Source organism: Argiope bruennichi, chromosome 9, assembly GCF_947563725.1.
Source record: "Argiope bruennichi chromosome 9, qqArgBrue1.1, whole genome shotgun sequence".
Taxonomy (NCBI): Eukaryota; Metazoa; Arthropoda; class Arachnida; order Araneae; family Araneidae; genus Argiope; species Argiope bruennichi.
Genome location: NC_079159.1, coordinates 49,909,374 through 50,160,848, shown reverse-complemented (window position 1 = coordinate 50,160,848; position 251,475 = coordinate 49,909,374). Strand labels below are relative to the sequence as shown.

Below are 251,475 nucleotides of genomic sequence, written 5' to 3'. Positions count from 1 at the left end.
TATATCACACAAAATTATGTGTCTTGATTTATTAATTAGTTATTAACTAATTGAGGTAATTAATAAATCAAATTAAATTTATCTAATAAGCTAAATGAATCACTTTTCTTCAACCAATATCTTAAAAATATTTTAATATACCAGGACTAGAAAAAAATAGGCCTTTTAAAGGATTAATCATAGAATTGAATCTCCATTAATTTTGATTTAAATTAAATAATAGAAAAGTAATATCTTTAAAATTTCGAAATTAAATCATATTGCATAAAGCGTTTTTTTAGAATATCGTCACTATATTTACTTGGTATCAATTAGCATCAACAAAATTTGATGAATAAAAGAAAAAAATTAATCTAATGGATGATGTAAATAATAAATCTAGAATAATTTTAAACAAACAAGAATTCTGACTATTAATGGAACACAGAAGATAACGGAGTTTGATTTCTTAAATTATTTTTTTCAAAATTCCTTGGTACGCGATTGGCAAATGAACCTCGTAATTTCGGGTCATTTTCAGGAAATGAGGGCAATATCGAAGATCACATCCTATTCCTCAAGATTTAAAACACAGCAAGATCAGGCATTAATTTAAATTATTTATATTTGCGATTATATGACATTAAAAGACATACCAGGATGAAATGCTATCGAAAGCTTGCTGAATGATAAGGATAAAACAACAACAAGTTATACAACACAAAAAAACATTAATCAAACAGATTCTTTTGTTGCATTCTGACGAACAGCCTCGAGTGTGAATTTTGATTTGGAAAATGGAGAATGTGATGCCATTTCAATGTTACTCCGTTTTCAATCATAAATCTTACACACAAAAACACAAACAGGAGATGGGAAAAAAAGGGGCATTTTTTCTACAAAACCTAATTTTAGTCATACTCAACTCTGTCTGAAAATGTGTTACACATTCGAAATAATTTTTGTCCAAATTTATGATACTAATTTATAAATAATCGATATTAAGTAAGAAAGGTAATAGTATAGTATATATAAAAGGAATTCAAATATATTGATAGTATATATAAAAGGAATTTAAAATATGAAACAATTTTATTTGATAACGATATTTGGCCAAGTCTAGGGTTTCTTGAGAACGCACTAAATTCGAATTTTCGCTTTCTTTATATGAGAAATTAAAAAAAAAAAATCAATTTAATTGCTTCGATTTCTTTTTTTTTTTTTTTGCAAAACAATAATAATTACATCGAAGTCACCTATTTCATTAATACAGAGGGTGTCTTTTGAATACAAAACAATACAAAATTTTTTTTTGAATACAAAACAATTTTTTTTCTAATTTATTTTTGACTCAATCAGATAAAAATGTTTGTTTAATATCACATATTATTTAATGGCTCGTGTCAGATAAATAATAATTTTTTAATAATGTATACTATATTTTTGGACAGAGAGAGTATAAATATACTTTTTATCTCATAGCATACTTAAAATTAGTGCTTTTAAGTATGGATTAACGATAAATGTGTAAAAACGTTTTTTTAACTTCAGACTTTTTATTGTTATAATCTATAATTAGACTTTAAATATTATATATCTCTTACTATATCCAGATTTTTCTAGAGAACTTTGAAACAAAACTTGAGAGTTTGATTGCCACATTCCATTCATGTTATCAAAACGTCTGAATTCTGTTACAAATTGTCTTATTCTTTTTTAAATAGGATGAATAATAAGTGACTAATTATGCATTATTTTCAATTTCGTAACTTTAGCACTTTTTAATCAATAATTATTTTGTAAGCAAAAAGAAAAATTATTGATGCTTGCTTAAAGAAATATCGCAGTTTTGCAGCATTCTGAATTTTTAAACAAAAATGATAAATCGATTTAAATGATACTGAAATAATTCTTGTAACAATACAATATCTTAATGATTTTTTGAGATCAAATATCGTTTGCTGAAATTTTTATAAACTGCATTTTTTTACTTTTATAATGTATTATACTTTGAAAAACCTTTAAATTATTTCAAAATAAGGTAAAAAACTTTAAAAAGATTACTAAAAACTTTCGTTAAAACTTTTTTTTTCTTTTTTCTAAAAGTTCTAATATAATATTTATGAATTTAATGTAATAATTTATATTTTAATATAATTCTTAGAAATTAAGTTACCAGTTTCATTCTGCAAAGACAAATTAAGCGGGAATTATATAAGTTTTTCATTAATTACTTACAAGAAATTGTTTTCTATTGATAATAAATTTGAAATTTTCCAGGCATAAACTATCATTGAATTGTACTGTTAAAAATGTAATCTGATATGTGACTGCTTAATAAAGAAAAAGGACAAGATTGTCATTGTTATTTTTCTTTTTCTACTTTTACATTATACTTTCTTTACCATTTAAACATAAACTATAAAACAATAATTTATTTGCTTTTTCTCAAAAAGTACTTTTATTTAAAAAAGAACTATAATACATCTATAATTTTAAACATAAATTATCATTAGAAATTGCAAAAGATACAACCAAAATTAATCACTTTTTTTTAATCACTAGAAAGTTTCATACAATATTCATACAAATGCTCGAAATTATTGAGCTAAGTGTTTTTAATAAGGAGTATAGTTGTTTACCATAATTGTTTATTGATAAATTATTATAAATTTTTATGCGGATTGCATAAATCTGTTTTGGAAAATTTACTTATCTTTCTTGGTTTCTGTGTTGAATGTATTTATATTGACATTGCAATTATACCTGCCCTATAATTTTATCAGAGACTTTTTTATACACACACAAAAATATAGCCGAATTCATTTTGTAACTTTTTTTTTCTTTACATTTCATTAGGATTAGGGTAATTAGGATTTCAAATCAGATAATTCTTTTTGGCACCCCTGTACTTTCTAGATTTATAATTTGTATACGATAATGTAAAAAAAAAAAACTAGAAAAGAAATAAATAAAAGTAATAAAGAATTTGTAACAAGACATTCATTGCTAAAATTATTGAAATATTTTCATAATTACAACTAAAAATTAATTTTTTAGAAAAAGAAAGATCATATAGAATTAGCCTAAAAATATCTAAATTTTAATGCATCGGCATGCAATATAATTATACATTTCTAGCTTCAAAGCATTTCACAATAAACTTTGTATAATAAACATTTAAGAAATCCCAAATAATTCGAAATTAAATTACGATTATAATTGATTACAATTTTAAATATGTATATCAGTTTTATTCTGAAACTCAGCTTCATAACTTATCGAGATATTTGTTTCATTTTATTTATTCCTTCATAAAAAAGTAACTAATTATTTGTTTGTTACTATACGATTTAATTCTGTTAGTACTTACAGAATTACAAAAAAAAAAAATAAAAAATGTAGCAGTTCTAAAGATTTTCAAAACAACAACAACAACAAAAAAATTAAATAATCACAAATTTATAAAATTATTATTATATTTACTCTTTTTTTTACAGTGGGTGACAGAATTTATTACTACAAATAATTAATAAACTGCTGAAAATTTCTCCTACACTGCATACTAATTTAATAATTTTAATTCAAAATCTAGCTAAAAACAAAGTTCTTGGTTTTTTTTCCGCAATCATTTATATAATTATCATTTATTTATATATATATTACAAAAATGCAATATTTATTGTCATTTATAAAGCGTTTTTTTAAGAATTAAAAATTTCTTACAAAATGTATGTCCATATAAATAATGACAAATTAGAACTGCAAGTTACAGCATCTCTTGCAAGTATTTTAAAAATATAATTACTCTACTTTCACATTGTCTTTTCGAAATTTAATTATTGAATTTTCGTTGATCTTGTGCAATTTGAAAACAAAAATAATTTTTAATCACACACTATAATCATATTTTGATTATGAAAACTTATTGTCAATTCAAAAAAAAAAAAAAAAAAAAAAACTTACAGCAAAAGAGCTTCTAATGAAGTCAGACGATTTTCTTCTGTATAACGCAGGTTGATCGAGATATCAGTTAGAACGCATATTGAAATTGTTTATTTAGAGATGAATGTTTGTTTTATATCTTTTACATTAATCTACAATTCATGTTAAAATTTGTCACTCGCACTTTTGGAGACAAAGAGGTCTTTGTAAACTCTTCCAAATTCAAAAGTTAATTAAAATATAAATTAATTACAAATCAAGCAAATATTTGATTTCCAGTTATATTTGCTGAAAATATAATTTCACAAAAATAATTTTTACACTTTCTTAAAATTTAAAAAATATATGTTATTTTAGTAATATTGATTTTATTTTCATTCAATTTTTTTTCACAAATTTTCATAAAATTTAAAAAAATTTAAAGTGATACACAATATGTAACAATAATTTTATTGTTATGATGAAATTCGAACTAATTTCAATGTTCGCTCAAACTATTCAATCACGTGTGTTTACTCATGTAAAGATGATAATTTGCATCCTATGCACATTTCTCCCGAATTTGCATTTTCATTTCCTCAAATAGTATGTATTTTTCCGCATTAATACTTCTATAGTAAATATACTCTTTAATTTACCAGTGCAAAGTTTGTAGTAAATCGATTATTCACATTTTGTAGTCTTATCAAACAATAAAGTAAAATTTTAAATGAATGTATTCCATATTAATAATTTAAACTCTATGAAACCACCATTCCGTGAAACAAAGGAGTCGCCAAAGGTATCTCGAATATAATTTGGAAAAAAAAAAACAGAAAGTGATATATTTAAATCATTAAAATTCAGCTGAGTTTTCAATAAAAAAATTCGGAAAAAGGTAGTCTTCACGTTTCTTCTAGTATTCAACTTTTTGTTTTCTTCCTAAACTGTCCGCATATTTATTTGTTTTGACTTGTTTCACATTTCCAAAAATGAAATTTTGTAATCGATTTTTTATATTTACTTCTTGAGTTACTTGAAATTTCATACATTTTCGATGTTCATAAAGTATTTTAATATTTTCAGATCTTAATTATTATTTAATGTATAAATTTAACAATAATTTAAAAATTTTACCAAAGGCGCCATCTGATGGCAAGTTCTAAAAAATTTGTAACGAGATTTTATAAAGATTATAATAATAAATAAATTATTAAAATTTAGTAATATTTTTAATTATTTCGCTTAAATATTTATGTGAGTGCTTACTTGTTGCGAATAATTTCACAATTTTCTTTCAATATATATATATATATATATATGTATAAATAAATTTTTCATACAAATTGTTTCCTAAACAGAAAAATAAACACAATTTATACTTCATTAGCGCCTCTGTGCTAATTAGGAATGGAACAGAATGAAAAGATATTATTATCACCTTATTAAACAGGGTTAAAATCCAAGATAACGTAAAATATAACGTAGAATGCAAAAACGTAAGATTAATAAATCGTTTGAATTACTTCTCACATCTGAATCAAACAGCTGCCATTGATTGAAATGCCAGTTACCACTGACTCAAGAATACAAACAGTTGTGGGCGATTTAGTTTAAATTGCATAAAAGATTAAAGGGAGAACAAAAGCTACAGAATTTTGTTTCCCAATTTTTTATAATAAGTCCGAAAATATACAGAGAAAAGGTGAAAGAAGATTACCGAGAGATTGTTAAAGTAATCAATACCTTTCACAACACAGAATTTGTAAAGAAAACGTATTCGTCTTACGCTTATTTTAAGAGAAAATATCGCAATAATCTTGGTGAAGTTCCAGGTACGAGATCATATCTATTTTCCTTTGAATCTAATTTTATATAAGTCCGCACTTTGAAATAACTCAAGGATTGCATTGAAATTATCTTATATATTGAACAACTATTTAACACTAAGAGTAGTTGTTAATTTTCGTCATAAATTAATGCGACACGATTTTAATGCTGATTTTATTTGTTAGTATTATGGAACAGATACTATCATGAAAAAGTGGAATAAAATGTGAAATCAAAAATAAATCCTACAATTGTTATGTTAAATGTTGAGTTAACTCGTAACTGCCGATATAAATTTCTTAACGCGGCCAGAGACATGCAATCAAAATGACTCCATTGTTATTTTTCTTTTTTGTCTTTTGCAACAAACAAAGCAAGAAAACTTAAACAATCTTTTAATGAGTATTTACTTCGTTTAAATATTATGGAAGTACACTATCGTTAATAACTGTTAGAATTTAACAAACATAAATAAAGAATACAATATTGTTACAAACGTGCAATGCTGCTTCCAAGCATAGTTGGTTCCATAGGAGGTCCCGGAGCTTGGCGACAAACTTGACGAAACTTTTGCGACTTGGCGACGAATTTGGCGCCAAAATAGATTATACCCGAAGCATCGAGAATTTTCCCGATCCGTCCATTAGGAACCGAGATACGCCTCGAATGTTCCTGATTGGTTGAGAGGCTTCTAGCCCCGCGTCCTGAGACCTATAAAAGGAGGCAGCCGCAGCTGCCAGAGTAGTCGTTGTTGGAAGCGACAGAGAAGAGTAGTCGGACTCGACAGTGAAGAGTAGTCGGGATCGACGGTGCAGAGTAGTCGGAATCGACGGTGAAGAACTGGTCTTCCAGGGATTAGCCGAGCAGTGACGGAGTCAAGCTAGTGCTGAGCTAAGCTGTGCGCTACTGTCTGCAGTAGAGTCTTGTTGTGTGCTGCTGTTTGCACGTCTCGCGGCTGAAGATAATTGTCTTCTCTGTGCTGTATATAGTTGTCGTCTTTGTGCTGTTCTGTGTGTCTTCGTGTAAATAAACGTCGTTGTTTTATTTTCTACTGCCGCTTGCTGATTGAGCGTTCTCCACACCATATAACTCCCACTATCCAAACGAACCCCTGGAAATTTCGTAACAATATTTTAAAATAATTTCTTAATGAATATTTCTTTATCCTTTTTGCATTATTCCAATTAAAATCAGTTTCTGAGACATGGAGTCAATGAATCCATAAATAACAGCAAAAAATTTTGAGAAAGAATAACTCGGTTATACATCCGTGTTGATACTTGTGACTTTCGCCGACATACTGCTGAAAGAACAACTTGAAGGTAGGGATTGCAATACCGGACCAAAATTTCAATACCGGTATTCGGTATTTTTTAAATCTTAATACCGGGATACCGGTTTTAATACCGGTATTAGAAATTTTAGAAAAAGAAAGAAAACACAGGTGTTTCTTTGTTTTATTTGCCAGTTTTATTAGAGAGTGTCAATATCACAAAAAATAATTTGTAACTTATAAATTATAACAGTATATAATCACAAAAAAGTAAAGGAACATCTTATTTATTTAAATCACAAAAAAGTGTAAATATCGCTATTCAGTCTGTGGTATTATTACAAATTTTTGAAATGTGATCTTAAAAAAAAATAATGCATCAATTGTACTGTCATTAAGCCTGAAAAGTAATTTTGTGTAAAAATTACCAGCTGTCGAAAACGCTCTTTCGGCATCTATGCTAGCTGGTGGTACTGTTAGCAATGCGAGATATATTTTTTTCAAGTATTTACCTCTAAATCCCTCATCTTCAAATAAATCGATTTCTCGTCAGGCTGGTTTTGGATATAGCTCATTTCTGTATTGTATTTTGGTTCGTTGAAATTTTTTTTATTTATCGGTAATTCTAATTTTTGTTCTAGAAACAATTTCTTTTTTTCTATCGACAGTAGTGACATCATAATCTTCGATAATTGAACTGAATTCTTCTGAATGTGGATAGGTTTGTGGGTAAAAAATTTTAAGAAAATTTACTCTAAACTTAATCAGATTTGAACTGGTTATTTTCTTTTCTTCTTTTTCAATTTCAATTTTAAAATCGTTATAATTATGTAAATACCATAAGACATTTTCTATTTCGGTATTCCTTTCTCCTGTGCAATTTTTCAATGTAATATATAATTCTTTAGATAGTGATGTGTGCTGTTCTTTCAATGACTGCAACATGAAATTTATTGTTGCATTTGCTGTTATTAGAATCTCTCCGACATAATGCCTCAATAGTCAGTTTTATTAGAAGTAGAGCTGATATAGTTCTGGATATTAGGTCGAATTCACTATCTGAAAAAATAATTTACAGGTTTAAGTCGATTATTGCATTTTGGATTGGATTTCTCAGTTTCAAAAATCGTTCCATTATTAGGAGTAAACTGTTCCAACGTGTTTGAGAATCTAATATTAACATATATTTTATTTTATTTTCAGTTAGTATATATTTTAGTAATATATCCTTTTTTATAGGGGGAACGTTTAAATATTTTAACAATTTTTCGAATTTTATAAATTATAGGAAGCAATTCTTGATAGATTAATATTCGATCGTCATTAGCAATATCTTCTTCAACAATTACATTGTCATTATCTTCATTGTCAATATCACTCTCTCTTCAAAGTTGGAATCCGAAGTTTCTGTATCCACAGTATTTGGATTCTTCTGTTATTTATTTTTTTGGTATAATACATCTATTACTTCTAATTGAATTCCATGTGCATAGCACATCTCCTGATTTGCACCAATCATCTTTACAACTTTTTTCATAATTGTTGCTCTATCAGTCGTTGCGGATACAATATTTTCTTTCAGGGATAATCCATGTTTCACTAATTTAGATTTAAGCATTTAATTAAGCCATTCATTAGCTAATTAATTTCGCTCGATAGGGAGACATAAAACCAAAAATTTATACTATTTTGCTATGTTCGCGATCCCTAAACATATAGTGGAGACCATTTTAAAAATTTCTAGTAAATACCGAAAAACCGGTATTTAAACTTGTGAATACCGGTATTACAAAATTGTACAAATGGCTCAAAATACCGGTATTCCGTATCCCGGTATACCGGTATTGCAATCCCTACTTGAAGGTACTGAGATGATGATTGCATTCAAGGACAAAATACCACGTGATAATCAGAGCTAATGAACAACGCGAAATCATTTTGACTCCCGTCTCCAGTTACTGGCTAATTTAAATCCGTAACAATATTAATAAGGAACATTTAATTAACATCACACAACAAGATATGGCAGTAGAGAATACTCAAAAATAAAAAGAGATTAATCTATGGGTATGGGAGGAAAAGTTTTTATTCTTTCAAACCCTATTAGTGTAGTTTGCTACGTTAAAAGCAAAGCCTATACTTCTAGATTTATAACAATGCCATTATTTTTTTTCGACCAGCTCTCTGATTTGTATTTTTATCTCTCCCGACAAATGCAACCGTCTATGTGAAATCTATAGGTTATTCGCCGTCTTACATTAAAATGGTTTGATTTGCTAGATTGTTTTGATTGATGCTTCATTTTGAAGCAGTATGAGATTTATTTTGGGACAGATCTCTTTACTTTAGTATGCATGACTTTATTTTTTTTAACAAAGAAATACGTGTTTTGAATAACTGCATATAATTTATAAAAATTATTTTTAAAATTTTTTAATTATTTTTCCGTTTTTAAATTTTTTTGAAAAGAGCCAAATAGCTATATAATGAATTAAACAATATCCCAGTGACAGAAATCGCGTTATAACAATATTGCAATAAAAATAAAAGTCCCTTTTTACTAACATTTTTTACAGCTTGAAAATATATATTTTCAAAGTATTTTTAATGGCAGAAATATTTATACATCTTGGTAATCTAAAGCTAATCTTAATACTACTGTTGCCATATATCGGTCTTTACTTCAAAGGTTTATCAAAAGGATTAATTTAAGAAGGGATTTCCAGACATTCATTTTTGCCTTTTGGAGCAGTCATGTGAAGCTTATAAATGGAAATGAAAGCGTGCAGCCAAACGGCTACACGATGCACTGGAGGGTTAATTTTGAATAGACATCAGGTGAAGAGGACGAAGACTACGGACAACCAGAAATAGATAATAAAATCCTGAAAAATGGAAAACTCGAAATAACATTTTAAAATTCATATATGAAATGAAAATTTCTATTAATGCAAAAGTAGCATTTCTCAATTAAAAATAGGTTAAATAATTGGAAAGGTATTTTCATTTTAAAGATTTCACAATTCTTTGGAAGGGAAATACGATTTAAAATTTTTAAGGAAATTTGTGTCTCATTTTATATGTATGACATTTATGAATACATTGTATAGCATGTATAAATGATATTTACGAAATATAGATCGTTAGTATGACTAACATTTTTACTGAATATATCGCGCAAATATATATTTTGGACACCTTCTGTACGGATTTATTCCAAATTTGACAGACATTTTTCTGAAGCCCGTACATTAAATTTCACCCGTCTATTTCAAAGCATTTTCTGAATTATCGTGTTGACAGACAGACATCGCAAAAATTGCGTTTTTTGGATTCAGGAGGTATAAAACATGGTGACTCGTCTCCTTTGACGATTGCAATACTTCCTCTATACTTCGTATGGGAGAAATTAAAAAGTTGAATCTTCGAACGAGGTAAAATGATCAGACATTCTGATATGAAACCCTCTGTGCTATAAACATTGTAGAATAAACAATAATAAAGGACAAAAAAAAGGTTTCAAAGGTTGCTAAAAATATGGAAGTGATAAAAGAAATTTGTCATTATACTTTACTAATACCTTTTCTTCAGATCGATTCATTGATTACATCAGAGTGACATTTTTCTATGAGTAAGAACAAAATCAAATTATTTTCTAAATTCCATAATGTATTATTTACTTATAATAAAAAGAGGAAAGAATCCGATGCATCTTATTCAAAACCGGAAAAAATCTTCGAATAAAAAAAAAAAAAAAAAAAAAAAAATCAAAATTTGAAGCAACGCCGTCTATGTTTTTGATCTTGGATTTGTTTGAGCATATCTAATCACTTGTAAATTCGCAATGTGTACATGCCCATTCCCACCCTCACAAAGTAAGCTTACCCTAGTTCGAGAACTTCTGTAGTGAAGAGAAAGATAAAGGATTCTGGAAAGGTCAGACGATAGCGCTTACGTTTTCTTTGCCAGCTGACATTCCTTTCCATAAAAATCAATAAAAAAATAAAACAAAAACAATATTGCCATGAGAGGCAGAAATCGTCTGCAGAAAATATAACTGAAGTCAAACGAAGGGGAACGGCACACTGCAGTTAATTTTTTATTCTTATTCATTTTCGGAGTGTCTGTCTCATGAAATTTAGATTAGTGATTTTTTTTTAAAATCACAATAAATATGAAATTTTCATTTTGCATTTTAAAAATTTATTCTTTAAAAAATTATTTGATGTTTAAATGAAATTTAGATTTATGTTAGAAAATTTTGATGCTTAGATGGAAAAAAAAAATCAATAACGAGCATCGTTTGCTGAAAATTTTTTTAATTTTATTCTATTAACAATTTTTTTTTCTCAAAACATTTATTGTATATCAATCTTTAATAAAATCGACTATAATAGATGATTTTCTGCAAGAATAAAAATCAAAATTTGACCGTCCTGCATTCATTAAAAATTAATAAAAGGAAATAGAATTCAAAACAAATATTAGAAATTTAACAAACATATTTTAAATTAAAACAATATTCTGAAATAATTTATTTTACTTTTTCTGAATAATAGTATAAAACAACTAGCTATGAAGTTTTTCGCGCTTACGAAGTTTTGTTATTGTTAAAATTTCTTCTTATGAAATGACGAGTAGCATTGGCTGCATCTAATTATGAAGAAACTCTAATATCACGCAGTGGTCTAAAAGTTCATCTAATCGCATACTAATACTACTTACGATGCAAAGGATTCAAAAGTTCATTGATTGGAGATCAACATCCTTTTAAAAACATCAACGGGATTTATTCATTAAGGTTCAACAGAAAATATAAAATCAAGAAGTTACTTTAACAAAATTTTAAAAGCACAGAAAGTATTATATTGTCTATTCTCAGACATTTCTAAAACTCGTAGCAAACAAACGTCGCTAGAGCGAAAAGCAAGCCAGAGAGCGGGAGAATGGATTCGGATATATCCTTACAAAAGCTGGCATCCGCTTTTATATGATCTCATGGCGATCACGTGATTGATTTACATGTAAATACAGATTTACATTTGCATATTGCACAGTAGTTACGACTCGAATCAGAAATACCGAAATCTTATGCTAATTAGTCAGATGATTGCATCTAAATAGTTTAATCTTAGACAATATTAAATTAGCATGAGATTATGATAATTTATTATTTACGAGATGAATATGTTTAAAGATTAAAAGAAACAATTTCTCAAGAAAGAACAGAAGCAAACTATGCTTTTGTTTATGTAGGCATTTTCGCGTACATTTCGAACTTTGGCTAGGAAAATTAACCGAAAAAGGTAATAATAATTACGATTCAATTATCTTTTTCTTAACAGTTATAAACACTCACAGTTTCCGGGTGGAGGCGGGGGTTAGTTTATCAGCTATATTAACCCGTTTTAAAGCAACAATAGGGCTATTTTGGGATGGACTTCGTAATTTTCAAATGCGAACACATGATGAGGATGACAGATGAGCTGGCACCCCCTCTCCAAATTTCTACACCACACCAAAGGGAGGACGTTTGGCCCCGACGGATTTAACGTGCACCAGACCCGCTTACACGATGGTTTTTCGGTAGTTTTTTAGTCTCAATCCTAAAAGCCTCCGGTTCCTAAGCCGAAACGTTACCATCGACCTCCGCGGCCCTCAGTTTCGGGGGGGGGGGGAACCTGTCTGGAGTAAATATAATCCTTTCTACTAAAGTGATCTTATAATACAAATTGGAACATTCCTGAGGTAATGGAGATGATGCTATTCTAATAATTAAATAAATCGAATTAATCAAAAATTCAGAAACAATAAAACACTTAATTAACCAAAAATTTAAAAACATCAAATACAGATAAATTAAGGTACAAATATTTTGTATTTTTCAATTTTGCTTTAAAGCTGAGTAATTAACATCGATCATATTAGTGTGACTATCTCCGTGAGTTGTCACTTTCTCTCCAAACTTCCACACCACGCCAGCGGAAGGACATTTGGCCCCAATGGATTTAACGTGCACCAGACCCACTTACATGACGGTTCTTCGGTGTAATCAGATCTCAAACCTGGAACCCTCGAGTCCGGAAGTCGACACCTTATCACCAGGCCACCGCGGCCCGCTTCATTTCAGAGTTTAGTTATATTACCATCCAGTTTTAAAACAATGTTAGGATTATTTTGGTATGGACCTCGTAATTTTGAACAGCAGCCAGATGATGAGATTGAAAACTGAAATGACATCATCATTCTCCCGATTTCAACACCACAGCAGCGAGAGGACATTCTGCCTCGACAAATTTAAAGTGCATCAGATTCCCTTACGCGGCAGATATTCGATGGAATAAACCTTGTAACCCTGCAGTTCCGAGGTCGACACCTTACTAACAAGCCACCGCGGCCCGTGTAATGCAGCAAAATTACTGCATCGTAATTTTTTTTTCAAAATATAGCTTTAAGAGCTATTAAGTCTTATTTTTTCTGTTCCTTCAGAGATTATTTATTTATTCAAAGAAAGAACAATATAGCTTGTGACCACTAAGTCCATGACGAATTCAAAAATTAGGACAATCTTTTCCAATTAGGCGTAATCATACATCTAATCATACATATTCCAGAAGATGAAAATTCAAAATTTTCCATTTCTTATTTATAGAAATATAAAAAATTAAATTTATTTATTCTCAACAGAAACTATTTACCCGTGAAATACGGAGCAATCCGGGAAATTAAATTGAAATTCGGGCTTTTTTCCAATTCATTCGAGATAGTTTGTCATCTTACCTCTACTGCAGCTTTCCTGTTTGAAAAGCATCTGCAGTGACAATCAATAAACGCTAAGGTCAAGCAATGCTGGTCAAGTTGATCTTGTTATTAAGGAAAAGAAAATATTTCCATTTAAGGATGATTTCATAAAACATTATCTAAATAAGATTTTTCTGAGATTTCAATGAAAATTTTATCTGGTATTTATTCTGATTAACGCATTTGATTAAGAGAAAATTTTAATTAAAGGAGATTCAAATCTTTTTCTCTGAAATATCGTAGTAGGATTAAGTATGATTTATCTATTTTTATTTTATTTTAAAAATGTACTCTCAGCAATGTAGCAGAAGTGAGACACATAGAAAATAAACTGTATTTAATATCGTCGTACTGCATTTCCGTATAGATACAGTAATGAAAACAATGAAAATTATCGACGCGAAATATACTTTAAAATATATTTAAAAATTTATAAAAATTTTAGAAAACATTATATGAAAATAAAATCGATAGGATTAAACCGCTATTTTTTTTTTTTTTTAATTTTAAAGCGGTGTAAAAATGGTTTTTATGCAGTAATATGGATTAAAGTTAGAGAGAGAGAGAGAGAGAGAGAGAGAAATAAAAAAAAATCCATTTTAATTTTAATTAAAATTTTTGAAAAATCCAGCTTCTAACTGAGAACGCAATACCCAAGACTATATTAAAATAGGTTCATATTAAACCTACATATTAACTGTAGGCCTAACTATTTTATGCATGTCATATCGTAAAATTATAGATAACTAGTTGATGACATTTCTTGAGATTAAAATCTGCTTATGTAAAATATTTTTTATGTAAAAAGATATTCTGTATAAAATATTAAAATTTACAAAACCCTCTTATCCTTTAAAATCTTTATCCTTTACTTTTAAATAAAATTAGTATATCAATAGCCCAAATAATTTTTAAAAACCTTCGATAGTTAATTTTCTCCATAAATTATTAATATTAGTTGTATTAATACTGAAAGTTTTGCTCACCAAATCAGAAATATAAAAAAAAGATTGTCATCTTTTATGTGATTGATTTAATTTTAGTCCTTAGCATAGTTAAATCACTACTCTAAGAACAACAAAAAGCATTGTAAGAAGGCTTATTAAAATAAAAAACAAATCTAAAAAAATAGTCGTAGCATAAATAATTGAAAGCGTAAATAAGAAGAAATTTTATTAATTTCTAATTAACTGAATTAAATTTTGTGAAAAAATTGAAAATATTCTTTCTCATTTCTTATTTAATAAGTAGGCAAAATTTAATTGAATTCAGACCAGTTGTTTAAGAGGAGATTTGTACTATAAATACTTGCATACAGTCACATTGAGTTTTATTAATATAAAAAAATTCAAATCTAAAAAAACCCTACTACGTTAGAAAAAAAAAGAACTATTCTAAATATAGCTAATATTCATCTTTTTTTTTTTTTGTGATGGAAGATTCGAATTAGGTTTAAAGAAATAGACAATATTCAGTATAACTTGGATCATTTCTCTTTAATTTCATATTGAATCGTCAAACAGCTCTAAAAATCCTTTCTGGTATTAAAAAAAAAAAAAAAAACTATTTTTTTTTAAATAATATTTTATTCTCAACTAAAATTTATCCAAGCACTTTTAATCATAATTAGCATAATTAATTGCACTATTTATTTTAAAAGAAAACCACCGCAGGAGATTAATCATAATGAAATCTCTTGTGAAAGTTTAAAAATAATTAACGTTACCTTTAAGTTCAAATATTAATAAATTTGATAAAAACTGTTTAATAAGTCACTTTTATTTGTATAGGAACTTTCATTATTTTCAATTATTTCCCACTCTCGGCCTTTAATTTATAGTTTTGTATTATAAATATTGTAGAATCATAAAAGTTCGAAAATCAAGATTTCTGAAACGACTTTTCCATATGGTGAATCAAGATTTATTTAAATCAATAAACCTAAAGTTTTATTTAAATGAATGAGTTAATTAATAATTAAATTCTAAAAATAATAAAGCAGTGTTGTGTTTTTTATAGAGAACATGTTAAATTGGGACATATTAGAATTTTCCAATTTACTTTTCATGAAATAAATGAAAGCGCTATTAATTTTTCATGAAATAAATGAAAAATTCACGAAAAATCAATAGCATAATTCCATATTCATTAATATTAAATAAGCCAAGTTAAATAAAAATGCCTTAGATTTATTATAACTTTATTATTACCATTTGACTTTTTTTAAAGTAAAATACTAAAAGTTAAAAGTTAGAAAAAGAAATCAACCGTAATTCAAGGTTAAGGTTTGTTTAACATTTGTCCTTTTTTAAAACCTAAATTGACTTTAATGCACCAGGAAGATATTTAACATCTTCAAAAACATTCGTGATTATTTAATAGTATAGTAAATAGAATGGAACGAAACAGGAGGTTAAATCAATCTTACTGTCATTATCACCAGTGATAGAATAAAATAAAAATAGTCAAGAGTTTTTTAAAAGTATGTCTTGATTAAAAAGGCCATGAAACCTTTTTGATAATAGTTATAAACTCTTCAATCAAAAGTAACATTAATACTGTAGGAGATCAGCCCTATAATACTCAAATCTGAAATTTTTTATACGTAGTTAAATGAGAAAAAAATTTTTTTCGTCTGTGCCACTCTTGGTAAAAAGTTTGCTCACTTTTGGCGAATTTCTTGGCATCCGCCAACAGATTGGCGTCCATTCCGCCCTTTAAACTTTACGGAAGAAATTACACTCGTTCCGTCTGCATCTTTTCAACTTCTTCCAGAGTTATTCTCCCTTCTGAATCATCATGGCTGATGTTAAAGTTGCTGCCTTGGTTGCCTCTGTCAAAAACGCCCCAGGATTACATTACAAGAATCCGGTAAGTACATTCTTTTGAGCTTTTAAACTATGACACTCGTTTGTTACATTTTCAGGAATTTTGAAAAAGTAGTATCAGCAGTTTATATTTAGAATGTGTACGTGTGTGCGTGCCGTACCCGGCATTTTGACACGTGGGTGTGACCAGGCAATCTGATGGGTATAAAATTAATTGATTTATAATTATTTAAATCTTTTAGTTTGCTTTTTGTTATTTTATAGGGTGTAATTGAAAACAAAGCTTCGTAATTGTTGTACTGAAACACTTCTTATCAAAAGATAACTGATGTTATAAACGTTTATTTCTGAAAGTTCATATAACATATGTTTAAAATTATTTAACCACTATTAAACTGTATAATTGCTTTAGAATAAGTTGACATGAATATAAAATAAATTTGCGATTACTTCTCATAAATAATAATATTCTATGTCTGATTAAAAATGTCATTTTTATTATTTATTGCATCTCTTAAAGCATATGTAATAAAATAATTATAGAAGTATTTGAGATGAAAAATAATTGATAAAAATTTATGTAACGAAATTTCCAAATTGAATTATCGAAAACAGTTGCACCACGCCCAAAAATCTGGGTTCAGATATCTGAAAATATTGTGAATGAATATGCATCACTTTATGTTTATAGAATATCATGGTATTAACTTTTGAAAATATGAGGTGTTAAGGTATTAGGGAAAAAAGCCTTTTTAATCGCATCTATAGTTTTTCAATTTAAGAATTGCTGTAACACTAAAATTCAGTTTTTAAATAAAACACTGTTGTGATACACATAGCCTTAATAAAATGCAATTAAATGATATTCAGAATTAATTGACATGTATTAATTTTACGGATTGCGAATTATTAAGTTTTATTTAGAGTTCTAACAATCGGCTTTCTTAAGATAAAATGAAACGCGATTTCAATTTGAAATCCTAAATGTCATAAAAAATAACTTAATTGGTTTAGAAAACCATATTTTCTAATGCATGATGCTATGGTAGTTTTTTCCGTGTTTAATTTACGCAATTAAAAAATACATCGGCTTTAAAGAAAGATTTCGCCAGTAGTCTCGGAAAAAATATAATTTGACTTCAATGATTCGAAATATAAACCAAATTTCTCGTTATAATATCCCAATATTATGCGTTATTTGAGATTGACAAAAACGTGTTCGACAAGGAATTTGATTTTGCATATAAATACGTACTATTTTAAATAATTGGAGACGAGGAATACGGAAACCTTTGTTTGGAGAAAAGTTTATAATAAAGAATATAAGTTTCATACATCTCGAAACAAGATTAAAATTCTAAGTTTTTTTTTTAAATTATTATTATGCAATGATAGGTCAGCAAAAACGTTGAGAGAAACTCTATTTTAGACATAATTTCAGAAGAAAAATTCTTTAATATATGAATTCAGTTTTCAAGAATAGAATCTAATTTGATTAATTTTAGAAAAGTTTCTCGTGGATCTGAAATCTAATTTAAATTGCTGTAATAACTAAGATTTTTGCTAGTTAATCAAATCTATGTTGCTAAAAAGATTTAGGATCATATTTAAAGATATTCAATTAAAAGTTCACAAACTTATTACTGTTTTAGAATGTTGTTAGCGCATTGAACATCGCCGCCGGCTGCTGGCCGAAATCCAGGATCAACGCTGTGAAACCGATTGCATACAATTCTAAATTTGAATGAGGAGGCTTTTTAACAAGAAAAGTCAGCGCCCTAACTTGTCTGGATTTGTTTGTAAATTTAATCCAGGAAATGTACATGAACTATAGAAAAATGTGTAGAATATTTTTCTTTGATCAAAATGAAAAATTCGTAGCAAATTCATTTTATTGAATTATAAATAGATTTTTTTAAAAAGATCAATTTGCATGCGATTTTAAATCAAGATTTGTCAAATACCATATTAATCTAAATCAAATCGATTAATCAAGTTGTATTTATGGCAATTTTTTCAATGCACCAGGAAATTTTAAGTTTGATTTTTGTTGTAATAATGGGATAAATAATTATAGAAACATTTTGTATAAAATAAAAATGCGATTTTGAAAATCCGCAACACTTTAATTACAATATTTCTTTTTATTCCAATCTAATTAAATAGAAATGTATAGAAAAAGAAAATCTGTATTTGGATTCTTTTGTGTAAAATAAGTTTAATGAAATAATGTTATTAAAAATTTAAATAATTAAAAAAAATTCTTTTCAAAATTTATTAGACTTTCACCACTTTTTAATAAAATTATCTATCTTAATTCAGAACGACTTTAATCCAAGACGTTTACTATAATATGCTTTGGCTGCTATGAAAGAAGCAAAATCCACCATTAAGATTAAAATTTTCGTAATCGATTGTGTTTCTTATAATATAAGCTTTTCTTTCGCAATAATTAACAGGATTCAGCCTGGAAAGATATCAAATCACAAAACTGTGACATTTTGATTACTTAGGTACTGTTTTGTAAATGAAAAATGGCATTTTTTTTTTTTTTTTTTTTTTTGTGGAATGATTTAAGAAACGAGTCATGCACATAATACTAATTATTAAGATAATAGTTATTGTTTAAGATAATATTTACAATTATCTTAAATAAAAATTATTCATTGATGGAATGAGATAACGCCAACTGATTTTATAAGACATAGAATTATTCGAAATTATTCTACGGGTTCATTTTCGAGGTGTCCAAGAGGCAAAATTCTTAGGAATAAATATCGAAATATATAGGATTCCTGTCTAATAGATATAAAAAAATTAATTTCCAGATGAAATAAATATTTTTTAAATGTTAAATATCTTTTTTTTCATGACATTCATTAAAAAAAAAAGGCATATTCGTGAAATATATTTTTTTCTTATTAAAATAATTCCACTAAAAATTTAACGATAATTAAAACTGTAAAATTTAATTTTCAATTCTTTTTGATTAAAAGCAAAAACTGACAATGGTATTTCAAAATGCATTTTTTTTCTGCTTAATTTTCATTTTCGCATAATTATTTCACCATCTAAATAACTGTCGCCGCATCATGCAATACATTTCCCAATAACAAGTATTTATTAACTGATGCAATCAGCATTATTTCACAATGAATTAATGCATTTACATTCAAATTAAATTGCTCAACATCTTAATCGCGCACAGTTCATTTATTAATAATTGAATCCTCCTTCATATCAATAGTAAGAACTCATCAATATCATAGATTGAAAACGATGGCTACAACTCATCCTCAACAATGATCACAAGATAGGACATACCTAATGAATGACACACCTATCATCAAACAACATAATTGTCATATGCCACCACATGTAACCGGACATCAAATAATCGAAGGATGAAATAATAAAAAAACGGTGGAAACACGACCTTCATCTAGACATTCATAGATGAGTCACCACAGCATTTGATCACTGGGCGTGGTTGATCATATAGAAAGTCAGCTCGGATGAGACCAGAATTGTGCTCCACTCTTCCACACACTTTTACGACCTACATACTTGTCTACCGGGTTATTCATTTTGGCTCGAAGCCAGTGATCATACTCAAAGGACCCGTTCGCGCATGGGACCAGTTTGCGTGCCTGTGCCTACGTTTCTTTGGATTGAAGCGGGTTTTCATCTTTCCTTTTTCTATTTTTTTTTTTTCTTGTGGCTTTGTCACGAGACTGTAACCTCCAACATTCATTGCCTTCCTTTTACTAATCACGGGTGTTTGTTTTCTTTCTTTCTTTTTTTTTTCTAAATCATTCCCACGCATAGTAAAATGACCAAACATGCGGAATTAGGAAGCGTCAGGATTGTTTTATGTGGCTGTCATTGTATGGAGGAAAAAAGCTAATATTTGAATCGTGACCATGACTCATATGTAGTCTGGGTTTCTTTTATCCTTTTGAAAGTTGAATGGATCTTAATCAATTCATTTAAGAATGAAAATTTAGCTAGTTGTGTGTCATTTATAGGAAATTGAAAATTTGTATGTAATTGAATTTCATGCTTTCTCATTCATTTGTTTGCTTAAATGATTCGATCTTCCGAATTCGAATCCAAGACATTCTAAAATCTGAGTATGATATTTCGGCAGGGGTAGGGGTAGGAGATTTCCGATAAATATAAAATTTAAAAAAATGCGAAACAATGGAATAATTTATTATAAAAATTATCAAAAGGAGAAGGGAGTAAAAAAAATTAAAAAAAAAACATGCAAACTTTGGCAACGTTTTTATTTTTTCTAGCTAAATAATCAATTATTCTAGTCAAAATAATCCTACTCAAGGTGCATTTAAAATTAGGTTTGGTTTGGCTTTATGGCACAAGGACCAGATTTGGTTATTCTGCGCCAAACATTTGTTAGGCATTGTTTTTGTGTTAAAAATTAAAGCATTCTCGACAAAAAAAAAAAAAATTAAATCTGATGTAAAATTTGAATATCTTTTTACAAAGGCAAAAACATTTTGAAATATTTGAAAATTAGGAATTGAGAATTATTTAGAATTAAAACAAATTAAATCTATTTAATATGAATTGTTTATAAATTAGTATAAAATATAATTCGAGACAATGATAATTTAATTCGAAACATTTTTCGATGTGACACTGTTTTTTTAGATACAAGATAGTCGAATACGGAAGAGTTGGTGACTATATAGAAATAGTAAAAGTTTTACTACTTTCGCTACACTTTTACTTTCCTTTCTATTAAAATTATTTTATCTTAAAATACAAGCTTATTAATTTAAATTGAAAGTAACTTTGTTTATACGGACAATTCATTTTGAAGTAATATTCGGGGTCAGTTGAAATAAAATTTAGTACAAACTGTATTAACTATAATTATATTAACTGTAAACTGTATTTGGAATTGTTCTGGCTATTCCGAGATGCTTAGCTGTTTTATTATTGCAACACCTGGAGTTTGTAGAATCTAAGGTTTTCATTTCTCACTATTCCGTGTATTAATAGTAGCAGTTGACATTGTCACATAGTAATTATATTTGTCATCTTGATTTAATTGCATATTGTCTTAAGCAGTAATGAGAACATCATATACTTTTCCTTTTTGCTAAATGCACAGTAAATAAAATAAAATGAATATATCATGTTACCATGACTGATTCCATGATAATTATGAAAATGGTACATCTGTACTTTTTGATATAATACGGATTAGATTAAGCCAGATTAAATTAATAAAACAGCCTAAACCAGGTTCATTCGGATCTTTTCTTTTATACTGGTGTGAACATTTAAAACGATTTCAAATGTAGCTTTAAATAACGTGACGTTTCTAAAACAACAAAAATTGAGCCATTCTTAAAACAAATAACAAACGGTTGAATGATCCAGCATTTAGATGCATTAAGAAATAAAAATTTGCTTTACATTAAATCAAGAGTTTTAAAATTGTTTTTAGATGCCGGGTTTATCTCTCTACTTACGCGTTCCGTAGTAGAAAATTTGTCGCCAGTCAACCATACAATCGATTTGTACCGCATTTTCGGCGCAAATAAAAATGTTCAAGCCATTGAACAAGATAAAAATCTTGTTTCTAAATTTAGTCTTATTAAATGGAAAAAAAAAAGTGTTTACACAATTTGTACTTTTTGTTAAAGTCTTCTAAATGAGAATGCAGGATCATTTAGAATTCCTATGGAACATGAACAGAGTAAAATGGATCCTAATTTCTCTTGTAAATCATTTAAAACATTTATTTATTTCTAAATAGGATAACCGTCAGCGAACTTTCATTGTTGTTTATACTATCTTGAAAGAAAAACAATTTCTGCAAATCCGGTGTATTAACCTCCCTCTTTTTTTTTTTTTTTTGTCTGCGGTAAGTTTGGCGTCCATTCCCATTCTCCTATCAGCATCACTGCTGAGGAGAACCAGACGCTTCTATACTTTTTCTTTCTTAATTCGTCGTTCTTTGTTCCGTAGTTTCAAAACTCATTTTGAAAGAACGTTCATGGACTGAATAGTTTCTTTTATTTGATCCTTTATCGTGCTTGCTGGACTTAATGGGATTTTTTTTAATTCCCTCCTCAATAAATTTTTTATTGATTTAATCATGTAGAACTATATTTATTTATGACATCCTGAACAAAGCTTTTTATATAAGCTGAAATTTATTCGATTTAATTAATAAAGAATATTTAATTGTATTTGCTTATCCCTCATTTAAATTTTTCTTATAATTCAGTACTAAAATAAGATGAAAAAATATGTTATCAGAATATTTCCTACTCGACATTTCTATGAAATTTTCTAGGCATAGTTTTGGTTTACATTTGATACTGTATATTTTATTCTAGTTTACGTTGGTCAAATTTTATTTAGCATTTGAGCTTCAAATGAATGATACATTTTGGAATTCATAGTGAAATAATAATAAAAATTTTGATGGTAGCATCCGAAAAAAATCCGTTTTCTTTCTTTTAAAACACGTTTGGTGCCACGAACTCGTCCTTGATATTTAGGTCATCTAATAAGATGGATGGTTTCGTAGAATTATATATCATCTGTAACGCATAGGCGCGTAATGCCAGCATTCAACTTATTTACTAGAATATTGTTATTTACTATTCTTGCTCAATAAATGCTTCATATTCTTTTTTTTTCATTTTTAATTGCTTCTTAAAAGAGCGACTTGTATAAATTTAGACAAGAAAATGAAAAGTGGAATCAACATCGTTCTAGAATGGCTATAAAGTGCTGATATTTGGGTTTAATATAGTGAAGGAAATCAATGTAGCTATAGAAAAAAACTTTTTTCCACTCTCGTGTTATTATATTTACTATCAGAGAAAATATGTCACAATTTTTCTATACTAAAGTCATTAGATCTGTGGTTTTTAAAATTCGAGAAAAATCTCTGTAACAGAATATTTGTTTCCTGTTTCGGTAGGTGTTCGGAGGTGCGCATTTTGTTTCATTCTTTTTGAATTCGAACACAATGGCGTGCATACTGCTGTATGAGACAGCTGTTAAATAATGAACGTGGTATTGGATAATCATCTACTTTCCGCGTGTCGAAAGATATACCAGTATAGCACGCAAAACACCTGTTAAAATCACGGATTCGTGTCGGAGACCTGGGAACTACTATTCCACGTTGTCAAAAGAATATAGTAACCAACTTCGTTGTCTAACTAGCCATGTTTTATAGCTTTTTGGCATGAAAAAACAATTACGATTTATCTTATCACTTAGGGCTGCATCGGTAATTCGGTAATGAAGTAAATGTGTTTCCAATGCCCTGCCATTAAGACTTATAGATTCACGCAATAACTATTTGGTGGACGTTGGTCTACGCGGCTGTTATTTTAATTTGTTAAGTACATATTTCTCAATTTCACGATTTAATCGCTCATTTATCTCTACATTTGCATAGCACCTGATTGATAGGCTGTTGTTGTGTTATCGATTAGTCTCGAATGAGCGGCTCGATTAATTTTGTTGCTTTATCTTAAAGTATGTGTTTGTCTTTAGTATCTTATCAAGGAATAATTTATTTCTTATACTTGAAATATTTAAAGTGTTATAATCGTCAAAATATTCCGCTCTAATATTATAAGGATTGTTTGTTATATAATTAGTTCTTCCACCACAAAAGGAAAGGAATTGTTTGAATTAGATAACTAAAAAACGGTACGATTAGATCGAAACGGTACGAAAACGGGATTTGGTGTATGGTCCATACATCAAAAGTGCAAGTATGAATCAAATTATAGATGAAATTCTTCTATGAGATCTTTCTGTTTATCCATTTGTGTGCTGGTGAACATGAAAATTCAGTAACAATAAGGAGTTAAATAGATAAAATTTAAAAACGAGTTATGAAAGCTATGGACATTTCCAGAGGCCATGCTGGAAACATGATGGGACCGCCGAAGAGCAACCTCACTTTGCATGAAGGAATAAATGATATTTAATGATGTTGGACACTTGCATACAACAAAGTACCCTCTAGAGAGAATGCATATTCGTCTTTTTACATTAACAGAGATCTAAAGACAAGAACGTTGATAAAATGTTCCTTAATAGAAGATTTAATGGTGGTTTTGTAAATGTAATTTTTAGAAAAAGTATAATAATATAGTCATTAATTGACTGCCTACCTAACCACCTGTTCGGATGTATGTGAACTCTAAAACACAACTTGGATGTAAGAAATTCTCTATATATTGTTGTCACCAAAATAATAGATCTGAATACATCACACCGTTCATCCGCCATTTCCTTCTTTATATTACTGAATACGAAATGTGCCATATTTAATTAGTATCTGAAAACATTGAAGTATGACATTGCCATGGATTGGATAAAATTATTCCTAAACATCTTAGAGAAGATTCTAATATTGTTTGCGTTTTATCTAAAATTATTAATCTCATTGCAAGGAATCTTTTGTTTTGCAGATTTCAATTAGTTCAGTTTTCCATGATAAATAAGCAAACTCTAAAACAGTGTTAGTAGTAAATTTAAATTTCATAAAGCGGCTGGTTCTCTTTAACGTAACTGCTCCCATTTAAAAGTGACATATGGTTATTTCGTCTCGTTTAGATCCGTACAGATAAAATCAAATCTGTTGAAAAGGTTTTGGTAAAGTTACAGTGATTGTATCCAGAATATAGTAACATTTCGGCAATTGCAGCAATTAAAAATTAAAAAACAATTTTAGGTTGAGAAAACGCAGTGATAATCTGTTATGACTATTTTAATGTGTACATCTACAACTGTCAAGTTGAATATAGTAAATTAAGCCGTTATATTGAATTTTGTTTCCTCGTTTCACAGAAGGATTTTTTTTTTAACTGAAAAGAAAATTTTTTAAAAATATAGCAGAAAACGTATGGGAAAAAAAAGATGCCACCAAAATAATTATTACTGTTAGTTGCTTGTGGTAGAAAATAATTTAGAGCAATCAAATTTCTGGAGCATATTTTACGCAATGCTTATAGGCTGGTATATTATCTGTAAATGTAATGTACATGACAAAAAAATCGTTTGAAACTAAATTTGGCATGTAGTTAGTTTTCTTACTAAACTGTACATATGTAGCTATTGGCGATAGCGAGGACCGAATTCACAACGTTTTGGTTCGTAGCCGAATAATAAGACCACAAGACAAAATTAATTACTCGTATCCTGTAGCTGTTATCTGGCTTATAAGCTTCACCACATATACTCACTTAGAATTTTTCAATTAGAAATTATTCAAATTTTACTCTTTTCTCCAGTAACTTCAGATTATATCTTTGTAAAAAAAAATCATATTTGAACCACTTTAAAGTTTAAGCGTTTAAATGATATCGGTTTTATTTATGTAATTTGTTTCTGAATTTTTTCAAAATATTTGTAAGTATATTTTTCAACATTACCTTGCATTTAGTTACCGTTGTGACAATATTAAACATATATTTTCCTGTTTACTAGATGCCTGCTGTATAAGTAAGATTTTTAAAAAAAAATAAATAGCAAGGCAAGCATAAAATGTTGTGTTACGATATTTCGGGTTTGAAACCCGAATCTCTTTTAAATTTTTTTTTTCAAGATGAATTATTGGTTGCTATTGATGCAAAAATGATTATTTAAATTGTAGGTTATATTTTTATTTATAAATTCTCAATTTGACAACAGTCATTCTAATGTTTTTGCGTTTTTCTGATGGAATTCGAAACTTAATGAAATTACAGACGTTCATATAATTTTTCTAAATTATTCGATTTCAAATATTTTCTGATATATTTCTGTAATTAGCAATGTTAAATATATTTTATTTTAGATTTAATATAAAATTAATGACTAGAAACATACAAAACTAAATAATTTCTTGATTTTTAAAACTTTTTGCAGCAACTTTAATGATTTTGAATGGGACAAAAGAAATAGAGAAAGAAATGGTAAATTGGGCAACTAAATAGTGATGTCTATCAATTTGTGTGGATTGTAGCTGACATTCAATTGCAGCAATTTTAATGAAAAAAAAAAAGAAAGAAAAAAGCAGAGCCTTCTAGTTATTTTTTTTTCTGGTTAACTTTTTATGATATTGTACCTCTACCAATTTTTATTTGTTCTTCCAAGTAGAGGAAATTGGAATTTTCGGCGCACTTTTTGATGGGTTTGATGTCTGACGTTTTCCTATTTTATGGAGCTTTTATTTGATTGAAATGTCACATTGCCTTGAACCTTTTATATAAAACCATATTTCTCAAAGTTCTCATGTGTAGAAAGGAAATATTTATAGCTGATACTATATTTTGGGTTTAAATCTTCTTTAGATTCAAGTTATAAAAAAAATCTATCGGTATGAAAAAAATGAAACCAGAAAGAAAAATAATAATAATAATAATAGAAACTGGGTGATAGACAACAACATAATTTATATGTTTGAAAAGTTTAAATAAGAAAAGACGATTCTTTCATGGTAATCTTAATTAAAATCTAATTACTTTTTTTCACACTTTTATATAACTCAATTGAACAATTTTTAAAGGTGTAATTTTATAATCGATGTTTCATTTGTTTTCTAATGTGTTAGATTCTTGGAATTTTGTAGACTTGTGCATTCATTATATTGATTTTTCAGAATTGAATTATAGATTAATCGGTTAATTTAATCAAATTTTGATTCCAGGCGATTAATGTATTTGGTGGTAGAAAAAAAATTAAAACTTCATTATAATTTTTTGAAATTTTAAAATAATTTAAATAAAAATAAAATCTATTTTTTAATGCATTGGTAGAAGCGAGATTTAAATACGTTAATCTGTTTTAATGCTTAAGCAGTTTTTTGCAATGTTACTCTTTTATTCAATATATTGGGTTGAGAATCTGTATCAGGTTGCAATTAGAATATATGTAACTTTCATAGGTATTTCTTTTATGCATTTAACGCAACCTATTTGCTATCATTATAACTATTCAGAACCTAATTGAAAGATTCACAGACCTAACACTTACAATAATACTACTAATCGCTTTTAGGGAGCAGTTGTTTTTCTGGAGATATGTTTGTATTTCAATGAATTCTCTTGGACATTAATATCATACCCACGATCTCATAAACAAACTAATTTTAAATATCAAATTGTTGGATATTGAAGTCGTGTTATTTTAATAGTTCTATTTGTGTTGTTTATTTATTGTGTGTATGAATTTTCCTAATGGAATTCAGCCTATAGTAGAAAATCAGACAGGCAGACAAAAGGTAGACAGCAGGTAAACAACAGCAACAACAAAAAACATTACAGAAATTCTGGGGAAAATTATTCAGTTACTAAGCCGATATCATTAAAAATAAATTTTTAAAAAATTGTAGCTATGTGAAATTAATTTTTATGCAATAATGTTTTTGGAAATCGGCATGTAAAGGCATCAAATTTCAGCTTCACTTTTAATTTAAAATTCTAATTAAAATTTTTAAAAAATCGTTAGTTTCCATATTCCCTATCTCAAAGGTAATAAATATATGTACTAGCAGTAAAACAAATGGTTCTACTGCTAGCTATTGCGCGCGCGCGCGCACACACACACACACACACACACACACACACACACACACACACACACACACACACACACACACACACACACACACACACACACACACACACACACACACACACTTATTCATTCATTTTTATTATTAGTATAGATACAGATAAGTAAAAGGTTGTGAATGTTTCTAGTCTGTCGACTAATTTGGGACATTTAGTCATTATTCACAATATATAAATTCCCCGCTCAGTTTTAAAACAAGCAGGTTTTTCGGATCTTAGTGAAAATTCAATATTAATTTCAATTTTTGATACATAATTGAGATATCATTTCCGGCCATACTTCCCATGAAACAATAGACCCATTGTCTCGATTATAATCGGGACATCTTATTGTACATTACTTGTCTTAACTATTCAAAGGTCAATTCATTATTTAATTGTTTTCAAACATGCAGAACCCTGAAATGCCTTGAAAAAGCTAGTACCAAACTCCCTTAATGCATTTAATTCTTCCTGTAATGGCGTATTCGTGGTACTTCTATTCATTATCTTTTGTTCCGTTAACATTTCCCACCAAGACAGAAAGAGGGAGAAAAAGCGGTTGACTCAAGAGCACTCAGTCTTAAAAAGGATATTGCCATTTTCCCATTTTGCGATGGCACATTTTTGAACTTTTGGGGTGAAAGGTCAGTGCGTGACAGTAATTCAAGTAACTTTCTGGGATGGATTCTCTCATTTATAATACAGCAATTACTGCCGTAATAACATGAAGTCACTTGAAGAGCTTATCGTTTAATTTAAAAGATGTAGTTATATTTAGAAAAGTTATAACCAAGACAATGTAGCCATTAAAGATCAAAGGTAACATCTAAGGAACAAAGAAATAAAATGAATCAACTTGGAAAGGATGGTTTGTTTGTTTACCATGGGAACTATTGTTACGAAAGGATGCAAAAGTAATTTTTAAATAAACATAAAAAAAAAAGCTGCCGTATTTAAAAATAAAATAATTTTATGGGCTTGCCTTAGGAATTATGTGAAATAATTGTTTCGGATTTACAGAATGTTTCTTTTCATAAACATATTTTAAATTCTTTGTACACAATACATGGGAAAGTTTACGTACCGCATTAGCCGAAAAAATCTAATTAGATTTTTTTTGTTTCTAAATGAAAATATCGTGAATTTCCATGTTTTGAATAAAAGAGCCTGAACTGTCCCTTTAATTATTTTTCTTAAGTGCAATAGAACCTCGATTATATTCGAGTCTTCATCAATCAGTATTTCTATTAACGGAAACAGCACCAGAAAATTGAACCATGTTTTTCTTTTCTAATAAAGTCAGTACATGAAACATACATATACATGAAATTTTTCGCTGATTTTTGCGATGCAATGGCTTTCAAAAGGTGGTTATCGATAAGTAAATTTTAACTGAAGAAATTAGATATGAACTGAACAAATTTTCTGAACTGAATATATTTTCATGACGGGGAAAAATGGCTCTATAAATGTGTAGGAAAGTTTCTCATTGTTGAGCAGGACAAATATTCTTGTGAAAATTCTGTAAAAGAAATTTCTGGAAACGATGAAAATGGAATTGCTCTTGTGATGATGTTCATGTAGAGTGTTGTATAAAGCACTTCATCGCTATTAGAAAAATCTCTTTATTTCACTAACAACTATCGGAACATCACTGCTTAGCGCACATATACATAGAACGGGGATTCCCCGGGCGAAGTATTAACATAGATTGTATTAGGAAAAGTAGATAGGTAGCGCTTTAGAATAACACGAATGAAAGATGGCGCTACGATCACTACACTCTCATGAATTTTCTTATCATATAATTGATCTATGAATTTATATAAATGTTACTGTAATATTATATGTACTGTAGTAACAATAGTGGATTTTTTAATAGTCTCTAGTGAACAGTGTTGGGGAAAACATTGTCAAAGGGGGAAAAAGTCAGTTCAAAATTTAATTTCGATTTACTACGTTTTCGATTACTCAATATAACGGTCCCAATCAGTTCAGATAATCGAATTTGTAATTTATGTGTAAAATATTTACGTTAATATTTCTTAAAGATTTATTTGATTGAATTTTTAAAAGTTAGATATGAATCAAAATTGATTGACTTTTAGGATTTACTATTGAATTTTCTTGCCTGTCTCTTTTTACTTTCTGCTATTTCACTGGTAATTCCACTTCCTCTTTGTTATTCCTTTGAATGTTATTAAATTACGTTTGAGGATTCATCTATCATTAGTATTTTAGAGGAATGAGACGCGGGAGGATAGAACCTGGGACCTCTTGGTTGGCAGTCCAGTAACTAACCGATTTTACCAAAACAGCTGTTCGGGTAGAAGCGCTGTTACTGGCTTATATGCAATTCACCACAGTATCGATGTTTAAGTCAATGGTTGTGGGACTTGTAGGTATTCAACTTACTGAAGAGAACATTCCACGATGAAATCAAGAAAATCTTATCATTCTATGTACAAGAAATGCAATATTATATGATGCTGTGATGTTATGTAATACATTATGCTATTAGATCGCAGTAGTAAAAAAAAAAAAATATCAAATGATCGTTAAAGCCTGAAATTTACATTTCGTGAAGATCAATTAATAAGATATAACACTGTCAAATCAGTAAAACGGTTAAAGATCGATTGTTAAAATAACAGTAATTGCTAAACAACAGTATTAAAATGAGATCATATAAATTATTTACTCAGAATTAGACATAACAGAAAAACAAGTAAATATAACATTGGAAACAAAAATTTATTGTACGTAGTTTCATAAAAAAATATTTCGATTCAAATAAAAAATTGATAAAATAGCTACTACCATAATATGCAAATGGTATCCAAAAGGAAAATTCGTATTTGCGCTTCCACAGAATCGACTAATGAGTTGAGTCATTCATCTGACCGCAAAACCAATTTGTTCATATGACCATGATAGAATCATATCCATATTCATTCATTCATTTCTGGGAATATGTTCTGACTTCATCGTCTGAAAAGAAACTTGTTTAGAGCAAATATTCCTTAATTTTATGGGAAAAGAAAGTAATCGCTTGGAACTAGATTCGAATCTATATAGAGTACTAATACCAAATCTCCTGCTTGAAGCATTCAAGCAAGCTTTAAATCTTGAGTTTTGAGGAAAATGTGAGATCGGACATACACTGCCTCTTTGCCCGATTCGAAAGAGTGACATCCTTTCACGATATAGTGTGAATTCATTAACTATTAACCGTAATCATTTGATTGTGAATTTTTCATGTGGAAACATAATTAACACGTTAGACTTTGCAGTTCAGTGATGGATTGCCAGTGAATCTCGACATTTCAATCTGTTGAAGTTAAATGAACTTCAGTGAATTCATTTAAGTTAAATGACAAACTATATTGAAATAAGTAGCGCCATTTTTGTTCTCTGTGACGAGAAAAATTTCGTTGTAGAATTATTTGTCTTGGGATAATGCACTTTCAACCTTTTATCTATTAATAAATTCTCGTAACGTGTAGATCAAATTAGATATGGAAGTAAACCAAATGAATTTTTAAAAGGTTATCTTCTTTTCACATATTTAAAATACTTACTATAAACTTTAAAAAAGCGATTATTCTTTTGCAATTTAGATCCTCTTTCCTTTATTTTTTCGAAATCCTTTAAATTAAAAATATAGTTTGAATGATAGAAGATTGAATATTATGATATTAAAACTGTCTTGTTAAGTTTATTGAAAAGGTGATTTTGGTAATGCTATATTGAGATGAATTATGTTAGATTGTGGATTATATTTTATTGAAGTAAATTCTATTTTTAAGCAATAAATTGTTTAAAATCGAAATTCTTATCACGCATTTTTGATTTCAGAGATTTCCCTTGAATGTCAAGCTCCCTGACAACTTAGAATGCGGCTCCAAAATTTACATTCATGGTTGTGCGGCTGCTGAACCAAACAGGTAGGTGTGATTCTTTGAACTACTTTTCATTTGTATTAATTCATGTTGATGTTCATCATTAGAAATGAATCGTCCATAAAAAAAACATTCAGTTTGAAGTTGCTCTGAAATTTTTGTTGCTGTAGGCAAATATACAAGTTTAGGATTTTGCATGTCGAGATTTCTATGAGCGTTAAACGTGCTCTGTACAGACCGGATCGAGTGTTGTTTTCATCATCTGACTTCGGTTGTAAATTACGTATTCATCCCGAAATACCCTCGTTGCTGTAAAGCATGTGGATACAGCAAGGGTAAATGGCATCGATGGAAAACAAAATTCATTTGACCTCCCCCTATTCCAGTCATTATGACTTGCGCTTGACAGTAGACAGTAGTCATTGATGTTTTTTCATGTCGTATTTCCCTTAAAAGGGGGCCAGTAATATTAAATCGCCATGATCAATGGTGTAGCCAAGTGATGTCTAGAATTTATTTTACCTTCATTCGTCGGTAGAAAGTATAAATAGCACACAAGGCTTGTTATCATTTTTAATTTCAAAAATTTATTATTATTGATTTCGAAGGTGGCATAAACCAATTAGTTTCCATGACTTTTCCTAAAATTGAGATCTATACAATCTCGTGCCTCCTGGTCATTACGCAGTTATTGAAAAAGAGCTGAAATATAAATCATATAAATTCGGCTTGTTATTCGAATTAATCCATTAGCTCTGACTTAAAATCAGACAGAAGATGAGAGAAACGTATCAAAAAGCAAAGAAAAACCGAAAAACTGATTTTTGAAAAATGCAATTAGCCAATAACCAAAAATAAAATATTTTTAAATGTATTAATTTTAGTCTAAATACTATATTAACTTAACTAAATGAATCAAATGTTCTTGACTCTTCTTTGTGGATTTTTAATCTTTTAGCGTAATAAAGTTTATCTTTAATTTATGACATCAGTGATGAGAATATAGTTTGGAAGTTGATAATGCGTTTGCATTTCATGAAAAAATTTGTCTAAATGCTTTATAGTTCTAAATGTTAACATAATGTTTATGCACCGGATACTATATTTATACATGAAATAATGCGAAAAGAATGATGCAAAAATAGTTGAAAAAATTTTACATGGCAAATTCTTGAGTCTAATGCTACCCAATTCGACACATAATTACTTCTTGGATAGAAGAAGCTCGCTAAGAAAGACTTTTTTAAAAAGATTATAATTTTAATTATAAGTTAATCAGTTTTAACGTTTTTCCTTTCTCTATAGCGTCAGAGCACATTACTGCGACAAATAAATAAAATTTAAAAAAAAACGCTTACCCCACTTTGCAATAAAAAAATAAGGTATTTAGTGATGCCAATTTCATTTTGGTAAATCTTTTCTCCGATTTCGATAATTAGAAAAAATACTTTTAAATATATTTTACAGCAATATTTTGCAAATAAATAAATAAATAAATAAATAAAATAAGCAATAGTTTGCAAATAAAAAAAATTGTTTTAGTTACTCATTTATACAGGCGTTTCTTTTGACGATATTACATTTTTGTGTACATGTTATCGCTTCTGTATAAACCAAGAGTGAAATTTAAAAATAAAGATAAATGAATCAAGCCTAAAATATTGTCATACAGTAATGTTTCAGACGAAAAATTCGAAACTCATTTAAGTTTTTTTTTTTATATATTTTTATTAAGTCTTTTACAAAAGTGTTTTTTTTTTTTTTTTTTTTTTTTGGCAGGAGGTGGAAAATTTTCGGTCGGGAAAAAAAAATTCTTTTTAAATAAAGAGGAGATAAATGAATTATAAAGAATTATTTTATCAGTTTAATCTTTTCTTACTTTTTTTTTTATTATTGTAAAAAAATAAGCCCTGACATTAAAAAATGATCTGTTCGATTCCTAGAAGACATCGGAATCGGTTTCAAGGTTTTCTTGCGGCGCACAGGTTGATACCTACACACCGTACAGATGCGTTAGACAATATACAGACAATCGAATTCTTGAGCAAGGACATTCTTTTTCTTGACAGGTCTACCAAGTAATTATCTTGATCGTATCGATTGATGTACGTCTCCTTTTAACGGATGTCTGCTTGGTTTGTTGTAAATGAATTGAGTGTTCCATTTCGTCATAATAAAAAAAAGACGATTTAGTAAGACGAGAAATTTAAATTAAAAAATTTAATACCTAGTGTAGTATTAAATATCTTAATTGAATTGCAAAGTATTTCTGAGGAAATTTTTTTTTCTGCATTGAATTGAATTCGAGGAATTAAAAGTTCTGAAAGAAAGATGCCTTGACCGGAAAATTTGGCAGTAATTTAAATATTCACTAGAAAATGACTTTTTTTTTATTTTATATGAAACAGAAATAGCAGTAGCTTATTAAATTTAGCTCTTTTGACTGTTTAAAGTGAAGAAAATGGACTTATGCTTTACCAGGGTCGAAATGATATACTTTATTCGCTACATTTCGATTTTAACGACGACCAAAGAGCGCCAAGAAAAAATTTCTCCAAATTATAAAAGTATATTCAAGTTCATTACTATTATGAAAAATTTTAAATGTGCGAATCGCATGCTATTTAGTGTGATCATTGAAATCGCCAAATTGGCGACATTTTTTTCTTGGAACTTTTTGATCGTCTTTACAAGTATATTTGATCGCCTGACAAGTAGATTTTATTCTTGGAATATGATTGGTTAAAGTTGCCATTTATTAATTTCGCTTGTGGATGGTAATCAGGACTAACAGTTTCAAAATTTCTCTAGTAATTCAAATCGGAACTGTAGTAAATATTTTGAAACTAAAAGAAGCATTTTCATAGAGTGATGACTATTGAAATAAGAAAATATTTAAAATGTATAAATACAGTGGCAATAAATCTTAGAAAAAGAAAATTCACTTTCATTGTTTCGTTCATTTACAAAGATCAATAAAAAGATAATAACATTGTAAAAAAACAGATAAACATCATAAGGAGCTCAAAATAATGTGCAATGCTGTTAGGATATTATATAGTAAATAAAGTTCTACTCTAGATTTCTTTTTTTTTTAATTTTTTAATGATAATGATTGTACATGTCAATTTTTGTGGCAGGGTATTTTCCCGAGGAAATGACAGGCTTATAAGCATTAGCCACAGTAGCATTATAATACTAATAAAATTACATATGATTTCAAATTTTGGTATTGTCGTAAATATGAACTACAATCTGCGATACATTGCATCCAGATTTTTCTTATTTATGCCGCATCAACAAAAATCACATAAAATTGAAATGTAGAATCCAATATAAAAATTCCTCTTGGCAAGCTGGAACACAAAGGTATATAGATTCCTTTACATCTTAGTTACTATCTGGCAACATAAATTCTTGATGTTAGAAACGGTTAAAATCGGAGCATGAAAATCACTTTTCAACTCCTAACTTCTAAGATATTGCAGTTTTCGAAAAACTTCAAATACAAAAGTTTTTCATCTTAATTAGGCGCTAATTTGGCTAATTGTTTTTGTTTACATTTACGAGAATTTTACATTTGTAACAAATTTCAAGGCAGTTAAAACCCAAATAAAATTACTCTAGCTATCCTGTTTACAAGATGACGTGGGCAAAAGCATTATACGCATATATATAGAATATAATATACTTGTTGAACGGAGAGAGTGGTTTTGTGTTTTAGGGACTATGATCAGTGAAGAACTGAAGAACTTTTCCCGTAGTCTTGTCACAAAAACCATTGCAATAGATAGTCTTCCTCTAGGAATCTGTCTAAACTTTTTACTAAGAATTATATAAACTAATTTTTAAAATGTTAGCGTATTGTGCCATTAGTAGTAAAGTGTTAAAAGTAGGAAAAGGATTTCAATATTGTAATTGGATTAAACAATAAGAAAAACTTTATTGATATTTCCTCTTTATTCACTTCGAACTTTAAATTCTAATTTTAAAAGACAATTTTATAAAAACATCTTCGATACAGAAAACAGATAATTGGTCTGGAGTTCCACTTAAATATTAAAATGTTCGATTTTTATTGCAAAAACCATATTGGCACCCGGCTAAATATTTTAGAAATTTTAAAGCTTTTTCTTATTTTTTCGAGCAGGATCAAACTACATCTATCTATGGAAACAAAATCCTTTTATCATCTTTTAAAATAGAATTTCTTTTTACTGCCGAGTTGATGTCTGGGCAAGATTACGACTGCATGACATTTTTCTTCAAAAAGTACTGTTCTGCATTCGTTTCATTCTCGATTTTCATCTTACAGAGGAAACTTTATAGCTCTCCTGTAAACAAAGATAACAAAATGCGTCAGCACGCAATTTTGCGAGATTTTATACATAAAACTAACGCTGAAATGGATGTTAACCTTTTATTACTACAAGTCACAATTTAGTATTCCAAAAAATGTTTTTTACCAAATTTGTTGCATCAGAGGTATAATAAACAGCAGAATATTTGAAATGAATAGAGAAATTCTTTATCAAAAATGTTAAAAGGAATTTAAAAGTTTGTTTTAATTTCCCCCTTTTTTTTATTGAAAAACTATTAAATGTTTTTCTGTCCTTTTTCATAACTTAATTGTTAAGATTTCTTAATGTTTAATATGATTTTTTTATATATTTTAAATTGAACCAAGTTAAGGTTAAAAGTATTAAAAATATTTTATTCTATATTAAAGAGAATTATTACTGATTTTAATCTTTCATGTTTTGGTGTTAAAAAATTTAATCAGTATATGAAAAAAGTATTTTCAACAAAAACTTAATAAAACTTTCTGCTCTAAAAATGTAGGTATTTTTTATATACTTCAGAGTACATAATTGCATCGAATTTATGCTTCCGTCTTTGGTTTTCCGTCATTATTGCATTCAACGCTGTTTATCTGTTCTTGTAAAAGTATTAAAAGGTTGTATTTCGTAATATTCAGTTATTTAGATATATTTTGCTTCAAGCAATTAAAAAATATATATGAGCAGTTTACTAATTACGTTTCTAGTTACTTTAAACAATCATGGATTCTACGTTCTCTGCTAATGTGGTATCATGGAGAAATTTGGAGAAGTGTTGACTTGGAAATCGTTTTCGACACTTGGTCTTACTATATGGTTCGAAATTAGATGGTTCATCACAATTTTGTTGTCACCAAATAACGTTCGTATTGTTTAGAAACGAAATATTTGCCTAATAAATTAGTGAACAGAAAATTCCGATATAACGATACATTAATATCTAATATGTAATCCACTTCATATTTAAAGGAGTACTTGAAGCAAAGGACAAAATCTGTATTGTGTTAAAAAACGAAACAAAATCTGAAACTGTTATCTTACCATTAAACTGGTATTTTAACTCTTTTCTGACCGATTCCTCCATTTTATTCTGATCGGCACCAGTTCTCGTCACATCTATATTTAAATCCACGCATAATAAGAAATTTTTTCAACCCGTATAGCTTTGAACCTTGCGAAAGTGGTGAAGGTCATCGGATAAAGTAGGTTTCGGTCATAATCATTCCGTGCCATCATCGATTGCTGCCGAAAGGTTTCTTAGGCGCAAGATAGCCCACGCACGTTACAGTGACGTAAACGTGGGTGATGTCACGAAAAAAGAATGTTACTCGTGGTTACACTAATGGTTGGTATTTAATGATGAGCCTTGCGACTTCCCTCTCGTCTCAATAAGTGATTAGATTGTTTTATTAGCGTTCGGGAATTATTTTTAGTAGATGGCTCGTGGCTGTAATTTTGTTATTTCTTTATTTCTTGTTTTATATATATAAATACTTATAAACATGGGGAACATTTTTCACATCAAGTTGCATTTTATTATTGGAACTATGAATACTTTTGTCATTCCTTGAACGTTATTATTATTATTGCAACATTTCCGCCATACTTTTGCAAGCGAATAACTGCCTGTGGGTATAAAACCTCTGAATGCAAGCAAACATTTAATATTTAATGTAAATAATAATAAAAATAAAAATTCATTTACATAAACCTCAGAATTGCAAGAAACATCCAATATTTAATGTAAATAACAAGAATAACCATTTACAAAAACCTCAGAACACAAGAAAACATTTTAATATTTAATGTAAGTAATAAGAATGACAATTCATTTGCAAAGTATGAAAAAAACATAAAAATTGAAGTAAGAATATTTTTAAACGAATAATACTAAATTCCAAGCGATTTTTTGAGATGCTTGGAAATTTATTTAGTTTTGATGAAAGCGTTGCCAGTTAAGGAATAAAAATTCTTCTTCAAATAATAAAAAAAAAAAGTTAGAGAGTGACAATAAATAAATGATGCAATTTCTTAGATCGGGACAAATATATTAATTAAAATGTACAGGTTTTTCTGAACTACAATCTTTTTAACGTATTATAGAAAATGTATATATGTAACTTGTGATACTTCTGCGATGGATGTAGACAAAATAAGTTTTTAAAACTTATTTATAGAAAACATTTGGTATTTTCATAAGAAAAAAAAAATGAAAAAACATCAACTGTATCCTTAACATTTTTAATAACTTTTTTTTAACGATGTATTTATCTACACTGTTTTTAATACGTGACCTTAAAATTTGTTTAATAGAAAGTAGGAAAAATTCTTTAGAGCCTGTTTTTTAAATAAAATTTTAATTACTTTTCATTTTTGTTTTAATAATTGTTTATTTACAAATAACTCGGAACAATTCATTACAGTTCATTCAAAATATATATTCGAAATGTTTTTTCGAATGACGAATCAAAAAGTGGGATTTTCCCACTTAATCCAGATTTATACTTATTTTTGTCTGGTCAATTTACATTAACTCAACATTTATAATTTTTATTTTATTTATGTTTCTTTGAAGTTTCGTTAGCATTTGAAAAAAGTTGGATTTTCCGTATTGCACTTGATTGTTTAGTTGAAAATATCAGTCAAAATATTTCATACTTCAGAGTTCGTTTATTCGTTAATGAAATTAAATAACGACGACAACAACAACAAAACCTGCAATATTTGCAGTTAGTTTTAAGATTATATTAGTCATGAATTTAGAATCTTCTCAAACGGAGCCAACGACATAAACAAAAAGTATGGAAACTCTCAAAGAGGGAAATAAAGAAAGTTTGATAAAAAACGGAAATGCAATTTAAAAAAAAAAAAAAAATCGGAGTGTGTTGCAGTTCTGCATCCCTAATGGACAAGCCACTACCGAAGTTACTCTTCATTTATATCCATAATCTATGCTATATGACAAGAAAAATTTGTGTTTATTTAAAATACTAAAGCAAATTGATTTCAACTGAAAGCGAAATTTGTAGCGAATGATTAAGCAATGTTACGAGTAATATTTGAAAAGAATATAAGATGACATCCTCCATTCAATTCCTTGTATTTTTTTAAAGACAAACCTAGCTTAGAAGATTGCAGTCAACCTTGCAAACGGAACTACGTCCGTGAACTACGCTTTTTATTTATTCAATATTTTTTTCATTCATACTCGGTTAGGCACATTGACAAAAGGTTATAAATATAAATTCAAGGTAAGAAACTAAGGAAACCCTGCGTATTATATTACGTTGCACAATGCCTATGATAAATGGTCTGTGTCATCCTTATTTCTTTTCTTCTTATTTTTGTTTGCTTTTCATTCCGACGCGTGTAACAGCTGTCTCTTCTTTATTGAAAATTTCTGAGAAATGAGATGGCGAATTCAATTGTTCTATTTAAAGTTCATTAATAACGTATGGCATTTGATGATTGTATTTAAAGATTTGCTTTTTTTTCATATTCATTAAAATTTATTTCAACATGCAGAATTTTCTAATGACTTATTTTATTATCGTTTTATTCGATTCTTTAAGTGTAAGCGTCAAGATTATTTACTTTTTAATAAACCTTTATTTTTATAGAAATACAGTATAATGATTATAATTGCAAAAAATTTTTTAAACAGAAGTTTTGTAAAGAATATCAGTTTTATAAAGTTAATTTATAAGTTGTTAGTCTATTGAATATATTCTTGACTATAATTATTCAAAAACTAATAGATCGATTGCATTTTAACAAAGAATTGTTTGTTAAGGTTCGACTGACTGCTGACTCAAAAACGAAATTCGAATGCGAATCATACGAATTTGAAAATGCCCCCATCCTCCAATGGTGAAGCTATGTCATCTACCTTGGTGTTCGAAGGTCATTTTGACCTACACAAGTTCTTGACAGTACGTTAGAAATACAAGATTTCTTGATTGGATGATTATGGATTGGATCAAATGGTGTTAGAACAACCAAGATCACATTTTTATTTTAACCCTTTAAAAGGCAATTTTTTTCTAGTCATAGTATAGTAAAACATTTTTAGGAATGAGACTGGCTTAAGGAAAGTGGTTCATTTAACTTATTAGATAAATTTAATTTAATTTATTGTGTTAATTAATAATTAAGTAACAAATCAAGACACCATTTTGTGTGAGACAAGGAACTGTAGCATTTAAGTTTCTGTCTTATTGAAAAATTTGTCAGAACTTAGCCAATCTACGTAACTTCACCCTAAAATTGATGAATTTGGTGGGAAGCATACTTCCCATTGCCTTACAAAGGGTTAAGAGAGAGCATACAAAGAGAAAGCATTGTTATCGTCGAGAGTTTGACAAATCTCAAAGTTTCAGACGAACGCAATGATTCAAAAATGCTTTGAGCTAGAGAGATGAAATTTGGCATACGGAATATCAAATTTTATACGAAATTCATTGAAAGCTGGTCAATCTATCCGCCTGTCAAGGATATTTGAATTCAATAATTACAAAATGTTAAGAACCAGGTAGCCAAAATTGGTATACAGACTTAGCCTCTAAAACAGAGGTTCCCCAAATTTTTTTCTCGTGGACCACTTTCAAAGTTTTACTATTTTTGGTAGACCCCCTGCTGCTACATTTCTACTGTATTCTCAAAACTCCTAAAAAATATCACCCTAAATTGGAAGTGTTAAGAAGAAAAAAAAAAAGTAGCACATTTTCAGTTTCAAAAAAGTAGGACAGCGCAAGTCGCATATCATCCCTTTGCAGGTCTAAACAAGCATCCGGACGAGCGGGCGCACGGCCTGCACTTTGGAAGTCTCGACATGTGGTGTACACTTGTACTATTATCTATTGTTCTATTTAATTCTGTGTTTGAACCGAGTCTCGAATATTTCTGAGTACCTACCTAGTGAATGTTGCTACCTACCTACGTTGATAGGTAAACCCAAACCAAAATTTTTGTTCTTTATTATGAAAACCAGAAAATTTTTCGTGTACCCCCACTTACAACTTGTGAACCCCTGTTTTCTCTTCACGTCTACGTGGACCCCCGTGTGGTCTTCTATGGACCCCTGGGGGTCCACCTGGACCACTTTGGGAACCTATGATCTAAAATCTAGAGCCGTATCAAGTTTGGCATTAAAATTTTAGAAAGATTTATCTTTTAAGTTACTTTTTCTTGCATATAAATGCAATTATTCATTAACTTGACTACTTAGATAAATTAAATTTAAAGTTTTTAGATCTAAAATGTAGAGTGTGATCGGATTTTGATTCAAATCTGTCAAACAGCTGACTGTCTGTCATCCTGTACTTTTGCTTGCAAATGAAAGCGTAAATGTAAATGAATGGAATTGGTATTTGATCTTGTGATTGCAATCGTAATAGTTCTATATTAGATTTTGATTTCAATCGTTTAGAAAAAAAAGCTTATTCGATTTTCTGGTATTTGTGTACTAACCACATTCCAGTGATTCATACCAAAAATCTCATTTGTGTGTCTATTGTTCATCAATGATATACAAATACACAAATGCCGGTTTTCTTTAATATATTACAGAGCACACAATGTTCATGTATGAGATTTTGAAAATAAGTCTGAACGGTCGTTGCATTCACGGGGTTATCCAAGGTCATCAATTTTATACAGAGAAAAGGGAACAAAACCTGTATTAGGGCTTATGCGAGAAAGTTTCAGGGGAAACCACTGAAGCTAGTTTTAGTTACGAGTTGAATGACTAAAAATTGCCCATGGTTGTCAAAACTAAATTTATAGTGAATTTTCATTCAAAGATGCCAATCATTTCAAATCATATACATATGTAAGCATTATTTTATGTGAAGCAGGATGCAGTTTTGAAGACAGTGAAGAGACTTTAAAAAGATATAAATTCTTTTTAAACCATCGGGAAAGCATAATTATTTACAAGCAAAGACGCGGATAAGACGTCCGCCACAGCGCAGTACAAAAGCCGAAGTGGGAAAGAAGGGTCGAAATAGATTATCCCCCGCCTTATATAACCTTAGATTTTGATAGGGAAAATATTTCTCCACAGTGCTAATATATTAATAAGATTCTGATAGGGATTTCGGACGCATGTCAATCACATGTAAGGGAAACACAGGGATCTTTTAAGAAAGAATGTGCTTACTGGACATTTTTTACCCCTTCACGCCGAGCGTGTGAAAGTATCGACGTTTAGCCGATTCAGCAGTTTTATAAAGCTTCTCTTGAATTAATTAAGTAGAGAAAGTGGAATTGGATCACGAAATAAGAGAATAATTTAGAATGAAGTTATTATGGGTTAAATTAAGATTAAAAATCTTGAAAATTAATTAAATTGAAATTAGAGTTAAAATATCATTATATATATATATATATATATATATATATATATATTGTTGTTTTAATATAAAACAGTGTGTGAATATAATAGTTGGATTGGACTTCCAAAAATAAGACTATAATAAAAACTATGAGAAGGCAGAATTACTCGTTGTTAGCCGATGCACTGCAATTAAAAATATAAGCATTAGTGCCATTCTTTAAAAGTGCCATAAAAATTACCTTAATAAAAGAATTAATGATCTTTTAATAAAATCTTAGATGTTAAAATAATCTTGAAAGTCTAATCCAAAATATCGTAATATAGTATGTTTTAAGCTTGGAATTCGTATCTTTTTGTCTTAAAGTTTTCCTACTTGTCACATTATTACACGTAATAATACGACGGCACGCGCAGATAACTTATTATTTATTACACAACGTGCGTGATTATAAATCTAATTTTTAAAATAATAAGAAATATTAAAATGTGAAATATACTTGAAAATATTTTTAATGTCTGAAAATTTGAGAAAAAATTGTGCAAAAGAAAAATTGGTATAATTGAAATAATAATAATTTTAAAGCTGCGAAGAAAGCTTTTTGTGTAGCTACATGATTCGAAGTTATTGAAGAAAAATGTTAACATTTTGATGATTTTTTTAAATTAAAGATCTTATAACGGTTTTAAAAACTCCTTATTTAGTAGACACCGGAACGTAAATTTGAAGGAAAAAGTTGCAGCTGAATAAAGTCTCCGTCATCTGGAGTAAAATCATCACCAATCACAGTTTAGTATCGCAAGATCCAATCTTAAATTGCCCTAGCGTTCTTTCTAAAATACAGTTAACTGTAACTCTACCTTTAAGCTCACCCGTAATACTATTTAGCATCACAGCATGTTTGTATTACTAAATATGACCATTTTTAGCTGTTTCTCATTAGAATGTCCAAATAATTGGCTTTTTAATGGGACAGAAAAGCTAAATGCATTTTCCAAATTATGTTTTAACGAAAAAAAAAAATTGAAGTAACAAGTAATGATGTAATCTTTATTGATCTCATCATATCTGATCCGATCAAAATCATTTAAAATTTTCACGAAACTGACAGTTGACCTATGGTTACTAAATTTATCTCATAGTACATTTTACTACTTATGTAATAGATAGCCATTACGAATTTCGCAATTTTAACTATTTTTAACTAATATCTAACTGAAAGGTTAAAATTTTTTTAATGAATTAATATTTTCAGAGCTTATGATCGCACTTTTTTTTACACTGCTTTCATATTAAAAAAATAACTATTTTAGCGAAGCCAGTTTTATTTATGTATAATTTTTCCCTAACTTTAATAGTTTTATAATTTTTTTTTTTTTTTTGTAAATTTTGCAACAATATTTTTTCATTTTTTATTACTTTGTTTATACTATTTTCTCCCTTGCGACTTATTAATTACATTTTTAAGTTCAAATTATAACATAAAAACACTTATATAGTGTCTATAATTAACACTATACCGCCCGGTGACGTCACGTTGGTGTCGTCAAAACGGTCGGGCAAATGCAGATGACACCACATTTGTGCCACGCGAATTTTTAATTATTTACTGTTAATTATTATTTATATTTGAATATTTTATTATTTTAATTATTTCATGAAAATTATGATCTGAAAACCTCCAAAAACAGCCAGAGATAGAAGTATTACCAGCGGTAAACAAATTCCGATCAGCGGTAAACAAATTATTCCGATAATAAGTATATATTATTAAGCATTAAGAATAAATAGTATTAAGAATAAATTTTTTTTAAACATAGAAACAGCTGACTAAAGCTTAAAACGCAATCATCCTACGATGTTTGAGACTAGATTCGAATCGACGTGTTTTTTAAAATTTAAATTCGAATTCCGTGTTGGTGTCATTAATTTGGTCTCAAAATTATGCTAATCGAAAGCGATTGCCCTCATAAATATGACTCGCAGATGCTGAGAACACAAACTAAACATATGCTTTTTGCCGCGAAAGATCGGATAGTGCGGTTGAGTAGGAACTATTTTTAGCGCAAAATGTGTTTCTCATTTAAAAAAGTATTTGCTCTATACCTTCATCCTCTTTCGCCTTTCTTTTTTTTGAAAATTTAATTTCATAGAAATTCTCAAAATTCACACAGAAGTGTTTGTCATTGCAGTTAACTACAAAAAAATATTTGTTATGTCCATTTAATGCACAGTGAAAGTTAAACCAACTAAATCTTGAGTTTGATAAAGTTATTAAGAAATAATTTAAAATAACAAAATCTTTATTTAAAATAATGTAATGACATTTTTTGGAATCCAGAATTTTTTTTTCTGGAAGAAACCGATATAATTAGATGTTTTTTAGTTGTTGTAATTCAACCGCATATTAAATGGTAAACAATTTTGTTCTGTTTGAAGTTTTCAAATAACACTGAAACATAACTGTTTTGTTCGATATTCTCTGGCGCCATCTAGTGATTATTAATAAAGCAATTCCTCTCTAAATTGATAAGATATAAAAAAGAAATAATAAAAATTTTTGTATTAACCAAAAAAAATTGTAAATTTTGTAAAACTTCAATAAATTTATAAATAAAAAGCTTTGCAATTTTAATGTTTTTCAAAAAGATCTGTAACAATTTCTGTTTTATTTTATTCGGATCTTTTTTAAAAAAATGCTTTTAAGCCTTTTCTGCTTAAATAAATTAAGATTAGAGTAAGATTAGAAAATCCGTGCTTCCTTTTCTTTTGGACAAGTCTTACCTCAAATTAAATTTTTTCACTAATAGTCAAAACAAATTTTTAATTTAATTTCTGTCAAGAATATATGTTTCTTATTAATTGATGTGAAAATGAGCGCTGTAAGAAGCTTTCATAAAGTCACGAAATAATTTTTCTTAAGATTAGATTTAGTGCTTAAATATTAATTAGTAATTTAACTTTGGAGATAATTACTTTTTCATTTATTTCCTATGATTATGGAATACGTGCCTAATAACACACGCATGAATATTATACACAATTTTCTGATTTGAAATCAAATGTTAGCGAGTCAGAGTACAGAATTTTACTTATAAATGTTAACAAGGTTTAAAAAAAAAAACGTACGAAGATTCATATATGAAACCACAACCATAAAATAACTTCCCTTGTTTGGATATCTCTGTAGCTGAAAGTAATGAATGGAATGGAATGGAATTGCATTTCATATATAAACAATGATCAAACAACAAAAACATTAAAAAATGATACCGCAGAAAAACTTAACAATTAAAGCCACCATAGGGGAGATTTCGCTAATGGAACACAAACGGATTAATTACAGTGAACTCACGGAAAATAGATTATGCATTATTGTATTACTCGTCAAATGATAATGATGCGCATGCAAAAATGAATGGCTTAAAGTATGAAAACTGGAGAAAATAATCTTTTATTAATCAAAACGTTAGGGTCCCATGGCTCTTGCGCAATCTTTTTAGTGTTTTGACATTTCTTGTTCGCAAAATTTATCTCCCTATGTCTTCGATAGTGCGCATGTGAAATTTGGTTTCGTTTTTGTTGTTAAATATGCCTCTAAATATTGAATTAGTATTCATGTTTGATAATTCATGATACGATTTATTATTTAATCGTATTTATTATTTAAACTGACCAAAAATTATCCAAAGCCTTTGTGACAATTTTGAATAATTTATAAAAACTATTTAAGTAAAATAAAAGTACACAAAACTAAAGAAAAAAAATTGAAAAAAAAGGCATTAATTTATTCTTAGAAGCAGAAAAGCGATTTGCAGTATTTTTATCTTTTAATATTCAAAATATTATGTAGTGTTTTTACAGAATTAAAGTAATTAAATGACATTACAGAAATGCAGTCTCATTCCTTTTTGACATCATTAGGAGTTCGGCTTTATTACTAGAATTTCTTCGGTCCGTAGTGGCCCACATAAATTTAGATCTTACTTATTTGGCTTCTGTTTTGCTTTCGGATCATCGTACTTAACATATTGGCATTAAAAATAAACCCTGCTCCAACCCGTCAGTAAGGCACACGGGAAAATTTTAATGGCCGAATCACGCCAGCATAGGCGGGAACTAAGCTTGAATCAAAAGGGTCATCACCTGCCAAAATACAATCCTTCCGAAGGAGACACGTCTCATCATTGCTAAGGGGTCGCTACTCTACACCATTTCTGAATCCACCAGGGCAGCGAGAACCAACCATCATACCGGAAGCTTCTCATCTCCATATTTGAGGTGTCCTTACTGGGGGATAATACATTGGCGTAGAAAAACGAGAGTTTTTGATTTTACCCCTTCATTTAACTCTTGCTCTCTTTTGAAGCAAAGTATTTTATGAAATTATATTTATTTGCAATTTGTTTTTATATATGGATGGATGTCTTGTAATTTTTAAAGACTTGTAAGAATAAATCGCTCATAATTCTGAAGTTGAAACGGGGGGGGGAGGACCTGTGAAAAAGTTGGTAATCATGACATTACTATCTATTTAATGTTTTAATCAATTTATGAACAAATAATATTAATGTCAACCCCTGAGATACTAATTTTTTTTTCTTTAGTAAAATAGTATGTCAATAACTACCTATAGTAGTGAATAACTATTTATTGAAGATGGAAAATTCAACACTATCAACACCCAACCTCAGCTAACTCATTGGCTATTGTTAGCAAACAAGAGGGTTTTTAACTTTCTTTAGTAGTGGGATCTCATTTGAAATCAAAGCCATAGCTATGCGTTTCTATACTAAGGTAAAATAATACTGATGCGCAAATAAGCATAATCAAGGTCCTGTTCGATTTTAATTTGAAATTAAAATTATTGACGTTAATTGCAGAATTTTGCTTATAATGGTTTGTTTATCAAAGTTTGAAAACTGTCGAAAGCAGTGAGTATGTTATCTAAAATTATCATAAAAGTGATGCTAGTAACATGGAAATACGCTGTTTTATTCGAAAATTTAGTCAAAATTGTCCAATGTGGATATATTTATACAGAATCCACATTTGTGCATTTTCATCTAACATAAATACTTCTTTCCCAGGTTCGCCATCAATTTGAAAAATGCCGAAACCGACGCCAACAACTACTTCCATTTCAATCCCCGCTTCGACGAGGGATGCGTTGTCCGTAATAGTCGCCTGGACGAGGCCTGGGGAGATGAAGAGAGGGAAGGAGACATGCCCTTCGCTCCAGGACAACCTTTCTTGATCACCATCATTCCTACTGTAGACTGCTACGAAGTACGATTTATTTTCCATTATCGTTTGTTGGTTTGATTTTCCATCACTTGAAAATAAATTATTTGTTGACATTTTGAATTTCTCTATTAAAAAAGAGGGGTGGAGTGAAATTTACTTTGTTAAATGCAATCATCGCCTCCATTCATTTTTCCTCGCACCCCTATTTTGTCGAATTAAACCTATTTCTAAGGCATATTCAAAAGCCCAGAAGGTTGTAGAATCCGTTGACGAACAATATTAGACTGGCACTCGTATGCTAGTGCCATCTGTTAGCAACAAAATTACAAATTAGTTGTAATTATAAGTAGCATCGATATTACGGAAGGGTTACATGGGTGATAGAAGATGAGGATATGATTTCTAAATATTTTTAACATAATAGTTTATAGTCTGACGTATTGATTATACATTGAGTGAGAATTGTGACAGAATAAAAAAAAATCGTTTAACATTGACAAACCAACGGATATAGATCTAACAAATTTCGTCAGATGTTACTTCTTGGATAGTCAGTATTTACTAAGGAAGGGCTTCGAAATATTAATTATTTTTTAATTATCAACTGCAATTCTAACGTTTCTCCTTTAAAGTTTCGTATCACATTATTGCAAACAAAAGTTATAAGTCATATTTTTTTTTAATGGAATATTTTTCGATACTAGTTGTTGTCGTACAATTATATTTTCTACTTATAATAAATATTTGGTTTTCTGTATTTTTTTATTCTTTTAGTTATTGTGAGTTTAATCCCTCACATTCAGACATCTATAATAAAGTTAACCAGCGGCATTTGTAACGCTGGATAGTTTTAAAATATCCCTTTCTTTTTTGATCTGCGTCAATATCGGACGTCCAGTTTCTTGGCCTCAAGCTTCTTTTTATCCGTATATGCTAATAAAGCTATAAAAGCTTAAGCTATGCGAATAAAGCTAAGCATGAATAAAAATTAGAGAAGGATCTGTAAATTCGCATTATATTTGCATCATTTTATGCTTGATTAACAAAGATTAATGAATTGAATTCGGTAATTTTTATTTCATATCAGCATAAATATATTATATTCTCCCTTCATGAACTTCTTGGAGTTATTGTTGTTTTCTTTCAATATCTTTTTATTAGATAATTGACATTGCTCTTTTTGTGATAGTAGGTCACTGTTTGTTTTGATCCGTTTTTAGTGATAAATTTTGATTTAAATGTTCGCGGAATTTTTAATTTATACAAATCTAGGCCTTTAGTTTTAATGTTACTAAATATTTGCATCTTAATTACATTGCAAATTTATTTTTAGAACATTTCCAGTGTGCTTGAAGTTTTTATCTAACAATTTTCGATAGTTAATCTGTGAAATATAGATCTAAGATATTAACAGGATAACAACCCGTCTAGACAGCACATCTAGTTAAATATATTTTTTGTTATTAATTAAGAATAAATTTTAAAAACGTCAGGATGAAGGAATACAGCATAAATTATTATCTTGCTATAATGTTTTGGAATTAAGATTTGAATTTCATTTCAGATTTATTTCCAAGCTTCAATATTTTTTTAAAAATAATAATTTCCATATATAATTTACAAACATGTTTAATTCCTATAAATTTCTTATTAATATTTTTTGTTTGTGCTCATTTCAAGAAATAAAGTAATTAACTTTTGTAATAATTACCTGTTGATAACTTTTTTTTTCATTCTGATATTATGAAATTCAATGCAATATAAAGAGACGTTAAAGAAAATAATATTATAATTTTCATTTGCAATAATATTAAAACCGCTTCATTCGATTTAGTCTTTAAAGAAATTTCTATGATATTCAAAAACAATCAAAGTAGGATATAGTAGGTAGGGTATTGGTATATTGATAGTAGTATATTGATTGTCAAAGTAAGTATATTGATTGTCTTCGGCAGCGATTATTAAATTCAAAATATGCAGAAAGCCCAGAATGACCAATTATTGGTAAATAACATACTTGTGCGCTTTAAGATGTAATATCTTCAATAAACTGAGAAAATGTTCATTTTTAAAATAGATTGATTACACAAAACATGGATGTATTTTAAACAAGTTCATTTCTAAACAAGTATAAATGAATTGTTAAATACATTAAGGCCATATTTAAAACTATTTTACTGAGCGTAATGATTCGTGGCATTGTTTTCTCATGATGTTAATTCCAATTGCCACTTTCTCTGGCTCTTGCTAAGAAAATCGTTAACTGAATTCGCTTGTATAATTTTGCTAGAGGAAAAAATACTTCAATTGATATTTTCCATTTTTTAATAAAGTTTTTAAAATAACTTTAATGGAAATATTTTTCCTTTTATTAGATGTCTAATTTTACTACATGCACATAATTATTTATTTTAATTATTAATTATTGGTTCCGTAGATCCATGAAATATTTATTTTTACTGTAATCATTTCATTATTTGTTTCTAAATCTATGAAATATTTATTTTTACTGTAATCGCTTCATTATTTGTTTCTAAATCTATGAAATATTTATTTTTACTGTAACCGCTTCATTATTTGTTTCTAAATCTATGAAATATTTATTTTTACTGCAATCGCTTCATTATTTGTTTCTAAATCTGTGAAATATTTATTTTTACTGTAATCACTTCATTACTTGTTTCTAGATCTATTAAATATTTAATTAAACTTCATACACATAGTTAGCTTTTTTTAAAAAAAATATATCAATGAAATGTTTAATTTTACAGCACCCATTTGCTGGTTATTCTTACGTTTTCCCCTCTGAATTTGTTTTTAGGTTGAAGTAAACGGATCGCCGTTCATCAAATACGGCCATAGAGAAGGAATGCCTTTGTGCGATGTGACGCATATTGCCATGTGGGGAGATGTCACTATCTATGGCATCCATGTGCCTCTCAGATCTCTGGTAAATTACCATTTAACTTATATTTTTGATTTCTGACTTGATATAACGTTAAATCTATTTTCATGTGATGAGAAGCGTATATTTTTAATTCCAAAACATTATAGTAATAGAATTTTTGTAATGTTCACTGTTCAACATAGAATCGTCATCAGTTAACTCCCGCAGAATTTCTTTTAACTATGCTGGCTTCGAATTCAAATGATTCGAAATATGTTTTCATCAAAAAAATTCGCCGTGTATGGGATTTTAATCCACATTAATTCGTCGTATATCAAACGCGTTTTTGCTATTGGAGATGGGTTTGGTGACTGCTCTCGCTAAAATGCTTGAAGATTCAAAATTATGAAGTTCATTCCAAATGAGGGTATTTCTTTGTCTCAAGGGAGGTATTTCTTTGTGCCAAGGGGGGGGGGTATTTCTTCGTTTAAATGGAGGAACTTCTCTGAAATGGGACGTTAATTAAAACAAAATTTGATCTCTAATGAACTCTTTTGGAGATACTGTTTAGCGATTTATCAATATAAAAAAAATCGAGTATCAACCTGAAAATATTATTTTTATATTTTATATAAAAAAAATTGTTGATTTTTTTTTGTCATTGTCGGTTAACTTAGAGGCGGCTTTTCAGTTCAGAAATGGAGAATTCTACAATACAGGAACAATAACAAAATTCTCTAAAGGATGAAACAGAAATGCTTAATTCTGAGTTGACCAATCTTTTGTGATAATCTCTTATTTGAATTGAATTTAAAAAAACTCCCAACGTATCTTTTTCCGGTGAATGATTTCTAGAAAAAAATAATAAATAAATAGTACATTAAAGCACATGTAACCCTGTCAAGAAAGTACGGATGTATACCCGAAATCATAAAACGGCGAACGAGAGAAAGCGAGGGCCAATAAATATGATAGCAGTTGGCCGAGCGCCAAATCGGAGCTACAAAACTTTTGGCAGGCCACCGCTAAATTAAAAGGAAAGAGGAAACGATTCCTGCTTTCTAGCCTGCTACATAACGATGAACGAATTCTGATGCGCACCAATATGCTCTGGAAAGCAATCTCATTTTTATTATTCTTTGGTCTTATTATTTTATTCACAGAATAACGTTTTCTAAATACTCTTGGTAAAATCAATTAATTAGCTTAAAAATTGAATGAGAAAACGAAAATTATTATTTTTTCTTTAAGTTAAGAATTTGAAAATTTACCCTTATTACATTGTTGTTACTTGTTTGTTATCCATAAAACGTATGCCTAGAAAGTTGTTTTTCTGTTGAAAAACTATAGTTGCCAAAGCGTATACATTACTACACAATAAAATAGTGTTTAGCATGCACTTTGCTGTTAGCGTTAGGTTATGTTGATATGATATAGGAATGGTAGCGGATAAAACAAATATTTGATACTTGTGCCATTTCTTGTGAGTGTTAAAAAGAATTGTAGGATCACAAAAAATTTGATTAAAAATAAAGGTACAGTTTAGTAAAAGAATCGACTTTATCTTGCTTTATGAGTTTTCCAATTTTTTTTATAATACTTTTGTGTTTTCCAGCCTATTCCACTGGCTCTTCGCATTCCTAAACACACATTTTACGGTGATATGCTGATCCTTACTGGCACAGTCGCTGGAGGGGCTGACAGGTAAATATCAGTTTTTTGTTTTGAAACATTTAATTTGTAATTTTAGTTGGTGTAATTTCAGACGTCAGTACCAAACATACTAACGGAACTATTATTGTTTTTTGTATTAAGATTTCAAAAAAGTCTCATGATTTAAGGAAATAAATAATTACTTTATAATTCATATTACCACCAGGACTTTAATATAATTTTTTGTCAGTAAAATTAAAAAAAAAATTCATGTATAAGTATTAAAAATATATTTAAAAGACTAAAAAATTGCTTTTTATAGTGTTCTTTTGAATGTGCCCTTAAAAATCAAATTACTTATTATTAGAATAAGAATTGAATTGATATTGGCTTTATACTCCCTTTTGTAACCGTTTTATCAACTTCTAAATCCAAAAATTGCTCTAATATGCGATATTTTCTCCATAAGGGATTGTTCCTCGGCTTTTGTACTTAAATATATCTATACGAAAAAAAGTAAACGCCGTAAAAGAAAAAAAAGAACGGGCATTTGAAATACCACCATACCACCAAGAAAATGGACCGTTGGTGACATTATCACCTATAAAGATATACACCAATGGGACACTTGTATAGATGAGATACATGCTGTTTCCAATTTCGTACCTAAATAAACCTTTACTTTTTAAGGTTCCATGTCAACTTCCAGTGTGGTGCTGGAGAAGATGCTGATATCATGTACCACTTCAACCCCCGATTCCCTGAAAACCAACTTGTTTGCAACAATCGCTGTGCCGACTCTTGGGGAGAAGAACAAACGATCGACGGCTTGCCCGTTGCTCCTGGTGACCGTGTCGTCGTCTGCATCGTTGCTGCTAAAGAAGGTTTTATTCCTTTCCTCAACGGAAATCCTTTGCCGACTTTCCCACACCGACTGGATGTCTGCGGTGCATGTTCCATAGTCGTCGATGGCGACATCAGTCTTGAATCTGTGACTGTAGATTGCCCACCCGTAAGTTTTAAGATTGATTTTTTTTGGTCCTATCATTTCTTGTACTATCGTTTCAATATGTTTTTTTAATTGGTACTCGGTATTCTGTTGTGAGTCTTCATGTTGTGGTGAATTTTAATACCTGTGTGATTTTTATAATTTTAACAAATGGATTGCCATGGTATTTGTCTGTCGTTCTATTATTTAAATCCATCTATCTTACTAGATAATCTCCTTTTTCTACCGTAATTAAGCAAATAAAGGTCGTCTAATTAGATAGATGGTCCGAATACCGAGCGCAAATCGTGGCAGCGCACGTGTTAAAGACATGCATTGGAAGACTTCCCTTTTAACACAAAATGCTGCACAACATTGTTACGATATCTCCCCCGCATTCAGACTATCGAATAACATCCTGCTAATATCAGACAATATCTTGTCTTATTCCAATTACGATTTCCTCAGACATTTGGTTTGATATGCTAATTACGATTTCTGCCATAAATTTGGAGTCAAAAATCTGGAATAAGCATGTAGCTATAACAAAAATTACAATATGCATGTCAATCTCGTCGATTTCGATCCATGTAATTTGAAACTCAAGGCTGTGTTCTCTTCTCTGTAAAAGTATGAAATGTCCGACAATAATATCATCACGATATGTTCACGATACTGTTCGGTATTCTCAATAGCGAACAACATCCTGGAGATACCATAATATCTTGCGCTAATGGGAGAAGCACTATTTTATGTTAATGTTTATTGTAATGAGATAAGTTTCGAAATTCTCATTATTACAGATTATTATTGCAAATTATTACTCATTATCCCTAATTACAGATGTGATTATCATCCTAATATTCTTTGATTCCGTAACAAAAAAATTTTATATCTCATAATCTATATTTTTCCTGATGAAAATTTTTAGCTCCAATCGTTGTTGATATTACAATTACTGGTTAAGGGAAAAGCCATTTCGGCATCAGAATGTATAGATGATCATATTGAATTTTCATTTGCTACTGAAAAAAAAAAGAAAAGAAAATAGAGACCCGAGAATTGTAGTAACAAAGCCTGACCGCCTCCCCCCCCCTCCAAAAAAAGCAATCAATTTTTAATGTTCTGGAAAATTATACAGGGAAGTAGTTTTTAAACTTTCATAGGTGGAAACAATATTGCGAACTATACATTTCTAAAAAGTTCATTTTATTTCTTCAAATATTTCCTTTTTAAAAGTATGTCGGATTTGCATAAATCTGACGGCTTCCCCCTCCCCTCCGAATTTGTTGATAGTAGTTTTGCGGATTTTTGGAATGGTACGCCAGTCACCTCTTTGTTTATATTTGAGAATTAGAATTCTAATATTATTTTGATCTCAGTGAAGATTGGCAGTTTATCTGGAAGCTTTTAAAGACTTAGGGTTTGTAATTTGTCAGATTGTTTAGCCGATATATTTCATGTACATCCTTTTTAAATCTTTATTTATTACTCCTTCCTGAATTTCTCTTTTAATAATGAAATATGAATTTATTATAGATATTTTTTTATTCAGTTCCTGTAATATTGCATGCTGTAAATCTAGTTTTTTTAAATTAAATTTTTACAATCTTAAAAGTTTTTTTTACGAGTTTTTTAGTAAATGCTTTAGAAATGTTTCTCGAATTTGAAATCTTGATTGTCATGGTAAACTTCCTGAGAAATTCTGCCTGTTAAGAAATTCTCATTGTAAACTCATACTCAGTGTAAAAGTTATTTGTGGCAACCTCTATTTTTAAGTAAGACAATGCACAGCTGAATTGCGTATATATCCAGAACAATTTTAAATCTAAATAAAACCATTGTTTACTTATTTTTTAACATATAGTTCAAAAATGGAAATTATTACTTATTACTCCAATACATGTACAAATTTATACAAATGTTGTAACTTTATTATGAAATAGAAAACGCAAGTTTCTGAAATTTAATGTTTAGTAAAAACTTTTCGTATTTCCTTACAGGTCCGCCTGCCTGCACAGATTCCTGACATCGATATCGACGCTTTCGATGATAAAACCGTCCAGGCTCTGCGAGCTGTAAGTATCCATTTGATCACGATTCACCGTTCATTGAAATTTTATTGCAGAAGTAAAATGGTAGCATTAAGATTCGTTTATCAAGTAATAAGTTTCATTTTTTTTTTTTTTTTTTTACATCGTAAACATTTGCTGTTCTGAGCATAAACGATTTCTCTGTACCGAAATTGAAAGTGGTTTTATCTATAAAGAAAAGTTTCGCTTTGATAATTGAGGTCAAGGGAATATTGTATAATTCCTTTTTTAGGATTCTTGTAAATTAATGAAGTTTTAAATTATACAGTATTGTAATTTTTAATTTTGAATATCAAGAAAAAATATAAATAATTTATAGAGTGAGTTTTTTTACAACCAGTGTGCGTATTGTTGTAAAATTTTCCCGGTGGTGTATGACGAGAATTCCAACAAACCCGGTAACATAGAAAGATGCATTATTTATTCCCCAAGAAAACACAAACAGAAGGTAGCAAACTACAGTAGAATCATAATGACAGAACTTACAGAAATCAACTATAAATCAACTATATACCAAAAGCAAATTCCTAATTAAATAACAACACAGCATGATAGTGCACAGATTGCAGCTAGGGAGCTCGTTTTGCGATCATAATAATAAGAGAGAATTCACTGGATTCGACTCACTGTTACTCTCTCATGTTTTTATAGTCTTCGTGACGAATTTTTTTGAAATATTTATCGAATCTCGAGTTCTGATTGAGGTATTGCCAAAATTTTAGTATTTTCTAGAACCCTCGTTTTTTTCGCCACGTTTGGGATTCGTTGATCTTATGTCCATTCAACATCCATTTAAATATCTGCAAAACTCTTTTCACTGTCCTGTTAGCTATGCAGGGAAGCAATATTAGAGAGACTCAATAATGTAGAGAATTTTTACGTTTTAAAGACTGGAAATTAAAACGGCAATACAAAACATATTTTATAAATTTCAGCCAATAATGTCGGGGGGGGGGGGGTTATGTTTTTTTAAAAAACAAATACATTTCGAGTCTTTTTGCTGTATAATCGATAACTAATGATTAAAAACTACTTTGTACACGTACGGTAATATTATTTACAATAAATGTTGTAACAAATTTAACGCTTCTAAATCCGATTTTTATGCGTTTCTTATTATAAAAATGTAATTTAAGTGGCAGCTTTTTTTTTTTAATCTTTCAAAAGAGGACGGAAACAACCAATAATACTTTCAGATACTGTGGAACTTGACTAACTCGAATTTTTCTCTGAACACTTGAATTTTCTATTTTACTTATTAACAGAATTTACTTTATTTAATTCGAATTGTTGGATAGTTCGCATTTCTGTTCCGTCAGCTTTGAATTATCTTGTTTCTACTGTATTAGAGTCATGAATGTTTTCAACCACTGTAGCATCTTCGCGGCGAGCCCACGAATGCAGACAAAAAGTACTTTGAAGGCTGTGAAGCTATATTTTATGTTATTTCAATTTAGCTTAGCCAAAGATGGCTTTTGTGCATAAGAAAACTCAACTCATTTTATAATTTAAAAAAAATTAGCCTTATGAAAAATTTTCATATTTAATAAAAACTTAATACTATTCTCATTTTGAATTGCAGACCACTCCTGTTACTATGACCCTCCCTGCAGGTTTCGGGCCAGGAAAGGGAGTGCATGTTTCTGGTAAAGTTCACGATTCTCCCTCCAGGTAAGTGCTGCTTCTCATAAATAACTTATAAAAATTAATTATTGCATCAGAAAAGAAGTGGTTAATGTGATTCGACAATCCTTGAATGAAACAAACCAGACTTTATATTTATAAGTTTGCATAACTAATTAATTGGAGAGTTGATAGCACATTTGTTTATAAATTATAAATGGTTTTGGTGCATTTCCTTATAAAACTCAAAAACCAAAGTGGCACATATTGTGTTTTTATTCATTGAGTATTAATTATCATTAGAAATTAAAACTTCTACAAACCTCGGTGAAACGTACTGTTAAAATGTACCAATATTTCAGAAATGATTAATTTCTTAAGGTGTATGACTGATTTTTTCTTCTTTTTTGGCCAATTTATTACAGTTAGACATAAAACAAATTAAGTTATCAAAAGTGCTTTTCAAGAGTGAGTGCTTTTCAATTCATTCTTTGTAAAATAAATTAAGCTTTCTTAGAGCAATTTAAATTCCATTCAGGAATAGAATCCTGTTGAGGATAGATTTGATCATTTTAATGAAATATCGAGCAACTAAACATCTCAATTTCGCCATAAGAATTAATAGTACAATTTATTTGGCAATGCATTAAACGAGGCCTTTGTCTGTGGAGGACTTTTACATATAGCAAAACAAATAAGATAACCAATTCATTCATCTGGAGTTTCATCTATAAGTTATATTTTCTCTTATGGGAAATAGGGCAATAAAAGATAGACATTAACCATGACTAAAAGTTAACATTTGGATATATGGAGTGGGTCAAATTAAAGCAAAATGGGAGCCACAGAATGAGATGGCATTGTTCATATTTTTCGCCAAAATTATACAAGTACTTGTTCCACTTATTTACCAGTCGGTGAAGTAGGGGGATATCCATAAAAATTGTTTGACTGAGATTGGGACCAACTTCAAACACTATCCATGGTAATAAAATGTGGTTTTTAATCGGAGAGCGATGTCTTTTTCAGAGGAACAAACATATCAAAACCATATGATGGAAGATTGTGACTATATAGTAGTTTCTAACCCCTTCCACCAAAGCTTCGTCAATTTTTTAAGTGTTAGATTTTAAAAATAATTTTAAAGAACCTAGTAGAAAATTACAACTGTTTTTAACGTATTTTGCAGAGTTTGCCATGGCTCATTATTTTTAAGTCACACAGCCAACTGAAAACTGATCTGCAATCGAATGCGAAAGCATAATAATCTTAACAATTTGTTCTTAAAACTACGCGATACTTGATTTTAATTAGTTACGACCGAATACATAGACCCTATTTATCAAATTGAAGCACAAGATTTTATTATTATGAAATTATTTCAAAAATATCTCAAATCTCCAAAGTTGAGGAGCTCCTAGGCAGTTACCTACCTTTCCTAATTAATAATTCAAACTTGTCGATGTTTCTAGTAAACATGCTTCCGACGTTCTGCACAAAGTGTATGTTTCTTAAATTGTTAAACTGTGAAAAAACTCTTAATCATATTTTCTTTTTGGTTTGTAAGATTTTTTGTACACAATAACTTTAAATATAAAATGCAATACTTGTATGATTTGTATCCTTGTACATCTGACTTGAAGTTCATCTCTTTTTAGATTCGAAATCAATCTCCAATGCGGCGAATCTGATTCCGACATTGCCATTCACTTCAATCCCCGCTTCGAGCCTGTCCACGAACTGGTTATGAATTCCCGAAATGGCGGCAACTGGGAGGAGGAACTCCGGGAAGAAAATCCAATTGCTCCAGGATCTGAAGTCGACATTTACATCCTGTGTTTGGAAGATAGCTACGTCTGCGTGGTGGACGGAGATGTTGTTGCCAATTTCCCGCACCGCTTCGACTCGGGTCGAGTGACCCACGTCAATGTCGATGGATCCATCACTGTCTACCGTATGTTGGGAATGTAAAGGCTTGGGGATTCAATTCGTTTTTGTTTCAATTAACTTTAATGGTGAATCCGAAGTATGTTGTCCAATGCAATCGGATTCATTTCTGAATTAAAAAAAAAATGTAAACGCCACATGGGTAGAACTAGGTTCAGTGGTACAGGCTTTTTGACTAAATTTTTATGTCTACAATTATATTTGCTTTGTTTTATGTAGCGTGTTGTTTTATTAGTCTGATGTATTTTTTTATTATTTTCCTTCGTGTTTTTATTGATTTCCTGTTATTAATTTTTTATGGAATACAATATTTATTGATCCTATTTTTGTCACATAAAAATGTTAGTTCACTCATTCATAGAGAAGTTACATTTCCTTATTCTTTAGATTTCAGTCGTAAAATATTTTGTGTAGTTTTAGTCTTTGGAAGAAATAAATCCTTGTTGTTAAATTTGAGAAAAATATTATCTTAAAAGAAAATTCGTACCTGTATAGATGCATTCAATTATTTTTGTACTGAGAATTAATTAGACAACTATACTGAACGATCAGTGTTTGTGGTGCTTGAAGTTTAAGCTACATGTAATAAATGTTTTTTATTACTGGGTGCAGTATTTTTCTATTTATGTTATTAAACAAGTTGTCTGTTGCTCATTTGTTTTCATAACAAAATGGACGTGGTTTTCTGACTGCATGCTAATTTGATTATTTTGTTATCTAATGTGCAATGCAATAATGAAAAATTAAAGATCTTTTGAAAATCCATTTTGATGTGCGTTTGTTTCCATTTTGATATTTCGCCTATTTCTTTCATTGGTGTTTCCCATGCATTGAAATTGCGCTTTGCTTATGCACAAGTACGAAATCCTATTAATGATAAGTTTTCTGTTTCATTTATTTTGTATATTTTGAAACAATTTCCGATCTAAAACTTTGCCAGTGGGAATTTTTAAAATTTCAACAGCAGTTAGTTTGAAGATGTTAATGATTAGAGTCTTATGAATACCCCATGGGGACAGCTCTTGGCAGTACCATAAAAACAAATAGTGTGTTTATGTCATTTTTAAAAATATATGATGAGGCGAAAATATAGAGTTCGAACGCAGTTTTTACTACCCAAACCAAATTTGGCAATAAAGGGCAAATATATATATATATATTGTTACGAAATTTCCCGGGGTTCGTTTGGATAGTGGGAGTTATATGGTGTGGAGAACGTTCAATCACCAGGCAGCAGTAGAAAATAAAACAACGACGTTTATTTACACAAAGACGACAACTATATACAGCACAGAAGACGATTATCTTCAGCCGAGACGTGCAGCATACAACAAGTCTCTACTGCAGACAGTAGCGCACAACTTAGTTCAGCACTAGCTTCACTCCGTCGCTACTCCGCTTATCTCTGGAAGGCCAGTTCTTTACCGTCGGTTCCGACTACTCTTCGACTCCACTGGTTCACGACTACCTCTTCTCTGTCGCTTCCGATCACTCTTCGACTACTCAATTCACCACCGGTCCATGACTCGATTCCACTGGTCCACGACTCAATTCACCGTCAATCCGGCAGCTGCAGGCTGCTCCTTTTATAGGTCTCAGGAGGCGAGGCTAGAAGCCTCTCAACTAATCAGGAACGTTCGAGGCGTAATTCGGTTCCTACTGGACGGATCGGGAAAATTCTCGATGTTTCGGGTATAATCTATTTTGGCGCCATAGTCACCAAACACTGATTAACATTTTTTTGTATATTTTTCCAACTTTGGGAACTAATGTAAAATGAGAGCCTATTTTTAAAAAATACTTGCCATAATTACATTTGTCAAGTCCATACATTGGTATTTGAGTGTGAAAGCACTGAAAAAAAAAAAGGTTAAAAGAAAAATAATGTATTTTTATTTAAAATTAGTAGAATGTAATTTATTGCGAATAGTTTTCAAAACAGAAAAATAAATCTATCTTGATGTATTTTTAGGCCACAAGCATGATGTTAAATTAATTCTTATGAATGACCTTTCGTATTCCTCCGAACGCCAGAGGTGGTCACTTTGTTCAATTTCATTGTAAGGCATTCCTTTCGTCTTCCTGGCCTTGGACCTTATATTAAGAGAAATGAAACATACAAAGAACCCAACCGGATATTAAATAAAAATTTATCATGTCTTATCAACGTGATGAATGAAAGCACAGAGCAAGAATCAATTTCCACCACAATCATACCCTTTTGATTCTAAACAATGCTCAGGCTTTATATATAATATAATGAGATCAAGATCAACATAAAAAAACGTTAATTTTAAAATTGTAAAATAAAATCGGCAAAGAAGTTTAGTTAAATCCTTCAATTGTTGAAAAATGCAAACAAACGTATTATTAATTCAATAGAATTTGGGAGCAACAAGATATTATTGCCCATTACTTCAGTCATCAGCGAAACGATTTAAGGTTCCAATTTTGCTTCTTAATTGATAAAATGAAAAAGTCTACCACTGAAAGATCAAAGGAAAAAATTCGATTATATCGATTTTTTTCCTTTCAAATAAGTCTAAAAATTCTGTCAGAAATAACTAGTTTGTTTTAGTAAAAATTTTATCTTTCTTAATTGTTTCAATAAAAATGTTATATTTCTGAAACGAAGACCTTTCAAACTTTCTGAATGATTCAATATTACAAAGAATGAAGAGTAGCCTCTATTACTTCATTATTCTTCTTCGAAATGTTTTGAAATGCATACCTCTGAGCAATGATGTAGCTAATATGGAGCTCCCGGCAATTATTTAAAGTGAGACTCATTTTTCAGTCCAGGGAATTTAAGCCTATATTAATATCTTATGCAATTGTAGAGAGATACAGGTAAGATTTCCGATTAGGTACCTCTAGATTAACTAGATCCACTAGATTAAAAGTAAGGGGGAGAGTAGGCAGATCGATGTAAGAGATATTGTTATCCTAATTGCCAAACAGATAAATTTGTAAGAAATACAAATTATAAAATATTAGAGCTGCAATGCGTGTTTATATTTAACTCATTAAAGTAACAAATTAAAAATTGACATTTTTATAATATATTGGAATGTTAATCGTAATTTAATTGATTAGTCAAACTAACGTACCTAGTAAAATAATAGTTTTTAAAGTTATAATCGTTTGAAGTTCTTTACATATTGCGTTCTGTCATAATAATTAAATGTTTTTACTTGCAAGTAAAAAAGTCATCAACTAATAATGAATTTTTTAAGATTTGTATGAATTTAATCATTTTTTTTCGTGATAAACATATTAAAAAAAGATTTTCACACAATTACTAAAATAAAAAATTAAAGAAAATTAATCATGCTAAATACAAAATGTTGACATCTGAAATAAAATTGACCTTTTATTTAAAAAAGTCGCATCAAAATGTGCAATTCTATGGATCTCAAAATCCGCCATTGCCTGCTCGTCTTGTATTTCTTTATTCTTATTATTCTATAATTGAGCCACTGCCAATGTGATATAATGTTCTTTTGACTACTGTATGTTCTTTTCCATAACCTGATAAGGAATAAATTCTAACCATTGGCAAATACAATTATTAAAATTAATAATTTGGTGATTATTAAATGATTTCATGCAATGCCATTTGCGCATAAAGGCACTTTTTTCTATTCCAAGGCTGTAACATCTGGGGTTAAAGAACTTTCCGCAAGGCCTTGTTTTAACACGTATCGAAACACATAAAAAAAAAAAAAAAAAAAAAAAAACTGTTACCTCTTATTTTGATGAATGAAGCGATGCTCTTTGTCGGGTTCATGTTTATCTATGAGAAGGTTGAGACAGCATTATTGCTCGGAATGTTGTAGATAAAATTTGACATTGATAATAGTGACTTAGATAAATTTTTAAAAGAGGGAAAAAAGTTCGAGTTATTTTTTTTTATCCAATACAAAGAAAATATTTCGTCAAAATATAATTATTAATATTTAAGTTCATTTATATAGATATATATAAATATATATGCTTATTCTTTCTTGCACCAGTTTTATTTGATAAAAAATAATTTATTACTAAAAGTACTGTTTACTTTCATTATGATTAATTATTATTAATGACATTGTTATTTATTTAGTAGAAACATTATTTTCAATTCTAACCGACTATTGAAAGAAGCGCAAATTAAAATTTTCAATATATTTGCTGTTGCCAATTTGAATTCATGATAATTAAAATTTTATTATTGAATTCTGAGAAAGTATTTTATTTTTAAAATTCCTTTCGATTATTTTGATGTCGCATTTTTTTAGAGTGAAATTTCAATTTTTATTCATTTATATTTTTATTCACCTTCAAATTATACTGATTTGAGAGTTGGCAACATCAAATTATACACGATTTTGTCTAGAAAGATCTACACTGCATGTCTTACTATTCTTTAAGCAATGACTAACTTGGCAATAAGTTTGGCCATATTTTTTGTCTTTTGTAGTACTGCACATTCAAAGTTAATAAAAAACTTGGGAAAATTATTTTATCAAATTTTCTTTTCTTACACGGTGCTTTGGAAATGTATTCTCATTTTGTTTTAACACAACTAGACCTTTCAATGATGAAAAATGCTTAACAAATGGGCTCATACTCGTAATTCTTAACCTTATTTTCGCTAAATTTTATCAAAGTGGATATTTATATGCTTTAAGGTTATCTATTCGTTAAGGAATTCATACAAAGTTTTTAATAGCAACCACATTGTGTTTTTTCTCAAATAATTGAATTATTGTCTATGAAGGACCGCCAGGCTGCTACGTTAATTAATTAATAGAACAAAAAAGTAAATTCCCTGCCAATCTTATTTGATGAAATCATGCATGATTTGACATTGCTAACGGAGAGCTTTATGTATCAGTTTAATTGATTTCCTCTTCCTTTTCTTTATATATATGCTTTCCCTATTTTAATTTCAGTAATCGCGTATTGAATTTTTTACATATTGTTTGGAAGAAATTTCCATTGTTCTATTTTTGCAAGAAAAAGTTTAGATGTTTGAAAATACTTTATAAGCACAACAGAGATTGATCAAACCTTTTAGAGGTGCTTAGGAAAGATAAATCTTTTTTTTTTGGGGGGGGGTATCATTGTTTTCAAAAATAATTGCAAAATGGCAGATTCTGTATCAGTCTGGAAAAGAAATTGTCTTTTTGAAGTTAAATATTTGTTTCTGCTGTTAAGAAAATCTTCTTAAAAATATACGTTTGTTTGCAATTACTTCATTTAATTTTACTCTATGATAATTACTGTAACAATTTATTATTTGTTTTTTTAAATGCTTTGTGAAAACGAGAAATAATGAAAAAAATCGTTTGAAGAACATTTTATTTTAAAAAAATAATGGTTCCAAAGCATTATCTCTAAAATTAAAGAATTTCAATTTAACTGAAAGTTACTGTATACGTGTTAAATATTAAAAAATATATCTAATAAATTATTCGAATATATAATATATATATAAAAAAATTACTTCTCTTCAGTGGATTCTGCATCAATTTGGAAAATAAATTGTTTTTTCAAAGTTAAATATTCGTTTTTTTTTCATTGTTTTTATTCATTTTATATAGTTTATGATTAATTTGCTTAATGTAATTTCTGTGATAATTGCTATAACAATTTAGTATTCCTTTTTTTGAAAATGCTTTGTGGAAACGGAAAGAAAAAAATCGTTTGAAGAATGTTTTATTTTAAAAAACTATAATTCAAAAACATTATCTCCGAAATTAAAGAGTTTCAATAAAATTAAAGGCTACAGTATATGTTTTTAAAAATTAATTTGAAAATGCTTTGGGGAAACGAAAAGAAAAAAAAATCTTTTGGAGAATATTTTATTTAAAAAAAACTATGATTCAAAAACATTATCTTCAAAATTAAAGAGTTTCAAAAAAATTTTTAAGTCACAATATGTGTTTTTTTAAATTAAAAAAACATCAATCTAATAAAATATATGAATATAGAATAAATATAAAAAAATACTTCACATTTAACTGTAAAGTTTACCTTGAGTAAATGTCTATTCAATACGATAAATCAGTAGATATTAAAATATATAAACATTACTGAACACAACAATACTCACGATCAGAAAGAATTTTTAAATATATAAAAGATTGAATAGAAAATATTGTTATTGAACTTATTTTTCATTTCATTACTCAATAAAATTAAAATAATAATAATAATAATAAAAATAAAAAAAAACTTGAATTCTGATTTATATTTCGTAAATACTATTACACATCATGGATGATGAAAACGAAACAAGAAATAAAAATACATGAGTAATAAATTCATACTAAATTAAATTCATGAGACAACGTCAAAATGTATGATAATGTCAAATAATATTTTATCAGAGATGAAATATTTACTTTGCATTATGCGTATATGAGAAATTTACTATAGTCAAGTTACCGTTACTAGTAATAGGAATGAAATTTGTATAATATACAATACGAGAAAATTTTAATCTATCAGAAATCGTGATAATGTAAACTTAATAAATTAATTGGTTAAATCAAAATGTGTAATTAAATAAAGAATCAGTGGTTTACTGCACAAATCTTACCTCGTATTCTTTTTGATGTTTAAATTAATAATAAGTGCTTTTCATATAAAAAGATAGCATTAATCAATAAATTTCAATTAATGGCAGTAAAGATCATATACAAAATGGATTTCACAAAGAAAATTTCACGTGATATCAAATTAACCCCATCACACTTAATGTTTGTATTTTCTTGTATCCTTTTATCTTTTTATCTCTAGCTTTGATTAGTGATATTAACAATTCTACAGCCAATGAATGTTTTTCCTTTAGCAGAAGCTTCCAATCTTCTAATTGTTCCAAATCCGAAAATTCATTGAATTTTGTACAAATAAACTGTAACGCAAAGACTTTCAGATCCTGATCATACATATCTCCTAGCATAAAGATTTTCATCGCATTTTCAACAGAAATATTGCTTTTCATGTAACTGCAGCACACAGTTTTGAGATACTGAATTTGGTATTTCTCAGCCACAAACAAGAGATCACCAGCAGACGATACAGTCATGTTCCTGCTTTTACCGGTATAGATGAAAGTTAGCATATCTCGAAGAACAGAAGGGCTGATGTCAACGATATCCACCTCATTTGTTACACTTTCTTTCATTGGACTTAAAAACATAGCAGCGAACACAGGCGACCTTGCACAAAGAATGTTTTTGTGAGCGGGCATAATACAAGTTCCACATTTCAATTTCACATCTGAAAAATATGGAGCATTCGCGCCAATTAAACATCCAAAGTCATCTGATAAATCTGCAAAGGCTCCAGTTTCCGTATCTTTTTCAGATATTTTTACATGTCCGTCTATAAAAAAAATCTTCTCAGTACAATGAACATCGAAATCATAATCAAATTCTATTACTGTATAATCATAGCCTGCTGAAATCGATCTGTTAAAACACTTTTCCAATAAGCAGTCCTGACCGTACAGAATACAAAGAGTTCCTGCAATCGAAGCGTCACCAATTGTAGAATTTCTCCAAATTTCAATTGTATTAGGTTTCACTAAACCAGATCGATCTTTTGCCCAGATACATTTCAATGACCATTCTTGGCTTAATGGTAAGATGGAATAAAGTGAGTCTCTGTCAAGTTTGCAGAATTTATTATAGTCAGGCTTCCATTTTATGGGAAATCTCATTTTCTTTAAAGCTGAAGAAAATGGTCAAACTGTCAGGATATAGGTTAGTGGCGTAAAAGTTGTTCCGTTTCTCTCGAGTTTTCTGGAGATAAAGCTCCGATCATTAACTGAGTTGTCTTTCATCGGGTATTTGGACTTCGTACCAAAGAAAAATCGTCTGCACGAGAGATAAAAGTTCATTCTTGGATAAGTTCAAGTACAGTGGGGAAAATGTTTACTTAAACTTTATTTCTATTTTAACTTTTATATTTTTTCACAATAATTCTAATGTTTTTCAAAATGAAATTTCATTCAGTGTTGTCATTTAAATTCTAAATTGAAATGACATCTCTGGCATTAATGCTTTATTCCTAAATTTATCTGATATTAATTCCAAATTTAAATGACACCACTGGCATTAATGCATTAGTTCTAAATTTATCTGGTATTAATTCTAAATTGAAATGACATCTTTGGCATTAATGCATTAATCCTAAATTTATCTGGTATTTAGTCTAAATTTAAATGACACGCTGGCATTAATGCATTATTTTAAATTTATCTGGTATTAATTCTAAATTTAAATGGCATTTTTTCTACTTTTTTTGGAAATATATTGACTTTGTTTCAAAAATAAGATGAATTATCCTGAAAAGAAAATTTTAAGTTTCAAAATTATTGAACATTCTGATCAATATTTTGTATTACGGTAGTTTCATTGTTTCTTCTCTTGGTGTGTGTGGCAGTTTAGAAACTAGAGTGCTGGTTTAATTACCGCTCTTACCATCTGATTGAAACTAGAGATATCTTTTAAAAAATAACCTGATGTAATATAAAAACATTTATTTCACTCTTAAATGCCTCCTCTTTTTCTTTTCACTATATTTTGATTATAGTGAAATTCATTATCTCTCTTCAAAAATGTGCATAAAATGATTAAAACGTTCTCTTTTACTGTTTAAGGTGACTGCCTACATTGAAAATGGCATTTTCAACCATCTTGTTCAAAAAAATTTTGCAAAAATATTTAGTTAAAACATTTTTTTTTTTCTTTCAAAACCGTTTTTCATTTTATGCTTTCTAGAAGCCGAGATATATCAAATTAAAAAAGTGCAGTGTACTTTAAAATTAACCGGAAGTTTCAGTCTGCAACCGGAAGTTGTTGTAAAATGCCACTTTTAACATATTTTCAATGACTGCCTACATTGAAAATGGCATTTTCAAACATCTTGTTCAAAAAAATTTTGCAAAAATGCCACTTTTAGTTTCAGTCTGCAACCGGAAGTTGTAAAATGCCACTTTTAACATATTCTTTACCTTTTTTTCTTAGGTTTAAAGCGCAAATAATGATTTTATGATGTTTCTAGTGCATAATGCTGTGAAAAATATATATATGGTGCAAATACGGTGATCAAATTAGAATGTATTTATTGGCCATGTCCAAAAAAGAATTGGCAGACGATTACAGAAATTGAAAAAAAAAATCAACAAAGGGCCTGAAAGGGCAAATTCTGATAATTTTATCGATAGATTATAGAATTACTATGGAATTTCCATTAGTAGTAATCTTGAGAGTATAAAAAACATTCAATCTGGAGTTATTGTAGCATTTTATCACTTTTGCTCAAGATCGAAACATTCTATGTATTTTCAATGTCCAGTAGGAGCCAATAGCTGGTGTAAATATCAATAAGCAAAGCACAGGGGAAAACCTTTCTTGGGAAATCCATTGGACTACGCAAAACATTATAAATATCATAAATCCTGTATACATGAAACTTTGCGATCAAAAATTGTTAAAGAAAAGCTTGCATGGAATGACATAGAACGCTAATGAGAGTTTTAATAGTTTGTTCTGGAATATAGTCCCAAAATAACATTTCGTTGAACTCCAAACTCTGTCGTTGGGGTCCTATATTGCTGCCCTTCAGTTTAATAAAGGTGGCAACGGCATAAAAAATATTTTAAATCAATTGCAAATAGAAGTTGGCTGTTACACTCAAGAAGGACTAAAACTTTTTGAATATGAATGTATTTGTAGTTCAAAAAGGCATTCATTACCAGCTGCAAAAGTTCACACAAAAAAAACAATGAGAGATCAGCAAAAGAAAAAATGTCCAATACATGAAGAAAAAGAAGGTTTAACTTATAAATGGGGAGAATTTTAGACTGTTTTATGAAGAGGAAATACTTTTTTATATTAATTGTAAGCTTTAAACTCATTTTTCTCAAAAATTTTTTGATAGAAGTTGTAAACCATTAACTTGATATCTCCAGTATTAATTAATATTTTTAATGAAATTTTCAGATAATGTTCTTTACGCTATTGTCTATGAAATGAACTAAAAGTATTGACGTACAGTAAATACTTTTTTACTTATGGCCTTTTATGCTAGAAAATAGTTGAAAATTTAAGAATAATGTCTACATTGCAACATAAAAACCTTCATAATATTTTTGCATTTTAATCAATCTCTTAGATTTTAGTTCATTTTGAACATAACCATTTTATGTATGCTATGTGTAAAGAAAATTTTAATTCCTGAATTAGAATTTTGTGTAGAGTATTAATCGTTTTGGTTAACTTTTGCTAAAATTTACATCAAATTTATCAATTTAAAAAAAATGGGACAGTCACAGAAATTTTTTGACAGATGTTTATTCTTTTTAAATCCTTATTGAACTAGAAAACACAATTTAAAGCTTAAAAAATAGTCTTTAAAAAAATTGTCTCGAACGTAGGCAGTCACCTTAAATGTTTATATATTTGTAAATTTTAATTTCTAAATGATCCATTAAAATGAGATATATCGAATTTTGTGCTGGCTAATTTAATATTAGAATGACACACTTACGGAAGAGATTGGAATCATACGGCGTGTGGACGTTGTTGTTGGAGATCGCTTCATAAGATCTCATATCTCCTTGTCTGGTTTCCAGGAACAGTTGATATTCTTAAGAAAGTCTTACAGGTCTGCCTGTCCGAATATAAGTTAACACGATAACTACAAAATGAAGATAGCTAGATAAATGAAATTCTGCACACAGATTTAACATTTATAGTGTGTAGACACCTATCCAATTTTGAACCAAATCTAGCATAGCAAGTCTGTCAGTCTGTACTTTCAAAAACATGCAAGCGCCATAACTAAAAAACGCAACGAATTAAATATATCAAATTTAACAAATGATATTGTAACCACAGGTGAAAGGTTAATATTTCGTAACAATTGTGTACCTCTGCCATGCAATGCATTCTCTGGCATAACACTTTTATTATAAAATATGTGAGACAATATTAGGGAAAAAACCTCACTGATTTCCAAGCGCTTTAGTCAGTTGAATATTCCTCCCAAATGCTGTATTTACTCATAGAGAAGGCTATATAACATTTTCAAGGAGTTCACTAAATCTAATAACATTTTGAAATTTTTGAAAACCAGGAAAAAGGTCTCTCTGAAGGTTTTTCGTATATTTTCTAATAAAAGTGTTATTCCCCTCCCATCTACATAAAAATTATGGAAATTGGGCAAGGCCGTGAATGCCATGAGTGCTCAGATTTTTATTTTCAGAGTTCACACATAAGCATTTTGTACTTCGTAGTGCAGGGAAAATGAACATGCCGTTGTGACGGCTTTTTATGATTAATTGAAATAAAAATTGACACAAAACTGCAATTTTAACGACAAGATCCCTTACTAACTTTCAGTTATCTAATTCATTGAAATTCTGAATTATCACATTTATAAGCATACGAATGTACAGACAGACAGAAAATCAACTTGCTGACGATTTTTTTTTCAAAATTTTACCCGAATATGCATTTTAGATGATAATACTGTGTACCAAATTTTATTTTTCTAACTTCTTGCGTTCTGTAAATAACAGGTTTACTTTGCATGGACAATCAGGCACCTAGACTTCCAGTATAAGGTTTTAGTTTAAAATCAGAAATCTACACATTTAATGTAAATTCCACATAACAAATTTTCTAGCTCAAAGAATTTTTGAATTACCGTGTTCACAGATAGATAAAGTGACAGACATAGTTCCAAAAATGTGTTTTTTTGAATTCAGGATGGTCTAAAACATGGAGATCGACAAAATCTCGATTTAGAATTTTTTTATTATTACAATGTTTTTTCTTTGTATACTTTATATACAAGGAAGTGAGAATTAAAAAAAAATCTAGATTATTACATTTTGCAACCAATATTATACACAAAAATTGTAAACACGTTCATATCATTTTTTTACACTTCGTTGAGTATTTAATTTCAACCACCCATTGAAAGATAATACTTAGTTTTACGGAGGAGATGAATATGCATTGATTTTGTAATTAATTTTCATCTTAAGTTATAATTCATTAATGCTGAATTTTCTTATTTATATTTGAATTCTGCCAACATTTTTATGATGGAAATTTTGTTCTGAGCAGAAAAAATTTAAGATGGCATACTTTATAGTTTCTTAAATGAATGTTATTAAACTTTGATTGATTCAGAATGACGGTCCTTGCACCAGAAATTCACGAAGAAGAAAGTCCAATAGAAGAATTCGATAAAAGAACGATGGCATTTCCAGTCACATCAGAGTTTATAATGAGATTAGTCGGTTCATGGCCACTTTCTTTATCCGATGTCTCTCTTATCTGTTTATTTCTTCGATGAGTTAGAAAACATATTTCGCAATAGGATTCTTCTTAGTACATCTTTCGCTATCTCATATACGAAGCGTGTAAAGAGAAAGCACTGTAGTTGTCAAAGAATTCTACATTTAGATTTCAATGAATCTATGCTTTTGTTCACTCCTTTATTGAAGTAAAATCTTCTTCGGGTTTTTTTCATGTGTTATTATAAATGGTCATATGTTAAGTAAACCTTTATTTTTCTTGCACAATCTTTTACTAAGGAATATCATTTTCATGCCATTACTCTATTCACCTGTTATGATCGGAGGTTACGAACCTTGAGTTCAAGCATACTGTACTATTCTCCTCAAATCGGCAAATCCTGTCCGAAAATAAATATTTGGATTTATATCGGTATTTTGATTGTTTCACTTTACGCATGAATTCAATTTTGCGCAATTCATTTAAGGAAGGCATTAATTCAAAAAGAAGTAAGAATTGGGTTTCTTAAACTTTTTAAGTCGAGATTAGGTCTTGAAAGCATATATGCCTTCCCACAATTACAAAAATGTTATGTAGGCTTAAAATCTTCTAGCCGGCGTCCTGGCATAGGGGTAGCGCGTTTTCCCCTGATCTGGGCGTTCTGGGTTAGAGTCTCGGTTCGGGCATGGTTGTTCTTCATCTGTTCTATCTGTGAGATGTGTGAATGTGCCCCCCTGTAAAAAGGGGTTGAGCAAGCAAATGTGATGCGTGAGTAGCTAAGACGTACTCTTGGCCCTAGTTGGCGCTACTAAAACAAGAGACGCTCCCTTGGCTTAAAATCGCTGATTTCGTCAGCGATCTTGATCATGGCGCCATTATAAACAACAACAAAATCTTCAGAAAAGCCAAAAATAGAAATAATTTTTTCCAGAATTATTTTTCAATATAGATATTTTTTCATAAAAGTTCTTTTTGGTTCGTCTTTGAAAATATTCAATGCACTTAGGATAAAATGGGTCGCTATAGATTAGGTTTCTAAAAATGTATCGCTATGTTGAAAAGCTTGGGAACCCCCCAGTTATTGAGATTAAATTTGGCTCAAAATTATAGATTTTTACCAAATTTTGAATGAAATCAGTGAACGAAAAGTCTATCTCTCTGTTAATGAAGATCACAGCGATTTAATGACAAGTTATCGGCTGGGCGGAAACCATATTCCTCTAAAGAGCCATCGGATAAGATGGTATGGTGCATTGCCTTCTCATTCACGTGGCGTGGAAGCTTGGGGAGCGGATGCTGGCTCAGGTGCCATCATCATTATTTGTCAGCTCAAATTTTTGAGTTCCATCAACAAAAGACAATTATGTATCTTCAGAATGGGATGCAAATATACCTAAACAAACTAAGAACAGATGTAAATATACCTAATCAAATCTAATTTTGTAAGGCTAGTGGAAATTAAAACTAAAAGTCCATATGCTATACTAAAGATTCAAACAATGCGAATACTGCTTGGAGTTTACCTTTTCCCTTTTGGAGATTTCCTTTTATTCAAGCTGAGAAATTATTCACTTAGAAAGAAAATTTAATTCTTATAAATAAATTGATAACACATTAATGACTAATTAAAATTATATTAACGCTGTTAACAGTCGATACTTCTTTTAGAGGCCGGCACAGATTAAAAAAAATTGGGTAAGTTTGCGATAACATAAACAAAAGTAGTACTTACGAGAATAATCTGGTAAAATTCTGAAATCGAGGGTCCTAGAAGAACATTAGGTATAAAAGAACAAAACAAAGGTCGAAAATAATGTTTTCTTCAGTAGATTATACAGCAATCACTTTTTATAATTGATAAAAAGCGATATACTTTCCTGTGTGGCCGACAGCAATTGCTATTTCAAGAAATGTTGTATTATCCTACTCTAGTTTCTTGGAATTTAGCGCATTCTTCGTGCAGAGGATTGATTGAACAATTCTGAATCCTCCGAGTTCGTTGGACTTACTGGAACAGGCCAAGCAAGCGTTATCAACAATTCTCTTAGTTATAGGATCATTTAAAGAGAAATTTGAAAATAAATCACAGTTTACTTTCAACGAGTTTTCTTGATGTATTCAAGATATGCATCAATGCCTATGACTATATCTAGGACAGAACCATCATTCTTAAAACGGAAATTAATAATAATAGACATTTGCGAATCAGTATGGAATTGGAAAGAAACGCTAGTTTGATTCTGCTCTCAATCTTTACAGATCAATAAAGACGAATATGTCTGTGATGACACCATATGGGCCTAATGTTTGACCTAGAATTACCAAACTTGCCACATATATACTTTGAAATTTGATAATATATGTCAAACTTTCAATCTACCAGGGTTACCAGACGTCATGATATACAATGTTTTTTAAGTATCCGAGAAGCCACAAATCACAGGAATTAAGATGTATAGAACGGTATAGTTAGGTTGTCGGAAAAGCACAACTAATTACTCTATAATCTTGCCGGCAAGATGATGCCCAAGAAACTGCTGTACACAGAGTCCAATGTTTGGAGGCGCTTCATCTTGCATAAAAATAATTAAACCGCTGTTGCATGTGGGGTCCAAAAAAAAAAAAAAAAAAAAAAGAGCGTGATTTGATACCTTTTTTGCGCAAATTCCCAAGTCGATGAAACTTCCGAAGTGCAGCTGCAACATTTGCTTGGTTTTCATAAAACAACTTTACAAGCAAAGCGCGAAGTCATCGCTGATAAGAATGACATTTTCCCAGCTTTATCCCTTTTAAGCCTAGAACAGCAGCAGCAAACCAAAGGTTTATGCAAAGTTTTGTGCTTATAGTGGGAAATTGCAGTTACAATGACAGTTTCAGTTTCTTCACTTTTTTACCTTCTTTTTTTTTCCTCCCCATATCAACAATAGAAATTAGAAAGGAAAAATTCCATACCACGTGCGCGTATTTTTTGCGTCTTTTTAGCATATTTTCTGTTGTATTTCTATCGGTGTTTCTGGGTGTTTTTTCTTCGTAATCCGATTCCCCACGTTTTGAATAGTACGTTCAAAAATTTTGGAACCTTTACACTGAGTAGTTCACTGTATAGAGAGCTCTGAGTAGGGAATGTTTTAATTTTGATCACCTTGTATATCTATCGAAATCCTGAATCTTAATAATATTTTGCTGAAGAGTTCATTATGACCAAGTAACATAAAATATCTAACTAAAAAATTTAGCTATCATTAATCCTGGCAAACTTACCAATCATCAGAGGATACTATTAAATAGGTTTAAGTAAAACCCATGATTTTAATAAAACTTTTGAAAATTTGTTGAACTTAGAATTAAGGTTTAATTACAGAACTAAGCAAAGGTGATAAATTTTTTAAGTACACCCATTTTTAAACACTACTGTTCTTTTCTGTGATAAAAATGCATGTATAAAAATAATCAGAAAATTTGGGAAATATGTAGGACGATGAAAAGAATAGTGTAAAGTTTCTAGGATAGTATAAGTTATTTGTCTATTAAAATTTAAAAATATTTTACAGCAGAAGCCATTAAGACCAAGTTACATAAAATGTTTAATTTAAATTTTTAGCAACCTTTAATCCAGGCAAACCAAATTGCTTCCAAAGGTGGCTTAGTAATATATAATCACAAAAGTTAATCTGGATAAAACAATGAATGAGTTTGCTTCCTAGATAATCAGAAAAGAAATTTTTTGTAATTCAAAAGAAAGAATAAAGTATGTTGAATAATTAGCATGAAAGCAAAATTTTACAATTATTTTATGTTTATGTTTCCCATTAAATTCTGTAAAACCTCAATTAGATTTAGATATCATTTACTTTTTGACTTAATAAGATTAAAAAATAATATACACCAATAAGACATTAACTGAATTTTTTCCTTTCAATTATAGTGTATTAACTGCAATAAAAATAAGGGTTCCATTATCTTTTGTTTACATTCTGCTCTGTTCATTTTCCCTCGGCCCTGCCAAAGTCTCCAGTTATGGTCCTATGCTTGCCCTTGTACATTGCTGTTCTATTTATGGGTATACATTGTAAATTCAGTAACTATCAGACCTTACAGGCAAGCATACAACATTTAAAAAAAATTTTACTTCTCTATGGCATCTCATTTTTCTTCTTCTTTTGGTTGATGAAAAATAATGAATCAATTTTCAAAACAACAACTAGAGAAACAGAATATTTAAAAATATTGAAAGCTGCTAATGGAGATAGTACAGCAAAGAAAACAATTTTTTTCATGAGGATCAAACATTTTAGTGACGGCCGTGATGATTTCGAGAAAACAAAAGTTGACTTCAAGTATTAGTATAAATACCATGTGGTTTCTTTATGATTGTTATTTAATTATCTGAATGTTTGCTGGTTAATCAATTTGAGAAAATTATCTGTGCCCATATTTTAACAAAACATTTGAAGTTGTGAAAATTTTGTGCAAATATTGCCCTAAAGCCCTGAATATTCAAATATGATTGTCTGCAAGTTTCTGATCATAATTGGATTACTAATTTAGTCACTCTCCCTATTCACCATATTTATCTCCCTGTGATTTCTTTTGCATCTGAAATGCAAAATTTTCATGCATAGTAGCATTGAGATGAAAAATGGCAATATGAAATGTGGCTCATGAAGTATAGGTTGGAAACTTCTGCTCTAGAGCTCTAATATTTGGTAAAATTCATATCTCTAAGCATTCACATTTTTTTTTGATAAGGCAAAATAAATAAGATCTTGTTGAAGCAATAAATAATTCTTATTTTATAAAATAAATATTCAATTGTATTTTAAAGATGCTATATGATTCCTGAATATGAATAGAAGAATTAAAGGTAAAAGAAAATTAAGACCCAGTAAAAATCTATTTATATTTTACTTTTATTTGCATCATTTATATAAAAAACGAACATTTTATAAAAGAGATCATATTTTATGCTATATTTGCAGCATTTCATTCATATTAAGAATAAAAAAGTTTAAAAAAGTGATGAATCTATTGCAATTAGAATGATGCACAATTATTTCAATTTTTTTCTTCTTCTTTAAGTGAGTCTAAAACACTTGAAATAACTAGTTACAAGGTGCTATTAGATGGTTATGTACATGAGTTAAGATTCACGAAATAAAATTCTTATTAATAAAACTCTTAAACAAAATAAGTTTTCAATGTTACATTCTTAATTTATAGACAAACAAAATGCTACGAAAAGGTATGAGAAAAATACAACAAAATCTTATCTCATATTTTTATTAACTATAAAAAAATCAAGACTAATATGTAACAAGTATACAAATATCCAAAGGCAATTTTTGTTTGAAAATTCATGACGTATGAGTTATACAGGGGGGATACTTTTCCTAGGAAAGTGACTACATACCTTTTAGGTAATATTGCACTTTATGAAGCAGTAACAGGCAAAATGTCAAATTAAATAAAAAAAAAAGATTCATATATATATACATATTTACATAGCATTTCCAGTTGATGTTTTGCAATGTAAAAATGGAACAAACAGTAGAACACATTTAAAAAAGAATCTGTTAATATGAAATGTGAGTCAAAAGCTGCACAATTAATCACAATGTTGTAATAAAAAGTGATGATGAAGATGAGATCCACACATGTTTGGGTGCAATCACAATAGTAGCACATAGAGTAGAATGTTCACAGTTTTTAATTGCATAGTTAGGCCCTGATCCTGAAAGTAAGATCACAATCTGGTTGAGTTCTTTGCAGGCACCGTATTTAAGTACTTTGGTGATAACACTGAAAGGAATAAGCTGTAGCATTAAGCAAGTATTACATACACAGAGACTTAGGAGTCAAGGGGATTAGAGGGCCTGGGTCAGCAGTTACCTTGGGAGCTACATGGAAATAAAAGTAAAAATTTATTAATGTATGCCACCCACAAAAAAAAAAAAAAAAAAAAAAAAAAAAAAAAAAAAAAATGTCAAAATTAATTTTTGATTTGCTAAAAAATTTTTTTAAACCAAAATTTCTTTTAAATGCCTGCAAATATGTGTTCGAGTTTAGATAAAATTGACTGATATTCTGTTTTTGTAAAGCATATGAAATATTTCAGAAAGTTAGGTTATAATAATTAATTATCTTCTATTACTTTGCATTCTATTACCCTTTAAACAATGAAGTGTATTCAAAAATTTAAAATGAAAATGCCCACTAATAAATAGAAAATATCAGATTTTAAAAACTTATTACTGCACTTTTTTTCAAAAGTTCAAGTTATAGAAGTTTAACCTTTTGAATTCTAACTAGGCCCTGAATGTTCTAACTAATAGGCACTTTTGGGGCCAGTTCTTGTTTTAAATGAGGGGTGTAGGATATGAAGCATTTTATTACTAAGGCTTTGCATCCTGAATTCATTTTTGAAAAAGAAACCACTCAAAAATGGCTCATTAGTATAGAAGTTTCATAGCCAGACTATACTAATTACTACAGAAGTTTCACAGTCTGTGTTAGTAGTGAAAGGGTTAAGAACAGTGACTCAGCAACTGTTCACTTTTATATGATGATTACATTATACAAAACAATTTTTTTAATTAATAAAAAAAGAAGCTTCTGAAAAGCCCCAATATATATATAAAAAAATGAATTATTCTCAAATTGAATAATTTAATGGAAACCCATCACAAACTGAAATTCTACAAAACTAATATTTCAAAAAATATATTTAAATGCGACCTTATCAATTGGATATGAAAGTGAAAATTCATTTATTACCTGCCAGAATTTCCTTCTGATGAATATGGTGAAGGTGACTGCACTCCTAAAGAAACAGTCAAAATTAAATAAACAGAAAAAACATATATTGTTGATATATAGTGCTACAAGTCCGTAATACTGTTTCTTTGCATAGTTAGTCTTAATCTAAAACAGAGAGATTTACAGATATTTTTCATATATACTGAAGGGATAATTTAATGATTTCACAAACTTGGAGATTTTTGGTCTGCTAAAATGTCCTATACAGTTGTGGTAAAAGAAGCAAGGGCCTTGAGAAACGGGAAGAGGTGTTAAAAGCCACCATAAAGATTAATATCCAAGATATCCATATCTGTAAAAATATCCTTTACTAGATAAAGTTTTTAGTCTGATTAAAAGAAAAATTAGAGGTATCTTCTAAGTGTTTTTGAGAAATGCCATTACACTCATTGTTAAATGACAGCATTGTCACTGCTATGGATATTGTGTATGCCCTAAAGAGGCAAGGTTATAACTTGTACAGATTTATGGAAGTTAAGAAGAAGAAAATGATATGCTCCAACTTTATATGAAATATTTTGTGTTGTTGTTGACAGGCACCAAAATGAAATATTCTTAGGGGAAAAAAAACTGACACAGTAAGAACTTGTGAAGTTAAAGGTTAATAAATAACATTAGTTTCATTTTATTTTAATAGAAACAAAGAAAAATTTTGTCTGCTTAAAACACTTAAAAGTAAGATGATAAAATACTTTCACACTTTCATTTCGGGAAATTTTCTAATGTTAGTTTACTCTTATTTGCAATTGTTATCAAAAAGAGCAAAACTAAAAATTTTTTGTCATATTAATTCTCTACAATGATTATCTGCAAAGCATGCTAATAAGTTAAAAAAATTTTTGGATCTAGATATATAATGATTACAAGAAAGTTTAGATTCTTATTTTTAGATATTTTCCCCTTGAGAAACAGTATAAGGTTCTCAGTTACCACTAACAATTGTCATCATGGAGTAATTAGGAAGAGGCTTTTAATATAATAATACCTATAACTTGCATGCTTTCTGAACAATTTATTATAATATAGAATATCCTTTCCTGCAAGTCTAAAAAAAAACTTCAGTGACCTGCCTTGTTAATAATTTTTATTATTTTATACCAAACTAATAATTGCTATTTTAAAATAATCTATCATGTAATTTAATAATTTTATATATGAAACTGGTTATTAATACCAATTAGATTTGATTGAGGTGGACTATAGAAGAGGTGGGGATAACGTTAAAAAAGAAAATAAGCATCATTCCTAAAGAGGAACATGAAGATAATGATTTTGATTCTTTTCATTAAAAAATGGAGGCTGTGGAGATGGAGAAAATAACATCTCAAATCATCCATGGTTGATTTAAGAAAAAAAAAAGTATATATTCACCAATTTTGTAGAAGATACTAAAATGAAGATTGGCTATCATAAATCTGAAGGATCAGTGAAGTAGACGGTGATCAGACAAATGTGACAGATCTAAATATTATTTTGACGAAATTAAAATTTCTTTGAGTGTTAATGATATTTTGAGAGTCAGATAAAAGATATTCTATCAGATCCTAAGAAGACTTTTTCAAGTAGCATAGATATCAGAGAAAAATGAGACAAACTGAGCATTTTATTTGAATTGGGAGCTGTACTTCCTTTTACTAAAGTGAACGATTAGTCCTTACTCATTTTAAAGTTAATTTCAAAGTCATAGATATTTACTTCTTATATTTCAAAAAAATTTAGTCATTTTTACTTTTATAAAGTTTTTTTTTCTTCTTTTTCTTAATTTTCCCAACAAAATTGGGGATAAAAAGATTTGTTCCGATATTTTATACGAGAATTCCACAAAAAGTTTTTATTCTAAGACAGTAAAAAAAATTAATTAATTAGTATTTTGGTATAGTTGAGAATGGGTGTAAAAATAAATTGTAAGACAATAAAGAATAATTTTCTATCATTTCAAATATTTGATCTTCAAATCTGTTTGTTACTGTATCAGAAGCTAAAACAAGTGTTTCAAATTATCCTATATTTTTCTGAGGTGAATGGAAGTATACCAGGGTAAATATGGACACCTCAGTAACAAAGAGTGATTGATTAATTAATTGATCAATTTGAAAAAGAAAATGCATTCTTTAATAAAATTTCCAGATTATGATTATAATTTCATATAAATTTCAGACCCTATTTTTCTTCCCATATGGCCATTGGGGAAAAAAAAAAGTAAAAATCTGGAAAGTCAATTTTCAGTTATTCTACTTGACCTTACTTTCTTTAAAAATGAGATTTAAAGATAGCATTTTTTTTTTTTGTTTCAAACTCATGCATGGAAATTAAATCATACAATATGAATTTCTTAACAATTTTTATAGAAAAAGTAAATATTATTAATATTTTTATTTTATTAAAGTAACTTGATTCCTCAAAAAATAATACTAGTAGAAATAATTAATCCTATATATTTTGAAATAAAATTAGCATTTTATAAATAACTAATTTAAAAAAGAGCAATGAGCAGGATATCTAAATGTTAATTTGATATACAAATGCAAAATAAATAAAATAGGAGAATAAAGAATTTTACCCTTCATATATTCAATTTGTGAATTAATGGCATAATTTATTCTGTCTCTCCATTCTTGTGCTATTTCTATACTATGGCCTTGCAGAATTAAGATTTCTTTGGTTGAATCTTTTGATTTCAGAGCAAATTTATTAGAATTTTTTGCATCATCAAGTTCTAATTTATCCACCTGAAAAATAAAATTAAATGTTATATTTCTTTCATTATTTTTTATCAACCACTTTACTGATTTGATCATACATAGCATACTCATTGCATCCTATTTTAATATCTAAAATATGCAGAATTATAATTTATTACACACATATGTATATGTGTGTGTGTAAACATATTTTAGCAGTTGCGAGGAGCCAAATAGAAGACTTTTAGAATTTTAACTTTGATTTATTTCACCACTGGAGGCATAATTTTCATATAAAGAATAAGTAATGCGTCAGTCTACATCACAATACAAGAGCAGAAGAGAGAGTAATTTTTTCCTTCAGTGAGTACTATGAGATTTTGATAAGTATTTCTTTGACATTTAGGAAAGGGAATCATCTATCATTAAGTTTAGTTTAGTTATATTAAGGTTCCATTTTTAAGCAACACTAGGGCTATTTTGGGACAGACCTCGTAATTTTGAACATGGTCAGATGATGAGGACAATGCCTTTCAAGTATCATTAAAAGAACGTTGTAAATGTTTTATCCCTTCACTTAGAGAGTAAGAAAATGCTGACATCAGCAATTTTATAGAGCACATCTAGAATTAAATAAAAAGTGGGAATTGAATCAGGAAATAAGATACCACTTTAGAATGAAATTAACATGGGCTAATTTAAGATAAAATTAGGAAAATAATTAGGATTTAAATTACATTAAGAGATATCATTACACACACACACACATATACATATATATATGGAGCAAAATATGCTCTCTCTCTCTGTATATATTTAATGTAGACAAAAGAAAAGTCATTCTCAAGTATTATAAATGAAAACAATAATTAGACGAAATCCATGAGCCAAATTAAAAAGTAACCTTTAGGCATAAACTTTTACATAAATTTTAAAAACAACAAGAAGGCATCATTAAAAAATTTGAATATCCTACAAATGCAATTAAATTATTATTATTATTATTTTGTCTTTGAGATTCCTTAATCCTGATGATAAATGATAGTTTCTACAAAATAAAATTATAAAAATAAATTAATAATAAAAAAGACATCATACCGGTAGAGAATTTTTAAACATATACACAGGACTAGAATGCTGACTTTTAGGTGCAATAATATCACTAAAAACTATCATTTGTTCAAAGAGGAACACTTGTTGATCCTTGAGTGTGGTTGCATGCTCTCCAACTTTTAACTGGCCTTGAAGGAGAATCTGTCCATGATTAGCTAAATTAGCCTGAAATAAATAATTTTTTTAAATAATACAGTGAAATGAAAACATATTTTTACTTGATTATTTCAAAAAACAAATATGCATAATTGTACAATCATTTATATTGTGTCACAAAATTTTATCTAAGCAAAGCGATTTTAACAATCATATGTATATCAGAAATCCCTTTTATACTAACACCTTTAAAGCCATTTAATTATCAAATTACCATCTTGCAATCTATCAATCCTGTAAAGTGTTGGCATTCTACAGGTTCTTTAATTTATGTATTGTGGCACAAAATGTATTTTGAAAGGAGGAAATGTGCATTTCAGAACATTTTTAAAAAATTCAGATTAAGTAAAATTTTGATAATTTTCCTAGATAACTTCTAAAAATATAATACAAAAATAAATTATACATTATCTGAAAATATATAATAATAATAATAAAACAGTTCTATTTTACCATTTTCATAATCAGATAATTTTCTTCCTCTTTTAATAAACTTTTTTAAATTATTGAATAATCTTTTTATGCAAATTCATTTGCATTATAGTAAATGAATTCCAACTGTTTTAAGTAAAACTACTGTCATCATGCTTATTTCACATTTTCTGTTAAATAAGTATGAATTTTATTACTTAATTTGAACACACTTTTCGTGAAATCTGTAAATAAAGCCTTCTACCATATTAGTATAATAGAGAATATATTCAGAAAGTTGAAAAATAACAACTGCCACTTTTTGTGAGAATTAAAAAAGCTACCATATTAGACAGTGAACAATTAGAAGCTCAATGATATAGATATGTTTGAATGCAAGTGTGATATAATTTAATTTTACCTAATAAGAGAAATTCATGTAAGCAGTAAGCAGAACAATTATTAAAATAATATAGTTTAAATGTTTTTAATATGATATTTAAATATACTTGTAGGAGGAAAAATAAGTATCAAATTAGGCACAGGATATATAACTGAAATTAAACAAAACAGGTATTTCTAATAGTTAATATAAGTTGATTATCACCAAAGTATATTTTTCAATACTTTGGAGAATGTTATTTGTAGAAAACTGATCATGAAATGGGTATCAAAATTAAAATTCAGAAACTAAGATCTTGCATTGTGGAAAAAAAAATATATGCAGTCAAACCTCACTTAACAAACAATTCTCATAATGTGCAAACTTATAATTCCTATAATGAGCATAACAAAAAGCAGAGAGTCTCTTGATGAGTGATGCTTTGCAAAACGAATAACAAGGAGACATCTTAATGCTACCTGCTTGTATCTTGGTTATTAGTCTGTATTTAAAACTTGTTTATTAGTAGTTATTTATTGTTATTTTTTAAATTCAAAATAGAATAAAATATATAGTTAATTAAAATATTAGAGGGGGGGGGGAAAGACACTGATAAGTATTATGGCTTCATACTGTAATATGATGAAGAAATATTTTCATAACAAACAAGAATAGCCAGGAACTGCATTCTCTATTATTTTATTAGGAGAGGAGGAGAAAATTGCCTTGGTGTAGCATCAACCCTCTGGTGAAAAAAGGAAGATGCTGAAAGCATGGTAAACAGCAATATTGTATTTTTAGAAGAACCAATCTCGTAAATCAGTAGCTCTGAGCAATATAGGTTTATTTAATGATAATTCTGTGTCTCATTGTTGCTATATTTCGAAATGTAGGGAGAAAAAAAAAAAGTCTTTAGACAACTTTCTTAAAACAAAAAGCATGAATTAAAGAATTGACATTGCTTAATTAAATTTGAAGTGTTCCCCCCCCTGCCCCCAGAATTGAACACATTATTCTATGAACAAAATTGTTTCATTTAATGAATGTTCAGAATAACAAGATTCACGAACAAATTATACTTGTTAAGAAAGGTTCCATGGTATTATAGAGGTTACTTAACTAATAATGAAAAATAAATAAATGGCATTGATAATTCTGACTTCTGCAGTCAATTGAAAATTTTCTGTCACTTTTAATCATGCAAATATGAGTCGTCTAGATATTTTCAATACAGAGAAAAAAGTTCTAACTTCAAGAACATTCTTTTTATACAATAATACAAAAGTTAATGCATATTCCTATTTTAAATAAGTGAAGAAAGAAAAAAAATCTTATATACAATATAATTTAAATTGTGTAAAAAAAAATCTTTGTTTTAATGGATTTTTTTTTCTTCACATTTTTAATGTTATATTTTACAATTTAAAATTAGAATACAATCTATAGAAATCAATATTTGGACTAACAAATGAGATATTACTTTACAGTAAAAATTAAATTTAACCAAACAATACAATGAATTATATTATTTTACATCAACACAAAAAGAATGAAAAGGCTCTCTAAAGAGCAATTAAATATTTCAATCAATCGACTTACTTGAAATCCCTGCATTCGATTCAGATTCAAAATATCATTGGAAGTTTTGTAAATGAGATGCATAATATGGACGGCCTTTTCAAGTTGTTGAACTTCTTCTTCTATGTCTGCCTGCTGAGTATACTTCAAAATATCCTACAGATAATGATAATAATTATTACCTCTATTATTAATTGGATCCTCAAATTGTCTGCACAATAATTAGTTAAATTTAGTTTTCAGAATATTAGATAAACCATTCTTTTAAACAAAAAAATTAATTAGATAAAAAAGAAAATATAATCAAGTGTTAATCTAGAATAATCTTTTTAAGTAGTTTCACTTAATAACTTACAAAAGATTAAAAACAAATGAAAGTGGAGTAGGCACATTCTGAAATAAATCTAATAAAGAGGTAAAGACAAAAACTGAGTAGTCAAAACAGATGAATAAAATAATTGACTAATAAATTTATGGCAAAATAAATCTAATTTTCAATATCTTTAAGAAACATGTTAAAATAAATTATCACTTTTATAAATAATTCAAATGAATAAAAAATTTACTAATCAGATTATACAATGGATAATAGCATGAGAATAACAAACAATATGGTAAGCATTTAAATAATCTACAATACAAAAAAATAAAAATAAATAATAATACGAGAAGTCATCTAAATACTGGTTTAATATATTTATTCTTTATTAATTGATTATAAAAATATTTTAATCTTGTTGATAACTTAATACTAAGAAAACAAATTTATATTCAAGTATGACATTTCTTTAAACCATAAATAACAAATGTAAAAACTGTTAAATTACATAAGAGAATATTTTAATCAACAATACCTTCAACAGAAGTTTATATTCCAGTATTCTCTGAACAGGCCTAGTTAACAATTCGTGAAGTTGTCGTTCAAGATTATATTTCCTTCTCACTTCCTGAAATGAAAATTCAAGAATTAATTAATTTTAATTCAATTAAAGAAATGCCCTTTTTTTTATAAAGAAGACCAAATCATCACTCCATAGATTACAATAACTGATTATTTCTGTTAAGCATGATACATGTTACCATGTTTTTTTTTATATATATATTTTTAGAAATAGAATATGTTAAAGAAGTTAAAAATAAGCAAGTTTTTATTTGCATCAGTAATACTGCAGAAAGTTTCTTGTATTATTATTATTATGTAAAAACTCACACTTAAAATGCTTTATACAATGAAATCTACTTATTATGGATATATTATTAAATATAAATGTGTAGTATAAAATACAAATTAAATGAATAACAATCATCATTTTTAATAAAATATGTCATGTAAATTTTTCTAAAATAATCAATCCAATAATGAGACCCTTATATAATTTTAAAAATTAACTTTCTAATCCTTAATTTCTGCCATCAAATACTACAAAAATATCTCATTTGATTTTAGTGAATTGCTATTTTCCAACATTAAATATGCACTTTTGAACATCAATGATAATCTATCTTTTTAATATTCTGCAAGGATATAAAAGCCATTATTGTGTTATATAAAGAATATAAAATATTATTTGAATAGTGTTTAATTTCATATTTGGGATACAATTAATACAGACATTTTAATTGATTCATAAGAAATAAACCATTTTATAACATCCATAAATGTACACAAATATCTTTGTATAATTCAATGTAAACTAATTTAAATTGTGCTTCATTGTTTTTCACTACAATTCCAAAATATATTTATTATTTCCCATTACTTTTTATGAAACTTTAATTAAATATCAATATTCTGTTTAAGAAAACTAAAATAGTAATTTGCATCTACTCAAAATTAATAACATTAAAAGAATTTTTTTAATTATGTAATTTAAAATAATATTTATAAAATTAAACATATAAGTTTTATTAAAAGATCTTTACAATTCATAATTCCTTGAAACTTAATACTTTGACTGCCATATTTACAGCAATTCTCTTTCAAATCAAAAATTAGATAATCCCAAAGATTTATAATTTGAAGAGTTCTTAAAATTTAACATTAAATAACAATATCAAAATGTTTGGATTAAGCATATAAAAAATTTATAGAAATATTAAATAAACAATAATCTAAATATGCTAATATACATTAAATATATCTCATATGTAGCACAGTACCATTTCATGGCAAACAAATTTAGCTAAATTTCAATTGCAGTTACATTAAATCACAATTTTTACCTCAAAATATGAATTAAAAAACTGCGCTACAAGTTCTTCAGACTTGGGTTTATTTTGGCAATATACAATGTACATGTGTAATTTTCGTTCTGATCGCCTGAACAAAAGACCAATGCTCCGAGGATTTTCCAGTGTACTTTGCAGTTCAGGAAAAAATGTGCTAAAAGGCAAAATATGACTAGTAAGATTTCAACTAAGACAAACTACAAAGACATGCAACAAATTTAAATTTTTATTCTCAATCTGCACTGCACTTCAAATAAATAAAAATAAAATCTAAATAAATAACAACAAAAACTTATTTCATGCAGAATGAAAATAATGATTTTAAAGGGTTCATATGGACTTTAAAGGAGGTTCAAGTACGTTCAAACTAATCAGTTTTACAATGAAACATATAGACTAAACATGATGTGGCCAAAATAGATATAAAATACAGTATATATGTAATTGATCAAGACGCATAAGTTCATGATTAAAATGAATATGAAATGTGAAAGATCCACTTTCATACAATTTCTTATGCAAAAGCAAAAATAGATCATGATGTGGCATGTACCTGTTTGGACATACTGTACAATGCAAACTGATTTATAATGATGGGTCATATTGCCTAATTTGCTTTAGACAAAACAATGTCAACTAACATGTTCACAAAAGGTTTTCATCAATGTCTTTTTACATAAAACTGATTTGTTGCAATATAGCTGATCTAACATTAAAATTTATTGGAACCCTTAGAAATCATCCAGCATATTATTTTATTGAAAAGGTTTATAGGTTTAAGGGTATTAGATCTAACATAGGTAAGGAAAATTACATAAAACGCTTCTAAAATGATTACATTTACTATTACAGAAGAAACATCTATTTATAACAATTAAACATATAGAATGAATAAAAACTTACTCTCTGTGCCATTCAAAAATTGATTCAATATTTCCAAAAACAACTTTTCCTTTATCTCCAGCCAATTCTTGAGGAACAGGAACTTCACCTTTCATATTTTTGATATAACCCTAGGTATACAATGCAACACAAAGTTTACACTAACTACAATGACTTTCTGAGAAAATAGAAAATTAAATGAAAAAAATGACAATCATACCTCAACTATTGATTCTAAGTCATTCACATAATTTTTTTCAGTTTCAATAAATTCTTGTATCACACATCTACATAAGAAAGAAAAATGAATTATTATCACTATTAATAAAGAAAAATATTAATAGTATATACAACAATAATAAATTTTATTTATATTATTTTTAATTTTATTAAATATAATAAAGCATAGTTGAAACATTCATTATTATCATCTATTTTGTTAATAAAATTAAAAGTTTTGACTATTATTATTTTTAACTCATACTTAAATATTTTATTTTTACAATGAGTAACTACACTTATTTTTTAATAAGCACTTGCATATTCTATTGAAAACTATCCATTATGTTTTACATAATGAAGAGTAACAAAATGTGTCATGTTCTAACATAATTCTGCATGTATTCTAATATTTTGTTGTTTCAAATCCAAAACAAAATTTATATACAGAGGCATGATTAACACTAGTAAATTAAACCTTTCAAGGAATTCAACTCATACTAATATATTGTTTACAAGACCAAAAAAAAAAAAAAAAAAAAAAACTCCAAGAATATATATTTAATATATAAATAAAATATCAGTATATAGAGTAAATTTTTTTATGTCAATTTCTATTTTCAAACTGATACTTATTTAACTAAGTTTTATATATAAACCTCAAAATTTTTAAAATCTTATAAATGTTTTATTTATAAATAAATAAATAAAAATATATTCAAATTAAATTATTAGCTATTCAAACAAATTTTAACTGCTAAACTTTTCAGCCATTAAAAATATAGTTACTAAAGAAATAGAAAGCAATATGTTGTAATCTCCCGCCAACAAATAATAAAATTACAAATGAAATGAAATGTTAAAAATTACCAGGAGCATTCAACACCAGGACATAGTTAAATAGCAAAGATTGTAAACCGCATTATTTTAAATCATGCTGTTATAAAAATAGTTATAGCTTAGAATACATAAACAATACAAATCTTTAAAACAATAAATATATTTTTTAATACAAATTTATTTCCAAATCATTTTATAAAGAAAAGACATGAACAATGACAGCAGAGGAAAGAAACTCACTTGCGATTTTGTAAAACCTTCTCTTTTTCTTTAGCACTAACAGCATGCTTTTTATTTAACTCATCTGCTACAAGTTCAGTATGATGTTCCTGAAATAAAATTATACATATTTATATACATATATTTTCAAAAATTCCATATCAAGCTGTTTGAACATTCGGTGAAATTGTATACACAAACATAAAATATCCAATGGAAAACAAACTAATACATGCAGTTATAATTTCCAATGAAATGTGTTGAAAATATAATGTAGATTATATTTATATATATATAAAAAAGTGTGAATATTTCATGCATGTGAAAAAATTGCAGGAAAAATAAATAAAAACTAATTTATACACCATAACATAGAACTTTAATAATAGAAATAAAACTTAAAGCTTTTAATACATATTCATAAAACAAAACACTATTACATAAAGCATTCCATTCTCATTTTTAGTTAATTTAGACTTCATTTACATGCTGCATGCAAACAAATTTTATGATTATAGCATCACACACACCATACGCTCCTTTACTATTTGTTCTATTTCAGAAGCCAAATCAGTAGAGCTACTTCCATCAGCAGACGGTAAGGTTATAGGCTAAATGAAAATGTTAAAAATGATCAGCATCAAACACTTGCATTATGAGTTAGTCTGGATATAGTTGGATAGCTAGAAAATGTATTAAAACTAAATCTCAGTTTCAAAATTACATACAAATATTTAGTTATTAAACTAATACTACTTTCAAACATCCATTGTTCTTTATAGGAATCTGCAATCAAAACTTTCACAACAGAAAAATAATAAAGACAGTAAAGCACCATTTATACATCTTTCAAGAAACTGATGGAATATAAAGCAAAAAAAAAAAAAAAAAAAAAAAAAAAATTGTAATTTTAAACTAAATCTTTGATTATTAAAAATTTAATACAGAGCTAGCATATTACTGAAAGCAATAATTAAATTAAAAAAAATAATAATAAAAGGGAAACCCTTCATTACACATCTTGAGTAGAAACTATACATTTCTTATTTTATGTAACTAAAGCACAATTAAAAAAAATCTTCAATCATCTTTTCATGTGCTGATTGGCAGGAGGTATTAAACATTAGTAAGTAACTATGAGTAACAAACATTAAAGCATTATGGTTGAATTAAATTCAAAGAATTTTTTTTCCACTAGTTTTTTTGATGAAATTGAAGTTTTTCAAAGAGGTGTCCTTTATATCTTTAATAAAAGCTAGAAGAACTTCTTTACATTCATCATAGTTGTTTAAATAGCAACAGATAATTTGTCTTTTATTATTTAATCATTTATAAATAATTCCAAAGTCCAATAATCACAGATCACACGCTTTTTAAAAATAACCTTTATTCACAGGAGATTGCAACCTTCTTCAATTTTGAAAATATATAATCAAAGCCTTTGTATCAAATAAAAAAAATATATATTATAAGAACAATGGTTACAAATGAAATAGACTATGTTAAAATGACATACTTAGAAATGAGAAATATATAAATGGTGTTTCACTGCAATTCTATGTTAATGACTTTACTTTATAAAGGATCTCTTTTAAATAAAAATTTGTTCTTATCAGTAAAAACAGAATTTAAGTTTCATGAAAAGGGTATTTATGAATTCCATATAATCCTAAGGGAGTCTGAAATGAGGTGTTATACCAGTCATCTCTGGCAATAATCTTGTTCACTAAGAATAATAGATGCATTTAATTTTAGTTATATCTCTTATGCAGAATTTTCATACCCCTCCCCCAATAAAATAATTTTATATTTAAATTTATAAGTAGTGAAAATTCTGGGCAAAATCGATCCAGTTATTAAGGTTAGAGGATTGTATCAGTTTTATTTTGTATCTCTTCAAAAAATAGAGGATAATGATAAGGCAGGTAATCACTGATGATATATATAGGGGCCATAGACTTTAATTTAAAATGGCATTGTTGGGTGCATGGGGCAGGGGGGGGGGGTGTAGATTGATTCTGAAATTTTGCCATTTATTTTGAATAAATAAATGGACATTATTACAATCCTATTCTTGAGGATTGAAAAATAGATCTTACTGAATATTGAATATAAAATAGAATCTTAAAATTTCCTCCTACATTCAAATGTGGGGAAAAACCACATAAATTAATACATAAAAAAATACTGATTATATTTTAGCAGCAATATATTTTAGTTGAAAGTGAAATTAATTGTTACAGGAAATGTAGAGCAACACCTGCAAAGAAAATACTAATTCTGACTATAAAAATACAAAAACTTTTATCATATATATAAGCTTTAATAAATCTAATTTATTTTCTTTATTCCTTTCATCAATATTTTCTAAAATTTTATTCCTTTATTATTAATAAATTATTATAATTATTAATAGAGATTAACACATGTAAAAATTTTGCTAGGTTTAAAACGAATAAAATCTTTTAATGAATTAAAAATAGCAGACAAAAAAATTTTGACAAAAGAAACTAGCATTTTTTTTTTTTTTTTTTTTTTTTGTTCCCATCTCATAGAAAAATATATCCAGCCAAGTAGGAAATACAAAAATATATATAGTTTCAGAAATATTCAATTATGCAAATTAATATTTTCGTCGATTTCATAACTTCTAATTTTTAATTTAAGCATAACATGATTCATATTTCAATGAATGTAATAGTTTTCAATAATGTAAAAATACTTTCTGTTGTACTTAATGCCTTCTTAAAATCAAGTATTTTTAAAAAAATTCACAATTCAAAATTAGAAGTAAAAAAAAAAAGCATACCTTTTCAGAATTGCCACCAGCTAGATTCTGATGAACAGGTGTAAAACTATGTTCTTGAATTTTCATAGGGGGTGGTAGTTCAACATCTAACACTTCATCTTCTTCGACTGACATGACTTTCTTGTTAGATTCATTCTGATAATAATACATGTTCATTAAATAATTTAGAAAAATTTCAAATATATTTTTTAGAATAGTGTGAAATAAAAGCATTTACAATATCAAATTATTTTAAAATATCAACTTTGAATTACAAATTTTTCAATTATAGCAAACAGAATCAATAAAATAAGATTTTGAGATAAACTTATAAGCTGAATTTTAGTTTATTTTTTAAATAACATTTAATGGAGTAAAATAAATAAATAAATAAAATCTATTCAATTCTATCTAAAAAAACATTTAGATACAATTTTTTGCTAAAATATTCATTATTAGAAATCAATAATTAAAATCTGCATTGAGTTTCACATTTCCTCCTCCCCAGGTTTATGACTCAGAATAAGGATCAGAATTTTTTATTTTTCTTTCTTAAACTGAAGAATATGACTGCAAAATATACATATTTATATAACTTTTCATTTAAAATTTGTAACTTATGCTTTTTGCACTATTATTATTCACATTTTATTCTTTTATTCTAATTTTATTTTTAATTCGTTTTGTTCTGTGCATTCAGTAGGATTATATTTATATATATATTATAAAAAAGGATTTTATTTATTTTGCTGCACTTTATTAGATATATATCTGCTACAAAGCATATTCCACTGGTTCCATAATAATTACTCAACATAGGATGAAAATTCAAATTTAGCATTCAAATGTTTTAGAGTCTAAAAAATAATATTAACCTGGATACTAACCTGCAAAATGCCATTTCTGGTAGAATTAAGTAAAACTTTCTTGTGACCTTCACTTTTCAATACGGTCTACAAAACAAAAATTAAAACACTGAAAATCGAACCATTAATGCCATTTAAAAATTTATTTTGATTTAATGGATTACTATAAATACCTTTGGTTGGGGCTGTTGTGATGATTTTTTACTAGAAACTGACTTAGAACTTTCACTACCCGACCTTTCAACACGACTATGACTTAGTTTACGAACTGGATTTGATAACCATTTTCTAAAAGGAATAAACAAATATAATTTTTATAAAATAGAAATAAAATTTTTTTTATGAAAAACAATCTTTCTAAATGTTGTACATATTAAATAAATGCATAAAAGCATTAGTTTCTTTAAATTAACTTATTATTAATACAACAATTCATGTCAACAATTAATAAAGTAAAATAGTAGTATAGGAAATTTCTTAACATATCCCTTATAAGAATATCTTTTAAATAAAATATGTTATCTCTAGAATACAAATATAAAAAACTTTTCTTTTGCTTAGCCTTCAATCAATGAATAAAATTTAACCAAAAAAATTAAAAAAAAAAAAAAAAAAAAAAAAAAGATACTGTTGGTATAAAATCTTGAGGCTTCACTCGTCCTTTTAATTGCAATGAATAGCACAATTTCAAGACTAATAGCTTATTTTTAAATATTACTTATAGTCTACTTTATTATTTATTGGAAGCTAATTAATATGCTTGAGTAAAGGTTTACCATATGTATTAATGTGATGATGAATATCATAAAGGTCAAGTTATTTTTTCCCCTTCAAATTTAATATCAATTAAAAGGTTAAAACAAAATTTCTCAAGTTACCAGTTGCAATTATAGCAAATGTCTTTTAAAATGAATTCGAATTTAATATCTAATTTTTTAAAATATCAAATTTTTTTTTTTTAATGAAAAGGCATGAAAGAAAGAAAACTACAGACCTAAAAGCTCCTCTTCGTTTTGATGCAGGCAGAGTTGAAATATTTGTCAAAGGGAATGCATTAGAACCACTTGGGCTTATATCTGTAGTATTTACATGTGGTTCTGCAAAAAGAAAAGATTGAATATTTTAAATAGATTATATCTACACGTTTTTATTTATTACCCAATAAATATAATTATCACAAAAAACTTCAATTAAGCTTTTAGTATTACTTAACTGCTTTTTGCTCATGAAAGTTATTCAAATTATTTTCTTATAAAAAATTATTAATTTTATTGAAATTCATTGATCTGAAATGTGATAGCTTAAATTGATTAATTTAATAGCAGACACTTAAAATATTTCCAACATAACCATAAAGAATTATATTTTAATAAAACAAACAATTCTCCTACCTTCATTCTCAATATTTGTTTTAGGCAATGACTGTTTCAAAGGAGGTTTTGTACACGAGGAAGGAATCAGGCCTTCCTGATTTGCTATATTAGATTCATCTTTTTGTACATGTCGGACTAGATACCAATCATTGCTTGACTCTAATACTTCAACCTGCTGACCAGCATGAACAGTTAACTCTAAGGAACCAGGTAGAGCTCTGTGATCTTCAATTACATTCATTATTTCACCACCCTTAAAGTAAAAATAAATCCATATAAATGAATAAATCATTTGAGGCAATTGATTTTTTCAGAGTTCAGTTAAAGCACTGCAAATAAAATTTTACTGCACTTACTTCAGCATAATGCTACAGAAATATCTTAAAAGAAATAATTTAGAGGGGAAATAAAAACTTGAATCAGTTTCTTTTAAAAAGTAAAGCTATTTCCACTTTAATAATAATAATTTTAAAAAATTATAGCAGAATACAGCATTTTTTTTACATATTCTGAGAAGGGGGAAAAAAGTAAATTTAATATACATACTTAACTATTTGCAATTGATATTTATTAATTTTTCTAAAAGTTTTACAGTGATAATGCACTATATTTCAGAAATATGTTAAAACCTATAGTAATCTTTCACTATGTTTAAACCTATAATAATCCTAAAGAATAATTCAACAATTATTTACTCATTCGGATTTGAAATAAAATGATCAATAATTTAATTAAATGAAGTAACATGAAAATTTTAGAATATCTTTAATAATAAAACTTGACATAACAGAAAGTAATAGTTCATTTAAGGAAAAACAGAATTCTTCCATTGATATCAATAATGTAAATATATTACTCTCTACTAATATTATATAAGCTACTTTGAAAAATTCATTTCACTCACTGAAAAATAATATCTTTAAAAAATTTTTACTACAAAAAAATCAACAAAATATTTTTTTTATTTTGTTTGGGGAAAGAAATTTACAAATATTAATTTATTTACATGCATACAGTTTATCAGGATTGTAGAGTAAGGATTTTACAACTTAATGATAATTCCAAAGCTTAAAGTAAAAAAATATTTATTAAGAAAAAATTAAAGCAAAAGTTCCTTTTAATTTTCTTCTCAATTTATATAATTTAAAACAGTAATATTTGAATGAAAATTTCCCTTTTCTTGATATGATAAAAAAAGTTTACCTTTTCACTATCAGTAGTATTACCAGATCCAAAGGAAGCCAAGGATCCCCGTTCTTGATTTTCAATACTACCTTCATCCATTGATGAATCCTCCATGTCTCTATAAAATAGAAGATTTTTTACAAATGTCACTGAAAAAGCAAGATAGGTAATAAAAGTACCATATCAAACAAATTTTCTCAGTGTAATTTCATTGTTATCAAAAAATATTAAAAAGCAAGAGATTGCTCAGAAATTTTTACCTGCTGGATCGATTACTGACTGATTTAGAGATCTTAGTGTGGCATTTAGATAAATTAAGAGTGGAAAGAGCACTACTAAAGTACGTTTCTTGAATAACTTCTCGCAACTTCTTGACCCAGGATTGCTTGTTTTCTAAAGAAGTAGCCTTAAAAAGAAAAAGGAAAAACGCTTATATATAATGTCTTTAAAAGCAATTAATTTACATGAAGTTTATAAAGAGTTCATTAAAATACTCAATATTTGGAAAATAACATGAATATAAATAAAAAAGAAGCAAATAATGAAATAAATACTTTTAAGATTATTTTGTTTTCTGCAAGAGGTGCTCTACCCGTCCAAACAGCAAATTTACATTCATCACCTTCAACATGCTCAGTAATACCTATTTCAGACGTCTAAAATGAAAACAAATGATAAAATTACTAATAAAAATACTGACACTGCCTTCATATTGATAACAATACGTAAAATATTGTGAAACTACTTCAATAATAAACATACATAAGAATTTAGTTGCAACATAAGCCAAAACTACGGTAATTATTATTTAGCTTTTAGGTAAGAGAGTTTTAGGTAAAATGTTTTTGATTTTCTACATTATTAAAATCTTTCAATGTTAATACTTTATTTGTTTGTTTCATTCCATAAATAAAAAAACAAAATATGAGAAAATTGTAAATTTAAAATATGAACAACCTTTATAACATAATAATTGCCCCTTTTCCACAAAAATGCACACAAGAAGTTGGAAATACTATAATCAAGAGTTTTTAACTTTTTATCCTTTTCCTCAAAAATAATAAGGAAAAAATATTCAAACATTTAAATTAAGTATTATAATGATGACAGATAAATTAAAAAAATAACTTTAGTAAAATTGGACTTACTAGAAGTTTTGTCTTATAAATATATTTTGCTTTTCCATTAGAATCTTTAACTTCTTTACTAAATAACAAATACAGTTCAAACAGAAAAATGTGCCTTTCTCGTCCTTTCCTAATTAATGACTTAGGCTCAAAGACATGAAAAGAGTCTTGAAGAATAACTTCACCCAACTGATCAAGGGATACCTGAAAAATAAACATTTCAAGTTAGTGCCTACATTAAAATTGTATTCAATATTGAAAAAAAAAAGTTATTGGGTTTTTTTAATCATTAAAACAAAGTTGTACAGAATATATATTTTAAGTACATTCAATTATCATTCTTAAAGCATATATTGTTTTAAAATTAAAATTATTATTGTTTTTTTCCATACAAAGTTGTCCCTTTCTGATATCTTGAAATAATTTAAAACAGCTATTTTAATAAAGTATGGAATAAGATCTTTTCCCCCTTCATTTCTTGTTGACTAATTCAAATAAAGTACCTAAAATATTGTACATTTAAAAAATTTTAATACAACAAAGTTTTATATACTATATGGAAAAAAGTAAGAAGTAAAGATTCAACAAAAAGTACACACATAAAATATATACATATACAAATTTAAGATTTGAATAGTAAAATTATTATTCAAATTTTATTCACTTGATTTTTAGAACTGAGCTATAAAAATATTTTTATGCACAAAAAAATTTCACCCAAATATTTATATGCATTTTATAAAAAAGAAAAAGAAGAAAATACATACATCACATCCTTCCAACATGCTAAGATGCATGGCATCATTAGCCTTTTTGGGTACATTTAGCATAACATCCAGGCCATCCTAAAAAAGAGAAAATTTCAAAATTAAATATATTAAAATCTATAGATTTAAGAGCAAAATCTTTATTATACTTACAAAATATTATATATTGAAACTTTTTTAAGTTAAAAAAATGAATATTGGTTGAAAATAATTGACTTTCAAAACATGCAATTTCTAGAAAACTATATTATGCTAAACGATTTTACATATAAAATTTAATGGCAAGTTGGAAAGTAATCAATAAAATGATGTAAAATATCTATAATATTTACAAATAGTAGAATGACAACAATTTGATTATTTAATAAGATTATCTTTACTGAACATGAAAAATCTACTATTTAATAATATAAAAATTGATAACTGAGTTTGTTATAAAACCTTCATCAAAATCTCCCATCTGCTTCATAAAATTTGTGAGAAAATTTGAAAATAAATAAATGGGAATTCTACAAGATACCAACAATTTCGGGATTTTCATTTTTATTTATATAGATGGCATAAAACGAAGAATAAATTAAGAAAAGAATTAGAATAACAAATCTTACTTTAATTTCTCCTTGATCTTCTTCACAACAGGATAATAAATCTTTCAACAGTAGCTGATATTTCGTAATTCTTTGCACTGGTTTAATCAAATAAGCAGCTATTGGATGTGGAATATTATGCTTTCTCTGTACATCCTACAATGGATTTTGTAAAAAATCAAATTATAAGCTTACCTGGCTTTCTAATAAAGCAGAAAAAGATGAAAGCAAAAAAAAAAAAATATACATACTTCAAAGTAATTTCCAGCATGATGAACCAAAAGTAAATTAGACTCTGGCTTATTTTTACAATATTTTACATATACTTCAAATTTTTGGGCCTAAAAAATATAGGTTTCATTTAGTATCTCAACTATGTTGATAAAAAATATAAACAAGCAAAAAATACTAAGTGCAAGTAAAAACAAAATCACGTTTGATTAACTTACCCATGTCACAAAGCAATGTCCAACATCTTCAGGCATAGTTTCATATTTTTCTAATTCTTTTAAAAATATTCTATATTTGAAAATTAAGAAAATACAAAAATTAGAGGAATAATAGAAAATATCAAAGGAAATTGTTTCTTTCCACCTAGTTCAATATTCTATACAGAATATTAATCTAGGTGAATCAAAGATACTCATCAGAATTATCTGGTTCATAAAGATTAATTTTATCAAAAAAAGTTTATGAAATAATGAAATATAAATAAGCAGAATTTAAACTTTTCTTTAAAAAGTACTAATTAAATTTTTTTAAAGTGGATAATTCATGAAAAATATTAAACTCACTGATCATGAAACTGAAATATTTCGACCATATTGCCAAACAATGTTGAACTTTTCTTCTGCAATCCAGGAGGAATAGCATCATCAGATTTCTCCATTTCTGTCATATATGTTTTTATGCAAGTTTCCAGATCTTTAACATAAGTTCTTTCTGTTTGCAATAATTCTGCCATAATAAATCTAAAGAAGGACAGAACAATTTGTTCAGATTCAAATCAGATTAAACACACATATGAAAAAATTACGGAATGCATTTAACGTTTTTATTTATTAATGAAAGGTCTTAAAAACTTGTTTAGAATGAACCCCTTTCAAAAACAATGCAAAGTTGTATTCTTTTAATAATACTTGTGCTAATGCGATCGAGTTTATCATTTGTAACTTAAAGACAATCTTTTTGAATTTGATGGAAAAGATATATTTCCTAAGCCAATTTATCTCCGAGTGCAGATATGATGCTGATCAAAATTAATTGAATATACTGGGCACCATTCAGCATGCTGCTGTACAGAACTGAACAAACAAATCAAAGAGTTTCTAAAATGCTGCCATACAACGCATTTTCAGAAAATAGTCATTAATGATGAACTTCTTTCATGAAAAAAGGATTTTTTATAATTCCAAATGTGATAAATCTGAAAATTAATGTTTCTATCTCAATTAAAGCTACATTTGCAATAAATTTTGTAGATGGGAACATGAAATTTTGTATGTGCATTAATGAATGCAAGAAAAATATTTTACACATTGACACTTTTTTTGCAACAGTAGCCACATAAAAATCATAAAAATTAAAGTTTTGTAATTTTTTCCCTGTACGAAAGACAAGAGTGTTTTCAAAAAATTGCCCACATTATTTAATCAAACTTTGCAATTGGAAGTATATGCCTAGGTGCCATATTTAAAAGAATAATATCTTGTTTCACTTTTTTGAGGATGTTTGCATATTATTGAATTCCAATAAAATTAATTTTAAAAAAGCTTATCAATGCTATGCTTATAAAATAGGAATAAGATCTTTAATAAATGAAAAATGACAATTTTTGGGAAAAAAGTATTTTTTTTTTAAAAAAAAAAGAACTAAAAGCCTTTAGTAGCAATTTTCAGATCATAAAAAAAAAAAAAAAAAAAACGAATTCTTGGGTTAAATTTTTAAGTCAGATTTTAGTTGACTCAAATCCATAATCAATAAGAGAATATTGGGTTTGATAAATTACCAATTGTAAAAGAGAGGACACCAAACTGAAACTTTGAAGCACAGAATACTCTTATTTTGGAATTGTCTAATCCATTTTGAAATCACTAATTTAGCATTTTGAAAATGCTGGCATTAAAGATTCACTAGACAACAGAATTCAGATAATGAAACTTAGTTGCAGTAATTTCACTTTTAAAATTAAAAAAAAAATATATTGAAACATATATATTATAGAGGGAAAAATAAAACATACTCTTTACGACGAGCAGATTTTCGTTTTTCTTCATTTAGTTCTTTTGCTGCAGCTTCTTTAACTTTATCCTCTAAAGAAGGATCACTGTGGCGATCCAATGATAGATCTTTTGTATCCCGCTATTTTGATGAAATAATTATCACTATTAAATACATTCTAGAATTGAAATGTTAACTTAATCTACAATAGAAAATACCAGTGCAGTCTGTAACACAGGATATAGTTTAAAAATATTCCTGCTTCTTTTACCTGCATCATTAATAGATGTGCCAAGCCTGCCTACTGTTTTGGCATTATGCAATTTATTTATTTTTCTGAAGTTTAAAGTTACTATTTTCAGTACGTAAATAAAGCTTTGAATAACAATTAGTTCATTTCTGAATTGAATTCAATTACAATTTTAACAGGAAAGTAAAATAAAATTTCTTATTTTCTAATCTGATTAAAGCAAAAATTAATTAAAAATATATGCTTACATCAGATTGCAAACCAAGTTTTTCTTCAAGTTTCTGCCGATAATGATCCATGCGCTCACTGAAATCTTTATAACTTTGATCGACTGAGGCAACCCATTGCTTTATAGCAGATGCATGAGCATGACCTCGCTCCACTAAGCTATCTGCAAGTTGTAAAAGCAAACGGACCTTTTCTCTGGTTTCCTGAAAAATGCAGAATGACACTTTAATAACAGATTAATCTTTCATTAACATTACAAAATAAATGTAAATACTCTTAATAATCTGAAAAATTAAATATTGTTTTTCCAAATAAGTAAGTATAGAACATTATACCTATTAGGGTTTCATACATAGATACGGTTACATATTTATAGGCATTTAAAAAATTATTTATTTCATTTCTTAAAGTATGATTATGGCAAATGCTTAGAAAGAAAATTCATAAAAGCAAATAAGGAATAACACAACTGCTTAAAAAACATCACTATATGTTATTAAAATACCACACAAAAATTATATATGCATAACCTCTTACCGCCTGTGCAATAAGTCAGAATTATTAAGCATTATAGAGTCAGATGTGAAAAGAAACTATACTGCATGGACAACTATATAATTAAAATAACAGTAAAATCCCTCATCTCTAAACATTGTTCCAGCTGCACAATTTTAAATTTATATAAAAATCAGATATGCCATCAATGTTCCTTACTCTTTATTGCCCTTTATTTTTTGACAGATACTGCAAAATAAAACTTCGTCAGTCTTCAATTTCAAAAATCAGAATAAAGTTATGAAGATATCAGAATTTTTAGCTTACACAGCTACCAAATATTAAAGAAGTTGTGTGCACTAAATTAATATTATTTACATGACAGATGTGACAGTTAGTCACCAAAGATGAATAATTCTTTAAAATTCTATGGAAACATGTAGTGATATGAATACCAATCTTTGTAATTAAACACAGAAAACCATTTTTTTCCCATTGGTAAAATAATGTGCAATAAGTCATTGAAATGTCCTTCTCTATGATTTTAATTTATTAAATTTTAGATTATGGAGGCTTACATGGGCAACTATCTTGTACACACACAAAGCACGAATACATAAAAAATATACTTTAAATTATTATTACTGATTTAACAATCTTGATTTCTAATATCAGCAGTTTTGAGTTGACTTCATTATTATAAGTCAACCTTTTAAATTTTTTAACTTCTAAAAATATTTTTTAAAAATTAAGTTTAAAAAATAGTTAGCTGCATAAAATTGCAATTGATCTGTAAGGCATATAACAAAAATGAAAATATTTTGAACTTACTTTAGCATTTCCTTTGAATTCATTATACTCCTTCAACAGGGCCTTAGTTTCTTCAACATTATCACCTAATGTTCTTCGATTATCTAAATAATCTTCTCCTGTTTCCCGAATCCATTCAAGAGCCTTAAAGTAACACATAAAATTACATTATTATAACATTTTTTTTCGTTCCATCAGAGACAAAATTTTCCAAATACAAATTTCAAGCAGTAAAAATGAAATGTTCTATTTATAAAATGAGCATAATGAAATAAATTAAAATTATATTAAAATAAATAGTAATACTGCATTCAATTCTTTAAAAAAAAATGAAAGAACTCCCTTATTTTATTTTGTTTGTAGGGACGAAAATAGCAATGTCAGTAAATCAGAAGAAAAGTCTTAGTATCCTTTAATATAGATTTAGCATCTAATGATTTTCACATCTAATTAACACATAATCTTGTTTTTGAACTCTTAAAAACAAACAAACTTTTATATTTTTACTTTTAGTTTACAAAAAAGAAAAAAGGGAGGTGGTAGTAATCTGCATAAATAGGAATAATTAAAATTTCACTTCCAATAATGATAAAAAAAAAAAAAAAAAACTAGTAAAAAGATTTCAAAAATCTGTTGTATCATTGATTTTTTAAAAATCATAATTAAGTTTTATGAATGCATCAGGTTTCATAAAAAATAAAGCAATTTATATGCATTTCAAGAATTTAGATTTCTTTACTCAAAAAATCTAAACCATTGGACATTATTTACACTTTATGCAAAAATAAAAATATTTAATTAATTATCCATAATAGTAGCATTAAATAGGAAATATTGGCAAACACAAAAATATAACATTAATAATTATTCTTGAAGCATGATTTCTATTATAGTTATTTAATATGCATACATAATTAAGCACATGAGAATAAGGAAACATTAGATTTTTTAGAATTCTATTTTTAATTATTACTTTTCAAAATCTCTGAAGAAGAGTGGGAAGAGTTTTCATAAGTAAGATGTCACAAATAACATATTCTAGCTAAAATCTGACATCTATTTTCTTTTTTAAAAAAAGATTTCAATTATTTGGTATAAAAATACAAAAATGTATTAATTTTGGGAGAAAAATACTCAATTCTATTCTTTGCAATTATGCAAATTTCATGTTTCAACTTGATATGATTACAAATTTTAACTAGGAAGCAATAAAATGTTTTACTATTTTTCTATAATATACCATGTCACTTGCTTACATAAAACCTCCATATATGGAAGAAATCTCAATTATCAAGGATTTTTTTCCCCTAAGGATTTTAAATTTAAAAAAAAGTATATTGTATAAAATTTTTATAAACTGAATAAATATATCCATATAAAAATTATGTTTACCTATAGCAGTGCAAAAAAAGCAATGATTTTATTTATAAGAAGGAATATAAAGTAACCCCTAAGGTGACAAAACTGGCTTTTCCCATTTTTCAAGTTCAGTATAAAAGCAAATAATATTTATTTTTATGTCTCTTTTTTAAACATCAACGGATGCTAAATACTTGGCTGAATGAAAAAAACTAATTTTTCTCATTAGAAAACTATAAAACTAATCAGGCACTCAGAGAATTTTTATTCAATGTACTACAATAAATTCTTGAAAATTTGAAATTCAATTATGAAAAACCAATGCATGCTCATTGATGAATCATGTTTTATTTCAAAATTCTCTTTAATGAATCGAAATCTATATATTAATGCATTGTTGGAATTTGGTATTGAATTCAGTTTAGCTTTAAATTTCTTGTAGTGAGTATGGCTAAATGGAAATTTTTATGTATGAAAAAAGTTTAGCTTAGAAAAAAATTCTGATTAAGCAATACTGAAATGGATTTGTAAATTTGGTAGAAAACAAAAGGATGAAATTTTTTTATTATATATTATTGTTTGCTAAAATAAATGGAAATTGATTTTTTTAGGAATTTAAATTTGATACATAAAGGCTTGATTGTGGTTTTTTACATTTTTAATACAGAAAATAGTTTATAAACTTAACATTGTCCATGTTTTCGAATATAGGAATTTGATTAACTGCATTACTTGTAGTTTTGATTCAGATAAAATTTTAATCTACTGACATTCAAATTTATAAGTACTGATATTCTATCTTGTAAGAAATATACCTAGAAAAAATAATGCCGAAAGAAAACAACAGCTAAATAAATACTAAATATATATTTTAGATTTTCTTAAAAAGATTAATAATGCATATTCTATTGAATTTTATAAATTTAGTTTCTAAACAAATAATTGTATGTATTTAACAGTCTAGAAGTCACTGAAGTATAAAATGCAAATAAATGATTTTTAGCATGTTTCAATATCAAAAAACCAACCTGCTTAGCACTGTTTTCAAAGAGTACAAATTGCTGGCATTGATCTAATCTCTTTTTTCGAGCAGTCCAGCACTCTAATACTTTATTTTCTTGGTTCAACAGTTGCTCAAGGATACCTGTTAATTATACAAAATAAAATAATTAATGATATCAATTTTCCTTTTTATATCCTATTTATTTGCGTGGTCTTTCTATAAATGTTTTTCTAAAACAAATTATTTCAGAGTTACTTTATAGCGCTTGTAAATAAACAATATTTGCACTAATGTGTAATTCTATAAAAATATGCCTAAAAGAAATGGTGTAATCAGTCACTGAATTTGAAAAATAAAATAAAAAATAAATAAATAAAATATAAAAGGTTTATTTAAAAGATCACCAGGACTGTAATTTGGTAGTTCATTAGGTTTTAATGTGAATTGATATATTTGAATTATAAATAATTTAATCATGTAGTTCAGGATTACTTGCTATCACTTTTTACAATTTATGCCACCAAATATGGGTGTTTGTTTACTAAAAAGGAGAGAGAACTCTTTACACAGTACTATAATTTCTGAAACTTACTTTTCACTTTGGTTTCAGAGGTTTTATTGTTAATCTCGATCTGAGAGCTGTAATATTGTGAACAGCGTGAACAGTACTTCAGAAATGTTTCTGCAGTACGACGAGCAAGGGTGCAGGCTTTTAGAAAAGCTTCCTTTTGCTCTTGATGTTTAGTCAAAAGCTGTGAAACCAGAGCCACTTTGTCTTGATTATCTTTCTTATCATTGGTTTCATTACTGCTGCCACACCAATCTTCATCTCGACGATATTCTCTTTCTAAGCTATCAAGTACTGAACATACCTATAAGAGAAAATGAATTAGGTAGAATTTCAACACAAATAAAGAATTTTGATGTAAGCAAAAATCAGCAGCATTAAAATTAAATGTTAATTAATGAAAGACAAAAATCTAAAAATTGTAATTTATGCAGAAAGATCAAATGAATATATATATATATAAACATTGAAATCTTCTGTTATAATAATGGTTAGCTTAATCTATATAAATAAAACTGAACTGCTAAATGCTCCTGTATTGTATAGAAGTCCAAATTACAAAAAAGTTCTTCTAGAAATTTTACAGTAAGCACTAGGTCATTTTGAAAGAAAGTTTGGCAACAATTAACAGAACAGTTAATTTTCATAAATTTATAATTATGTTTCAATTATGCATGCAAATTATTCAACCAGAAAGCCCAAGATTTAATTTAAGAATTAAATTTTAGACAAAACATGGAAAAAAAATTATATAAAATTCCTTTTATCTTATTGGTATTGATATACGTTCTCTTACTTTAAAATCATTTTGAGGTTTTCTGTTAATTAAAACTATTTCAGCTTTAATCAAAAATATGATCATGATCAACACAACATTTATCACATGATTGAGATTGAAATTCATTATTAAAAATACCTGCCTTCATATTCTATATTGCAAACATATATTTAAATTGCCATTCAGAATATTTAACTAAATTTTGTATCATTTTTAAAAAATAAGTGATAATCTTAGAAATGGCTTTTACAAATCATTTGTGATGATTTGTAATTTTTTAAAAAGAAATTATAAGATATTAAAATTATTTTGTACAGGTAGGTTTTCTTAGTTCAAAATACACAGTTAATTATAGGCAAAAATTTTGAGTATTATATTAATTTGTTTAGAAAAATTCACTGAAAATATTGTGTAAACATATATAGTCTAGTTAAAATGCTTTTGGTTTAGGAGTATGTAGATATTCCATTGAGTTCTAATATTAAAAATATTTTTTTAGTATATATATTTTTACACTATTTAGTTTTTACCAGTAGAATTGATATAAGACAATCGCAACTATATATATATATATATGCTATGTTAGAAGTATTTAATTTTTTTTTCTCAAAAAATATTGAAGCAAGGTTGCAATGATGTTTTAACAGTCATTAATTAATTAAATTTTTATTATTAAGAAATACATAAATATTTTCATTCTGTGCAATGTTGAGAATAACTGCTTGAAAAATAATTAAAAATATGATTAAAAACTCTATTTACAAATGTAGTCTTTTTTAAAACAAGTTCTTAAAAAATCTATTGTAGCAGTGAACACAACAAAATAGTTATGTTTTGTAATTTAAAACAAAATGCCTTTCCCACTTTATAAACAGATATTAAATGTTTGAAAACATTTAATATATGTTTAAAATAATAAAAATAAAATAACTTAAATAAAAAAGACAATCATTAATAATTGTTATAAAGGAGAATTAAAATTTTTACAGATATATTTTTAATACACATTTCCCTAAAATTATTACTATCATGTCTATAATTTATTTAAATTATTAATAACTGATATTTTTATATAATTTTAGAAATATTTTATTAAAATTGATATATATTTATATCTATATTTTTATTAATATTTGTTACAAATTCCTGGATTAATAAATATAAATTTCAAAATCTAGCAATGTTTGCAAAATTTATATTTAAAAAACCAAACTATTTATTAAAAAAACCCCTATTTATTCCTATTTGTCATAGATTATTTATTCTACATTCATTACTTTTAATTCCATTTTTTTTTAAATGCATGCATATGAAGTTGCCAAACATATGCTTGCTTGTGTCAATGTAATATTCACAGTTCATATTTGCAAACTCATGATTTTTATTTAAAAATTTAAATGTATAACTCATTAGAGATAAATTATGTAAACAGGTTAGCATTTTTAACATTACAGATTCACTTTTAATAAATATGAACAAAGAGAGAGAGAGAGAGAGAGAGAAAAAGAAAACAAATGAACATTTAAATTGAGCATTTTAAGTGAATTACTTGAGTAGCAGTTTTGTAGAAATTCATTGAAGCCATGCAAAGTTTGTGTCTATCTTCAGCATGGGTCATTAGCTGATGCCAATTGGCATTTACTTCATCACAGATCGCTCGGACACTTGCAGGATCAAAATGATTAGCTTGAATAAGAGCTTCAGCTCTTTGTTGTACCATAACTGCACTTGAATGAGTTTTCTGTCAAAAAAATTTCCAAGGTAATTAATTAATCAAAATTCCTTACATCACAACAATATATATATATATATATTCTTATAAATACTATAACAACAATATTATAATTTGAACAATTTAAAAAATAATCTCAACTGAAATAACAAAGATATAACATTTGGTTTTTAATATCTTTACTTCAATTGCTATTTGAAACTGTTGGTGCTCTGTTTTAAGCTGTTCAGCATCTTGCAAAGAAGTAGGGATCATAAATGATGCAACAAGCATAGCTTCTCCATTTCCAATCCAACTCATAACCTGTGTAAAATATTTTCATTCAGAATGAAAGTACTTCAAGAAATTGTCAATAAATGTGATTTTTGTTTGTTAATAAATTAAAAAAAAAAAGATTCTTACCTGACTAGCATCGTTTTCTAGTTGGCACAGTTGAATACTCTGTTCTAGCTTCACACGTTTCATTTCAGCAACATCTTCTAAATCTAAATGACGTTCCTGAAGAAAGTCCAGCAAAACTTGCACCCTTGCTTGCCCATCATACTGATCATCAGCCATTAATTGAATTCCGGATGATTCAAAGAGCTGTAAGCAAAATTAAAACGAAATTAAAAAGATGTTGCTTGATTCTTAAAATAAAAAAGGCAAATCAATAAATTTCTTAATTACAAAAAAATTAGTCCATTATGACAAAGCACAAATGCCACACCAAATGCATCTGTAAGATATAATATTAATGCTTTAATTTTTATTTTAACAAAATAAAAAAAAATATTTTTACATTAATTATAAATTTATTTCTTTAAAAAAAATTTTTTTTTAAAGTCTTTTGACTACTTTATCTAGTAATTATTTATATAAATTAGTTGAATTTACAAACAATAATTTATAAGTCCTAAATATATAATTATGAATAAAAAAATACAATTTTGTACAATGTATCATGCAATGAGGAATTCACACAACAAAAAGAATAATAAAAATTAAATAGCATAATTTTATTTACTAAAAAAAACTATATTGATATCCACTATTAAATGACTTGTAGGAAAATGCTTGACTTGCTTGAAATGAAAATAACCAAAAAATTAATTTTACTCACTTGGTAGAGTTCCTGACCTCTTTGGATTACATCTAAAGCAGTTTGCTGCATGTTACTGACATTTTCGTTGTGAATATGTAAAGAATGTTCAGCTTCACTCATATCCCGAGCAATCTCAGCATTCTGTAACTCTTCAGACCACAGTTCTAATTGTGAGGAAATCTAAAACATATAATCACAGGTTTAGAGAAGGTAGTAAAAAATAATAACAGTTTTGAAATATGAGAAATTAGTTAATTAGGAACATATGCAAGAAGATCATGCACCATTATGGAATACAATGAAATTCTCCAGCAATTATCTATTTCTATACTAAGTTGATACTATTGGTCAAAGCATCTTAAACAATTGATCTTGACACCAACTGAGATAAGGAAAATATCAATTTGATAAGATTAAAACTAGGACAGCAGCTATTTCTGACTTTTTCAACACAAATAAGCAAATGAATTTTTAAAAATCTGGATTATAAAAACATCATTAAATAATTTTATTCATAAAAAAATTAATATGTGAGTATCTGATTTTTACCCCTAATATAGATACACTTGGAAATAGGAAAAACTTTTCACCATCAATGGGAAAACAAAATACTTTTTGCAAATAAAAGCAATTAAAGAAATAATAATAATAAAAAAAAAAGATTGACCATGCCTTGTCACTTTCACAAGACAGAAATATTGGGGGGGGGGGGAGGAATGTATTCGTTTTCAGATATAAATATTCATTTAAAGACAAAGAATTTTTACCTCTAATGCATCTCTTTCAAACAGCCGTAACTGCAGACAAAGATCAAGTTTCAACTTTCTATTTGCCCACAATTCTTCAAGGTCTTCTCTGCTTCTACTAAGTGATTCCAACAATCCTTCAATTGCTGCATATGATGTACTAGAATCTGAATCAGGTTCTAAACCAGAATTTCTGAAAGAATAAACAAATAGAAAACAAATGCATGAATAAAGGAGGTATAAACTTATTTTTTTAAAAATGTCTAAAAATTGAAAAAATACATGTTAATCAATCCTTCACTAACTGAACAATCTGCCAGGTCACTTAGGAATATTTTATGTTCAATCTGTTGAAGACGAGCTATCTGTTAAGTCATTGTTTTTAACATTGTAATATTTTTTCACTTTATCAATTTTATTTCTAGTTTACACATATGAAATTACATGCTGTTTTAATTAGTAAATACAAAATTTGGCTTGAAAGATAATTTAGGAATAGTTATCTGAAATTGGTATAATTTATCAGAGTAGATGAGTAGCAGCCATTTTCACCCCTTCATTGAAGATCAATTGTTTCTACTAAGGACAATTAAAACTATGCAGTATCCAACTAGCACTGCAATTAAGGAAAGTTATGGCCTCAAAGAAGAAATTTTAGCAGTTTGTTTTAGGTAGTCCTTAACATCAATTAAATAAATAGAAAGACTGTCTCTACTCACAATGAAAAACAAAATAAAAAATCTTTCCAGGTAGATTATTTCATTGATGGCAGAATACTAGCAAATCCATTGAAATTGGAATATTTTTCTGCCCTTTTCCATCACATCAAGAATTAGAAAATTAATTATTTTAAAAACATTACATGCAAATTCTTATTCAAATGCAAACATTGAAGATATTTTTATCTATCAATAAGTCAATAAATTTTTTTTTCTGCTATACTGATGTTCAGAATAATAACGACATAAAATACCAAAATATAATTAGCTGTAGCAGCAATAGGAATTGTCTATATTCAATTCATACTTTTACATATTTTCTGTTTTCTTATTCTTTAAAATTTTTCACTTCACATTAGTTTAGTGTTACACCAAATTCAACATTAATGCTTGGTTATTTTAACATTCTATGATGCATATGTAAAGAACATTTTAATTAAAGTTGCTTCATTTTGTTAATTTTTGACTTTACACCCAGTAATTTTTTGCAAGATCGCAGAAATATAAACAATATACTCAAGAATAAACATATTTCAAACATAAACTTAGAAGGGGGAGGGGGTATGCATTGTAAGAGATTGCTGTGCTTAATATGAGGCATAAAATAGCTATGCCCTATGAAGGGTTAAAGGTACTGATGCATTAATAGCATGTCAGCAATTAAGTATCACCAAATATTTCCTGATTAATAAAATTCTAAAATTCATCAATAAGCAGCACATTAAATTACAGAAATTATACTTACTGTAACTCTTCTAAAAGAGCTTCACCCTCTGAAACTGTATTCATTGCAGCATCAATAGTTGAATCTCTTTGTTGATTGAACTGCTCAAGTAACTGCTCAGCTCCTTCAACATTTTCAGCAACTTCATCACTTTGCAATTCCTGTCGGAGTTCTTCAAACCAACTAGTTAGCTGTAAAATTAAATGGAGTTAAGAAAAAGGATGAAAGAATATTAATAGTGACTGGAATAAACCTCTTAATTTCAAACACAAATATTAATTAACTTTAAAAAAAAAGGAAGCAAAATATCTGAGAAACAGCTAACACAACCTGTTATTTAGTATACATAGCAATAGGCTTTTAAATATTCAATAAAAATTTAATATACTGCATTATACTTTAACGGAATATATATACTATAATTTAGTTTATATATGTAATGATGTTTTAAAATCTAATTTGCACTTGGTTGGTTTCCTGGCTTTCAGTTTGATTTAGCCCATATTGGCTTCATTCTAGAATGTTGTCTTTTTTCCTGATCCCGTTCCACTTTTTCTAGTTAATTAATTCAGGAGAAGCTTTGTAGAATGCTTTAATCGGCAGTTTCCATGCTCTGAGTGAGGGGATAAAAAAATTCCTGACCTAAACAAATTCCTCTAAAAGATCCCCGTGTTTCCCTTGCTTAAATTGGCATGTGTGGAGAGGTCCCTATCAAAGATTCATTGTATATAAGCACTGTGAAAATTACTTCCCCTCTCTTTTATCGCCTTCTGCTTTTGTGTTGTGCTGTGAACAGACATGTCCTGTCCGTGCTGCTTGTGCCTCCCGAGATGGACATAAAATGAAGTTAAAAATTCTAATTCTTCTTCTCCTCCTTCGACCACGACTATGCTTCCAAAAAAATTTATGCTTTACATATATATATGTAATGATATTTTAACTCTAATTTCAATTTAATTAACTTTCATAGTAACTTCATCTTAATTTAGCCCATAGCAACTTCATTCTAAAATATTCTCTTATTTCGTGATCCAATTCCACTGTCTCTACTTAATTAATTCAAGAGAAGCTTTGTTAAATTGTTGAATCAGCTAAAATCTAACTTTCCCACACTACGCGTGAAGAGATAACATACCGCTGATCAAGCAAATACTTTTTTAAAATCTCCCTTTGTTTCCCCTACCTTCTCGGCGCCTGTAATGAAAATCCCTATCGAAATCTCATAATACATTAGCACTGTAAAGAAGCATTTTCCCTATCAAAATCATAGGTTATATAAGACCAGGGATAAAATGTCCAAGAGCTCTTCCCTCATTCCTTTCTGTGTCGTTCTGTGTGCTCGTCGCTTGTACATATGCTTGCTTCTTCAAAATGAATAAAACGACGTCACGAAATTAAAAGTATCTTCATTGCCTTCAACTGCATCATGCTTCACCACAAATAATATTACATATATATATATATATATTCATTTAAAATTTAGTACATTATAGCATATATATTTGTTAATTATGTTGTGAAAATGTCTTAAAAAATCGTCCAAATTAATTAAATTAAGTAGCTAAAAAGTAACGAAATAAGTTACTAAATGAGTTATGTCTTGTATTTTAAAATAATCACCCTTAATAAGAATGCAGTTCAAATTTGAATTTACCACATTTAAGTGTTTATATTCACAGTTTTAAAGATAATGTTAATATTTTATGACCCTTTTCTTAAAATTCTTTTCTTTTCTTAATGGTATTTGGTATTTAATAATAATTAATAATTGTTTTTTTCCAAGTGAACTTTATTTTCCATTTTTATAATGCAAGGGCTTTTATTCCTGCTATACAGCACCAAATATTTATTAATTATTTATAAAGGTCAAACAATAACATTTCATAAACAAAAAACAATTGCATGCAACTAGAACTATAGTAAAATTCTAGATTTTAGTAAAAATTTATAAAAGAACTAACATTAATAAATATGCCAACAATCTTATTTGGGTAAAACATGCACATGTAAACCACGATAATTTCCAAGGAACTACAAGTAGAATAGCATAAGTAAATTGTATCAGCAGATGATAATTTCTTTCTTTTGTAACAATTGTTCATAAAGAAAAAATTTAAAAAATAACATCAATCATGTATAACATAAAAACTTCATAACCATTATTCAAAGGATCAAATTTAGAGTGAAAATTTCAAATTACTTCATTTTCATGAGTGAAAAACATGACAGCTAAATCTAAGAGATTTCTCCGTTGGTCAACCCGAGCAGCGAAGCTGGTAATATGACCTTCTAATTCTTGTGCTACACTGTAAATTTCTTCAGCATTGCATTCACCAGTCTGAGCTAATTCTTCAGCAGCAGCAAGCAATTTTTCAGCATTTGTGTAAGTATTCTAAAATGAGAAAAAAATAATAAAATGTAGATCATCTTTATTACATTATCTTTATTGGATATGAAATAATATTAAAATCATTATAAAATTTTTAAATTTACAAAATAAATATTTAAAAAATAAATCAGAAAAAAGGGTACAATTAAAGAACAAATTGTTCCCTGTAAGCATAAATTAATACATATACATGTAAAATAAAAAATAAAAAAAAAAAACAGAAGAGCATTAAAAGAAAATAGAATAAGCAAAAATATAAAAAAAATAACAGATAAAAAGGAAATCACTCAAACAGAACAAATGCACTTACATAAGAAAATAATTTGAGCAATGAAAGCAATGGATAAAATAATAACTGTTTTCTAATTCCTTTCAATTTTTAAAAATACAGCTTTAATTTATGAAATCCCAATTTATTTATCATATACAAATGAATTTTTTTAGTGATTAACAGAACTAAAAGTTATCATTTGCTATAAAACTTTGGTTTAGGTTACAATAAAAATTATTTCAATAGATAAAAATAGCAACATTTACAGATTAATTTGAATTAATAAAAATATATATAATTAAAAAATTAGTCTTCTATTAAGGAAAACATTTCTAAACTTTAATAGACAAGCTAAATGAACTACCATTACTATATTTTAAACTATTAAATAATTTCTTTAAATATTAGCTTCTGTTAATAATAACTTTGCACAACATAATTTGTAATTAAAATAAAACAAAAGAAATCAAAGAATATTTATAGTAAAAAAATTTGCTTTTTGTGGAAAAATTCAATTTATAAAATTACCTGAGCCACAGTTTCAAAATGTTCATGACTTTTCTGAAGAACTTTTGCACGTTGCAGGTTTCTACCAACTCCAGTATTTTTTCTTAAAAATACTTCACCATGATTTTCCAACCAATCTAAGACCTGTAAAAGAGAAACCACAGTTTTAAAGTATTATTTGAAAACTGAATAAAACCATAAAAAATTAAATCTAGCACTAAATTAGAAAATTTTGAAATTACGGATTTTTTTCTTTTTAATGATGGAGATTAGAAAAGAATTTGTCAACTTTATGCTTTATGTTTGAGAAAAAAATAATAGCCCCGTATCTCAATGGTTAAAGTAACAGTAAAATCAGACTTTTAGTGATGAGGAAAATATTTTTAGAGTGTAGATTAATTAGAAACTATTACATACTCGTATTATCTAGTTCTTTTGAAAATTTAGAAATTAACATTTTAAATTGTGTGTATTAAACACATTCAATTTATATACTTTTTTAAATTAAAATATCCAATAATGGTTAAAATAATTCAAACTTCAAGCTCAAAGAAAAATTTTTAACTTCATACTGATCAACATCATCAATTAACAATATGTTACAGATAGGCATGTTTTGTAAGTAAATTATATTCCTTAAAATCATTTAAATTCATAAACATATAATTTTCATCTTCTATTTTATTCTAACAATCTAAAGAATTAACATAAGCAAGAATTCATTTTCTATTTATATAAAAATTGCCTTTTACATAAATAATAGGTAAAACATTTAATAAGCAAATATCAGAGTAGTTGGTTTTCTATAGACAACTTAGAAGTCTTTGTAAGCAATATGTTCAGAATTTACAGCAATTTAAGTAGAGAGTAATAACATTCATCAGGAAGCAATCTATTCTTAAGAAAATATATTGAGCAGTTCACCAGAAAATGCTGATAAACTTCTGCACGAGATGTATTTCTGAAACAGTAAAAATCATTTAGAAATTATAATTTAAAGACCAAATACCTGGCGCACATCCTCTTGAAATAAGCCAAGAGCTAATCGTTGATGTAATTTCACTTTTTTGGTATGCCACTGGGTTTCAAGAGCTCGATGATGATTTAGGATATCATGAATAACAGACAGAACATGTTTGGCACCTTCAGAGTAATCGGCAGCTGGATTACAGTGATGATTATTTCCAATATGATTTAACATTTCAGACAAATTTTTGCTTTCCCCATGAGACTAAAAATAAATAGTAAAACAAATAATAGTTAGTTTGCTATTACACAGATTTATTTGAGACTAATACATACTATTTATGGATTCTGATTAACTAGAATGATTAATGCTAAAATTATAAAGATAATTGATAAAATAATTTTCATTTAAGCAAAATACAATTACATTTTTAAGAAAATATGTTTTTTCAAGCATGTTTTAATTACTCTATAAAAGTAATATTTCTTAAAATTTTATTGTTATACAACAATTAAATTACTCATTTAACAGATAATTATGATGTGAAAATATTAATATATTGCCAATGATAACGCACAAATGAAAAAAAAAACATAACTCTAGCATATTAAAAAATGAGCAAAAAAAAAAAAAAAAAGCAACAATAAAAATTTTATTTTTAAAGTATGAAGCAAGTTAAATAAGATAGGTTAAAAAAATATTTACATGTTTTCGTGAAGACATGTCTACTCTAGGCTGGTGACAAACTTGGACAAGATGATCTAGTTGATACAAAAGTTTTTTACTGGTGCTATGAACCTATAAAACAATATCTAATCAACATACACAATAAAGAAATGTGAATAATAATACTAAAAACTATTAGATGTTAAATAATTTGAATTATAATTTTTATTATAATAGAAAAGCCTTAAAAAAGAGATTTACTTCAGTATATGCTTGGCACATGTTTTCATACAATGTCTGATGCTGATGGATGACATCTTCCAAATGAGTGACTTCTCTTGGAACTATTGTTTGCTCGCAAGCTTTACTCCACAGGGACACACTATTCATGTACTGAAATATTTAAAAATATGCATATAATAATCAGTGAGGCATTATGTAGATGCAACTTCAATTATGCTTATTTTGGTGTAACAGTTTAATTTCCAGTATAATGCTTTGTTCATGGAAATGTATAAATTTTCATTATGAAGAGAGTTGAAGAGCCCCCCCCCCCAATGAAATATTTGAGAATATTTTGAAAATAACACGTTTAATGCTTTCATCTTTTAAACCAAGGATGTTTATTTAAGATGCAAGTCTCATAATATAGAAAGGCTGTTATAATTAATGAATCATATTTCATCTTTTTAATAATTAATCATATTTCATCTTTTTAGCAATACTTAAACTTAAGAAATGCTAGTTACATTCCCTCCCTTTAACTAATAGCTAAAATAAATGGCATTAAAAAGGATACACAGCCCAATACTTTCGTACAGGAGGCACTGATATGAACATGATCTTTAAAACTGGAAACAAATGGCTGCTTTAGAGATTATTTAATCAAGATAATGCTAAATTTGATTATAAACAAATGGGTAAGCTGTCCACAGTTTCATTTCAGATCAATCACTGACTATTACAACAATGCAAAATGTTTTAAACAGTTAAATATCAGAGATAATACTTCTCATATTTACTTAAGTAAAATAACTGAATATTTATCTTATCGCATGTAGTTAGAATCATCATCTTCAGAGATAACTGTAATAGTAGAATTTCATCCCCTTAAGTTTTTCAATTTTAATTCCATAAGCATTTCAATTATCAATTTAATCACATGTAATTAATATGGCTAATAATACTATATGCTAATTATTTTAAAATCTAAAACTGCACATGAAACCAAAGAAAGTCTGATGATGCTCAAATATTAAAAATAATAAAGTTAAAAAATGAATCTATACCTGCTCGGCTTTTTGATGAAATAAAACAGATAATGTAAGAACAGTTGTTCTTTCATCTAAACCTGCAGCAAATTCCTTCCAAGCTCGATCTAGTCGAGCTGCTATTTGTTGTATTGTAGCAGCTGAATAATGACCACCTTCAATAAGTCTTGAAGCAACTGAGAGTATGCGATTTATATTTACATATACATTCTGAAAGGAGTAACAGTGAAAAAAATTGACTTGGACTCTCATTTAATAATAAAAATCAATTTTAGACTTATCATATGATATAATATTTTTTTAAACAAAAAATCATACTTATTTAGAAGTAAATTATTATTTTTCTAATTGCTAATTTTGTCTTGCATCATTATTCAATTAATGGTTTTTGGTAAAATGGTGATTAATGGTTTTGAAGATCATTACAAATATAATACACAGATTGCTTTAAAATATTTGAATAAATGGGAAATAAAAGAATGAATTAATAAAAAAAACCCACATGTCAAACAATTTATTTTCTTTTTAGCATCAGTTTAATCTTTTTAAAATAACACTTCATCTCAAATTTCACAAAAATATTATGTACATATTGAACAAAATGTTGAGAATAAACATGTTTCATATTTAAATATTATCAATTGTTTTTGAAAAAAAATATTTAAATTAATATTTGAAAGTAAATTGAAAATACTAAAAAAATAGGGCTTCCCTTAAAATACAGAATGAAAATTTCAATTAAAACACATAAACTAACTACAATCTTGTTGAAAACATTCATATATTTAACAACAAGATGAAAAATCAGTTTAAACTAAAATTGTTAAAATAAGTATCAATTAGTTAAATAAATATAAATTTATTCAATTCATCTCAATAAACATTATCAGCTTAAAATTGTTCTGTCAAAAGCGAAAGCCTTTTTAATAATAATTTTTTAAATGCTATAATTTAAGATTACCATTGATGATCTAGTAAAATGAGTATGTTCTTCTTGAAGATCTTTAGCTTCCTGATATGTAAGTCCAATATCAACATAACTCACAAGAAACAAATCTCTGTTATGATAAATCCAGTCAAACATCTGCAATAAAATAAAAGAAATAAAATAAAAAATAATGGATCATAGAAAATATTAGCTTAATAGTTTAATTTACACTGAATGAAAAATAATATATAAACTTTTTTTAATTAAACAGTAATCAAATAAATTGAACATTATTTATTATTTTTTTTAATTTTTATTTATAATTTATCATATAGAGGCATTCAAAGTTCTTAATTGTTTTCTACAATTAATTTAAATAATGAGGACAAATTTTAATAAAAAGGATAAAATAACTATATACATTTTATATGAAATCACTGGCAATTTGCATTTGTATGGCAAGATTATACTTGAAAAGTACATACTTAAATTTAAGATTAGGTTTTTAAAACAGACATATATCTTAATATATATAAATTACGTGTCACATTGTTTGTCCGCGATGGACTCCTAAACTACTTAACCGATTTTAATCAAATTTGCACACTGTGTGCAGTTTGATCTAACTTAAAAGATAAAATAACCCTTTTTTGAATTTTTAATTAGAATTTTAATTATTAATTATAAATTAACTTTCTCGCCAAAAAAATCTTTTCATTTTCCCCACTGCCAAATGAGTATGGTTTCAGTTTTTTTTCCCAACAGTCATGAGGCTAGGCTTAAGATTTTTCTGCTGATTATTTCAAACAATTCTGTTTATTTTCTTAATGTTTGATGCATTTAAAATTAAACATTGTTAAATAATCAATCTTTCAGATTCATTCTGAAGTACCTTTGAATTAAAATATAACAGAATAAAGGAAATTAAAAATTTCTAATCTGCATAGCGTTATCCCAACTGGAGTAGAAAAACTCACGCATTTGCGTTACTGTAACTGGCGTTGAAAATTCACGCACGCGCATTGTGTTCTGATTCTTGACATGACAACCATTATCAACGGATGATTTAAATTATCTTTAGGTTAGTTGCATGTTTTTGTAATTAAATTGTATTTATGTTAGTTATATATTTTTTGTATACGCTTATAGTTTTAAGTACATCGTTTTTTTAGTTTTTTTTAACCTGTTTTCAACCGATTATTTTAAACGATTCGTTTTATTTTCTTAGTGTTTGATGCATTTAAAATTAAACATTGTTAATTAATCGTTCTGGTCATAATGAATCTGAGAATATTTTGTTGACAAATTCTTGAAATATTACATAAATTAGGAAAGATATTCTTTAGTGCCCATAAAGTTTAAATGCTCAGTGACTGTTTTCAGTAATCATATTACAAAAAAATACTTTGTTTCAGTAAAAAATATTATTATATTAATTGCAGATTAATCCTTTCCACTTTAATTTATAGCATAAATTCTACAGGAACTAACAGAAAATTAGAGAGATACATACTATGTTATGACTGAAGGCGTTTATAATATTATGAGAGAATTATATGACTATCAAAATTTGAAGTTTTAAAATATTTTGATGAAGAAGCTATTAAAGTTGGAATTGCCTAAAATATTTAATTATTAAAATTTTAACGAACATTAAGATTGGCGAACCGGCTGGTCGCCAAAGGCGGCTAGTATATATATATATATATATATATATATATATATATATAATAAAATTGCAGGGAATCTCTGCAGCAGAATTCAACATAAATCAAAGCACATACGTTATTCAAGCATATATATTTTTATAGATGCTAATTTGAAAACATTCAGAGTTAATTACTTTTTGAGCATCCTGTTCATACAAACGAAGTTGAAGACATTGGTCAAGTTTGACTTTTCGTATGTGCCACAACTGTAAGAGATGTTGCCTAGTAACATGAATATTTTCTAATAATTGGACAACTTGAGGAACTGCATTTTGAAAATCAACATTTCCAGCCATTCCTGCAGGACCACTATCTCTGCTAGAATAGCCTGAATCACACGAGCCTCCACTACTACCACCTGTTGCAAAACTTAACCTGAAAGAAATTTTATAAAAAAATTTAACTTAAGTTTAAAGTGCGATAAAACTACTTTAAGATAAATTTCATGACTAGAAAAAAATATTAGAAATAAATGTTATATGGTAGAACAAAAGATATCTAATCCTTGATTTATACTCTGATAAGCATTTTAAACTGAAATTGCATGATTTGAATATACATTTCTTTTTTAAAATGCATGAGCAAAAGAGCAAATTCATTCTTAGTTTTTTTTAATTAGAGAATTAGAAGAAAAATAGAGAATATTTTTTTTAAAGTAAATATCTATAGATTTCAGCAAAATTGTGCACACTGAAAAATGCTTCAAAAAATGCTTCTAAACAAGTTAAAGAGAAATTCAAGTGCCTACATTATTAGTCTATGAAACCTACATTTTGTTATATTTTATACATAAAGCTAACACAAGCACATACAGAATGAGATATTATCAACAACAATTAGCAATTATGAAATTGTATTGCAAAATGATCAAAATTACTCTTCCAATGTTATTTATCCAATTTAAATGCAAAAAGCCGTATACATTAAAAAATGTAAGATTTTGTTTTCATTGGACACAAAACATGGAGAATAAAAATCATTAATTCCTAAAAGATTAGATGCATGTGAAAAGAAGTGCTCCCACAGGTAAGGAAGCATCGGGCAAGCGCCAACTGTCTGTGCAGGATGGAGCATTTTCTCATGCTTAGGTTGTACAAGCACTAATTTCATTACAAGGTATACAATTAGTAAAATAAATCCTTTGCAAAGAAATGAAACAATTTTTAAATATTTGATAATAGTTATCGTATTAAAATACTTGATATTTAATATTAAAAAATATATATAGTGTATTGCGTTATAATTAATAGTTTCAAAATTACACCACTGATTATTAATCCAAAATACAATAAAAAATAAATATTTACATTAAACATTTTAAAATAATTCATGAAAATTATAATAATTAATACTTCAAAGCTGCATTAAAAATCTCAAGATGCACATCAATATTTTGAAATCAGTATTATACAGTGTACATTAATAAGAAGATTTGACTTTTATCTTTTTTAATTTGCTTTGAGTACACAATGAATCTTTTATGTTTCTGATCACATCTTTATTACCATAAATAAATTAATGCTTTGTTACTATCATAAGAAAATTCATATATCAAATATTCATAAATTCACATATTCTACCCTCCCTCCCCCCGAATAAAGATAGTCATAAGCGCACAAATGAAACTGAGAAACCCATGCTAGAATACAATCTTACTTTAAATTAAAGTATAAATGATAACAACCATTTAAAATTAGTATATTTTTCTTTACATTGCATTTTTGAAAAATTTATGATTCACAGACACTTGCACAACCCCAATCTGACATCTGAGAGAAAAATACTAAAGAATGTGACCAATTATTTGAAAGAAACAAGGATTAGTAATGCCATCTAACAGCAAACATTTCATTCAAAAGTTCAATGCACCCTTGCACCATAAGCCCATTGGCATGCTTCTATAGTAATGCAAGGATACAGCATTCAGTTCTAAGAATATAACACAAATGCAGATATGCACATCATTTGTCCTGAAGAGGTTTAACTAAAATGACACAATCAAAGCCAAATGAGTGGAAACTTAGGCACAAGCACATATAAAAACCAGAAAAAAGGAAGTAAAACCATGATTTCAAATCAATAACTCAAAATTAAAACTATAAGAAAATTTTAGTTACATCATTAGAAAATTAAAGTAATATCATTTAAAATGAGAGGAATGCAACTTATGCAAATATTTTATATTTACTTATGAAGAACTTGTTGCCCTTCTAAGTCAATGTCTTCAACAGGTACTTGAATAATTCTTTTTTTGAGAGAAGAATGAGCATCTATCATGGATTTGGAAGTTGAAACATCATCTGCAAAGTCATTACGAGTCAAATCATCTTTCACAGTTTCCATTCTATTAAGTAAATCAGTAGCTTTCCAAGTAAAACTTTCTAATGACTGAAAAAAGAAAAGAAAAGAAAGGAATTAAAATTTCTACAGGAAGATAATTTTATTTATATCTTATAAAATTATTTAAAAAACAGACTTTCGATAATTTTATCACCAGAATTTAACATAGATATCAACAAACAGAATTATAAATAAAAAATTTCACAACAAACAATTTAAGTTATCACAGCACAGAAAGAAAGCAAAACTATGTCGTATCATAGAAATATCAAAACTGTATCATTCCAGCATTCAGGAAATTTAATAAAAACTTTACTACAGATAACATAAAAGAGTTTTAAGAAGTAAAAAATGCAAAAACCTAAAATGTTTATATGTTAAGTGTAATGTAAATTAATTTTCAAAGTTATTACTAAACATAATTATTTTCATAGAAGCTAATTGCCTTCACATAATCACAAATATATAAGCAAGATTATTATAAGTAAAAAAAAAAAAAAAAAATGTTAGCATATGTTACAATATATAACTTGCTTTTTTAAAGTGTTGAAGCAAGCAGAATAAATAGATATATGTAGCATTTTATTTGAAGAAAAGCATCATTCAAAATACTTCGCTTTTCTTTTATTTACAAGGTTCATTCAAAATATTTAAATCACAAATTGTTAAACAATTTAATACTGAACACAATTATTTTAAATTGTATCTAAGAATATACAAAAACAAAATAGGAAAATTCGATATGAAATTACAATTTTTATACATTTTAAAGTATAAAAACCAATTTAATTACTATCATAAAATTTACTTTTTTTATAATGTAGAAAATTAAATAAACAGTGTGAAATTGAAAGAAATTAAAGTTCCTGATATATTAAAAAACTGAAATAATCACAGAATTTATCTTATTTTGCAAAATCCAGCAGTTAAAAAAATTATCAAATGAAATCAAAAGCAAAAACAGTTAAATGTTGATGGAATAAAACTTGTAATAAAATAATATTGCATAATAAAACATCAAAACGTAATGTTAAAAATTATATTAAATATAAATTTTTAAAAGTAATATTACAGAAAAATTGTCAATCAATTAATTGGTTAATAAGCAATTTTTTAAAAAAAATTTTAAGAGATGTTAAGAAAAAATATTTATGTACAAAAATATTAAAAAGGAAATTGCAAATGTAAAAAACACAATATGAAACATATCCACATTTCTGTTTAATTTTGAAATAATGAAAACTTCAGATGAGCCTTGAAATGCAATTCTCACTCTAAGAAGTGTATTTAAGTTAAACTCAGAAGCTCTATAATAGAATCTGTAGAGCAATAATAGACACACACATTCATTCACATTTGCAATAACTAATGAACTAGAGATAAATCTCAAATCTAGAAATTACAACAAAGCTTTTATTATAAAAATAAATTTTACATTTTTTAAATTTAATTTAAAATATTACAATTGAAAGATTCATTTAACAATATATACAAGTTATAAGTATGGAATTATATGTATAAATTAACTACTGTAGATATATTTCCATAGTTAAATAAAATGTAAAAAATTAAAAATTGCTGCATTAATGGCTGTTAATGATTTAAATACAAAATCTTACCATTCTCAGTTCAATCCATAAATTATGATCATAGGGCAAAGTTCCATCTAAATCGCTAGTTAGTTGAGATGGGTCAATATATTTAGACAAGGTTTCAACAGATATCATACTAGTCTGTAAAGTCAGAAAAAATTTTATTAATTTTGATCATATAAATATATTTCAATATAAATTCATAAGGAAAAAATTACCAAAAAGGTAATCTAAATATGAATTAAATTTGTTTTAATTTATAAACAGTAAATTCCAATAAATATGTATAAGAATGTATTTACAGGATAATTACAATAGCAATTATTAAAATTAGTTAAAATAATTTTACATACATTTTTGTTCTTTAAGCATTAGAAATAGTATATGCACATGATTACGATTTATTCTCTACATGCTGTGAAATAATAATAAAAAATTCAGTGTATTAAAGTAATTTAAATTGGTGAAGATGAGAGATTAAGGGATTTTATATATATATGCTTTCCCATATTTAAAAACTAACCTATAAATAAAAACTTTAAACTATTAACATTATCTACCAAGATTTTATTGCTCACTAATAATAAAAATTCTGTTCATTGAAGATATCAAATATGCAATAAATTTATACATATTCAAGGGAAAAAAATGAAAAATTGAATTTTCAACATTAAAGAGCAAATAGTAAAACATTTAAATATCTTCTGCAATAATTATAAATTAAAATATTGTTGTATATTCATAGTTCAACTCTATAACTAAAAGGAAATTCACTGAAGCCTTCAGTGAATTTCTTTTAATCATTTAAAATTTAACAGGTTACCCTGAGATGAATTAATGCTTGAAATAAGCATGACATTTTACTTGATTCTTTTGTTTAATATCAATTATATGCCAAAAAGGTACTTTGGGATTGTTCCATCGACCTGCCAACGATCGCAAAAATGCGCCAATCCTTTGGCGCTATCATAATGAAAAGGAATTTGCGGAAAGCTACCTTTTAGTGATAATATTGGGTTTGCCGAAAATGGTCGACGGAATAATCCCAAAGTACCACCAAAAGTTACCCTTATAATATTACACATACACACTTCTTTAAATAGATTATTTTAATATTTTGTTCATATTTTCCATCTTGTCATAGGTAATTTTGGCTTACATCTTGGTTTAGTGAATTTTTATAAACAATTTTTTTCTACCTATCAGGTTAATCTTTGAATTCAAAATTAGTAATGGATCTATTCAACTCTGGATTTCTAAGATATGCTTAAAAATTTTCGTTTTCAACTTTAATCATTTTGCAAATAGTGCAGTTGAAAGCAGAAAAATGAAGATTAAAAGAACTAATTTTCTAAAACTGCAGAATATTTTTAAAATGCAGCAATCAAATATATTGTTTTAACATTTTATTATAAACTTCAAATTTAAAAAAAATTGTTAAGGGACAAAAGCCCAGAATACTTACTTCAAATTTATACTTTGCGCTACCCAAACTTGTGCGTTGTTTCTGCCAAAAATTTTCTGGCTTTATAATATAAGCAGTATGAATTTTGATGGGGAAAGCTTCCTAATAATCAGAAAATAATTTGCTTAAAAATGATATATTTAATTTGATTAAATCAACATAAACACAAAATAAATCATACAAGCAATTTAGATATTTTATAATTACATTCCTTCACTCCAATTTCTAAATTTGACATAAAAGTAATAATCAAATATAAAACTTTATTCAGTATATTCAAAAGACTTATTTACCTGTAAAACTTTTAAAATTGGTTTAACTGTATTCCATGTTGTTCCTCTCATATCAATAACCACAGAAAATCCCATTTCAGCTGCTTCTTCACTGTAATGGTAGGAATTTATCATTTTAATAATATTACTATGAAATCAACAAAATTATAATTGAACAAAAAAGGATGAATTAAATAAATTGAAATTAATTTGGGTTATTTAACACATACAAATTTCACTATTACACATTATGGAAAAAAGTTATAAAAATAACTATGATAATGTTAGAACTGATTATCTTATTCGGATAAATCTATTCAAAGCATTTTATTTTAAAATGAATTTTTGGCAAAAGGAGTGCAGAATTCTTAAATATATTTGATTCCATTTTTCATATCTCTTTTAGGACTTGATTATTTTAATTATATTACTACATATACATTATAAAAACAAAAGCATTCAACAACAATATACAGTAAAAGTACACACAAAACAACTATGTCAATTATCAAAAATGCATTTAAAAAATTCTAGATTTTTTTTCAAGTGTAATTAATGTTTTTTTTTTAATGAAATGGTTTATTGTATCCAATTTGCTAAATGAATGGTTTTTCCAAATGAGGTTTATGGTAACTCCTTTACCAGTACTCACAGTCAAAACAAAATAAAGAAAAGAAAAGAAAGAAAAGCGGATTCATTTATATGTGAAATAACTGAAAAAAACCACTGCTTCAGAAGAATTAAGATGAAAAATAACAAAAAGCTTCAACAAAGCTTACACAAAAATAATAAAAAGAAAAATGCTACTAATTTTTAATTTAAAGAAGAATTAAAAATCAAATTAAAAAAAACATTAAGGATTAGTTTTTCTTAGTAAATTATCTTCAATATCTTGGTTAGCATACCATGGTGTTGTGGATAAGTATAGCAAAAGCTTTTTCAATTCTTCAGATCTTAGCCTTTCAGGTCTTGTGCGAGCAGGAAACGTAAGGATGGGACAACCTCTACGATCTTTGCCGCCTGGAAATAGATTTATTTAATGAATATCACAAAATTCTGATTTATTTAAAAATTATGCAAAAAAAAAAAAAAAAGTCTAAAAATAAGTAAGAATTTTTTTAAAAAAAAGATTAGTAAGAAAACTAGAATGACAGAAGGTATAATATTAAGAATAAATGAATTTTTAACTTAAAAATGACTAACAACAAAACTTTAAATGAAGCTATACATTCACATCTGATGTATTCTATGTTTTTTGTTTCGATTTTTTAAATGGTCTTTATTGTCTTTTTTAATGAATTTAACTTTTAATTAAAATGATTAAACTTTTTATTTTTTTAATTTAGATTTTTAAAAATACAAGAGAACAAGAAATGAATGCACTTAATTAAAGAAAAGAATTCAGACAGGAAAAAATATTTTTCAGCTTAGATTTCAAGTCAATCAAAATAAATTTGGATTGAATTATAAATGATATTTGGCTGACAGGAAATTCAAGATGTCAGGGGAAAAAAAATCAAATAACTAACAAATTGGAATGCTTAATCAAGTTCTACAGTATAAATAAATTAATACAATTATATATAAGTTTATATCTTGACACTGAATAAAATGCAGTTAAAAATTTAAATCTTCTATAATTAAAATAGCAGGCATGCTTTATATAGGTTTGATTTTATAACCAATACAAAAAGGAAAATTTGCAATAAACACCTTATATATATATTAAAAAATTAAGCATATCAAAATTCACCTGAAACAATTGCAATCTTCTCTTGCAATAATGGAAGAATATCAACAGCTCGGATATCTTGTGGTTGATGGACTCCTAAGTGATACAAAACATACATGAGAAAAAATATATAAATTTGATGATGACTATCAAAGTGAGAGCTAAAAGAAAAATCATATATTTACATACAGAAATAAAAACTTTTCACGTAATTTTTAAAAATAAATTACAGTATTTTTATATTATAGAACATAAACATTTAAAATCCAGACATGCAATATAGTAAATAAAATATAAATATTGTTATTAAAGTAATATATACATAACTTTGATTTCCGTATAATTACAATACATATATACAATAATTTATTTTATTTAGGGCATTTTTCCTTTCCTTATTTTAATTAAATTATATCTTTGACAGTAAAAAGATTAAAAACTAATCATATTTATATAGCATCATTCAGAAGGGATTTTTATTAATGAACATAAGTTTTCTTGTTTTAATGATAAACTGAAAAAAAAAAAAAAAAAATTTCAGTCGAGTTTTATGCACTTCATTAATCTGTATCCTCATATATTCTAACATTCAGAAAGGGGGATGAGAAGCATGAAAAGAAAAATAAGGATTTCAGTGACAGTAATAAGGGTAAACGAAAAATTTTTGAGTTATATATTGTAATATTTACTATATATTGCATAATTCTCAATATAATTTGTAATATTTTTTACAATAAATAGCTTTTACATTTAAAAAATTTTTTTTTTAAATTTAATTTCTAGTAATTCATTGTTTTTGTTAGCCCAGCAATCCTTTGATGTGACATTTGCCAAATTAATGAGAATCCATACATTTCATTTAATTAATTACTGTTTTACACAAAATAAAGTCTCAAACATGTGAATGTTTCTAATATTTTAAATAGTAATTTATTTTTCTAATAAAAAAAATCTCATTAAATTTTGAATTTTATAGTATAATAAGCAGATACTCATTTGGAATTTTTTATTATTTTAATTTTAATGTAATTACTGATAAATTTTATTGATAAAATAATTTTTAAAGCTTGTTGTTAAAGTAAAGCAAATGTTAAAAAAAATTAGATATATTTTGTTAAATAAAGAATTACTTATTTCCTTAATATTAATAAATCTATTAGCCAAGCAATAAATATCAAGTTTAAATATACCAATAATCTCAAACAAAACAAAAAAAAAATATAGTTTTATATTTAGAGAAACTTTTAAATATACTTTTAAAGAAACATACTTCAATTCAAATATATATACATATATATATATATTTGTCAGATACTTGACAAAATAATATGACAACTGCCAGCAAATACTAAATAAGCATAGCTAAATATTTTTTATGATATTTAATGAAATTAAATGTTTGTTTTTCTTGGACATAATAATTTTTGATGGGAGACATATGTATGAAATCACTGCTTTTAAACTTCTTTTAATTAAAGAAATATTCTTAAAGCATGTGTTTTCTGCTTCTTCATCCAGATTTTATTTGTAAAAGGCTATTCCTTATACTTTTACTAGAAAATGCCTATTAAGAACAATACAATTCCTCTCTTTTAGTATTCTACAAGTGTATATAAAATTATCAACACCTGAAATTGTTAAATAAAATAAATAGAATTATTTATAAAAGAGCAAATTCAATAGTTATTTTTTATATTTTGGTAAGTATTTAGTAAGAATTTTGTTTTGACGAACAGTTTTGAAGGAATACAAATAAATTTAATTAATTTGCAAATGAGAGAAAATGAAATACAATTTGAAAACATCTTGATATTTTTCTTTGGGATATTTGTTAATTTGAGATAGACAGAAGCAAAGTTTTTTTTTTTTTTTTTCATTTCTTATATCTTTTCACTTCTTGATTGGAATCTAAAAATGGTTAATGGATATTTAAAAAATATATGACAATCAAGCATAAAGTTTTTTTTAACATATAAATCAATATGGAAAGATCTTTCCAACTACAGCAAGTAAAAGTTTCCAATATTTTTACAGTTTAAAAACTTAAAATTCAATAAAATATGACAATATATCTGTTTCGATTAAAGACAGCTTATGACAATTCTACAAATTGCAAAGTCTTATACCTTGATTGTTTTTTTCCCCTCTTCAATAACAGTTGAAAATAAGAATGAATAAAGTACTGGAATGATAAATTAATTTATCATTGAATAGTTTTATACATAAAAGTTTTTATTTCATAAATTTATTCAGTTTTTATTTATACGCCATTAAAAACAAATCTTATTTATTAAAAAATAACAGCTATATGTACCATATTTTTTTAATAAAAGGACTACAATTTTGAAACTGAAATGATTAAAAATATGAGATGAGGTCTGAAATTATTTTATCAAATCATATTTCAATGTTTAAAAAAAAGGTTGATCGAACCAGCAATTCTAAGCCTTAACTATCAAAAGTGCATACTGACAGTAAATAGCGCAATTAATATTCGATTTTTTAAAGTGATAATTATTCATTTAAAAAATTATTAAATTAAAGAAACCCAATGATGACATGAAAACTACCTCTAATCACCTTTCTAATAAAAAGAGCTGCAATACAAAATTAGAACAATATTTGATTTCTCACAAGAATTTTTGCCCTAACTGCTTAAAACAAATTTTGGTATTTTAATTAATTATTAAAATGAAATATTAAAATTAATTTCAACTATTTGTAATTCAAGCAATCATCAAATATACAGCTTTATAAATAATGAAATGTCAATAAAAATAGTATCAGTCTTTAATAAACAAAATGATGGCATGAAAACTCTGAAAACAATTGACTAACAAAAACCTTCCTTAGTTTTTTATTAAAGCAATCCACGAATAAACTATTTAAATAAACACGAAAGTATAAACAGTTGACATTAACACCAATAGATCACACTTTTAAATAGAAAAAAAAAAAGCTTTTATTGTCAGAATCCACTCACCACTTTTATAATATGCACATTCATTTTCAGAAGACATCATATAAACACGATTACATTCAGTTTTTAAAATTCCAAAAATCGAGAAATGTTACATTTAACAGATTTTGTTAAAAAATTTCCCAAGGTTCTCAGTGATCGATGACTGCTTTCTCCATAGAAAAATAAGGAGACCATTTTTTTATTCTTGAGAAATAAGAATAATAATCAATATAAGGATTTCATCAAATTTCGGGGATAAAATTTAAAGTCCAGCTATCAAACATAGCAAACCATTTCAATAACAAACTACGGCGATGGACCGTCATGCAACACCAGCTCTTTGGCAGAAGGCAAGGCAGAGCTTTGAAATCTTATGTGAAAAACAATGATTGTCACACAGAAACTAAACATAGAATCTGGAGAACAGGGACATTGACCTTCTGCATCATTAAAAATATTAAACTCAAGAAAACACTCAAAATACTTGAAAATTATTTTAAAATTCTTTTAAAAATGAAAAAAATTATCATATTTTCATGAATATTTGATCGAAATATATTCTAAATGCTATCTTTCTCCTCTGACATATTTTATAAGTATGGGTGGAAGGTTTTAAAGCGATGTCAGTAATGAACAACAAGTAAAACCAAAAATAAACAACACTTGAGATTTTATTGAGATAAGATTTGATTAAATATTTCCAGTAACTGCACTGTAATATGATATTATGTAATGTTGGTGCTTTTTTAAATACCCACTGAAAATTTTAAAAGTTACCAATCATCGTATTATTTTATTTTTAAAAAAATTATTGAACTATATATTGTAATGTTAATCTGTAATATAATAAAAAATATCAAAAAGGAAACTAGAAGTGAAATAAAATTGTCGATATCGATTGTAATCGACATTTCGTAACTGTATTTTGGAGCCAATCAGAATTCAAATATGCTTACTCCCATTCACCCGAAAGTGACAACGCCGCAGTGCGGTTTGTTTACAAAACATGTGTAATAATGATGTGTAATTGTAAGAAATAATAATTTAAAAATATAATTTTCTCAATTTATATAATATTGAGAGATAACTGTGATAATTGAAGCGTATATCTCACAGCAATATAATGGCTGTTCAGGTAAATTCTATGATTTTTTTTAGTGCAATTTGTAAGATACCATTACTGATTATGTTTGATTTCATATTGAAAAATTGATTGCACTGTAGTTTGTGATACTCATATTAAAAAGAAAAGTGCTATAGAAACTAATACATAACATAAACAAAATTTTCCAGGGATCTTTATAAAATTAATACTTTCAATAATAATTATTTTTTAAATAATTTCTTAATTTTATTGATATTTTTTTATATTTATTATTGTTTTACGAAAGACCTTATTCGTCATAGCATATCTTATATTTTATCATCCGTTTTTTTTATATAGTTAAAATATTTCTTGTAAAAAATGTTTTTAAAAATATATTTTTAAATATTTAGTAGAAAAAGATTTTTTTCATGATTTTTAAGCATAAAGCAGGAAATCGCATAGGTAATAAAAAGCAGGAACAACAAAATCTGTTGGTAAAGTATTTTGCAATGAGAAATTCAATTATAGAAGGATCTTTTCATTACTAATTTCATTTTCCACTTCTAATAACTTAACTCTGATAGATTTGCACCTCTGAGAGTTTAATATCCTGTCCTGGCTAACTGGCCATGCAAATTCTGTCCTGGTAGGCCAGTTTCTGTTTCATATGAGGAGATGCAAGATGTAAAACTAGTTATCACTAAAGAATATCTTTACTTTTTATCTTGCATCCCTCATTTGAAAAGAAACTCCCCCACTAGGATAGAATTTGAATGGCTGGTTAACCCAGTCAGTAGTGAAAGGGTTAATTGTGTGGTTTCTGAAAACCATCTCTCTACTCATTAATAGTCATATATATATATATATATATATATATATATATATATATATATATATATATATATATATATATATATATATATGTAATGATATTTTAACTCTAATTTCAATTTAATTAATTTTCATAGTAACTTCATCTTAATTTAGCCCATAGTAACTTCATTCTAAAATATTCTCTTATTTCGTGATCCAATTCCACTGTCTCTACTTAATTAATTCAAGAGAAGCTTTGTTAAATTGTTGAATCAGCTAAAATCTAACTTTCCCACACTACGCGTGAAGAGATAACATACCGCTGATCAAGCAAATTCTTTTTTAAAATCTCCCTTTGTTTCCCCTACCTTCTCGGCGCCTGTAATGAAAATCCCTATCGAAATCTCATAATACATTAGCACTGTGAAGAAATGTTTTCCCTATCAAAATCATAGGTTATATAAGACCAGGGATAAAATGTCCGAGAGCTCTTCCCTCATTCCTTTCTGTGTCGTTCTGTGTGCTCGTCGCTTGTACATATGCTTGCTTCTTCAAAATGAAATAAAACGACGTCACGAAATTAAAAGTATCTTCATTGTTTTCAAACTGCATCATGCTTCGCAACAAATAATATTACATATATATAACTTCATTTTAATAATATACATCACTTTTATATTTATATTTCCAATTATCTTTTAAATTCTTATTTAATTTTAATTGGGTAGAAGTGTATCTATATAAATAAAATATTCAAAAGTAACTGATTTTGTTAGAAATATTATATCTTAAATAATTTTTAACATCTGGGAATTTTAATGTATTGTTGTTCACAGAAATAGAATAATATTTATTATATATTGAAGTATATATAACATAAACCATGTAAAATAAATCAATAGCCGGAGTGGAAATAAAATATAAAATTTTTAATATAAGCTCCAGTCACTTCATTTAATTGCTCATCAGAAGATAAAATTGTGTTCTGCAAAATGAATTATAACATTTTCTGCAAACAGTAATCAAACAATTACATAAAAAAGTACTGTCTTCACTTCAAATGCTATAGTAACCAATGGGAAGTTTGTATATAATTTTGTTATGCATATATATATATATAATCATACCATGCTTAATGAAAATAATCTCTTAATGAGTAAAACAAAATGTATGAAAATGCCTCGCTTAGCAAGCCAGATTTTTCAATACAAGTGAAATGAGTTTCCTCTATCTTGGGCATCACTGCTTTTGGTGCCTTTTTGAAGTGAATCCTTATTTCTTTGTGGAAGAAACTTTGACCAGATAGTGTTGTTGTGTATGATTTTGAAAAGTTTGAACAAAATTCCATGAAGTCTAAATCAACGAAATTATGTCTATGGCCAAAATTATAAGGCTAGAAATAGATAGCATTAATATCACTGAGCTGGTAGAAGAACATAGACAGAACTGTTAAATGTTGTAGACCTGCAATGTAGAATTTGTTGACTCTTATAATCTCTTAGAGTTTCATTAGCTATTAATGAAGTAGTTAAATAATCATTTAATTTATCTGTTATGAACTATTACAAATTTTGGAAGAAAAAAAATAGCATTATAACCAGAAAAATGTTCTTATTTAATTAATTTTTGGAGATAGTTCATTCTTATTATATTTTTTATAGTTACATACCACTTTAATTAAAAGAATAATTCAAATTTAGGAAATTATTATGATATTTGATGATTTCAGTTTGAAATTTCAAATAAAAAAGTTTCTTTATTATTCTTTTAATTATAGGTATAAGTTAGCATAAAATTGCATTTTATATTTGTGATTAAGATTTTTCCCCTCTTCTGTTTATCCCCTCCCAACACCACACTCATATTTTTCTCTTTCAATATTTCGTGAAATATTCAAAGATTTTTCAATTTTTTTTTCTTTGTTAGTATTTGCTGCTGTTTTTTTTTTTTTTTTTTTTTTTTTCAAAGACTTATATCACATAGATCTGTATTTAAGATCTAATATGTACTCATTTACAATCAAAACTTTAAAATTTTCTTTTTCTTTTAACAGCTGTTTTTTTTTTCTTCTTTTTTTCTTTTTTCAAGAATACCTATGTGTTTATTTCTGTTGTATTCCATATTTTCTTTGCTTTTTCAATCTTATTTGTTCTATGTGATGTTACTTTAAAAAATTGTAAATAAATAAAAACCATTCTAAACTATATCCTTCCGATAGATCTTGACTTTTCCCCCAATCTTTGACTCATTTCTTCCTTCAATTTGTACATTATTTGAGACTTTATATGATCAATTTTTAGCCATATTAGCTTAAATTAAATTTTGCATTTTCAGTTAATTTTCTATTTATGGCTTACAATCATTGCGGCTGTCAATTATTATGTCATCTCAGGGTTACAGATCATATACCTGGCACGATTTGTAATCTGTTTTTCTAACTAATAGAAAAACTTAAGCACAAATTTAAGCAGTTAGTGATACAGTGTTTCTCTGGACTCTCAGTATGTTTTAGAAGTTAAGATGAATAAAGAGTACGTAAGGGTATTGAATAAAGTAGAATTTGTTTAAAATTAAAGTTTGTAATATTTTCAACTAGAAATTTATTCTATCCAGATTCTTTTTAGAATGAATTATCATAATTAAATTAAAATTTTGGATAGAAGCTGAAAATTTTTGATATTATTGATAGTTTGTGTAAGATAAATTTAAAAATATATATGTTTGATCTTATATTATAAAACAAATGAATAGTAATAGTTAGATGCTTACAAATTGTTCAGTGTTTCATAAAAGAGTGGTGCCTTATTTATCTTAATTTTCATCAACTGCATAGGTTGTCCAACATCTTTGGAAAGTAGAGAAAACTATATGTATTTTATCTGCATTGATAAAATATTAGTGCATTAATTAAATTTCAAGCTATTTAAAAAATACATAAACTTTATTAGAAATAATGCAGACACTGTATATACTTTTTATAAAAAATTTTATTTAGAAAATAATTTTAAAAGAAACTCTTCTTTACTTCCATATAATTTATAAAAAAAAAAAAAAATGAAATTATTTGTTTTCTAGGTTTTAACTGTTGCTAAGTGTCCAACTGAAAGTTTATCTTTCACAAACTGTGCAATAGTGAATGAAAAAGAATTTCCTTTAGATAAAGTAAGGTGAGTAATTTGAATTGATAAGTTTTTATCCTTACAAAATTAAATTATGTGATTTAGGTTTGTATTTATATATATTTTTGAATATTTTTGTTTATTGTTCAATACTATTATCAAAAACAATCACAGAGTCCAAGATGTTACTTTTTCTTTTACTGGGCAGCAAAATGCTTTTTGTTTAAAACTTTGTGCATTTTTTCTGCTGCCCTGTTAAGAAAGAAGTATCACATTTTGATAATTGAAGTTAAATGTGTGGTAATCTTTTTTGGCACCATTTTAATAATTCAGATGGAATCTCAAATTCATCTTCTTTGGCAAGGTTCCAAAATCAGAAATTAGTCCTTAATTTGCAGTTTACTAATTATGTGTTTAAAAATTTTTAACACAATAGGTATATTCATGACATTTTAAAAATTATTTGTAATAAAGATTAAATGCAAGTTATAAATTTTTTTGTATTAAGGGAAAATCTAAGAGAAGATTAGCAAGAATATTTATACAATATATCAAATAGTCTGACTTTTTTTCTAAAAATGATAATTATAATGATAAGCTGAATAAATGTTATGGGAACCTATATTTGAATGTTTTAAGATAAATATTATTAAACTTTTTCAGAATTTCATTAGTCATGTTCATTTATTTATTTGGATATGTTGCTGTTTCTTGTAAAGTTTTAGTAAAATATATTTTGTCATTATACATTTTGAAAGGGAGAAAAAGTGGAGCATTTTTATTTAGGAAACTTTTGAATTTGTCTGTGTTATAAACATGATGGAAACAGTTTTTGAATAATAAGGGCTTTTTCATTGACATTCATAAGGTTTTGACATTCTTATTGTTACTGAAATGAAAATATTTATAAATAAATATTGAACTTTTATGTGTGTTAAATTATTTATATTGCTTATAGATAAATATTTGTTATATGAGGTAGGAAATTCTTTATCTTAGCTGACAGATTAATTTTATTATAAAAGCTGCAATAGATATAAATAGTAGAAAAGAAATATAATCCAAACATAGCATATTATTCTTGTGTATTCTCTGTTATCAATTACTTGAGTGCTATTAAATAATATCTGTCATCAAACAAAATGCATTACATGGTCTGCTTATCTTATCAATAATTGATTGAAGTAGTAAATAGAGTTTGGTCTTCTATTTTCCTTTCAGAATAATCTTCAATCAGAATTATATTGCAACCTTAGTAATAATTATATTATGAGGATTTTAAATTTTTTAATATACTTGGTATGTCAAATATAGTGAATCCATATTTTTTAGCAATTAGATTTAATTCATTAGTGAAAATAAATATTGGATAAAAAGTAGTTAAAAAATGATGGTTTGAACATTTTAAGTATCAGATAGTTTAGGAAATATTCCTATTTTCGGTGAATCATCTACAAGTATATTTTAAAAGATTAACTAGTTCATAAATAAAATTAATTTCTAATGTTTAGTGAAAATTACTTACGAAAACAGACTTTGAAAATATGAAATGCTAGAATTTTTTTTAATATGTAAAATCATTGAATACTAAAACTACTTCATTTAGAATAGTAAGATTTTAGATATGTTAATTGAATTAATTTTGTGACATTTTAAACTTAAAATTATTATAGTAAAATAATTTGTTTTGTAGTATCTTAATATTGGTTTTACATGTTGTGATAAAAATTGCAAAAATTTTCTAACATATACTAGGTCTTCCTTCTCTTATAATAAAAAGAAAGAGAGAGAAAAGGACTGAACCTGAGCAGTTTTTTTTCTTCTTGTTGTTGTTGTTGTTTGTTTATCATGTAGATAAATCTGCTGTTTAAAAATAAATATAAGAAAAGGACAACATAAAGGTAAAATGTAGAAAAATATTAATTTTTGTGAAGTATTTGTAATTTTTCAGCTTTTTTTTTTTTTTGTACTCTTTCTCTCTGTTAATAAGAACTCATTTGCAATTATTTGTAAATTATATATTTATCCAAAAACTATCCCAATCTTAGGCATGTAGAAGTTACAACATCTTCAAATCGGAAATATGTCTTTACTCTAAAAGGATGTGCTGGTTTCCCATCTGGACAAATCGGTTTCAGTTTACCAATGGTGAGTGTAATATACTATGAACTTAATAAAATCATTAATAATCTATAACATATTTTTTGTTAAAAGGCTTTTCATTATTATTATTATAAAACATTGTTTTTTGCAAATGTATTTTTTAAAATTTTTTAGTTGATTTGTCATTAAAATTTCTCTTTCAGAGAAAATGGGCTGAGCTGTCTCTAAATCAATCATTGGAAGTTAGACCATATACATTTAATCCTAATATTCAGTATATTGCCAAAATAGTTCTTGATGTGGATTTTCTGGATAAGAAGACGTATGTAATTCATGCATTATTTTCTATTATTAAATAATATAGTTATGCAATTTTTTAAGCATATTTTTGTTTCCATTTTACAAAATAGAAGCCTTTTTGATATGTATTCAAACAATATGTATAACTATCATCTTAAAATTTTAAAAATATTTGTAATCTAAATTTAATTCTTTATTAGATGCAGGTAATTTTTTAGATCATTGGTGTATATTTTATGAAATTAGTTGATATTGATTATATGCTTTTTTTAGACTTTTAAGGTGAAAGGATTAAAACATTTTTGGCTTCCATTTTTAAATGACAATGGCTGAAAGTCACGTTTCTGAACTGTCTGATCATTGCACCCAATATTATATTTTTTTTCTTTTTATTATATTTTTATTATTTTCATATTTTAAGTAACTTGATAGTATAATTTGCAATGCAGAAATTCCTTCAAAATTTGCGAATGATGGTTTAAACTTTGCATGACTAATAATAATGCTTATTTAATAATGAAAATTTAAGATATTGTAGGTTTAAAAAAAAGACCAAATTATCAAGAGATAATAATGTCCAATATGAAGTATAATATCTAACAAATTAAACTTTGAAACATTGTATTAGAAATTCATATAGGAAATAAATATTTTGAAAGAGTAAGTATGCTTTCTATAAACAAGCCACCTTTTGGTGTCCTGTTTATTCACCCAAATTTACTTTTTAAGTTGTTAAATATTAATGTGGAATGCATTTTTTAAATTCACTTTGTTACTTGATAGTATTGTAAAACATTAACTTAATTGAATAAGTCAAAACAAATTATAATGTTTGCATATTAAAAACTTATATACTACAAAATAAAAGAGGAAATGAAAATCCTACTTCAGAATTAATGTCCAAAAAAAAGCAAAATTGATTAATTATTTTGTTGTTTCAAGAGTGAAATATTAGTAATACTTTAACATTTCAATTCAAACTGTATTTTTATTGAACTTTTAATAAAAATAGTAATATTTTTGTTATCAAAATTTTTGTTTCAGTACTTTGGAACCTTATGATACAGAGAAAATGGCCTCAGAATTTGTGAGCAATTTTTGCAAACAAGCTTTCACTGTTGGACAGATGGTATGATAGTTTATGTCTTGACTAGAATGATTAAATTCATATCATATTTATAAATAAAAATGAAATTTTAAAATAGTTTGTACGTTATAGAAATTCAAACTTCTCAATAGATTTGTTACAAGTTTTCATTGAAAAGCACACAAAATTTTTTTTAATGATGATTAATGAAATTATAAATTTTTTTATAAACCAAAAATCAATGTTTTCATGTACATTTGTTTCCACATAATCATTAAAATGTCATATCTATTGAATAAAAATATTAGAGATCATATTATTTAATTGCATCATTCTTTAAAAAGTGATTTATAGGAAAAATTAGCATTTGACAGTTTTTTTTTTTTTTTAATCCTTTGCTACAACTGATATTCTCATTTTAATCTTTATAATGAAGGTGTGCATACTTGTGTGTGTGTCCTCTACAGGCTGGCCTGCTTGTTTTAGAACTATCAAGCTCAATACATATTTACTTTGAAGGATGGAAATGTGCTGCATAGAACAATTAAAAAAAATTTAATTAAAAATTAACTAAGCAAAAATGTTGGTGCTTTTCTGTGATAACTTTTAAAAATATTACAGTACAAAAAAGATTTTTACATTATCTTAAAATTTTAAAAATTATCGTTTAAATGATAATGATTTATTTTTTAAGTTTAATCAATTTTTAAAATATTTTAAGCATGTTTTCCAGGAAGAATACAAGGACTCAAGAATTCTGAATGAATTTTAAACATATTACTTATGATAATAAGGAAAAACTAAACTGGAAGAATACTAGATTGAAAAAACTCACTATTAAAGTTGCAGATATCTTTTTTACTTTTCGAATTTTCATCGATATTAATACAAAAAAAGTATATAAGATAGCAAAATTATTCTTCCTTCCTTAACGCAAATCAGTATTATCAAAAAGATTTTAAAAAAAGTAAGCAATATATTTAAGTAAGCAATAAATCTGTAGAAAATTTAAATTTGTATTTCAAATATACTATTAACATGATGAAATATTTAACATTTTAAGTTAGAAATTAGATTAAACTATTAAAATGCTAGAAATAGCAGAATATATCCATTTTTTTATGAATTTTTGGGAAATTGACGAAAAATAAGAGAAATGCATAATAAGATGAAAAGAACTGCATAAGGTTTCTCAAATAATATGAATTATGTATCTGTCAAAATTTAATGTTTAAAATATTTTGCTGAAAAAGATATTGATATACAAGATAAATTGATAACCAGGAAGATGATTTTGTGTAATATAATATTTTAAATGGATATATATATATATATATATATATATATATATATATATATATATATATATATATATATATATATATATATATATATATATATATATATATATATATATATATATTGAGAAATCATATACAGGTTTAAAAAAATTATTTATATGTCGTCGCAATTGATTTAATTTGTGATTAGTGCATCTTTTGTCTTAAATATTTTTTGTTACTCAAATATTTAAATTTTGTTTGTAAACATTGAAACAAAAGAATGGTTACAGTAAATGTTTCATGATATATAATTTAAGGATTGAAAATATTTTCATCCTGAAAAATGTAGGCAATATATTTATATTATTAAAAAATGACTTGTATTTATGAATGTTCATTTGAAAACTTTTTTTGTTGCAGTTGGCTTTCAATTTTCAAGACATGAAACTCTTAAAACTTGTAGTAAGAGAAATGGAAGGTAAGTGAAAAATGTAATGAAGAGGAAGATAAACTTATTAATTTCAATTTTCTATTTGTAATTGCCTAACATATTTATAATAGTTTCTGTTTTAATTTATATATGAATAGAAGTTATTTATATCAGTGTATGCCTCTGTAATTAACTGAAAAAATTTATTAATTCAATAACATCAACAAAAGTGCATTTTTAGAATGAGATCTTTAAAGGATTAGTATGATTTATGATTCATATACAGAAAATATATATTGCTAAATATTCAATTATGTAATGATGATTAAAAAGAAACACTTAGTTTGTACTTATATTTATTCCAAATTGATTTGAAAGTATCTTTTAGAAAACATACAAATTAATGCTTTTGAAAAGCATAAAAGTCTACAAATGCTGAAATTATTGTGATACAGGACATTTGAATTTCTGCAATTAAATATGTCTTTACTTTGATCAACCACAAAATATATCCATAACTTTTTTGACTGTTGATGGGGGGAAAAAGTCAATTGAATGTTTTTTAGCATTTCTTATTTTCTTGGTTATATTCTTTTATTGAACAATTAAAAGTGTAGCACAGTTTGTATTGCATATAAATTGAATTTTGGACAAAAAATTATCATAAAATTAATAAAATCTTTTTAATACAATTTTATGCACAAAAATAAAGAAAGAACACTGAATGCCATCATAAATGGATTGCCAAAATTTTGATAAAGTGTGCCATGCATAGCAACTTCATGGTGCAAAGCATGTAAATTCTTTCAGTAAATTTGCAGCATGTTTGTGCTAAATTAATAAAAATTTTTAAATGCTATTTTATGCACAAAAATAAAAAATAAAGAAAGAACACTGAATGCCATCATAAATGGATTGCCAAAATTTAGATAAAGTGTGTCATGCATAGCAACTTCATGGTGCAAAACATGTAAATTCTTTCAGTAAATTTGCAGCATGTTTGTGCTTTATTTGAAACAGATATGCTGTTGAATTAACAGAAAAATTTATATTAATATTCTTTAACAATTGCCATTACATGAAAAACTTATTTGAAATTTCTATTGGTTTTCTGAAAGCAGTATATAAACAATATTTTGTTTTCTGGGATAAAAAGAACTGGTATGTTATAAGGCACATATTTTTAGAATTCCTAAGAATAAAGTAATATAATTACGAAGTAAAATTTTTTATATATATGTGTGACAGGGAAAAAGAAAATTGCTGTCACACATAAGAGCATACTGATGAATAATTTCATTTATAAAGGAGATTTTGTAAAAATTTTTTTTAATTACTTTTGTATAATGTATATCATGATCCAAAGTTAAGTAATGCTATATACATAAGCAGTCTAGAAAAATTCACATGAGCCTTTCTCCTATTGATACACATACATCAACAATTTTTTTATTAAATATCTCTTTATAAATGAATAACAAGGAAAGAATGCATGATTAAATTATACATTTTGAAAAGCCTTTTTTTTGTGATGTAGAAACTAGATTTTTAATTAGGACAATACCTATTTTAATTATTTCAATAATTTGATTAAAAGTGTAAATAATCGGTTTGTTGGAAAATAAATTACATATTTTATGCTATAATAAAATGTACTACTTTTTTTAATGAATATTATTTTGATTAGTTACATGCATATCTTCTTCAAAATAAAATAGTATTCTAATTTCTTTAATATCAGCTGCCAATATAGAGCAGGTTACTGGAAATGGGAAGTCAACTGCTAAAAGAACAGTAAGTCTCTCTCTATTTTTGTTCCATGACTATTATAAATGTCATATTTTATCATTTTTATAGTATAACATATTCTACTAATATTTCTGTAGGAATTAAAAATATATTTGCTTTTATTTAGCAAATAATAGTATTATTTAATTGCTTATGAAATTTTTGTTTCAGAATCTTTTTTTGCATTAAGATTAAATTGCATTTTGTAAATTTAGTCTTTTATTTATCAATAAACTGTTTAATTGATGTTATCTGTTTTAATGATATAGTACTGTTTTACTTTATTTATTTTCTCTTCTAGACTCAAGTTGGATTGTTACTGCCTGATGCTGTTGTTGTTTTTGAGAAAGCTGAAGGATCTGCTGTAAATTTAGTTGGAAAAGCTAAAGGGTAAGATTTTTGAAACCTTTATTTTCCTTGTGCATATATGTTGGAATTTGGCAAATTAAAGCTGGTAGTACTACAGTAAAAAAAAACTTATTTATCCAGAAATTCATGTGAAGAAAAATCAAACCCCATCAATACTGAAGAGAAAAATATCAATTTTTAAACCTAAAAATGGCAGTAAAGATTTTTTTATATCATTTTTAATGAAGAATAATAAACCATAAATAATTTTAATACACAAAATGGCAAGTGAAATTTTTTTATGAGCAATAGTTATGTATTATAGCTTCTAAATATGTCATTAGAAAATTTAAAAGGTGGGAAAAAATATAAAATATCAACAAATTTGAATTTAAAATATCTCAGTTAGCCAAGGACCACAGTATCATAATATAAACTTTAGATAGTATTTTCCTTCAATATTGTCTTTAATATAAACAAAGTTATGTCAATTACATTTAATGCATTGTAATTAGCAAATATAAATTATTTATATTGAACTAAAACTATAATTTTGAATTCATTGATACATTATAAAATTCTGCTGTTTGTAATATTAGTAGAAATATAATATTTGGTTAACAAAAGAGGATATTTGCTAAGCTTTAAAATTTATTCATATATTAAAAATTTATTCAAAAAAATATCATATAAAGGAAATGGTCCCCATTTTTTTTAATAGTTTAATTTTTTAAAAAATAAATAAGCGTGCAAATTTTGAATTATTTCTCTAATAAATATTTTAATTCCATAAACATTTTTAGTTATCATTTGCTAAAGTAATGCTAAATTTAAATTAGTAATGCATTTATTTAAACAGTGATTTTCTTCTTTGAAATTATTGAGAGTAGATTCTCATTTACTGGATAAAATAAATACTGTACACTCCCGAGTATCCGGCCTAATATGGTGGAAGGGCAGGCTGGATTTCTATGAATTAATTTCTTTGTCCACCAGAAGTCGAAGTTTTTATTCCAAAACTCATTGTTATATAACATATTTTCTCACTTTTTATTGGGTATACTAAACCTTCCATTTATCTCTATGTGAATGCAGCTGCGGCCTAGTGAATCATACAAGCATTTGCCAAAATGTGTTGAGTTAAAGAAGGCTCTGTACTGTTCATATATGTTTATATACTGCACATAACAAACATAAACAAAACATTAACATAAGTTGTAGGCCTAATTCTTAAGAAAATTGGCTCAAACTGATTTAATTTTCTCTGAAAAATGGTTACACAGATATGAAAAGGTGGCCCTTAGATAAGAGTTAAAATTTACAGTGTTTAGGTTTTGAAAGAATCCTGACTTAATAAATGCCTTGCCTTCCTCGTTTAATTACGATAAAAGAAAGTTAGGCTGGATAGTATGGAAGTCAGATAGTTGTGAACCTGATACTTGGGAGTGTACTGTATAGTTCGATATAAAATGAAACCTACTGTTAGAAATTATTATTAAAAAAGTCCAGTGCTTTACTTTATTGGGATGTGCATGTATTTTCATATAATTTTCATTTGGTAGATATTACAGCTCACATGTTAAGCATTAAATTATATGACTCCTTAAATCTTGATATGCTGAGATTATTTAACTAAGTTTCATCAATCATGGAAATTAATCAAACGTCTTACAGAAATTTAAATTCCATTTTACTGCTCATACAGAACAAATTTTGTCTTTATAATTTTTTTTTATATATTGAAATACCTTGATACACATGTTGATATAGTTATTTTAGTTTTTGTTTAGACCTGTAATTTTTTAATCCTATTTTCTATATGCTTGAGATTAAAACCCAGTTCCAAAAATGCTTAATGATAAAATCACTAAATATCAAAATTTTGCATTTATATAAATAATTTCCCCTTTTTTTTCTAATGCAAATACGTTACAAAATCTACATAGTGGCATTTTAAAAGAAATTTTGCTGTTATTAAAATGAATCTTTAATAAATTAAATGACTGTCTTTTCTAATAATTATTCCATTAGGGAGAAATATTTCATTAATATTTCTATCACTGAAAAATTTTCCCTTCCCCATTAATGCATCATATTTGATTTCGAGGATAAAACACTTCTACTATAGAAACATCTGTATTTTGTTTCATTTTGGTTACTTGTAATTTGCTGTATCTATGCATATTTGAAGATTTGCCTTTATTGCTTTTATGGATTACTCATGATTTTAATATACTTTTAAATGTTGCTGATATGGCACAGAAAAAAATTAAATTATTTGTATGATGCAATTATTACATGAATGCAGTCATTCAGTAGTGATATTAAACTTTTATTATTAATATTTAATGAATTAATTATAGGCACTTTTGGTGCACAGAAATAAAAGATGAAATGTCTTCTAATCAGTGAAAGTGTAAGAAAGCTATAATAATTACCTAGAAATGTGAGAAAGTTATTAAGCATATTCATCATACATTGTGTTTTCTACTTCTCTGTTGATGCCATATTTTAGGATAATTGTATGAGTCTTTGATAGAATTTTTTAATTCAAAATTAAATATTTATTTTTATTTACAATTATTTATGATAAAATTACATTTAACAATTAGGAAGACAGCTAGACAATCAATCATAAATCCTGATTGGGATTTCCAAAAAATGGGAATTGGAGGTCTAGATAATGAATTCAATGCTATATTTCGAAGAGCCTTTGCATCAAGAGTCTTTCCACCAGAATTTGTACAACAGCTTGGTAAGATTTTCTAAATAAAATTCTGGATTTAAAGTTTAATTATCAATTTGATTGAATTAAAAAGTTGCATAAAATTAATTTAATTAAAATGATTTCATGTAATAATTATACAGATTTTAATTGTAGTTTATTTTTGTAAAGTTATTCCTTTTAGTCTTACAAATATCATTCTTGGTTCAAAATTTGACTTCCAAAGATTATTTTTTCTATTATGTAAATTTTCTCTTCTGTTTTTCAATCTTAGATTCTGTCAATTTTGTATAAGGAAGCATATATAATTCTACCTGTCATTTAGAGTAAAATGAATCCTTAAAATAATGATTGTTGTAATGATAATGGATGAAATAAATTCTTACAGTATGTAACAGCCATCTTTATTTATAAAAAGAATTGTTTGTGTAATAATGATGTCCAAACAAATCTATCACACTTACAGTTATCAAATTTGATACACAGAACAGGTAATTGTAATAGTGATTGAATGGATCTTGAAATCTGAATTTTCAAATTCAATGGATAACTTTTTCTTTTAATTTTTTGTTGTTTTGAGTCATTTTTTTTCCACTTATTTCTTAATAGTATGGCTTTTTATTATCCTGGTGGGGGAATCTTTGCTCTGCAAAAAGGGTTCTAAAGAAATTTATTTTGGATATCTGACATATTTTATTGAATCTTAAAGAATTTTTAAAAATTAGTCACTTTTCTCAAAAAAAAAAATCTTCAAAATTGAATTTGAAATTTCTTGCATTATATTTCTATTAATTTTTTCATATTATTTTAGGTGATTATTCAAAAATATTGTAAATTAAAACAAAAACAATTGAAATATTGTCTTTAGTTGATTTTTAATTAATTGTTACCTGTTAGATTCAAAGATTTGTTCACTGATCTGATCAATAAAGGTACTTATCCATATATTTTATTATTGTAAAGGATTTTAACAGGATATTTGATTAATGTTTCTTAAGTCAAAATTGTTAGAGGTAACATAAAACAAAACACATCCTGGTCAAAAAGTTGTCATACGCAGATTCAAATAATTCTTTCTTCCTCTAAAATGAGCCATTTATGACTTTTTTTAAGCTAAGAAGGTCTTTCAGCTTCTTTTTATAGATAGTCTTTTGAATGCCTAAGATAGACATCTCATTGATTAGTATCTTTTGAATTGGTGTATCCAAAGGAATTCCAGAAAATTTGAATTACCAATTTGAAGGCAAATAAATAGTAGTTTGCATTCCAAATTCACTACTTGTTTTATATGAAAAGCATAATTCTTTATGAATTAAAATCCACAAGTCTTTTTTTTTTTTTTTTTTTTTTTTTTTTTCTCCCCAGCATTGCTTGATAGTTGTAAGCTTAAATTGTTGATTCAAAGTTTGGTTTGAAAACTCCAACAGTTCTGTTCCATTGTTCTGACAGTTACCTTTGGTTCAGTTTTTTCTTTAAATCATTTTAAATACAATGGAATGATCTTAATGGAGCTTTTACGATTGTTCTTGAAGGTGTAGGACAATTTTTGAATATGAAGAATCACCACCTTCAAAACAATTATCAGGAATATGATTTATTCTAACTACATTGATTTGAATAAAATTTTGAATAAATTGAAATAATGTTAAATAATTTCTTTCTACCATTTACACATTTTTGATGGCATATAGCTTTAGTGAAGGCATTTTTTAGTTCACAATTTTAGTTTACTTGAAACTTGCAACATCTTTTACTCTCAAACCATGTTTTATACAATTTAATTTGTATGTAAATGTCAGATCACAAGTCATTTAAGTATCAGTTTCTTTTATACAATTTTTCATAACTGAGAATACTTTAGAATTTCTTGTGTTTAGTTAATAGCACCAATTACATGCGTTTATTAATAAATAAAATCTTGGATTTTTTTTTTTTTTAAATGTAGGTTTAAAGCATGTCAGAGGTATCTTGCTCTTTGGTCCTCCTGGGACAGGAAAAACCTTAATGGCTCGTCAAATTGGAAAGATGTTGAATGCTAGAGAACCAAAAATCGTTAATGGACCCCAAATTTTAGACAAATATGTAGGGGAATCTGAAGCCAATATTCGAAGACTTTTTGCTGATGCAGAAGAAGAGGAGAAAAGGGTAAGTATCATGTACAAGTTTTTACTATCAAGATTTTTTATTTTTTGCTAGCATGCTCTGTATTTTATTAGTATTTGCATTGCATATTGATAAATTATAATTGATTTATGAAATACAATAAATCATTATAATTGAAAAAGAACTGATTTAATTTTTATTCGTACATACTTTAAGGAAGAAGAAAGTATTGTACATATTCTTTATATTGAAATATAAAAATGTGATAAATATTACATCATACCAATAACACAACTTACATTCTGGATGCTAAAATTTTATACTTTTTTTGTTTAAATGATTTTATTTAGTTTATATTTATTTCCATCAGTATAGTTATTATATTTTAATAAAAATATACAACATTATAATTTTAATGATATTAAAATGAAACTATAATTCTATTGATAAGGGTTTATTTTAAACTATTTTTTCTTATTTATATTTTAAATAATCCAATGCACACTGAAAATAGTAATTTTTTTATTATTATGATATAGCTTGGACCCAACAGTGGATTGCATATTATAATATTTGATGAAATAGATGCCATTTGCAAAGCAAGAGGATCTATGGTATGTATATATGTATAATTATCTCTCTCTTTCCATCTCTACTCTCGCTCTCTCATATACACACACTTCATTAAAAATCATTTTTGAGAAGGAAAACTTAGTAAACTTTTTTCACTATTTTTATTATTTAACTTCAATTATTTATTGTTTTACTTAAATCTGCATTAATGTCTGACTGGGAAAAAGTATTTTCATAAAATTGTAATTTCTTGAGTAAAAAAGTATGAATTGATGAATTTGTGATAGAATGAAGTCATTATTAATGGTAACAGTAAATTTCACTTATTTATGTGTAAATGATTTGCATCATGTTATTAAAACTTTACTTTTAGATTTTTTTAAGACATTTTCTTTAATAAGATTATTTGAAACATCCATTTTAGGCTGGAAGTTCTGGTGTTCATGATACAGTGGTCAATCAGTTATTAGCAAAAATCGATGGTGTTGAGTCTCTGAATAATATTTTAGTTATAGGAATGACTAACAGAAAAGACATGATTGATGAAGCTTTAATGAGGCCTGGTCGTTTAGAGGTCCAAATGGAGATCGGTAATCTTTTTTATTAGTATAAATTATGATTTTACATTATTACCCTATTATTAACTTTTTACCTTTAAACGGAAATTATCTTTTCTCACTTTAAAGGATAAACATCTAATTCACTAAACTACTATTTATTGCAGGGCTTCAAAAGTAAGAAAAAATAATAAATATGAGGAGTGTTGGATAACTTTCATCAATATTTAGATGTCTTAAACTTTATATGTCTCTAAAATTTATTACTATTGCTTAACATTTACTTTACTACTAAATGTAATAAATGCTTATGACAATATTTTTTGTTATAAAGAAAATGAAGCAGCATTCTATTAATAAATTTTATTATTTTGGGGCAACTGGCTTATATGAATCTTAATTTTTATCTTCTGTTATAATAAATTTTTATTCTGATGTAAGTGGAATGAAATAAATAATTGTTTCTAAACATATGCAGCAGAACCGAAAAAATCTGAGATAACTTTTTGGAGATTAGCATACCTAAGAAAGAATTCACTTTATTTGTGCTTCTTGAGTGTGCTCTTTTATAACTTACATGACCATGTAGTGAAAGATCTAGAAGGGTCTCATATATTGGCTACTAATAGAGATATTGCTAAGATTCCTGTATTGTATATTCACGAACTTTCATTTTGTTACCAAATTTGTTACGGCAGATAGCCATTGGCCAACATCTTTTTGCATCTATTAGAGCTATCTGTAAAACTTTCTTTCTTATTATGAAACTATAAGTGCAGGAAAGCAATATTATGTATTCATAATACTATATAATAAAAATTATAATACATTATATCAAGTGTTGTTAATATTTGAAAGGCGGTGTAAGTTACTGAGGAATGTATATAATTTTTTATTCATATTTAAATGCTGTAACTTAATAACATCAATATATGAAATCACACCATAATTTAGCTTGAAGTTATCAAATTTGCTGTAAAAGTGTAGTTAATAATTTACATTATATATCATTTTTAAATACGAAATTTTTTTTATTACATTTGAAAATTTGTGTGGATTAAGAGCCACAAGTATAAATTTTTCAATATACTCTTATGCATGCATAATATGTAATCTATATTAATCTTGGAGAAAATTATTTATTGTTAAAAATATATTGATAATCAACATTAGTCATACCCAGTTTATTTTTTTTTAATACCTTGCAGACTACCTGCACACACACTTAATTTTATGATTAGTAAACATATCAATTCATTGTGTCTTCTCTATATTTTTTTATGTTGTATAATTAGATAAACTGCATTAGGTGATGGATTCGTTCAAAAATGTCTCTGGTGCTTATTAATATTAAAATTATTGTATATGATTTTTATTATTTGTATATGATTATAATGATTTCCGTATTCATAGGATTACCTGATGAAAAAGGTCGCCTGCAGATCCTTAATATTCATACTGCTCAAATGAAGAAACATAACAAAATGGCAGAAGATGTCGATTTAGAAGAACTAGCAGCTAAGACCAAGAACTTTTCTGGTGCCGAAATTGAAGGTTTAGTAAGAGCTGCTCAGTCGACGGCAATGAATAGATTGATAAAGGTATTTTTTAAAGAATCTACTAATCTATAATTATTGCATTTGGTAAATTCTTTAGTTCAGAAAAAAGTATATATTTAGTTTCCAATTTGAAGTTTTGAATATTTTTTTCTAATGTGTTTTTGTATGTTTTATAGGCATCAAGTAAAGTGGAGATTGATCCTGAAGCAACTGAAAAAATTCGTGTTACTCGTGCTGATTTCATGCATGCATTGGAGTATGATATCAAACCAGTAAGTGTTATTCATATAAATTCTGTTATTGCCATAGTATTTTATTCTTTTATAATAATTGTGCAATTTTTAACCAGGCTTTCGGGACTAGTGCAGAACAAATTGAAAGATTAATTTCTCAAGGAATAATACGGTGGGGAGAACCTGTCGCAGAAATTTTGGAAGATGGGCAGCTTTTCATACAGCAGGCAAGAGCAGAGGGTTCACGAGGTTTAGTCAGTGTACTTATTGAAGGTAAGTGTGTTATTATTGATCTTAAATTGTTTTTGTTTTTTTCATAGTATGTATAATGCAGTTGAACTTTTCTTGTGCATAGTTCTGCCTAATTCTCCTTTCATTAATATTAATATTCAAAAGAATATATTCATATATTACAGGTATTTGATGGATTCTTGTTTACTCTAAATTATCATGCATTGCACTTTACCTTTTTAGTTAGAGTAAAATTTTATATATTTCTAAATTTAAATGCTCATTAATTTTCTAATGTTTATTGTAACTTAGCCAATATTCACTTCATTCTAAAATGCTTCCTTATTTCTTAATCCAAATTCCACTTTTTTTTTAAAAAAAAATTTAGTTATTGCTAGCATGCAGTTTTAAAAAAAAATTACTGGTTCTATTCTTTCTTATGCCATGGTCAAAGGGATAAAATCCTTAATTACACATTTCATTCAAAGATACCTTGTAAAGTTTGTAGATAAGTAACACTAAGAAAGACTATTGCAATAAAAATAGTCTTTTAAATACTCATTTCTGTGAATTGTAATAAATTGATTTAAAATATTGTTACTGATCCGACAATGAAAATGATATTCTATTTCAATTTGCCCTTTAATAAAAGTGTATTACAGAAAAAATCACTTAAAATATTACTCAAGGAAATTATTGCAATAAAATTGCTATGATTATCATTTATTTTCAATATACATGAAATTACAAGATTCTTTTATATTATTTGACATTATTAGTATAATATTTTAAACGAATGTAGAATTTTATTTAAAAAAAGGATAACTATTCCATTTTATTCTACCAATATTTCTATCGCAGCAATTTCATTAAAATTTAGTTTGGTGCAGTTCTTCAATCAACATACTAGAGATTTTATTGTATGTTAGATTGTAAATTTAATTTTCATTTCTCTTATTTAGGTGAATATTTATTAATAAAATTTATTGCCTAATAGTTTAATATTTCAAGAACCATCCTGAGAGATAGATTAAATAAATATTGTTCAAAATGCTTAAAGTTTTTGTTAACATATTTGTCCAATGTGCAAGTAGCTGCAAAACTAAACAGTCTCCCTATTTAAACTTTTATTCTTTATATAACATCATATTAAATAATTTCTGTTTAAAGTGGTGAGATCCCGTATCTCCCCTTCATTGATTTCATTAATACTTGATTTGGAGCATTAAGGGGGAAAAAAAATACTAGAAAGATTTTATAATATGCTACTGTAAGTCTAAATACATTCCCAATTCCTTTATTTAGGAGCACCAAATAGCGGCAAAACTGCTTTAGCAGCTAAACTGGCACTAAGTTCTGATTTTCCATTTGTGAAACTATGTACTCCTGAAGACATGGTTGGTTATTCAGAGACAGCCAAATGTCAGTTAATCAAAAAGGTATGTAATTTTATCCAGTTGTATTATTCTGCATTTTCTTTGTAATAAATGGAAATAATTACCAAATTTTCTTCCTGTTTATTAGATGTTTGATGATGCTTACAAATCTCATCTCAGCTGTATTATTGTTGATAGTATAGAGAGATTATTAGGTAATTATTTTGTACAATTTTGTAGGTAGTTATTTTCTAAGTGAATCTTTTTCATTGTAGTATTGTTTATTTGTATATAATGAAAATGAAGATATTTACCATGTGATATCTTTTCTTTTTTTCTGTATAATGATAATATATTAGTTAAGCATTATACATTATATATATTAGTTTAGCATTAGAAGATTTTATGATTCATAATACAATAAATACATTCAAAATCTAGTGCTTTATATATTTTCTCTTTTTAATATAACCTTTATTAAAAGGATTTGGTGATATTACATTTTAAAATTAATGTATGAATATGCATTTTATTATAATTTTAATATCTACATTTGTAAAAGGTGATGTTTGTTTGAATATATCTGCAGTGTTACAGCCGTGAAGTTTAAATCATAAGAATTAATATTCACGATTCAATGGCAAATTCTATAATTTAAGGAAGATGAATTTGTGTGCGTATATGTGCGAGATGATTTTTGGCACTTATTTACCTGTAGTATTGTTTCTAATGATTGTAAGAAATATAGTTAACAGTCTAAGACAAAAAAAAAAAGCATTTCTGACAGAATTTACTCCAATTTGGGAATAATTTTTTTTTAAATAGGCACATTTCTTTTAAAAACTTTAAGAATTAATATTCTTGCATCTGGTGTTTCTAATTCCACTATCTTTAAAAAAAAAATTGAGGTCTCTTTTTTTTAAAAAACGTTTTTCTCTAATTTAAAGCAAGAATGATCAACGTAACTTTTTATATGTATTTTTAATTGTTTGTTAGCATTATTATATTAAATATTTCCTTTGTTGGTGTGGGGCTAAAAATCTGGAGCTGCAAAGATACGAGTTTTACTTCTTTGCTATGAAAAGGTGCCAGGTTAGGAAATCAAACATCATGAAAAATTATTTTTGTATAATTGAACTTCTAATAACTTTAGTTTGTACCTAATTTTCTAATTTCATTCTCTTTCTCACTCTCTGTTTTTAAATTCACCTATTTTACAATTATTTATGTCAGTTTTTATTATCTGTAGCTCATATATGCATAATTAACATTTTTTTATCTTTATTTTCATATGTTATAATTTGCTAGTGAACTATATTGTATATATTGTTCCGATTTAATTGTCTAATATTTGCTTGAGAGTAATAAATTATATGCATTGCATAATTTTTTCTCTCCCTTTTTTTTACTTTTAGATTATGGTGCCATTGGACCACGTTATTCAAATTTGGTTTTGCAAGCTTTACTTGTACTACTTAAAAAAGAGCCACCTCCAGTTAGTTCCACTTTTTAATAATCTGTAATTTGCCAAAATATTACACTGCTAATTACTAAATTACATTATAGTTATATAATCTTAATATTTGCATCACTATTTTTATATAGGGAAGGAAGCTGTTAGTTTTATGCACTAGCAGCAGGAAACAAGTCCTAGAAGAAATGGAAATGTTGTCAACCTTTACTTCAGTATTGAGAGTACCTTACTTAAGTTCTCCTGAACATTTAGTAAATGTTCTTTTGGAAACAAATACTTTCCGTCAAGAAGAAATAGCTAAAATTCAAAGGAAAACAGAAAATTGCAGGTTAGTTTTAGCAAATTATTTATAACTTGATGAATATTTTCATTGCTTAAAGTTTATAATACTTGAAAGATTTTCTAAGAAATGTAATGTTTTAGAAAATTGTTGTGCAATTTTTTCAAAATTTAAATATTTGTTCAGAGTAAATTTATGCATAATTTGCATATTTTTACAATTTTGGTTTACAATTTGTAGCGAGAAGCTTGTATTGTTTCGGAATTATGATGTATTTAATTCTTCTTATTTCCAAGAAATTTTTTTAAAAAAATGGAAACAGTTTTTAAGGTACTGAAATAGTTTGTCAAATATTAATAATATCAATTCAATCTCTACTCCCTTCAAAAGGAAAATAATTTTATATGTAATACAGATAAGGAAAAAAAAACATATTTTGTTAAATTTAAAATGATTAGAAACATCAAGTAGTCTATTAAAATATATAGATGAGCTTCCTTCAAAGCCTATGTAAGATAATAAAATTCAGCTGAACAGGGAAAAAGTAAGTGAATTAAAAGTAAAATATAGTTATCTCTTGCATTATTTCATGTATAATAATAATTTACATTTCATAGCAAATTAAAAAATGAGTGACTTATATTTTCCTTTCTTGCATTTCTAATTTTTTTTATTTATTTTAGATTTAGAGTGGGAATTAAAAAACTACTTGCTTACATTGATTTAGCAAGACAGGTAAGTTTTCTCATAAAGGTTTTATTTTTATTTATTTTTTTATTATTATCAAATTTAATTTCAATAAATTAAGATTTTAAATGTTTAAGATATGTATTCTTTATTTTGCCTCGTTAGCAATCGGTTCTTTTTTGTAATTCTTTTTCAAGAAAGTAAAAATGTGATTTGCCCTTAATTTTGAGCTCATTATCAAATTTGTGAGACTTATAATAATAAATTATATTAGAACAATATTAATCTTTAAATGCAAACTTAGATATTTTGTTTCATAAACTTGTATTTGAAAAAAGATACTATTTAAATAATTTTATTCTATGAAATTTCATTATTACAATTTCACTTTTTTTTTCCTCAGATTTTAATTTTGCTTGTTTTAGATTGTAAAAAGTTAATGCTTTTATTTATTTATTATTTTTAGTGAGCTAAACTGTTAATATTTTTTATTATTGTCTCCAACCTGGAGAAAGCTAAAATTTCTGTCTAGACTAATGTTGCTATTTTATTAGATTTTAGACCATTTCAATGGCCTCTTAAGGAAGATTTATCAACCATCAATTAATGATTATTGACTAAAAATAATAAAATTTAAAACTTCAAAACCTGCTTACTTTTAATTTCGGAAGAGTTAAACCTTTTTCAATCAAACCATTTTCAAGTCATTAAATCTTGGATACTTCATAAATTTTCAGCTATGCATTTGCTGTACATAAAATTTAATTTTTTAAAATGACATAAAAAGTAATTCTTTCCATCTGCAATTATTTTCCTGTCTCTAACAGTCTGAAAATTAGTTACTGGACTATAATTAAGGTGGTACAGATATTTTAAATTATTATCCTTCAAAAAATATTTTATTTTCAGGCATCTGATGAGCATAGAGTGTCCAAGTTCCTTGCAAAGCTTGAAGAAGAAAACTGTCTGCAAGGAATATAGTTTGAATATGTACCAGTAAATGAAGACTTGAAAGTTTGTGTAAAATGTCTTTTCACTACCCTTTTCTTTAAACATTCCTTGTGTTAAGGAAAAATTGGTACTTTAATTTAATTCCAACAAAGTATTAATTCTTTTATCGGTGCATTATTTAAATGAATCTTATGCATATGTTTGTGGCTATGAGAAATTTGAAATTCCTTAACACAAAAAAAATTGTACTATATTTGTATTTTATTACTTATTGTCCAATTTATTTATTAATTATTTGTTCTTTTTTTCATATTTTGTTTTGAAGTCTGAAATTATTGTTTTAGTTTTGAATATTTATTTCATATACAGTATTCAGTAGAGTAAAAATAATGTAAAAACAGATCACTTTGTTGTTTTTTTGTTTTTTAATTAATTTTTGTTTTTATTTGTTTATTTAATAAGTTCAGTCTTCCAAGTGTAAATTATCTGTATAATTTTGATGACATTAATTCACGACATATAATTTCTACAATAAGTTCACATTGTTGTATGCATTTAAAATTTCAAAATCTTAAATTATATGAATTCGTCATTAAAAAATAACTAGTCAACATCTGTGTGTTTATATTGAAAATTATAAACATTGTTTATTTAAACTCTAATTATTTACAAAATTTGAGTTGAAAAATGCAATGCTAAATTCAGTATGTGTAGAATTTAGTAAACAGTCATTTTGAACTCATCTTCATAAGTTGTGGTTACCATGGTGTCTTTAAAACAGACTTTTATTCTAAATGTTGTAAGATTTAAATGTCAGTTAAACTACATGACATAGTAAGCACAAGAATATATGCAATAAATTCTATTAAGAAATTTAGATAACAGTTTGTAGTCTTAGCTGGCGTGTGGCAGAAAGTTTGATGTAAGTGCTTTAATGAAAGCAAATTTAGCTGCCTTCCAATGTTACAACGAGAAATAATAGATTATTAACTGAATTTATTTTAATAATTCTTCTGTACTAGTGTATATGATCTCAGCTTGTGAAAGCATCTGAATATTTTTCATTTTTGACACTGCCCATCAGTTATCTCATTTTGGAAAGTTCTTCATTATATGAACAATCAACAAAGGATATATTTTATTGGTGAAATTAACTTTATAAAATTAGATTATTTTGTGTAAAATAATCAAAAATCTTCGCTTAGCATAAGCATTTTATAAATTGTGTGTATTTGGAAATAAGCATATCATTTACTAAGATAACTGATGATTTTTCTTTGGTTGATTAATTCTAAGTAACTTCTATACATTCTTAATTCTTATAGAAAGTAATTATAGTTTAGAATCAGATTTCTGGTTGAATTTAAAAGAACTTTATACAAATATGGATGTTATTAATAGAGCAGTCTTACTTGTTATTGAAATTGTTCTGTTAATATTGCTTGTAAATTTTTAGCACAATAAAATTGTTATCTCATTTTATAGAATGCATTCATTTATTCCATAAGAGAAAAAAATATATACTTGAACTCATTTTAAAAAGTACAAGTTATTCTTTATTTCCAACTGGTTTTTTTAAAAATCAATTCCTATTAAATTTCTGTGTATTACAAATCTAAAGAAAAGCACATTTAGATTATTATGTTGAAAATTGAAATTTTTTTATAAGATAGTACTACTGTTTGTCTACCTCAAGAATAGCTCCCGCCAATATGTCTGTCTACGATAGTCTGTTGCCGTGGAAACAAGACCTGCTCTATTTTCAATAGGGGATTTAAAAAGAAAGGCATCCATGTTGGCTTATTGATCGCCTTGATGACGTATTGGCGATTTTTTTTTTATTGATTTATAAAGAGTGAAAAAAATTGTTTAATATATTAATTATATAATAATATTTAAACTTTTAGACATAAAAATGAAATATTAATGAATATGCAATAAAGATGAAAATTATTACAATAAAAAAGTAATTATTTAACTTTTTAATAATTGTTTAATATTTTCTTAACTATTAATAATTATCAAGGACTTTAGATTATTAATACAATGACAGAACTTTGTTGATTATTAAACTTTCAGCATGTATTTTCCAACAATTTCTAAGGCAAAACAGTTTTAAAAGTAAAATAAAATACCGTCTAAATTTCGAAAATAATGTTCATTCAAGCATTTCAAAATCCTCTAAATCATTCTCACAAGTTTCGGTTTCTTCTGAATCAGAATCATCATTGGTATAAATTTGAAATGACAGTTCGTCCACTAAATCTTCTAACAGTTCATCTTTCTCCCAATAATTATTTTCAAGCTTTTCTATGTGTTTGCAATGCGCTGCCCATTCTGCCGAAGTAACTTCAGTGATAGCTGTTTGAAGAAGAGATTTCAGATTGTCCAAACTTAAATCGCCAGTAACATTTCGTTCCTTTATTATTCTTTTTACAGAGGACCACACAAATTCGATTGCGTTCAAATCGCAATGATAAGGGGGTAGTCGGATAACTTCATGTCCTTCTTTCTCTATTAAATTATCAATTTTATAGACAATTTTCTTTGGACGATTACTGTCTATAAAAGAACAGTTCCGCTTTTCGCATTTTTTGATCACAGGGTATTCCATTGTTTTTCAACCAGTCTATCATAACTTTTTTTGTAGAATACTTCATTTGAGTGGGGTTTTCGACAGTCATATGATACGGTGCATTATCCATGCATACGACTGTTTGGTTGCAAATTTGGAAGAAGTTTTTCCGACACCCATTTTTTAAAGTTTTCATAGTTCATTTGCCCGTGATAGTTGCCGCTTTTTGTTGATGCTTTATATACTAGTAAAGCACCCGTAAGGAAACCCGTTGATGACCCAGCATGAACAACTATAAGTCTATTTTTCGAATTAACATTTGCTGTAGCTCCCAAAATTGTGTCATCTTGCCAACATTTCTTAAATGTCAAATTGCTGTCTACCCAAGTTTCATCAATATAGACAATCGGTCGTCCAGCTTTCCTGTGACATCTCATTTCTGTCAAATATCTGTGTCTCCAAAAAACAATATCTGGTCTTTCCATGAGTACTTTTCTATTATTCACGCACTACTTCCATCGGAAATTCATTGAATGTAAGACTTTGCACAATGTGTCTTTTTGCCACGAAAATCCAATTTTTTCTTTCAACACGGGTAGTAATTTTCTGAGGGATGGTACTTTCCTTTCTTTTATGTAAAAGTCTTGAATTGTTTGCCGTATAACACATTTGTCAAAGTCGTCTATTTCACAGTTTCGCTCATTAGGTCTTTTACGGTGTTTACCGGGTGATTTTAAAACTGTCGATGAGCCAGATGATGAAACTTCCTTTCTTATTTTTTTATTGTAGCATCAGAAATTCCAGTTGCTTGAGAAGCCCTCTTCAGAGTTTGTGGGAGTGGAATTAACGCAGATTTCGATGAAGCTTCATTGGAACAAAATTCCGCAACATTATATACAATTTTACGTGCCTGCGATTTCAAAATTTCACCCTTCCTTAACTTAAAGGTCATCTTGCAGGTTTAGCAAAATCAATTAAACCAGTAAGGAACAAATAATTTTAAAAGCAAAAGCAAAATAAACACAAGGATAAGATAACGCGTGCAACTCTTTTAAATCCGAGAAGACGATTGGCGTGATGTAACCTTTAATTCCGCCAATTCCCTACACGCTTAATCCCCATTAGAAATGAACTAGTCTTGTTACTACAGCGACCGCCACAAGATAGACTTCTTGGCGGGAGCTATTTTTGTGATCGACAGACAGTAGCTATCTTTGGTGATCAGTCCAGTTTGAGTTTTAAACTATTAATATGGAATTCATTTAAGAAATTTTACCTTGTAATTTGATAAGACTAAAAAAATATGAATTTAGTTGAATCAGTCGATTGCAAGTTATTGTGCCTGCAAATTAGAAAGTTGCATATACTACAAAATAAAAGTGGGAATGGAAATCCTACTTGTGTTAAGTTAATGCCCAAAGGAAACAATTTTTTTTTTTTTTTTAATCTTAATAAATAACAGGTAAAAGATACGATTGAATCCTTCAGAAAGGGAGTGCTTGTATTGAAACAAAACAGCTTCAAACATGAAAATTTTTAATGCTAGCTCTGATTCTTCATGTAGTATTGATTTAAGAATCAATGCTCTAAAGTAATTACAATTTTTCCAGTTTAAATCGAAACCGATATCGTTCTCTTATAATTGTTAATTGATTAAAGGAACCATGACCAAATAGAAAAAAGAATTTTGTTCTTTATATACAAGTCCCAATTTGGATTTGGGAATTGAAATAGAAAGCAAAATGGAATTTACAATTGTTTAAAGCTTTGGTTACTATGTAGTAGAGCTGAATAAAAAAATTCAGAAAACTTTTCATAACATCCGCCTCTTTTTTTCTAGTTAAAGATAATTCGAATGTCAATATTTTAAAATTTCTTTCAAAGGATTGAAAAGATGGTTAAAAAGAACAAATTTTACGATATTTTATACAAAGAGACAGAACTAATCTTAATTTAGCCCTCGAAATAAACTGATAAAAAATGAAATCACAAAAAAGAGCAGTTAGATGAAATAAATCAGAAAAAACATTTTTTAGACAGCATATTTATGTGTTTAAACTTCAAGATCATGGGTTAATTTCAAATGCAAAATATTCAATTTCAAATGCAAAATATTATTTTATTAATTACCAGCATCAGCATTATTAATTACTGTTCTAGTTGCCATAAATAATGTAAATGTACAAACACTTATGAATGGAGCTGTAAAGCTGCTGTATATATTTTGCCTGCTGTAATTGGTCATTCAAATCATTATTCAGAATTGGGTATGGATAGTATGGTCCTCTACTAATATCCCATACTTAATCTATGATAGAAAGAGCTGGTGATCCACAGACCAAGACAATATGTGCAACAGTCTGAAAGCAATGGTTTTAACCACTTCACTTTTTTATTTTCTTTACTATCTAATAAGATGACACCTTCAGTTTTAAGAATATTTTCTTATTTTGATTCAAATGAAAATCCATTGAATACTTTACTTATCTATGTATTCAAAGTAATTTTAATATTGAATAATAATCGTTATGAATGGTTTATTTTTTTCTTACAACCGTCAAAATTCAAAAAATCGATGCACGTATAGCACTCGGGCAACACAGTTAAGCGGTTAAGTGTCATCATCGCTATGGAAACAAATATTATCCTATTAAAGCGCCTCTTGAAATAGTAATTCAAAATGGCAGTTCAATTACTAGTTGGGCATAAAGTCTGCTGTCAAGATGTGATATATGTACTTATGGGAGGGCTTTTGTTGATATCTGAAATCCACTTCGATATGCTCTCCAGATCATTATACTAGTATATGTCTTATGTCTCTAGGTTGCAGGTAGTTTGTTTCTAAACATTCACTTGACTTTTTTCAAAATAATATACGACGGTTATGGCATCAAGGCAGAAAAGGCTCTAGATTGAAAACGCAAGAAATACCCACCACCATGAATTCTAACTTGACACCACTGAAACCAGCAGCATAAATGCTATAAAGCATCTGGGTTACAGCTGTCTTTTTATTTATCAATTTGATATCATTTGCTTGTCATTCTGGCCTTAGCAAAGGCTCGAATTTCTGTTGCAGATGCAGTACATAGCGCCACAGTTTTGCTGCAAACACGACAGTCTTCCCTTTCATCAGTTCCTATGGGGGGAGTGGATACCTCGTTATTGAGGATGAGAAACTTCTGGTGGTTGATTCTCGCCATCCTTGTTTATATACGAAAAGGGGGGGGGGATCTGGCTCCTCCCATCGATGACGGGACATACTTCCTTAGGGAAGGATTGTACCATGGCAGGTGATGGTCCTTAGGACTCAACCACAGTTCAGCTAGTGTTGCTGTTGCGGCGGTCCGGTCATTCAAGTTTTTCCGCGTGCTTTCCTGCGAGTCGGAGTAGCCAGTTTGTGGTTCCCTTTCATCAGCTTTCTCATGTGCGACCAGATTCCGATTTTCTTATAACATTACCTTCTTCTGACCATTGCTGCTAACAATTATGCATAATAGACACATCACTGTCAAGTCTTTTTCAAATATTTTACTAGCAACCCCATTCTAATTCATCTAGAGCAAAATTTGCAACGTCATCTTTTAAATGTACAAACACGACTTCCGAACTTCATTTATCTAGCAAAACTTCTTTTTGGCTTTGGGATTTTATTTTTCTCTGGAAGACAAGAGCTAAGGATTTAGCATGTGTTCAAGATTGATATTTTAATGAATTGCTAATAAGCAAAAAACTTGTCCAACAGAAAACTTGTCCATAGAGAATTGCAATATGATGAAACTTAACAAGCAACTAAGTGTTTGCCGGTTTAAAAGAGAACAAAACAAAACAAAAGCTTAATGAGATTTCCAAGACTTTTCTCGTTTATTAGAGCATAAAGTTCTGCTAAAATTTGTTTTTGAAAAAGACAAAAGACGATAATCAACAATGTTTTTGCTAGAAAATTCTTTGCTTAAGAAAAATGCATTAAACAATTTTATTCATTTTTCACAAAAATAAAAGAAATAGTGCTAGATTAAATTGCTATAATATCTTTATCATGCAAAGATTTTAGAGACTTTCGGAAATAAATATATTCAATTAAATTAAGATATTATCCTTAAAAAATAGGGCAATGTTATTTTACAAATGTTGCGAATATCTTTTATAGAATATTTATGATTAGAGAAATATTGATCCGATATAAAAATAAATCATTTAATTTTATATTGCTTTGATATATTGATTGATCTGTTTTCTATTCATTGTGAAACGAAATTGATCGCGTATACATAATTATTAGGTAATAAAGAAAAGGTTATTGATTTTTTTTTTCATTAAAAATGTAGCTTTCTAATTTTTTTCGGTCTTATATTTTCATTAGTTTATGAAAAGAAACTTTTAAATAACTGCACACAAAATGATCACCTTATTCAATTCAGTAATGAAATTTACATGTAGCACTTCAATGCATTTTTCATAAAATCTCATTTGTACAAGATCATATATAATATTGTTACAGTATCTTCACGATTTTATATGTCATTCTGATCTTAAATCAAAATTGAAAAGATATTGTATAATATCCTATTGAATAAGAAAGAGTAAGAAAATTTACTTAGGAAATGTGGATTCATGTCTGAATTGAGACTTTAAGAGCAAGTTAAATTTTGTTAATGAAGCTTGTAAATAATTTTGAAATTTAATACGAGACTTGCTTACGTATAAACTGTTTATGTGTTACAAAAATCGAAACAAATACCGTTGCCAAGATGCCTTGAAAACCTTCAAAAGAAAAAGGGCCCAATCAAATATATTTGTTCTTGCTTTGTATGCTTTGGGGATTCCAGGAATATATGACCGCAAGCCAAGTAGAATGTTATATTTTTTACATGTGACATCAATAATTCTTAGGTGTACATATATCATATGCGTTTTCTTATCATATGTAAATGATATCGTGAACATATGCAACAGCTGGAGTTGCTATAAGTTGATGTTGTTGTTTTAATTATCAAGGAAATTTCAATTTCTGCAAACAGGTGTTCCTTGTTTCTGAAACGACGCCATCATAAAACTTTATTTCACTTTATTGAAAACATGACCAAAAAACAATGAAAGACAAAAATGAAATTTGCTAAATGCGCACTTTTAAATTTAAATAATAGTTTCACTGCAGTATTTGTAATTTTATTTTTTGCACATTTTGTGGTATTTATCGATATTACGTGTGCTAACAGATTACATATGGAAAGGTGGTTTCACAGTTTATTTCTCAATAATAACAACTTTAAGTTTTTTTATTAAGTTTAGTATAGTTCTGATTACTTTTGTATATGCAAAAATATATGATTTACTAGGCACTTTTCTTTTAACTATACTTTACATTCAGTTTTCTTTCAAATCGAGTCGATTCATAGAACGAAGCACCAAAGAACTACAATGTATTTCGACGTGCTTTTCGGACAAGGAAAAGGCTGTTTAGCATCCCATTCACTGTTGCAAATTTTCCCGTCGATTGGAATCATCATTTCTTTGCAAGTATTCTGGATATTGTCTTACCAATTTACAGCAATATTTCAAGTCTTTTCTGTATTTTATAAATTTTATGACTTTAATTCTTTAGTATTGGACACTGAATTCATTGTAACTTAATAACCAAGGGACCTCATTTTTTGCTACAATATTCTACGCATCTCAGATGAAGTGCGAAGATGAAAAACTTAGAAATGAAGTGAAAGATGTTGCATATCAACTAAAATTAACACAGGAAACTAAGCAATAAAGCGAATTTCTAATTGATTTCTTCGAATCCAAGCAACCCTTAGTCCTTAGTGCCTCAGAAGTCTTTCAGTTCTCCAAGAGTTTTATCTTAACTTCTGCTGGTGTTCTTATAATTTAAAATTTGCTCTTTTTACAATCAGAGAGACCAGACTAAAGGGAGTTAAATTTGTTCCTTTTATCTTCTCTTGTACGTAGTACAGAAAACGTAGAGTAATCGTCAAAAAATTCGAACATGAGATTTTGACGAATCTCCACGTTTTTTATCTCCCTGAGTTTTAAATACACGTTTTTGAAAAATATCCATCTGTCTGTCGTGACAAAGATAACTCAAAACCGCTTTGAAATAGACGGATAAAATTTGGTCTTTACACCAAATTTGCAGATTTTTATGAAATCTATTCAGAGGAAATCTATCTGTTCGATAGTTCAAATATAATATTAATATAGAATATAGAATACATTGTTAAAAGTTTTCAAAAAAAAAATGCCGATTCTTTAGAAAAAGAAAATTTGACTATTTAAAAAGACTATTTAATTAATATTATTAAAAAAAGAATTTTTTTTAAATTCTAAAATGGTTTAAAAGTCAATTTTGAGAAATAACAGTATTTCTAGAATTATTAAGGAAATATACCAAAATTCCATTTAATTTTTAACTAATTAAGATACAAAAGTTCTGACATTTCCCACTTTCAAAATATATCTGTGCCAAATTTGGAAGCTTTAGTCCTAACAGTCTGTTCTTTTAAGCACCAAAGCATAAAAACGGACACAAAACTCTTATTGGTTGAGATGACGTCAATGCAATTTGCAACATTTATTGGAAGAAACAAAACTGTCTTCTCGTATCATTTTCAGTGCCGTATTGCATGAAAAAACATCATTTTACATTTTTTGCTCAAAAAATTCCATGAATCTGAGTACATTACTATTTTTGGAATTTTCAGAACATTAATGTTTTTCATTGAATTGGTTCAATTTTCTAACGAATGTTCTCAATTTTTCTTCAAATATTAATTGTAAGCCATGTCTCCCCCCCCCTTTGTCTTATCATTTATAGTATTTCGATCATTACAACCAATCATAATTTGTCCTATAATCTTTAACTTCCTTCTTATCATAGATACATTTATCAAATCATCAGAAATATTAAATTCCCAAGCAGAAACAGAGGTGATAAGTTTTAAATAAAAATAAAAAAGTAACATTATCTAAAAACTCACTATCTCTAGTTTCACTTTTAAACCTGCAAATAAAAGTAGATATTAGATACTGTATGCATGTTTAGATAATGAAAAAGATTTTGGGAATTTGAAACAAGTGTGATTGGAAATTAAATAAATAATAATGAAAACAACATCATTTGTTATGGAAGCGTCACTTTGACAGTTTTTCAAATTATTTTAATAGAATTCATCTAGAAAGTGTATTTAAGGGGTGAAAAATAAATAAATACTAATATTGAAAAATAATAAATTTATAAAGAGTATTAAATAAAAAACATATTTTACATTTCTTTTGAAAATATGAAACAGATTCTCTGTCTAGTTACTTGGTTTAAAAACCCCACTTAAATAAATTAGAAAGAGTATCAGAATGTTTTTTAGTAAGAAGAATATTATTATTATTAATAATAATTTGTCTTTGAAATCGAATAAAATATTTTATAGCTATCATACTCATTAATTTATAGATTACAGATGCATAATTTCTAAAAATTTCTTTTTAAAATAGATGCTTGTTTTTTACAGGAAAATTAGAAAAGTTCTTTTTTCGTTCATAATAAGAATTGAAGCAGAAATTTTATTGAGAAAACAAAATGTAATTCATAATCTTTGGTCAACACTCATCATTTCAAAAAAAAACAAAAAAAAAAAACAGAGTGGATATTCTTATCTTACTAAAATTTTTATTTTTATTTTCAACCGATAAAAGGAAATAAATTCCCGACTGTTGCCAGGTGTGTACAGAAATCGTAAAAATGTTTGATAAAAGTTGCAGACGATACCTACAATAAACGTCTTTTAAATAAAAATTTTCGGACACTTTTTGATGATATTAATATTTTTATCTTATCTCCTTAGCAACTAACTTATCTATCGCGTATGGGATGCTAAAATAGAATAGAAAAGGAAACTATTTATTTTGAATATCTATCAGAAAGGATGCTTGAACATCGTGAATTTCGATGCAGTAGGGATAATGCTTCATCGTGGAATACAATGCACTATGACACTATATCGATAAATCGAATAGCAGCACAACTGTACTTATACTCTGTACTATTTATATGTATATGAAGATTCGACCTTGTTGAATTTATGAATTACATATTATTTGAATACGATTGAATGCTAATATACTAAAGAAAAGTTTTATAAAATTAAGAATGCAAATATTAAATAAATGCAGTTATTTGTAACTGATACTAAGATTTTAAAGTTTATATACAGTAAACATTACTAATAGTAAAAATAAATGTGTGTTTTGGCCCTCCGCAGGCTAGACCGTTCAACTAGAGGTATCAAATTTCACACATATACGTGTATTTTTGAGGGTAAGCATATGTATTTAAACGTTTTTTGGGAAATTTTTATTAGAATTTTAATTAATTAAAAAATTGATTGGAACTTTGGCGTTTTTCCAGTATAACTTTTAAAAATATTACAATACACAAAAATAACTTTTTCGTGATTGTTAAATTAAAAAAAAAATTGTGATACCAATTTAGTTCCTATGAAATTATTAATATCAACTAAATTGGTACCACGAATTAGTTAACTTTAAAAAATATTTTTAAATATATTTTACACTAATATTGTCATGGTTTTGAATGAAACCCGAAGCATTTTCATTGTTACTAATTAATATTTTAACAAGTTTTTTTCCTATTGTTGATGATGGAAATCTGGGGTTATGACTTATTATTCCATAATCAGAAGGTTAATATTTAATATATGTTGTCAATATATTGTTTAAAATTTGTTGTACTTAAAATTAAGATTTAACTGCCTAAATAAAATCCGAAAAACTTTTTCGCATACTTTCTAATAAAGGTGTTATCTCAGATAATGCCTTGCATAGTATTTGCCTACAATAATTATGAAATATTAACTTTTGGCGCGAATTTAGCATTTTTATTGAATTTATTGTGTGATCCTTGGCGAGTTTTTTAGCCATTAATCTTTAGTATGCGGTTAATATCCAAAACTCAAATTTGTGTTTGAGGCGAGTTTTTCTCCTATTGAATGAATAAAAATACAGAGTTACACTTATAGCCACAAATTACATGCCAAATCTCATATATTTAAGTCATTACATTTTTGAGTTATCACATTTACGTGCTTCCGAATCTATAGACTGACAGACGGTCATCTCCTCGTTGGAGTTAATTCAAAATTTGATAAGTATCTAGATTATAGATATTAATTCTGTTTATCAAATTTTATGTAACTAGCTTTCTTTGTTTTGTAGTTGTCGTGTTAACTTATATTCGGACAACCGGACAGACAGACTTTTCCTAAACGAATTTTGCAGAATCTACAAATTTGGTGTAAAGACCACTTATCAAATTTCTTTTTTCTAGTTCAAAGCCTTTTTGAATTACTTTTGTCACAGACGGACAGAAATTTTTCAAAAATGTGTTTTTCGAACTCAAGGGGAGGTCTAAAACGCGGAGATTCGTCAAAAACTCAAGTTTGAATTTTCTTTTTTGTACTGATTATTGTACTTTCTCTATATTACGTATACGAGAAAGTAACAAGGAAGAAACATTTTTTTTTTAGTGCGTTCATTTTTAAATGCTACATGCTTTAATATAATATAGCAATGTTTAAAAATATATTATGTTTCTTATTGCTTGAAAACTGATTCCTTGTTTAATTGCAATCAGTTTTTCTTTGAATCAACTAAATATTTATTTATTAATTCTCTGGGTTATTATACAAATCTGAAAAAAATATTATGTAGTACATATAGAACATCCATACTTGACATTTTTACTGTATGTCTGTATACTTTAAATAAAAAAATGTGTAGATTCAACAAAAAACTTTTTGAACTTAAGATTAAAAATTTCTGTATTTCTAATTGCAAATCACATTTTAGGTGAAATCACAAAAAATTAGGAAGATGCATAGATTAATCAACGCAACAATGAAAGGCTTTTGAAATAGTACGTACTACAGGCCTATAAAATTGTAAGTTTATAAACACTTTTTTGTTGAGGCAGTTATTAAACGCAACTTTCATAAAATATTTATTTGAAAACTTCAGCAAAAATTATTTCCGAAGAACAGCTGATCGCCAGGAATGGTTGTTTTTTAATATAAACAAAGAAAAGATAACAAATAAGGAAATGTCATTTTATCAACCAAAGTGCATTAATAGAGATAAAAAAAAATTCCTCAAAATGAATTACGCTTTATCGTAAGCATGATAAAGCTAATAATGATTGAGCTGTCAGATGACTGATAAATAAGATTTCAAGAATATGAGTTTTTTTTTTTATCTGAAATTGTGATTTGATTGCTGTATTTAGTTGCATTTCCATTTACTAATGTTAAAATCAAAATTAGCATCTAGAAAGAGAGCTAAAGAATCAGTCATTAATCATGGCATTTCAGAAAATAGGAATTGGAGCTTTAGATAAGGAATTGAATACTTTATTTCGAAGAGTCTTTGCATCAAGAGTCCTTCCAACAGAATTTGTGCAGAAACTTGGTAAGATTTTCTTTTCTTCGCCTTAGAAAAAAAATTCTGGTTTCTTCATTATCAAATTCGATTAAATTAAAAACTAATGTAAAATTAGTTTTATTAAAGTAACTGATATTTTGGAATAATCCTAATGATTTTACATATTTTTTTCATTTGTAATATTATTACTAATGCTAGTAAGGATTCTTAATTTAAAATGCACAGTTCCCAAAGTTTTTTTTTTTATCTAAATGCTTTGTTCTTTTTTCTTTCTTAAATTCTATCAAATATATATAGAACAAAATAATAGGAAATAATCTGTGAAAAAATGAAAAAATTTTATTACTAAGAAATTGGGCCACCTTTGGCCTGAATGACTGCTCGCGTTCGACGTGGAATTGACAAATAAAGATCTTGAACAAAGTTCATCGGAATTCGCACCCATTCCTCGTGCAAGGCCGTTTCGGGTTCAAATAGTGTGCATGGAGGAGGAAACCGAGTACGACTTTTTTCTCAAAAAATCCCACAAAGACTTAATGATATTGATATCAGGGGATTGAGGACACCAGAGTAGATGTTCCATTTCATCATCATACTCATGCAAATATGTTTGAATAGAGCGAGATGTGTGAACAGGGTCGTTGTCATCTTGGAACACAGGACGTTCTCCCGGAATTAGTGTCTAAAGCTTAGGATGAAAATGATCTGCGAGATTGCTTCGATAATGGTTGCCTGTGATCATCCCACTCAAGACAACAAGGTATCCTAATCCACGGGAAGATATTGCACTTCACACCATCACAGACCTCCTCCATATTTCATGGTTGGAACCCTGCAGTCAACATAAAATGCTTCTGCCAATGTTCAGCAGACGAACGCACGACCGGCGGTCTGGAATAATGTGAATGAGAATTCATCAGCATAGATGACTTATTTCCATTGCAGTTGTGTCCAGTTTAGGTGGTCTCGGACCAATGCAGTCTCTTCATAACAATCCGGGCCGAAACTAACTGCTTTGGAATAGCTTCTCTGCCATGAATGTTCGCAGCTTGCAACTCTCGTTGAATAGTTTTCATGAATGCGGGGTTCTGAAGGTGGGTATTCATCTCTGACGTTATCTGCGGTAGTGCAGTCTTGCGATTTTGGAGGACTATTCTCTTCGACACCCGTCTATCACGGTCCTTCAACTTCGACTTTCGCCCACTGTTGTGCTTCACAGAAGACACCCTATTCAGGTTTGTGTAGGCTATCATAACCCTGGGCACAGTGGTGCTTGAAACACCCACAAGGTTGGCTGTTCTGGACACGGACGCTCCAGCGGTGCGAGCTCCAATTATCATGCCTATTTTTCACATCGTAGAGGTCGAACATAATCACGCTTTGCTAGTTGCAGAATTTTCTCATGTAACTCTCACACTGCCAAATGTTTGACTGATACCTTTCCTTTCGCCGCCATTAGACTGCACACTGTTGCGACACGAGACAGCTTTTTATTGGTCCGTCAAAGGACGACTCTTTTTTAAATGGGTGTTCCTATTACTTTGTCTTATACCAGTATATGGAAGTATGCATAATTTCAACCATTCAGAGTGGAGTCACTTCCTTACAATAACGTTTCCCATAATGATTGATGAATTCTCGTATTTAACATCTAAAAAGAATGTTGGATGTTTACATTCTCTTCTGTTTTCTTTTTTAACTTTTGGGAAATTTGCATTAAGAAGCATACACTGGAAGCTTCTTTTTTCTAGCTCTGATAAGTACAAACCTGGTTGCATTTCGACTTAACAGCCGAGAAGATTCAGGTATTTGTCATATCCACGGACCTAGATTCTGTCTTCGCAGAACGTTGCCGTCAGTGTTGTGAGATGAACTAATCAGCTTTTAAAGACCCTCATTAGATTGAAAGTTATTTAAATTTTCTTTTAAATCGAGAATATGGATCAGGAATGTTAAAATATTCATCCACAAAAGTTGCAACTTTGGTATTCTTGTCTACCAGTTCTTTATCTTCTGTTTATTTCGAACAATTTGATCAACAACATCTAATGAGTTTAGTTTCATGCCCTTATCACATTAACGGATCATATGGTTTAGATTATCCGTCTTAATAATCTAAGCCGTGATTTTCATTTCATCTCTAAGCTGAAGAACGAATCAGAATGCTAAAACAAAAACGCTAGTCTAACGAGGAACATCAAAATAATATTGAATTCGATCACACATTACTGGTGGCATCGTTTCTCTAAGAGGGAATAGGAAATTTGATCTATTAACATGACAAACGTATATATATAATCCATACAGTCTTGGGGATAAAAACGAAACTCATGGAATTTTTATGTGAGTCATCTATACTAATAATAAATATGAATGTGTGCGTATGTGAGTGTGTGTATTGGCGCTCTGCAGGCCAGACCGTTTGATCTAATGTTACCAAATACGACACATATATATCGTGGAGGATGGGAATCTACTGATCTGGGCGATATTTTTAATTTTTAATTTTAATTAATAAAAAAATAAGCTCAATTTTTGTGTTTTTCCGGGATAACTGTTATTGCACAAGATTAAAAAAATGAATTTTACATCATTTTAAAATTTTTCTTTCTAACAGTTCCAATTTAATAATCAAATAAATTTTTCTAAATATTGGGAATTTTCTTTAAGATATTTTTTTTGTCTAATTTTCAGTAATAGATTGTGTTCTTGTCCTGAGTTTCAAATCGTTTTTTTTTGTGACATTAACTATCTAATCACATGGTTTTTTTTCCATTGTTGAAAGGTAAAAAAAAAAAAGATATTGTTTAATAATATCTATATAGAAGATAGATGAAATGGAAATTTACGATTTTAATCGAATTGTTATGCTATGGGATTGATCTCCATTAGAAAGGTTCATGTACAAAGCGAGCAGATCATATGTAGGACAATTAAACCAACATTGTTTTACTGTCTGATAATTTGGTGGAGTCATAGATATGAAGTTACATCTACTCGATTTAATATATATATATATATATATATATATATATATATATATATATATATATATATATATATATATATATATATATATATATGATATAAAAACCTAATCAGCAGGCCTCAGTAGAAAACAACAACGACGTTTATTAAACACAAAGACACAGACGACGAATATAAAGACAACAAATATGAAGAGCCGAGATGAACACACTGCAGCTCACTACAACAGACAGAAATACAAGTAGTAATTCGGTAGTAATAACGACCTCAGCACACAACAGACAGAATTCAGCAGAGAGGGGATCCTCGGAGCTTCGCCCTACGGTCTCACCAAACAGCTGAAATTCTCCACTGTCTCTTTGCTTTAGCTGTATCCAACTGCCGACTCTCTATCACACGACTGGCTTCTCCACACATGACACAACGCTGCTTCCACAATAGACAACAGGACTCGGTACACAGCATTTCAGCAATAGCTTGGGCTCCACACAACGCTGGCACTCCGCCATTGCTTTGCTATCCTCTCGAAGACTCGTTACTTGTCTACGATTCCGACTGCGATTCATTGCAGCTTGAACATTTTATAGTTCCCGGAAGACGGGACGAGAACCTTCTGGGACAATCAGGTGTATTATTGAATAAATCGTTAAAACTCTCGAAGTTTCCAGCATTATCTACATTGTCGACAATATTGCCAAATTCGACGCCAAGTCGCCAAATGGTTGCCAGGCTCTGGGATTACTGGCTCGGCACCCGAGCAATATCCATACAGATGATTGTAAATCGGTTTTTCCGGAGATAGAACTAACCGTGTTGGGAAGCAACCATACAGGCTTATTACAATATATATATGTAGGGTTGATGGCCAAGCAATAATAAGTTCGATTTAGTTGATATTTGAGAATTTAATGCATGAAAATATAGTTACGTTAATGATGATGCAAAAATTGTGATGAATAAATTGAAGACTACAAATTTAAAGGATGAGATAATCAGCTTCAGAGCTAATATAAAAGTTCGTGTTTTAAACAACACATCGTAATAGTTTGTCCTCATCTCTTCACGTCATGACATTAACTGACTGCAACTCTCGTTTCTTCCGGCAGAGGAAGTTAGGTACGCACAGACACACATATATAACATATATATAATCAACATTCTCAGCGTATCAGCTATAAACTATATCCTAGGAGGACCAGTTGGTCGTCAATAACGATGACTGAAAAAATGAATTTACACCGCGAATATAAAGAAATAAATGAATTAGATAATTGCCTTTTTTATATCGCTAAGAAGTCAATGGACTGGTTTCCATTAGAAAGGTTCGTTGAAATGACAAATAGAATATATGTTAAATTATTAAAATAATACGCCATTCATGTCGATGATAATTTGATGTTTAAAAATATTTCCAAGGGGAAATTGAACTGCAGAAGAGATTTGATTATAAATAACGCAAGCGGTACTCCCGCTGAACTGTATGGTCGCCAAAGGCGGCTAGTTTAAAAATAGAAGTAATCTCAATCGTCTACTAATCGTAAAGATGAATATGTGTGTTGTCATTATGCAGTAAGGATGACGAATATTTTACGAGCGGTTATTACGTAACCAATATCATAAACTCACAAATACCAGTGATCAAACTTTTCAAAGAGGGGCGTGATTCAAATCCTTGATACGATCTTATTGGTGATATTTCGATTACAGGTTTTGGATCACGATAGAAAATAACAATCGGTACGATCTGTCCAATGGAAGCCCTCGAACAAAACAGAAAAGGAGAAATCTATGAATGGTTTGAAAAGTGAACGGACCAGTATTCTTGGAACTATCGTATCATTGAATCACTATCACTGAAATTTATTGGAGCGGTGACTTCACTGGAAAGTATGAAGTCGCCACTCCACTTCATGAGCGTGACCTTGACTTTCCGATATTCGCATTTGATGATGCTCTATTCCATACAAATCATTTTTAATTGCTTGAGACATGACTTTGCATATATTCTGTTTCCTGCTGGCGCCATCCATTGGTAGAATATACAACTAAAGTATACATTTTTAAGAAATGACATATATATTTAATTCAAAATTTTCAGAAAATGGTTTACTCCAGAAGTAAGCTGAAATAGATAAATTAATTCAATCACGCGTTACTTAAATTAGTAAATTAAGTATTAATTACAATTAATAAATTATATATTTAATACTAAGTAATAATTTTTAATTAATCATATGATTGAAATTACAGATATTTGAAACAAATATTGAAAAATAACAATAGCAAAATTATTTGTTATTCAAAAAATCGCGGATTATGCATCTTTACTTTGCAGGCCAGATTGTTTGAACTACAGTTACAAAATCTGGCACACAATACGCATATAGCTAGGAAAGTAGAAACGTGCACCTGAGAATAATTTGAAAATTTTAAGTAGAAATTTAATTAATTAAAAATTAACCTACTTTTTGACTTTTTCCCCATTGGCTTTCTAAAAACCCTTACACAAAAAATAAATTTCACACATGTTCAAAAATTTTAAAATCTTCTTTTTTAATTATATCAAATTAATAGTCGTGCAAATATTTCTAGAATTTTCGTTATTTAAAAAAAATTTATAAACTAATTTCTAACAATAGATTACAGTGTTGATCTGAGACTCAAACCGTTTTCATTGTTCCATCAATTATTTTATTGCATGAACTTCTTCAATCGTTAAAAGCTATAGAAGAAGAGTTATGTTTAGTATGTGCGTAGTTCATAAGACAAATTAAAAAGGTGAATTACAATACCGCAAAATTTAGCTGGCAGATGAATTCCCATTCGCGTTTTTTATATCGCTATGATATCAAGGAACTGGTCTTCGTTTGATAAGATCATGCACACAATGAACAGAACATATGTAAGACAATTAAAATGACACGGCATTGATGTGTCATAATTTGAAGGAATCATGGACATGAAGTTATGTCTACGCAATTTAATTGAAATTGAATGTAATCAATATCCCCGGCAAACCAATTAGTCACTAAAGGATATTCGTTCTAAATATAAAGAATGACATAATAGCCAATAAATTATTGTATTTTAAAACCAATGTATTTCACTATTGTTACAATAATGTTGCTTCTCAGCAAGGTAAGTTCAATCACTGGAAAGACCGTTTTACGATCAGCTCTGTAGGATGCTGATCGGATGCCGAATCAGTGATTTCAATGATTGCCGACAAACTTCGCGGTGGGGACTAGGCGACGAATTTGGCGACTTTGACTGCAAAATACAAAATACTGGAATCTTCAAGAATTTTGGTGATAGAGCCAAATAAGAACCGAGATAAGCCTGCTTTTTCCAGAACCTTCTCTGCACGGTTCCTGGAACTATAAAAGGCCGGCAGTTTAAGCTGAATCAATCGGGTATAGAGTCGTCGAGAAGTTTAGAGTCGCATAGCGAGTCAACGGCGAATAGTTGTATCAGTCCAGCGAAGCGCAAGCGTTGTGTGGAGCTCAAGCGTTTGGTGAATTGAGCTGTGTGCCGAATCCTGGTGTTTATTATAGAAAAAGCATCGAGTCATATGTAGAGTAGCCAGTCGTGTAGTAGTGAGTCGGCAGTTGAATACAGTTAAAGCGAGGAGACAGTGGAGAATTGCAGGTCTTTAGAAAGACCGTAGAGTGAAGCTGCATGCATTCGCTCCTTCTGCTTAGTTCTATCAGGTCGCTTTGTGTGCCGTGGTTGTTATTATTACCATTACTACTTGTGGGCTACTGTTTGTTGTAGTGTGCGGCTTGTATTTGTTGTCTGCGTACACGTGTCCTTTTTGTTTTATAAAAGTCATCATTCGTTACTAAAGGTCTGTTTTTTCATCGACTAATAATTCGAAAGAATCCCGAATTCATAACAATATAATAGATAGCATCCAATATTTTTATACCTTAACAACATTTAATTTTTTTAATTCTCTGCATAGGAAATAAGATAGAATAGCTAATAATTCATTTAATTAAGGTTATAGTTATTGGAATTTTTTCCTGTATTTTTATGTCGTGTGCGTAATAACTTATCAATGCGAAAATGTTTGCATAAATAACTTGTTTATAGCAAATTAAATTTAGTAGTTCTTATGCTTATTTTCAACATGAAGAAACTCTTTAGAATTGTCGACTTCAGATTCGAATATTTTAATTCCTATGTTTTTCCTTCTTGTGATTATTTAGATAGTGTGAATTTTGATTAATCCACAATTTTAATCTTACATAACTTTTGAATTATTCCAAAAAATACCGAAATTTTAATTAAAAACGTGGAAAAAGAGTTTAACAGATGTTTTCAAAATCGGAACTATTAAGATTTAACGCAAAAATACAACCACCTGGAAAAGATGTGAGATGCAGTAACTAGTTATGCTCTAAAATGAATTTTTTAAACATTTTTTAGACTAATAAGAACTCTAAGCTTCTTTTTGCATACCATCTTATTAGTCCCTATGAAAAAAAATCATATGGATACTGTTGTAGCTATCTCAATCTCGATCGATAAATAAAAAGACTTGACTTGCTTTTAAAGAAACACGGACTTCATTTGCTGATTTGTTTTATTTCAGGTATACTATGCAAATAAATTGTTTTTAGGTTAGTTGACTGCTTTTTAATTAAATTGTATTTATATCTATACTACTATTCTAAATGTGAAGGTTTGGATGGATGGATGTTTGTTAGTCAATCACGCCAGAACGGCTGAACAGAATTGGATGAAATTTAGCTGAGAGATAGATTATAGTCTGGAATAGGACATAGGCTACTATTTATCCCGGTTAATTGAGTGGTTAATTGTTTCTAATTAAAAACTAACTTTCCCGCCAAAAATCACCAAATGAGTAAAGCTTCAGGGGTTTTTCTTTCCCACGCCAATGAGATTAGGCTTAACATGATTTTGACTATTATTTCAAACGATTCTGCTTATTTTCTTAGTGTTCGATACATTTAAAATTAAACTTTGTTAATTAATCGATCTTTCGGATTCATTCTGAAGTACTTTTGAATTAAAATGAAACAGAATAAAGGAAATTAAAAATTTATAATCTATATTGCGTTACCCCAACTGGCGTAGAAAATTCATACATTTGTGTTGCCCCATTTAGCATTGAAAAAACACGCATGCGCAGGAGTAACAAAAGATAAAGCCATTGATGCCATAAATTCCAATCTATTTCCATCTATTTTTATCCTCTCTGCCATCCACACATTTGTGACGGTATTAGTGAGATATTCAACATTTATTTCAATTCAGAGTTGTATTTTGCCCGAAACTCACAATGTTTCTTACTCTCTAACAATTATTTTTTTTAGTTTAATTTAATTGTAAACGTTCAGATTATTTAAGTATCAGGCTCTTTTATACAATTATTCATCGCTGAACAAAGTTATATATATATTTTTTTATTTTCAGTAAATAGCACTAACTATACGTATTAATGAATAAAATCTTGAGATTTGTTTTATATAGGCTTGAAACATGTCAAAGGCATTTTACTTTATGGTCCTCCTGGTACAGGAAAAACTTTAATGGCCCGCAAAATCGGAGAAATGTTGAATGCCAAAAAACCAAAAATGATTTACGGACCTCAAATTTTAGATAAACATGCAGGAGAATCTGAAGCCAATGTTAGAAGACTTTTTGCTGAAGCAGAAGAAGATGATAGAATGGTGTGAGTGTATATTACCTTTATTATCAATATCTTTATTTTCTTTTTGATAGCATGTTATATATTTCATTATATATGGATTATATCTGAAAATGTGTAATTGGTGTATTAAATTAATAAGTCATTGTAATAATAAACTCTATGATATAATTTTTATTTATGCAATCTAAATTTATTGGTGATAATCTATATACTTATAAATAAAGCTCAATGTGTGTGTGTGTGTGTGTGTTGGCGCTCTACAGGCCAGGTCATTTGACATACAGCTACCAAATTTGGCACGTGTATACCTTAGAGGTCGGGAATGTGCACCTGGGGCCCCTTTTTTTGAATTTTTAATTATAATTTTAATTATTAATCAAAAACTAACTTTCCCGCCAAAAAAATTTTCCATTTTCCGCACCGCCAAATGAGTAAGGCTTCAGTTTTTTTTCTCCAACAGTAATGAGGCTAGGGTTAACATTTCTCGGCCGATTATTTCAAACGATTCTGTTTATTTTCTTAATGTTTGATGCATTTAAAATTAAACATTGTTAATTAATTCATCTTTCAGATTCATTCTGAAGTACTTTTGAATTAAAATAACACAGAATAAAGGAAATTAAAAATGTCTAATCTGCATAGCGTTGCCCCAACTGGCGTAGAAAAATTCACGCATTTGCGTTACCGTAACTGGCGTTGAAAATTCACACATGCGCATTGTGTTCTGATTGTTGACATGAAAACCATTATCAACTGATGATTTAAATTATTTTTAGGTTAGTTGCATGCTTTTGTAATTAAATTGTATTTCTGTTAGTTATATATATTTTTTGTATATGCTTATAGTTTTAAGTACATCGTTTTTTAAGTAGTTTTTTTAAACCTGTTTTCTACCGATTATTTTAAACGATTCATTTTATTTTCTTAGTGTTTGATGCATTTAAAATGAAACATTGTTAATGAATCGATCTGTTCATGATGAATCTGAGAAAATTTTGTTGACAAATTCTTGAGATATTACATAAATTAAGAAAGATATTCTTTAGTGCCCATAAAGTTTAAACGCTCAATGACTCTATTATCAGTAATCATATTATTAAAAAAATGCTTTGTTTCAGTAAAAAATATTATTATATTAATTGCAGATTAATCCTTTACACTTTAATTTAAAGCATAAATTCTACGAGAAGTAACAGAAAATTAGAGAGATACATATCACGTTATGACTGAAGGCCTTTATAATATTATGAGAGAATTATATGACTATCAAAATTTGAAATTTTAAAATATTTTGCTGAAGAATCTATTAAAGTTGGAATTGCGTAAAATATTTAATGGTACGACCGGAGTTTAAAACCCTGCTTGGAGCAATTTTTAAAAATCGCCAACAACGGCCTTGCGAAATGTTCAAAAGCAAAGGAGCAGATGTTCAATTATAATGCATAATAAAGATTGCCAGCTTTGGCGCGTTATCGCAACTTGGCGAAGAAGGGGGTTAAACTCCGGTTCAACCTCTTTAATTATTAAAATTTAAACGAACATTAAGATTGGCGAACCGGCTGGTCGCCAAAGGCGGCTAGTGAATAATAACATGAAATCATACGCAATCACCATTTTATTACATTTACCGAACATATATATTTTATTTATTCACCCCGAATATAAAAATGTAATAAATGATAAAACAACGAATTTGTTCTAGTCTTCAAAAATTATTTGTGTAGGTTTTTCATTAACATAATTTTATTTAGTTTATATATTCTATATTTAATACTACAGTTATTATAAATTGGTATGCAGTATTTATTAGAGTGACAAAACGAAATAATAATGCTACGAAACAGTAGCTTTCTAGAAATTTTCAGATTTCTAGAAATCGAAAGCTATTCTGAAAATAATAATGAGGATTTTTTTTTTCCTCCTATAGTTTGGACTCAATAGTGGACTGCATGTTATAATAATTGATGAAATAGATGCCATTTGCAAAACTAGAGGATCTGTGGTATGTAAAAATACATTATTATATATACATCATTAAAAACCAAAACTAATATTTGAGATAGAATTCTTATTAAACTGTTTTTAAGCATTTAAATTTAGCTACATTATTTTATATAGAAATTCAATCTTTGAAAGGATTTATATCATTTAATACAACATGAACTGCTGGTTAAAGAAACCAGTCGCAAGTATAAACCAGTTGCATATTGTAATATGTAGGTAAAGGTCAAGTAATGATAGTTACATATCAAGGCCCCGAACTGAAAGGGGGCAGGGCTATAGGGCTAGGGAAATACTAGGGCTATTTTGGGACGGACCTCGTAATTTTGAACCGCGATCAGATGACGAGGATGACACTAAAGCTGACACTCCCTCTCCAAACTTCCACACCACACCAGCGGGAGGACATTTGACCCAACGGATTTAACGTGCACCAGATCCGCTAACACGGCGTTTCTCCGGTGGAATCGGATCTCGAACCTGAAACCCTTCGATTGCGAGATCTTACTACCAAGCAACGCGACCCTACGTTGCACAATACGGGAGAAGTGATAAGCGGCGGGAAATGCATTGACAGCAATTGGAGTATTTCACATTAACCATCCGTATATTCAGTAATCCATAACTGAGGATTCGGTCCTGATTTCTTGGGGAAAATGCCAAGTAGAATGTGCCTGAGGTACTATTAAAGCATCGTGAGAGGTTTATGTGCAATACTTAAGAACTGCTATTCACGCTGCTAATTACTTCTATGATATTTGCCAATAATGACGTATCTGTTTAGATCAATTGCTTCTACTGAGTCTACAAAAATATAAAAATCTAATTCAAGAAATATTCCAGATAGTGAGATATTCCCTTTCTTCAAGCTTGAGAAGGTAATCCAATTAATACATAGAACGAAATTTCCCGTCAAATTGACTCTCCAATGATAAGAATAGATGGACGCTTTTCTTTCCAGTCAATAGTCAATAATAGTAATCCTATCTCCCTCAAAGTTGAAAATCCTTTATTCGCAATGTGCTTCTATTCCGCAGTAAAGTTGAACACCTATAAGTGCCATTTGAGTCTCAATAGCTTTGTAAATTATCGTTTTCTAATTACAATAAGAATGCGCAAAGTTTGAAATACCCAGAAGTTTTTTTTTTTCTTTCTTTTTCTGACTGAAAGTAATAACACATTTACACATTGAAGTATCGCAACGTTATTAAAAAATAAAGCTAGATGATCAAGAAATAAGACTTGACAGAGTTTTGATCTGGTTTCATAAGGAAGGTGTATTTTACATAGTTGTTTAAAAAAGAAATTCTTCTTGCGTTGGCGAAATAGAATGGAAAAGGTAAAATCTATTTAATATATCTTTACAGATTTAGATAATATTTGATCGCAAATATTTCATGGAGTTACTGTTTTACAACAGCATAACAGCATAAGCTCTTTGGATACAAAAAAAAAAAAAAAAAAAAAAAAAATGAACAAATTTTTATAAAAAAAAAATCTAAATATATTTGTATTGTTATGAATTTGGAGTTCTTTCGATTTATTAGTCGATGAAGGATCAGATCTTTAGTAACGAACGACTACTTTTATTAAACACTAAGAAACGAATACACAGACGACATATGCACAGTCTAGACGAACACACAACAGCTCACTACAACAAACAGTAGCCCACAAGTAGTAATCGATAGCAATAACAACCACAGCACACAAAGCGGATAGACAGAATTCAGCAGGAGGAGGGAATTTTCATAGCTACTCTCTATGGTTTCTCCAAATGCCTGCATTTCTTCGCTGTCTCCTCGCTTTAGCTATATCCAACTGCCGAATTACTACTGCACGACTGGCTACTCTTCACATGACTCAATGATGCTTCTACAATAAATTTCATAATTCTACACAAAGCTCAATTCAAGAATCGCTTGAGCTCCACTCAACACCTGTACTTCGCTGTTGACTCTCTATGCGACTCTATGTACGACTGCCTTCAGCTTAGACTGAAGGCCTTTTATGTTTCCGGAGTCGGGCAGAGAAGGTTCTGGAACAAGCAGGCATATCTCGGTTTCTATTTGGCTCTATCGCCAAAAATTCTGGAGCATTCAGTATTATCTATTTTGCCGCCAAAGTAGCCAAGTTTATCTCCAAATCGTAAAATGGTCGTCAAGTTTGCCACCAAACTCTGAGATCACTGATTCGGCATCCGATCAATATCCAACAGAGCTGATCGTAAAACGGTCTTTCCAGTGATTGAAATAACTGTGCTGGAAGCAACATTACATATTAGTAACAATATATACACATTTAGCATTAGATTCGTTATTCTATCAAATAAATTACATCATAACATATTGTTGTCTGCAAAGGCGACTGAATCAAAATTGAGGGCAAAGGCGACTAGTATAACATTTTTTTAAATGGTGAAACCAGAATATTATATATTTTATTTAGTAGTTATAATTTGGAATCTATAAAGATTTTTCTTCACAAAAAATGCGCATTAAATCAGTTTTCTTTATGATTTTTCTTGATAATAGACGGTGATTGAGACAGGAGAGAATTTATGGCATATCTAGGGGGACATTAGCTCTCATACGAAATAAAATTTGATGAAATTGATGCAATGGTTCCATTTGTATGGAACTAGTTGGCAGAACCAAAGAACCAGTCGTTTGGTTCTGCCAATTATCTTTCTATTACATGAAAATATTTTTATGTCAATATTGGTTTTATTCTCTTTGTGATTGGTAAATATGGAGTCACCTTAACCATGGCATTTGGGGGTTGTTTTGCCTGTATTGCCTGAAATGTTTAATGGAAATTATTATTACTCGTATTAAATATTTATATTGCATTTAATTCAAATGGTGAGAAAAAAAAAGAAGTAAAGCTTCAATTAATATTTAATTAAGAGCAGATGAATTTAAAACAATATTATTTGATAATTTTGTTTTTAGACACACCGTTTGCAGCAATTCTAATGAATAGCTTTCGGTTTGTTTACCTTTTTCGAGTAACGAAATTTTTTCTCTTTCTAGGCTAGCAATCTTCTCAATACCTAAACAATACACATGTTAACCCTGCATTGTTTATTAAACAGTAATGGAGCATCCAGCGATATTTGATAAAAAAAAATGCAAAGAAAAACCGAGAGAAAATACCAATTTGAAAAGAAAAGCTGATTGTGAAGCTGCTACGTTGGCAGCAAAACGTGAAAAACTGAATCAATATTGTTACAAATTTGTAATGTTGCTTACCGCGGGTAATTCAATCACTGGAAAAACCATTTAACGATCACTTCTGTTAGATGCTGATCGGATGCCCAATCAGTGATTCCAGGGCTTGGCGACAAACTTGAATATTATTTGGCAACTTGGTGATGAATTCGACAACTTTGGCGACAAAATAGACAATACGGGAATTTTCCAGAATTTTGGCGATAGAGCCAACAGGAATCGAGTTATGCTTGGCTGTTCGAGAACCGTATCTACCGCGTCTCGTAAACTAAAAAATGCCGTGCGACCAAGCTGGAGGCAGTGCTTTCAGTTCAATTCTGGTTAATAGTTGAAGGAGCTCTCTTCTTGAGTGCTTTGAGCTGTTTGTGTACTGCTATTTGTGAGAAGTGTTGCTAAGTATTGTTACAAAAATTTTTCTACTATAAAATACCGTCGATCAATCATAATAACATAACGCATTTAATCGTTATAGTTCAGCAGCTATCTTGCTGTCTAATCCTCCAGTTTCTTTACTTGTCGGCGACTCCGACTCCTCTCACACATAACTTCTCACGATCCACACAACTTCCCTGCAGCTTCAGAGTGCCTGTCTTTTATAGTTTCGGGAGGAGGAGCTAGAATCTCCCAGACCAATCAGGGCGTCTCTGGGTGTATCTCGGTTCCTACTGGATGGATCATGAAACTTCTCGAACTTTCCAGTATGATCCATTTAGTCGCCAAACTCTCCAAATTCGTCGCCAAGTCGCCAAAAGGTCGCCAAGCTCTCAGGTTATTGACGCGGCAACCACTCAGCATAGATCTTACAACGGTCTTTCTCACGATGACACTATTCCTGCCGGGTAACAAAATTACAGATTTGTAACAGTATTGTTTGTGTGTGTATCGGCTGCGTATTGTTGTCTGTGTATCCATGACTTCGTATTAATAAAGTCATCATTTGTTACTGAGGAATGTTGACTGTGCGTCCCCATACATCCACTACAAGCGAACCCGTTAACTTTACAGACTTAGTGGAGGAAGTTCCGTAACAATATTTAGATATTTCAGATATTAGCAAAGAATGTTCTCATCGTGGGGCTTTGAGTAGGCAGATCAGCGAATCCTTGTTATCATCATAAAAAAAGTAAGTTTCCAATGTTGAACCAATGGCCAGTGACGTTTAAAAATTTACTAACTGGAACTTACGAGCATCGGGTACAGTATCGAACAATATCGTGGTTAGCGAGCAAAAGCGAGAGTGGGGGGCGGGGAGTCTCCTAGTTTTCTATATAAAGATTTTGGGTGAGCAGTTTGTTACTGAAGGTCAGGCTCTTTGTCATATTGTATGAAGAAAACTAAGCACAATTATTCTAATGTTGCCAATGTTGTCAATGTCAGCGAATCCTTGTTATCATCATAAAAAAAGTAAGCTTCCAATGTTGAACCAATGGCCAGTGACGTTTAAAAATTTACTAACTGGAACTTACGAGCATCGGGTACAGTATCGAACAATATCGTGGTTAGCGAGCAAAAGCGAGAGTGGGGGGCGGGGAGTCTCCTAGTTTTCTATATAAAGATTTTGGGTGAGCAGTTTGTTACTGAAGGTCAGGCTCTCTGTCATATTGTATGAAGAAAACTAAGCACAATTATTCTAATGTTGCCAATGTTGTCAATGTCAGCGAATCCTTGTTATCATCATAAAAAAAGTAAGCTTCCAATGTTGAACCAATGGCCAGTGACGTTTAAAAATTTACTAACTGGAACTTACGAGCATCGGGTACAGTATCGAACAATATCGCGGTTAGCGAGCAAAAGCGAGAGTGGGGGGGGGTCTCCTAGTTTTCTATATAAAGATATTGGGTGAACAGTTTGTTACTGAAGGTCAGGCACTTTGTCATATTGTATGAAGAGAACTAAGCACAATTATCTTATTTTAAAATTCTCAAATCAACAAGTAAGAAGAGAATGTATTTCTGACCTATTACATTATCCATTATTTTTTATCCATATTTTATTTTTTATATAAATTTTAAGAGCATTTTCCTTAATGTTGAACATGATTCTAACAAAATTTGAAAATCCATTTTACTTAGGCCGGAGATTCTGGTATTCATGATGCAGTGACCAGTCAGTTACTAGCAAAAATCGATGGTTTTGAGTCTGTGAGTAACATCTTAGTCATAGGAATGACTTGCAGAAAAGAGGTAATTGACGAAGCTTTACTAAGGCCTGGTCGATTAGAGGTTCAAATCGAAATTGGTAATTATTTTAATTAGTAGGAATAATTATTATAGATATATCAAATATTAATTTGTCTAGCTTTTAATCTTTAATAATAGAACAGATTTTCTACCTTTAATGGTAAACATCTAATCACTCAAACTTTCATTATAAGATTAAAAATCAAGGAATAATGAAATCCACGAGAAATTTTATAAGTATATAAAAGCTTTATGTTTATAAATTATTTATGTTATTTAGTTTAATTATATTAACGTCCCATTTTAAAGCAATACTAGGGCTACTTTTGGGACGGTCCTCGTAATTTTGAGCTTCGGTCAAATAACGTGGACGACACCTGAGCTGGAATTCTTCTCTCCAAACTTCCACACCACACCAGCGTAGGATGTTTGGCCCCAACGGATTTAATGTGCACCAAACCCGCTTATACTGTCTTTTTTCTGTGGAATCGGATCTCGAATCTGAAATCCTCCGGTTCTGAAGTCGAGACCTTATCACCAGGGCACCGCGGCTCTATAAATCACTAATGTTCGTTGCTAATAGTTAATATTAATTTTGTTGTTAAATGTAATAAATATTTAATGTCAACCCTTGATGCATAAAGGTAATCAGGCGGCATGCAGTTTTTAATGTTCGACTATTTTTGTGGCAATAGTGTTTTATATGAATATTAGTTGCCTCAAGCAACCAGCTGGTTAGTCGGTAATACTGGTTGCACTTGATTTCAAATTAATCATTTAGATATAATTTCATGCTCATGAATCCGCTAAATTGACTGACGTTAAGACAACGTGTTTTACTAAAGTTTTATTTATTGTGTTATCAATGTTAAAAACGTAAATTTTCAATTCATTTATCGCGATATTGTAAATTCACTTTTTAATTTGTTTTGTAAATTACACAGTAATTAAACTAATCCCTTCTTCTTTTGTTTTCAACAGTTAAAGAAAATCACACGATTAAATACTGGGTGAAACAAAGAAAATGGTTTGAATTTCAAGGCAACAATAAAATTCGCATGACTATTAAAGTTATAACATTTAAATTTAACAAAGAGACAATAAAGTTTTGAAATGGTGTATAATTATTTTTTATGAAATATTATTTTCTGAAGCCATTGCGGAAAAAGCCAACGTTTTGCTTGATTTTAATTAATTAAAGTTCTAATTAAAATGTTAAAAAGTCGCTCTGAGTTGCTCATTCCGACCCAAAAAACTACACTCATGTCCATAAATTAAGGATAATGCAAGTTCAGGAAAAGAAAGAGTCAGAAGCAAAACAAATGTGACTTATTTGTAAAGCTTATTTATTAAACAAAAGGTAAAGAGCAAAAGAGATGCTATATGTTTGATATTAATAAAAATTGCAATTTTTTGCTCACTGGAGCAAATTACAAAAAAAAAAAAAAAAAAAAAAAACCCTATTTACAAAAACCAATATTACATGGTTGGTATGATGGTTAAAACATACTATGTTTCCCAGACGATGCAATACAGTCCGTACAACGCCTAGGCATGTTGAGTATCAAATTATCGATCTGATCTTGAGAAATATTACACCTCCGAAGTTCTGGTAGACATGTAGGAGGTGGTAGACAGGCTGCAACCCGTCGGCCAAGCATGTCCCACACATGCTCTATTGAATTCAAATCCGGTGAGAATGCTGGCCAGTCCATACGGGTGCTAACTTTCGATCCAAGGCATTCATTTACGATGTTTGCACGGTGATGACGGGCGTTGTCATCCATAAATACGAATTCTGCGCCCATGGCGCCCCGAAATAAACATACATGTTGTTCTAGAATGACGTCCCGATAGATTTGGCCTACCATGTTCCAATTTAAGCATGCAGGTCAGTTCTGGAACCCAGAATAATTCCTTTCCAAACGAGCAATCCTGCACCACCGTAACGGTGTTGTTCAATGATGATCTCTTGGTGGTAAAGGGTACCTGGCGCTCTCCATATTAAAGTCCGGCGAGAATCAGACTGCAAGCTAAACCTCGTATCGTCGGAAAACATCACACAAGAACACCGTTGAGGTGTCCACAATGCATGCTCTCTACTCTAGGCAAACCGCAGGCGACAATGAGTTACAGTAAGTGGAACACATCTGACAGGCCTACGAGCATATAGACCAATCTGCCCCAAGTGTCTGTACACGGTCTGCCTTGAAACTGTTGTACCAGTGGCTGAAGAGAGCTGACGAGACAGGTCAGATGCTGTGCTCCGTCTGTTTCTTTTGGCAGTAACTGCCAAATACCGGTCCTCATTCGGCGTTGTAACTCGGGAGCGACCTGTGCTGTAACGTCTACTCACATTACCATCATCTTGGAACGTTGCCAAAGCCTGGTGATGTCACTCTGGACGATTTCAAATTCCTCGGATACTTCCAGCTGGGTACGCCTACATTCCAGACGGATGATAATTCTACCACGTAAAAAAATCATACAAATGTGTCCTTTGTGTCATAAATATGCGGTTATTGCAATGAAAGGCTTATAAAGCGCTTGCGAACAATTTTACTTCTTTGCCCGTATTCCTTATACGTCACTTTGTTAGACTCTCGTCATTGTGACGTACTATTGGTGTCATCTGGTGGCTTCCCGCAATTTGCATATGATTTTTTGAAGATGTGTGTAGTCATTTTATGGGTGATATATGTATTTTAGACGTGTATGTATTTTCCACGTGACTCTGAATTATCCTTAATTCATGGACATGAGTGTATATATAGACCAAGTTTGATAGCATTAAGTCAAATGGTCCGGCCTGTGGAGCACCGACACAATGCACGCATATTTTCGCAGTTCCTCTATTATTTACTAAAAAAGTGTTTATAAAAAAGGGTATTCTTGTTTATTTACTAAAAAAGGTGCTTATTTTCTAATCTAGATCTTCAAGACCATCTATTTATTTATCATAATCTTGTACCAAAACATTGACTCACATGTCTTCTCGCTAACAACCTATAATAGCGTTTATCTGACTGACTTTTGGCTTCGTCTTCTTGCTTCTTATACACACACATTCTACTAACACATACTAATTTCTATATTTAACCTCTATCTATGTGTGTCCATATCAAGCCGTTACATAATTAAATATAAATGTATGTATTCTCAAGAATATTTATTCGAATGGTCAAAATGACCTCTTCGGTAACAGTAGATATACTCATTCCCCAAAAACTAAAAAAAGAAAATGATAAGATTCGCGATTATATGTCTTATAACTGTAAGTAAAAATTAATTAAAATATTTTCATAAAATACGCAATAATATTCTTGAAAAAAAGTTAACGAACATTTTTCTCAGAAGGGTCAAAATGACCCCTTGGTAGACCTATTGTTAATTTTTTTAATTAACTAAGATTCTGGATGATTTTAAATGCCCCAAATGCATATTATCATCTTTCAATGTACATTTTTGCTTAATTTGGTAGGTTTATGTCAAAATGTAGAAAAGTTAACGTACATTTTTCTCAGAAGGGTCAAAATGACCCCTTGGTAAACCTAGTGTTAATTTTTTTAATTAACTAAGATTCTGGATGATTTTAAATGCCCCAAATGCATATTATCATCTTTCAATGTACATTTTTGCTTAATTTGGTAGGTTTATGTCAAAATGTACAAAAGTTAACGTACCTTTTTCTCAGAAGGGTCAAAATGACCCCTTGGTAAACCTAGTGTTAATTTTTTTAATTAACTAAGATTCTGGATGATTTTAAATGCCCCAAATGCATATTATCATCTTTCAATGTACATTTTTGCTTAATTTGGTAGGTTTATGTCAAAATGTAGAAAAGTTAACGTACATTTTTCTCAGAAGGGTCAAAATGACCCCTTGGTAAACCTAGTGTTAATTTTTTTAATTAACTAAGATTCTGGATGATTTTAAATGCCCCAAATGCATATTATCATCTTTCAATGTACATTTTTGCTTAATTTGGTAGGTTTAGGTCAAAATGTATGTCATTTAGAAGATCAATACTAAAGCACTGATAAACAAGCATTCATTTTGATTATTAATATAGGTATCGCATTGCGATTTGGGAAACATATTCGAATTAAAACTATTATAATACTTGGTATACATATTTTTATAAAGTAATTTCTTTAACTCACAGGGTTGCCTGATGAAAAGGGACTTCTGCATATTCTTAATATTCATACTTCTTTAATGAAGAAACACAATAGAATGGCAGAAGATGTTAATTTAGAAGAACTAGCAGCTATCACCAAGAACTTTACCGGCGCTGAAATCGAAGGTTTAGTAAGAGCTGCTCAGTCAGTAGCAATAAACAGATTGCTAAAGGTATTCTTTAAAATTCTATTAATATATTGCTACTTTAATTGGTAAGAAAATTTTTATTTTCAGTCTCCCATTAAAATTTGTAAATGTTTCTTTTTATTATAATTTTACATATTTTATAGGAATCAATGAGAATGAAGATTGGCCCTGAAGCAACTGGAAGAATTAGTATTACTCGAGCTGATTTCCTGCATGCATTGAAATGTGATATTAAACCAGTAAATTTTATTAATATGAATTCTTTTATTACCATAATGTTTAGTTCTTTGATAATCATTTTATAATTTTTCTAACTAGGCTTTCGGCATTAGTTCAGAACCAATTGAAAGATTAATTTCTCAAGGCATAATTAACTGGGGACAACCTGTTGCAGATATTTTGGAAGATGGACGGCTTTTCATACAGCAAGCAAGAGGAGGAGTCTCCCGAGGTTTAGTCAGTGTACTTCTTGAAGGTAAATATATGATTTTAAGTTTTTTTTTTCAAATTATGAGGACATTTTTATTAAAATTATAATAAAGCTAAACCTCCGCAAAAAATTATTTTGTTTTGATCTCGATTTGTCCCAATTCAGTTCACTGCTGAAAATAAAACTATTTATATTGCGAAGCCCAAATTTAGACAAATTTTCAATTTTATTTAGAAACCTTTTCACAAAGATTTCAGAATATATTCAATTGATTTTCCTAAAGTGGCTAGATAATATCACAAGTTTTTAAGGAATTTAAAACAAAAGTAGTACTGTCTCAAAAGTTTAAATAAAATTGAAATTAAATTAAAATAAAATGAATTCGAAAACCTGACTTCAGATCCCTTCTTGTTGATTAGTTCATAAATTCTATCAAAGAATGTAATTCTTGAGTTGTTTGCGGATAGATTAACACCATACATCCTCAATATATCTTTTGAGTTCATTTACAGGAGAATATTATCAACCATAACTAGAAACGGCATATGAGTCCCCAAAGATTTTCGGTTAAGATATGAGCTACATGTTGGCCTGTCGGGAAACTTTTATATTTTGAGATTTTTATATTCATTGCAATGCGAATCGGAGCATTACCTTGCTGAAATTCCCAATGAGGTCTAGAAGCTCAGCAAGTCATCCTCTACATAATGCTATGATATTTAACAACCACTGGTAAAGTGCAGAGACATTTGTCCATTGTAGCAAAAGGTTGCTTAAACCATCATTGAACCACCACCTCGTCGGAGTTTTTAAAAATTCAGTTGTTCCTTGTAGGGATGACGAATATTTTAAGAGCGGTTATTACGTAACCAATATCAAAAAGTCACAAATACAAGTGATCAATACTTTTCAAAGAAGGGTGTGATTCAAATCCTTGATACGATCTTACTGGTGATATTTCGATTATAGGTTTTGGATCACGATAGAACGTAACAATCGATACGATATCACTGAAATTTGCCGGAGCGGTGACTTCACTGCAAACTAACAATCGATACGATCTGTCCAATGGAAGCTCTCGAAAGAAATCTGTGATTGGATTGAAAAGTGAACGGACCGGTTATTGGAATTATCGTATCGTATCATTGAATTGCATATCACTGAAATTTATCAGAGAGGGGATTTCACCGGAAAGTGCGAGGCTTCACTGGAAAGTGCGAAGTCACCGCTCCACTTTACGAGAGTGACCGATATTTGTATTTGATGATGCACTATTCCATACAGATCATTTTATTTGCTCGTGACATGATTGACTTTGATTACATGTATTCTGTTTACTGCTGGCGCCATCTATTGGTAGAATATAGGGCTAAAGTAAACATTTTAAAGAAATGGCATATATTTTTAACTTACATTTTCCAGAAAATGGTTCACTCTAATAAATAAATTAAATAAATAGTTTTGAGAAAAAAAAATTTAAGAAGTAAGCTGAAACAGATAAATCAATTCAATCACACGTTACTTAAATTAGTAAATTAAGTATTAATTACAATTAATAAATTTTATATTTAATATTAAGTAATAATTTTTAATTAATAATATGATTGGAATAACAGATATTTGGAACACATATTTAAAAATAACAATAGCAATATTATTTGTTATTCAAAAAATCGTGGATTATGCATCTCTAATTGTTGAATACAGTGCAATATTGTACAATATTAAACCATATTCGCAATTTTGAATTTTATTGTTTGAATATTGAATAATATTATATACTTGCACTATAGTGTTCTACTAGCGTAATGGCGTCATCGAAACAGGATCTGTACCGCCATGATAAATGCACGGCCAAATAAATCTACTCACCACAAATATCTTTTCAGATGCATCGCGCAAGAAAAAGAATTACGCAAAAGGCAAATGGAAAAAACACTAATTTAAAGCAGATATAATGTAAATATTAGATGGGAAGTCAATAAAAGGTATGGCCTTATAGCTTAATATTCCAAGGGCCACTCTGAGAGAGGGATTATATAAATAATGTTCAAAACCCTTTAGACTTTTATTAATGCGTTTGTATAATGTGTAAGAAGCTGTAAAACTAAACAATCCTTTAATTAGACTTTCATTTTTATACAGTACTGAAAAACTAGTTTAGATGGCGTGATTCTTTCATCTATCCTACATCAATTTCATTATTTTTTTTTTTTTTTGAAGAACGTGTTAAGAGAGCTTTATTATGTTATATTGCAATTCTTAAATCATTTCCATTTCATTTGTATAGGAGCACCAAATAGTGGCAAAACTGCTTTAGCTGCTAAATTGGCACTAAATTCTGATTTTCCATTTGTGAAACTGTGTACTCCTGAAGATATGGTTGGTTATTCAGAGACAGCAAAATGTCAATTAATCAAAAATGTATGTAATTTTATTCGGCTGTTCCATTCAGAATTTTCTTCATCGTAAAATGAAATAATTATCGAAATTTCTTCCTGTTTATAGATGTTTGATGATGCTTACAAATCTCAACTCAGTTGTATTATTGTTGACAGCATAGAAAGATTAATAGGTAATTATTTCAAATAACTATATAATTTTGCAGAACGTTATTTTTTAATTAGATTCTTTTTCATTATATTATTTATATCAGTATATAATGAAAATATTTGTTTTGTTAAATCTTTTCATTTTTTTCTGTCTAATGTGTTCAATTAAATTTATTAATTTATTAGTTTAGCAAAAGAAAATTTAACGATTCATCACTACTAAAATAAAAATGAATTACTAGGATGAATTGAATACCAAAAATGAATTGCCATTACAATAAAAATGAATTATTGTCCGGTAATTCATCTTTATTATATCTCTACAAGACAGGCCGTTAGATGTAAAGTTAAAGTAATCAAACTTTATTTTTGGAACCAATAAAATCAAAGTAACCAAATTTCTCTAATATATGCTTTAAACGGCAGGGATATATGTATCGGAGTGGGTTTTGAAAAAATTTAATTAATTAAAAATTAAGTCAGATTTTGACATTTTCTATGATAACTTCTGAAAATCTTATTGTTCAGAAAACAATTTGCATTTTTTTTAATTCAAAGACAAATATTTTTTAATGACTTCAATTTAATTTCTTGCAATTTTTTCCTGAATGTTGATATTTTTTAAAAGTATTTTGGCATATTTTTCAAATATATATTTCGTTTCATCAAATAGTCAATACCTGATTCTTTTCTATTGTGGAAATATTATGGAAGAAAGATTCTCTTGATTATATGCACAGTTTATATGAGGAATTAAAAATAGAAATTACATTGCTGCCAAGGACAATTTACACTTTGAAATTGAATACTTTTTAGCTTTTAATGATTTTAATTTTAGCTTTTTAATGACATTATGATGCCATGGGACGCGACTCTAATAGAAAGGTTAATTTACATTAAAGTATCTAATAAGTTTTTTTTTTTTTTTGCACCTACTTTAACTGATTATATTTATATAAAAAATCAGGCTTACCTATTAGTTGTCTTTGCCGAGGTGAAGGTTTGTATCGTCTTAAAGCTTTTTTAAAGTAACTTCATTGGTGACACAGTCCCTTTTAAAACTTTTTGTATTAGAGGTCTCATAAGTTTCTTTCCTATTTCTAATATGAAATGAATATACAAAATTTATTATTTATTTTCTTATATAAGAACCCTTTTGCTCTATTACCTTCTTCCATCTCTCACGAAGCTTCATTATGCCTTCTTTCCAAAATTGTTGTGTTTTGGCCAAGAAATAATCCTCGAAGTGCGCTTCGTTGATGGATTTAAAGCAAAGAGAATTTTTTAAGAACAGAAAGAAGTAATAATCGGATGGAGCGAGATCTGGAGAGTATGCAGGATGTGGCAAAACATCCCAATCAAACTGTAAGAGCTTCTCTCTTACGACTGATGCGATATGTGGTCTCGCGTTGTCATGATGAAGAACAATGCCTCATCGGTTCATTAATTCTGGCCTTTTTTTGCTATGGCAGCGTCCAACTGATCCAGTTGATGGCAATATTTCATAGAATTTATTGTTTCACCTTGAGGAAGGATCTCTCATAAAATTACCCCTTTCCAATCTCACCAAAAGGACAAAAGAACTTTTTTGGGGGGTGGTTCCGGCTTTGTGACAGTTGAAGGCCCATTGTCCTTACACCAAGTGCGTTTCCTATGCACATTTTCATATAAAATCCAACTTTAGTCTCCAGTCACAAGCCTCTTTAAAAAGCGCGATGAAAAAGAAACTTTTGGGACACCCTAAAACATAGCTTAATATGGATAACCAAAAGAAGCATTTGCAGTATGTTATGCTTCAATTATTTTTTAAAGTAAGAAAAAGATGTGGTAGACGAGATTTGTACCATTTACGGAGTGATATTGCTACTACTACAATTGTCCGTAATTAGTGTAAGAGATTTAAAGTTGCAGTTTTGATTTAAAGGGTGAAGATTGCAGTGGTCGACCAATAACAACGGATACGGACTTTATCAAGATTTTACTTACTGAAAATTCGCAATATTGTGACCGTGAAATAGCGAGTAACATTAACATTCCTAGGACAACAATACATCAGCATCTGATCAGGATGGTATAAGTCAATCGATGTAAAATTTGGGCTCGACACCTGTTGATGGAGACCACCCTAATTAATCGCATTTCTACGTGTGATTTGCTTCTCCAGCTACATAAAGGAGATATATTTCTTAAAAAAATCCTTTCATTGGAAAAACGAAGCTTGGATTTCGTATCGGAATGTGCATCAAAAAAAGCCAATGGTCTAAGAACAAGAGACCTTCAACCGTAGTGAAGTCTGAACTTAAAATGGAAAAAGTACTTTTGTCTCTTTGGTAGGACTAGAAAGGTGTATTTTACTTCGAGCTCCATTCTTAAAGTGAATCCATCAATTCTGTCAAATATTACAATTGGCTTGATAAACTAAAAGCTGCCATAATAACTGGAAAACGGCCCAAATGGACGAACTGATGAGGCATTGTGTTTTCACCATGGCAATGCAAAATCGCATGTTGCATTGGTTGTAATAGAAAATCGGTTATAGTTTGATTAGGACTTTCTACCAGATCCGTTTGTACTCTCTAGATCTTACTCCATTAGATTATTATTTGTTCCTATTATTAAAAAAATTATTTCCATGATAAATGGTTTCAATCCATAAATGAAATAAGAACGCACCTCGGGGAATATTTTGCAAGTAGGCCCCAACAACTTTAGAAAAACCGAATAATGAGGTTCCTTGATATATAGTAGTTCAAGATAGAGTAGAACAGTTTATATCAAAAGTAATAAATAAACTTAAACAACAAATATCGTCTATTCATTTCTTACCAAAAAAGAGGGAAGAAATTTATGGAGCACACTAATATAATAAAGTGCAACGCTATTTTAAAAAATAGGCTCAAACCGGCAGGTTATCAAAGATGGCTAGTAATCCAATAAATTCATTGAAAACAATAATGCATTGTATATTTTCCATATCACAATACTTATAAAACTAATACTTGGTAATCCTATTCATTAAAATTGATGCATCGTACAATAAGATATATTTTTCAGAATTATTTGTCTAATGCTTGTTTGATGGTCGTTAAATCACATACATAGCATAATTTTTTCTTTCCTTTTCTACTTTCAGATTATAGTGCGATTGGACCACGTTATTCAAATTTGGTTTTGCAAGCTTTACTCGTACTACTTAAAAAAGAACCACCTCCGGTAAGTTCCACTTTTTAATCCTTTTTGTTTTGCTTGAATGCTATATAGCTACCCTAGTAGCGCACAGAAAGTGTTCATAGCCCTGTACTTTATACCATTTTTAAAGATGACTTCCCCAAAAACAATTACATCACAAACTGCTTCTTTGCTATCCTTACGCAGAGCAGTACCACTCATTTTGTCACCAAAACTCTTCAAAAAGGACTCCTGAACATTGAAATTTGGTGCACGAAGTCATGCGGAAAAGAATCATGCCATCATGTTCGGAAAAGGGCAGTTAAAGAAGCCACCACCTACACTCCCATTCTTTGAAAATAATCTATCTTGGGAAAAAAGTAAAATACCTTCGACTGATCTTAGACCATAAACTAACTTTTAGAAGCCATATTAACAATAGTAAAAAGAAGTTCTGGGCCAAAATTCACCTCATTATCCCACTCATTGGCAGACGTTCACCTCCCCCCCCCCTCACTAAAGAATAAAATGTTATACAAACACATTTAAAGACCTATCCTCACTTATGCTGTTCTAATTTGGGGCCTCGTTGCTAAAACCAACCGAAATAAAATTCAAGTTTTTACAAAATAAAATACTTCGTATCATTACCAATGCTCCCTGGTTTATCCGGAATGATATTTTGCATGGAAATCTTAAAAGTCCAAAGCTCGATGATTTCATCAGAAAACTTTCATGCAAATTTTTTAGTCAACTCAAAACTTATGAAAATCCTACAATCAAGAAGCAAATTAACTATGCCCATTGCAATGAAAAATATGACTTTCCTTACTCTACTATAAAATGCACTTTGTCACGTAAACTTCTATAGCTTCTTCCGAAATTTAAATTGCATCTAATGAACTGCTTCAGTTTTAACTTTAAACACTTTTAAGCAATCCTTTCTCTACTCAATCGACGCAACAGTGATAGATTACTTCTGTATTTTCTCTGCTACTTATTATCTCAAACTGAGTAGAAGTGCCTAGGCATGCATCTAATTCAAGTAGCACACAAATATTATACAATATTACATGAAATTGATCAACCTTCGCACTATTGTATAATATTGATTAACATCGTACAATAACAACAGATTGTGCTACCTGGGTAGTTACTGAATTATGTAATAATTATATACACTTCAAATTGGAAATATTAAAAAATGTTTTCATCACTGTTTTTATGTAGGGAAGAAAGCTGTTGATTTTATGCACTAGCAGCAGAAAACAAGTTCTAGAAGAAATGGATATGCTATCAATTTTTACAGCAATATTGAGAGTACCGTATTTAAGTTCTCCTGAAGATTTAGTATCTGTTCTCTTGGAAACAAATACTTTCAACAAGAAAGAAATCGCCGAAATTCAAAAGAAAACGAAAAATTGCAGGTTTGTTATTAAATATTATTTACTGTTTGTTTTAGTTTCTCGAGACTTCACTTTTCGACGATTTTATCTCACTAAGGGATGAGACACAAAAGGATGAGCTCATTTCTGGTATTCTTCGTCATTGTTTGATCTTAATTTTCGCCCTTACTTTTTCGATCTCTCTCTCCCTTTTTTTTTTTTTTTACGTGTATGCGAATATCTTGCCGTTTCTGACCGTATTATTATTTTTCTTTTAATTCAGTCCGCGAGTAATCCGAATTTACCTTATGGTTAAATACAAATATTTCCTTTTGCCCCTATTTTAGCGAATTAAATCCATCTTAACGCATGCGCAAAAGCGCGGATGGTTTTAGAATCCGTTAGCAAACAATATATCTTTATAAATGTGTTCGAATGTTTTTATTTCCCTTTCTTAAAAAATACATTTGATAAAAAAGCACACGTTATTTCTTAGAAAATTATATTGCAATTTCTTCGAAATTTAAATGCTTGATTAGAATAATATTATTTAAGCGTAATTTGCATATTTGTTTTATAAATTTGGTTGGTTATAGAATTATGCTTTGTTTAAATTTTCTTCTTCTTATTTTTAAGAATTTTTTAAGAATAAAGACAGTTTTTAAGGTACTCGGAAATGTCGTCGATATTTAATTGTTTTTTTTCCCTGAAAATGAACATAATAAGATGAATAAAGAAACATTTCTGTTAAATATAAAATGACTGAAAACATTACTTAATCGATTAAAATATATAGTTAAAGAAATGCCTTTTAAGGTCAGTATAATATAAAGAAATTAAGTCTGAATGGAGAGAAAGTCAAAATTAAAAAAAAAAATCCTCTTACATTTCCACATGTATAATAATAATTTACATTTCATCTATATCTATATCTATATCTATATCTATATCTATACTTATAATAAAGCTCAATGTGTGTGTGTGTGTGTGTGTGTGTGTGTGTGTGTGTGTGTGTGTGTGTGTTGGCGCTCTACAGGCCAGACCGTTTGACATACAGCTACCAAATTTGGTACATGTATACCTTGGAGGTTGGGAATGTGCACCTGGGGTTTCTTTTTTCGAATTTTTAATTAGAATTTTAATTATTAATTAAAAACTAACTTTCCCGCCAAAAAAATCTTCCATTTTCCCCACCGCCAACTTTTCCGCCAAAAAAATTCTTCCATTATCCCCAGCGCCAAACGAGAAAGGCTTCAGTTTTTTTTTCTCCCAACAGTAATGAGGCTAGGGTTAAAATTTTTCGGCCGATTATTTCAATCGGTTCTGTTTATTTTCTTAATGTTTGATGCATTTAAAATTAAACATTGTTAATGAATCAATCTTTTAGATTCATTCTGAAGTACTTTTGAATTAAAATAAAACAGAATAAAGGAAATTAAAAATTTCTAATCCGCATAGCGTTACCCCAACTGGCGTAGAAAAAATCACGTATTTGCGTTACGTAACCGGCGAAGAAAATTCACGCATGCGCATTCTGTTCTGATTGTTGCCATGACAACGTTATCAATGGATGATTTAAATTCTTTTTGGGTTAGTTGCATGCTTTTGTAAGTAAATTGTATTTATGTTAGTTATATATTTTTTGTATATGCTTATAGTTTTAAGTACATCGTTTTTTAAGTAGTTTTTTTAAAACCTGTTTTCAACCGTTTATTTTAAACGATTCGTTTTATTTTCTTAGTGTTTGATGAATTTAAATTTAAACATTGTTAATGAATCGATCTGCTCATAATGAATCTAAGAAAATTTTGTTGACCAACTCTTGAGATATTACATAAATTAAAAAATATATTCTTTAGTGCCCATAAAGTTTAAACGCTGAGTGACTCTATTTTCAGTAATCAGATTATAAAAAAATGCTTTGTTTCAGTAAAACATATTATTATATTAATTGGAGATAAATTCTTTCCACTTTAATTTAAAGCATAAATTCTACCGTTTTCAACCGTTTATTTTAAACGATTCGTTTTATTTTCTTAGTGTTTGATGCATTTAAATTTAAACATTGTTAATTAATCGATCTGCTCATAATGAATCTAAGAAAATTTTGTTGACCAACTCTTGAGATATTACATAAATTAAAAAAGATATTCTTTAGTGCCCATAAAGTTTAAACGCTGAGTGACTCAATTTTCAGTAATCAGATTATAAAAAAATGCTTTGTTTCAGTAAAAAATATTATTATATTAATTGAAGATAAATTCTTTCCTCTTTAATTTAAAGCATAAATTCTACGGGTGCTAACAGAAAATGAGAGAGATACATATTACGTTATGACTGAAGGCCTTTATAATATTATGAATGAATTATATGATAATCAAAATTTGAAGTTTTAAAATATATTGATGAAGAAGCTATTAAAGTATAAATTGCATAAAATATTTAATTATTAAAATTTTAACGAACATTAAGATTGGCGAACCGGCTGGTCGCCAAAGGCGGCTAGTAGCAAATAAAAAAAAACTATTTATATTGGTTGTTTTTGGTGATTCTAAAGTATTTTTTAAAATCCTTTTTCAGATTTAGGGTGGGAATAAAAGAATTACTTGCATACATTGATTTAGCGAGAGAGGTAAGTTTTCTGATAAAGAATTTTATTTTCGATTATAATATTGAAAATATTTTTAAAAGTTATAATTTTAAATATTTATTGCACATTTAAAGGTCATTTATTTTCTCTCACCAATTAGATCTTTTTTTTTAATTATACGAGAACATGCTATTGTTTGGATTCGGGTTTTTAAAGCCTCGAAATGCGTAAGCAGAAAATAAAGAGCATGACTCGTAAGAAGTTATCTCCCGAAGAAACACAAAGAAAAAACGGGAATCAATGCAAAACAGCGAGGAGAGGTATCGAAAGATATATATAATTTTTAAAAATTTTGTATATATATATATATATATAAGTCGACGTTACGCAATACAATAGTCACGTGATCATTCCAAACCAATTTAAACCCAATTTTCTTAAAAAAAAAAAAAAAAAAAAAACTGCTCTTGAGAAAAAAAAGTTTTGAAGCTGGAACGATTTTGAGAGGGGGGAGGAATCCCCATCGTTTTTTTAAATATTCACGTATGCGTAATCTGATAGTTACGTTATTGTTTCTAACCGGTTCAAAAAGATTTTTCGCAAAAACAAAAAGAATTCTGGCCGCCAAAAATTTTTTTAGAACTCGATTAGAATAAAATAATAATAATAATGTTCTCACATAATAACTTGAAATTTGCGATAACAGATTTCAATTTTTTTTTCATTTATTTATTTTGCTCAAGTGAAAAAATTGATTTGCTCTAACTTAGTAACTCATTATCAAAAATCAAAACTTAAGGCAATAAATTGAAAATTATTATTATTATTATTTTAAGAGTGAGCTGAGTACTTACTAGATTGATGTTTACTGTACAGTCTTCAGAGTTGAATTATTTTGGAGTGATCTCCCGCCAAAAGTAATTGTGACAATTTTTATTGCAAACCTAAAAGCCTTTTGTTGCTATTTCTGGTAGCTATCCAATATGACTGTTGAGTTTTGGACGTTTAGCAAAATTTTGGCATGTTGGCGAGAATCCATATATTAAGCATAAGTCTTTTACTTTTAAAGTTTGTATCTATGTTTCTATCGTTTTTCGTTAGACAACCGCAGTGGTAACTGCTATTCGAAATAGGCAAATAAAAAAATGACATACAGTAAGCGTGGGCATTTGTTAGCATAATGACAGAACCCTATTAGTGAATTTATGCTTGCATCATAAATTCTTGATCGAAGATATCAGTTTTCGAGTAAAATTCTCTTCACTTGCGGGGAGTTTTGATTTTTCCTTTTCCATTTGAAGAAAATTGTAAATGAGGCGGATCGAAAGCTCTTAAATACTTACGGTGAATCTGCTCTTAGAGAAAGAACATGTCGTGAGTTGCTTCAAAGCTTGAGATCGAATATTCATGGTGTCAAGGTTATGGTGGGACAAGCTCAATATATGATATATTATGAGCTGTTGAAACCAAGAGAAACCATCTCTGGGAATGGATATCAAAGGCAAGTGGTGCGTTTCAACAGAGCATTAAACAGAAACTGTGACATTACCAAAGAAAGACAAACAAAGTTATTCTCCAGCACGGTAATGTTCGGCTGCATGCCTTAAAGCCATCCACACACGCGCGAAATCTCTAAAATAAAAAAAAAATTTATCCCATTGACCGTACTTTACAGACATTATCTTCCCGACTACCATTTGTTTCGATCATTGACACACGGCCTGATTGATAAGCATTTCCGCTCTTAAGAAGAAGTCCAAAAATGGACCAATTCGTGGATCACCTCAAAGCATCCATCTTTTTTTCGAAAGTGTATTCAACAATTGCCTAAAAGATGAGGGAAGTTGTAGCTAGGGACGGACAGTACTTTCCATCATAAACAGGTAACAACTTTTTAAGAATAAAGGGTACTTTTTTATTAACGGTAAATGTTTAACGATTTGTTGGCGATAATTTCATTGACGAAAATAAGATTTTTTTCCCCTGTAAACTCTGCATAAATAGCGGAAACAGATGCTTGTAATTTTTTTCTCGCAAATTAGAAGCATGCTCATAGGTTGGTGCGTTTTAATCCTACATTTGGTGAGTTTTAGCTCTTTCACCGTTAATTAATAAGTATCGAATAATGACTCAAATTTTGTAAAAGAAAATGTGATCTTAATCTTCGAAAAAGTCGATATTCAAATAGTTTTATGTTATAAAATTTTACTCTTATAATTTCTATTTTTTTTTCTTAAATTTTAATTTGTTTGTCTTATGATGTAAAAATTTAATGCTTTCTCTTACATTTAAGGAATTAAAAAACTGTTTCCAATTATTTGTTTCAGTCTTAAAAGGAGTTTTTCTTTCAAGCTTTGAATAACATTATTTTAGAGAATTTTAGACCATTGCAGTGATCGCTTTGGGTAAGATTCCTAAAATGATGAAATTCAGAGCTTCATAAGTCAATCAATTTTAATCGCAGATGGGTGAAATACTTTTTTTAATATTAAAATCTGTGAGTACCAAATATATTTCACAAAATATGACTAATTGAACAAGGCATTGAATAAAGTTTTACACTATGATATTTTTTAGTTCTGCTTTTTGTGACTGAGCCATATAAAATAAACACTTTTTTTGCATCATTTTAAGCATTTTTTCAACTGGTAGCATTCTTCTATTTCAACTGGTAGTATTCGTCTAACAGATTTAAAGATGGTTCTTGGACTATAATTAAGATGGGTTTACACTCAGCCAGCTTCAAACCATCCAGTAAGACCACGCATGCGCAGAAATTATACAGTAGCAAATACTTGTTCCGGCGAGACAAGAACTTGCTATTGTCTGCTCTCTCAGCGCATCCACAATCTAATTTCTGCGTATGCGTGACTTACTGGAACCTTATAATTGGCTGAGTGTAAATCCACCTTTAAAGTGAGTAAACTGTATACATTTAAAATTTTATTCAAAAAAGTATTTTTTAGTTTCAGGCATCTGGTGGCATAAGAGTATACAAGTTCCTCAATAAGCTTAGAGAAGAAAACTGTCTGCAAGAAATATAGTTTGAATATGTGCCAGTGAATGAAGACTTGAAAGTTTGAGTAAAATGTCTTAAGCTCACTGTCCTTTTTTTTTTTTTTTTTTTTTTTTTTTTTTTTTACATTCCTTGTGTTAAGGAGATAGTAAAAACTTGAGGTTAATTTCAACAAAGTATTATTCTTTTATCGGTGCATTATTTAATTGACTTTTTTTACATACATATGTGTATCTTTTTAAGAAATGTGACATTCCTTAAAATAAAAAAAATGTAATATTCTTCTTTGCTTTCTTCTTGTTTAATTTTTTTAAATTAATGTTTGTGTTTTTTTGCTTGCAGATTGCAAATTTGCAATCTGCGATTAAGCATGCCATGCTTCTTTGTTTCACGAAAGCTCAATTGCGAGTTTAATCGCAATTGAGCTTTTATATTTTTTTATCATCAATTTACCCTCGAATTGGAAAAAAAAAACAAAAAAAAAAAAAAAAAAAACACCCTAACCTGAACAATTGTATATGTTGATGTAATACAGAAAAGGCCTAATCTGCACAACTGTATGGGTGCGCCATTTGAGATTTTGTTTTGTTCATGTATTTAAGATCAGAGACTATCGATAAGCTAAAACAACATTGCATTTGAAGATAAAAAATAGTGCCGGTCCTAAAGGGCTATAAACACACACCTCTAGCACCTCATTATCTAGAAGTAATAAATTTTTTTTCATATTTCTCAGCAGATGTGCCAACCAGCTCACGCACATCAGATTATAGCTATTAATAATATTGCAAATAAGGATATTGGTTGCTTGTAATAACAAAATATCACCTTGTTACATTCTTTATTTGAATAACAGATGTATTTTCCATACAGTTTAGATGCAAAAATTCTTAATAGAACGTACTGGCATAAAGTGGAAATAATATGAACATTATTTATCATATTATTTACACTTTATCCGAATATGAATATGAATCATAATCATTATCCGAATATGAATCATATATCATATTCGGATATTAAAAATTCTGCATACCTTTTACCTTTCGTAGTTCAGGCTATTTATATTAGACAACATTTTTATGCAAGATAAATAAATTTAAAGAGCAAGTATCCAGAATTTTAATTTATCTACTGATTTCTCTATTTTGTAAATAAGTTTTCAAAAACAGAAATTCTTTAATCAAATTTGGTTTCTTATACACTTAATTCAAAAGCATGGCATGTATATCTGATATATATGAACAACTCTTTACTCTGAACAAGGTCAGAAATAATAATAATAATAATAATAATAATAAAAGCTACCTTTTGCTGTTAACGATAACATTTTAGATTAAACACTAAATTGTGGTTAACCGGGTCTCCTAAAGCATTACACGAGGGATAAGTTATTTCTCGGAGTGCATGGATTCAGAGGCTCGTTACTTCCGAAAGCTGGTATGTTTTTTTAAGGAGGAATACTTTTTATGCTGCTCACATCTTCTATTTTCAGTTAAATTTTACTTGTACCTTGTTTTAATTTGTACCTTGTTTCCGCCTTTGTACTGGTGTTGTTTGTAGATTTTTCTTTTGCAATTTAATAAATAATATAAGAAGAAACGATATCTTAATGGCCGGGGCTTTGGGTTTCTCGACGGCGACTTTTTATACCTTATAGTTACAGGGTAAACCGGTCGGCGTGGGTAAGGTCATAAATATTTTATTTTAACTTTTAACCAAAACCAAATTAAGTTCTGTAGAGGTCTATAGGGAATGCAAATTTTGTGCCTTCCTCCACCTTTAACCCCTTCCCAACTTTCAACAATAGATTTTTTTTATTGATTTTTATTTCATTTTTATGTAAACTGTTTTTAATATTGTGGTGAATAGCATATAAGCCAGTAAACGCTCTTCTACCCGAACAGCTGTTTTGGTAAAATGGTTTAGTTACTGAACTGCTAACCATAAGGTTCCAGGTTCTATCCTTCATGCATCTCATACCGCTTCATTGGTGACTTCGGATGCTGAACCTTCAACCTTCGTACAACTGTTGTGGCGCCATCTATCCGCAACTAAAGTTGTCAGACTCACTTGCAGCAGCACCCACAAAACGCTCGCCATAACGCTTGGTGCTATTCAAACTGGGTACCGGCCCATTAAGACTACATCACCACTCAACATCCATATCGTTAGTCTCCCCTTCGACTCACCGGAGGGAGAATACTGTGGTGAATAGCATATAAGCCAGTAAACGCTCTTCTACCCGAACAGCTGTTTTGGTAAAATGGTTTAGTTACTGAACTGCTAAGCACAAGGTCCCAGGTTCTATCCTTCACGTATATCATACCGCTTCAATATTATAAAAAAACGAATACTATGAAAAATTTAAATAAAATAATTAATTTCAGATCACCCTCATCTGAGGAAGTTTCAGCATCTCTCATGTAAAAAAAAAATAATTTTAAACAAAATGAGGAAAAAAAGACTGTACAACATTTTTAATGTATTCTGAACATATTAATAAAAAGATTACCAGGGCAGTTCACTAGTGAAATAATCAATCAAATATGAAGCATCTGATTCACATGATCAAATTTGGAAACATGACAATCATTATGAGAGCAAACAAATATTAGGTTTCGAAACTTAAACGATTATTCTATAATTTGAATAAATTCGAGTACACAGCCTTTGAAATAATACAGAGAAAAAAAAATCTTGAAGCCTTTCAAAGTTGTGAGGTCACTAAGCATTTGTCTACTTAATAATTCTACCCGGTTCTTAATTGCGAATGATTTAAATATTAATAACATTTTCACCAAAAGAAAACAAAAGTATTAAACTGCGAAATTTTTAATATCCAACTGCCTTTCCCTTTAATTATACTTTAAAAAATAAGCAGAGGATAATTAAAGATAAGAATGAAATCAAATAAAATTTTAATAGAATGCTTTCATCGGAAAAAAATATTACAAGCATATTAATAAATGAAGTCAATTAGGTAAAATTGAATATAAACAGCGTGGAATATAGCGACAAAGGTTGTTATCCCCAGGATGCCGAGAAGTTACAGTTAGTGTATATCAATATCTTTGAGAGCCTGAGACAAAAGAATGGCAAATGAGATGTTCGGTGTTTCAATTTTAAGATTTTTTTTCCAAAGCGCAACTCTGTAGGCTGTCTACTTAGAGCAGTTTAGTAGAATGTGGTAAACGACATTGTCTTCGTTGCATTTGATGCACAAAGGGTTGTCTGGAACATTGAATCGGTATAAGAGACTTGGAGTTATGATAGTTTACAAATAACATGTGCAATGAGTCTACCTTGAACTCTGCTTCTAGTCCATTTAGGGATAGTAGTAATGTCTGGAAAGTTTCCAATTAAAGCTCGATATTTGCTCATATGATAATTGTCTGAGCAGTTGATTAGATTTCTTTCTCAGATTGGTGATCATATCCTAGGGAGAAATACAGACTATGAAAGGCGAGGATTCTATAATAGGTTTTTCAAGCGAGTCTGCTCCTTCGTTATTTGATAGATTTAGTTACAGCTGGTAATTTCCAAATTCTGAAACGTGAAACCTTATAAATGGGAAACGGGGTAATGTAGGGTGATGCCACTCAGAAAACCAAACTAATTTTCTTTTTTATTAACCAGTTAACTGCGGATGTTTTTTTAAAAAAGTCTCTCGGGTACATAATCAAAATCAAGCAATGACATGTATACATTTCGAATACATTTTAATACAAATGGTTTTGTAATAAATTTTGAGAAAAAAAATCACAGTAAAGCGAATTTTCATTTTTATTAGATGTAAAATTAACAATTCATTGTTGAAAAAGAATTGTAATTGGAAATTTAAAAATATTTCTAAAAAAAAAAAAAGAATGCTCAAGAAGCAAATGTAAATATTGATTGTGTAAACAGTATAAAATTGGAGATGTGTAGATTTTGCAGCTGTACTCGGTGAAACGTCGACAATTAAAAAAATAAATAATTTTTTTTTTGAAATTTATAAGTACCACATTGCTTCCATGAACCAGAAATTGCTAAGTGTCTCCATAATTCAGCCATTTTATTTATCTCGTTATCTGGGAATACGCGATATACAAATAAAGTACTGACAAATCCTGATATACAAGTCCGAAAAAGTCATTAATTTTTTTAAATAATTGATTAAAGAAACAAAACATCTGACAATAAAATGAATGCAGAATACTATTTTTTAATAGAAAAGTTGCCAAATTCATTTTATCATTAAGGTAAAATATTTTTATCGCACTAAATATCATCATACCAGATTGAATAATTTCCATCTTCTCTACATGTTGCTAAAATTTGTAATTAGTTTCCCAGTTCACTCAGTTATATGATAAGGAAGACAGTTTTACAGATAACTTTAATGGATGCCGGATCAATGACCTCTAGGGATTGCAATACCGGACCAAAAGCTCAATACCGGTATTCGGTATTTTTTAGATCATAATACCGGGATACCGGTATTAGAAATTTTAAGGAAAAAAAAAAAAAAAAAAAAAGAAAGAAAACACGGGTGTTTCTTTGTTTTATTTACCAGTTTTATTAGAGAATGTAAATATCACAAAAATAATTTGTAGCATATAAATTATAACGGTTTATAAAGAATCACAAAAAAGTAAAGGAACATCTTCTTTATTTCAATCACAAAAAAGTGCTGTTGTTGTTTCTGATCCAAAGTGGTATAGCTGCACTATACCACCTCCATGAAACCAAAGATCTCTAAAAAGTCCAAAAACAATAGCGGATCCCTTAAAATCTCAAAAATCGTAAAATTTAAACATTTAAGAATATGATTGGGGGAGGCTTGATCTGCCTTGCACCAAGGACATTCAGCAAAGATCCTCCGTCCGTGTTGAAAGGTGAGGGATTCGGTGTGCGCACTTAAAAAACGAGAGAGAGCCGTTTGCTGTTTTCTAGAGATATTCAAACAGTGACACCAATCGGGACTTATACCAAAGGTGAGCAGGTGGGACTCTCCAAAATGCATTCGACTCCATCTTTTTGATAGAGGAGATTTCAGAATAAGTTAGTGTTGCATCACCATGAAATATGTCTGCTTTGGCAGTCTCAGCTAAATTATCCGCTATCTCATTACAATTTAAACCAACATGTAAGGGGACCCACTGAAAGTGTATAGAGTGTTCAGCAGAGAACCTGGCAATAATAATGTTTAGATAAACAAAAAAGTGTTAACATCACTATTCAGTCTCTGGTACTATTACAAATTTTTGAAATGTGTGATCTTAAAAACATAAGGCATCAACTGTACTGTCATTAAGCCTGGAATGTAATTTTGGGCAAAAATTATCAGCTGTCGAAAACGCTCTTTCGGCATCTACGATAGTTGGTGGTACTGTTAGCAATTTGTGATATACTTTTTCCAAATATTTACTTCTAAATACCTCATCTTCAAATAAATCGATTACTCGTCGGATGGTTTTAGATATAGCTGATTTCTGTATTGTATTTTAGTTTGTTGAATATTTTTTATTTATCGCTAATTCTAATTTTTGTTCAAGGGACAATTCCTTTTCACTATCGACATTTGTGCCGTGATAATCTCCGATAACTGTACCGAATTCTTCTGAATGTAGATAGGTTTGTGGGTAAAAAAATTTTAAGAAAATTTACTATAAACTTGATCAGATTTGAATTGGTTCTTTTCTTTTCTTCTTTTTCATTTTTAAAATAATTATAATTATGTAAATACCGTAAGGCATTTTCTATTTCAGTATTCCTTTCTGCTGTGCGATTTTTCAATGTAATATATAATTCTTCAGATAGTGAAGTGTGCTGTTCTTTCAGTGACTGTAACATGAAATTTATTGTTGCATTCGCTGTTAATAAATTAGAATCTCTCCGACATAATGTCTCAACAGCCAGTTTTAATATTAAGTTTATATTAAGTTATAACAACCTGTTCTGAATATTAAGTCGAATTCACTATCTGAAAAATTAATTTGCTGTTTTAAGTCGATTATTGCTTTTTGGATTGGATATCTCAGTTTCAAAAATCGTTCCATCATTAGGAGTAAACTGCTCCAACGTGTTTTGAATCTCCTCCTAAACATCTTTCATCTCACTCCTATTTTGTCAAAATAAACGCAAAGTTGTGAGCGAAAGGTGGAGGCTTTAACAATCCATTGTCATTCAGTATTTTATCACTTCTCTTGATTGTACGATGCAACTTTGTATTCACAGTCTAATTAATTTCGCCCGTTAGGGAGACATAAAAACAAAAACGTATACTATTTTGCTATGTTGGCGATCCCTGAACAATTTAAACAATTACAAGACAATTTAAAAAATTTCTATTAAATACCGAAAAATCGGTATTTAAACTTGTGAATACCGGTATTATAAAATTGTACAAATAGCTCAAAATACCGGTATTCGGTATTGCAATCCCTAATGACCTCTCTGGCCTTGGCGATAAAATAAAAAATTCCTGGAACTGCAGGAATCTTGGCGTCAGCTCCATTAGGATCTAAGCTATGCCGATCCTTCTAGAAGCTTCTGTGCCCTGTTTTGGAAACCATAAAAAAGTAGAAGTCAGTTAGCATCGAGTCAATTGAATTGAACCCAAGTGAGCTCTTTGTGTTGTTGCAGTTATTTATTACCGATTTTCTGTTTGCGTGCTATTGTTTATTCCAAGTACAGTTCTTTTGTATCCTTCGGCTGTGTTTTGCTACTGTGTATTCTTGTTTTTTTATAGAATAAAGCATCGTTATTTGTTTTTGAGACTACTCAATTTTCCATGGACAGGTTTTTTTTGGATTATTTTCCATAACAATATAAATTTTCTATCTTAACATGTCATTTATGTAATTAATATGGGAGTGGGTTGGTTCTGCAGGTCCAAGGATGAATCCACAGCTGCTGAAAATCAACTGCATTTTATGCTGCACCAACCGCTTTAGTAATCAACTGGTCTGTCAAAAATATTAGCTGCGCTTAATTTCAATTAAATCTTGTTGTGCATGATGTTCATAACATCCTCAATGAGTATTTTTGAACATTAAATAATAATGGACAATTAAGTCACATCACTTTATTAGCCTTACACATGTTCTTTTCATTGTTTTCATCAGTTCATTCTAATGGAGTTAAATCCTTTAAAAATGGTATTGAGAAGAAAAAAAAAAGTTGTCTGTTCATTTATCTTTCAACTTTCACATACTGTATTTTTTTTTTATTCCTCATAAAACTTTATTTCTAACATAGAATAAGAAAAGCAATTAAATATTTAATAAGGTAAAATTAAAAAAAATGTCAAAATTCATTAAAAAATTGCACAGCAATTGAAAATATTATTAAAAAGTTAATTTTATGTATTTTAAAATGGTGTAAAAATTATGCCATAATAGAAGTAATGCTGAAAAAAAAATTCGTTTATTCATTTAATTTCTAGATAGTTAAAATTCTTAAAAAATCACACAGAAATGCACATTACATTTGCCAAAGCAAATCTATGCCAAATTTGGTAGTTTCTGTTCCAATAACCTGCTGTAAAGAGCCACCACATACACATATTCACTATTATTATTATTAAAAACAACAACAAAAAAAAAACATCAATATATTTCTAACATTTGCTGAAAAAAAAAACTATATTTTTTAGCACTTTTTTGAATGTTTTCTGAAATGAAGAACTATTATTTTACATTTTTATCTAATAATTTAACAAATTTGTAGATTTTAATTAAAAAAAATTATTTTTGAATCTGAACAGTGATTTTTTCAGTGCATACCTATTCACAATTTTTCAACAAATATCAATTGTAAATGTTCCTATTATTTTGTCATATCATTTATAGGATTTCAATCAGTGAAAACCTGTCATATTTTTTTTCTCCAATCTTTCGGTTTCTCCTTATCACAAACACATATATCAAATCACCTGAAGTATCAGGTTTCCAGGAAGAAGTCATGAAATAGTTGATAAGCTACATATAAAAGTAAATATTTAACATTATTTAAAAACTTACTGTTTCAATTTCACTTTTCAAGTCTGTGAGTGAAATAAGGGAGATATAGATAATTCATGCATGCATAGATAATGAAAAAGATTAGAAAATTTCAAATATATGTGATTGAAAATTTAAAAACAGGTATGAAATCCTTTTTAAAAATGATTTTTCAAATAATTTTTAGAAGCTTATTATTTCAAGGTGGAGAGCAAGTAAACAATATAAATATATAATTTATTAAATAAGATACATTGAAAATTTTTTTAAGGAAATATGGAATAAATATTCTCCTTGATTATTTAGATTAAAAGCCAATATGAAGACTTAATGAAATTAGAAAAATTATGAAAAGGGGATTTCTCTAAGGAAAATATTACTTTAGATTATAGATGAGTGATTTCTAAGAATTGGCTTTTAAAATAGATTTTTTTTTTGTATGAAAAAATTGGAAAAGTGTTTTTCTTATTTTTAACTAACTGGAAAATAAAATTGGTAGTGTCATTCCAGCACCCTTGAAGAGAACTGTTTTTATTTTATCTCATTAGTAGCCAATGTAGACCTGATATGAATTGATACAATGGGAAAGGTAAGTAAAACTATTTAGAATGATTATAGGACGGACAAATTAGTTCCATATGGAAGCTCAATTGTAATATTAATTTGAACCACTCTGGAAAGAAGAATGTTAGAAATAAATGAATATTTATTAAAACAGATCAGCAGGGATTAAAAAAAAAAGATTGAAAATAAATTTTTTCTAGCATATTGTATTTAAAAACATTAATTTGGAAATAATATTTTCTAACTCTTTGCCATTATCTGGTCATCAAAGAGAATTAAAAAGAATAATATGCACTATCTTAGATGCTAATTATCATTTAAAGCTAATGATAATAAATAGTAAGTTTTCTTAGCATGCAACTGGAATGCATTTTTCATCAATGAAATAAGCTGCTTATTTAATTTGATTGGAAACAATAAAATGACACAGTTACCACACACACACACAAAGAGTTTTATACATATATTACAATATTTAATTCTAAATATTAACACACAGATAAAATTTTTACTATTTAATACTATCCTCCAATCTTTAAGAGAAATTCTATCACACATTGTTGTAAATTATGTACGGTAAAATTACTGTTTAACATTCACCTTCAATTTCTGAGAGAAATTCTGTGACACTATGCTGTAAATCATTTACTATACAATGCAGTTTTTCTGATAATTTACACTGAATTATTTTGGAACAAACACTTTTTACAGACATTACATCATACAACTGCAGCCAATTATCCTCTTTTCTATGTGATGTTAAGTGATTGAATCTTTCTTCGAGAATAAATTTCAGAATTTGTAGAAAATCTTCATAATTTATCCCATGCAGCGTTCTTAAAACCAGCTAATAGGATGAAAAACAAAAAGTTAACACATTCAGTGTATCGGTACATATTATATATATATACATACACACACACACAGAGAGAGAGAGAAAAGCAAAAGCATATAATAGCAAAAAATTCTATAATTTTTAAAAATAGCCAGACATGCAAAAATTATTTAAAACCAAAAAATAACACACCTGACATTGATCTTCCCAATCATCAGCTAATTTGCAATCTGATAATTCATTTTCTACATCTAAAGCTGTTTTATACAAGCAGTGCCATATATACAGGATATTGCACGAATTAAACCAGTTGTGGTTGATTGAAATTGTATCTTCCTAGAAAGAACAAACACAATTCAATTAATGTTATGAGTTTATGATTGAATAACAATAATAAAGCAAACTATAACATTTTGTGAAAATAATAACACATAAAGAAGTCTCTTTGGTGTACTACATTCATTCAAGGGTATTAAAAAAAACGTGGTTCACTAGATTAATAAAAAAAAGTTACAAGCCAATATAAAGCATTCTTTGATTTAAGAAGAAGTAGACATGGAGTTCTTTAATAATAATTATTATTCTTCATGATGTTATGAAAGCAGTTCAAGTTTTATCTTTTATATCAAGAGTTCTTTATAAGGGCCATGACCAGTGGGTAGGCAGAAAGTAGGAAAAAAAAAGCTGTTGAAAATATTTGAGCCTTTTATAGCTTTAGAATGTGAATGTGCAGAGAAAGCATTTTTAACTTCAGCATGTGCAATACAGAAGTTAAATTTGAATGAATTGAATTGTTAAAAAAAATTATTTTTAGAATGTGGATAAATTGAAATTATTATATACTTTTCTTGGAAAAGGAGAACATTTTTTATTCTTCTTTTTCACGATTAAGGAAAGATTTCAATTTTTAATATGTAATGTTTAGTTCAAACAGGAAGTCAAGAAGCAAGAAAAGTGGCAATGAGAAAATATTTTTAACTTATAATGTTTCTGAAAGGAATTTGTTGATTTAACTTTCCAGATTTCAATATATAGAGATTCAATGTGAGAATATCAGAATCTGCATGCACACACATAAACAAGCATACACATATTCGAAAAAAACAAACAAACAAAGAGGCATAAGATGCAAATGTGGTACAGGAATATTAAATGACCTGATCAGAAGCCAGGATATTATTTTTACTCAACATGCACAGTTAATTCTGGCTGGATGGCTGCATGTAGAATGAGAAAAATGGTAAATAATTTGAAAATGAATTGCATAAGCAGAAGCAATGCATATGGAGTACATTATAGTTTGCATTTCAACAAGATACTAATTTTCAATTGTTATAATTTCTATAAATTTCAATTAACTTCATTAATATTTACAATGGGACAATTAGTGCCATTTGTTGCCTTTTTTTTATGAGCGAAAAAAAAAATCATTCAAGGTTTTTGGTACCACTCTAACCTTATCAACTCACACAGATATAAAAATGCTCTGTTCTCTATTCGAATTATTTATATTTAAGTACCTATGGTTCAGCAAAAATAAAAGCTCTACATATATGCAAAGTGGGCATTTATGTGCTAGGCCACATGTAGAGCAAGTAATACTTATAACACCAATCAACTCTTCATCAATAAATCCATACCAAAAGAAGAGAAAGAATTTAGAAAATATATACTCATACTCATAAAAAAGTTATAAAACAACTTGAATGTCTGAAAATTTCATCTATTTTTTTCCAATTTGGAATCCATTATCTAGTTATACACATGAGTAGTTAGTAATTCACATGAAATACCTAAAAATATTAGTAATGTTAGATATTGTTTTACTTCACAAATGTAGATGGAAAGGAAATGCTTATTTTTCACAATCACTATTTCTTACTTATTTATTAATTATTATTTTTTGAATATTTCTGTTTTATTTATTCATTCAAACAATATTACAGTTTATATTGGGCCTAATTAAAAATATTATTTTTCTCAATAAAGACAAAGGATGCATACCTTTCACAGCTAGAAAAAATGCGATTGGTTAAGCATTTACAATAAGGGGAATTGAGTATTTTTTATCTACAGTTTTTAATTCATCGTAAATGTCAAAAATACATTGAATTTTCTGAAAACTTATTTGCTCTAGAAACGCAACATCCATATATAGGAGAATTTATCATAAAATACAAATAATCATACATGAAAATAATAAATGCATTCTATTATTTATTAAAAAGAAATTTAATAATGTTTTGGCATGGATTAACGATTTGAACAAGAATGAAGCATTTTGCATCTCCTTTATGTATGGTTATAAAATTTTGATTCAAATAAAGAATCATACCATGTTTATAACTTGATGATACCACCCACTAGGAACAAAAATGATTTCTTCAGGTTCTTGAATAACATCTAAATAAACAACACTAAGTTTAAGTAAATCACTATCTGTAAGGAAATAAGGTAGTTGCTTCTTGTCATCTTTTAAGCATTCTTCTTGTCCTGGGGGAAATAACAACCATCTTTTTCTGCCACAAATATTAGCAGACCAACTATAAGATCCATAAACATCAGCATGTAGTGGAGTCCTATGAAAATCAAAATCACAAATTTAATTAAATTTTCTTTAAAATATTCAAGCATTTGAAAATTGCACCAAGTTTAAATATTACACACAAATTTTAAAATTGGAATTAAAAGTAAAAATTATACATTTTTTTTTGCTTATTAAATTAATGTTTTATAGAGAAACTAAACAACATCCTTAAGATAAATAATTTACGATAGACGGGACAACATAATCTTATCTTAATTTATAAGATCTATAATGCTTGAATTCTATAAACAAAAGTACAATGATCTTTTAATTTGAGATATTTAGCAATATATAAATCAATAATATTAATATCATCATATTGAAAACAATATCTAAATTAAGTATAATTTATAAAAATGAACAAATTATTACCAATGAAGAAGAAATATCTCAAATAAGGTATTTTGATTTATAATAGAATTATGTATTTTTTTAAATCATTTTATTTTCAATGTTATATAAAAGACTATATGAATATAAATAATATTCAATTATTTATTCATACTATAAAGTATTTTTACAACCAATTTATCAATTTTACACCAACAATGAATATAGCAATTTTATATATCAGAAAGAATTTATGCTTATTTGAAAAATTAATATAAAAAAGAAAGAACTTCAGACAAAATTTAAGAAAACTGAACATTTAACTTTAAATAATTTATTCTTTTTCTTTTGTTAATAAGAAAAAAGAAAAACACATTAAATGATAAAATTCACATTTATAGTAAAAAGGAATCAACCAATCAACAAATTCATTACCAAGTGCCTTTAGGGCCCATGTAAACAAATTTGAAGTCATCTTTTTGTGTTTCACAATATTCATTTAACCAGTCAGAAGAGAAGTATTTAGGAGTCTCATAAGCCTGATAATTTGGATAAAGTCTGTAATCAAATATACAAATATAAACTTTCTAGAAAGCTTTCCATTTCTTGAAAGCGCATTCAATTTCCTTCATTTGAGGAAATTTCAGCCAAATAATATATATAATATTTAATTTACTCTGTCACAGTTGATACATACATATAAGTTGATAGAAGAGAAATATGAGACAATATTTATTTAAACTCATAAAATATAATATAATTTCAAATATTATTTATATATTAAAATAAATAGAAGAGGAATCGAAAGCTGAGCATATGAAATGCATTTATTAAATCATAGCATGTAAAAATGAAAATTTAAGAATGAAAGGGCAATCAAAATGATAATACTAAAAGAAGTGACTCTTCTAATAACATGTTGTGCAGCAAGATATTACAAAGTGATAATATAGTAACAATAAACTTATCTTTAACTTTATTAAAGATTTTAAAATAAAGGATTATTCAAAGTCAAAAGTAAACAGATAAAAACCAGTTGCCATGGCAACTATCTTGCAAAACTAAAGCCAGTGTTTATAAAGACTGAATCTTTGAAAAGTTCATTGACAGAGTGAAAGTGAAAATGATTTGAGTGATGGTAAATTTAATAAGAAACTAAAAGCTTTGTTAAGATTTTTAAAATAAATAATTTTACAAACTTCTCTTTATTTCTCACTAAGACATTTAATTACTTTTTGAAATTAAATATTTCTTAATTTTGTAATTCTCAAATCAATAGAGAACTTCCTGTCATAAAATAAATAAATAAATTGCAATGAATAATTTCATATTTTAATTCATGCTTTGCAAGAAAATAAAATTCCAATGAAATTAATAATGAGCCAATACAAATTAATGTAGCTACATCTCTTTATTTTTCTTTTTAAAAGTTCATGATTAATGCAATATGTTTTTATTTTTAGTTTATAATAAAGTGAAAGTTTAAGGAATAGTCATTAATATTATTATTTGTTTCTCCACAATTCTAGAATAGATTTTTAAATAAAAATTCTTTTAGCACAGTGGCTGCTAGAGATGTTGAAATCAGAAACTTCATAAGATGAACAAGATAATAACAATGCAAAATTAAAGAAAAAAAAAACACCCATGGTGCTGGTATAATTAATTGCATATCAGCAATTTATTGCTTCCAAAAATTTGCCAAAGAAGCCTTGTTTATAGCAAACAGCAATTAATTGAAAAAAAAATGGTTGCCAAAGTTGTTAATCTAATGGTTATGTTTACCAATGACATGATTTTAAACCAAGAGTTTGCCAATGGTATGCAGTTAAGTTAAAATTACTCATTAGCATGCAGTATTTACCAAAAATAATCCACTCTTTATGAAGATAATTTTTATTATCTTTCACACTTTATGATTCGTTGATTCATACTTTTTTTTTAATACTTTGTTCCCTTTCCTTTTCTTAAAAAAAAAAAAAAAACCCTAAAGAAATACTTTGTCTTACTTTCTAGTATTTTTTTAAATCTATCCACTGTATCCACTTTTCAACAACAAAGAAATGGTTCATAAATTCATATGTTAAATTGATTTTTTTAAACATCTTTTTATTATTTAAACACATATACTTATTTTTTCTCCCTCGAGCTGAAATTATTTGCAATAATTTATAAAATTGCAGGCATTAATCAAAATAATTGTTAAGACTGTGGTGCTTTGGATTTGGATGTGGTGAATGGATTCTATCACTTAATAAGATTTATTCAAGTATCGCTAAAACAGTAATGCATTTTTCAAGAAAAAGACTCGCAGAAATTGTTGAACTTCACTTGATTCAAGAGTAAATCAACATTCTTTCTCTCTTTACAACCACATAATAAATAAGAAGATCATGCATATTTTGTATTTAACTATTTAAAAGCAATTAAGTTAAATTTCTTTTTTCAAAAATATTCATATTCACCCTCTCTAGTTTAAAGCATATGTTTTCTCAATTATTGTCAAAATTCATGTTATTATCATATTTTTTTTAAAATCAACTTACTTGCCTCTGAAAATGCCAATCCTTTAAATACAAACATCGAGATTGGTCTTTGGTGTTATGTTTCAGTGCTTGCCAGTAACTAAGATAATCTTTAAATAACATATCTTCCTTGCACTGAGAATTATATTCTCGACTATCACAGTCTGAAACTGGGACAACAGCAGAACCTAGAAAATTAGCATTTGTGGAAATAAAATTGTATACTACACTAAACAGAGAACTTAATTTCAAAATGTTTTAGAATTTTTGTTAATTATATATGATCACAAAATAATGGGAAAAAAATGTTTATTTCTGTGGATTATTTTTTTCCAAATAGAAGCTTTTAAAATTTAATATTATTATATTAATGTCAGAAATTTATAATAAGTTTTGTGGGACTCGTTAAAAAATTAATTTGGAACTTAACAGATGATTAGGTTTTTAAGTGTTGTTTTCAAGATAATGCTAAACTTGGTATTATCAGGCAAACTTATGCATTATGATACGAAAGAGATTTTATCTAAGCTAATTAACAAGCTGAACAGTTTTATTCTAACTTACAACACTTTATAATAATAATAAAAAAAAAACCGCATACACAAACCCGACAACAAAAAACAGTAAAATAACAAGGAAGAATAGGTAAAGAAACAAGACATAAAATATCAGTATAAATATTAATTCTAGTTTTTTGTGATTAATTGTAACTCTGTGACATTACATTTACATACAAGCATTTTTTTTCTACCTATTTCTCTTGAAATATATGATTTAATATATATATATATATATATATATATATATATATATATAATTTGGAACACAGATATATTTTTTAGACAGCATAGTGTTCTACAGACATCCTCTTGAATATATATTATTTTTATAACTGAATGAACATATTGAATAGAAAACTAATATACATGTCAATAATTTATTTACTTACACAAGCATGTATGCACTCATAAATTTCATTAAACTAATTCCTAGCTCCATTACAATAATATTGATAATTAAAAAAAATTTTGCAATTAAGTTCCAATTTTCATAAAAACATTAATAACAATTAAAGAACTTCTTTAGTAATTTCGAACTAAAAACTTTAGTAAAAATTCAAGAACTCTCTGTGCATACATAAAGGAATTTCTGATTTGAAATTTCAAAAATCAATTTTAAGGTAGCAAATAATAATAAATAAATAAATAAATATTTACAAGAATTTTATAGCTTGTTTGATATTGCAGAATTAAAAATACATAGATGGCTTCACTCACTTCCTCAACTATGTCTCAGTTTCATTCATGGCTAACTTATACCAGTTACATAAGAATTATTATAAAATTAAAATTATCATCACAGAAAAAAAAAACTCAGGAAAATTACAAACATATATTTTGTTGAAATTCGAAATAATAAGGAAAGACACTAATGAACGTACTCATAATGAATTAAATACGTAATAGCTCAAGTTATGGAAATTAAAGTGATTCCATCGTATTGAAATTAAATGAATATTTCCGATTCAATACATACCAAAGTTTCGCTCCAGAAATTCGAAATCTGGTTGACCATCAGTAGACACCCATTCTAACCTACTTTTCCAATTCATGGTAACGGATGATGATATGATACATGGCCTATTGGCTCTCATATATTTTGTAAAAAAATATTCATAGCTAACATCCGAGATCCGATTGATGTTACCAATTTCATAGTTAATATTTGAAAGACCGGTAATTGTATCAGGATCAAGCCAACGAGGCTTTTGGAGTGAAATTTCATCATTACATACTGCCATATTTAAAATTAAAGATAGGCTTATTTTTATGAGTTACATATAAGCATTTATCATGATTTATAATAAACAGACATATTTTTAGAATATTCAATATCTAAGTACAATCCTCGATGGAAAATTCTTTTTTTTTGCTTTCAAAATGATTATTATTGACCATTTCTAAGAACTATTGCTAAAATCATTTATTTTAATTCGATGTTCACTATATATATACTACATAAATGAAAAAACAACATTAAAAAAAATTTGCGATTTAATGCACTAACATCGTTTTAATCCGAAACCAAAACAAACGCATGCGCCTCTAATTGTGCCACCATTTACGAATAACAAAATGTTCATTAACATATTTGTTGATATTAATTTTCTGTATTTACATTGGAAATCACTTATTTCATAATCACAACAATTGAATATATAAAATTAATTTTATTTTTATTTAAATTTTATAAAAAAAATGACTTATTTTATAAAAATTAAACTCTGAGGGTTCTTAAACATCTATTCCTCTTTTTATTTCTCTTAATTATGATGTATTTCTTATTATCTGTTGTATAGGAGCAGTAATTTTATATATTTGAAACAATTCCAGTTGAATGACTTCATAGAGAATGAACAATGAAGGAAGATTTGATTCAATTTCACAAAATTAGGTCATATCTATTTCAAAAGAAATTATTCCGTTGCTGTTGTTGGCAATAACAGAAACGTAATTTTTCGCTGTTTTGTTTAGGTTTTTTGTCACTTGTGGTCTTTTTCCTTTTGCGATAATGACACAATATTTTTTGAAACACGGTTTTTGTGTTTAGAATTTTAATATTTCGCAAATCGAATGAAATATGGAATAGTAAAGGCAGTGGTGTTTCTTTTGTGATTAAGTAGTCTTGGACCGGTTTAACGAACATCGTGGCAGGTTCTTTATTGTTTTAAAAGGTGTCAACAATCACATTTCTTGAAAAAAATAATCAAATGTATCATTAATTATAATCTCATATTTCTAATTTTGGATATATGTTTACTTCGTGAATTTCTTCAAATGTGTTCCGGAATCTGTTTTCAATCATTTTACGAAATTTTTCTGAAGTTCTGATATCGCTCGCACAAAGATGTAAAAGGTAACTCATTTCTGCCATAGCTATTTATAAAAATGATGAAATTTAGCTACTGTTATTTTCATAGAATAAGCATTTTAGTTGAATTTTATTTGTTTTTCTTTTAAATGCTATTTTTTCGTATTTTGGAAATATATGCGAAATTTCGTAGTATTTGTATTTTAAGTTTAATTAAAAAATTATTAAAAATAAGGAAAAATAAAGAGGAATCACAATGAAATGCTATTGTTTAGTTGAATGATGATTATTAAGATTAGAAATATTACGGAAATTAGTTGTATATTTCATCTAATGTTTTGTTAAATGAAATTCTAAGTTGCTACTTTATTATTTGCCATCTTATTATATTAATTTAGTACGAACAAAAACTTTACATTAGACTATCAAAATATTTCTTCATGTAATCATATTTTGAACATATATGTATTAATTTATAATTAAATTTTATGTGAAAAGTATTTAAAAATTTAAATAAATGCATTTTGTAGTATTTATCAGCCTCTCTATTATTGATAATTTATATGACATGTGAGAATATAGCTCTGTAAAATCTAGAAATCAGTTTATATGCATATTTTTTTTAAGAAATTTAAACTATATGTATTTTTGATATTGGCTATTTAAAATGTAAATATTGCTTATGCAAATAATTGTTACTCTAGATTAGCAGTGATATTTTTTTTGAAGAAAATTGTTGGTTTCACTTTTGCTATAAATTGAACAAATGTAATTTATAACATTAGTGTTAAACAATTATTTTAATATAGCATTGTTTAGGTTATTCAATTTCACACGAAAAAATATTTCAAGTATTATTTATATTAAATTATTATCTTGTCTCAAATCTGATTTGTAATTTTTCTTTTTACATTTCTGCTTTTGGTATATAATGTTCAGAAGATTTCCATAATATTGCTCTGACATTATATTTAAAAAAAACATTTAATTTTCATGTTTCACATTTTAAGATTATATTATCTATGAAGATATTAAGAATTTGGACGCAATTAGTTAAGCAGAGTAATCAAATGCTTCAATTTTAAATATAGTTGGATGGAAAATTTAGATTGATAAAGAGATGTTTAATCAGCATCCTAAAATTTATGATAAAATAAAACATTGATATTTTAAAAATTTGTAATAATGTGTTTTCTTCAATTACATGTGGATTTTATATATGTATCATTGAAATAAATATTTCTTATGATTATAATTATATATATATATGTATTATTGAAACAAATATTTCTTAAGATTATAACTATATATGTATAATTTTTTTTGTTAAAATATTGCTTTATACTTGTGATAGTAGGATGTATTTTTATTGAAGACTTTAGGGATTTATTATATATAACCTGTTTAAAGGTTATTATTTTATCTTTTTAGGTATTAAGCAGCTATTTTTGCATTTTTAAGTGTTAATTTGTTATGGCTCACGTTGAAGCTGAAGTTTATGGTCAACCTCGTCGAGGGTGGTTAGATAATAAAAGTCAAAAAATTGAACAGCCATTTTATAGAATGCTGAAATCAGGTTTTGAAGAAAAAGAGAAAGGAATTAAAGAATCTACAAAGCCAAAAGTGGAAAATGTTAGACCTATGGGAACCAAAGTCAGCACTATTGCTCATATGTTTCAAACATTATCTCAGCAAAAAACTGAAAATAGTGGATTAAGATCACCAGTTAATAAAGATGCTCCTACTACCGAGAGAGTTCACTCACCAGATATGTATAAACCTGAAAGGTCCTCCTCTCTTCCAGCATTTCCAAGTTCCAATTGCTCTTTATCTCGTAGAGGTAGTCATCTGGCAAGATTTAATAATGCAAAAGCTATGTTTGAAAAATTAGAGAAAAGTAAAGGAGGTGATAATAAAATTGAAGTACGTACACGCTCCAGTACCATTGCGAATCCTGAGTCCTCAAAAACCACTTCTAAGATAAATGTGTCAGATCCATGTGTAAATAAACAAGCTCAATTCTTGGGGAATATAGATAATAGATCTGTCTCAAAACAGTCAGTTTTAATGACTGATATATCTTCTAAAGATACATGTGAGTTAAAAAATGACTCTTTTTCTAAAGTTACATCTGATTTCAAAAGTGACACTTTTTCTAAAATTTCTACTGAATTAAAAAGTGATACTTTTTCTAAAGTTACATCAGATACATTGAAAGCTGCTCCACAACTTAGTAAAAGCTTTGTGAAAAGTGATTCTGAATGGGTAAGCTCTGATAATAAAAGTTTATATCAAAAATCTGATTTATCATACCAAAAATCTCAAGAAAATTCAATTTATAATCAGCTCTCTAGTAAAGATAATTATGACAACAAATCTATTTCAAAATTACCTTTGATAAAAAATGACATTTCTTATAAAAAAGTTACGATTGAAGCTCCCAAAATAGTGCCTCAAACAATGCATCAGTTATGCAAAACCAACTCTGCTCCTACAATTTCTGATAATAAAGGACATTTAAAGCAAGATGGCTCATCTTCACTTCTAATAGAAAACAAAATAGATATGGGTTTGTTACAGGAAAGTGACAATAAAAAAGAATTGGAGGAAAAGAATGAAAAAAATAATTCTTTAGGAAGTATGAAAGAAGTTTTGAGCAAGGATATATATGAAGGTGAAACTATTCCAAAATTGCAGTCTGAAGAAATTGAATCTACTTCTGTTCAAAATTTAAATCATTTTGAAACATATTCTAATAATGATAAGGATTCTAAGAATCTTCAATTTACCACTGAAAGTAAAGTTGAAAATATTAATGAGAATAGTGATAAAACACAAATTATCAGTGATAATTCAATTTCAACTAAAATATATAATTCAAAAGAACTAATTGTTGAAAATATAAATGAACATCGGACTACAACGCTATACAATCACTCATCTAAGTCAAACAGCATTTCAGTATCTTCTGAGGTTGATTTAGTGTATGATAGTTTTCAAAGTGCCTTGGAAAGCTCAAAAGAGTGCTTGAAATCTTCACCTTATAAAATTAAGCGAAATATTTTCAATAATGATACCACTTCTGAGAGTATTGGAGGTTCAATTCGTGAAAGCACTGGAATTCCAATGAATGAAATCTACAAAAGTGCCTTAGAAAATTCTGAAGATTGCTTTGAATCTGTAAAAGAACCAACAGCAGATAGCTTTAAAAAAGATGAGACCTTCATAAATACTGAATCATCTGAGATGAATGCCAATTCTGTGTTGCCTGCACATTGTGAGATAGCTACTTCAACCAGCTTAGGTAAGTTGTTTAGAATTTTTATCTTTATTTTTTGTATGAAATTTTTTTATATATAACTAATTAGATGTGCTTGTAAACTTTTCAAATATCTATGTTTTATCTTAAATTAATGTGTAAAGCTTGAGTAAGAAATTCTTATAATGTGGATTCATTGTCCACTAATTTATATCTATTTATAAATTTAAAAATATTGATGCAATTTATTATTAGTTTTGAGGTTAATGGAAAACTAAGTAATATAGATAGATATTTTTATCTACCGCCTTTTTTTGCTATCCAATCTAGTATGAAGATATTTTGTTGCCTCAAATGTTTATGTGATAAGTAAATAAATGATTTATTGACATTTAATGAAAATAATATTATGTATAACATATGGAAATAAAAATTATCTGTTGATAAAATTTAACCGAATCATGTAAGTGCATTTTATTTCGGTGCATATCTGACCCTAAAATTTATCTATGTCGGTCCTTTTTTTTGGGGGGGGGAGTGGTATGTGCCTAAATCTACAAAGTCTTGACATAATCAGTTATTCTTTCATGTCATTGTTTGAGTTTGGAAAATCATAGAATTTGGAATTTATTATACATGATATTTATGTAAAATAGAAAGATAACTTACTAATCATGTTATATAGGGAAAAAAAAAAAAAAAAATCTACTTTCCTTCTATATGCCATTACTATAATAAGATTGCCAATAAGTTTTTAGAGCAGTTTTTCACTAATTTATATAATGATATCTATGTTTCTTATAGGCCCTTCTGAACAAAAGAGTCCTCCAGTTTCTAATTCAGATTCTTTTATGAATCATCCAGTGAGTCATAGTCCAAGATTGGAACCTTCTGATAGTAGCCTGTATAGCTCTATATTCAAAGAGTTACAGAACAATTTACAACAGAAATATGAATTTGAATTGCCAGAAAAGGAATTCTTTACAAATGACAAAGCATCTGATGCTTTTGGAGCCGAGATGGAAGAAAACAACAGTTATGCTGTTATGGAGGATTTAAAAGATGGATTGAAAGAAACTTTTGTTGATGATACTTCATCAGATTGCCAATATTCTGATGAGTTTGGCAGCCAGGAAGTTTTTCCTTCTTCCAAAGATTTTAAACACAATAATAGTTATACAGTTGTGGATGAACATTTTCCTTTCATTCCAGCAGCCAGTTTTTCGGATTCCCGTTATAGAGTAAGCATAAATATTTATGTACTGTATGAAATATACTGCAATTTCTAACTTCTTTTAGGCTAAATGATCATTCTTTTAATAACATAATAATATCTATAGGCTAGTGTACTATTTATAAATTGCAAGATATAGAATTAGAGATACATCATGAAAAATTTGTTTAAGATGTTGTATTGGGCATACCAATAAATTTTCATCGCTCAAATATGAAATGCTTTTTCTTGGATAGTAGGTACACATTAAGGAAAGACTTTGTTTAAAAATTTTTTCTTTAAATTTTAATTAAAAATTAATTAAAATTGTAATCTTTTTCCACCCCACAAACTTGAAAGCATATTATTGCACAAAAATAATTTTTACACCATTTTAAAATTTAACAAGTTTTTCAGTGATATCAATTTTATTTCTGTAATTATTTCTAATTATTTTTCCAAAATATTTTTGATATAATTTTTACAACATTTTTCATTGTTTCAGGTATTCCTTTTATATACATGTATGTTTGTACCATAGTGCATTCTTTATATGCACATTACTGCTGCTATATAATTAAGATTAAATTAAAAAAAAATTCTATAGAGTTTATAATTAGACATTAGAGTAGTAATCTTTATATTTCTTAAATCATGATTTGCCTTATGGGTAGGCCCTCTAGTTTTACTGTTGTAGGTTTGAGAATTGTGTCTAATTTCATCTAAGATAAGATCTTGGCTGGTAGAAAGATGCAGACCAAGTGATCTTTAATTGTGCTATTCTAAAGTAACCTCTCATTGTTGCACCAGTGCTTAGAAGTTGGGGCGCGGGGCTATTCTGTTGTCTGATCATTGTTCAGAATGGTAGAATCGTTTCTCAAAAAATAATTAGGTTTCAAAATGAATCTTCTAATTTTACACACTGTTTTTATATTTTTAAATGTGTGTAACTTTGGTAACAATTGTTACTTATACAAATATTGACAAGAAATGTAACTATGTTAGGAAATATGATGCCCAGACTGAAAAAATATCATTAAAGTTTTGAGTCCATTTTAAGGGATAAGTTTGGTATATCCAGTAGGATTTGTTTACATTTTTGCTATTGGGCTACTAATGGAAAAGTATATATATTTAAAACAGTTATGGGTTCTCTTATTCTAAACTAGCCATCCTAACAAATAATTGGAATGCTATTTTTATAATTTTTTTTCTTCATTTCATTTCTAAAGCTTTATTCTAAAGTTAAATATAATTGAAAGTTAACTAACATGAAGATTTTTTTTGTTGCTGTTTTAGTTTTATTAAAGACATGATTTTTTAGCTGTTGTCATCTTTTGTGTAGGAAGAAAATTTAAAAGAATAGCAGAAATAAAAGTTAAACAAAAATTATGCCTTAGGAAATTTCCTGCCTAAAATAATTTAATAATATATTATCATCAATATGTTATCATCTGTCTTTTTGGCCCTGTCTGCAATCCTAACATCATAACAATTAACAACATTATATCTTGATCTTTAAAATGTCCATGTTATGATTTGATGAACTTTTACTGTTAATAAAATGTTAAAAAGTATGCTCATTATTTATATATTTTAAGGTATCCAATAATGCTGAGGTAGCTCTTCATGATTCTGCCGGTGAATCTTTAGCCGAGTGTCAAGAGCAAGATTTGGAATTTATTCATACAGATTTAGAAGATTTAAATGTAATTATTCATTGTTTTTTCTTTTTAATATATAAACTCCAAGTGTATTTCCTGTATATTCTCTTCTGTCTTCTATTGGTCCATTGTATGTAATTTAAACTGCCACAAGAACTAAAAAATAATATAAATACTCCTTTATAGATGCAACCTCTTAACTCATCATTGCCAAAACGTGATCTTGGATTTATTGAGCTTATGACTGAAGATGAGGCTGAAAAGCTTTTAAGCAGCAGGTAATGTTATTTAAATTAGAACCTAAGGTGCATGACTGAATATGTATAATATTGTTAAATTTAACTTAATGGCTGTAAACTGTTCTTTTCTCTCATAATGTGGTGCTTCACATTATGAGAGATATATGACGATTACATACTCACAAACATTGGTTATCTTGTCATTTGTAGTACTTCTTACAGATATATTACATATAATGAATATCCACCAATTATTGAAGAATAGGTATCTCTAAAAAATTTTAATTGATTAAAACATTACTAAAAATATTTAACAGACATTTATCATTCACTAAATATATAAATAAAATAATTTTATTAAAAAAAACACATAATACGATTTTGTTGATAAAACAAATTAACACTGTTGTCAGACAATTACAATTTTTTTAAAATTAAATAATGAGTGTTTGCACTTTTTTGAAGTCATCACTGCTTAGTTTAACGTTATAGCAAACTCCCATACACATATTGTTATAAGGAGTGAATCCAGTGTTTTTGCTTTCTGATAGGAACAGAATTCTTTTTTTTTTCTTTCTTTAACCATGCTGAAATTTTTTTTCCATTTATCATCAGCATCGCTGTGTGCAAGGATTTGTAAAGAGGGTATTTTTGGTGTTTTTTGTATTTTTCTCTATATATATCTGTAATTCTGTAGTTTTCACCTAATTTCCATAGTTGTTGGAGGATCTGTGATGATTGCTATATACAACTTTTTTTACTGCTCCACTTCTAGTTTTTAAAGATTTATTTAATACAGTATAAAATTTATTTTATAAAATGCTGAAATAAAATTAGTTAAAGAGCAAAACACACTTCTTTGGTTTACTTAATTTTTTTTGAGAACATCATTCTTCATTTCATTAATGTGTTAATGACAAATATGATTCAATCTGCTTGCATTGTGTAATTATATTGAGTTGAAAATTTCTTGGCTTAAATTGTTAGAATTTATTATGCCAAATTCAAAATATTTAAGTTGATTTGTATGAGGACTAAATGAGCTCTGGTGAGTCTAATTTTTTAAAATTTATTTTATAAAATTTCAATCTGACCTAACATACATTTGTTGAAGATTCTTTCCTGCCCTGACTTATTAGGCAATGCAGTGGTTAAAGCTACTTTTACTAATTTTTAAGATTACCTGAGTTAATTGAGTGTAGTAAGATTTTAGTGTTTAGTTGTTAAGTACAGAAATTTCTGGTACCTTTGGTACTTTAGCAAATTCCCAGTAAGGTCTTGATGCTGGTCATGGCTATAAGATCCAAGCAGATTGCGTTTTGTCACTTCACAGATGGTTTTTCTTTGAACATTGTGAAAGAGACTTTTCCACATCTGTAAATTTATTTATCACAGTGTTCTCTAACCTTTAACTTCTACTTTATTTCAGATCCTTACTTGAAAAGTCTAAAGGAGTTTTTGTTATTTTTGGATTTTATTAAAATATGGACTCTTAAAATAGTTCAGGTGGGATAAGAATTACCATTACCATCTTTAATAAATCAAAAATAAATAAATAAAGAAGAAATTGAAACTTTGTTTGAATCTTTTTTGAATGAATTTGATATGAAAGAGAACAATTCTTTGCCTACTCTTTAAAGTAAATTTATTTTTCAACCTTGAATGCCTGTAATTAATTAAGTCAAAGACTAATTAATTACTTTAGAAAGTAATGAACTGAACAGTGGAAATGCATAATTATTCATTTATTACACATGTTTATATTATTTCATAGAAAAGCTATATACTTTAAGAAATAGGTAAATTGAGAATCTGAATGATATATCTTTAAAAGAAGTTATGTTCGGATGCCTTATTGTTGTGGTATAATTATCAATTTATTTATTTCAAAATTATTTTCTATAGTTCAAAAAATTAGTCTTTACATGTGACATGTATGCTAATGATAACAAATGATACCTTAGGAATTATTTTAAATGCAAATTGCTATGTTAGTAGCTAATTAATTACAAAAATAGATTATTAATTTTTTTTCTGTGCTTTCAAAGGAAGAAATTAGAAATTGTATTAATTCTTGTTCTTTCAAATTTCTATTTTTTTTTTCTTTTTATTACTACAAATGAATTGTTGCCAGAAATTAATTGGGAGGAAAATTCTTATTGCTCTTTGAAAAATTAGTTTATCGCAGAATTGAAAATTTTTATTCAATTTTATCAAAGATATTGGCTAATTTTGTGAATTTTGATTCATTTTAGGGATCAGTCTGTTTTATTAAGTGACGAGGAAGCTAGAGAAGTAGTTTTACTTTTGTCAAGATCAGAAGAAGTCCAGAAAAATTCTCCAGACGAAATTACCAATGTTGTAGATAAAGGCATATTAAATTCAACCTTTACCGCCTCTGAGAAATTTAATTCAACTGTAGTGCATGATGGCACAGAATATCATTTCCTTGAAGATGGGCATTATTACTTTGAATATCCTGGATTATCTCCTACAGAGAGTGAGGAAATGGTTGAACTCAATAAGTCAATAACAGAAGAATCTTTGGATTCGTCTCGAGCTTCTCGTAAAAAGTCGAAAATCTCTTTTAGTACAGATCCTATTAAGGTAGTTACTATTCTTTTTAAAACTTCTTTGCTTTTATGAAACAGTCATTTCAAAATTGAAACATATTTCCTAAAACTGAGTTTCCTAAACTATTTCTTTTCTCTTGCAAGTGTATTCATAAATAGGAAGACATGACAAGACAATTGAGGTATAAATACTAATACACAATAATAATTTAGTTAAATGAATTTTTTTTTGTGATATTTCATTGATATTTTTGTAATAATATGTATTATAATATTGATTTTCCTACAAAGCAGTTACTGTGAATTTTTTTTGTTTTTTATTCATGTATTTAACCCTTCTTTGGGTCAAGAACATGGATATTAGATACAGAAGAATTTTTTTATCATTCTAGAATTTTATTTCCTATTTAAAATTTGTTTCTCTTTTGTGATCCTTTATTAATTAATAACCTGATAAATTATGGCATTCACTTAAATCGTTCACCTAGGTGATATATCCATTTATTTAAAGAAAAATTTATGGGTACCTTAGTAAAAGTATTGGAAAAACATTCAGTGAATAAAAAGAAATTAGTTCTAAATTTGCACCATGAAGCACATTGATTTTTCTTCTTTTTGCTTCATGATGAGACATATGCTAAAACAACAAATGTTCACAAAAAAATTATTGCATTGACTGAATTCTAAACTGGAATTTGAAATTCTGTATCCCGTCTACTTGAATAAGAATTTCCTTCATTATCTTAAAGAATTTTTCTTCCTCTTCATGTTAAATGATGATTAACTATATCTTCAATTTTCGTGACTATTGTTCAGATTTCAACAGTGATTAAAACAATGAAAATTCCTTTCAATATTCACACCCTGACCCCCTTAAAAAAAAAAAAAAAAAAAAAAAAAAGAGCAATAACTGGATTGAAATTTGTATTTGCTTTCATTAATTTATCCAGCTATGCATAATCCTGTAAACTTAATGTAAGGTATGAAATCACTGAAAGTAAATTCTTTACAAATTTTAACAGGTTTTTGTAGCAATTTGTTAATTACAGATAAGAAAAAACCATTACAAAAAATGTGCATGTGTACTATTTTTATTATGTGTCGATGTGGTCATATTTAGATTTTCTTTATTATCAATAAATGTTTTCCACATTCCTTTATTAAATCATCTGCCAAGCTTTACAATTCTTTGATCATGAGTTATGACTGTATTAAACTCTAAATTGAGGAACAATAATTATTGACACACTATTTTTAACAGATATTTACTAGCTGATGGAGTTAATAACTAAAATTTATGGTTTTTAAAAAAATTCTGTAATAAAAGAAAGCATATTAAAATTTATATATTCATGTAGCAGTTGGAAAGTTTTTTGGACTTTTTTTTGGTCATAAATATATAAAAAGTATTTAGACTAAAGCAGATATATTTAAACTAATTGTACATTTCCTGAATGAATTAGGTATATAGTACTCATTCAACTGAGGACTATGACAGACGGAATGAAGATGTAGATCCAATTTCAGCATCTGCAGAATACGAATTAGAAAAAAGAATTGAAAAAATGGATGTCTTCCCAGTTGATCTCATTAAAGGTTAGTATGCAAAATTTTAGATATTGTAATTTAATATTTGTTTTGTGAATGTCCATTTTTTCAACTGTATTCTCTAAATCAATTTATCAAACAGGTCCTGAAGGTCTGGGATTAAGTATAATTGGTATGGGAGTTGGTGCTGATGCTGGCGTCGAAAAATTAGGAATATTTGTGAAAACCGTCACACCTAATGGAGCAGCTGATAAAGATGGAAGGTTAGAATTTTATATTACTTTATTCTTTTACTTTTTTAAAAGCAATTAAATATTAATGTCTAATAGTATGAATGTAGTGAATCAGAAACAATTTTCTCATTATTAAAATTTTTGAGATGTTTATTTTAAAATAATTTCATTGTTTTCTTTTAAGGATTATATTAAGGTTTCTCTGTTTTATTAATTCTAATTATTTGGTTATGACATTTATGTCAAAGTTATCAAGTCAGTGAAAGATTTTAAAAAGTAAAGATTTCAAATAATATATATTATTGTCTAAAATTTTATCATTTCATTATATGCTAGTCTTTTTTTAAAGGAGCTTGTACAAAATGGAATTTCACATCAATGAATATTTCATCTATAGGCACTTTGAAGATAATTTATCATTTTTATATAGAAAACAAGCCTGCTTGTTTAATGTCTTTTTTTTTTTTAAATTTGAAAAGGATTTTTGATGAAATTGCATAATTTAAAATTTTTGTAAAAGGACTGAAATTAATGAAATGCTGCCTTTAGTTTTCTAATTGTTTAATATGAGTTTCTGCTAAAATGTTATTAACTAAATTTTAAATGCTGAAAGTTCTGAGAATACAAATTTTACCTTTGAATTCATATTAATATCTTTGTTTTTCACCCCTTTTTTCATGTATGTTAATGATTGTTTTAGGATTCGGGTAAATGATCAAATAATAGAAGTGGATGGCAAGTCTCTAGTCGGGGTCACACAAGCTTACGCTGCAGCAGTATTGCGGAACACATCAGGTCCAGTTAGGTATGGTATATTTTTATATATGTAATAATGTATATTTTATTAAGTATGGCATATTTTTTATATAGGTGATGTTTTAATTAATTAATGTAGCTCACACTTACTTTATCTTTCAGATTTATTATTGGCCGTGAGAAGGAAGGAGCTCAGAGTGAAATAGCTCAATTAATTTCCCAATCTCTGATTGCAGATAGGAATCGTGATTCAGAAAGGGAAAATGATGAATCTTACAATAAAGTGAGTAAAAAACACATTGTACTTTAAGTGCGCTTGTTTAATTGTTTTGGAGAATAAACATTTATTTAAAAGAGCAATAGTGTAGCATATTTGATAATTATATTAATATCAGTATTTTATATTATTTGTATTGTTAGTATTTTATATTGTTTTGTGTTGTTTGTATATTTTTAGTATTGTTTCACATGCAATAGAATTTTTTTCCCATTTAATTTGAAGAAAGAAATTGTTTTGTTTTTTTAGAAATATAAATATATTTGATGCATCTTTTTTTTTTTTGCAAAAAGATTTTTATTATAGTATTTAAAATGTTACATGTTTTTTTTGTAAACTTTATTTTTTATTAGTTTCCCATAAAAAGGAAAACAAGTGGCATAATTTGTACAAATATTCTGAAAAGTGTTGTGGTTAATCAATTTGTCACCTTTTGATTTCTTTTAGCATTCTTCTTAGATTTGTGTAATGCATTCTTTATTGTATACCCAATCCAAATATTACATAATTGTGGGGGGGGCACTGCTTTATTGCTATTTCTTTTATTATCTGCTAACATTAGCGAGTAAAGTAATTGTAAATACCTTTTTTTTAACACACAAGTCTTCAGCAATTTTATTGTACTCATAATTTTTGTGTAAATCATCATTCTGTTGAAAATGAACTATAGATTAAGCTAATGAAATATTAGCAAATCTAATATATTTTTTATATCTAGCTTTTTCTTTTCTTTTTATTTATTTGTTATTTTGAAAATGATTTCTAATGCTATAAAATTTTATAGTATCATACATAATGTGAAATACCTACAAAGATTAACTTTTACTAGCTTACTTTATTCATTGCAATTCTAGGATTTTGCATATGAATATTACTAATTGGTATTAAATGAAGTGCATTACAATTTTTTATCTGAATTTTTATTACAATATTGTTATATTATTTAAAACAAATTTGTTGTCTTTGTAAGAAATGTTTATTATATTATAGCCTCATTGTCCTGGTATTTTAACCAAGGATGAGTTGAAGAAAGCAAATGAAAAGGTAATTTAAAGTTGCTGTTTTGAAGAGATAATGTATATATATGGTATTTAAACTACTTATATTGTTGAAAGTTTTGCATTTTCATTTGTCCAGAGACAAATAATAGTATATTTTTATCCTGTGCAAATTTATTCCCAATTTTAAACATATAGCTTTCAATTCAGTGTTCCAGTATTTTGATAAATGTTATTTACTTGTATATAAACATATAAAAACTAGTGAAAGTGTTTCTTTTTTAATTTAATTTTTATAAAGAGTATTTAAGAATTATTATTTTGCAGTTAGTCATATTTTATTATTTTCAAAGAGAGTAAATACAAGTACCTTTAGTAAAATTCACTCAGACTCTGTTATAAAAATGTAAATAATCATTTCATCAATTCCAAAAAAAAAAAAAAAAAAAAAAAAAAAAAAAATTGAGAACTGCAATTTCAATTTTTTTTCTTTTCTTTTATCATTTGAAATCTCTTCTCTTGGCAAGAAATCAGAATAAAAATTTATCTTACAAATGCTTATTTTTAATTGCTGTGTCTGCAGTTTATTTATGTGTGAAAGTATACTTTATCTTTCATACTTTCTTTGCTTGAAAGTAAAAATGTTATTTAAATGATTGAACTGTTTTAGAAAATTCTTTTTTTCCCCTCTCATTGTTAAGTATTAAGGGTAAAAAAAGATAACTGAGTTATTCTTATTGGATAAAAGGAGATAATCAAAGAATGGATTGAAGAAAGTAAATAAAAAGATAATTTTAAGTTACTCTGTGGAAGATGTATTATAATGATGAACTGTTATTATCAGTACAATTTAAATTCGTAGATGAGATATATTTAATTATAATTTTTAGTCTAAAGGCAAATTTTTATTTATTATTAAGCAAATTTTATTTTAATTGATAAACACCAGTTTAATTAGTAAAATTATTTAAATTTTTTTAAGTAATGTTATAAAAAGAAATTTATTTTCAATCTTCTGATAGGAAGTAGAGGCTCTCCTGAAAGGGGAATTAGCATAAAAAGAAGTGTAACTTTTTCATTCTCCATGAAATAAGTCTAAAAACTTTAATACTGGAAAAAAAACATTTGTTGAAAGTTTCTGGTTAAATAATTATCTTTGTGGTTTAGAAATCACAATATTAAATAATATAGAATACCTAAACATGTGTACTATTTATAATTATAAATCTGGTGATTTTATATTGAATCATTAAAAAAATTTTCTTTAACATCATTTATATTTTTATCATTAACATGTTTAATTACCTGTGGACTCTGTTCAGTGTTTTATTCTGTCAAATACTATGCATATGAATAATAATAATAATAATTAAAAAAAAACATCTTAAAAGTTTAAGAGTTATTTTCAAGTATGGGACAGTTTTATTAGAAATGGCAATACATAAACATACCACTGGACAAATGATATAAATAAATAGAAATGTAGTGTATAATATGGTAAACTCCAAACTTGAGAAAGTTTGGTGTTTGGCATTAAAGAAAACCATGTTTGAATATTTTCTTTATTTACAGTTTAATATATTTTTAACAAACATCTGCTATTAAGCAAACATTTTATTATGAAATAATTTGTATTCTAATAAAATTTGTATACTAATAAACTTTCATCAATCCTTAAAATGTTTCTTTTTAATAGTGGTCTGTCTTTTTATCATTCTTATTGTTACTGTGATATGTTCCATTATCTCATATGATATCAAAAAATAATCTTCTTCCAAATTTTGCTTTCTTTGTTGTAAATGATTAAAACTCAGATAAAAATGCTATTTTAATATGAAATTGTTAGTAAAAATATGATTCTGATCTGAGTGTTTAGATTGTTTGTGCACACAGATATATAATGTAGTTACATTACTGTGTCCCGATACTACTGCCTCCTATCTTGTTAAAATTTTGTGAATATTATGATGAGCAAGACAAAGAGAAAAACAATATGTGCAAGGTTCTTTTCTTTTGAATGAAAATATTTATAATAAATAGATTTAAAAAAATTATTGAGAATCATTATCTGTTTTTAAATCATTATATTATTGATATTTTAAATGCTGTTATTTAATTTTCTTCAATGCTTTTTATAGAAAAGTTGAGTAAAAAATAGCACTGATTTATCTCTTTATATTGTTTTCTGTAATTGTAGATTTAATTTTGATAAATTTATATAGCTGGCAGCTTGGTAACTAGAAATAATAGGAAATAAAATGATCAGAAAGTGAGGAAAATATTGCTTTCATATGTGAATGAAATTTAAAAATTCATTAAATTACAGAATCCGCATGTCAGTGATTGGAAGTCCTACTGATCTGTTGTTGTTCTCATGTAGCTTTAAAGGGAAATTTTTAGTTTTATATGTCTGCTAGTGGGAATTTTTAGTTTTAAAACTTTAATGTTGCAAATGTTAATGGGCATTTGATAAATTGTAAAAAATAAGCTGACAAGTGAATTTAATACCTTTTTACAAATAATTATCTTTGATTTTGATTGATTATGTTACTTTATTTTACTTGATACCTTGCTCATTGGTTAAAATATTGTGTATAATAATTGCTTGGTAGGTTTCCCTTTTTATAAGATAGCACAGTTTTTTTTTTTTAATGTCATGAAACCAGAATGAAATAATCTATATATAAGGTAAGTAAATTGGTGATCCAAATTGGGATGATATTGTAATAAACATAAGTATGTATTTAAATTGAAAGTAATAGAATTTGTTTTAATAAGCCAATATAATAAAGAAAACCCTCATTTATATATGGGTAAAAGTAGAAATGTATGCGATTGATTTTTATTTAGTTTTAATTATACAGTGCAATTACCATAAAATGTATTTTTTTATATGTATTAAATTACTTTTTGTTATCAAAGTGTAGTTTAGAAATGCAGTCATTATATTTCAATAGCTATTGGCAATGGAACATATGGAGTCTGATTATATTAAATGGCTGGATATCGCACAGTGCCAACTTGAGGAACTTGGATTGAATTTACAAAGTGCAGAACAAGAATTATTGCAGTATAAAAATGAACTTGAAAATTTAAGAGCAACTCATTCAAATTTAGATAAGAAATATTCTAAAGTGAAACACTACATAAAAGAATTTCAGCGAAGGTAAGTGTTCAATTTTATTTAATTATTTGTTGTTTATGTTAAAAGTGAATCATGAAAATTATATGTTGTATTTATATAAGTTGGAAGATCATGTTTAGTGAACTACATAAAAATAACCAACATAAATGGAAAGGGTTTGAGTATTGCGTATGTCTTCATACTTTTACCGATTTGTTGCTTCAGAGGCATTGAATGCAAGGATTTCTTGGCTAAAAGTGTGAAATTAATGTATTTAAAACCAATATTTGTATTTGAATTTTCATATTCATATAATACTATTAACTCATCAGATTTTCCTGTTGTGCATTAATTTATACAATAGTATAACTTTGTTAAACTATTTATTAAATACTTTAGTATAAATATGTTTAAAATATTTATTAAAATTATAGTATAAATTAATAGTTTATAGTTTGTGTAGTTAAATGAAATAATAGTGAAAGAATGTAATCAAATATTTTAGAATTAATTGAATAACCATCTTTTGAAGTTCGTTTGTTTGCCATTAAAGTGCCCTGTAAAATTATGGTACAGTTTTAAAAAGAATCTTAAGCCATTTACTAATCACCTCTGGTGAGCAATTGGTTTGCTGGAGATATTAGCTATATTTAATTTTAGTTAGATTGCTTAGATATAATTTCACCCCCATAATTATTAGACATTAAAGACCTATTATTTCATTTTTTTTTTTTACAATCTGTTTTTTACATTTATGAATCTGTAATAGAAACCTGTTTCATGGTGTTATGAAAAGCAAAAATATCCAAATCATTTATCTTCTAAATTTAGTAGTATTGTAACAACATTTCTCTATTATTTTTCTTAAATAGAATCCTTTTTAGCTTTTAACAATGTAAGAAAAACACGTGATCAAATATTTGATGAACTATTTGTTTCAAATATTTGATTACTATTTGTTTGAAAACAGTTGGGTTTCATCTTCGTCTATAAAAATAATATTAGGAAATTTAATTAAAAATGTATTTAAAAGTTATTTAAAGAAAGAAGAATTTTACAACAACTGAATTGACATCATTTGGAAAAAAATAAAAGTTTTTTTTTTTTTTTTTTTTTTTTTTACTTTTAATTTGTAGAAAAATTATTTTTGTGTGGTGTCATTTCCAGAAGTTATAAAAAAACTTCATTTAGTTTAATTTTTAATAATTAAAGAAAACACTTTGAGATCTACATTCTCATTTTTTAAAATATATTTGTGCCAAATTTGATAGCTCTAGGTCAGATGGTCTGATCAGTAGCAAAAGGTATGCACATACCTTTTTGTAAGTAGAGATTGAGGTTGGAATTTATTGAATATTTTGTAGTAATTCAAAATACATGAAACATTTTAATTTTGACATGTAGTTCAAATTAGTACTTAAATTTGATATGCAATTAATATACGATTTTCTTTTTAAATCTGAAACAGAGAAAAAGAATTAATTCAATGGCAAGAATATCATGTCCAGCAGCTTCAAGAAAAAGACCAAGAATATAATTCTTTAGTTAAAGCATTGAAAGATAGGGTAAGTTAGTTTTTTTAAAAAAATGTGATTTTATTTGTGTTTTGAAATCATTTATTACTTTTAGTATTTGCAGTGAAACAAGTAGTTAAAATTTTTGTTATATTCCATGCCTTTGATTTAATGAATTCAAAACTATTTTTTTGTTTTTTGTTTCAATGTAATAAATATTTTTCTTGGTGAAATTTTTTGATGATATATTTCTTACTTAGTTGAGAAATTTGTATATATTTTTTTCTTTGGTATAGATTATCCTTCTGGAGCAGTCTTTATTGGAGACTCAGAAAAAAGCTGGTCTTCCTTCTGGTCTTCCATATAGTACTCCTTTAAAACAAGATATACCCCAATGCAGAAATGTTATTAGTCCTCCCAAATTTTTAAGTATGAATATTTGTCACATTTCTTGAAATTATGAAATACTAAATAAGATATGTTTTTATACATAAACCATAAAAAGCTAATCATTATGAAATATCAGTTGGAAGATTTTTCCTTGTTCATTTACCTAATTATAAATTTAGTACTTATTAAATACATACACATTTTTTTAATAATATTTAAAATAATTTTTTGGGATTCAATTTTTTGATTTGGTAAAGTTGTTATAAATGCTTTTATTTTATACTAAAAGAAATGTGTATTTCTTTCAGCATTGATATCGATCCAAATATTTACAATGTAAATTCAGAAAATAATATTGATATAATTTAAGTAAAAGTTTCTGCCCATGACAGTATGTAATTATCTATTCAATAACCAACATATTGAATAATTGAAAAATATCTAAGCATATTCTATATGAGAAATGAATAATTTAATTAATATGTACTGTCATTATAAAATAATTTTGGGAGGATTTATTAATCCACTGGGTTTCTTCACTTGTGTTCTTCTTTTTTGTAGTATTTTTTTTTCTTGTTCATTTCAAAAACAAATAATTCATATTTTTATGTACGTTTTCTTAAACAGCAATGGATAATGTAATTAAATATAAAAAAGTTTTGTTCACTCCCTTTAAAAACTAATTCCTCTTATGTAAAAGATATAATATCAAGATAATTGGGTGATTGGAAGACTAACTGTTGTTATTCACCATAAAAATAGTATTTTTTTTTTTTTTTTTTGTCTTTTGACATAGTTTTTAAACAAAAAATATTGTTTTACAGAAATTAACAAGTTATATTCTTATTTATTATTTTTACATTTCTGAAATTCTGTTTAAAAGTTTCCATAAAGTTCAGCTGAATAATTTTTCTTATTTAATAATATTTCTTATTTTTAATGCTTTTTTAAATTCCTTTTTTAGAAGTTGAATGTCCTGATTTGTCTGACAGTGAAGCATCTGACAGTGAGATACAATCTCCCTTTAGTCCTGATGATGAATTCTGTGACAAAAGAGCTACAATGGAAAGGAGACATGACCGTGAAAAGTTGTTTGATACTGCTGTCCCCCACACTGAATTACTTGATACAAGTGCTGCAAAGGCAAAAGCAGAACTTGCAAACAAAGGAAGTTTGGCTAATCGACAACCACCATCAATTAAAAAGCAATCCTTAAGTGACTCAGTGAGTACTTTTTTTAATATTTTCCTTGTTTGTTTTAATGGTTATCTTTACTGAAAAGTTTTTTGATTGAATACTTTTCATATATATAAAATATCTGAAATTATTACTCTATCCAGTCAGCTTTTTAAAATTTATTACATTCATATAAAGGCAGATAAATTGTACTTGCTATTGTTCTTTGCAATTTTCAGGTTTTGCCAAGTGACATTTTACATAAAATGCCAAGATTTCTCAAAGATAGTTGCATTATGCTTTCATTTGTTACTGATGTTTTTATTTATTTATTTGGCTATTTATCATTGGGGCCATAAATATCAACCAATATCAATAAATCCTTTTAAAAAAATCATTTACATTTTTTTCTAATTGTTAATAAGGATTTTTAGTTTCTTATATATGATGCATTCAGAAAGTGTGATTATCAAAAGATTTGAATTTGAGATTTTGATGAACCTCCACATTTCAGACCTCCCTTAATTTGGAAAACACATTTTTAGTATTATGTCTCACTATCTGTGAACATAATAATTCATAAATGCTTGGAACAAGACAATTGAAAATCTGCTTATGGACTTTAGACCAAATGTATAGAATTTTTAAAAATCAGTTCTTGAATAAAATCCATTCTAAGGAAATCTGTCTGTCTGGCTCATGAAATGCAAGAGAATTCCATAACTGCAAAATATAAAGAGCTAGATAAATAAAATTTGGTATACAGATTAAGCATCTAAAATTTAGATTCTTATCAAATTTTGTACCAAAATTGTCAAAAAGTTGATTATCTGTGGGTCTTATATTTTTGTATTCATATAAATGCAATAATTCATAGACACATTAACACAATGAAATTTGGTATATGATCTTATAACCTCAACTATAGTTCTGCATCAGATTTTAGTTACAGTCGATCAGAAAAAAAGTGACCAAAAGACGAAATGTCATTATTCATAAAATACTAGATTCATGTGGAAGGTCTATTTCTTGTGACTTATTTACTAATGATGTGTAGGCATTTGTTGCCTTATCCAGAACCCACAATTTTATGTGGAGAAAGATGGATAAGGTCTTTATTGGAGAATGTGCATGAATATTTGGAGGAGGCCACTTCCACTGGATAATTTGAGGATCATGGACATATGCTCATTTCTTGCTGGCATAATCATGTTTAAGTTGTTATAATTTGAACTGCATGATATAATTTTTCTTTTTGAAATGTACAGTTATTGTATTTAATAATTCTAATCTAACTTATAATGTGCATGTAGTTTAGAAAAAAATTCAATTATTTATTTTTTAGGCCAGTCAGTACTAATCAGATTAAATAATTTGGCAAATTCACTTAATTCAACATGATCAGTTTATGCAATATTCCAAATTGATGCATTTATATAGCATACCTAAATGATAAGTTAAAATGTATAATAATTTTATTTTTTGTGCTGTATTTTTGTACTGATTAACTGAATCTTATGAATTTTAATAGTAAACCAAAATAAGTTCAAAATTAATTTCTGCATTGATTTGAATTTTATATATGTTACATTTATAAAATTTATGTAACCATCTCTTATTTATATTTGTGTATTCTTTTTCAGTCACCTGACAGAAGTTCAATATATGACATATTTACCAGTTCTTCTGAAATTGAGGAGTAAGTATTTTAATAGAATAGTATAATTTTCCCTATTTTTCAATGTCCCCCCCTTTTTGGGGGGGGGGGGGTAGGATTCATTTTATATTTTAAGATTTTTGTTTTTAAAATTGTAAAAATGCTCTTTTTCGAAACAAATTTGCTTAAAATAATTTTAATTTTGTCTAGCGAGAGCCATCAACAGTTTAATATTGTATAAAATATTTATATAGTTTTTTCCTAAGTCACTTTAATGTTGTTTTAAATATATAATTTGAAGAATTACTTTTGCTTACATTATGACTTGATTCTGATATTTTATTAAAAAAAATTCTAATATATAAAGTTCTTTGCCTTTCAAGGAAGGAAAATAATTGATGCCAAATGTAAACTAATTAGTCGTATGTTTTTCAAAGATATTTGAAAATTTTGCAACATTTATTTTCAATTGTTTGGAGTTATATTCCATTCACTTTGCACAACATCTTGAGGCTTTTTAATAGATTGTTCTACTGAGGCACCTCTTAATTTAAAATAAAATATTTGTAAGGAATTTGTCAAGAATCGTAAAATCTTATCAAATTATGTATGAACTGCTATTTCTATTATTAGATGGTTTAACAAGTAATCTTTAAAAACTGTAAAAATAAATAATACAATCAGTTTCTCTACTGATACTTTACAATTAGCTCATAATTCTTAAAAAAAAAATCTTTAAACATCAATTAAAGAAATATTTAAATATTTAGAATTTATTTTGAGTTTTAAGAGAAATTTTCAACACTTTTATTTAAAAGTGGAAGTGAAATAATTTTATGTGTATTGATTTTCTTTTTTGTTTTTGGAATTTATTTTCTGTAGAGAAGATTCACATATGCTCGCATAATATTCTTTTATTTAATCATTACTTTCTAATAAATGACACATTTTTAATTGCTTATCATTTAAAAGTGGTGATAATTTAAATTTTGAAAACATATTCTGCGGATAGAAACTTGTTTATTCTTTTAGATCTTTTTATGACACTGATATGTTTAAAAAAAAAAATTCAACTTTTCATTGTTTAGAAGAATTCAAATGGAAGAAAAGAGTATTTCAAGTCACAAAGATAACTCCTTTGATGTGGCTCAACAGTATCAAGATTGGAATAAAAATGAAGATGAAACTTCCTACCAGTCTCCACCATTAACGCTACTAGAAGAAATGAAAGTGGCCGTTGCTGCTCGTCAAGCTCGAAGTAAAAACATGAATGTTTTCTTTCTTTCTTTTTTTTCTTTGACTTTTAAAATACTAATCTAAGTAGAATTTTTATTAGTTTTACAAAAGATAATAAATAGTTTACTAACATAATAACATATATAAATAAATATTGCATGAAAGTAAGCTTGTAAATAGTATTGGCATACAATAACAGTCATTTAATGTGGTCACTTCTAGACTTAAGAATTTTAATAGCATTAACTTATTGATAACAATTACCAAATTGAGTATAATCAAATCTATTTATATTGCATCAAAAGAGAAAACAAACATACACACACACACAAACAAACAAACATTCACCATTTTCTTTTAGGGTATCTATAATTAATTTCAAAAACAAGAATTAAAAAAGAATTTTAATAGATTAATTTATTGATAAGAATAATCAAATTGAGTAAGATCAAATCTATTTATATTACTTCAAGGAAAAAAACACATATCATCTATTTCAGAGTATCTATGATTAATTTTAAAAACAATTAAGAACTTAATTGTTGCTTATTAGCAATTATTCCTTTACAAATGTATTTATTTTTCATATTTGAAAGGGTTTTTAAAGTTTGTTAAACAATAATGCACACTGATTAAAAAAAATATCAAATGCTTGATTCATTTTGTCATTCATTGTGTAATTTCTTTCAACATATTTGTCCTCGTCAGATTCATGAATGTTTATTGCTTAGTCTTATTCACAAATGTTAATAATTTTTCAAAATTTCACAGAAAAGTGAAATTTTTAACTGAACCACACCATTACATTGATTCATTTTTGGTGAATTTTCATACAAGTTAAAAATTTAAAATTTGTATTAGTTCTCAAATCAGTTTTTTTTATATCCACGTTGCTTTCATTATTCAATCACAGGCAATAATAGTTTATTTACAACAGGTTTCAAATGAGATTTACCAGTTTATTCATACTGATTTAGCTTAGGGAAAAATAATGTAAACTTCACCCTATCAGAAAAATGACTCTCAGATGTTTCTTTAACAAAGAATTCAATGAATTTAATCAATAAGCATATGGCAACTGCAAGATTGGCCGTTTCTCTTCTTCAAACCCTATGATATGATGATATGAAGGATGTTGTGATTGTGCTAAACCATATATATGTTTTGTATGCATTTAAATATGTTGTTGATTTAAAATTTTTAATCATTTTTTTTTTTTTTTTTTTTTTACTAAAGATTATTTTAATTTATTATATTCCTGTAATTTAAAGAAAATATTGTCTTTGTAATTGTTTGGATCTTTATTGATTCATGTGGTTATGCAGAGATATTTCTAAAAGATTATTGATATTTTTAATGAGTACATAGTACAGCATTTTTCGTTGATAACTGTATATCTTAATCAAAATATCTAAAGTGTGAATTATTATATAAATATTTTTATTTCTTTCATTGTTCATGGTCTACATTTCATCACAACTGTTCTGTATTCAAATCAACTATTTCCCCCTTTTTTTTTCTACTGTACAAAAATATGACTTTCTAACAAATTTTTTTATGTGGATTCTTTTCAGTAAACAGCAGCAGTATAACTTCAGAGGATAGTAGCGAAGTGGGAAATGATTTGCAACTTGAAAGCACTCAAGTAACAAAACAGATATCTTATGAAGTTTCCCACACAACTGTTGAGAGTTTTACAAGGCTGGAAACTTTCAACAAAGAAACATCACGTTCACAGTCTTCATTGCATTCATGCTCTAGTCAACAAAATGCTTCAGTCAAATCACAGGCAAATTCTGATATCTCATATTCTGACCATTCAATGTCTACAAATCATGCAGGTAAAGCAACTTTGTTGTAATTTACCAATAAAAACATTGTTCATTTCTTTCCCACCAATTTATTAAGACTTCTACATTTTACCAGAAGTTTTTAAATAGTTATCTTAAATATAGTTATCTTTATTTATCAGCTATCAGTTTAAGACTTAATTAAAAATGCAAAGAATAAGCATTATTTACCCATACCTTTGTGTGTGTATGTGGAGTTCTCCCTTGTTCTAATTGGTCTACATTTATTATAGAAATATTATTATAGAATTTTTTTTTTCAGTTTTTGAATTACAGTTATTGAATTATAGTAATGTGAATTACAGTTGTTGAATTACAGTAATTCAAAATTTCGTGTGTTATATTGAACTTTCATACAACTAATGTTTATCATAGCTTAAGGATAATTTTCTTTGTATTTTATTAAAAAAAAATATTCTTGAGGTTTGTGAAGCCTGATCATCGATGCCTGCTAAAATTTAGATACCATCACACAATGAAAACAATAAAAACAGGCATTGTGTAAAATTGTGTATAATGGTGATAAATAAGTCTATATGTCATTTTATTGGAAATGTTTTACCTATTTTTTTTATTTATCATCCTTTTCTCTACTTCATTGACTATTAAATAGAAATATATATCTTATATTATATACATATTCGAAATGTACAAAATTAATGTACACAATTTTTACTGTGCATATTTTATGCAAAATAGGAAACTATCAAATGGCAAGCTGAAATATTATATTTGATAATATCATTTCATTATTTTATTATTATTATTTCTAGAAAGTTGTGCATCACTCCTATCAAATGAAAGTGCTTCATCTGAAACTGCTGGATCTAGTTATGTTTCTGAGAATCTTCCATCACCTTCTCAAGTAAGTTGTTATTGAAATATAGCTGGGCATTGTAGTAGTTAGTTCTATTTTGAATATTAAAAAGAAAAAAAAAACACATTCATATTTATAATTATTTTTCTTCTAAAAATTGAATTATAATCTAAGAATTAAGAGAATAAATATTTATTTTTGCATAAAAAAATGATAAACACATTAATGAAAATATATTTGTTGTTAAAAGTTGTTAATTTAATTTGAAATAATTTAAGGAGAAAACATAAAGAAAGTAAAAAATACTAGCTCTGGATTGAACTCGGGTCTTGTGAATGCTTAGCCAATGCCTTTTGCTTGGATGCTTGGTAACAGTTTCATATTACTAGTATGTAAGCTATGCTGAAAGTTTGAGGGCTATTTTTTCGAAATTGGCTAGAGGTTGTGCTTTAATATTTTAATGAATGAATGTCCTAAAGGTTTAATATCTATATTACCATTATATTAAATTTCATCCTTAACTCAATTTTCCACCTCGTGCCTTGTCTTGTTCATAAAATTTTTGCATGAAAGATATGAATTCATTTTCAAGGATGATACATTCTGATTGTTATTGTTAAAAGTCAGTTTTCAAATGTTATTAAAGGTTTAATTTAAGCAAATGAAATGGTTTTTTTGTAAAACTTGCCTTGGCCTTTCACTTTTCTTTTTTTTTTGTTGTGAAACATGCAATTATGAATTAATCTAAGATGTGTTTTCTTGGTAATTTCCACCTTTTTTTAAATAATGTTTTTTAAAAACTGTTTTTTTATCTTATTTGTTAACTTATATTAATTTTTGCTGATGTCATGATATTAACCTTCTATTTCTATATTTCTAAACTTTAAAACTTCATTACATTAACATTCAGTTTGATTTTTGAATTGGATGTTAAAAGATTTCTAGATATATTGCATTTTGGAAAAGATGAAGATGAAGCAAGGAATTATTAAAATAAATTATTAGGCAGTAATAAGATTTTTGTGTATTTTTTAAAGGAAGAAAAACAGCCCTCAGCCCTGTTATCAGAGCCTGCTCATCAGTGGTCAGCTGAGCAAGTAGCCCTTTGGCTACAATCACTAGGCTTCGATCATCATGTTCCACAGTTTCTTGACTCTGATGTAACTGGGCAGATTCTTTTACAGATTGACAGTTCACGTTTGAAAGTAAGACTTAATTAACTCATTTTATAACATTTTATTGCAATACTGTAAATATCTTTATTATTATTTGTTAGCAAAAGTTTAAAAAAAAACAATTCTGCAGTTGCATTAATATTAAATATTATGCAATTATCATGATTTTTTCATTTTTAAGGCTTGACTTAGTGAATCATTCTTTTAGTGTCATTCAGGATCCACCTTGAATTATGTTAACAAAAAGTAAATTTTTTAATGCTGGGTTGTTGATTTTGAAGCAGCATTGAAGCAAAGTTAAGGATCAATAGTGTTTAGTCATATGTTGTGCATCTTGAATTCATGGCTCATGGGGTGTGAAATATTTCCAACTTGATTTTTTTATAGGGAAATTTGAATTTATTTTTGTTGTAGATGGTTGTACCATTACACATGTGGTAACCCAAATTTCCTTAATTTTATTGTATGATGATGAGCTTTGTCATTGGTTACTATGTAGTTATAAAACTTATGTAATATTATCATATAAATTATGATTTTTATATGATAGATTTATTTCCAAACTATCATACAAATCATGAAGGTTGGCATTTTGATGTACAAAACCAATAATATCTTATAAAATTACTTTAAACTCTTTTTCATGGTTTTATGTTGACATCATTTATTTGCATTAAAAATTGTATTTTTAACTAATAAATCAGAATCCTAATTCATGGTTTCTTCTGATATAATTCGTTGTATATTTGTTAGTTTCTTTGTAATAATTTGATTATATTGAATTAAAAAGGAAAACATTCATTTAAGCTTACTCAGATTTGAATATATTTTTGATACAGATATATAATGATCTGAAAATATGACTGATTACATATAGAGTTTATTTTAGTAAAACATGTAAAAGAAAGATTATGTTTCTACATTTTGATTGTATTAAGGAAGCTTTCTTTCATTAAGTAATTAAGCCCAATTTCATATTAGTGCTTCCTTCTATGTAGTAATAAGCTTAATGCAAGTTCATTCTTTGTCAGCTGCAAAAACTCCAAAAATTAAATTTTAAACCTGTAAGTTGCTGAAAAAAGTCTTTCATTAATTATTAGATAGTCTTTCATTAATTATTATTAAAATATATACCATTATTTATTATTTAAAATTACAACAATAAAATGATATTATTTGTAATAAAAAATATCAAAGTAAAGAATATTTAATAATTTTTTAACCAAAAGATAAAGCTAATTTCAATCCATTGATTCCTATTTTGAAACTGTAAAATCCTTTCTTAGCAATCTGAACAAGTGCTATAAATTTCACGATAAGTTTATTCTGTGTTGCGTAATTGAAATAATGCAGTGGTATTGACAGACTAAATTTAACTCTTAATTTCTTCCACGGCCAATGAAATTTTAACTCTTATTTCTTTGATGGCCAGTGAAATGGTTTATTTCCAATTAGTATAATATAAGAATAACTTCCCTCCTATGTAGTAATGAGCTTAATGCAAGTTCAAATTTGGGCAAACATTATTTGGAAATACATTTGCTACTGTCATAATTTGATTTAAAAATTCATTTATGCATTAGTTTATTAGATTGGTTTCCATTCCTTGAGATTCGATCCAAATAAATGATTGCACCAGTCAACCCAAACTGCAGAATTAAACTTTTTTTTTTTTTTTAATTCCAATAGTTTTTTTTTTAGAATAAAACATTCCCCTTTCTTGGAAGTTTGCTCAATTTTTATTTAATTGGAAGGTATACTAAAATTGAAAAAAGAAAAAAAAATGCCTCTCTTAATATACACTTTTAGCTGTCAAAGTGGACTTGTCCAAAGCACTTTAGCTACCACAATGTGATAGCTCTACTTCATGTCTTGTGAAAGTACAAATTGAGATAGCACTTATAGCTTTTATTATTATTTAAGAAAGTTTGTCTTTCCTACAAATATATATTTTGCTTATAGCTGTCTCTATTTCAAAATATTGTTTATTTTCATAAAAAATCAAAATATTAAAAATTATTTCATGTTTTCTTCTGATTATTAGTTTATATTTTTGTGCAATTAGGGATTTTTTTTGTCAGTAAAGTTTATTTTATATAAATTAAATGAATATTGCAAAATTTTTAATTGCAATGCCAGAACCATGTAGGCCTTTTTTCTAAAATTTTATTTCCCTCTCGTGGCCATCTCAAATACATGAATTTGAAGATGCCTAATAAATAAGCTGATTCTCACGTCTCCAAATGTGATCTGATTGTGTTGCTTATGTCCCAATTAGTAATCTTAGTTTCTATGGGAATAGTCAATGCATATTCTACTATTAGCTGGAATATACACTAATATGCAATACTATATGGCTGGAATATATACTAATACACAATACTGTATGGCTGGAATGTGCAATAATATATAAAATATAATTTTGTAACTAACACTAGATTTGATTTAATACCAACTATCATCAGTCATTTAAATGTCTCAGAGAGCCTGAGATGTCAGATTGAAGTGATTTCCTATGAATTTCATGATTTTATTTTGCACATAGCTTCTAATCCTCTGATCTTTTTTAGTGCTTCATAAATTTTAGTACAACTATATGGTTGCATAAGTTGTTAAACAAAAAGTACATACAGCCATTTAATGTTGGATTGAATGTATAAATGTGTAAAACATCAGTTTCAAATATTTTTTTTGTTTGCTTTTCAGTATTTTCCTTTTTGATAATTAATTCATAATATTCTGTTGATTGAAATTTGTAGTTTATGTATGAATTTGATTTTTTTAAATAGATATAATAACTTTTCTCCATTTAGGCCCTGGGTGTATTAAGCAGTGCAGAAAGAAGTACAATTAAGAAAAAAGTAAAAGAAATGCGAATTTATCTTGAAAAATTGCAAAAAAGCATTGATAAAGAACAAAAAGCGAAAGAAAAGCTATGGAAGAAATTATCTGGCAAAAAATAATGTTATCTTTGTATTATAAATTTTACACTTTAAAGTATATCATGAATTATGTAAATATAGTTGATGGAATATATACTTAATTCTATTTCCTTAGATGCACTTGTAGATTCAAATTGCTATAATTCTGCAAATTAGTTTTATGTGGGTAAAATGATCATGAAATTTTTTTAAAACTCTATATATGATATTGTTTTTTTTGAAAAAGAGACCACAATGTTTTTTTACTAAGTGATCAAAACATTCCACACACTTTTGTGATAATAATATAACTATTTTCTGAGCTATATTTCATGTAAGTGTCTTACTTGTTAAGTAGTCTACTTTTAGATTTTTTTTCCAAAAGCTTGTAAGTATTTTAACAAGATGTATTATAAATCCATGCAACTAATGCTTGCATTTTTCTTTTTTTAAAAAAAATCACTTGTAATCAACTTTTCTTTCCTGTGATTTTTCAGCTATTTTTTTTAAAAAGATACAATTATACAATTATTTTTAGACTTCTTTGAATTTATCTAATTTTGTATATTATTACAAAATGAGTAGTTTTTGTGATATTAAAAAAGCTTGTTAAAAATATTTTTTATGAGATTTTTTGCAAGATTGAAATGAGGTTATAGATTTAGATTTTATTATTATTATGAAAGCAATTTTGCAGCCTTTTTCTTCATTTTGTTTTAAAAGGCAAAAATTGCAAGATTAATAATAATAAATGATCTCTGTTCATAAAAAAGGTGTTTTTATTTGTTTGCAATGTTTCATATAAAGTCATTTTAAATTCAAAGAACAAAATGTAATACTGATTTTCTTATTTGTGAATGTGCAGTTATTTATATTGGGAAATTAAAAAATTGCTTATTCTAAAATAAAATGCATTAGAATTAAAGAATATAAGTATATGTGTGTTTTAAATGTTTCAGTTATAGTTTTCTTTGTGGTTTGCTTTTTTATTCATGTTTGATTTCTTGATTTTTATGCCATTTTTGTATATACTAAGTCACTAATACATGGTATATACACTGAGGTTATCTTGTATGAAATAGCTATTCATATTCATTTTTTTTTTCATTCATCATTTTGGCTGCATTGGCCTATGCTGTCCATTCACAGCAGCTTTGACCAGTGATTTTTTTACTGTATTTTTAAGTGTGAAATTTCTGATAAATATATTAAATTTTGATCCATTTTTGTTTTTGCAGTAATTTTGATTCTGTAGTTTTTTAAAAAAGATATTTTAAAAATACCTATGATTTTTCTCAAAAACTTTTTAAAATTAAAATTTTTTTATTTTTATTTAAATGCAAATGCAATAGATGTGCAAATAATAAAAAGTACAGTTTGCTCCAATTTCTCTTATATAATTTTTTAATTATCTTGATCATTGAATTAAAAAAATAATTTTTTTAAAGTTATTCTTTCTTTTTTAAAGTTCTTCACTTGCATAATATTTTTCAAAAGTTCCATGATCAAAGTTTAATTTAAACACCTGAATTTTTTTCTAGAAAAGTTAATTCTTTGTTTTTCTTTAATTATTTTTTAACTTGCACTTTGAGAATTCTGTTTATTGAACAGTTTTAATATATTATAATAAAAATATCACCATAAAATATTGCATAGTATTAAAAAAAATTACAAAATGAGAAAATTCTTAGAATAAAATATACCTTTTGTCTTCGTATAAAAGTTGAAATCAGCATGCAATAAAAATGGACAATCTTAATATTCTGCCTTTTTCAAGGAAGGAAAATAAATGAACAACTTACAAAAAAAAAAAAAAAAAAGCACCTGCTTTTTAATTGTTGCATCATTTATATGTAATCTGTAAAATATTTTCGATTTCTATTGGAAGCAGCTATTTCATATCTAGTGGAACAATTGTATTTTTTTGGTGATAGATATTTTTATAATATATGGCTGTACTGACTTCACAAATAGAATAACTATTTTATAAATTAAAGGATGAATAATATGGGAGTTATTTAAAAAGATAAATGTTTGATTACTTGTTTTTGCTATGAAAAAGAATAATATTACAAACATCCATCATGTTTGCGTCCTTATATTTCATTTCTGAATTAAAAAAATACAGTATATTCTATAGTTTATTATTTTTGTAGTTTAGTTCTGGATTTTATTTAAACAATTGCTTAAAATTTGTTAATTTCTATTGAAGAAAAAACCGGTGTAGAAATGACATGTTAGTGAAAATGGAAAAGAAATTTTATGTGAAACAAAAAAATCAGTAAATTTTAATTTTTGATTTTTAAAATAAAATTTATTGCTTTCTCTCTCCCCCCCCCCCTTCTCTTCTTTTTTCGAAGTAGAAGTATCAAAACTAAGTTCATAATACTTGATTAAAATTTGAATATAAGATGGTTTTCTAATATTTCATCTAAGTACTTTTATATGATAGGAAATATATGATAGGAAATAATTGAAAGCAATTATTTAATTGCATTACATAAAAATGGTAGCAACATATATTTATTATAAAATGGATTTTTGAATCTTTATTACATTCACCTTGATATATATTTTTATATTATTGCATGTTTGTATTCAAACTATTATATCATCAATACAATTCAAATGTGTGAAAATTATTCTATGCTTAATTTTAGATAATCATACCAAATTGTACATTTTTGATAGACTTCACTTGATCCCTCCTTTGTTTGTAAAGGGATTTCAGATTCAAAATATTGCTCCATAATTTTTTTGGGGGGGTGAAAAAAAAAAGCTTTCTACAGTGTGAAATAGAAAAACATGATTTTTCATATTAGGTAGTTTGCATTTGTATTGACAGTATTTTTAACTTAAGAAAGTGATCTCTTATATGATAAAGTGAATGAACTTCAATAATCAGAATGATGTAAAATTTATATCTGTATTTTTGTAAAGCTAACCCAATATTTGATACTTTGAAAAACTTGTACCTATTTTTATATATAATCTTCAGAAACAGCTCTCTTTCCATTGTTAAGTTTATTGCTATTTTTATAAAGTTTTTTACAACATTAATATGATGTCTAATATTGTATTTTAATTTTTTTTACTAAATATGCATTTCTCTTTCTAATAGCAGATATAATATTTTGTGAAAACATATTGTGTGGGCTGGTCCCACTTTAACTTATTATTCTTGCTTTACTTTTTCTTAAACTGACAAAGTTATTTTGTATAAAGTGTTATGTATATAATATATATGTACTAAAATTTGTACAATCGTCATATTTTTAAAGGCCCACAGTATTAAATAAAATCACAGTTTTAGTGAAGATGTGTTTTGTAATCTTTATAACTTTAAAAGGCATTGATGCACATTTAATATTTGTTAATTCATTTGAACTTTCACTTCATTCCATCTGCAACTTTTTTTTGTTGTTTATAAACACTTGCACAGGTAATTTCTTTTATGAAAAAATTAATAATAAATAATAGTCCACCACTGTTTGTAGCACTGGACAGTTAATACTCAATTGAAAATGTTTTTAATATTTTTATCGATGTGCAATCCTGATTCATTCTTGCTTCATTGACCAAAACAAAGGTTATTGCTAATATTTCCTTTTATTATTTTTTTTAAATTTTCTGTCCAGCATTGTATCTCTCCCTTTTTTCTCTGTTAGAGCATTATTTGTTTCAATTCAAGTTTAGTGATTAGTTTTCATCTGAGTGTCTGTGTACCTTATGGATTGAGAAGATGCCATTATAAATAAAAAAACTTCTAATGTTATTTTAACTAATGAATATAATATCTTTCATAATCTAAAGTGTGTTACAAATTATAATTTTTATTATAGTTTGTAATTACAGTAGTTAATCCATGGCAATTAGATATGAGATGTTGT

At 27.9% G+C, this 251,475-nt stretch overlaps 7 protein-coding genes across 10 annotated transcripts; 4 read left to right on the top strand and 3 right to left on the bottom strand.

Moving 5' to 3' along the window:
• Positions 1–16,519: 16,519 nt before the first annotated feature.
• On the top strand, positions 16,520–60,024 carry LOC129983883 (galectin-6-like). Its single transcript, XM_056093569.1, has 9 exons — positions 16,520–16,678; positions 32,103–32,191; positions 47,912–48,110; positions 50,890–51,018; positions 52,571–52,659; positions 53,299–53,620; positions 55,600–55,674; positions 57,272–57,360; positions 58,971–60,024. Exons 1-9 carry the CDS (start codon positions 16,607–16,609, stop codon positions 59,281–59,283), a joined length of 1,377 nt encoding a protein of 458 aa, XP_055949544.1. The 5' UTR covers positions 16,520–16,606; the 3' UTR covers positions 59,284–60,024.
• Positions 60,025–65,983: 5,959 nt separating this feature from the next.
• LOC129984940 (speckle-type POZ protein B-like) lies at positions 65,984–66,502 on the bottom strand. Its single transcript, XM_056094884.1, has one exon. The coding sequence runs from the start codon at positions 66,500–66,502 to the stop codon at positions 65,984–65,986; it is 519 nt and encodes a 172-aa protein (XP_055950859.1).
• A 10,329-nt stretch (positions 66,503–76,831) lies between these two features.
• On the bottom strand, positions 76,832–130,171 carry LOC129983772 (triple functional domain protein-like). 2 transcript variants are annotated; one of them, XM_056093396.1, is made up of 51 exons: positions 129,595–130,171; positions 126,633–126,707; positions 125,785–125,899; positions 124,901–124,991; positions 124,608–124,709; positions 123,170–123,283; positions 121,399–121,598; positions 119,345–119,585; positions 117,535–117,657; positions 116,592–116,783; positions 115,564–115,695; positions 115,342–115,434; positions 114,679–114,900; positions 113,691–113,813; positions 112,703–112,894; positions 110,524–110,693; positions 109,081–109,252; positions 108,332–108,493; positions 107,632–107,814; positions 107,413–107,532; positions 107,047–107,238; positions 104,744–105,023; positions 104,177–104,292; positions 101,811–101,933; positions 100,505–100,687; positions 100,029–100,147; positions 98,581–98,757; positions 98,236–98,305; positions 98,038–98,127; positions 97,808–97,942; positions 97,200–97,277; positions 96,454–96,636; positions 95,860–95,961; positions 95,566–95,711; positions 95,324–95,423; positions 94,139–94,373; positions 93,742–93,844; positions 92,921–93,035; positions 92,769–92,834; positions 91,903–92,037; positions 89,624–89,704; positions 89,115–89,203; positions 88,036–88,102; positions 87,837–87,946; positions 86,928–87,087; positions 85,559–85,651; positions 84,726–84,860; positions 82,163–82,342; positions 80,944–81,112; positions 78,342–78,387; positions 76,832–77,464 (listed from the first exon to the last, which is right to left on the bottom strand). In XM_056093396.1, exons 1-51 carry the CDS (start codon positions 129,632–129,634, stop codon positions 77,446–77,448), a joined length of 6,759 nt encoding a protein of 2,252 aa, XP_055949371.1. In that variant the 5' UTR covers positions 129,635–130,171; the 3' UTR covers positions 76,832–77,445. The 2 variants fall into 2 exon arrangements, with proteins under 2 accessions (XP_055949371.1, XP_055949372.1); XM_056093397.1 differs by lacking the exon at positions 89,624–89,704 and having other exon boundaries at positions 129,595–130,170.
• Positions 130,172–130,526: 355 nt separating this feature from the next.
• On the top strand, positions 130,527–156,108 carry LOC129984373 (vesicle-fusing ATPase 1-like). The gene is made up of 21 exons (XM_056094244.1): positions 130,527–130,708; positions 134,549–134,640; positions 136,641–136,740; positions 136,899–137,017; positions 138,040–138,124; positions 139,786–139,843; positions 141,537–141,589; positions 141,885–141,973; positions 144,544–144,686; positions 146,602–146,801; positions 147,299–147,373; positions 147,757–147,922; positions 149,303–149,490; positions 149,625–149,720; positions 149,798–149,954; positions 151,218–151,351; positions 151,437–151,503; positions 152,704–152,783; positions 152,894–153,090; positions 153,726–153,777; positions 154,639–156,108. The coding sequence occupies exons 1-21, from the start codon at positions 130,697–130,699 to the stop codon at positions 154,708–154,710; spliced, it is 2,235 nt and encodes a 744-aa protein (XP_055950219.1). The 5' UTR covers positions 130,527–130,696; the 3' UTR covers positions 154,711–156,108.
• An 11,433-nt stretch (positions 156,109–167,541) lies between these two features.
• LOC129985205 (vesicle-fusing ATPase 2-like) lies at positions 167,542–201,455 on the top strand. Of its 2 annotated transcripts, none has more exons than XM_056095144.1 (13): positions 167,542–167,740; positions 176,249–176,400; positions 178,309–178,383; positions 183,688–183,853; positions 187,961–188,148; positions 188,268–188,363; positions 188,443–188,599; positions 190,845–190,978; positions 191,063–191,129; positions 194,240–194,319; positions 195,505–195,701; positions 198,240–198,291; positions 201,216–201,455. In XM_056095144.1, exons 1-13 carry the CDS (start codon positions 167,632–167,634, stop codon positions 201,291–201,293), a joined length of 1,551 nt encoding a protein of 516 aa, XP_055951119.1. In that variant the 5' UTR covers positions 167,542–167,631; the 3' UTR covers positions 201,294–201,455. The 2 variants fall into 2 exon arrangements, with proteins under 2 accessions (XP_055951119.1, XP_055951118.1); XM_056095143.1 differs by having other exon boundaries at positions 176,201–176,400.
• A 6,238-nt stretch (positions 201,456–207,693) lies between these two features.
• LOC129985264 (2-oxoglutarate and iron-dependent oxygenase JMJD4-like) lies at positions 207,694–218,183 on the bottom strand. 2 transcript variants are annotated; one of them, XM_056095227.1, is made up of 6 exons: positions 217,631–218,183; positions 216,120–216,282; positions 214,005–214,127; positions 212,988–213,231; positions 210,845–210,988; positions 207,694–210,664 (listed from the first exon to the last, which is right to left on the bottom strand). In XM_056095227.1, the coding sequence occupies exons 1-6, from the start codon at positions 217,893–217,895 to the stop codon at positions 210,407–210,409; spliced, it is 1,197 nt and encodes a 398-aa protein (XP_055951202.1). In that variant the 5' UTR covers positions 217,896–218,183; the 3' UTR covers positions 207,694–210,406. The 2 variants fall into 2 exon arrangements, with proteins under 2 accessions (XP_055951202.1, XP_055951203.1); XM_056095228.1 differs by lacking the exon at positions 214,005–214,127.
• Positions 218,184–218,613: 430 nt separating this feature from the next.
• LOC129984021 (uncharacterized) lies at positions 218,614–250,902 on the top strand. Its single transcript, XM_056093774.1, has 21 exons — positions 218,614–219,010; positions 220,397–222,269; positions 223,029–223,465; positions 225,039–225,146; positions 225,288–225,379; positions 227,596–227,947; positions 229,377–229,509; positions 229,604–229,724; positions 230,395–230,499; positions 230,613–230,733; positions 231,718–231,771; positions 234,683–234,891; positions 236,318–236,414; positions 236,660–236,792; positions 237,718–237,977; positions 239,573–239,628; positions 240,675–240,844; positions 242,397–242,663; positions 243,446–243,537; positions 244,527–244,694; positions 247,478–250,902. Exons 2-21 carry the CDS (start codon positions 220,439–220,441, stop codon positions 247,625–247,627), a joined length of 4,956 nt encoding a protein of 1,651 aa, XP_055949749.1. The 5' UTR covers positions 218,614–219,010; positions 220,397–220,438; the 3' UTR covers positions 247,628–250,902.
• Positions 250,903–251,475: the final 573 nt, after the last annotated feature.

Excerpts from the sequence above, each read along its gene's own strand:
- LOC129984021 (XM_056093774.1), top strand. The coding sequence starts at position 220,439 with ATGGCTCACGTTGAAGCTGAAGTTTATGGTCAACCTCGTCGAGGGTGG. Across the intron at positions 229,510-229,603 it reads CCCAGTTGATCTCATTAAAG|GTCCTGAAGGTCTGGGATTA; the intron begins GTTAGTATGCAA and ends TTTATCAAACAG. Across the intron at positions 240,845-242,396 it reads TGCTGCTCGTCAAGCTCGAA|TAAACAGCAGCAGTATAACT; the intron begins GTAAAAACATGA and ends GATTCTTTTCAG.
- LOC129985205 (XM_056095143.1), top strand. The coding sequence starts at position 167,632 with ATGGCATTTCAGAAAATAGGAATTGGAGCTTTAGATAAGGAATTGAAT. Across the intron at positions 176,401-178,308 it reads CAGAAGAAGATGATAGAATG|TTTGGACTCAATAGTGGACT; the intron begins GTGTGAGTGTAT and ends TTCCTCCTATAG. Across the intron at positions 194,320-195,504 it reads TTAAAAAAGAACCACCTCCG|GGAAGAAAGCTGTTGATTTT; the intron begins GTAAGTTCCACT and ends GTTTTTATGTAG.
- LOC129985264 (XM_056095227.1), bottom strand. The coding sequence starts at position 217,895 with ATGGCAGTATGTAATGATGAAATTTCACTCCAAAAGCCTCGTTGGCTT. Across the intron at positions 216,283-217,630 it reads ATTTCTGGAGCGAAACTTTG|GTTCTGCTGTTGTCCCAGTT; the intron begins GTATGTATTGAA and ends CTAATTTTCTAG. Across the intron at positions 210,989-212,987 it reads ATCATCAAGTTATAAACATG|GAAGATACAATTTCAATCAA; the intron begins GTATGATTCTTT and ends TGTTCTTTCTAG.
- LOC129983883 (XM_056093569.1), top strand. The coding sequence starts at position 16,607 with ATGGCTGATGTTAAAGTTGCTGCCTTGGTTGCCTCTGTCAAAAACGCC. Across the intron at positions 16,679-32,102 it reads GATTACATTACAAGAATCCG|AGATTTCCCTTGAATGTCAA; the intron begins GTAAGTACATTC and ends TTTTGATTTCAG. Across the intron at positions 51,019-52,570 it reads ATGTGCCTCTCAGATCTCTG|CCTATTCCACTGGCTCTTCG; the intron begins GTAAATTACCAT and ends TGTGTTTTCCAG.
- LOC129984940 (XM_056094884.1), bottom strand. The coding sequence starts at position 66,502 with ATGCCCGCTCACAAAAACATTCTTTGTGCAAGGTCGCCTGTGTTCGCT.
- LOC129983772 (XM_056093396.1), bottom strand. The coding sequence starts at position 129,634 with ATGATGTCTTCTGAAAATGAATGTGCATATTATAAAAGTG. Across the intron at positions 124,710-124,900 it reads CAATTTTAAAAGTTTTACAG|GAAGCTTTCCCCATCAAAAT; the intron begins GTAAATAAGTCT and ends TCTGATTATTAG. Across the intron at positions 92,038-92,768 it reads CCAGAAATGGCATTTTGCAG|AATGAATCTAACAAGAAAGT; the intron begins GTTAGTATCCAG and ends TATTATTATCAG.
- LOC129984373 (XM_056094244.1), top strand. Across the intron at positions 141,590-141,884 it reads AGTCAACTGCTAAAAGAACA|ACTCAAGTTGGATTGTTACT; the intron begins GTAAGTCTCTCT and ends TTTCTCTTCTAG. Across the intron at positions 149,721-149,797 it reads TGGAGTATGATATCAAACCA|GCTTTCGGGACTAGTGCAGA; the intron begins GTAAGTGTTATT and ends ATTTTTAACCAG.